This window comes from Corapipo altera, unplaced genomic scaffold, assembly GCF_003945725.1.
Source record: "Corapipo altera isolate COAL_440 unplaced genomic scaffold, ASM394572v1 0, whole genome shotgun sequence".
In the NCBI taxonomy this organism is placed as follows: domain Eukaryota; kingdom Metazoa; phylum Chordata; class Aves; order Passeriformes; family Pipridae; genus Corapipo; species Corapipo altera.
Window position 1 is genome coordinate 78010675 of NW_020884872.1, and position 253187 is coordinate 78263861.

Below are 253187 nucleotides of genomic sequence, written 5' to 3' on the forward strand. Positions count from 1 at the left end.
AGCTTAACTGGACAACATAGCTCTGTATTTATAGGAATTTTCCTTTTGACCGTTGGTTCCACCCTGTGTTTGATTCTTGAAACAGAATGATAAACTACCAGCTTTACTTACACGTTCCGTTGCTTGCCAATCTTCCCCTCTGTCATTTAGCTCCCACACTGAGAAAAGATGTTAGTGATAACTCATAATATGTTTTCCTGATGATTGAACTACAAACACATGGCACTTTGCCCAGCATTTAAAATATTTTTCAGTTGAGCCACAGTCCACTGTGGGATCTTTGCCTTGCTCTAGAGACATATCAGATAGAAAGACTCATAACTAATGGTCCACATATGGGACCAGCAGGACAACCCCTTTGGCTTGTGAGTTGCAGAAAAGATATCCCTACACTCCAGGCAGCATCTCACCGGCTGGTGTGATGAACCTCGCTGGGCAGAGGTTGCATGCAGTCCCAGCAGCTACCTGGTTGTCCGCCAGCAACACCAATGTCCCACTCGTGGGATGAGCTGAGCTGTCTCTGCCACTTCTGTCTACACAAGAGCTGTTAGTCCCTGAAGGTGGGTTACTGTCCTGTATGAGAGATACAGCTTCTGCAACCTGCCCAACTGCAGACCACTTGAGTGCTTCCCACATTTCCCTTTCACCAGCTGCCGTCTATAAATTCAGGTGTTCTCTCGATAAACTTGAAGCAACAGGGCTTTTTGTAAGGTGGTTCATCCATTTTGACCTGAAGTATGACAAAAGGTTTTCATAATTTTCTACTTAAATTTAATGCAACATTTTTTCAAGTTTTTAGGAGGGCTTTTGTTAAAAACCCTTCACAGGCTGCTTTTGTGCTGCAAATCCAACAAGTAATGACTACTTGTCAAGCTGAAACAATGGAATCCTTCCTTAGGTAATGGTGTTTCACATGGTTGCCATTAAACTGCAGTCTTACTTAGTACTAATTTAATATTGATCCTACTCTGACAGCCTTGTCATTTTTATATCTATTAATGCTAGGAAGAATTGAAGAGAACAGCTTATCCAACTGATCTAAGGAATTAATAATACTAATAAGATTAAACATAAATTACTAATAATTTTAGTTTTATCAAGGCTGTAATCAATCAGCCTTACAAACTTACATTTTTCCCAGTTAGAAGAATGCGGTTTTTTGCAGAGCTACAACTATGCAAGGGAATAGAGTGATATGACTTTAATGCAGCTTTAATGGACTCATACTCACACATTTTCCCCTGTTCCCTGGTACTATTCATATTTTCTTTATCTTTGTGTCTGAAATAGTGGGCAGGTTTTAAAACAACTTACACATCTTATTCTGGGCATCTGTTACTACTGTCTATATATTGTTCTTTTGGTAATAGATGTATGTCCAGTCATCAGTACCAGACTCAGGAGTCTCAGTGGCTCAAGTGCTAGTGCTCTTCTGTGTTCCAATTTAGCAAGACTGCTAATAGTTATTATTCAAAGAAAAACTTTCAAACTAAGCCAGGATAATGTAACATTAAGTATTTTTGTGATTTGAGAGAAAAATTAAGGCAAGAAAAGCTGCTGAAAATCTTCCATGCTGTGGTTATGACTATGAGACAGGACCCTGCAGAAAGATACTGGCTATGGTGAAGGTATAAAAGTCACTTTGAAGAGCAGTAGAATATCTTACATATTTTTTCTAACTGGTGATCAAAACTATTCCATGTAGGGTCAACCCACAGTCATATTTCCATTCAGGTCAATGAATGTCACCTCCAAAAAGTCTCAAAGTGGAATATGACTTAATGATAACAGTATCTCTTGTTCAGCAACACATTTATTTCTCATGTAAGTCAACAGGACTTAAATTAGTTCTTGAATGCTTGGCTGATTGGGAGCTTGCACATCTGATTCTCCAATTCTCATTCTTGCAGAGTAATACTTATAGGGTCAGACCAACTGAAATTATGTTAATTTACCCTTAGAGGAGTAAAATTCAAGACCGGATATGTGGACTTGGTGAGGTCTGCATCCTTGCTTGTGAGCTTCTCATCTCCTGGGAAGCTGGATGGGGTGACAACTAAGATGGGCAAAGCCTTGGGCATCTCAGAGCACTTAAAATATTTCATGATAACTGAAGATCAACAGGTTTTTCCCAGGTGGTTATTTACCAAGTCCAGGGGTCGCAAATGGGTTTAGCACTACCAACTCCACTGCTGCAGAAGGACAGTTAGTATAAAGACCCATTTTGCTTTTGACTGAAACATAATATGCTTGTCCACACAAAAGCTTCTTCAAGAAGATGGTAGAGTGAACTGATCACAAATATTCAAAGCAAATTTTTGTATTAGGCACAGACAATATTAAAATGACTGAGAAAAGGCTCTTGCCCTCGAACTGCTTTTACTGCTTTTCTCCTGAGATAGCACAGACCACTGTCAGAGACAGGATAAGGGCTGTGTGTGTCTTTGACCCAGTACAATTGTTTTATGTCCTCATGACATCCTTTGACTGCAGATAGAAATGGGCAGGTGCACACAAACAATCCCCAAATAAATGAAAGTCCCTCGACCATCTGTTGTTGGAGCAGTTTCTGCTCTTTCTACAGGACTAAAGCCAACATTTGCAGCTGCTTTATAATTTTCAGTAAACTTGCTGTTGCTTTTTCATCACCCATGTCAGGGCCTCTTCAGTTTCACATCTTCAAAGCCAAATTCTGAAAAGTCCAGAAACAATAATTCAAGCTCTTATGCAAACCTGCAAGTATGGACCACATGTTAAGTTGAAGTAGAACTAATTCACTTCATGATATTTGTTTTTTTAATTTTCATTCATACTTATTAATAAAACATAAAGATAATGGAAGAAATTATTAGTTCAAACCCCATCTGTGCTAAGAGTGTTCCCAGGCCTTCAACGCCAACAGCGTCACATTCTCAGGATTCACACACATTCCCTCTTTCCTTTTCCTCTACCATGTGAATTTAGGACAGTGCTAATCCTGCAAGTCACAGGGTAGAGCAGAGGTGTGTGAGATAGTTTTGAACAAACCAGCTGATGTACTAGAAGCATTCTTGCTACAGCAGCACTGAACTGTGCACAGTTTGATTTAACTTTCTCATTTCCAGTGCAAAGCCTGCCAGAATAGACCTCAGCAGTCAATAGAAAATATTTCAGCACTTCCTGAAAGTGTCAGACCATGTACAAGTATTTGAGACAAGCATTACACACATTTGACTGTGGTTTGTAGAATTTGATCATCAGACCTAGAGTTGTGGGTACAGCTCACCACAAAATTTCCACAGTCTCACAGGAACTTGTTAGGATTTTGCATTGGACTTAAAATGGTTATTGGGTTTAGTTGCTGTTTAAGTCTGGATTAATAGGAAGAGGAAACAATATGGTTTTCAAAATACAAAGTATTCTAACTACAGGAATTTACAGTTCTATTAAAATATTAATTCTGTAAAAGAAGAGATTTACAAGAGCAATCTAAAAAAATTTGATTTGAGACATGATAGGTATTAATATGTGTCAGTAGACTTTCCATCCTCAAATCTTCATTTGCAAAGCCTAACCATGATGAGTCTTTCCACAAAATACAGTGTATATATATATATATACCTCAATTATTTTTTTATGCGGTAATCTTAATAAAACACAACCTGGTGTACAGAAATTAACTTCAATCGAAATGAGCTTTACACGTGGAAATGCCAAAGCATTACACACAGTATTGTGATAAACACAAAAAGAATAAAATTGACATTTCAAAACTTCGCGACTAAGTCAGATATCTTTTAGCAACTCTAATAAATGATGCTATTGTCAGAATTGTCAATGCCTTTCAGATCCCAATGGCTTAAGTCTATGGATTTTGGGCACAGGTATTTAAAAATGGCAGCCTTTGCTCTTGTCAGCTAAATGAGAACTACATTCATTTCTCTGGAAAGGCCTTTGAAACACAAAGCGGGTTTTTTTTTCCATTCTATCATTCTAAATGGAAGAGGAAATCAATGGCTGAGAAGAATATCATTGTTTCACATATGACTTTCCAGAAATAAAATATAGCTTCATTCTGGATGTAATCCTGGGCATTAAAATCCCTTACATGACACATATAAACATGCCAATGCTGTAAGCATTGATTCTGGAGAATTCTTGGATTTCTCTTATAACTTTCACACATATCTCGAAACCACAGTTGTTACCTGGAAGTTCTTAGGTTAGAGTTTTTATATTTGCAGCAAAGTTAAACTAGGACCAATTCTTACGCAAATATATCAAAGATGATGATGCAAATGTCCAAGTCAAGAGAAATTGTATTTGGTAGTATAATAATCAGTTCACCTCTTCTCTGTGATCCCTTTTCTTAAATTATTTCTTCCTATCAACGTCTTCACCATTCCTATATCTGTCTCTCTTATTTCTTAATCATCACTCGGTCCTGTGTAGTTAGATTACTCTGTCACCTACCTTTAATACTTAGTCACTCTTCTTTGTATTCCACTTCTGTCTTTTCACACTGTTCTTTCTTGATGTTCTTTTTACTTTTTTTTTTTTTCAGAGAACGAACCCATTTCTTTTAGTTCATTTGCCACTTTGCTTTTTCCCCTCACTATTGTTTTCTCTATCTTCTTCCTGTCTTGGCTTATAATCTTTTTAAACTCAGCAGAAGTTTACACATTCACTATGTTTCTTCAAGCTATTTAACTAGAAATTCTTCCAAAACACATGGCAGAAGCAAGGCATTACCCCCTGAAATGTGAAGAGGAGCAGACTGCCTCATAAGTGATCATTTGTTTTCAAGGCAAAGCAAATGATTGAATCACACAGACACACAGAAATATTTCACTGTATGCTTGAAGCAATCACAAAGCAAACAAAATCAAACCAAAAAAAGGATATAACTGAATTATTAAAAATGTTATCTCCCAGTCAAGAAAGAATACCTAATTTACATAAGAAACAACCGTATTTGGACTCAGTACTTTCCTGTAAGAGGAAATAAGAGTGTAATGTAACTGCTCAGGACCTCAATGAGATAGTTCAGAGTCCGTGACTCTCACAGATTTTCTCTCTCCCTTGAAAGCTCTCATCCAAGAATTCTTCTCCCTCCCTTTCCAGTTACTTCCCATCTTCCTAGACTTGATCCAGCTGCTGCAGCCACTGTATGCTCTGTCTGCCACCACAGATCTATGCAGATTTAGTGTTCAGAGCAGCAGCAGTGCCTTGGAGACTATTAGCATACAAGAGGGTTGGATGAGATATGCTCATGTTCTTCAAAATAAGCGTGGAGCTTGCAAAAGTGCTGGTCAGATTTAACATTTAAATATGTCTTATTAAAGGAAAATTAGCACAGAAGATATCGGTTGATTTATCTTTATGGGGCTACTTGAAGCTGTCAGCTGGTATGGAAATGTTATGTATTCTATTACTGCGTCAGACAAAATTCACCGAAAATTGCCTCCTTACACCACTGGCATGCAGAGGTCATAGACACATTCAGACACATTTCATTTAAGTTCACTGAAATAAATTAGCATAGTGAGATACACACCATGAAAATACCACGAATACCCTGAATAGTCTTCAGAAAATGGAAATAGTGCTGCAGAGCATTACAGCATCCTCCAAAACTTTCTCAAACAGGGGCATGGCTGGGCAGATTTGGCTAAGTCTCAGCCAAGGACAAGACCTGTGGTTAAGTTTACAGTTATGGAGAGCCAAAGCTTGAGGCTTCAGTGGGGGTGCAGGTGCCAAAGAGAGGGGTAAGTGTCCAAAAATAAATAATTTCTGGGAAGTTTTTTAAGAGCAAATATTGAGTGGGCTATGGAGTAAAGCACAGGTGAGACCAGAGGACTCGTGGCATCAACTGTATCCTTAACCCAAGGTGCTCAACACTATAATGTGGAACTTTAAGGTTGTCTTTAGCCCATCCTCTTTCCCCTGATGCCTGCTGCATCCCTGTACCAGTTAGAGCTATGGGCTTTGTCTCTGTACTAAACACAATCTTAACCTAGATCCTATGCCCTAACCTAAACCCTAAGCCTAAAGATAAACTTATGATATGTCAGTGACTGATCCTTACCCCGAGACCCTCAGTCAAATTCTCAAGAGGGACATTTTGAAGTCCATCTCCTACTTTATCAGGCCTTTGTGACCCTGTTCCATTATAGCCCCCAACACTTGAGCTGAAGGCTTTGGGCTTCTCCGAACCCCAACCCTGAATGTAACCCTAAACCAGGTTTCTTGGCTGAGCTTTAGCTCAAGACCTCCTTACCTTCTTGGTTTCACAAAGTTCTAACAGGACTTTTTTATTCACTGCCCACTCCTTCCTTGAGCAACAGTTTGCAGCTTTAGTCCAGCTGAAGCCCTAGGTTTTGTCTCTCACTTAGTCCCAAATCTAACTAACCTTAAGACCTTGGCCTGGGCAGAACCTAATCTCAAAATTTCTACCTATGGCACTGCCAAAGAAGTTCCTATGAACAATTTGGCTTTGCAGTCTATCAGACTAGATCAGCCCCTTTGAAACGAAACTCCAGCTGAAGCTATGCATATTTTCTCTCTCATAATACTAATCCTAAGGCAAGACCACAAGTTCTTGGCCTTGGTTTGGCTGTATCCCAAGATCCTCAGTCATGACCCTCTTGAAAAAGTAATCAGATTTCTCTCTGCAGCCCCACTCCACCTGGAGCCCAAGGCTTTGTCTCTATGCTAGCCCTAACCCTTGGCCTAACTGTTGACCTGGGCTAAAACCTATGTCAACACCACTGTGCCATATCCCTGTTGTACAGGTTCTTTGAGGGAAGTGATTTTGCAGCCCAGCATCCCCTTTGCACTGACACTCCCACTGGAGCCCAACACGTGTTCTCCTTACTAAATCTGACATTAAATATCACCCTAGGTCTTGGAATTTGCTGATCCTTTGTCGTAGAACTCTTGACTGAGGTCTCAAGGGAGATGTTTCCTAAGACGTTGCTGTAGACACCTCCTTCCTTTTGAGCACCTTTGAAGCTTCTGTTGCTGTAGTCTTATATATAAACCTAATTCTTGGCAACAGTGGAACCTTAGCACCTGTTTTTCAGCCACAGACATTAACTGATTCTCATGGGAGGAGGCTTTTCATGCTCTCCTCCCTCTTGTGCAGTTTTTGTGCACTTAGAATCAGATTTGGAAAAGTTTTAGGGTCACAGTTAAAAGACTGACAAATCCTAGGGCTCCAACTGGAGTGAAATTGCAAAGGGGATGACCAAGGGTTGAACTACAGGAAGAAATCTCCCCTGAGAATTTGTTCAAGATTGTCATGACTAGGAACATGGAAAAGGTTCAGCCAAGGTCAAAGCAAGGGCCTGGTGCTAGGTTTGGGATGAGGCGAGAGACAGAACTTTGCACTTGTACTATGCAAAAATGAAAACATGCAGACAGGAACAGCAGTTCTGATGTGTGTGTAAGAGACTGTATTTGTATCTCACTGGGTTATTTATTAATTGTGTTGAATCAACCAACTTCTGAGTGTGTGTTGGGGGAGGAGGTCAGGCCTCCAGTATCAGAAGGCACATGGTCAGCAGCTCACATGGAAGCTCAGAAGGCACATGGCACAGGAGCCACGTGGGTGGCATGTCAATCAAAAAGGTCTGCCCGGTAGCCCACCCACATCATGCCCTCTGGAGCCTCTGGTTGGCTGACTCATCCCTCACTCCATCTAGGAGGGCACTGAGTGGTCAATGTCCCGCCTGGGACAGGGCATATAAATATATGTGCAGAGGGACTCCATTTAAGTTCAGCCTTTCTCTCCCAGGACTTGCTATGGTGACTCTTGATGGTAACTATTTTTCTCTCTTCTTCTCTCTTTCTTTACTCCTTTCTTCTCTTAATTTCTTTTCTTCCTTCATCCTTTTCTTCCTCTTGTGGGAAAGAGGGGTTGTACTTTCACTAGGTTGTGAGTTGGTGTTTGCTGGGTGCTTTAGTGTAATGATTGCTTGTTTCTCCCATAAAACCTTTAGCCAAAATGCCTATTTTCTCACTAAATTAAAAGAAGTCTTACAAAAAACACTTGTGGCATATTCTCCTTGTGTGAATTGAAGGTACTAAATAACTTAAAGGCTCTGCGAAAGTTCGATGGGTGAACTCTTGAAATCTAAATAAAACTAATAATCCCAGTAAAGCTTGAGGTCTTGGGACCACGGTGTTACAATGGGTCGAGAAGTCATGGTCCACCAGATGCCAGTCAAGAGTTGCTCCAGCCAAATCTGTGCCCCACAGAAACAAAATCCATCACATCCTGAACTTCAGCCAGTCAGAGATGTACACAGTGCCTTGACTAACACTGACTTCAGAAAGAAATGGTCAGACATGAAGGGCTGCAGACACACTGCTGCGGACACTATAGGCCAAGGGGGCAAAAACAATCCTGAGGTCTGTGGGTGACTCATCCTGAGTAGGGATAGGACAGAGGCCATGGGTAACCCATGGCAGGCAGGATATCTCGAGGGACTGGGGCCATGGGTGACCCATGCTGGGGCAGGTACATCCCTGAGGGACTGTGGCAGAGCCCAAATACCACTGAATCTGAATTTATTAAAAAAGTGTTACAACTTCTTGTCAAGAAATGCAGCCAGGTGGTTTGTCTTTAAAAAGCACAGTTCCTTGATGACAGCAATAAAATGACCCCTTTTTCGAGGGCAGCATTAGCAGAACTTTGTTTCTCAAGAGCAAATGGTTTCAGATCCCTCATTCAGTGCCACTTGTGTTGCAAATGTCACCATGACAACTTGAAGAAATCAGCCTGACCGTCGCCAGGCAGCATGACACCCCAGTGGGGTCGCCTCTGACCTCCAGTCACCCACTAGCTCTCCTGGACCAGTTGTCTGGGGTGTTCATGCAGCTGCAGTGATGGTGCCTGTGTGGAGATGCCAGAACACAAGAAGAAACTCTGAATGGTGCATTTTTAGATAATGACTGAATAGCTGTAGCTGGCTTACAAGCTCTGAAACTGATAGCAGTGTGATATCGACCACTCGAGACAAACAATAATTTTCTAAAGATGGGCTGTATGAAAAAACATGTTGCCCTTTCAAAATTGAATTTTCCCATTTGTATTTACAGACAATTTTTAATATAGACAAGAGTGAAATGGATTATATTAATATCCTTTAGAAAGTGGTGTGAGTGTTGGGAAATGAGTAAGTATTTGCATGTAATTACACCTTAGGGTGCCTGTAATACAAGCAGCTGCCTGTAAAAGCAAGCAGCTGGCAAGTAGTGGAACTGGGCATTGCCAGCTGTTTTACTCCCCTGTGAAGGGTTCCACATCATTATGTTTCCTCCCGGTCTCCATGGTACTTTATAGATGACACCTGTGACAGTAAGATAATACCAGAATCTTCTACCCAGGAGATTTCTTCCTTTCCCACCATCTCTACCTCTAAGAAGCAATGCATGTTGCAGCTCTGAGGAAGACACATCTCTTTGGGTGGGTGGTGCAGGACAAAACCCATCTCACCACGCAGTCAGCCCCTACCTGTAGAAATAAGTGGAACATGGGGAAAACATCTCATAATCACTCTTGACCTAACATTGAGCTCATGCTGTCTGCTCAAGTGTTCCTCAGTGTTCCTTACATTGGGGCAAACACAGAAAGGACTACAGAAAAAGAAAACCATTTTGCATTGCCTGTTTGCAGTGGCTGGTGTCTGGATCTCTCTCTGCCCCAGCTGAGAAGTGTGTGCTGGGACCTGTACCTTAAGGAGTTGCAAAACCAGGAAAGGACTGTTCTCCTTTAAAGGCTGCTTCTAACCCAAAGTGTTCTATGACTTTATAGTACTATGGTTCTATGATTCTTACATTTCTTCCCTTATCTTAATACTCTTCCTCCAAACTGTGCCATGTGTTCTCCCTCCCTCAAAGAACTGAGTATGACTGTAAGGCTTAAAGTGTTATTTACCTTTGGATACAGACAAACCAATATAAAAAAGCAGAACACGGAGTTTTTAAAAAGTATTTGGTAAGGATGAAGATCAAAAATAGTATCAAAGCCACTGCTAGGTATTTTATAAGCAAACCGATATAAGCTGGTTTAGGACAGGTATTTTAAGGTCTTCACAGAGAGTTTTTCCAAACAATTCCTTACTTAAAGTGACATAAATTGTAATAAAAATAATTTTTGACAAAAATGGTATTATTGATCTGATTCAAATCTCAGTGGGACTAGAACTATGAAGTAGTAAATCATAGAGTACATTTTTTCTGGTTTGGTTTTCTGCCCAACTGTACATTTTCAACATTCCACTTGAAGAGAAATATTTTAGTGTTATTTAGTGTGTGGAATTAGGAGATAGCTACAGATCAAATTAAGATGTGTGTTTTTTAAAGAATATTGAGGTTATAAATATTTAACGGAAATCAAGTTAACAGGATCACTCAGTTACATACAATTTACAGGTACAAAAAATTGAATATATACAATTGCAATTGGATACCATCATTATTTCAGACAATAAATCTTCAGGAACACAAACTTAATTTTATATCTGAAGGCAAACAATTTAAAATAAAGTCTCAAATTATCTGAAGAGAAAGTATGTAAAGGTTCTTCTCAAAACATTATTAAGATTTACAATATCTTCATTGGGACACAGTGCAAGACATAAATGGGAGGTTTTTATCAGTGATATTATACTGGATAGATGTTTATTCCAAGGTAAACAAGGGAGAATATTAGCCAAAGAGGAAAAAATGCAAATGGAGTAGCATAGAAAATGATAACCAAATACTGTTAAGATGATATATGTTTTGACTTTATACAGACTAATGTAAAATCTCTTCTAGAATCCAAGGTGAAAATATGAAAATGAAAAATATCAAGAGAAATATGTCTGTGGATCTCTAGGTCAAAATCCTTGCAATATGATGAATAAGAAAGAATCATGATCATGGTCTGATTCAATGGTTTCATTCACTATCCATCTGCAACTATCTCTTAAAAAGCACTTGCAAGAAAGGAGAAATAAATAGATAGGACGATTACCAGAGGACTAAAGAGAAGGTCAGCAAAGCTTAGTTTTCCTTCAGACTTTGGCTCCAAGTTGGGCAAATCACTCTCTGTCCTACACCTTAGAGTCCCTTCCCACACTTTGTGTGAAAGGATCAGCTATTAGTTTGGGATTCATCTCATTTGACTTCAAATGGTACCAGTGGAAATAGTGACACCTGAGCAGCCACCCCAGGCTCCCTCCACTCAAAGGAGAGAAGTTGGTGTCTTGTGGGCTGAGTTAGTTGTTCTACTTCACATTAGAACAAGTCCTTTCATTAGGATGATTTGACTTTGTGCCCTAAAAGTACTTATTACTCTCCTTATGTGTGGTGGGGGAAAAAACAATTTTCCCCCTAGAGTTATAAAATGGTAACCCTGCCGGGGGTGGTGTCCCTTAGGGTTGAGCCAATGAGCGCTTCTGCAAAATATAAACATATCACCCAGACCGGAAAAGAAGGGTAGTAGTAGTTGTTGGTAGAAGTGGCCATGTTGTAAGCCATGAGGAAGGGGCCCGGAGCCCCGTTGGGGGCTCTGTCCCCACCCCCAGCCTCCGACTGGGGGGCTACAGGGACTTAGAGCGGTGTTAGACTGGGCTAAGTATCTGTAGCTAAGAGCTGCGAGTTTTTCTCCACTGTAAACAGCAGCAGGAGCAGCAGCAGAAACAGCACTGATTGGAGAACAGTGGCAAAGAGCCAAGAGATAAGAGAACAAGCAGCAAAGACAAGCATGCAGCAACGCAGAAAGAACTCCTGCAAGGAGAGAAAAAGAGCTGGCACAGAGCAGATTAATCTCTGTGGACAGAGTTGTTGGGTAAGAACTGAAAACCAAAACCCCCAAACTCCTTTTGAGATCCGTCCTAAAGTGGAGGGGCTGGACTCCTACTGGATGGAAGTCCTAAAATGCAGTATGCACTGCAGAAAGAGAAGCTGAGAAGCTCAGGCATCCTGGAGCTGGACCGGGATGGCCAGAATGGAATTCGAAGGAGGGCTTCACCCCCCTCCCTGTTACTGCTAAGCTAGCAGCCTGAGATCAGAGCATGGGAGCTCTGCAAGGGAGTTTGAATCCCCTGAGAATAGGGACCATCACGAAGGCTTCTGCACTTCGTTGATATGATGTGGTAAAGTGACCTTTGTCCTGGTGAACACAGCCCACGGAAGAGAAAGACCCTCACCTGGAGTCGAAGGGCTGAGAGGGGCTGGAGGCCTCCCTTGTGTGTAATGATAAAAGATCCAGCCACAGCTGCTGCATGGGAGAGAGAGACTGCTGCCCTAGAGAAACTGCTGCTCTGAGAGTGGAAAGGATCTCTTCCTTCTTCCCTCCTGGACTTTTATTTGGAGGGAGAGGAGATTTGATCCATTGTAAATACTGCTTTATCATAGAAGAGATAGTTAAGATTGTATATGATGTGTTATAATATCTATATGTACAGTGTTTGTAATATAATTCCCTTTCCCCCCGTATTGAGTCACGTGTTTGTGTCTGGAAAACCCATCTCACACTGGGTTGAGATGTGGGAGGGGGCTTGGACTAGAGAATTAGATTTTGGCGCTCTCAAACCATTACATTATGTTTCAGCAGAACAGATAAAACTGCCCACAATTCACATCTGAACAGGTTAACTCTATCTTTACATATGCTTCCAGCGTAACTCCAGCCTCACTTCAGGTTTCTAAGGCATTGTGGTTGGGCAGTTAATATATGAAATTAAAATAAGAAGATTTCCAGGCTTTTCTGAGTTTCTTCACTCTGACTTGTAAACTGAGCTCTTTTAGGCAGGATTTGTCTTTATTCATAGAATCAGAATCAAACAGGTTGGAAAAGACCTCCGAGACCATCAAGTCCAACCCTTGATCCAGCACCACCGTGTTTACTAAACCATGGCACTAAGTGCCACATTCAGTCTCATCTTAAAAACCTCCAGGGGCAGTGAATCCAACACCTCCCTGGGCAGCCCATTTCGATGTCTGATTACGCTCTGTAAAAAATTTCTTCCCAATATCCAACCTAAACCTCCCCTGGCAGAGCTTAAGCCTGCTCTGCCTGGTACAGTCTTTAGCAAATACTATTCTATGAAATAGAATTCTATGAAATTACCTTCAAAAGTTCTTTTAAATTTTTGGTGAATCACCTGATCTTACACATTTTTTACTTGGAAAATGCCATCAAAGAAAAGAGATTGCATGTCTAAAATAAGTCTCTAAAAATATCTGGCAGCAGCAATCATGCTGACTGAATCTTAGAGGCAAGTCTTCTGATGGACAGGAGAGTATGAAAAAGCAAACAGGCTTCAGAATTGTTTACCTCTTTGTACTCATCATCACTGTGAGGGAAAGTGAGCTCACCTCACAAACCAGCTGCACATGACAAAAAAGGAGTGAAAATACTTTAAATCTCTTTAAGGATGAAAATTTTGTTAAAACGACATAACCTTGATAATACTCACATATGAATAAGGGCTTGAGATGGGGAGGGAGGAAAATGAAAAGGAGACCTGTGGTTGTAATCTAATTCCAGAATACACACAATTAAATGCCTGAGAAATAGATAAGGAGAGAAATTGTAAGACTGATGGCCTGAGCAACTTTTGGCCACTAAAGCTACAGCTCTACATTGGAACAGACAGACAGGCAGACACATATTTCTTTTCCTTTTGGCCTATGGCTATCTCTGTAGATTGCATTATTTACTTACAGTAATTGTGTGAACAAAAAAATGGGCTGTTTAGTATTATAGCTGAGTGTTGTAAGATTATTGGCAATGGTAGTCAGCTGGATTTGTAGTCAAAATAGTCACTCACTCAGGAAAGTGAGTGTTATGACACACAGATTTAAACATCATCAAAGTGTTGCTATTTTGCATTATTATTATTTGGGAATTCAGGATGTATTTAGAAAATATACATGATCAGTTTGTTATCAATTTCCAATTTCCTCTGGACTAATAAAAAGAGTAAAAAAAAAGGCCTTGATTTTAATTTCCAATCCTGACTCAAATTTGGGTGACAAGCTTAGGATCTTGATAACTGGATTTTAAAATGAAAATGTCTTTGAGGATAGACTTTAATCTGGCTTAGACTGATAGAGAATAATCAAACAGTGGATTTTTCTTTTACCTTAACCCAGTCCAGGAAAAATCAGAGCTATTCATTTTTTGCTTATAATTCTAGACACCCTTGTGAAATACTTCAAACTTTCTGAACTGTTCTAGGGTTGGTAGGAAACAGGTAGCAAAGCACGGAGATCAGTCTTGAACTGCAGTGAGGGAGGTGTTTCTAGGAAAAACATGACTTCAGAAGACCATGCCTGGTTCCTTTCTTTTCTACCATGCATACAGTTTACTGTTTGTTTCCACAGCTGTTGAACATCTCCTGTAAACCTGAAGCAAAAGATATATATCATTTAACATTTCAATGAAAAAAAAAGATATTTTTTACCCAGAAACCTGTTTTTTTCCTTTTTCTGAAATACTAATCCACTTTTATCCAGGAATCACATGAAGCAAAAAACTCCATCTTGTTTGCATCTGCACCAAGAAATCACAGAAGATTTGCACAGAATTTGTGCATTTTCTGCACAAATAATCTCCAATTAAAAATGTTAGTGACTTGTTAAGGGTAACCATTTAAACATTTCATTGTTTTTGCTACAGGCTACCATGCAGAACAAAAATAATCAGTAGTGTATATGGGTTTCATATCTAGAAGATCAGCTGTACTATTGATATAAGTTTTACATAAATGTTTAGTTTTGGATTATGATTCCCAGCAGATGGTGTAGCAAGTGCAGACTACTGGAACATGTCTGTAATGTTTTATTTTATCCAGTTGAATGTTTCTGAACAGATTCAGATATTGTTTATAGTTTTTTGTCACAAAGAGACAATGTCAAAGCCCCAGATTTCTGACTAGGACAAGGGAAGCTTGGCAGAAATTTAATATGTAAGCTTAATATGTCAGTTTAATATGTAAGACTTCAGCAGGCTACAATACAGACATAAAATGATGGAAGTCATGTAATCAGCAATCAATAATCTATATAGCTGGACTACACAATTAATGATTCAGTGAAGGATCACTATCATCCTGCTGCATAAAGCTGTAACCACACTGCAGTCCTGACAAACAGCCTTGCTGTTTGGCTCTGGTATTAGCAGTTGAAAGCAGAGCAGGATAGTAATATATGTGATTTTGGAATTTACTACGTTATAAATGAACTACTTGTGTACTGAAGAACTGACTGATAGTCTGCACAGTGTCAGAAAGTCCTCAGCCTCAAAGAGTATTACAGTATTTGTTTTTCACTTTTCTTATCAATGAACAGTTGATGGAATGGTAGAAAGAACAAGCTGGTATATTGAACAAAATCTGTATTCTCTTTTAATATATCCTGTTTTGAAAATATAGAATTATATTGCAGGAAAATAAAACAAGCATTATGTCATTGGTTCTGGTTGGTGCCAAGATAGGTAAGTACATATTTACAGTGATGCAGCATTTCTCAAGTAGAATAGTATCAGTGCCTATTCCATTTGTACTTTCTTATTCCAATGTGGATATGTTCAAATAATGTAACATTGACTATATTTTATCATCTTATTATAGTAATTATATGTATGGCAACTTGTAGCAATTATATGCCCAGACATCTCAGATAAAGTAAGACTTTCCTTATTTGAAACCATGCAAACCCAGAACAGACTTCCCTCAAAGAGATAGTCATTATTCGTATATTATTACAATTATTTAATATACTACATGTAATCAATTATTGCTCTTATGAGTGTTAATCGTGGCAGGTTTAAAAAGCAAATTCATTCTAAACAGAGGTAATGATTTAATCAGCTCTAATTTAATGATTAATTTAGAAGAAAGTAGTCTGATACTAATTCTTTCTGTCCAATTGTTATTAATTTGAGTAAATGCTCTTTTGTACAAAATGATTCTTTTACCATCACCATGGCAAGAAGATTAAATTAACAGAGCACAATTTAATTGTGATAAAATTTTTATGTTTAAACATATTAATATGAAAAAGAAAAAAGAAACTGAAAGCAGACATAAGAAAACTGTAATGTCACTCCATTTTCTTCTTCTTCTGCCTATTTAAACTTGTATATTATGTTCTGAGTGCCTCTTTATCCCAAAGCATTTATTCAGATGCTTTGTTTATTGGTTTATTCTAATATGAAGGAGCAGCCAAAAGTATTTTGTGTCAGGTAGATTTACATGTGGTACAATCAGCTGCAGTGGACACCTTGGATAGTCTCTCTGAGGCACCTCTCTCTTCTTCTGACACTGAACATAGGATTAGTTTTCTCCTGGGCATGGAATTCTTTTCAGGAGCAGACACCACACAGTTTGATGTTCAGGCAGTAGAAAACCACTTTAAATTCAGGCATAAGTAACCAAAAAATCTTATGGCTTAGGCCTGTGTAATTTCATAGTTTCATAGGGCAAAATCTGGTCATAATTATTAGTAGCAATATTACTGTCACTGCTAATCATAAAGTATTAGCAACAACAATATTATAGGTCCATAACATCATTGTCACTGGAAAGTGCAATAGTTCACCAGTGAGATATGCATTACCTCCTTAAACCCATGGGAGAAAGTTTTATGTGAAGGACTAAGGAAACATTTTGGAAGATGCACAAACAAAAAGCAGAAAATGCATAACTCTGTCTGTGTTATTGCTTTTCTTTGCCACCTCACTTCTTTTCTGATTCTCTGTCATTGCCTCTTGCCAGTGCCTACTTTTTCCTGTAATAGAGTTCACAGGTGCAGTACTGAAATTATCACACTAAATTCTCATTTTGAAGAAAATGAAAGGGAGAATAGAGATATTATCTAAAAAGACTAATCAAATGAGATTAAAAAGCACACTTCAGTGTCCTGTAAATCTCAGGGACTGAGGACATTTTCTGTGATGCAGTGCTGTAACAGCTCTGCTGCAGCATGAATTCCAAGGGACAGCCTTGGGCCAGGATGTAAATTTTAGAACCACACATTAAACCCACCTCCAACCAGTGAATCTGAAGCATAAATGTGCCTGTGGAAATCAATGCTGAATCATTCAGTGTTTTCCAAGTTCTTTATTCACCATCTGGAGAGTAGGCTAGATTTCAGGCAATGCAAGATTGCATGTCTAATGCACAACTGAAATGCAGCTTCTCCAAAAGCCACAGGAAATGACCCCAGTTCAACTCCAGGCTCACCAGCTGTTGGCTCTTTTTCTATTCAAGAACTTGATTTCAGCTCTGAAATATTAAAGGGCAAATAAGAAATATCTATTTCCCTCTGATATACTCCATTTTTAAGCACTCAATGCTGATTTCTAATGCGTAAAAGGGAGAGCCTAGTCACTGACACTGAAATGACACGTCTTAATGTAAGGAGAGGATTTGAGTCAGAAAACCTCTCAGAATGGATCCTCCTCTTCCTCCATTATATTGATTTTGCTAAATGGCTGATTTGGAAATGGAAAATCCCACAGCAATAGCTATGGAGCTAATATTCTTTAACTTTTACAGCTTCTGAATTTGTTGTTCTTCTTAGTAGCTACTGTTCCTTGTATCTTCTGATGTTCATAGGGAAAGTATACATGAATGGACTGACATTTTGGAATGGACATAGACATATGAGAATGTTTAGATTCTGAGTTTTATGGTTTGGTTTATTGTTTATTGTTTATTCCATGCTTAATCCACAGTAAAAAAAACCAAATCATATATAATATTTACTGTCTGCTTTCTTTTGATGAACAGAATAAATCAGAATATATAAATGTAAAACCAAATTTTCAGGAGCTGGTAAGAAGCAAAAAGGAAACTGCAATACAGGAATTTAGCATTCAAAGTTTTTATCAGGCTAACAATGGAAAAAAATTGTGCAGTATAGATGATGTTAACCATTAACACAGCTGTGAAGAGATCCTACAGCTCCATCAAAAGAACTACTAAAATTGAGAAAAATGTGACTGAGGAACAGAGGGGTTTGATAGATGTCCATTAAAATATGAGTGTCATTGAAAGGGGAAGAGGTTCACTTGTCATTTTCTTCTTGCGGTACAAGAATAAGGGGTCATCAAATGAGTCTATTAGGACTCCTGTTCAAAATTTGTAGTTCTTTTCACATGGAGAAATAGAACTGTGAAGCTTAGATCAGAAGAGACAGAAAATTATTAAAGTTGATATAAAGTCAAGAGGATACTATATAAGCTCCTGAAAGAGAAACATATGCTACAGGTATATATCTAAATAGAGCCTATATATAGTTATTAAACATAAAGGATAAAACTATAACTGGATTGGTGTATATTTGCGATCCCTGTTGGAAATTCATAGAATCATAGAATGGTTTGCGTTGCTAGGGACCTTAAAGATCATCTCGTTCCAACTGCTGTGCCACAGATGAGAACACCTTCCACTAGCCCAGTTGGCTTAGAGCACCATCCAACCTGACCTTGAACACTTCCAAGGATGGAGCATCCACAATTTCTCTGAGCAACCTGTTGCAGTGCCTGACCACCCTCACAGTAAAGAATTTCTCCCTAATAGCTAATCTAAATCTTCTCTCAGTTTAAAGTCATTCCATCTTGTTCTATCATTACATGCTCTTGTGAAAACTACCTCTCCAGCTTTCTTGTAGGCCCCTTTCCAGTACTGAAAGGTGCTATAAGGTGTCCCTGGAGCTTTCGCTTTTTTAGGCTGAACAACACAAACTCTCTCAGCCTTCATAGGAGAGGTGCTCCAGCCCTCTGATAATCTTTGTCACCCTCCTCTAGACTCACTCCAACACATCCATGTCCTTCTTATGTTAGCAGCCCCAGTGCTGGACACAGCACTCCAGGTGGGGTTTCATCAGAGCAGAGTAGAGGAGAAGAATCCCCTCCCTTGATCTACTAGCCACACTGCATTTGTTGCAGCCCAGGACACAGCTGGTTTTTTGGTCTGCAAACACACATTGCCAGTCATTTTCAGCTTCTCATTAACCAACATCCCCCAAGTCCTACTCCTCAAGACTGCTTTCAATCCATTCACTGCCCAGCCTGTACTTGTGCTTGGGATTACTGGATGCAGGTGCAGGACCTTGTATTAGCTTTATTCAAACTCATGAGATTCACACAGGCCCACGTCTCAAACCTGTACAGATCCCTCGGAATGGGATCCCTTCTCTCCAGTGTGTTGACTGCACCACTCGCCTTGCTGTTGTCAAATAGATAAACATGGAAGGGGGATGCTGGGAAACATTTTAACACAAGCATAACTAAAGCAAAGAGGGAATTTTATGTATATAGCAATAGCACTGAGTTTTATGATCTATTAGCCTTTGATCATGAAGTGCTTGTGATTACTGCATGACCTGAAAAAGTCCCTCTGCTCCTGTGTTCTGCTACCAGTGAAATATATACCAGCAATTGTATCCTACACAGTGTTGCTCAATCCTGTTCAGTTCTGAAGCTTTAACTTTCTACTTACCTGGCAGCACAGACGAATTAGGAGATTCTCTTAGATAAAAAAAGAAGCTGATTGAGAGAAAATGACTTGGTCTCTTTGAAGAAGATAATGTTAGGTTCCAGACTGTCTGTAAATTTTTAATGATGCTTTTAGTAGATTCTGAAGTTTCATTTCTGAACTCATCTTGAAAAGAAATAGTTTCCAGTGACTTAAATGTTCCATCTACAGGGCACAATTATCCAATGGTTATATACAGCTCAATTTAAAAATGGCATTATCAATCACTTCTGGTTTAGACATACAATTAGTTAATGATCATTACAAGAATTTCACAACAAATTTACAGTAAAGACAACTACATTTACAGAATTTGAGCTGAATGACAGTAAACTTCCTATAAATGGTGTTTCAGCTGATAAGCATGAAGCACTCTGTAGATAGAACTACCCTAAGAATATGAGTTTTGTGCCCATGACTTTATTTCTTGAGTACTGTCAGCCTGTTTTTAGCTTAAAGAATTACAGTCCCCAACAGAAAACAACAAAATGAAAAAACTTTTTGAGAAGCCTGAAGTAGCTCTTAGAAATGCCAGCACGACCTCTACAAGGCAGTAAAAATCCTCAAAATAGAATCGTTCTCCATAACTACTGGAGAAAAATTCTACTCATTTCCACTCTTCTAAAGTGATAAGATGGAATACAGAGGGGCTGGGAGTATTATGCTTACAAAGAACCCTTTGTAACAGCTAATATTCTGAAATAATTAGGGGGAAGAAAACCTTTCTTGTTTCTTGCCGCTCAGCAGTACATTTTCAGATAGATAAGTTTTAATTTGATCAGAACTATGCATTCTCTTGGCGTGGTACAAAAATGTTATTCTGGTTTACTTACTGCAGTGCTGTCCAAATCCTGTAAAGGGGCCATGATAAAAGAACATGGCATTTCACTCTAGCTAAAAATCCTGAAAAATAATTTTGCTACCATTTTTAGTTCAAGTGTCTTAAGGCAATGACTTCAGCTGATAAAATCAGCAGGGTGGAATGGTACTAGAAACAACCATGTGACAGGGAGGCACAGATTAGGAGAAGACATTACAGTTGGACTTGGAGGAATAGTACTGGAATATCGTTAAGTGAAGACACACAGGAAGGCCACAGGGTGACCACAGCTGAGACAGGATATCTATGGAAGACCGTCCCTACAGATTGAGCTCTTGCGAGAGGAAAGAGAGATCTTATTTGAATTCCCTGAGTGACCGAAAGCCTCTAAACCTGGGCTTCAGGATAAGAATTAGAGGTCTCTGAAGGTGCTCAGCCTCCATTTGAGGGTTTCTTTACACTAGCCTTGCCAGCCTGCAAAATGGAAATGCAAAATACATACAGCTTCTTTCTCTTTGTCCTGTCAAAGAAAAACATCTCCACTCACACTCAGGAGGACAGTCCATTTTGATCAACTGCATTTTTGATAGGAAATGGTGTTCTTTACACAATGTGTCTTTCTACCAGTCGTGTCACTGTCACATAAGCCTGAATGTCCTCACACTTCCCAAACACGCTGCAGGTCATCCAAAAACAAAATAACAAACACAATTTGAAGTAATCAGATGATAAATGTAAACCAATAACAATTCACTCTGTTTTATAACTTTCATCCCTGCATCTGACTCTGGTAAATGAAGTAATATATACCACAGTTAATGCAGGATGGATGTTAGGAGCAGGTACACAACAATAACAAACCTCCCATGCTGGAGAGGGCTGGATCTCAAAAACAAAAATCATGTCTTACATCCCATGCTGTGTCACAGGAAATACAGTGATGGAGGACAAGTGGCATTATATGTGTAAGATACATTATACATTTAAATATTATTTATTTCCAAAGGGACAAACACAGTAGCAGCAATATTTCCCAGTTGTCTCATTGTCAGCTGGCTGGATTTCACAGCCACATTATATGTCTACATTATCCCACTCTGGTAAAACTACTGAACAATCTAAAAATTTTAACTGCAATTTCAGATATGCTAGAAGGCCATTATCTTCTGGATTTAATACTGCTCCTATTGTATGCAGTTTTGCAATCAAAACTCCAACAAATATTTGCTAATACTCTAAATCCTAGCTCTCAATTAATTAAATTGATTTTTTTCAGGGACTGCCTGTTGGGTTAAAGGGGAGGGAGAGGGCAGGACCTAGAATGTCACTTGTATTTTGTTTTTAATTATTTTTAAAAACTGAAAACTCTCTTATATTCTCAGGAGAATACACATATTGCATAAAAGAAGGCTTTAAGGCTTTGCCATTAATGGCAAGGTCAAACTTGGTACTTTTTGCTCCATTGATTCAGGGATTCATGACCCAAGTGAGGTCATTGCTTATGCACAGAGCACAATTAAATCAAGGTTAGACAAGCAGGATTCTTTAGTACAAGATAGTGTGTTAGTATATTACACAGTAGAAGGAAATTTGTGTTTGAATCATGCTTTTTGAAGATTATCTATTCATATTCATGAGTAAAAAAACCCTGTAATTTTATCACTATAAATAGTTCTGTTTATAGAAAACATGTTAACCAAAATACCTAAAATCTAAGGGTGATTTTACATGTACTCCTATAAACATGAAAACAAACAAAAATTGTTTTATACGTTGGTTTATGTATTGTTTACACACATTCAAGATAGCCTTTCTGTAACAAATGAGTTGGAGTAACCTCACAAACAAAGTAAATACGTTTTCTAATCAGAATTTAACCTAAAACTGAAAGGTTCCTTTACACAGCAAGAATTTCCTACCTTAATTCTTCCATAAGCACATAGTGTGCAGTCCTTCATGTGTATGCTATAAAGACAAGGCCTTAGCTGAAGTATGACGTTTAGAAAATGAAGTAAAGTAATATCATCTGATGTCAGAAAATTACTAATATGCTGTCTATTTTTTCCTAACCAAAACTAAATTGATTGTAATTCAAGGTTGATATTTCACTGAGTAAAATAATTAATTGGAAGCTTTCCACCTGAATTATTTACTGAATGCTGTCAATGAGTTAGTGTGCTTAAGCTCTCAGAGGACTACTAAGGCAAAAGGTCCACAGATCAAAGGCATAGTATTCAAACAATTAATGTAGTTTCTTCCAAGTGTGTTAAGTTTACTTGGTTTGTCAAAAGTCATCATGGAAAAAGGTAGTTTTGAGAAGTGACCTGGAAAAAAAGGAGCAGTATCCATCAAGTGCATAAGTGGGGAGTTCATAGGGAGGATGTAGAGAGGTTAGAAATGTAGACAGACTTGGAGAGAGTTGACAAGACACAGGACAAATACGTTAAAACGCAAGGCAAAACTATGAATGTAAGCTGGGCTCACTTCAAGAAGTTAGTACATTATGTTAGTTACTACTGAAAGAAAATCCAACCCATTCAGTTTATGATTGTGACACGTCTGTACATTTTTACAACATTCTTTGTTTTTTACTATTCATTTTAATAGTAGGCACTGATCCAAACTTGCTGAGGTGACACAGGGATAGCATGGTCTAGCATCATCATTTATATTTACTTAAGTATGTTTCACTGGGACCCTGAGACCACACCTGTGTGCCTTGGGAACACAGTAACTACTTCAGGGAGCAGATTACCTGTTCATCATGTCCAGAATCTCTTTAAGAAAGAAATAGAATTGTTTCCAAGAGATGCAGGGCTGAGCTTGTGAATCCTCTGGCATCTGGATAATATGATATGGTCCAAGACAGTTTAATTGTCTCTTCAGCATGCTGTTATTTAGATTTCCATGTTACATTTAGTGTACTACTTAAGCACCTGTATGCCTGAAATTGTCTTGTTCTGAATGGAACATTCTTCCTTTTGAAACTACTGCCATTTTCAGCTCCAAAGCCACTCCATTTCTTTTCCCCTCTGATCCTAGGCCTGGAAATGTTAGGTGTGGTACTGGCTCATTCAAAACACAATTGTGACCACACATACATGACAAATTGCAACAGTATTGGTGAGATTTCAGAAAAGACTTATTCTTGGGACGATAGAATAATTCAAGTTGGAATGGGCCTTAGGAGGTCTCTAGCCCCCTCCTGATTAAATTTTTTCTAGTCAGATCTTGAAAATGTTAAAGCATGCAGACTGCACAACCTCACTAGGTAACCTGTTCCAGCGCTTAATTATTCTTGTATTGAAAGGTTTTCTTTTTCCAGTCTGTACCTCTCCTGTCTTCCTTAAGAACATTGTCTCTTTTTCCCCAGCTGAGCACCTGAGTAAAAAGGCTTGCTCTGTCTTCTTGGTAATCTCTTCTTCAGTATTATAAGGCTGCTCTTAGGTGTCCCCAAATCCATCTCTGCTCCAGGTTGACCAAAGCCAGCTTCCCTGGTGCTTCCTCATGGGGCATGTGTTCCAGCCCCATCATCTCAGTGGCCACCCCTGAACACCCCAAAGTACCTAGAACTGTTCCAGAAGTTCTTCAAATTCCCAGAAGACCAAGAAGATGAAGAAGCAATGCCCTGACTGCTGGAGAAACTACAGGCTCCAGCAGTGAACAGCAGCCCAAGTGGTGTCCCACAACCCCTGTGCATGCCCTGCTGTATGAACTGCCATGCTGCCTGCAAGGTCCCTGTTTGCAGTTCTCTCGATTGCTACATTCCCTAAGGATCACTTAAACAGGAAAAGAAAGCCAGATATTGCACCGTCCTCTCTGCATGAGGCTCGCCCCCAGCACCAGGTCCCTTCTTTCAAGACCAGGAACCCCCTCAGATAGCTCTGGGCTGTGCTTCACCTAGATCACAGATGCCATCACTACCTCTGCCTAACCACTCTCCTGACCATTTTACTGACTTCTGGAAACAACCTAGAGGAGGACTGTAGTGATTTACACTCCTTGTGAAGAGTTTACAGACTCTCATTCACAGTATTGTACAGAAGGACAGGCTGTCACTTCTTTTAGATTTCTTAAAAGACTGATTGGCAATAGTGCTCAAAGACTTGGTGCTGAATATTGGAGGTTTACAAAATAAATTAATGCAAAAGAAAAAGTTCTGAATACTCATTCTATCACAGAAATTAAACAATTACAGTTGCTTATATTGAGGCTGACAAAGGCCACATCCTAACACCTCATTTTCTCAGATGCATGAGAAAATTAATGTACTTAGAGCAGTGACTCCTTGGTTAAGGTGAATGCATCCATAAAATTACTGTATATCTAGAAATGCACCTTTTTTGAAGGTTTGTTAGAATTTCTATAGTTTTGTAGGTGAACAAATCAGACTGAATTTATCAATTTATTTTACAGATTAATGCCTGGATTATTACCTGGAGAAAAGGAGGCTCAGAGGAGACCTTATCACTCTGTACAACCACCTGGAAGGAGGTTTTAGCCGGATAAGGGTTGGCCTCATCTCCCAGGAAACCAGAGACAGAACAAGAGGACGTGACCTTAAGCTGTGCCGGGGAGGTTCAGGTTGGACATCAGGTAGAATTTTCTTATGGAAGGGGTTGTGAAACATTGGAATGGATTGCCCAGGAAGGTGGTGGAGTCACAATCCCTGGAGGTGTTCAAGAAACAACTGGATGAGGTACTTGGTGCTATGGTCTTATTGACAAGGTGGTGATAGCCAAAAGCTGGACTTGACGATCTTGGAGGTCTTTTACAACCTAAATAATTCTGTGATTCTTTGATTATTTTCCACTTGTTCATCATGTTTCTACTTGTACAAATGCACATAAATGCTCACCTAAAGTTTCCTGCAGACTCTGTTAATCAAACTTCACCTCAAAATGCCCAGTTCAAATAGTCTAGTGATACTTAAACAACAAACTTTTTAAATGACTGTGCGTTTTCAAAAAAAAAAAAAAAAAATTAAAGGAATGTCCCTCCCTTTTTTTTTTTTTTTTCCTACTTATAAGTCATACCAAAACTTGAGGATATGAATCAGAAAGAATAAGGAAAAGGAATTGTCAGTTTTGGACACTCTTGCAACCTGCATTTAATTGGGTAGCCTTAAGATCGTCTTCGCTTTATACAAGTAACATTGTCCTTCGGTTTAAGTCATGCCAAATTAAACTGACCAGGACATGCGATATGTTTTGTGACATGCATGTACAACTTGTCTAAGACAAAGCACATAAAATGATTGCATAGATGTAGAACATTCAAAACTTTAAAACAACAAAAACAAAAAAAAATAGTGTATTATGAATTCTTCCTAGAGCCCTGTTTTAGTTTGATAATTGAAAAAAAAAATAGGATAACTAATTTCAGTGTTGGTCTCTATGCTTAAATTTACAGAATGTTTCCCTGCCTTGCTGGATGAAGACTCTTTTACTACACTGTTATTAAACGTGTAATAAACAGCCAAGGTCAAGGTAATGAAAGTAGGTATGTAGATGCTATTGTTCTCTGAGAACATAAAGAAGAAGACTATCAGTTGGGGCCAAAGTTGACTATATCTTGACATTTTTCACAGATATTGAGATATTAATAATATCTTGCAGTTCAATAGCACCTTTTTACCACAAACCCTAGCAATTTATAAATATACATTTCCCCTACCTCAGTCTAGTTTTGACAATTAACTGTTTTCTTCAACACTGCTATAGTTTAGTGAGGAGTGTCCATGTTGTTGATAAAATGTTAGCACTATGTCCACTTTGTTGCTAAATGAGGAAATACAAGTTTATGAAAATGCTACAGTATTTACAATCTGTTGTTTCAGAGCCAGAGCAAGCTAGCAAACACTGTTCTTAAAGACGTGTTGACATTATGAATGTTGTTAGTGCAAAAAAAGCACTTTCCCACAAAGGAAACAAAGCCAGCTTGACCAGTGCTTCACCTCACTCCTGCTAAGTGGAACAGTACAGAAGCAACAGGGACAAAAAGTTATACTTAGAATTCTGAGCACACCATAGTACTGCTGACCATAAGGATAGTGTCAGTGTAGAGTTTACATTTACCTTTACTGTAGATGTTGTTTTGGAATTCCCTCAGCCTCTGAAAAAGGAAAGCATCAGTTAGGCAAAAGATATCACCCAAGTGGCACCAAATACAAACAATGGCTCTATATTTAATGCATTGCAAAATGCCTATTACCAGTGATCTGTGGGCAAGCAGGATGTCAAAAAGCATGAAAAGTTTTCTTAGAGTAACATTTGTTTCTGTACAAACTGATCAGATTTTTTTTGTGTGTGCTGTATGGTGCCAACTTTTCCTCCATTCCTGGCAGGTGCCAGGGGCCAGGCCACGCTTAGCTTGCATGGCTCCCATGCATGTGTGCAATAGTCCCATTCATTTCAGCAGCCAGCAGTAGGGGTGTCTCCTATTTGGCACTTCTTTTAATATTAGTGATAAAATGATACTGTATGTTCATACTAGATACAAAGAAAACCTTTTTTTCTTTTTCAATATTGGTGGTAAAACACTGGAACAGGTTGCCTGGAGAGGCGGTAGAAGCTCCCATCCCTGAAACGTTAGAGACTGGGTTAGATGAGACTCTGAGGAACCTGATCTAGTTGAAGATATCCCTGCTCAGATTGGACTAGATGACCTTTAGGTCCCTTCCAACCCATATTATTCCATAATTCTATGTTTGCAAGTAACATCCATGCTATCATCACCTGCTTATGTTACAACATGATTTGGAATAATATGTGGTTGTAGTTATGAAATGGAGAAAATAACCCTCATGTTTATGTGTAGACACAGCCCCAAAAAGGGTGTATGTCAAGGGCTGACCTGAAAGGAAAAAACATATAGAAGAGGAAGAAAGTAACATAACTACCAATAATAGATAACCTAAACCTTACAGGTTTTACCTTGGTTCCTACTGTTTCTCTTTCATTTCTCAGTTGGAAAAAGAAGAAAAAAAAGACTATTCCCTGTCATTAAGAGATTCCAGACCCCAGTGAGATTTATGATCCACTTTCTCAAACACTCTTCTCACATACTTTCCTTAGCATTTCTTGCTCAGAATACCTGTGGTTTTGCAAATCACTATTAGTGCCTGAAAAATTCCACTAAAGCTAAAGGCAGTCAGGGATAGCTGCTGAATAGTGATGCAAAGGACTGGCTGTCTGGGTAGGAAAAATGCCAGCCAGAAGATCTGGTAAAAGATAAAAAAGGAAAGGAAAAAAAGACTTGTTCACCCACTCAGAAGAAGGCAGCAAAAGGAAAGAATTACAACAAGAGTAAACCTGATGGTAGCAGGAGTCTTCTGTCTTTGGCAGGTACTGCCATTAGTGCCAAAAAAAATCTCCTGTTCCTATTTTTCTTTCTACAAAATTCAATCACATTTTCACATTTTCCAGTCATGATACTGATGTTCTGGCAAACTCAGAGATGAAGGCATGACCTGGTTAACAGCGATCATAATGCTTTGTTTTATTCTGCACCTCAAAATGAAGTGAAAATATAAGTGACCTGAACTGATAGATACAAAAATAGTAAAGTGGGGATTCTTATCTGTGCAATGCTTCATTAAGAAAACAGAATGCTGCATTGTATGTGTATTGCCTACCCCACTTCCAAAGCAGTCAGCCTTGCTTTTACTCACTAATATGTACCTTGCAAATATTTATAAATTCATTTCCTACTTAGCTGTCTTATTCAATCTCTCAGTTTGTGTTTTCAGATCCAAAGAGTTTGACAAACTAAGCTGCCATCAAGAAACTCTGAAAACAGCAGCTCAAATACAGCAGCTGAAAACACACTGTATCTTTTGACCTAAGAAATACTTCACACATTTCAGTGAATAAGGGCTCCCCAGAAAAGTCTAGCCTCAAAAATCACAGAATATGTAGACTGACAAGTTGTCTAAATCATAAATGTAATCATACTTGAACATTTATTTCTCCTCCTATAGGACTTACTGGCTTTTTAGTCAGTGAAAATGAAGAGGGCATCATCCATACTTTGTGTATGTGTGCATATTGTGTATATGCTTATGGAGGTATCACTAGAGCTTGTGCAGTTGTAATAAAACCAGCACGGCCTATCGAGCTCATGCCTGTAATACTGAAGGCAAGACAGTAGTGGTTGGTAAGATGGCCAAGGTGAGTTATTTTCATATGAAGACAGGCTGAGAGATTTGGGGTTGCTCAGCCTGTAGAAGAGTAAGCTTCAGGGAGACCTTATAGCACCTTTCAGTGTTTGAAGCAGTCTAGAAGAAAGCTAGAGAAGGTCTTTCCACATGGACAGATAGTGACAGGACAAGGGATAATGGTTTTAAACTGAACTAAGGAAGGTTTAGATTACATATGAGGAAGAAATCCTTCGTTATGAGGGTGGTTAGGCACTGAAAGAGGTTGCCCAGAGAAGCTGTGGATGCTGCATCCCTGGAAGTGTTCAAGGCTAGATTAAATGGGGATCAGGAGCAACCTGATCTAGTGTAAGGTGTCTTTAAGGTCCTGTCCAACGCAAACCATTCTATGATTCTATGACACTATGACTCAGTGCTGTTGACTACACTAGAACTTTACTTCAATGCTTATATGTTGTTTACACTCAAGAGAACTAGATGAAGCCTGTTTGGGTTTTTTTACACTGTAGTACTAATTGCTTTGTGAACTCACACATGGCCTGGCAGTTGTTTGAAGAATTAAAACACAAGAGCAGACAGACCAGAGCTTTTCCAGTTAATGCTGCTGACACTCAGTCAAAATGACTGTCTGCATGTCCTGAAACCCTAAGCCACTCCCTTATCTACTCAATTGCCAAAACTATAACTCCTGTGTGGGGTCTGGTAAGTTCTGGGAGGGCTTATGACCTTGGGCTTCATGATGATGGAACTGGTGGTACTCTTGAAGAACTAGGCTGCCCCTGGAAGCAGAGAATTGAGTTTGCTTGGTGTTGCACCTCTGCCCGTACCCATGGATAACAAGTGAGCTGAGCATCCCATCCTTATATCTGATAGATGGCTGTATAGCACTCTAACTGTAGATCACAGCACACTGTACAATATGCAAAGACTAATGACATATTTAAAAATAAAGAATGTAAAAGCATAATATCAACCTTAAATAACCAACATAAATGAATATAAAAAAAATAAATACCACAGCAAAGGCATATTATTTCAGTCATAAATAGACTGTGTCTCTTTGCATACTTGAATTTTACTGTTATGACTAACTAGAGATGAGGGCAAGAACAGACATACTTGTTTTGCCACATGGCAGGCTTTTTAACATTTGAGCCCATGTAGCAAGAGACCTACAACCAGGATCGTGAGACTTATCAGATGAGAGGATATGCGTCAGCTGAGACCTATGGAAAAGATGCTGAAAGCAACATATCCTTAATTTGGTCAGATACACAAACGGAAAAAAAAAATAATGACTGCCAACCTCCCTTTCTCAGATTCAAAACTGGAAAACTTGCTAGATTCATTTTATCTTGTCAGGGTGTAAAACACCTACATACTCTCATAATTACACACACACAAACAGACTGCAAAACCAGTTGCAGTTAACATTTCTTGAACTGATGACTTCCACAGCTTCTACTGTGAGCATAATTTAATTTGTTTGTTTTATTACTTTTGCCTACAGCTTTAACCAGGTTATTTTTCAAGGTTAACAAAATAAGGGAAATAGAAGATTGCAAAAACATTTGATCTAGGCTTTGGAAAGTCTTACTGTTCATAAGATGAATATACAAGAGAGGAATTTTGGAAGATGGTGAGCATTAGCTGATATTACATGTTCTGGAATATTTAAGAATTTGGTACATTAATTTAAAGTGTACTTTGTACAAATGTCTGTCAAGAAAAGGTCTTTTTGGCTACATGGGAACTGAGGCACAGACAGCAGTACTCAGAACTAAGCTGTCTTATGGACATAACTGAAGTAGTTTGCATAAAACTTAATACTCCCCTTATATGTTCTTCTCTGTCAGCAACAAAGTCCTTACAGATAACTTAAGATTTTATAAAGGAGAAAATACATCCTGTTCTATAACATGTCTACCAATCTTTTGCATTTGCTGTCTCAGTCTGTGAAAATTTTTTTTTCTCATGGCTTCCGTCATGTGTTGTTGAAGGCTAAAAGAAGCTCAGTTCTCTAATACACAACTTGACTTAGAGAAGCGTGCAACAGCAAAACCGGGTCATCTGTAGGAAGAAGAAGCAAAAGAAGAAAAAAATTCCAACTATTTCCTTTGGCAAAAGAAGGAAAAGGAGAACTAAACTGACTGTTAAGTCACAAAAGGCCTTTTAATATAATCATTAAAAAGGAAAAGATGCATATAGTATTTCTTCACTTTGGAAAAAAACTCTTAAAAATCAAATTTAAAAGGCAGTAATCATTAAAAAAGTTGGAGAACTTACTTCTGACAAGGTCTTACTATTTAACAATAGTATTCAATTCTTTGCTCAAACATCAAGTTCTCAGTCCAGTATTTCAATCTAATATTTAAAATACCTTTTTAGTGGATCTCTGATAATTATCAGTGCAACTTTTAAAAAGAAAAAGAGTAATGGAATATTAATGAGGAAGAACACTCTGTATGATTTACAGTCATAAATAATTGTGCCAACTCCCAGGTTCATCAATCACAATTTCATTAATTAATTTGGTGGCTCAATTCTTCCCAGGAGCTTAATTACAGAACTTTAATTTGTTACTTTCCCAGAACTTTTCCATCCTGGAAAAGGAAAGAGGTGTGAACTTTCCTGCCAGTACCTCTCGAAGGTTGGTCATCCTTTTCTCATTCAGCAAGGCAGAAAAATCAGCTCCACTAATAATTTCGTTAGGTCTAATTCTCACAGAACAAAGATCTTCAGTATCTGGATGACTCAGAGATTCTGAACAATATCAAGTGCAACCAGACCATTGGGTGGCACCCAAATAACCAGACATAGCCAGGAGAATTTAACTGAGCACCATTCATTTTGATTTCAGAAGGATCTTTCTGGTTTGCATTGATCTGTTTCCCTTAGACATCTTGAGTTCTATTTTCCCTCTCCTTTGTGTTCCACTATTAGAGATACCTCTACCCTAGTATAATATTTCTGAGTAGAAAATAGAATGTTGGTTTTTTCTAGAAAACTGAATATGACATGTATTATTGAAAATTGATTTCTAATTAATTCTTTTTCTTGGAGATATTTTTTATATGAAAAGAAGTACTCAGTAGTTCTTACTTTTTCGTGGATGTCAGAAACAAAGAAGCAGTCAAAAACTCGTATAGCCATGAACAAATTTCAAAGACACCAGAGTAAACAAAAATTCAGCATATGTACAAATATACAAGTATACATAAATGTTGTGACACAGTTTGAAGAGATACCTAGTTGAGAATCAATGAGTATAGATTCAATGAAGGAGGCACTATATCAATTCAGGGCATACAGAATGACAAATAATGAGGCTGAACCAGCAGATACCAGTGAAAATATCAGGAACAGATTTTTACATTAGAATTCTGCCCCATTGTTATACATAACACAAGCAGCATAATAAAACTTTGAAGTGAAATAAAGTTTCTGGAGTTATTTTACAACTTCTCACAATGTCCTTAAGTCCCCAAATCACCAGGAAACTTAGGCATGTCTTTGGTTTTCTGCACTGCATTGCAATCTGCCATGGTACGTCTCTTAATCAACAGCCAATATATTCTGTTAAAAGATTTCAGACCTGCTACGAGGTATTTTTCTTCTTTTTTTCCCTTCTGATGAGTAAAACATATAGGAATTATTAAGATTAGAATAATCCACTCAGACAATTACCCAAAAAGGAAGTAAAATAATTTCCATTCCAGTACATCTATTTTTTCAACACATATAGTGACCCCTGCCACATCATCACTACTCTATAACTTATGTTTCCATAACCAGCAGGCTGCTTTCTCACATCTCCAAGTGACTGAGCTGTAACAAAGACTATACACTATGAAACATTTAAAGTAAAAAGGCAACTGCAGCTTCCAACAAAGATATGGATGGTTTTGTTCAGATCAACTTTACGACAATCGCCCTTGATATGAAAGTGCAGTTTCTAGTGAGTATAATTTCTTATCTGTTTAGAATGGCAAAGCCGGTCTAAGAAAAGAACTATTTTTCACTTCACAACTGCCACAAAGTGTTATATGTTCAAAACTTAAAAGGATAACAAGGAAAAACTTCAAGTCTCCTCCCTTTTTTGCATTTTCTTACTGTTATGATAGATTAAATTGCCTCTTGATTACTTGCTCCTTGTCCTCATAATTCACGCATTCTTGATTGTACAGGGCCTGAGAGTGATAAATATATAAAATCCAACTGCAAGCCTTAATTTACATTTTTAATTTTGTTCTTAAAAATTACTTTTGATCTTTCTGTCTGGCTCCCTCCTGAACAGTGTACATATCTACTGAGTCACTATGTCACATCTTTAATATCAGTCATCATTTAAAAAAAAAATAACAACCACTGCTTTTGCATGGGTCAGGACAGCAGTTCTAGTGCTGTGACCTGGTTCTTATTTTTGTAATTGCATTCTGTACTCTTTGAAAGCTTTTTAATGTTCTGATGAAATGGAACATTCTTAATATCTTTTCTGAATAACAGCTAATGCTTTGGAACATTTACTGACTGAGGTTTATACCAGAGAGAGAAATCTTTTCTGATGAGTGAAGTCCTGCATTAGTAACAGAAAGCATGATAACTCTATCAGTCTATGTATGAGAGGCATCTAAATACATCAGTCTATAAAGTGTTTTTTAAACATCATGTATTATCCTGGAAATTGCAACATTAATTTTAGAGATTATATATGATTTTGATAACTTTCATATCAAACACACCAGCTTCTCATCATGCTTTTTATATTCCATCTGTTGTAATAGAGCACCTTCACCCAAGTACAGTGTTAATCACTTTTTTGTTAATTAAAAATAAGGACTGAGCACTGTGTTTTGAAGGACCTGAGAGAGAGTATCGAGTTGAGAAAGCAAACAAACTGAAGAAATTAAGCAAATATAACTCAAGGCAGAATGTTCATGCAATAAAGCCTAGGGCTAAAGACTAAAGGAAAAAATACCATTTACTGATTAAAAAAAAGTACAAATATAAGAATAGATATTAGGTCAAGTAAAAAAGGCTTGGATTATATTTTTAACCTAGAATGGTGCGTGTTTTGCTAGTAGATTTTAACATGTATCATTCATGTATATCATTCATGTATTCTGAATTTGGGTTTTGGGAGTAGGACAGAAATTTTCTCTTAACACAGGGAGGAATGATACAGTTTGGACACCATTGGGTAGAGTCAGGGTATTAACAACATTCTTTAGACCCATAGTAATAATTCACAGGATTTTAATTTACATTTTTTTATATAAAAATTATAATAGACAAGTTTGTATAATACATAATTTACATAACTATATAACATGTAAGAATATTTTAATATTTAAATTATTTGTCCGCATCCACTTTTTTTCTAGTGTCTTCCAATAACTCAGAACAAGTGTCCTGTTAATTTATTGATTGTATTCTATTAAAAATTGTGCTTACACCCTATTTCAGACAGAATATATATTTAATACCTTAATGTTAGCAGTTTTGTGGTGGTCTACTTGCTGGAAAGGTTGCAGAAATCTAGTAGTTCTGTTTTAACATGAAATTTGTTGTCAATAAGTGATGAAAAAGTTTAAGATGAACAGACTACAAAAAAGCAAAGACAGCTAGGCTTCTGTCCCTGCAGCAGAAGCTCCCACCAGTGCCCAATATGTAAACATGACATTGGTTCTTTCCATGTGTTGCCTCCTTCACCCCTCCTACCACTCACTGCCACCACTCTGGTACTCTAGCTCCTACCTCATTGACATATTTTTCCATGACCAGTGATAACTTTTTTTAAATTTTATGGCAAACAGCACCACAGATAGGACTCAATATCCAATTTTTTTGCCCTGTGTGTGCACTGTCCCCTCAAAGTGAAAATGTAGCAATTATTTTTTAGCCTAAGGACAGCAGAAGTCATGAGAAAGTCAAACCCTACAATATTCCTGTAAGATGAGTTATGGTCAGAATTTCAAAGCCAGAGTATCGTGAGATTAATTTTAGGGCAGAGTGATTAACAGCTGTAGCATGCTTCTGGTGTTGTGATTAAGTGAACATCTCCCCCACATGAATCTATAGTTCTACAACAAACTACACTATCATCTTAACATTTATCTTTTGGTTTGGATGACCTTAATATCATTTTCTGTGGTAGGTTTTCAAGACACCTTCTTTCTATTAAATACTTAGCATAGAACTGGGGACTCTGATCAATAACAGATACTTCTGGGGATGAACACAACACCAGCAATAACAACTAATAACAGAACTAGCAAGGCTATTTGACAAAGGAAAATTTAGGCAGTTTCTCAAAATCAAGACTAGAAAGTCTGGAGTTAACATAAAGCAGTGGGAACCAGGTGTTTTATGTCTTTCTATGTCTAGTTAAGGGATTAGGGTGCAAATCATCATTTCAGGTAAACATAAAAATAGTTTTTGTAATATGAAGGCTCTGTGGTAAATAAAGTTTTATCAATCTGTTAAACAGCCCAGGATTTATACCAGTTTATATAGACAGCCTTCTCATCTTTTAAAAGTTCCTATTTAATTGAAGTGGTGATTTGTTATTTTTCATATTCCAGACAAATTTCACTATTGATTTCGTTTGTAAAGGGCATGCAGTAATGTTAAATTTCAGTGACGAAATTTAAGTTGCTCTGATTCATTTAAGAACATGAGCAACCATGATGCTACAGCCGTATATCTTCCCTTCACTTCCTGTTGTTTAATAATCCACATCCAAAACATTGCCTAGCAAGCTTGTGGCTTAAATCTAGCTCTTTTTTTTTAATTGAATGGTGAGTAATAAATTACAATCTGCAGAGGTTTAAGTTAAGTGTTTTCATAACAAATCTCCACTTCTGAGTTTCTTGACCATATTTTTGCTGCTCTAAATTCAGTCATGCTTCCTTTCCCTGGAATTCATAATAACTTAGCTCTTTTCAGTCAGTCAAATGTGAAATACTGGTTTTTTTCTGACACTTTGAGAGCAATTTACTAGTTAGACAAGTATCCAGACCCAAAGGTACAAATATGATACTCTTCTAGGCTTCCTGGGAGACAATGACCTGGTATTTATTATCCTCATATGACACGCTCTAAGGAAACTTTAGAACTGGGAGAATTAAAGAATATTGGTCCTTTGACAGTTTTTAAGCTTGAATTCCTTCACTGGATCTCATGCAGCTGTGCTGATTGATGGCATTCAAGTATCTGATGCAAAATTCAGAGCCTAACATTCCAGTTCTTTAATGATTGGTCAATTCAAAACCAAATGACAATACTTTAAGTAGATTTTATTGCAATACAGCGTCTGGATAGAACCTCACCTTTCAAAAGGTGAAGGATTTCTACCTCAGTCTTTGCTTAATTTTCACATCACAGAGCATCTTCCTTTGCATCTTACTATTTCTACTCAGAATTGCTGAACATATGGACACCTTCACAGCTAATCCTCATACAGAGGCAGAGTAAATCTTCATCTTGATAACTGTTTTCCTCAAATGGTACTGTAAAATAATAAAAGAAAACAAGTTACTATTTAAAATTATCTTATCCAGTGAGAAAATTAGATCAATTAAATATAAGACAGAGAACAGTGTCACGAATGATCTGCAAAGCCCAGTCAAGAATGTCAACACGCAGCAGAGGAAAAGATGACAGTTGTTTCAACCAACAAAAAACCTGAAGAACTATTTTGCTACAGTAATATATCTTATGATGACACAGAAAGACCAAAAGGCCATTTAGATGAAAGCTTGGAAGCAATGCAAAGTTTTATACCTGCTTGAAACTAGAAAATTACTATCCACCCACAAGAGATTCTGTATTTGTACACACACAGTTTTTTATAAATTGTTAGGAAAATGGATTTTTCACAGACCTATCAGTTTTCAAGAAACAAATAATTAATGCATAGATATTAACTATTGCACAATACAAATTACTTATATTCTTTCTTAACAAAAATTATGTTCTTATAGGAATGTGTAACTATAGCACAATTTGATTTATCTGGTTTAATTCAGTGTATTTGAACCAAGTAAACTGGCGAAATCATCAAAGAAAATACTGTGAGAAATCACAGAACAAGGAGACATGAAAAAAACTGGACAATTGCTGATTTTCAAGAATTTAATAATGATAACTTAAGAGTTAGTCTTTATATTCTGGACTCAAATTTAAGATAACAATGTGTCCAAGAAAGAGCAAATAAAAGCTAAATGGAGATCAGTGTTACAACTTTAGATAAGTACCACATGGAGATCTGTTGTGTTCCGATGACAGCCTAGATATGCAGTGAGTATGATTCATTCAATGTAGAATCCAAAGCCCAACTACTTCCTGTTGATATAGCTCCATGTTCTCACAGCAGGACTTTTAATAATGCAGCTCATTCTTGTACAGAAAAGAGTTTGGTCTGATCCTTAGTTACGTAATATTAAAAAAAAATTAATTTTGACACAGAAGCTGCTAAAGGTAAGCAGACATAGAAAATATTTATACCATTTTAAAATTTACATATTCATGTAAAACCTTTCTCTCACTTAAGAGACTGAGCAGGCTCACATCTAATGCAATAAAATTTCACAGCAGAGGTACAATGTGGTGCGACTTAATACACAAGCAATGCCTTGGGAGACATATTTGTGTTTCTCTTTTTCATAGATTACATGGCAGATGAATATTTTTCTACAAAATTGGATTTTGCAGAATGATAGCACAATTTTTGAGATTTGTTCTATAGTAACGATTATACAGGTTATACTGCGTCAAAGGGGCTTATGAATTTTGGAAAAGTAAATGTATGTTTTGGAAGATTTGAATAATTTTATTGCTGAGCTCTAATTAGGAAATGAAATGAAAAATGATATAATTAAAGTAAGAGCCCAAAAACTTTCTAATTCTGTGGAAAACAAAAAGGAAGGAAAAAACAGGAAGATTTGTATCTCATGCGGCATCCATGCGAAGCAATGCTCTTTTTTTTGCTATAGGTCATATTACGGGTATTAATTTCAAATGATCTTCTAATACAAAATATAAAGAGCTTTATCAGTTTTGACCCCTCTTTTAGCACCCAAAAGTAATCTAATAGAAGTCAATTCACCTGCAGAAATGTGAAAAAGCAACATACCCTCACCTGGAGTCCCAGATCACTTAAATTCCTGTGAAGGATGAATCAGACAAATGTTGGCACTCAAGTCTCTTCAAGTGCTTTGGCCACCCTATTCTGGAGCATGACCCAAACCTCTCTGAGCCACTATTTTGAGACAGGAAGTTTACTGTTCCCTCCCTCCTGTTGCACAAAACCTTGTGCAAGAAACATGGAGATAGGTACGGGCACATTAGGCTTCTCTGCTTTCCAAAAGCACATCTTCAAGTACAATCTACACAGTTTGTCAGACAGAAGAGGACAGACACAGAACAACATGTAGGATGAGAGAGAAAGAGTAAATACAATTACCTGGAATTCCTTAAAAAACAAAATTCTTTGGAAACTTATTATAGAGTGGATGGAGTTTTAAGACTCCATGTAGTAGTGATGGAATACAACAAAATAAGAAACTGAGATTATTTTTTTATAAGTTTGATATGACATTTAGCCTTTTTCAATTAATTTTGGGATAACTAAGTATGATGCAACTTTTTAATACCGTATTTCTTATAGAAATTAATATATGACTTTAACAAAAGGTTATGAAAAGAAACTGATAATTCAGACCAGTTTGTGAATATTCCAAGACCAAAGAGTCAACTTTGAAATTTCTTGGGACAACCACATGCCTATTGGGCAATTAGACCATGAGCAGAAAGAGGAATTTTGGATTACAATAAGTAGATGGAAGATTAAGCCTTGCTAAAATACTTTGAATTTGTGTAGGAAGGATGTCTTTTATTAAATTGAAGTTGGCAGCAAAGACTGCGCAAAAGTAAAAGCAAATTATGCCTACTTCCACTTACAGTGTGGTTCAGGTTCAAGATCAGTTCTATTTCGTTCAGCTTTTGAACTCTTAAGAAAATGCCATAGTTTTGTTGAACCCTTGTTTTATCTTTTTCATATCAATTTGGATCTCCAAATTTACTTGTATATGTCCTGAGGTTCTATCCAGTTATCTTATTTTCTATGATTACTTAGGAGACACAATTTGATCAGGATATTCGTTTTAATACTTCTGAAGATCTATTGTCTACTTCTTCCTGAATTTCAGAGATGCTAACAGCTGTTTAGTATCACTGATTGCAACTTCCTACTCTCCAGCCAGCAAACGAACCTTGCTGCAATACATTGACTATCATGAATGTTAAACTGCTGGGAGTCATCTTTGTCCTTAGGCTAAACAGCGGCAACAAAACTACACTGAGGAAGATGACGGGTTTGGGTAAAGGTCCCCCAGCTAGGCCCAGAGGGAAGTGTAGTGTGTGCCTTTTGACACTCTGAGGTGATGCATTCATTGAAAGATAAAGAGCAATATATTTGAGAAAGTTTTTGAGGATGTCATCTATCAAGCAATAGCATTCTCTATGGGGCATAAAATCAGGAAGCTTCTCTTATTTTTTTCGTGCCTCATGCTTCTGCTTATTTGCTCAGCTACAAGTGTATTATATTCTGCAGTTCAGTGAGGGTTAGCCAAAGTATAAACAGACAAAGAACAATAAATAAAATATATTACTTCTGTGCCAGAAGTATTTATCACCTTCTCAACTATAACTCAGTACCCGTCTGTTTTGCCCCTTTGGAGAATTTATAAAGATAAAAGTGTCTAAAGCCCACTATGCTTCCCATATCAATATTATCCCTGCATCAACTTTAGCACCTGAAAGCAAGAAATGTAACATGCACTGTGATTAGCTTCCTTTCCCTTCTCTCCTTTTATAAATCTATTGCTTACTTTCTTTGTCATATACCTTGCTGTTTGCCAATCCCTTTTGCATCTACATTTCTCCTAACACACCCTCGTATTTTTTTGATAGTTTTTAGTAAATCTGATGGTTTACCTCAAGCTAAGAAAACACCTGATAACAGACCACAGAGATTAATTACATTGTGGCATGCCTTTTCTTAGAGGAAAAGAAAGTATGCCTACAGTGCAGTTTCTGAAACTATGATTCCTACAATGTTTTCAATTATTGTTGTAGAGCACATTGATACTGCATTTTAAGGATTTAAGACTAGATTCAGACCTTTTCATGTAGACATTGACACTGCACTGCCAAAAAACCATGGCTTTTAGAGTGCTTCGGATCACAGAAGTCCTTTATGTCTTTAATAAAACACTAAGTGTCTCTGAAGAGCTCCAGAAAATGGTCCCTACAGACCCCTATGACTCTTACATGACTACAGAAACCTGATCATCTTAGATGTGTGCATTTACCATCAAATCACATCCCTGATGCCCAGTGCTTCCATGGCTTAGCTGGTACTTCAAAATCATGATCTCCGAGAAGTGCATATTTAATGTCTGCTGGCTTCCCAATTTAACTGAACTTTAGCCCGTTAACCAGGGATCTACATTTTTACAGGATAGGAATGCAATCACAGAAGTACATAGCTCCAAAACCTGTAACATAACAAGAACATGCTGTTATTTACGTGACACTACGTTTTAATCCTCTACACCACACACTGAAAACGTGGGGGTTTTTCACGGTGGAGAAATTGCAAAATGCAATAGACAGAGGTCTATTTGTTTTAAATAAAAATGTTATTTCTCTGATAGAAGCAAAAGCCTCTAAACATCTCCTTATACAAGCTGCTTTTTCCATTTTTTTTTGACCATGAGCTCATAAGCTATTTGAAGAAGATAGTCTCTCCTTCTCTCTGTTTACAAAAAGTGAATCACATTTTTGGTTGTACTATATCCTAAACAATGATAGTACAAAATTGTGAGGCATTCATTAACTGTGGAAAAAAACCAACATTATTTTTAACTTCTAAGTTCTGCTTTCCGACAGGCTGTGCAGAACAATGTTGAGGTCATTATAAGTAAAGTCTGTATGGACATTAACTTTATGGCACTGTTTATATGGAGTACTCTCTACACGCAAATGGAACACTTTAATCTGAGAACAGGAACTTATATTTTGTTGACTTTTAGGCCATGATTCAAAAGTTTTTAAGAAAATGTCATCATAGAAAAGGTTTGTGATTTTGATCTTTGTAGTGTTCAAGGAGGCTGTGTATTTGTCCTGTTTCTCACCCAGCATTTTTTGGTTTTATTTAAGCCAATAACATTAGCAATATTTCAAAGGGTCTATCAAAAATTTTACTGCTTTAAAGTGCACAGCTGAACGGTTGAATGGTCAAACAAATACTTAGGAACTACTCAAAAGTTAAGTGCAAATCTACGGCTTTACAATGAGAGTTCTCAGTATAGTTTTATTGCTATTCTTGTTGACATTTTATATAGGAATTGTGCTGCAAAGCAATACAGTTTTGTTAAGCACATCTTTTACTCATCCACATTTTTTGAACAGAGCAAGAAAACGGACACAAATTATTTGAGCTCTCCAGTATACTTTCAAGTTCTGACTGAATTTTAAAAAATGCAAGATTGTCAATCAAACCCTCCAAAGTTTTAGTTTTTGGTTCAAAATAGGTCTACTCAGAAGTATATTCATACTGTTTGGTTTTTGAAATTTTTATATTCAGTAAAATCTTATTGAATATAAAAAATGTCATTTTTAGATCTGAAATGAAAATATCAGTTTCAATTTTAATAGCTTGCAAATGAAAATCAGCTGTGGAAACACCATAAGAAAACTTGTTTTTCTGTAATGTTGATTGACACAACAAAATGAATAAATCAAAATTAAGAAATGACAACAGCAGAATGTAAAAAATTTTGATAAGGCATACTTTGAAATGTTCCTAATTAAAAACTTGTGATATCATAGCAATATCAGGTAAAGCATCCAAGTGATGTAGGAAAATCTAAGAGCAAAAGAAACAAATGGATCACAGAATCATTTGGATTGGAAGGAATCTTAAATATCACCTCTTTCTAAACCCCCTACCATGGGCAGGGACACTTCTTACTAGATCACATTGCTCAAAGCCACATCCAATCTGGCCTTGAACACTTCCAGGGGTGGGGCATGAGGGTTATAGGTAGAATAATGTAAAGAAAATACTAAAAGTTTCCAGTGAAAGTTCATAGAAATCACGTGAATCCAGTATAAATTAAAGTAAAATAAATTTTCTAAAAATAACCCAAAATATTTTCCTTAAATAATGGCAGTTCAGCATACCTACTGCTACTGTTAAAGAAATTAGTATATTTGTCAGGTCATAAAAATGAAATCAGGACAGCAGAAAACCTGGACAACATTTATTTGCTAACATTTAGACAAATAATGCAAGTAGTAAACATTTATATTTCTGGTGAACATGTAGGTGTTTACAGTCACATGGCCTTGTTAGTGCAGAATTTTAGCAGACAAGTGGAAACTACTCAATGATGCTTTCCTTTCAGGACCCCTCTTCAGGCCATCTGTGGCTCTTTACCTCTCCTAGTCCTGAAGCAGTAGGAAGAAGGAAAGTCACTGTAAGGAAACACGTCTGTGGAGCACATGTCTGTAAAGAAGCAGACCATGAATGCTGGGTGCATATAGGGAAGTGGAAATGAGAAAGCAAGGCAGTGGCAATAAAAAAGCGTGACAACTAGCTGACTAAGCATGAAAACATCAGGGGAAAACCAAAAAGAGCATGGAGATGAACAGTACTGGAGAGGAACTTCTCTCCCTTCTGAGAAAAGGCGGGTTTGGGAGAAGAGAGAAATATTGTAGCATGAAAAAGAGAAATTTGGTAACCAGAAAAGCACTTCAAATTATTTGTTCAATGTCACCTCATAACAGAACTGGGTAGCTCCCCAAATAATTCCTTTTACATTGGTTCCACTGACAGGTTTTGTGAAAACATCTTCAACTCTCGGTACTTGCTGCTCAAACTGTTTTTTTCCCTGGAATATCTACAGAGTGAAATACTGCTGTTCGAGAAATACTCCTAATAACAAGTATGCTTGGAGGTGCATTATTCTGTAGAACCCCCTAAATGTATAGAGAGGTGCCCACATAACATCTGAGGTTTAAAATGCTAGTTATTATCACATTGCCTTAATTCTTTTAAATACTGAAAAAATAAAGATTTTCTTCTCTTTATTCTTGAAGGAATAAAAGTCAGACTCACAAAGCAGTGCATAAGCCAGTAGTATTTTACCAAGAATAAAGTAGAAACTACACACCACATTGCAGAGTGTTTATGTGATGTCACTCCTTCTATAAACTTGCCCTGTATGATTTCAAATGCTACTGAAATAATTTCAAAAAGTTATGTTTCTTTCCCCAAGAAGCTGTCCTATTCAGTCTGAAAATGTTTTGAAAGTAAAATAACAAAAGCAACTATTTCGTGGTGATCACAGCTTTTTGGAAAAAAGATTTTTTTTCAGAAAAGCATGCTATACTTACAGATCACAGTCAATCATGTAACAGCGTACTTTTCTCTACATATGAGAAATATACTGATTCCACTTAAAGTCACCAGGACTACTCCTCTGCCAATCTATTGTTTGTATCTTTCAACACAGGTTTCTTTTCTGGATTTCTATACAATAAAAATATACTAAGAGTTGTGTTGCCTTTTGTTCCCCCTTCAGTTAGTAGCTGTATTATTGAGCTGAATGGGTTCTGCCACAAAGCCATCATTTTACACAAAATGCCAGGCAGCAATTAGCTCGTGACAGCTTCTTGGTCAGAACTAACCCGGGCTGAATTATAACTTGCTATATGCAGGCTAGCCAGCCAGCTCCTGTAAACCAGGTCCCTTTTCAACATCCTCTCATGCCCCTGATGAAGTAATTAAAGTTTAGAAGCAAAGAATGCCCCACTTTCCAAACCTTTTGTAGAAAAGACATTGTTCTTCTTGGAGCAAAGGATGCTTTGAGGTCCCTTAATGTAATTTAAAGAGCTTTACAATGCCTCGGTTTCTTTGCTACTGGAAAATGGATCCTAGAAGAGGATTGGTAACAGAGCTCAACCACGAAAAACTACAGTGAACGTCTGAAGGGAACAGTGAAAAACAGACAAAAGGAAGACTATACTATTGTCAACTGCAGATAAGTAAAGCTTGTCTTGTTCTCTGCTCTCCAAAACAGCGACCTAACCAGAGGCTTGCACTTCTGGGGATGGTGAAGCGAGAGGACGGAGCACCGACCCTAGAGGTGAGGGAAAGGGATGAGAAGACAGAGAGAATGACAGGATAGGCCAAAAAGCGCAGACCTAAGGCACAGGGTGCCGGATGAGATACGAGAGGGATGCGCGTACGGCGAGCGACGGGGAGGACAGGCAGGGAAGGCGGAGTGGAGGTGGAGCCGGTGGAAGTGCTGCTGGGGGAGCCGCGGTGCCCAGAGGCAGCGGAAAGAGGTGGGAGCTGGAGGGGCGAGCCCGTGCCCTGCAGCGCAGACCCTTGGTAAGGCACCGGGCTGGCGGCGAAGAGGGGCGGGGAGGGAGGGACGGACGAGAGGGCGTGGAGCCGGCAGCCAGCCCGCCCGGGCAGTGGGAAGCAATCCAGGGACCAGGGGAACTCGGAGCCGGGGGGCAGCGAGCGGCATCCCGCCCGCCGCCACCAGAGCCTGGCGGGAACCCTGCCTTCCTTCCTGTCCCCTGCACACGCTGTCACCGTTTTTCCTCTCCAGGCTGCACCGCCTCCGGCTTCGTGTCACCCCTCTCCCGGCGGCAGGAACCGGGGCTGAGCCGCCCCCGCGAAAGCACCACCATGTGAGCGGGACCTGTGCCGCGGCCGCAGCGGGCACGTCGAGGATGTGAAGAGCCGCCCGCATCCTGCACCGCCCGGCCGCCCGCCCCCCGCCACTGCCCAGTCGCCGACTCGTCGGTGTTCAGCGCTACCCGCGCCAGCATGACCGAGGTGAAGGCCAAGGAGCCCACAGCGCCTCCGCCTGCTAGAGACGGGGCGGTCCTGCTGCAAGGACAGCCCGGCCGAGACCCCTTCCGCAGGGAAGCGGAGCCCATTGACATCTCCCTGGACGGGCTGCTCTACCCCAAGAGCAGCGACGAGGAGGAGGACGAGGAGGAGGAGGAGGAGGAAGGGGAGGAGGAGGAAGCGCCGCGGCAGCAGCAGCTGGGACAGGAGGAGGGCCGGGACTCCTTCTGCTACCGGCCGGGGAGCGGCTCCCTCTCGGACAAGGACTCTCTGGACACCGTCCTGGACACCTTTCTGGCTCCCGCGGCTCATGCCAGCTCCGCCGTGGCCGCGGCGCCCTGGTCGTTCTTCGAGGTGGAGGCAGCGGAGGCGCCCGACGGCCCGATGAGCCGTGGCTCCTCGCAGAAGGCGAGCGAAGCGGCCCCAGAGGCGCCCGGTCCGTCGCAGCCCCCCCCGCGGCCCGCTCCGCTCTGGCCTCCCGGCGATGCCCTGACTGCCGCCAAGCTGCCGTCGGGGGGCGGCGCGGAGGGTCCCGCCGCGGCCCCCAAGGACGACATTCCGGGGTTTGGAGCGTTGCCTGGCGGGTCCCGGGAAGGGGACCCGGGGCAGGAATACCTGCACGTGCCGCTCCTGCCCCTCAATTCGGCCTTCCTGGCCTCCCGCACGCGGCAGCTGCTGGACGGGGCGGAGTACGAGGGCGGCGGGGTGCCGCGATGCTCGCCCCCCGCCCCGGACCTGCCGGGGTACGGCTTCCCCACGGGGGATGCCAAGGAAGGGTCCTTCGCCTACGGCGACTTCCAGCCCGTCCTGAAGATCAAAGAGGAGGGTCTCGGCCTCGCCACCCGGTACCCGGGCGGCAGGGCCACCCCCGCGGCGGGCTGCTCCGACTACCCCTCGGCTCCGCGGGCCGGGCAGGAGTCCTCGCTGGAGTGCGTCCTCTACAAGGCGGAGCCCACCCTCCTGGCCAGCGCCTATGGGCCTCCGGCTGCGCCCGACAGCCTCCCTTCCACCTCAGCCGCGCCGCCGGGGCTCTACCCGGCCCTGGGGCTCAACGGGCACCAGCCGCTGGGCTTCCCGGCCGCCGTGCTGAAGGAGGGCTTGCCCCAGCTGTGCCCGCCCTACCTCGGCTACGCGCGGTAAGGAGGGCGACGGGGGCAGCGGGCGGGGCGCTCGCCGAGGGACGGGGCCGGGGGGTCGCGCTGAGCGGCGGGAAAGCTCCGCGCATCCTCCTGCTCCGGAGAGGCGGCCGTGCCGCGGGATGGGCGCTCCGGGAGTGCCGAGACAAGGATGGGCGAAGTTTCTCTCGGCTAAGGCCTTTTTGGGTTTTTAGGCAGTACCTGCAGCCCCCGTTTCCGTTCTCCTCGCTGTTCGAGCACGCCGGGGTGTCTGGGGCGGTGTGAGACTGGCACAGTGTCAGTTTAGCAGCTGGCACCTCGCGGCTCTTTCAGGCGCAGTAACGCTGCAGGAGACGATGGCTTGTTGTCGCCGCGGTGCTTCAGTGCCGTCCGATGACCGAGCCAGTGCCCGGCTCCAGAAAGGGGGTGCACAGTGTTCTCCAAATTGCCCTCACTGACAGCGAGACCATATTCATCAATACCTAAATATCTTCCAAAACTTTATTTCCGATTTGAAAAAAAGCTCCAGTTGATTTCACACAAAAAAGAAAACCGAAACGCTTCTATATTGATTTGCTAGAATGAAATTGCGTGCTATCATGGCGAGATGTTTGTTACCTAGAAATACGTGCAAAAATATGTACATATAATGTTACATTTTCAGCAGAAATCCCTTATTTTTTCTGAGTACAGTGGTTACCTCGCTTAGTCTGTGCTTTTTGATGGAGAGAAATTGGAAATATCCTTGATATATCCCCATCAGAGTTAGTTACTGCTGAGAATGCTGCAGCTGAATGGGGGGTGGTAAACGGATTGTTAAAGACTTTTCTAGCTGAGATGAAATTTAGTTATTTCCCATGTGAAAGAGGCCTTTGAAATTCAATTGACTTCTATCTGATTCTGTCTCTGTACAGGAGAAAAGAGTATCAGTCACTATGACTCCACTCACTAGAGTTGTTGATCTGAGGAAGATGAACATTTTAGCAAAAAGTTTCTAGATTATACCTTTTTAAGCTAAATGGATTAAAATATAACTTTATGCTTTTTGCCCACTGCTTTCCTATAGTGCATAGTAGAGACAAACCCTTATGCTGAAAGGCAGTCATACTTTATGTTTTTCTTGTCCTTCTGTAGCTTGATTACAAATTTTAAAATAAAGTTTTGAGTATAAAATTGATCAATACAGGTAAGTAGTTAACCATGCAATGCCAGATCTTTCATTTGTCTTAACTCTCTTTTTTTTGAAGGCCAGATACAGAAACCAGCCAAAGTTCTCAATACAGTTTTGAATCACTACCCCAGAAGATTTGTCTCATCTGCGGTGATGAGGCTTCTGGTTGCCACTATGGAGTACTTACGTGTGGAAGCTGTAAAGTCTTCTTTAAAAGGGCAATGGAAGGTACTATATAATACCATTGTTCCTAATTATCTGAAATATAACTTCTAGGCACTGCTAAGGACATACTGTTTATTTATTGTTCGTCTTTATAAATATTATCACTGTAGTAAATTCTTTTTGTTTTGTTGACTGTTTAAATATTACAGTGAATACTGACAAAATTATTCCACTTTTGATTTTTCTAGTATTACTTGTTTTACTTTACTTATTTGCTATTATATGCTATATTACTGCTTATCAGTTAGTCATTTCAGGTAGTTTCATAAAAATGTTGTGTATTACACAATTTGTTTTAAAAAGTGTAAATACTGCTCAAAGGAAAATATTGCAAATATGAACTAACGATAAGCAGATAATTTATTTTGGCTTTGTTTTCTTTTTGAAGTCATGGAATTTTTCTTGCTTGCAGGATGCAGAGTTTTGGTTTCCTGAGAATCTTGGAAGTATTTGAAATTTCACTGAACTATTTCAAGTAATAAAAACAATAATTGTGTTTAAATTTTTTTCTAAATAGCCGTTAAATTACAAACTCAAGCTGTAGGTTTAGTAAATCAGTAGCAATACCTATGTTTATTATTTTCTTTTTGGATTGTTTTATATGCCTTGTCCACTGAGATTTTAAATATTAATACAAGAGCAGACTGTTTTATATAGTTCAACAAATGAAGCAGTACAACAAAGTCTTCTACTTTTTATGCTTTGTCTCCTTTTTTGATTTTTATTTGATCCTGTCAGAACTAGGATATTCAATTTTCTGTTCCATATACTTATCAAAACCATTATTACAATGGATAGGATTCCTTCAAATAATAAAATTGTATGATGTATTTTCTTGTTGTGATACATAGTTTCTTCAGCTTTATGGAGTTTATTACTTTCCAAATTGGAAAAGTAAAAGCTTAGCAAACTAATGTCATTAGAATTTTTGTTTCAGTGTGGTGTTGCTTTCTACTTTAAGCTTATGCTCATGTTCCTCTTTTAACATATTAGATATTTGCAAGGTGATAACATTGGACTAAGTGGTCTAGGTGAACTTTTGAGCTAGTGCCGCATTTTCTCTAATACATTCAAATGGGTTTCATGAGAAAGTTGTTAGAAACATATGTGTTAGGCTGCAAGGCTCTAGAGTACAAGTCTCAGGAATACATTAAAGTTTCACTGACTGTGCTAGCTGGTCCCTTGGTTTGGCTTCACATTTTTTTGCTATGTTTTGCTACGTCAACCATACACTTTTTATAAAAAAAGTCAGGAAGCTGAAGTTTTAATACGGAGTGTAGTGTAATATATGAGTGCCATATTTTAAAATAGGTTTTATTTTTGCTTTTCACTTGTAAAATAATATTGCAATTTTTCTTTGAATTTGATTCTATCACTTTTAGATTTCTTCTCTTTCCTAATTTAGTATCCAGTTGTGTTTGTGCAGTAGGTGAACCTGCTCAAAAACATATCTTATTATTGTTTACCAGAAGTATTTTAATGGTAAATGTCAAGAAGGCATATAAGTTGATAACAGAAACCTCTTAAAGTTTTTTCATGGACTATTCAAAGTGTGTAGATAAGAAACTAAAAAATATAGTAGTATTAAATTTGTTGGAAAATGTCTGTCGTTTGTCTTAATTACTTCTGTGATTTCAGATCTGTTGGCTGTTTCAAATCAAATAGCCTATGTAATTTTTGTAATTTTTTTTTCACAAAAATTGTCCTGTTCATACGCCATTTATTTTATCTTCCGTGGTGTGTGTACTGTATTGGTTAAATGCTTCTGTTTGGATAAAATGGACTGTAATGTTATCCAGAAAACTCTGTTTTTTCCATCTCTAATCTTTTTGAAATGAAACCTGAGCTGATTTAAAATACTCAGACTGAAAAATCATTTAAAACTGTGTAGGCTAACCTAGAAATGTTTCTATACTAATTGTGATTTAATCATACATATGAATGCAACTAGTAGAGACACATGTAGCTTAACAGGGGGTCAGAGTTGTGTGAGGATCACAAACATTACTTAGAAAGTTTGTTGGCACTGAATTCTTAAATATATATATGATATTGTAGGTATTTACTGTCTTTTGGGTTATTGGTTCCCCATATGTGTCTATATATACATGAAGAAAAGGTTGGTGTTGATATAATAAAGATATTTTTCTCTAACCAGAATCTTGAAGTAAGGTTAAACAAAAATGCAAGTAATTTTTTTGGGAACTTGTAGTACAGCAGATATAAAAAAAAGGTAATATTGCAAGTGGGTAGAAGAAAAAGGACAAAGACATTAGGGTGGCATTTTTTTTAAGAAACATTTTTTTTGCATTTAGAGGTGGTACATTTTCCAGTGGACTCTTACAAATAACTGATTTGCCAGTCTGTAGATTCACTTAATGAACAAACAAATTGCAAGGCTTTTAAAAAAGCTTTAAAGTTCTCCTTTAAGTATCTTGAAAATAACAAAAGATAGTGTTATTTTTATTCAGTTAAGAAATTTGAAAAGACAAAATTGGATTCAGTATTTTGATGGGGTAGTACCATTCCTTATCAGTGAGCTGAGAGTGACGAGAAGTTTGTAGTTAGCAATCAAAAGAATTCATAAATAATATCCAAAATGCTTTCAAGTATGTAGAATTACTATATTTGCAAAGTAATTTGCTGTTGGTGATCAGGCATTATTTAAGTGCTACCAATATACCTCATTCATGGCAACAAAAAATAGAGGGCATTAGGAGAATGAAGATTTTTAGCACTAAATTGTCAAACAGTCATTAGTAATGTCTTACAAAATTCCTTAATGTAAAACCATGCAGGGTAATTATGATCAAAGTGGTTGTGGACACCATGGTAAAATGTCTGCCCCTGAAGAGGAACCCAATGTTTAGAGTTTTGGGATTCTGGAGTTACACTGTTGCTAACATGTGATTTCTTTGTAGCCTGCATTCTTGCCTTCTTGCTGAAAGGGCCTCCTTTGCAGCAGTTTTAAAATTAAAATTTGAAATTACCGAAATCCTGAGAAAAATTTCAGGTCCTGTTTTTCCTATAATAAAGTTCCACTTCTCGTTTTTGTTCTATATTTATATGTGCAGTTTCTTATATTATCAATGTCTAAGGAAAAGCCGTTGCCCAAACCCGAAGAGTTTGAGGCCAACTTGAATGGATGATATTACTGCAGGTTGGTCAGAAACTACCTCTTGGTTTGTTTAAACCTGGGAACCTATTTCAAAATTGATCAACTAATTGAATAGCAAATTTTTCTAGTTTTAATATGTGCTTCAAGCTCAGCGTAGCAACTCTTTGCAGACAATGGCATCAGGGAACAAGCTCAAGCATGTGTAGTAGGTAACATTTAACTGATCAAGTGTAAACTTTGCCTCTGAGATCTGAATTTGATAAACAGATAGTAGGATTTCCATGAGAGTTTTCACTATCTGTGTATGGAGAGGTACGGTGGAGGAATTGATGATGAGCTACACCTACACAGTAAGAAGGCTGTTCATGACTTCAATCAAACTTTCTGATAAAGTTTGTCTAAATTTTATCAGTGTTATGATAGGCAGTTTTGTTATGACAGTGTGATTCACTATGTAAGTAGTGAAATAATATGCATAAGGAAAATTACTTGTCTAAACAATTGTGCTTTTCCATAGCTAAAGAATGTAAAATGACACAACATGCCAAGTATTTAAAAAAAAAAAAAAAAAGACCAACCACTAATAGAAAATCCTTTTTGAAAACAAAGAGAAATGCAACACCACAGAGACCTTTTCAGCTGTGAAAATGAGGAGAAAAAGGAACCTTTAACACCTGTCTCATAACTCTGCAGGGACTTCTAATTTTTAATCCAACTTTTCAGACTGGATCTTGGGAACAGAATTTGGTACAGCATGTACTGTAAACCTATAGTGATGAAATTTTCATGAAATAGAAAACACACAAACACACAAAGCATACACTTGGCAAGTTGAGAGATAAAAATGCTTTTCACTCAGTATGACAGATTTAATGTTACTGAAGTTCTTTTATTTTGCATGGGGCCAAATTATGTTACTGTGCAATAACCTAAGTGTATTTTCAAATTCAAATATACAAAGTAATACAAGTGGAAAATGTCACTTTTGTGAGTTCAAAGAATTTGCATCATGAACAGGAAAAGAAGAAAATCTGCATCTGATATGTAGTTATATATCTTCATCATACTTCTGACTTCAAAAATATTTGCTGTCCAGCTATTTGATAAACAGCAGTTTGATGAATGGATTTGTATGAGGCACAATGATTGAGCGAGCTAAGGTAGCATTTTTTCTGGTACTTTGGCTCTTGTGCTAATACTGGGCCTCCTACATGACTTACTAGTGTTTTCCTAATAGACATGACATAGAACATAATCAGCTGCAGAAATGTCAATTATTAAATTTTTCCGTTTAACTTTTTACAGTATTTTAGAAACAGTATCAAATATTACCTTAAACATCTTTTCAGGTGGAATACTAGTTATTCCGGGTAGTGTAAAACTACGTGCTTTAAAGAGCACCAGCAACTGACTGGTCAGAGTTGTTAATACTCTGTTCTAATTTCACATGTGCCCAATGTGAGTAACCTGAGCTGCTCATCTGAAGTTCACTTTATAGTGAATGGAGAGAAATGAAATTTTAGGAAGAAATTCACTGACTTATTTTTAATACATACTTAGGGTGAAAATAGCAATACTTTCACAGTGCTGCAGTAACTATTTCTCAGCACTGAGTATAAAGAAGTGTTGGCTGAACATGCATCCTGTCTGCATTTGGTGACATGATCCCACTGATTTCACCAGAGTAGCTAATATGTTTATGTAGCATAGAAAAGAAATATCATAAGCATATAAAATACTCCCTTAGTATAACTTATTTTTAAGTATTATATATAAAATATTTTAGATTATAATTATATAATTTCATATATAAAATAATATTTTAAGTATTAAAATATTTATATATTATATAACATAAGTATATGAAATATAAGTATTTATAGTAAAACTTATCTGTTAAAAATAAATGTGGGGTTTATGTTGTCCATCTCCCTAAGCTGTTTATCTGTTCCACAGTACTCATGATGTACTACAAGTAAGGAGTGATTTTTTAGAAACTGCTAAATGGAAAGACTTAACAGATGGTATGTTACAATTTGTCATTATGCAAATAATGATATAGTGACATATGACTGCACTTCAGAGGTTTCCTGGTTATACTTAGCCACAACTTCTGCATTTAAGCTGCTGCTTAATGTCAGTTAACATCTGAGGACATTGCAACAACATGGAGTCTTTTGCAGTTAAAACATAGGAAGAGTTACATGTGGACATTGAGGTCCAGCAGAATATTACCCTATTCTTGTCCTATTGTTGTGATTGCATCTTCCCTTATCCTCAAAGACAATATTTTATGTGAGATTTGTTTCACCTAGGTGTAGGCATTACAATGTGAACATCTGTATTTGGGCTAATCTCTTTCAATGTCCTTTGAAGAGCAATAGGCTATTAAAGAACCAAAATTTAGACATTTACTCAAGGTAAATGAATCCTGAAGTGCCTGTTTTGCTCTTGTGCCCAAGAAGGCAATGTATGCTGCTTGTTTGATGGATGTCTATGCTTTAGAATCTAATTACTCAAATAGAATCAAATCAATCTAAGGTGTTTTGGTCAACAGGCAGCAATAATTGGGGATTTCTTGCACATTGCTTTTTTCTGCTGCTAATGTTTCTGGATTTTTCTACCTTTATTGCATATACACCTTTACTACCAGTGACCCTGTCCCATTGGTTCAGTTGTAGGACAAGTCAAGGAATATAAGGAAAATATATATGAAAAAACTTATCATGGCAATATGCTATGATACTTCCAGTAAAATCAGAATAATGGGATGACTAAAATGCAAATGTAAAGCTTATGTTGATAAAAGAATATCATACTCAGGGATCAAAAGAAGAACAAATTGTACTTTAATAATGTATACTTCTGAAATAGCTGGTGTGTTTTTAAAGTTTGTTTTGTGTCCAAATCCCATGTTCTGTATTTGTAAGAAATAGACCCTTACTGACAACAATGCTGACACTTCCATCATTTTACATATTTATATCAGTGATGTAGTTAATTAAAAATTATGACTAAGGAGTACTTGTGACAAAATGCCATAAAAAGAACTGAAAATACTTACTTGTAAAAGCCACCATCTCTTCCTAAATGGTACTAGCTGTGGAAAATGTTTGTTGTCAGTTCCCATATTTGGACTCAAAGACTTTATGAGTTTCAAGTTGTTACAGTGGTAAACAGTTTGGTCAATCCAACTGAAAATCAGTATGAAACATCATTCTAATTTTGCAGTTCATGATAGTTTCTCTGAATTATTACTTAATTTTACTTCATCTTGTTTTTCTGTGGGTTTTGTTTTGTTTTTGTTGTTGAAAGTGACGGAACAGACAGGGAAATGTAAAAAGATAAAAACCCACAAGGATTGCAACTTCTAGCTCTGTCCAGAAATGAATGAAAACAGGATAGGCACATTTAATTGCTCTGTTTTGTAGATATCATGAAAAAGTTGCACAGGTTGCTCTCTTGGAGAATTGATTTTGGAAGGAAAAAGACAATGGTATTGCAGGATTCACAGAAAAAGGTAGGAAGATTTTTCAGATCAGGCTACAGGAGAAGGAAAGAGTCAATCAGAGATGTTGGAGACACTGAAAGTAATTTGTAGACTAGAAGGAAAACAGTGCAAGGTACATGGTGCTTTGAAAATGGTGCTTCCCTTCTACATAAATCAACTTTGTTTTGTCCATTTAGCAAAAAAGCCTGACAGATGACTGTAACAGTACCTGCTTAAAGCCAGCAGTCAATGGAGTGGAAGAATACCGAAAGTTTGTTGTCAAACATCAAAACTTACTTGTAAATATGTTCACCAAAGCAAAATACGCTATAGGAAAACATCAGGTTTAATTTAGCAATGAACATTTTGGAGTTTTACATTCTCTTTGAACAAAATATCTTTACTCAACACTTTTTTCATCACATGTGAGTAAGGCAAATGAATGAAAGACTAGTTTCACAAAGATGAATTACTACCTGTTGTAATCTTGAACCCCACTGCAGAGTACATAGATTAGTAAAGGCACTCTCTCAGGATACAGGAGTTACGTTTGGCCTCTCCAAATGCCTGAAGGGAATAAAACAATCTCTCTATTCTGCCCTGACCATACAGTTGGATTACCTGGAATGAAATCATTCTTTATTGCTTTCACTTTGAACTATATTATTATGAAGAAAGAAATTCCACAGTATTTCAGTTAGACTTTAGGATGGAACATATTCATAAGTTACTCTGCTATCACTCTTTGTCCTCTTTGGTCCATTGAATCCTAAATTCTTTGCTGTGAAGCAGACTTGCATGAATAGCAGGTCTTTATGTCAATATGGTCTACAGAGTAGTAGTCATGACACCTGCTTAAGACTTGGGAAATGAGAATTTTACTTCAGTGGGCAAAGAGGGAAATGGAGACTGAGTTCCTCACTAGCTACTGGATGATGTATTTTTTGGGTAGGTGGTTAACGTCTGAAGTTTTTGTTCAGTGACTTCTTTATTTTTAGAGAAAACATTACCACAGAAATGAAATTGGTATTAAATGATTAAAAAATTGTTATTTAAGATGTGTGGAATCTTGGAGACTGTAATGGCATATAATAGTATACAAGGACATTAAGGGTGCATTTTCAGTATTACAAACTCTGTAGTATAGATTCCTAGTTGTCCAAGACCAAAGCTTATAAACTCATTTAGTGAGAGGTAAATTCAACCCACATTTGCTGTTTTGCAGCAAATTTGATATTGAAAAAGTGTAAATAGAAGGGTGTTACATTTAGATCTGGGCAAAAGTCTATTTAGCTGTGCTTCCCATTTTATAGGTCTGGACTGTTTGCCTAGTTGTGGAAAACCTGACTTGTCAGAGCATGTTCAGGGTAAGGATTACCCTGTATTTCTCTGACAAGTCAGTTTTTTGACAAGCTAAGGACTAGCCTAGTCCTTTGTCTTAGCTTCCAGAAGTCAGTTTTACTAAAAAGCTACATCTGCATCATTATATTTAGTTGAGGTATACAGGTGAACTTATTTTCCATTTTTGAATTTTAAACCCATGGTTATTGTGGGCTTCCAGAATTCATTTGGGGTTTTTGTTTGTTTGTTTGTTTGTTTGTTTTAACCTATTGATTTAATTGATTTAATAATTATAATTTTTAAAAAATGGGTTAATCAATTTAATTAATTGATTAACCCATTTTTTAAAAATTATAAGACGTAAAACATACTGCTAGAAAATTATTGAGCAAAACCTTGAGGCTAGCATTCAGGAAGCAAAAAGTTGACATTGGGAGACATTTGACAGTAAAATAATTTGCAATGAGATTCAATACATATCTGCAGTTTTTAGGCAGAAATCTAAAACTAGACTAAATAAAACACCATGATATGTTCTGCAAAGAAGAATTCTCCAGAGGTTGATGGTTTCATACAAAAGCATTGCAAATTAAGAGAGATGCAGGGAGACAGAATCATATATGGGAGAGAGAAAAAAGAATTGAGAAAGTACGGTTCTTAGCAGATAGGAGGAACTGAGAGTGTACAAATCAGTGCTTTGCTTCTGTGCAAGGTTACAGCAGTTCAGCACAGATGCACTTGCCCAAATAACTGACTGCTGCATCTGATACTCCGGGTGCAGATAAAGCCTTATGTTTCCAAAGTCTCTGCAACTCATGAGTTTACTCAAGTGATTCTAAGTGACTTACAGCATGTCAGTGAACTCAGTTAATAGTGCAGTTTTTAAAGACATTGTACATGCTACTTCCAGCACTATTTGGATTAAAAACCTCCCAGTATAGCAGTAGTCATTACAGTACTTAAAATCGTGTTTGCTTGTTTCATTAGAACTTACACCTTTCCTAACACAAATGGATTTTGATGGAAGGTAAGAAAAATGGTATCCTACAAGAATTTGGAGCATTTGAGCAACAGATGAAACTGGATTTTCTCAGCCAAGCTGGTCACAAGCTGATACATTGATACATTGAGAGGGACCCTCCATGTGCATTTTCAAAAAGCGGTGAAAAGTAAACATGAAAAGTAAACCTTAACACTGGGTGAAGCTTTCTGAAGATGCGGTAGTTTCCAGAAAGTTCTCAAGTTCATATTTTTGTATGAAATGCAAATGCCAACCTTTACTTTCAAACCTATTCTCTAGTGATTATATTACTATCCTGTTTTTTTCTGAGTTTTTTGGTTGGTTAGTTGTTTTTTTTCTTTTTCCTGGTTACAATTACAGTAGTCATATAAGAGATACTGAATGTCAAATGACCAATTAAAGGGTAATTTTACCTAGACGGTGGGTTTTGGGTACTTCGTTAGTACATGCATATTAGTAACTTCAATGCTCACGTATTGAAGACAATTAGTTCAAATATAGATGATCTCAAAGACTGAGCTATAGCAAACGTGTTTTCAAATAAATATTTTAGCATCCCATGAAAACATTCCAAACATCTTCATCTAACTAAATATTGTCCAATAATTTTGAAATTAACTAAACATCTGGCATGTGTTCTACCTTTTGCACCACCTCTCCTTCAGACGGCTGCTGCCCCTAAAATATTAATGTCAAGTAAGTAACAGTTTCCCAGAACCCTGTTCTGCACAATGATAGAAGCGATTTCAGATGAGTATGTTCATGCAGATTTTTCTATTGATATAAGATGCAATCAGATGACTGAGATAATAAAAAAAAATCTTTGACAGATGAGACTATGAAAAATACTATATAATTGAACCTTACATGTTTTTTAAATAAGTTGAAGCTGAATCAGAATGAGTGGATTACACTTAGGGATGGAAGGTGTTGGGGAGACTTGGGATAGAAATCAATGGAGTGGAAAACTCACATATGAAGGTGTAATTCAAATGCAGGTTACGACTGTGGTTTTTTAATAGTCCTGAAAACATGGAAGTGGTTAACATAACCATCAAGAAGTGCCTGAGATTTTGTCACCACAATCTCATGGGAGGGTTGAGTTGGCAGAGTTTTGGCTTTTTCTTGCTGCTTTTTTTTTTTTCTTACTAGTATTGTGGAGGAAATAAACTAGGTGAAGACATCATAAAGATTAGGTCATTGGTCATTATTAGAGTTTTAAATACAGTTTATGAAACAAATGGGAATGAAATAATATTAACATATTGAAGACCAAAGCAAATTTTACTGTGCCTGAATTCTAGTAACAGATTTTCTTTCTTGCATAGTATGCATTGGGTAGAGAGATTATTAAATCTTGTCTAATTTGAAACTTTACAACATATGAATATCAAATGATTTGTTTTGCAAATGGGAAAAAAAATTTTCAGTCTTAGATTTATAATAAGCAGTTTTTGGGTTGCAATGTGATGAAGAAGTAATTTCTGCATTTTAAATTGAAGTGGAAGCTGGCTTTACTGATAACCCCTAAAGTATGAAAATTTTTTTGAGAGATGTAGCTAAACTTAAATGTATAACTGTAAATTTAAAATTTTGTAACTTGATTTGTGATACTTTATCTTAGGTATGCAATATTTGAACACTATCACGTAAATAATACAGGCGAATAATACAGTGTATCAGTATAAGTCAAGGTGTTAATTTCTGTTTTTCCAAATAATTTCGTGTTCCAGCAGACAGTCCTTAGCCTCCGTAAGTAGTTAGAGCATGCACTTGGGTATTGAGTACACAAATCACATACTCATCTCAAAAGTGAGTCCTAAATACTGACATACTTCTAGAATGTAGAAACAGTGTTCATTGGGTGCTCAAAGAGTAATATTTCCTGAGATGGTATTGGCTTTGGTGGATCAGCATTTTTCTGTGTCATTATAGGAGGAAAAGTACAGCTTGAATACCTATAGCACTGTGAGTTGCTTGCAAGTATTTAGTGTCATACTGGAAATCCATAGGCCATTTTTTGGTCCTGTAATGGACACAGGTTATATGGACTCAGACCATGTTGTGTAGACTCAACAAATTCCTTGGAAAAGCAGTCCAGAAGAAATCACCTCTCAGGGGACCAAAGAAAACCTCCCAAGACAAGAACAAACAAAACTTTAACTACACTTAAGCATTCCTTTGTAAATTAAATGCACATTAAAGCATCAGAATGCCTCAGTGCTAAGATAATCTTCACAGATTTTAATTAAACTAATGGAGTTTAGAATTGTTGTTGCTTATCAAAAGATTGAATACCTTTTCCAGCTTATAAAGGCAAAGCAAGACAAGATAAAACTGCAAATAATCCCAAGGAAGAAATTTTCAAAATAAGTGCTTTGTTTACCGATCTGCTGCCAAAAGCAAGACAGATTTTTATTCATTCAGATACTTTCAGTAATGTTTCCTCTTAGAAGGAATCCAGGATTAGAGTTAATGGGAGAAAGTAAATGAGAATTTCTTTTCATTTGCTGCATTACTAAGTACTTTTTAGATGCCAGGCAAAGGGTGAGGCAACTGTTTTTGTTTACTCAATGTTTTCTAAGCAAAACAAAAAAAGAAATTGTTATGAAAATTAATTTGAGATAATCAGGTTTCTTTCACTAAATCCAAATAAGTTGTTCTTAAAATTATGGGTAAGAGTAAATTATTTATGTTTAAAAATGTTAGCACAGAAACAAGTACATTGTTTCACATGGTTTAACACTAACTCTTTAGTTAGAATAGAATGTTTTTTCTCCTGTATTTTCATTTGAGGATTAGTTTTTAGTTTTTGTTTCTTCTGTAGAGAAAAACCATGGGTGAACAGTTGTTCATTTTACTCTGTGGAGAGAAATGGCAGAATAGGGTTATAAAGAAGGCAGAATAACAGTATCTGAGTAGAATAACCATCTTGGATTTGTTTACTGTTAGTGACATCAGATGGCTACCTCAAGAGTAATACTGATCTAGAAATTAGAGAAAATTTAAAAGGATTAGCACTGATATCTGTCTGCATCCACAATATTCCATGAAGAAAATATTCATGATACTGGTACATCTGAGATTTGTCTTTAAGTTTTTGATCCAATTTATTGCTCTCAAAATAAAATATTTTTTGTTGTTGTTTTCATGCTTTCATGCTAGGTACTGCTAAGAAATTGAATAGATGATGACGTGCACAAACAGGCAGGATTTTAAAATTAAACCTTAAGGGGTAAACCTGGGCTTAATTTGAATTTATATGTGAATGTCTTCTTACTTATGTACTTAGCTCTGTTTATATATTCAAAATTAATGCTTCATTGATAATTTCTGTGACTGATTTTAGAGAATACATTTTCATTCTCTTGAAATGAAATTTAGAAATTTGGGAATATCGTTGAAGCATGTGTTCAAAAAAATGAGAGGGTATCAACTGAATTCAATTTTTTGCTTTGCTGAAAGCCAATTTCATTTAAGAGAGTCCATTTTAATACAGTAATGACAGACTGTTTCTAAGATAGTCCTTCAGAATTAAACAATAACTAAGAGCTAACCTAAACCACAAAGTTACAGCTGCCTTCTATTTGTCTTTGTTGGCTGTGTTGGCTGCATCTGGTCAGCCGGTATTTCATTGGGTTTAGCACAAAACTGCCTCTCAATCAGAGAATAATTTACTCTTCTTAAAGGCTATTTTTGCACTGCCCCAACTTTTTCATTCTGTTTTCTGTTGTAAACTCCACATCAATCCAAGCAAAAGTTACTTAAGTTCTTTAAAACCAGGAACAATAACTTCAAGGAAAAATAAGTTTTAAAGAAACAAATTGGTCTGTCCTCATGCTCGATTTACTTAAGAAATGTTGTTGGTAGAATAATTTAAGTAGTTCGTGCTGCCTGCTAATGTATTTTGGAATTTCGTAGATGGGGAGTTTCACTCTTAAACGGGCCAAATGAGTTATTATAATCAAATAGTAACACATGATTATTCAGAAATTAGCATAAAATGAAGGAGTCCTTTAATGGTTCAAGTATACTTTTTTGAATCTTCAGTTATTTTTGGGACATTTATATGCAGAAATAATTTTGTCCTGTTAGAAAATGTAGTATTAATCCTGTTTTTCTCTTGCCTGCAGGGCAGCACAACTATTTGTGTGCTGGAAGAAATGACTGCATAGTCGATAAAATCCGTAGGAAGAACTGTCCAGCATGCCGCTTGAGGAAGTGCTGTCAAGCTGGTATGGTCCTGGGAGGTGAGCTACTTTTCAAATCAGATCTATAAAAATAGGCAGTCAAGTACACTACCTTCAATCTTTTGAGCTTAAACAACATTACTTTGACACTGTGAAGGAAAGAGCCACATTCAAATGTTATTTTTGGAAGAATTGCTAAATGTTTTATAATTTCTGAGAATTTTTCTTTAATGGTTCTGGAAAACCTGAAACAAAAATGCCTTTCCGTAGCAATCTCCCTGTGCTATTGTGTGCCCTTATACTCATTTTCTTGAAGAGGCAGGAATTACATCTTTGGTTTGAATTTATTAATAATTTTGGATCAGAAAATTTGATTTAGGAAAAAAATAAAGAAGCAGATTGAAATTGAGACTAAAATCAGGAATCAGTACTGTTCTCTTCTCTTTTCTGTTATACTCTCTAATTGTTTTGAGAACATGTCAACGAAATCGAATCCTTCTGTTCCACTGAAGAGTGCCAGGCAGTGATTGCACCAACACTACAGACTTTGCATACTAGATGCTGGGAAATTCCATCTTTGTAATAATTCTTGCTGTAACATATTTGCCTCTTTTTATACATATAACATTATTCAAAACAGTATTACTACAAAGGCAGCTTTGGAAGAGGAGAAAGCCAAGGGGTCTATAGTAGGCCACGGAAAATAGAGTAAGAATGAAGACTCAGGAAAAGAGAAGTTGAGAGATATAGTGCCTGCCTTTTAATATTTGGGAGAACTTGTAAGGTTTGATCAACTTGATCTCTAAAATATATCCTTGCTTGTGACGGGGGGGTTATACTAGGTGATCTTTAAAGATCCCTTCCAATTCAAACCATTCTACGATTCTAATGGGTGTAAATTAGTACAGATAAAAATTCATTCCTGGCTGTGAGTTTTGCACAACCAAGTGTTTGGTGACGATCTGACCTGAATTTTCATTTTTGATAGCCTGGATAACTCCAATAACTAAACTCCACGCATTTTAATATCACAGGCAGCAGTTTCAACAAGCATTGTGTCACATAGTCTTTTTGCTTCAGCACTGCTCTGCATAATAGTGTGACATAGGAGAAGTTGCCAGCAGGGTTGACTTCATTCCACATTTCGTATGCATTTATGGATGCTAGTTTTACTAGTGTTTTTTAATATATACATTTTCCTCTGGGTGTAGGTACTTAAAATGGAAGAAGTTGGACACTTTTGCTAGCAATATTGATGAGATGGTATGTCCTCATTGGTGTATCCTCATATCAGGTTGTTATGTCCTCATATTTGAAACAAAAACCTGAGGCTTAAGATGCTCTGATTCTTTGTTCTTTATTATAATCTATGAAGAGAGTAAAGCCTTCCTTTTTCTCTTTTGATCACCTTTTTTTTTTCCTCAACTATTACTAAGCAAGTGTGACTAATTTCTCTGTATTTAATGCTAGGTTGTTCTATCTAGCCAGTTTATTTGTTTAGCCTTTTTCTAAGTATACCTAATCATAGCTGTCTTTAATTTTTTTGAGGAGACTGTTGCAATCCTAATGCAGTGCTTAATACTGAAAGGAGAAGGAAAGACAAATGTAGACCAAAAAATGAAGAAAACTGGAGTGAGATTATATTATTTATAAATGATGACTTAAAATTCAAACCAGCAAAAATACTGAAGGTTATGTTAACCATAATGCTCTTTCCTATGGTTACTCTTACTCTTTTTTTTTACTCTTCTGCCATTTTTTAAACCTCCTATTGTATGAGCTGTATTTCCTACCCATGACTTGATGTGCTGATCAGCACAGTATGATTCATATATTGGGTACTATAGGGTCACATTCCCCTGGACATAAGTGATCAAAGGGCTGGGAAGCCTGCCATATGAGGAAAGGCTGAGAGAACTGGCTTTGTTCAGCCTTGAGAAAAGAAGGCTTAGGGGAGACCCTATCACCATGTTTCATTATTTAAAGCGTGGCTAAAAAGAAGATGGAAACTCCCTTTTTACAGGGAGTCACATGGAAAAGACAAGGGGTAATGAGTGTGAGTTAATACTGGGGAGATTTCAGCTGAACACAAGGGGAAAATTTTTCACAATGAGAACAACCAGCCATTGGGATAGTCTCCCCAGGGAAGTGGTGGATTCCCCAATACTGGACACTTTTAAGATGCAGATGGACAGAGTTCTGGAACATGTTATCTAGACTATGCTTTTACCAAGAAGGTTTGGACTGGATGATCCTTGAGGTCCCTTCCGTCCTGGTATTCTATGATAAGTGTCCATAAGCAAATTTCCAGTTCTTGCAACAAATGACATACTTAGATACATCCTTGATTATTTCAAATGAATCAGAATTTGCAATACTTTAAATTGCTTCTTGTGTTTACAGCCTGTATACCTCAAGACTTTTTGTGCATTTTGTGATTTCTGCCATTCAGAACTTACAGAGATACATTTTTGTTCTTTTGTCCCTGATACTTAGTTTCTCAATGCTACTCTTGAGTTCCTAAACTCAGACCTCTAATATTGAATTACTTGAGTTACTAAATGCAGACCTCTGATATTGCTTAATTAATGAGAAAGATTTCATAGGATATTAACGATAAGATTCTAAAAATTATACTAATTAAATTAAACTTGGAGTGTACACTTGGAGAGTGTGCTTGGAGAATTACACTTATCTTCCACCGAATATTACTGAGCGACAACCGTATAGAGAGAGTGTAATATCATATGACATGGACAACAGTTCCATTTTTTGACCCTAATTTCAAAGCAATAAACCCTTGAATTGTTCTAGAAGAAATTGTAGACAGTTTTAAGTAAATTATAGAATAGCAACAAATAGCTTCAGTATATTTCTCTATATGGACTGTTTCTTCTTTCTTAATATATAGAAGGAAAGTATCAATGAAAGTGTATATTCCGTAGTACCTTATTTGTCATTCTCTATGCAAGTGTTGTCTTTGAGTTTTATACCTCATAGCTGGTGACATTAGTCTGCCCCCTTTCTAATCTTCTACCTAATAGGATAGCAATTAGCTGTGTCAGGTCCTTGAATAAACATGTATTTGACTCTTTTATTTACTGTGAGTGAATCTGTAGTTTTCCCAGGCTGATTATCAGGCTGGTTCAACTGTACTGTATTGCTAAATTACTGTGTTCTTCATTGTTTCCCTCAGCTTTCAGTCTGCAGTGCAATGATTACATGCAGAAAAATTTGAATTAATTTTCCAGGTAGTGTTTTCTGAGGTAGGATCAAAGGGTTTATTAAAATCTGCTTGTATTATTTCTGCTTTGCTGGTTTCCTTATTTTGTATACATTCCCCCTAAGGTGTACACAACTTTTTCTTCTACACAAAATGTGAGAGCATAGTGACCTGAAAGGAAGGGCCATAGTGTTCTGTCAAGAATAGTAAATTGCTGATGCTTTTCACCTGATTACAGAGTAAGGAGAAGGATAGTGAGATTTTAGGCTTTTACTAGAAACACAGTGCTTTTAATATAAAATGTGTACCATCAATAATGTCTGATTGTCAATATGATTCTGTATATGTAGTTAAAAGAATATTAGAATACAAAATTATGTAGTAAGGGGAAAATCATAATATATTTGATGATGAGATTTTATCTTTTATGTTTTCTAGGTACATGTAGCACGCAAACACTATACACATGCTACTCATAGTAATCGAGGGTAAGGGAGCAGTGAGTACTGAGAAACTGCTTGAGTGGTTGGCTATCTTAAAACAAAATAATGACAATGTTACAAAGAAAATTCATGCTGTCTAAATATGCAGAGATAGGTTGTAGTATTAGGATGAATAGTTGCCAGAGTAGATTAATGTTCTTTACACTTTATAGGAACAAGTGGAGATATTTATTTATCTTATAGCAGGAACTTACCTGGATGTTTCTGAAACAGCAAAATAAAAAGTAAGCTATTGTAGTATCTGTGTTGTTTTCCTTACGTCCTTAAGAGTTTTTATTAATTTGTCATGGTCTCCTTGTGGTAGATGGGAGAATTTTATTGTGAGTTATTAATAGTCACCTATCCAGTAGATAGGTAGCAAGTGGAGTTGCTTTACTGGTGGCTGTTAAGCAACATAATTAGAAATAAACACATAAGTAATTCTGCAAACCACTGTGACATTAATTCTCATACATTTAGTCACATGGAAACATGGGTACTTATTAACTACTAACGTTTCCATGTGATAAGCACTCTGTTTGGTTTCTTTCTTTACTTGTTCTCTGAACTGTAAAAGTATCTGAAGCTATTATTTCAAAAAATACCTGAAATGATTATTTATAAACTATCAAATGCATTGTTCCTTCTGTTTTCCTTCATGCCTAAACAATGCTTAGTGAGAAATTCCCAGCATGTTTAGGACTATGCATAGATTTGTTATGACAGAAGTTGGCTCTAGGTCTTTTGGCATAATAAATTGTCTATTCTTTTGGAGGGTTTTTTGTGTGTTTGTTTGGTTTTTGTTGTGTTTTTTTTTTTTTTTTTTTGGTTCAGCTGTACCATAATGTGTAAGTTTTTGTTTGGTTCTTTACTAAGGAGTCTCTAATCAGAAATATTTTTATTCTTACCACAAGTGATGAAATGAGCAGAAGATTGTTGGGGCACTTGATACCAAACTAAGTAAACCCACAATTAAGTCAGTGGGAATATGACCCCTGATTTCATTGCATAATGAGTGTTACTGAAGGCCTCATCACTCGTATTCATACTATCATTAAAGTATGTTTCTTGAAATTTGGTTTAACATACTTCCTTTTGATTTTAAATGTTGTTTTAATTAAAATTGAGGTATTGCTCTTTTGCGTATAACTTTGTATGTGAAACGCATAAACATGCATATTTATGATGAGATAAAACAAAAATAATTTTTATTAAAAGTAGATGTTGGCATTTTAGATTGTGTTCATCTTATCTATCTTGTCTGGTTCAAAAACAAGAGGATTGATTCTGCCTTCAGTTATGCCAGTGTACATAAAAAATACTTAAGTAATAGCGTTTGTTCTATTTAAAATATTTAGAAATTACACTGGAAATCTCTCCACGTTTGAATTTTAAGTCTCACTTGAAGTTATACTACTTGTGTACTAATGAATGTTTTGAAAAGGTCAGTTTAATTCTCTGATGTGTACAACCTAGGTCTTCCTAAGTGGAGACACTGGATTTTCATAAAATTTTACATCTTCTGTGATATGGGAGCATGTGAAACAAATGGAATAGACATGTCCTTAAGTATAACCATTTTTCTGATTTAGCATGTTGTTTGGAAGACTGGAACTTTCCAAGGAGAAAAGTAATAGATGAGTCTTACTATACTAGTATCCCTCCATTCCTCTCATAAATAGTTGAGAATGAATTAAGATGTACCAAATTTAGGCCCTACTCCTGTGTCCTAAGGCCTCTTTGGTGCACTGGTTGCATTCCAACAGTGCAGCACTACTTTCAACTGAAATAAAAAGGCGGCTGTAAGAGATGGAGAAGTCTTTATTCCCTTTCCTTTAGGATCTAATAAATTTCCTTGTCTAATTGTGTACTTGTAAATAAAAGTACAATTTTTCAAAGGAAAATTTGATATACATATTAGAAAGTTGATTTTAATTCAGCCAAATAGATGCAAAGAATTATGTTTCTATTACCTTTCACCTTCCATAATTTTAGAGTGGTTTTTGCTCATTACCATTTTGTACTGCAGTTTCTTGGTGGTTCAGCAGTTTGATAGGCATGGATTTTCCTTTCATCTGGTAAAATTTGATGCATCTCTTTTTCTACTTAAAGTATGCAACACCTCAAGAAGTAAAACTGTCCACATGATTTCTGTGGAAATCACAGAAATTTTTTTTGAGCAAAACCTTCTCCTTCCTTATTTTCTTTAAGGTTGAAACATGTAAATTTTTTTTTATATTTTTGTTAGCAGAATTATTTACTCTTTTTTTGCCATCACCTACATCTCTCTTACTGCCCCATTGTGATATAAATCAGACCATAACTATCAGTATCTTTATTGCGTTTTTTATCCCTTTTTTACCTAACCCAAACTTGTCTGGCAGAACTAATGATCTAGCAGGATTTTTATCACCTTTGAGGATCTCTTTAAAGGAAGTGTGTTCCATGCAGTCATCTCTACACAGATTTACCTTTTCATTGAAACTTTTAATATGGTAATATGTTACTGAGGGTTACTGTCTTTGAACCTCTGAAGGAAGGTTTGATTATTTGTGACTAAAGTGTGCGCTGCTATGTGGACTGTTTCCATGAAAGAAACTTGAAGAGTTGCTACCTAGAGCTCTATATATTTCCATAGCCATACCACATGTATCTGTGCTTATTTTAGGAAGGGAGTTCAGCTATGTATCTTTCTTTTTACTTAGTTGTTCATAACACTGCAGTATGGAAATAAGAATTGCAAATACTGAGAAAGAGAAATTAATCTTTAGAAAGTAAAGTGTTTTATAAATGGTTTTACAGGATTTGTTGACCTTTCATTCATCCCCTGACCATCAAAACAGGATTCATCCATGAGACTGAAATGCTTTTAGGGCACTGGAGGAAAGGAATGTCTGTGTGTAGTAATTAATTACTAACATTTTTGTTTCTGAATATTAGGGAGTAAAAGAAACAGTATCCTCAATTGACATTAAATAGAAACTGAATTGTAGAGCCAGCTGGCTCAGCTGTTGGCATATGACAGAGCAGTGGGAACTGAACCAGAGAACGTTTTATGAGGTTACTGTAACCCAGAATTCGTGTCAGTAATTTTAATGAGTGGGTGCCATTCATCTCTTAGTGAAGGGAGGAGGATATGAAGGGAGCTCTTAAGAATTTTCCATTATTATTTGTGAATTATATAAATAGTCAAAGAATAGAAAACTTATTCAGGAGACAGTTCTAGTTTCCTTATATAGATTAAAAGCATAATGCAACACTAATGGAAAATACTAATGTTACTGATTAATTCTTTCTAACAGATCAACAATTTTCTTTTTCAGGTCGAAAATTGAAAAAGTTTAACAAAATTAAGGTTGTGAGAACATTAGATGTTACACTCCAGCAGCCAACAACCCTTCAAGATGAAAACCAGTCTTTAACCCAAAGGCTGTCCTTTTCTCCAAATCAAGAAATTCAGTTTGTTCCCCCAATGATAAGTGTTTTACGAGGCATTGAGCCAGAAGTCGTCTATGCCGGTTATGACAATACAAAACCTGAAACACCAAGTTCCTTGCTGACCAGTCTAAATCATCTTTGTGAGAGGCAACTTCTTTGTGTAGTCAAGTGGTCTAAATTGCTACCAGGTAATGTCATATATGTAGTGAATCATAAATTAAGCAAATATATCATGGAATGAGCAATCAAGGGAGAATATTATTGTCTGCATGCTAACTAATTCTTAACAAATTCCAAAATTATTAAGCTTCCACTTCATCAGGTAATATAACTATTCAAATAAATTTCGATAGGAGGACACATTTGAAGGAATCAATCTAAATATTTAGGTTTGCTTCAAGAAACTACAGAAGCCCAGTGGGTTCTTGCATGTAATAGTTATAGCAGCCTTTCCACTCCCATCCCTCCTACTCTGTTATTTATTCATTTGGTATAAGAAGGGTTGTATATCTGCATATTCTTTATTCATATTATTACTAAAATGAATTTTTGACATCAACAAAATAAAATTGTAATAAATAGTACCAACTGGGACTAAGAAGCTCATGAATAGACTGGTAATTAGAACTAACTGAATTTATGAAGATCCAAGACTGGATTAAAAAAAATCCATGTTATGTATGTACATATGTGTGTATGTATGTACACCACTCTATGGTCATAGGGGCTTGATCCTGGAATATATATAAAACAATATTTGAGCAGAAAGCCTAGAAAATACAGTTTCATGTGAGCTCAGTTTGACACTTCACTGCTGCAGGAAAGGGTAGTCTCTATCACTGCTCTTCTTGTTGGCAGTTTGCACTTATCAGACCTCTTGGATGAACCAATTCATCTCATTAAGTGAGAAGAAAAGAAACCTTTTTTTTTACCCTCTGTCATTTTCTGATGTTTTCATGAGCTGAACCGGTTCCCTGAGGGGTAGCATGAGTTCCAGAGCTTGCCTGATGGAGGTAACAGGACCAGGTGATAAGGAGCAGGAGTACTGCTTTCAGTGGCAGGAAGCTGTTAGTTTGACTCAGATAAGTCGTGGCAATCTTTAGAGTCACCAAACAGCAAAAATTATCAAAGGCAAGCACACAACTGAATATGCTTCTCTTTAGTTGAGTGCAATATGGACGTTTATTTTATGACAACTGTATCTTCTGTTAAGAAACCTAAAGTTCAAGCTACCTATGTGAAATAAGAGTTGGTTACAGTGATCATGTTACAAACTCATATTTTTACCAAAGCAAAATAATGTGCATTCCTATTCCCTGAAACAGCCATTTTTGCTAAAGTTAATTTTACTGAACCAGAACAAAAAGACAAGAGGTGAGATAGCCAGCTATCACAGCAAAGTGAGATTACTGAAACATCTGAGAGCTACATCCCCAAAACCACTTATCTTTCTGGGTGTTCTCAATTGTATAGCTCAAATTTGTAACCTCAAAACTCAGCTGCTGTCTAAATGAGAATTATAAAGTATTTTAACTTTTAATTTCATTTCCAGGATTTCGGAATTTACATATTGATGATCAGATAACCCTCATCCAGTATTCCTGGATGAGTCTAATGGTTTTTGCAATGGGATGGAGATCATACAAACATGTCAGTGGTCAGATGTTATATTTTGCACCAGATCTGATTCTAAATGAGTAAGTAGACTCTGCTGTTGCATTATGTGAATAACATTTTAAACTTATATGTGCCAGTGGGAATGTGACTCCCTTGAGACCAAGATTTCATTCATTATTTGTTCAGTTTCAAAATTAACAGCAGAGGAAAGTCCTCTGATCATATCAAAGCTCAGTAACTTTGGCAAGCATTTTGTGGGAACCCCAACTATTCTATTTGCATGTTCAAACAAAAGGTGTTCAAATAGTATTCTAATTTTCCAAGGGAAAAATAATAATAATTAAAAAAAAGAGTGATGCTGTCAGAAAATTTACTGAATTCGGCTTAATAAGATAGGAGTTAATTTTTAATAAATGGAACTGACTGTGATTTTCTTTGGTTTTGTTTGGGTGGTTTTTGCAAATAATTTGCATATAGTCTAAATACTCAATTTTGACACTTTCTGATAAAACTCTGATTTTTTAAAGTACATTTCATGCTGGAAAAGTACATTTCTTGTTAGAAAATGTAAAAAAAATTCAAAGAAGGAATTTCAATATCAAGGAGAAAATATGTGAGACTGCTCTTTCATACTAGGGGGTGAGGGGATTGTTGGCTTAGATTTTCCTTCACTATACTATTTAATTTAGATAATCTTCATTTCAATCTGTGTCAGATTTTCAGTTCTGCAATATTGTTAAACTTGTAATATTAGATACTTTGTTTATAGTACATGGGAAGCTGCCAGGAACAGTAAAACATAATTTAATCTCTATATCTCCTTAATACATTTTTCTTAGTTTTTGGGGTTTTTTTAAATCTTAAAGAACTGCTATGAAGCAAGATGAAGATGTCTTTTTGTAAGACATATTGTATAAGGATTAAGAGGTTGATTTGCAGAAGATCTAGACACCTAATTTTAAAATCTATAGTGTGCAAGTTCCTGCCAGTGAAGTTCTTTATAGAAAATATTCACTGGAGGAGGCCCTGTAGCTCCTGATCTTTTGTCTTCTAGATGACTGTAAATCACTGTGAAGTTATTGAGTAATGAATTCTTTCCTCTCCCATTTGTATTAATTATGGTGTACAAATTTAAATACTTAGAAATTATGAGCTTGAAAGAAGTTCTGACTGTATGCTGTCCCAGCATAATCAGACATATGATAACATCCAGAAGAAACAAAAAGTGAGATGACTTAGGCAGTAGTTTCACATATTGAGGTATTACCCTGCATGTGGACCACTGCTGACACCTTGTGAAGAAGACTTCAAGTACTTTCTTTCAGAATAGTGTTGAGATTTATGAACCCTAATTATAATCCACTAGAGACAGTTTTTTAATGGCAGTTTAAGACCATCTACACTGAGAAGGAGGTGGATTGACACCTCGTGGTTGCAGAACATCTCATCAGGGTCATATTAGAAACATTATAAACAAAGATGCATGTAAAGTAAGTGGCACACTAAATTGTATCTGCAGCTGTTTATTGGGAAATAAGTTAGCTTTTAGATAGTAAAATGTAAGCAACTTCATTGTCTACGATGATGTCTAAGATTGTACTTTCATAATCACTTTAAGCAAAGGTAACTGCTGAACCCTTCCAAAAATGTTAACTGCCCTGGTCATGCATCCCCATGATTTCATTTAAGCTGTATCAAACACTATCTGGCTGCACTGTCAAACAGATAAGGAATTTATATGCCTGAGAATTACCCCCCAAAAAAGCCATTCTTTAGCAGGTGGAGGTGATCCCTGACTTGACTCACCACATGGGAGTGCAGGGACTAATGCCAGAATTGCAGGAGTGTGAGCTTAGAGGTAGAAACAGATAATAGAAATTCCTTCTACAGGGGCAATGTACACCTTAGTTGTTTCAAAATGGCCATGAAACCACAATCCAAAGATTGTTTCACAACCAATCTGTTGTTTAAAAAACTGAGTTGTTGTGCTTCTTGAGAAGGACTTGTTTGGTAGTATCAGTTTCACACCAAGAAAGCCAGGGGTGTTAGTTTGACAAAGATTTCTTAGTATTAGCATCATACAATGATTTACTGTTACTTTTACTTTTCAGTCTCTGAAAATGTAAGAACGGCATTTAAGCATACCCTGAAAGCTTTGATCACTTACCCTGATCACTCTTCGTAGATTATAATTAGGAAGAGATGCTACCAGAAAGTAATAGGAAGTGAGATTTAAAGCAGATATAGAAATAATGAGTCCACTCAGATTTAAAAGATTAAATTTCTATGTTTACATCATTTAAGAACTGGTACGAGATATCAGATGTTGAGCAACATTGAAATAATTTTTGTTCAAGATAACGGTAGTGCTCTGAATAACAAGAAAAAAGGTCATTGCATGGAGAAGTCTGTTTTCATTGTTGAGAGTACTATCTGCAGTCAGGTTGGAATGCTCATCTGAACTTCCTAGGGGACGGAGAAGCAAAATTTAATCTTGTTGTACATAATTCATCAGGATCACGATGTAAGTTTGTAGAATCAGTTCTAGTTACTGGATCATCAGGTTAATGTGCAATGACTTCAATCTAGATTATAAAATCTGTAATGCTATTGTTACAATCATTTCAGTTGAAATTCCTAATAAATAAATGCAGTAATATATACTCGTATACCAAAATCACAGAGAGAAAAGTAGTATTGAAATGCTGCAAAAACACTTAGCAATTTTATGTATTTCCTCTGTGATTTGTTCTATTTACTTCTCTGGGAGTTTAGATAGGACTGTATTAATGTATCTGTTTACTTAATATGTAACATTTTGAACTGTTTCTTTAATGGTATAAAATGCTACAAAATAATCTAACTGCTAGTGGAAGTAAAATGTTAGAGTTGCTACGAAATATTTTGATGTGGACATTTTTGCAAGAGCGAAGAACAAGTTTATAGAAAACTTTCAGGTTTATCTTTAGCTCTATGCTTTGAAATCTTTTCAGAGATGCAAAAATCTATCAACCTCTAAAATAAAATAGTACTTTATATTAATCATTAGAGTATTTTTAATTAATAAAACACCCATGTTTTTGGTGGTTAGCGTTCAACTTTGATAGTCTGGATACTTCTGGACAGCAGTAACAGATTAAACATACAAAATAATATCACTTTCATTAGGTATAAAAATTCAGAAAATTGTTTATGTGTATAACCTCTTCTTTAATGTCTGTAATGTGATAATTAAACAAAGCATTCTCTTCAAACAGTTAGTACTGGAGCCATTCTTTTTCTTTATTTTCATGGTTTTTAATTTATTTTTTTGTTTACCTTTTCTGGGTGTAAGACAGAGGATGAAAGAATCATCGTTCTATTCCTTGTGTCTATCCATGTGGCAACTCCCACAGGAATTTGTCAGACTTCAAGTTAGCCAAGAAGAGTTCCTGTGTATGAAAGCACTGTTACTTCTCAACACAAGTAGGTTCTTTTATTTCTTTGTAACATATCACTACTAAAAGAGTTTTGAACCACGTTGTTTAATTTCACAATCACTGAGCTGTCTGGCTTAACAAATGGAAACTCATTTAGGAGGAATGTTAGTATATCAAGGCTTAAAAATATTTTTTCTAGTGTTTATAAAGAACAAAGAATTTGTGATTCATTGTTGGTTTTATTCTGTATAAAGACTCTGGGGAAATATCAAATCTCTTTTGACATATAGCTATACTGCATTAACACATTTTCAAAACAAGTGTGTAGTATTTCTGCCTGAAAGCATCTGTTTAAGTGACTCCACATAGATAAAAAAACAAACCAAAACCAAACCAAAACAACCTTAGAAGTATTAGAAATATATTTAAAAATATTTAATAAATTATAAGGACTGAAGGCTTTATCTTGGCCAAGATCTTAAAGCATGTTTACTCAAAAGAATTAGGGAAGTGGACATGACGTACAATACTAACATTTATCCAACTTTTTATAGTTATAAATAGGTGAAGTTTAGCACAGACATTAACAAATGGAAATGTTTTTCTTTGCTTTGTTTCTCTGGAACCAAAATCCGTTGTCACTTTTAATCGGACGTATTTTTTAAAGAATGCAGCACAAAGTTACATTACACTTTACTTAGGAAGTGAGGTAGTTGGTGAATTTATCTTCCAAAACCTTTTCCGATGTTCTAAAATATGCATCTGCTGAGGTCATAATTGTTAACTATGAATCCCCAGATAAAAAGTTTTAAATTTATACACCTGTTATTAGAAATGAAAATAAGCACTTCTGAGAAATATAATTGAAAGAATGTAGAAGTTTAGTTCTCAACACACTTATGGAGTCAAAGGAGAGATGTGAAAATCCTGCTTAGCCTGCTTGTTAGTTGTACAAAATTGAAGTAAAAGATAAGAAATTAAAATTCATTCCATCTTGAACTGTACTTGGCTGGAATTTGCATAAGCTTCATGCTTAAAAAATCTGGTCTCAGAAAAGCATAAGATTAAAAAGGTTAAATTTACCTCACATGAACATAGAAATTACTAAAATAATAGCAAGAGACCACAGACTCTGCTAAAGCAATAAAAGTAATGTGGATAAAAATCCTTCTCTGATGTAGGTCCAGTTGCTTTTTTGAAATCTAAATGTATTCCTGTTTTAAATGTTTCCACCTTGTTTTCAAAAAAAATGAACTCCCTCATGAATTATTGTCTGAATCTTAGAGGGAACTTTAAAATTTCAGTTAAATTTAGATAAATTTTTTGATATTCCAGCTGTCCCTTTCTGTTCCAGAAAGTTCAGATGAAATTTAAAAAATCATTGCAGTGATCGGTCCAATCCCTCTCATTTCTGAGTTCATCAGTTTAGCAGAATTCATCAAGCTACCATTCTTTGTCAATTGCATTGCACTCAGAAGCTAATTTTTAAAATATGTTTATGCATATACAAGATTTTCTTTTTTTTTAAGAAAGTCTTTCTTCCTGTGCTGATGAGTTTTGTTTTTTGTTCTCTCGTACACTTAATTGTCTTATAGGAGAAAACAATTTGAAAGATCTTTGGGAAAAGGAACACAATTGTTTTTGCTGAGACATTTAGTAAACATTTGGTACTGTATAAATATAATTCCACAAAAGTATTTCCAAAAAGCCATATAACCTCACTGTTGCTCTGAAGTGTTTTTAAGACTACTTTTATTTTAGTCATGATATTCATCATAGTTCTCTTCAAATGTGAAAATATGGCTCTTTCAAGCTTTTTTATAATAACAGTAAATCAAGACTAATCTTTTAGTCTCTCAATGTGTCTTCTGTTCAATATATTATTTAGAAACAAGTCATTTGTATTAAAAAAAGTAAATATATGTCTTGAGACATTTTTAATTCTGAATGGACTCCCAGAACCTGTTTTAACATCATTTTTGATTTTACAGTTTTTTTCTTGGAATTTGCTGTGACTTAAACATTTGCTTTATAATACACCTGTGACAATCTTAAAGCTGTCTTGAAAGCAGAATTAGTCTTTGCAAAAAGTGGACAAACATTTTTATTTTCTGCAATTGTTTCCATTTTACAGGTCTTTCTTTATTATGTGTATCATACTGTGTTGTGCTAGTATCCCCTAACTACTCTTGCAGAGGCCACATCCTTCTCAGAACTAATAGTATGAACAGTTTAGAAAGACTATGATTTAAGAAACTAGAGCTATGCCAAAGGAGAGAGATAAATAAGTTCAGTTCTACAATAGCAAGTTCAGGTCTGCCTCTAACACTTTTCATACTCTTGATTTAAAGGAATTTCAGAATCTTGTTGCATAAGATTTTGGCTTGGTTCTTGCCACTGAATAAAAGCATCCTCATTCTTTGAATACATTCAGCGGGAGGGAACATTTGACCTGCCTGTGTTTAAGTTGTATTTGCCCATGTAAGACATTGTAATTCTTCACTAAGATAAATAGCTTGGTGGAACTTTTGGTGACTAAGTGGGAAAGTGACTGTGTTTTTGCAGAATTCAAAGGGAACAGACCAGATACCTTTTAACTTAATTGACAAGGGAAGTATAAAGACTTAATTGCTATTTTAGAGATGTAAGTCAAGGCTAGCATCCACATAACCCAAAACTCCATCAGAGTGTCACAATATATGAAAAAGATTTCCTAGATGTCTGTAAAACTGTTGATAAGACATACCCAGAATCATCCAGGCTTTGAAAATTAAGCTATTCTTTTTCTGTGATATAACTTTTCCCCACTGTGAGTATTCCTACCTGCTTTTCTCCTAAGCACGCTGCATTGTCCACAAACCAGAAGGTGTCCCTTCTATTCAGACTCTTGATGGATATGTGACAGGCACACTTTCAGATACCTTCTTTATCTTTCTGGACTTGAGAGGTCATACCAAGTCAAACCAAAAGTCCACCTCATTTCATCTCCATCAGCTTCCAGGTAGTGGAAGTGTAAGTACCAGGTTAGATATGGTGTTATAAACAGACTTTCTGCGGAAAAAGTAAAAATTTCTACTTTCTATTTTTACTTATGTTTGAACTCTGTCTTAGTTAAGAGCCAGACCCTCTCTTCCATAGGCCAACTCAGTACTTAGGCACTTGTCTTTATAATAAACTTGCTATTTTCTGTCTATGTGTCTCCCTCCTTTCCCTCAGACATTCAGTTGTCTGAGGTGAGACTGAGTGAGAGACTACCTAGGTAAATGGGATCATTTCTCTCTTGGGCCTGCTTAACTCAGGTAGAATAGAGAAATGAACTTCTCTCTTGTCATCCTTTCCGGGCTCAGGCAAGGGAATTTTAATTTTAATATGTTTCTCTGGAATGTCTTCTTTTCCCTTACATTTTTCTGAGGAACCAGGCATGACTTAGGTGACTGATTTCAGAATAGCATTTCTGGTTTCGGAATGGAGAGCAGCGTTGCTGTCAGTGCAGGGTTTGCTACCTAATCCTCTTTCAGGGAATGAGTTTAGATTGACCCCTGTTCAACTGTCTCCTTTTTAGGTGACTTCTCTCTTAAGAATTCCATTATGAGGTATCGAACAATGTAGTGCATTGTACAGAGAGTTAGTACACACATTTATTTGTATTTTAATTCCAGACAGTGACAAATCACTTGGAAGTTAGGTTTCACTATAAAGGGAATTTATTTAACAGTGAGATCCAGTATCCATGACACTCTTTTAAAAGAGTCTGTGGAGAAAAATAAGCATAAATAATTTCTTTCTAAGGATAATTTCAAACCAGTGAACATTCCTTATGCCCAAGACTTACCTGACTATTCCTACTAAAACTACAGGTAGTTATGGTAACTAATAGATGAAGATACCTATACTGTGAAATACCTAAGTTTGGTGAGGTGAATCCTTTTCCTCATGGTTGTCAGAATACAAAACATTAAATATGATGTTGCAGTGTGAAATGTCATTGGCAAGAGAGAAAGGAAAGGAGAAGAAATTCAACATCTCTTTTGAAAACAGCCTGTTTGAAACAAGACCATGTTTTGATGTGTGATTATAGGGAAGCAAGGATTTAGATTTGATTGCCAGATGGGAATAATTTTTTTTAATTTTCATTTCTACAAGTTTTTCATTTCTTAGTTGCCTTTGACAACACAAATAGTAAGACTTGTGGATTACACTCTACCATGTCAAGGAGAATCTTATCATCACTGATCAAATATACTCTTATTGCTAGCAGTTCCTTTCTCAGTGTTGTCTCCATGTCCTCATTTTGATCTTAACACCTGACCATTAAGAGAAGAGGAAGTTCAACCATTTTCTCCTCCTTGCTAATTTTTCTAAAAAGTTGTTCACATGTAAGACTCTGATAGTACATCTGTTCTGTTAAGTGAAAGAGGTTCAAATGGGAGGCCTGAGCTCTGGATGCTTTATTGTTGACACTACTTGAGAGTTGTTTGTTCGTTGCTTGAATCCATTTTGAAGTACTCAAGCTGGATCTCTCTACCATAAATTTGCTGTGAAGAAAACTGACCCTCAGCAGTGTAAACATGAATCAGTCCATAACATGTTTCCTCCAAGATGGCAGTGGTTCTTTTGGCCATATTTTTTTTTCAACAAACATGTGTAGCTGAAGGTTAGGGTATTTCTAGATCTATTAGCAAAATTAACGGATTATTGCTGGTATATCCATTTAACTAATTGTATCACCGTTTCTGGAGTAACTTTTGAATGGGAAAAAGTGCCTGGCATATAGTAATGAATTGCACTGTACAGCATGAAATACTATAATTTTTTCCTGTATTTTAAATTTCTTTCATTGCCTTCAGAGTAAATTCTAACACAAGTCTTATTTTTGTTTAGTTCCTTTGGAAGGTCTAAGAAGTCAAAGCCAATTTGATGAGATGAGAACGAGTTACATTAGAGAACTGGTGAAGGCAATTGGTTTGCGCCAGAAAGGTGTTGTGGCCAACTCACAACGTTTCTATCAGCTTACAAAACTGATGGATTCTATGCATGATGTAAGTTTATTTGTTAATGTGTTTTGCTTTTTATGTAAGAAGGAACTAGTATTTCTTAAAAATAATTTTACAGAAGGAAGTAGTTAACATTTATAAACAACAAAAGAAAACAACAAAACATTTTTCTTTTATCGTGTATATTTGTGTGAATAGATATATTCAGCATCACTATATATATTGTGTCTATATTTTATAGTATACAAGATTTAAGTATTCGTGGGAAATGTATTTGAATGCTACCATTTTGTTTCATGCTGCCTACCATACAGTTATGGGCTTCGGTAGTGGGTGGTGTGTACGTGTGTGTGAGCATGTGTATATGTGTTCAGGAAAATAATAATGCACAGGATAGGCAATTCAAGTTGCAAAGTCAGGCTACTAAGAATTAGAGAAAGACAACCAAGATTGTCTTTGAAACCTTAATTCAACTACTTTATGTGTATATTCTGTACCATTTTTCAGGATCTGTCTATGTCTGAGAACTGAGTAATCTTTAAGAATTCTAGTAGTGATATGATAGAGATTCATAGGTGTCTTAAAAGATGCAGCTGAATTCTTTCCACATCTCTGAGAATCCAACATGTTTTTAAATTCATTAAAATTGAGGAGTGACATTTCATATAAACTTTTAATCATGTGAATATCCATAAAATGATAGAATGGATTTGGTTTGAAGGGGGACCTTAAAGATCATCTAACTCCAACCTTTGCTATATGAGGGGGGAAGTGGACTAGGTACACAGAGCCCCATCCAACCTGGTCTTGAACACTTCCAGGGATGAGGCATCCATAACTTCTCTGGGCAACCTGTTCCATCCTCACCACCATTCCAGTAAAGAATTTCTTCCTAATATCTAATCTAAACCTGACCTCTTTTAGATTGAAGCCATTCCCTCTCATCCTATCACTACATGCCTTTGCTAAAAGTTCCCTCCCAGATTTCTTGTAGCCCCTTCAGGTACTGAAAGGCCACAATAAGGTCTCCCCACAGCCTTCTCTTCTCAGGTTGAAGAACCCCAACTCTCTCAGCCCGTCTTCATGGGAGAGGTGCTCCTTTGTGGCCATCCTCTGTACTTGTTTCAACAGGTCCACATTGTTCTTGTCTTGGGGGCCCCAGACCTGGACCCCACCCCAAAGATGGAGTCTCGTGAGAACAGAGTAGGGGGGCAGAATCACTTCCCTTGACCTGCTGGCCACACTGCTTTTGATGTAGCCTAGGACATGGTTGGCTTTCTGGGCTGCAGTAGCACATCTGCGAGTCATACTGAGCTTCTAATCAACCAGCACTCCCAAGTCCTTCTCCCCAGGGCTACTCTCAATTCTTTTTCCACTCAGCCTGTATTTGTGCTTGGAGTTGCCACAGCCCAGGTGCAAGACCTCACACTTGACCTTGTTGAACTTCGTGAGGTTCACACAGACCCACCACAATTTAGTGTCATTGGCAAACTTGCTGGGGATGCACTCAATTCCACTGTCCATGTTAAACAGCACTGGTCCTGATATGAACCCCTAAGCACTTTTGAGTTCAGTTTTGGTTGTGAGGAACTCTCAGGGAGTTCAGGGTGGATGGAATCTTTGCATCTTTGTACTCTTCAACACTCAGCAAATTTACACTTTGTTTTAATTCAATCTCTTATTTTCAAATATATAAAGTAAAAGAGCCAGGGAGGGAGGGAGAGAGGGAGGGAGGCTTACTGCAAAATAGCAAAGTGATGCGTGGTCCATAGAGTAACTTTGTTCAACCCCTGTTTCAACTCAGGCTGATAAAGTGATGGGAGATAGAAGGAAAAGATAGATCATCACACAGAGGAGACTGCATGATGTTAAAGCTTAGGGTAGCAGAAATAGTATGTTATTTGACAACATAAAGGCCACTGGTCTGAAAGAAAAATTGGACCCTCTCAGAAAGAAGTGATGAAATAGTCACTTGTATTGAGCAGTTTCTTTTAAGAGACAAGGGCCTATGGAGTTTAATGTTTGCAGCATACTCAGATATGATCGTAATCAGAACCATGGAAAAGCTCACAGGTAAGTAGTAAATGCTGTCTCTCAGAGCAGTGTTTGAATGGCATGTAGTGAACAAAGCACTGAGTCATCTTGAGGGTGATGGAAGATTGAATGCTTGTTAAGTAATTGCCATTGTTCGTCGCAAATTTCATGAGTGAGAATGATACTACTTTGTAATATTAGTGAGGCAATGTTTTTATATGACATGACATTTAGCTATATTTGTGATTTTGCCATCAATAGGGAGTGACAAATACCCTCATTATTGATTCAAGAAATGACAGAGTAAGGTCTTTATAATGATGTCAGCTAATGAATTTATGAGCTAAGTTGTTGACAGCATGTTTATCTGGCTGCATTACTCTTAGCCTGATTGATCATGTTTGTATTTTATTAAATCCAGCTAGTGAAACAGCTCCATCTCTTCTGTTTGAACACATTTCTCCAGTCCCGTGCACTGAGTGTTGAATTCCCCGAGATGATGTCAGAGGTGATTGCTGCCCAGCTACCCAAGATTCTAGCAGGGATGGTGAAACCTCTTCTTTTTCACAAGAAGTGAAATGTCTTCTCTTATCATAGAGGTGATTTCTGGGTCATTTTTTGTTTGTTTACTTTGGTCAAGATTTTGCAACATCAGGACGTCAGTATATTTGTCATACTTACCTTGCCTCCTGCTGTATACTTGTAACATACACAAGCCATTTAAGCTTGTTGTACATATTGTGAGTTTCTGATTCCTTAACTGCAAAAATCACAACAGTCATAAGAAATGTTTGGTAAACTTGGCTAGGCTGCTTTTTAGATATGCATATGGATGACAGTGAATAGACTTTCCAGATTTCTAACAACAGTTATACATTTTTCTTACATGTTGCACGCTCTTGAATTTCTGATATGACATGGTGCAAACTTTTTACTTTAGTACATTGTGTGCTTGGGTACCTGTGGGTATGTGCATAACACAAGATTTTTTAGGAATTAAAATAAATATAGCCCACATTTTCTCATGGATATTTAACTTTTTATTAACTAATTAGCCTCACAGAAACAGCCTTTCAAAGTCAGCCATCCAGGATTAAGCACACATTGCTGCAGTACCTTCATGAGTAACTGAAGCTCTAGGCATAAACTATAACACTATATATTCATATTCTTGTCTATGCTCATGATGCATTGAAATTCTGAGTCCAGCATACTGTTTTCTACAGCGTTCAGTGCAGCTCTCCTTCAAAAATCAGAAATCTTAGGAAAATTTCAGTGTATATTACTCCAGAAGTAATGTGTATGCAAACCCACTAAGCTTTGGTTTGTGTTATTTTCCTCAGAAGTCCAGCACTTATTAAAGCTAAATCACTTAGCTGCAATCATAAATTCATCAGCTATAACATTCTGTATTTCAGAAGCTTTAAATCGAGATGTTTTCACTGACTACCACTCTTAATAATCTTAATGTTTTGAACTCCAGTGCTGAATACTCAAACGGCCATTAGCATCAAATTAGAATAAGACTAAATGCAAAAAGAAATGGAAAAGATGACTGCAAATATTTTGATACAACCAGACTCATTTCAGTACTATTTAGTGGAGCTACATATTTTATATTTTAAATGCATGCCATTATAATTAGGGTAACTGTAAAAGAGGAGTTGAACTAAATTAGCTTTATACATTCAAGAAGAATGACATGTTTTACCATGGAAATGAATATTTTACTGAAAAATTACAATGTGGTGGTTTTTGTTCCCTTGATATGGATATGAAGCAACTCATGCATTTAAGGCATGTAAATTGTAAATTGTAACTATATTCGAACAACAGAGACAGAGATAAAGCTTAAGAAGAATTTATGAGTCTATTAAAATATGAAAAATTATACCAGTCACTAGAAATGATACTTAAATGTAGGAAACGATGAGTTTTGGATACTTGCTGGTTGTACGCTTTTGCTTACCCATTACATGTTGGATGCATCAGTTATGTGAGCATGTACTGTTGGTGGTGTGTAGCTTGGTCTGTACAGATATACCCTTGTCACATGAACAAAGGCCCATGGGACATAAATTCAGTATCCCTGGTTAAACCAGGGTGCCCCTCATTAGAAGTATATGATGTAACTTGTTCATAAAAATTACATCATGATTCTTGAAAAAAATGTTGACAATTGACAATTAAAGGTATATCTAAAGGTATCCTCACTGGTCATAATTTCCAAAAGCCAATGAAGAAGAAGCTACATTACAACTGAGGATAAAACATTTTATATATTCCCCACATAGTAGTACAAAACCCACTAGAGCTGATGTAAAGATGTGACCCTCAATAAGTGGTATAGGCAGACTTTTGTGTTAGTTGAGTAGGTTTATCATTACTTGCCCAGACAAGCAATTTCTTTCATATTCAGTACAGTCTGACTTTTAACTGTGATCCTTAAAGCAATTATGTTTTAATAAATACCACAAAATTCTTTGTTTCTAAATACTGAAGTTTTGTTTTATTTATTTTAATTTGTGTTTGCATTCAGTAATTGTGGATCTCTGTAAAAAAATCCATTTCAACCATTCCAATTTTGTGTAACAACATTTCCAGGCATTCTTTTGGAATTCAAGCATTGCTACATGATTTACCATTGAATAAACAGACTGTCTATGTTACTGTTTAGATTAAACTGTTAACAGAAACTTCCCACACTAAAAATTACTCTTCAACACCCTAATTCTGAAATCAGAAGGTAGAACAGGCAGTATGTTTCCCTTAGGAATGCACGAATCAGCCTACGCCTGCCTTTTACTTAATCCCTAAGTGGCTGACATGTCACCATGTCCCATAAATATGGCAGACTAGTCTGAAATGCACTATATTTGTCTCAAAGGCATAGTGAAAAAGGAAGAAAATATATCTTTTGGGAATAGATAACAAAGATTAAAAACATTTTAAAATTATATTTCTCAAAGGTCTTGAACTCATGGAAAAAATTCCCAGAATTTCATAGTCATGCTAAATGCACTATACAAGATAGAATGAGTTTGGCTAATTGTGGCTGCTATATTAATTTGAAAGTCTTGTGTTCATTATGCAATTATCTGAAGTTCGAAAAAACCCAATTAATTTGAGAACTTCCAGATTTGATCCCAGTTTATAAAATTGCCTTTAGTCTCCATTTTGATATTGTGATTTGTAAAGGACTTGGGGCTGCTGGTTGACATGAACATGAACATGAACATGAACCAGCAGTGTGCTCAGGTGGAAAGAAGGCCAATGGCATCCTGGCCTGGATCAGCAATAGTGTGGCCACCAGGACCAGGGCAGTGATCGTCCCCCCTGTACTCAGCACTGGTGAGGACACACCTCAAATCCTGTGTTCAGTTTTGGGTCTCTCACTTCAAGAAAGACATTGAGGTGCTGGAGTGTGTCCGGGGAAGGGCAATGGATCTGGTGAAGGGGCTGGAGCACAAGTCTTACAGGGAGCAGCTGAGGGAGCTGGGGCTGTTTAGACTGGAGTAAAAGGAGGTTGACAGGAGACTTCATTGCTTTCTACAATACCTGGAAGGAAGTTATAGCAAGTTATAGCATCTTCTCCCAGCCAACTAGTGACAGGATGAGAGGAAAGGCACCAAGGGAGATTCAAGTTGGACATCAGAGAGAATTTCTTCACTAAAAGTGTGGTTAAGCATTGGAATGGGCTGCCCAGGGAAGTGATGGAGTCGCCGTCCCTGGAAGTGTTCCAAGAAATGACTGGACATGGCACTTGGTGCTGTGGTTTAGTTGATAAGGTGGAGAGCAGTCCAAGCTTGAACTCAATGAACTTGGAGGTCTTTTCCAACCTTAATGATTCTGATTCTATGATTCTACGAACACAGATTGAAACTTCAGATTGCTTTCTTCCCTATAGAAATCTTGTGTACTGTGACTTTTCAGCACTGCAGCAATGTTCAGAGAGTAATTATCTCATTATATGAGGCTTAATAGTTGTCTGTGTTTCTCTGCATTAATATTTGTTTAAAGATCAAAGCATTTTTTGACCTGAGCTGTATTAATAGGCGTAAATAAAACGTCTTGTAGTGCTTCTCGATATATTGAACAAGGCAAAACCGCTGGATCTTCTTATGCTGCATTTTGCACAATAGAAATAAGAGGTTTCAGCAAATGGAATTTTTTGTTTTCTGACATTTATGATGTGCCTAATTATATTTTAAAGGTATGAAACCTGTAGTTCTAATTAGAATGCTTGCCAGCCATCTTCTACAGGTTTTTGCCCAAGCTATCACTAAAAGTTCTCCATACACTAAATATGTAAGCAGTGCCTGACACTAAACTTCTTCAGGTCTGTACAGTTGAGGTACTTTTGACCCAAGCCCTTCAGCATTGCCTTCTGCTGATACTTCAGTGAAGCAAACCAACCAATCCATGAAGCCATCAGTTTTCTTTGAGCTCTGCTGTTGTGATTCAGCTCTGTAGAGGCATCACATTTATAGTTTTTAAGTACAGTTTAGGAGATTGAAGTACCTCACCATGGCAGCCCACCTATGTTTGGAGAGCTGTGACAATGCAGTGCAGAGAAGAGGAGACCTCCAGCCCCAGCAAGCTGCCCTCTTTGTCTACAAGCTGCTTCGCAGTTGTGCTTGCTGTGGTAAAAGAAACACAAAAGATCAAACACTTGGCTCATGTTTTCAACAATCTCAGCTGAATCTACAGTTTTGACCAGCCTTTAGGGAAGGGGGGATGTGGGTTCCTTAATTACTAGTGCATGACAGAGGGAAATGTCATCTGAGAAACTTTCAGTCAATTTCATGGGGCTTTGGACTGGCCTGGTTACATGTGTGCATAATAAACAGAAGCTTAGGTATTTTTGAACTGCAGCTGTTTCTTCAGCTGCACTACAGTTATGATTCTTGTGCTCTATCTACAATACAGAAAATGGGACTTAAATTTGTATTTTCTGACCAGTCAATGCCTTATTAGTACCTTAGTTGGTGTCTTTTCTTTCTTTTCAAGGACAGTTATGTGTCTATTTCAATTATAATTTTTGGGAAGATAAACTGCTTTCCTGTGTTCTTGTCTACATCCAAATATTTATCTCAGTTATCAGTAATGTATCAGTAGGGATCCTGCAGCGATCTTTTCTTCCCATACTCTCCTACCTGCACAAACTTAAGGTTACTTTAGTTGCAGAGCAGGAGGGGATGGGACTGCATTCTACCCATGCAGCACTGCAGCTCCAAGATCACATTTCTTGCCTTACATGCTGTTTGTGGCACGCTGACCTTTCTTTCCTTCCAAGAAATCAGCTTACAGCCACAGAGCTGATATACAAAGCCCTCCCATCTTTCCATGGCTCATAAGCCTGTGTGCATACTGCCAGGCTGGATTGTCAGCATTGCTGGATTTATTGGCTTGTACTGCTTTGTGTCATGGTGACCTGGCTTAAACAGATGGTTTGTTTTTAGTTCAGTTCTCTTTTTCTCCTTGGAAAATGAAAAGGGAAAAAGGAATATTTTAGGTATTTTTTTGCTGTAAAATTTATGGGTTTTTTTTTTCAATGAATGCTATTAATTTATTGGGTTGACATTATTTGCATGCAGAATGGTACTGTAGCTTCTCAGTTAGCAATACCCATGCAGTCACCTTTTACTGCGTGCTTCTGTCCAAGCATCTAAGTTAAAATTTAGCTGTCTGTTTGCCTTAAAGAAAAAATAAATAATCCTCAGAAAATAGCCCTTCAGTGCTGTTGGAACTAATTCAGCAGCTGCATAACTTTAAGTACATGAGCAGTGCTGCACCCTTGATGTATTTTTTTGCTCACATTTAGGAATTTTTTTCCTGAGTTGAGCCCACAGTGCTCTGTATGAGGTATTTAAAGCAAATAAAGTATATCAAAAAAGTGGTGAGCTTACATTTAATTCTAGAATATCCTTTAAAACTGGCAACATTTCTGTTTCTTGCCAGTGTGGGGTGAGCTCATTATAAAAATACCATCATGATTCTTTTAGCCATAGATCATTTTTTTCTGACCATGAAAATTAGGTTACCTTTTCACCTCTGCAGGTACAATAGTTCCACCAATTAAGCATTCAGGCATATCAGTGAGGAAGTTCTCACAGTGTCATTTAAATAGTCTCACTCTATTGGATTTTCCCACACTCAATTTAAATACCCACCCAGCCAGTTCATTACTAAAATCTCTTTTTGCTGTGTTGAGGAAAAAAGAAATACATCATTGTCAGGAATTCAGAATACTGCATCAGTGAGCTTCACAGCTGTGTACTTTCAAACAGGAGGCTAGATTGGATGAAAAACAGCTAGTGAGCACAAAAAGCATCTTTGACATCAAATCAGAAGTAGCTGGGCAGACTAGTAGAGATGCTTTTGTGTTTTACAGGTGAGATTTATATGAATATCACCATAAGTTGCTCGTTCCATCTTGGATGTACAATTTTCACATGTGCCTATTTTTCTAGATACTAATAGAGCAATGCTTTTACACTTCATACCCTGTATTGTTGGTTTATGTCCAGCCTGGGACTCTAACCTGTGATGTCTCCAGTTGAGAATAATGTTCTCATCATGGCACTGCTCAAAGAAACTGATTTATTCCTGCAAGACTGTTTTGAGCATGAATATCGAAGCACATTGAGCAATATGGATCGTGAATAAGGAAAGCACCAAACCAACATGCATGACAGTATGCATCCAGAAAGGTGTGTAAGTGGCCTTAGAATACTTGAAAAAGAAACACCCAGCAACCTGCAATCACTATGCAGTTTTAAAAGTAAATTTTTTTTCAAAGGAATATACAGTTATATTATATAGTGCCTGAATAAGACTCATTTTATACTAAAATTAGAAGGATCTCTAATTCATTTCCAAAAGAAAGGAAGCTCCAAGGAGTTACATAATATTTGAAAACCATAAATCTGTGTATTTTACAAGTTCCTCCAAATGGACACATCTATTCAAAAGGCATTTAATTACAATTATTGCCAACTTATAGGAAAGTTGGCAATTCAACTCTATGAATAACAGTGTTTCACGCACTATTTTTTCTGACAGTATATATCCTTTGTATAAATGCATTTTTAAACATAGCATCATAATTCACTTTATGCATCATCACAATACAAAAGCAGTTTGAGTGGAATGAGTTTTCACGTGCACCTCAGAGTCAGTAAGAGTCACAACTTTGGTGTTCAGGGAAGGAATTGAAACATTGGGCTAGCAGGTGGCAGACTGTTACATGCAGGAATCTTCCTTTTGTTAGAAATATTTGGAGTTGTTGTGTCTGAAATAGGGACAAAGATGCCTGTAGTGCAATTAATAGGTTACTGATATGTAAAATGTGGATTTTGCTGGTCCGCATAAGCATATTCTATTATAGACAAAGTACAAGACACTTGACAAAAATTATACGATGTTAAATAGAAAAAAATGTGACATAATACCATCAGGACAGACTCCCAGCCTGACTGTGGGCCATTAACACACAATGGATGAGAATATTGTTTTTTGGGACTGTCATCACTGCACATCAAGCATTGGTCACCTGATGATGACAAGGCTTTTCGCTTAAAAATTCAGAAGTTTTGTAATCCAAAGTAGAGCTTACAATATAGTCATGCTGTGAGTTGGCCAGTTCACTTCTTAACAATAATTTCACAGAATCACGCACCCAATTGCTATTAGATGTGGTTCATAGTGATGGCTACAGCCAGTTTAGATTTTACTGGGAGACAGAAATTGCTCCCCTTTCTCAAGCTTCAAAATACAGCTTCATGTGTCTGTTTGGCTGCCCACAACCAAAAGGTTGCACAAATGATTAAAACACAACATTTAAAAAAAAAAGAAAAATCCAAACATCTGAAATTCTAAAAAAATTACTTCATGAAGATTTTCATTTAAAGTATCCTTAAAGCCTTCCCTGAAGATAGCTATTAATGTTAAGAAAAACTATGTGACAGAGAAAAGCACAGCCTAAGGTTGGGCACTCGAGTATGCATGACATGTTAAAGTTTCTGAATTTCACACAACCTCTAAATCCCAGTTCCCATATTTGTAATACATTTATTCTCCCCTCCTTCCTATGCCTTCAACACACTTTCTTTCTCAATGGGTTACTGGGATGTGTAATGCATTAACACTTTGCAGAGACTTTGTAATCCTAAATGGAAAAAATATGTAGAAAGCCAAATAATTCTTAAGTTTGAGATATGTTTGGACTGATGCTCATATTTCTCTGTATTTAACATTCAGGATCATGATGGATACAATTTACAATTTGCTGCCATTGTTTTTATTTTTGGAAAAAAAAAGGGCCTTGTATAAGATTTCTGTATTTTCCTCTTGTGAAGAGAAGCTTTCATCTCTATATTTGTACACCTGAAATAATAGCTTTCAAGTATTTTTGTAAAAGTGTTGTCTAGCTAGGTTGTGTCATGTCCAATAAACTGGGGATATGCTTACTTTGTCGTAGTATGAGAAGTGTTTAACTCTTCAGTTATCAGTAGATGCAAAAAAATCCACTAGATTGACTAGGAAGTAAAGCTACAGAATGGTTCTGTGCTGGACATGGATCTGCAGTCACCAGTACCAGGCTGATGGAGCCACTTTGTGCTTGCTGTCCTACAGAGCAGCTGCCAGGAGGCTGATTTCAGTGGGGTTACTTGGGCAGCTCCAGATTAGAGACAACACACATTGATGATTATTTATTGATTTGAACCCATATGACTGAGGAAGGGGGCAGAATTATTTTCCATTTTGTTTTCAATTCAAACCTTCTACAAGACTCAAAGAACAGGAGATGATAAAATTTTATTTATTTATTTATACTTACATGGAAGGTAGTGACTTTAATGAAAACTGCAACTGCCAAAACTGCCAGCGTATAGAAACATGCAGAGAAGTTACAATGCATTCCTGATCTTCTAGCATAAATACGTACAAAGGAAAAGTTTTATTAAAATGTCTGCCATGCCATGGGGGGCAGTAGGTGCAGAAACAGCAGCACTAGCAACAGGTGCTGACATGGGAGCAGAGGCTGTGCCACTGTGAGAGCAGAGGTGATGGCATGATGCTGCTGGTCCAGATCAGAAAAAATATACCTGAGTGGAGACACAATTAGCACAGCAACCAACACATTAAGTAATAATTTATTTATATGTATTTAATAGCCATGTTTTCAGAGTAAATTGTCCCTAGACTTTACAGAGGCAGTGCCTGAGCTCATGATCATGTCTATACCAAGAGCTGAAGCTGTCCCCTACCAAAATTGGTCACTGCCAGATCTGCCTCCCAGGGTGCAAGATGCAGTGCTCTTCAGGATATCATCCATCCATCCACCCTACCATCTTCAGTTATGGGGCAGAAGGCACTTTCCTTGTTGCTGGTCATTGACTTGGCCTGGTGCAACCTTCCCTTGGCTGTACCACCAGGGCACATCACCTCTGGCTTTTGAGGAACTGCAGCACTCAGGTGATCCTTTCCCCGTCCTTAACATGTCCCACTTCCCACCATGCTGCCCTCTAATGTGGTATGCAATAGGCAAGGAGTGGTACTTGCACCCTGGTGAGGGGCAGAATAGCTGGGAAATGTAACATGTCCTCCATCAACTGGAATGAACACCCCTCTCCCTTCTTATTCTAAGGAAGCACTGGCAGCTCAGGTCTGGTCTGCTGGTTTGGATGTAGCCCCTTTCTAAGGATGTGCTGGAATGTTAGTGTGCCCTCAGAGAAGCACTAGTCATACCAACAATGTCAATACTTGTGGACATTATTTCCATATAATGTGGAACATCTTGAAAGTGATGTTTCATTTTCATTTCTGAATGCCTTTGTTCTTGTGAATTGATCTCTTGGATATTATCAGTACTCCATGTGTACATCACAAACAGTTTGACAAGGCTGGGATTTACCACACAGGTAATTTTTTTCCTAAATTAATTTAGTTTTAAACATTCTATGAAATATAAAACACCAGGAGAAGACATTTAGTCAATACAAAAATACGTAAGTTACTTTCAAGTGGAAGTTCTATTAGGAGCTATCATACAGAAGAAAATAATACAAAAGTCTTTGAGATATTTTGAGACACTTGAACTACAAGGTGTCAAAGTTTAAGACTGTGGTCCTACTTATATGTGCATTCAGTTGAGCACACCTGCATTGATAGATTTATTTAGTCCTGAATTATTTATTTACACAATGATGTCCCCCTGGGTTGAGTGGAATGACTTCATATGTATATGTTCTGTCCCAATTCAGTCTCAATGCATATCTCTTTTGCTCAAAAAGAGTTTTGTTTATTTTTCTTTTTAACAGACATGGTAATGGAAGGGTATAAGGAATGAAATAAGGTTACTCATTATTTGACATACAGTGTTAAACTCTTTGAAACAGAAGTTTTTGCTTTGACCTTTAGTGAATAACAGCTCGCCTAAATGAGACGGGTGTTTTTATTGTGACATCTCAGACTCTATAATGACACAACTGCTGTCGAGCCTGACTCATCTCTGCACAGCACAGGTGAGCTTCCACTTAAACATACTAATGAGTTCATGCAATAATCATTGTCTGCTCACAGCGAAGACAGTGCTGCTGTTTTGTGATTATCTAAGTGAGAGAAAGAAGTGGTGTCAGAGATCCTGCTGTGCAGGAATTCATATGAAACCATCATTTCCTTTTGTATGTGTTACCAATAAAGATGCTGCAGTGCTGGAGAAGGCACCAAACTGAGCCAAGGGTGAGGTGATGCTATGAGAAGGTCCACTGTCCTAAATCACCCCCTGTGCTGCATTGGGTTTGGTGTTACCACTGTTTTACTCAAATGTTCCTGCAGGGAAGGTTGGCCCAAACAAGGGTCTTGGAAACCGAAAAGTGAAGAGATGTGTTTGTTCCTGCTGCCTTCAGGAGAGGAGATGTTTGTGAGAGATACACACAAATAAACATGATAAACACTCTTTCTTGATTTTCCCTCTGGATAAAAACTATCCAGAAAAGCTAATTGTGTTAGCTAAAAAGTCACACTATTCACCTGAGTTTCTCATGCTGATATGTTTACAGACATCTGGACATTTGGTTTCGTAGTTCATTTAGTCAGGAAATATTTCAAGGGATCATTTAAGCGAAGAAGAGAAAAAATTATTAAGGAAAAGCTTTGTCAGTGGCAGAACCTGAACCTCTTTGTACAACTTGGTTCTGTGTTGCTCTGAAGGTAAAATTAATTGTGCTGGTTTCTTTTGCATCATCTGAACTTCAGAAGGATGGAGAGGGCAGAGAGAAGGACTCATCTGGAAACTAAATAGTGTTACAAATCACAACTGGGTGCTGGCTGAAACACTCCTATGGCATTCACTGCAGGTTTCTCAAGGAAGGTCTGGAGAGCAGGACATTGTGCAGAATAACTATTTTTCCCATCCAAGGCAGGTAATTTGTCATAATTACAGAAAAGAAATAGCACTTTACAGGACAAACATAAACGTTGCTCAACCAACAGCAACAGCACGAAATAACAAACTTTAAATGACCATGTAAGCCAGGGTTTTATGTAAGGATATATTTGCATCACTGCTGCCCAGCACAATTTGTTTGCACCTAAATGTCTCTGAGGTCTGCTGCTATATACCTGCTTCCTTTACATGTCCCTGGAGGGTGCCACTAGGATTGGGGATTTTCTCTGCTGATAGGCATCCTGTTTGTTTTGTGGTAATTTGGGCCTTGCAGTTGTCACTGCTTCCACAGTCTCTGTTCTCAGCTTCCTGGTTCAGGTGCACTGAAACCCTAATCTTTGTTATCTTCTTGTGAGGCCCTTGCAAACAGTATGTGTTTTACTCCAGGAACCAGTTTTATCCTGTATGCCAATTAATTTATTTGGAGGAACATCTACAGATTGGTCAAGCTCAGGTTTCTTATCTTTTCTTCCGCCTGGGTTTGGGAATTGTCATTTGAAAGGTTTCTCATGGGGCTTCCCAGCACACAGCTGTCTCACCTGCTTACAACTATGCTGATGTTTCCCCAGTGATGACATGAGCATATGGTCACATCTGGACTATAGAGCCCCCCAAATGAGCGTGGTTGAAGCCTGTGGCTCCTGCTCTGCTGTGGCGTGACATGTTGCACGCCCTCCATAACCCCATCCTGTCCCAAGCCCACTAAAGGCTGACTCCCCACCCCTCTCAGCCTCCTGCACCTGCTGGTGGGGATGGATCTCATGACTGCCATAGCCAAAGCATGGCATTTCCAACTTTATTTTGAAAATACCCCCAATCCAGATGTGCTGCATGTTTCCCTTTGAATGTTTTTGTAAGAATAGAAAAGCAATGACCATCAACAAAACTAAAACGCTGATCTTTTTCATTCCGACGGGACTCTAATCCCTTGTAAGGGCACCGGAGAGCCATTAACAGTAATTTTAAATGAAATACACCTGTGCTGGGTCTAACTAATCAGTTGTTCAATTATACTGGCAGAAAGATGTATTCCAATTATCCAAGTACTTTCAAGTGAATTAAGACTCCTTTCTGTACTGGTTGTGGAGGTCACTCAATGTTCCCATGAATCCCTGCATGTTTACATTAAAAAAGCACACCATGATCTTTGGCAAAGGCACTTGCCCTAGGTTAGTTCAGCTTTTGAGCTTGTTGCCATAAATACAATAGAAAAGCAGCCAACCGTTGCACAAGAAGCCAAGAATATCTTTCAGTACTTTGTTTCCCTATCAGTAATTAATCCAAATGACACGGGAAAAGCTTTACAAATGTGAAATAAAAGTTTAAAAGATGAAAGTGCAAATACCTTATTAAACATGTTTAATAAGCACAATGTTTGTGTTAGAAATATAGGCTGTTTTTGAAGGAATGGATCATGCCCAAGTAACATGTTCTGAACTGGAATATGAACTGACTTTGTCACCTGCTCAGTTTACACCTGTGCCATTTCCTTGCATCACTGAAGTTTCTCCTCTTTAGGCAGGAGGCTGTGGACAGCCTGGGTCATGTCAGCACACATTCTATACCAAAGCTATTCCATACATCATTTTCTCAAGAGTTCACATTGAAGCCTTATCAAAAATAAAGCCATAAAGACCCACTTTTCCAAACACATGAGAATCATGCCATGTAAGGTGCCTTAATACAACCAAGTAATGAAATGTGTTTTCACTCTTTCTGGTAAGAAACAGATGTTTCATCCCCCGAGAGTTTTCAATTTGGTGTTAACATGGCAATGTTGTGTTTGTTTAAGAGCAATTTAAGTATTTTTATATTTAAATGCTCGCTGAAATGTCAAAATTTATCAAGCCAGAACATTTGTTTCCCAGTTAGTTATTCCCTGCTGCCAACTAAAATGGAACAGTAGGAAAACGAGTGATGAGATCTATTTTAGAGCTTAGTCTAGACCCCAAACTAGTATATGTTCACTTCTGCAGATCAGAGGATCTAAAGCCAAAGAGACTGCATCTCAAGGGGAAAGGGTAGAAAACTAATAGAAACCCCAATCCTTTTATTTTTAACATAAAATCAGTGATGAACTATCATTTTTGGTGAAGTATAAAAATGCAGATATTCTCCATTTCCTCTTGTGCCTATTTGCTGTGCAGAGCTGGGCATCCGTGGCAGCTCCTACCATGCCTGCTTTCATGGTCCTCAGCAGGAACAGGAGGGAATCCAGCCACAAGTGCTGGCCCCAGATGGAGTTGTCGCAGTGTGGCTGATACAGGCACAGGCCCATCCTGCCAGGCACAAGAGAGCAGCAGGGCAGGGCAGGTGCCTCCAGGTACCCACACGCAACTGCCCCTGCACTTACCCACTTTCTGAAAAGATCCAGTGGTGCTGGAGAGCGTTGCAGGGCACGAGTGGTGACAGGGCCCATCACAGATGTCTCCTCTGGGTGAGAGCTTATATTGTAATTGTTACACACCACACCTCAGGTGCAGTTCTGTACGCTTTAAGTAAGGGCACTAAGTTTCAGCTCATCTCTAACCCCTTGTTGCAGCCCCTCTCCTTCTCAGGCTTTTCCAGCAGGACTAATAAGAGGATTTGTCAGTCCAACCGCATCCCTCAGTCCCAAGGGGAACCTTGCCTTCTTCCCAGACCCATCCTGCCCAGGACACCAGGACGTCAGTAAGGTGCAGGTCACGTTTGGTGACTACAGGCTGCAGGTGACTTTTTGATTCCTGAAAGCAGGCTCCTCATCTCTCAAATCCTCAAGCAGGGAGAGCTGTGAAATAGAAGCTTCACCTACAAGCAGTTTTTAGAAAGCAACAAAAGGGAAAGACTGTTTCTTCATCTGATCTGTGTTGCTTTGCTTCTCCAACTACTTCATTTTTATTTATGGCCACAGTATTGATGTGTTGTTTTCAGATGTGTCCGATGTCCCCCTGAGCAGGGCTGTGGGTACAATGCCTGTGCAGAGGCAGCAGGTCCTCAGCCTCCTCCCAGAGGAAGGCAGCCAGGGAGACTCTGGCCAGCCCAGGGGCTGGCAGGTAGGAGCCAGCAGCAGCCTGTGAGTGCCTCGGGCAGGCAGCTGGCAGCCAGCAGCCATGGTTGCAGGGAGCAGGACCTATCGGCCTTGGGTCTCCTGCAGCAGTTTTCTGCACTATTCAAACCCAAGCACACAGTGAAAAGAGAAAGAGTTTTATCAGCTGGCTGGTTTGATCTCTCTGGTTTAAGAAACACAGTTTTTTTAAGTCAAGATCATTACAACAAAGGCTGATTGTTTCAGGGATAAAAAGTCTCCTAGGTTTCTGCCCAGTCCCTTCAGAGAAAAGACAAGGTAGGCCATCTCACAGCTCCCTTTGCCTTGGGTACAGCTGTAACTCCCTCCTAAGGGCTGGGAAAGCTACAGGTTCCTGAGGCAAAAGGTCTTGGAGAAATGCTGGGGAAGGCATGCAAGGGAACTTTCAGAGGCCACTGTGCTCCCCACACCTGGCAGTGCCGTTGGAATGGAGCCATCAAATCCTCCTTGTGATCCTGCCCACCTGGTGATTTTCAGAAGCAATGACCTCATCACTGACATTTTGCCACACAGGGCTGTGCTTCTTATCTAACATCCAAAGCTGTCATTTTCTTTTCCTCAAAAGCCACATCTTTGGAAACTTCCACATGACCAGGACAGTGGATGATATACTATTGTCTGGTATTCACATACCCATTGCTCAACATTAGGAACAACATCCTCTTTGTAAAGCATCCTCAGGGGTGAAATGTTACTCTAAAATGCAGGTATGGGTAGAAGCAGAGCCAAAGTGTTATTACTTGGAAAAAAGAAAAGGCTGAACTAGAGCCCAAATTTAAAAACAATAAAGAAATCAGTTTGTGTAGAAAGTATTTTTATTCTGAAAAAAATTTTTTCAAATTTTTGAAATACATGTAAAGTACAACATAGAATTATGTCTGCAAGTCAGTTTATGCATGTCATGCTAGTTATTTACATGTAGATATATACAGAGTGCAGATAATTATTGAAACCACACTACAAAATAAACAGAGAGTTCAATAAGATAATTTAGAAGGGCTTTATTAAATATATAGTTATTGATTGTATATACTTTCCTATTAAAATACCATATAGCATCTAAAGTAACCCCTATAAATTCTAATACCTCCAAAGTTGTCATAAATATGATCGAAAATTTAAACTATCTATGTGCCCTGCTCAGCTGCTTTGCCCTTTGCTCCAACAGAAACTCTTGCAGAGATAATGGTGCTATCTTTAGTGCCAGAACTTTGATGACAATTCACAATAAAAAAATTGCAGAAAGCTCAGATGCAAAATAGCTTTCAGCTGAGGCATCCAAGGATTGAAGAACCATGCTCTATACTTAAGAAAATAAGGATAATTCAATGTCTTATTAAATACTGCCACACACAGGACAATTAAAAAAACAATATGATCCTCAGTGACTAAATTAGTTTTGATACTGAGCACCTTATTAAAACAAAACAAAGCAAACTCCCAAAGCCCATGCAAAATCTTAACCAAAAAAACCAGACCTCCCAATGGATACAGGTACAGCCTGATTGACAGTCTGACTTTAGCACGAGCAGGAACTGGAAGGGCTGCTGCAGCAGCAGCTGTCAGGGCTCTGTGACCAGGAAGAGAGAGACTAACGTTGCCTGCAGCTTGACCTCTGGTTACTAAGTGATTCATACAGGGCATTCTGCTGAAGGAAAGGACAATGTATCATAGATTATCCCATTAACAGAATATTCCATCTTCATTCTGGGGACTTCTTGCCAACAAACCCTCACTATAAATTGTCAAAGGTCTGTCTTTGACTTCACTAGAGCTTTGAGAGTTTCCATCAGTGGAGAAGATCCACCCCAGCCTGGAGGATGTGCTCCCCTACTGGGATTTCTCTTCTTGCTGCTCAATCCAAAATTGCACAAACTTCTGCTTTAAGAAAAGGAGTATAAAGAACAATGTGCTTTTTAGTTTCATTATTTATTCTGATGCAATCTTATTAAGTAGAAAATAGGTCAGGGGAGAAAAGTTAACAACAAAAAAAATCCAATTACTGCCATACAGTACTTTTTTTTGGTTGTAATAATTGTTCTGAATTGCAGAATTTTGCAACTTTTCCTCTACTATCATGTCTTTCCTAAAGGCATATTACAATTCAATCCAATTACAGCCAAAGAATAGAGGTTAGCACCAGAAAATATATAAAAGGAAAATAAGTTACTATTACTATCATAGAATAGCACTGGTCAGCAAATCTGTGCATCTTTTTTTCATGGAAATAATTGTACAATGAACATTATAGATTAGTTAGGGAAATAAGTGATAGCTATGGTTTAATTTAAGAGTTTTGTTACATATACATCTAAATGCCAAAATATGGCAAGGACATTTTAATACTGAACAATTTAACACAAGGAATTACAAAAAATTAATCTTTAGAATAATTAATAAAAAGTGTGACTATAAAATATTAATATACTTTACATATTTATCATACAATATATCAGTCCTTCACACTATTAATTTGATTCATGTTGTGCTGCAACATGTATCAAAAGGTTTGACAAAGAAAAAACGGCTAATTATTTGTTGTTATATGTTGTGGGTACAGACATTATATCCACAAGACAAACAGCAATCACAATGTGTCATTACCTTGAGTTCTACAATCAATTTTGGAAAAAAACCTGCTGCATCCTTTTAAGAAATATAAGAATAATTATTAAAAAAAATTGAAACCTTTCCTTGTACAGTAAATCTAACTTTCATAAAAAACATTAAATCAATACTATGAACTAATTTAGTTCAGATTGCCTTATTTTCTGGTAAGGCACTATCAAGATATTATATCTTCATTTAAATGCTATATGGATTTCTGATTCTTTGCTATTATCAGAAAGGATTTTTGGTCAGGCCCGAGAGTGTCATCATTAGAGAAGCTTTGGTGCTGTCCTCACCCCCATTTCAGCCTTTGCACCCTACTTACTTAACTTTCTGGTTCACTGTACAGCTTCTTGCAGAGATAAACTCCCTTTTGAAAGTCAGGGAAGAGTTAGGGCATCCACAAACCAGCAGTGAGATTATACAGAAAGTGCTACTACCTGTTGCAAAGCAGAGTAAAAGAAAAACACAGAAGATTTCAAAAAAAATGAAAACCCCTACTCCTGGAGAGTGAGTAAGTAAGAATGGGCATGACCTTTTTCAGGTGGAAATGTTATTTTTAAGATAAACTACTTAAAAATTATGGTTTGTTCAGAAGAAGGGCCTGAAAAAGCTCCAGAGTCTTAGGGAGGAAAATACAGATTTGTTTTGTGAGCAGCACATGAATGGAATCCAGTTTCTTATAAAGTTGTCTTCTGCAATCCAAAGTTGTATCTAATGTGAGATGAATGCTCAGAACAGATGAAACACTTCTCCCACACAGGGATTCCTCCAAGTCTTTCTACAACTTTTGCCTCAGCACTTGCAGGTTCTTCTTGCTGAATCTCTAACTCGGCTTTGCATTTTTACAAAATGTTTTATGAACTTGACATCTTTGAGTCCTATAGCTTGCACCCAGATCAGCTGGTTTCAAAACACAATATTGGAAAGTTGTGAGACATATACAGGGGATGTGAAATTACCTAAGCTTAGGGGTTTATTTCTGCTTACTTTTAAATAAGGCTAGAACAAAGCAAGTAGGAGCAAAAATTTTCTATTTCACCATTCTACAAGATTTCACAACAATTAAATTGCCCCTGAGAAGTATGAGGGGTTATCAAAGGATGTTCAATAGAGGTTTGCCAGTGACTCCCTGCAATAGACAAAAGTTGGGATTTTTTCCCCAGACCACTGCATTTCTCTGCCTGTGTGAGATGTGCTGGGTCTCCAACCTCTGCTCAAAGCTCTGCTTCCCTTCCTGCTCCTTTTTGCCTGCAGCAGCACTTCTCCCAAGAAGGTCACCAGAGGTAAGCCTTTTGACAGCCTGCAGTTTTTCAATTGTGAAATACAGCAGAAGCACAACCAAAACCATGTTCATCTTCTCAGGGCAATGGTAGTTTCAAGCATAGCTTACACTAAGAAAACTTGGCTTGCCTTAAAACAAAGAAACACTCAATCAGATTCGAAAAGACCTTCACTGTCAGTGACATCTAGAGCAACCCTTCATCACAATGCACTGGGTACAGTCTAGACTTAAGATGAAGTGAAACATGGTTTGGGACTAATGAAACTGTTTAGGGTGACTCAAGTCACTCAGTCACTAATTCAAGGGGTCTGTCCTCAACTGCCTGCAGTCAGCCTTGCCCAGACTCCTGCTCTAAAACGCTAGACCATTTTTGGAAGGATGCTCTTTCAGCCTCTCTCCTTCCCTGATCACCACTTGATACTTGAATTAATGAGGAAAAGGATCCTGCAGGCTTCTGCCACTGGCCTGAATTCTAACAATTGCTCTGAAGAAATCATGCACTACAATATATATAAGTATATATATACTTATACATATAAGTAAAGAATGTTCTGATGTGCTTCTTTATGTTGGCAATAAATCTGATTTTCCAACTTAAACAAGAAGAAGGCTATGGAAGGAAAAAAGAAGCAGTTAAACAATTGTGGATGTTTTTAGTCCTAGCAGAAGTTCTTCCTTAAATTTTCTGGAAGTAGTGTACAACTTAGAAATCAGTAGAAGATTTGTATGATGATTTCTGCTCCTGAAGAAAGAACTAAGCCTGGACAGGTCTATGAAACTAAGCCTAGATGGTTTTATGAAACAGTAAATTCTCCTGGAAGCACTAATGTTGAAGAAATACTAATGTAAAGGTTAAATATCCTCGTTTTCAATCAGGCATGATAAGCAGCCAAGCAAGCAATGCATGTTTTCCCTCAAGGTGTACAAGAAAGATGCTCAGACTGAGAAAGCTGCTTAATGTTTCTGAGACTTCTTTGACTTTGGTTTTCATTTTTTTCTCTTCAGTTCTACCAGAACCAAACAATTGGTCTTTACACCACCTTTAAAAAGTAAGGATTTTTTATTCTTTGGAAGGAGAATTGTTTGTCAAATATTTTAGTAGAAGTCAGGAGAAATAATACTAAATACTTTTATTGCTACATAGAGCTTTCAGCATTCATAGCTTATAAAATTGGCTAGTTCACAGGCCACTTGTCTTATTTGCAATGAAAAAAGTTGGAAAAAGAATCAGTTACAATTTATCTCAGGTTTCAAAACATATTGCTGTTTTTCACTTCCCAAGACTCCCAGTCACTCCAGATTCAGCATCTCCTTGTTTTCTACAGATGTTGTTTTGAGATACACTGAGAATATCTTCCAGATGATGGATATCATTGAAATAAAAGTTGTTAATATTATTTATACTGATACAGAAAGAAAGAAAGAAATTTAAGAAGTATTTGAATGAAACATTCATTAAACACATCACATTTTGAATGAGCACTTACTGCTCAGGCAGTGTATAAACTGATATTATCAGCTGCATAAATCCTCTACCATATTGTAATCTCAATGACTAACAGAAGTTCAAACTTCTAATTTACAGAAAACTCATTTCTTATTTGAAATGATTAGGACTAATTTTAGAATCAAGTTTTCTAATGGAGAATTCCGATCACAATAGAAGCAGTACTTACATTATGAAAAAATCCATGATTTTCCATATTTAAAAAGAGAGATTGTGAGAGATGTCATAGAGCGCATTGCCTCTAAATTTCACACTTCTGTGAGCAACATCCTTGGACCTGAAAGTCTTCAGCTAAACAGCAATTTTTTTTTATTTTATTGCTCTAGTGTTCCTTACCCATAAAAGAAGAACAGAACAACCTTTTGCAAACAATGGAAGTTATTTAAGCAGAGTACCGTCTTCAGTACAGAAACTGTTAACTGTTTCATTACATTCTGTTCCATTGACAGGGAGCTGTGTAACCTGCAGCTGCAGCATCTGAAGGAAATCTACCGCTCAGCTAAGGGGCTGATCCCATATCTGTGTCAGATAAAAATCATAGTGCTTATTATTTGTTACCATGGATACCATGAAGATATTGCTGTCCACTAAAGATTACTAGAGGAAGACAACATAATTCTCAGGAACTAGTCCTGTTTTGCCCTCATAAGTTGCCTTTAACCATCCTGGTTCCACTGATGGATACACTACAAAAGAAAACACACAACTAATTAGCACTGTTAAAAAATCATATACATGCCTCATATATTTATTTATATAGTATTTATTCAAGAGCAATTGAAAAATCAGGGCAAAACCTGAGACCTGAAAATGGAATTATGGTCTCATTTTATGGATACAGTTCAGGTTTTTTATAATTTTTTTTAAAATATAGAAGTCAAGGTAAAAGATATCTTACCATTGGAAAATATTGCCCCCTGTGGGAAAGACAGCTCATGACTATGCTCAGCCTTACAGGAATACATGGCTTTTGCTTGCCTGAAAGGAAAAAAATACAGGCTTGCAATAAATCAGATAACAAGGAAAAATGTACAAAGAAATTAAATTAAAACCTGGGAAATATAGAAATAAGCAACTGCACAAAGGCAGTATGATAATGACCAGTTACACAGCAGAAGAGCAGAATTATAGCAAACAATAACTTCCAGCTTACTGGAGTTAACAAGCATGTTATTGCAGAAAAGGGACTGATATCCCACTTAGATTTAAAGAGGAATATAATTTGGAACTTTTAAAATGAAGTTGTCATTCAAATGAACTGAGCATACTCTTTGAAGCAAGTCATGCACTACCTGGAGACAAAAAGTGATCATCAAGTCATTAAAGGTCTAAAAACATAGCTTTTGAGAAACTATTGTTGATTGGTCTACAGAGCAAAATATTACATAGAAGATAAATGTGAGACAAAAAGGACTGATGATTCTGTTCCAAAGAAGAAGGACAGAAAAAGTCACCTCTTGGCTTCTAGCATTATAATTCTGCAAAGTACAAAATGAGGGTTTGAAGATGAAGATGGAAATTAGGAGTTCTCTCTAGATTCCTGCACTTTACCTAGTACCTTTAACTTATACACTCAGAACAATTTTATATGAGTCACTAGTTTTTCTGAATTTCTTTAAACCCACATTATATCAAGTGAATATGAACTTATTGATTATTTCACTTTTCTAAGACGTGATGGCAAGTTGACCTAATATGTGACCTGTGGTGAAGTTTAATATTTTCTGCATACTTTTGAAGAGTGTTTATATGCAATTGACATGTAATCTATCATGTCTTTCTACCAAAATAGTGAGATAACAGAGTTGTAAGTTGGATTAATTAACAGTGCCACATCATAAGCATTAGCATTATTCATCTGAATCTTTAAAAGGGTATAACAGTGGATGAACATCCAAAGTTTGAATGTGTGAGCTTTCCAGAAGTGATTTCTCCCTCTGAAGAAAAAGTTTTTCTATTGATTCTCTGAAAAAGATTTATGACTGGACTAAATGGCATATTTTGCCTTCATCTTAAGCAAGCAAATGACTCCTCAAGGATTACACTCTCAGGACAAGATTTTCAGAGGAGATCAAGCATTTTGAGTTGGGCCCATGATATTCAAGGGCAGCTTATTTTCAGCATGCTGGAAACATTTCTAATTTTTATTACTATCATTCTGATTACATCCCTAGAGCTAACCAGAACAAGATGAGCACCGGATCCTTGTTTGTCCCTTTTCTTAAATGTCAGCTTGCTCCCTGGCTGGTGTAGACTGCTCTAAGTAGCACTTTTTCAAGACACCTTCTTCGGTGTCTCCTGTTATGAATAATTTGCCATCTACAGTCAACAAGATGGGTGTGAAGAGTCATTACTCTCCATAATTATCCATATTTATACATAATAATCTACATAATATAGACAAAAATATACAGAGGGAAATTAGATGACTTTTACTGAAGGTCACACATAAACTAGACCTGAATTATTTAATCTCTTTTTTCCTCAAAGTCAGCAAAGAGCACTACAGATGTTCTAATTATCCTAACTCAAATCTGTAACAGTATGTTGAAACAGCTACTGCCTGTTTGTGGTGGGTTGACCCTGGCATGACCTCTTGTCATGCAAACCCAATACATCTGTGTGGCATAATCATGCATTTTACACATATAAAACAGTAGAGTAACCGTTAACAATAATTACAATGAACGTAAGGTAATAGGTGGTAAATTTACTAAAGTACAGGGGGTGATTTCAAACCTGAATAACTTGACTATCAAGCCAGGTGCCCACGTTAAGAATGGGACACCCGAGTAATACTGTGACAAAAGACGTTTCAGGCAATACTTAAATGTGAGGTAGAATTATGTAAGTTAATCTTGAAATATGACATTGTTTTTATTTCTCTTAGAAGTTGTTAAGAAAATTAATGCAATTTTCTTCTATATTCTCTAATGTCTACTAAACTATTCTGTTTTTAACTTCCAATTTTACCTGATCTGAGTATGTTTAACTTCAAAGTAAAAACAAAATAAGAAAACATGGACTCTGTCTTTATAGTCCTCTAAAATCATCCGTTCTGAAAAGAGAAAGCTTTTCAGCATTTGACATTTAGACAGATACAGAAACAAAAGAAGTCAGTTGCCAAAAGCTAATGAATTACAGGATTCTTCCCATTACCTTGCTCCTGATGCAGAGTAATTACAGCTCAACGTTATCTACAGCCATCTGTGATGGTATAATGAGGGACGGATTCAAGAATATTTACTCATAATTCTGGAGCAATTTTCAAGCCACTGGTTATTGCCTTCACACTTGATTTTAGATTATTTAGGTTCTCATACTAGTTATTACTAATTTCAACCCTATGCAGCTAGAAGCACTGACCATGAAAAGGGCTTGCAGGTTCTTGGGCATTTTGTTTGTAATTATGAAAACAGACATTCTTACTTATAGTGTTAATGTTGTCCTCCCCACAAACAAGGCTGTTTGTTAAAAAGCATGTGATAACATCACCATCATCTATTACAGTTCTCTTAAGATGATGTTAATAATCTGAGAAGAGTGTGATTCATGTTGTTTAGGGCAGAGAAAAAACCCCAACAATTTTAGAAAATGTTATTCACATTTCCTAGAAGTTCCTTCTTTCCATGACTTGATCAGATAGACTCCAGATAAGAAAAATGCATTTTCCATTCCTTACTTTCTGTGACATTTGTTTTGAGTCCATAATGATAAACATACTAGCAATCAAAGGATCAGTACTCATTAAATTATAAATTCTTTTGCTTGATTACATACAGTCGACAATACCTGAGGCCCTAATAATAATAATAGTATTAAGAACTATTTCGAAATATATAAACAAGCTTTAAAACTATGTTCCTGTCCTAATGAGTTTTTAGTCTAGCAAGACAACGCCAGAAGAGGAATGAATGAGGGAACACATATGAATCTCTCTCAGATGAGTCATCAGTTAATATTATCCTACAGGAAGAAGAAAGGTTTATAGAGACCTGGAGATGGTACACTTACAACCAAGTCTGAGCAGAAAACACTGGTCTGGCCTGGGCAAGGCCTTCTAGATGTTTAAATATAGCATCAAAATAAAAACAGAAGAATGATTGGAAAAGGATATTTAATCATATGTTTGGGAGGGGAGCATGGGTCTAGAGGGCTTCATAATGTCAGTCTAGTCCTACTGAAGTCCCATCCTGGCACCTAGAGATCCTGCTGAAGACCAGAGCCATTCACTGGCACGTACTCCTCCTTCTCACTTTTCTAATGAAAATTCTTCTTATAATGCAGTTTCTTACTTCAGGAGACTTATCTTTCTGTGTACCTCTAAATCTGAGTCAAGAAAATGTAGAGTCAGGGATTATGTCCTGGTGCATTTCTGTACAGAAGCTGCAATAAAGAGACCTCAGGCCTGACTAAGACTGTTATATAACTGCAATATTTTTGAAAATAGTAAGGAAGCTCATTCACCTCTTTCAAGTGCATACTAGATTAGCAATGGAGATTGGTCCCAGTGTACAGAGTATCTCAATACCACAGTGAGGGAGACTGATGTATAATAAACTTGAAGTCAGGAGGGAAGGAATAGGAAGACTGAGAAGTCAAATTAACTCTAGAATTGGAAAAAGAGAGCATAGGCTGGACGTTGCATAACATTTTGGGTTTCCCTGTCCAATCCTAACACTTGTACTGTGGTCTCTCATTCTCTTTCTGACTAAAAAAAAATCTGTAGTGTAGGGCATATACTCATGTAATAGGAGAGAAAACAGGTCAAGTAATGTCCCAGCATTAAAAAGAGGACACACACACTCATAATAGAGCTAATTGCATTATACAGAGCCAGAAAAGAGGGTTGCAAAAACTGCTTGGAAGAAGGAATTAAGTAGGACTCGGCCACTGTGGTGGTAATGTATCAAGTGCAAAATTATCTGCTGGAATACAGAAAACAATGTGAGACTGCAAAGCCATATAGGTACTTTTGATCTGCCTACTGTACAAATGACCACAACAGGCAAAAGATGCTTCAAGCAGCGATGAAGCTACTTACATTCTATAATGCATAGGTAAGCACTGTCTCAAAATTTCTAGTTATTTTAGCAGGGTAAATTACCCCTGCATGGAGTCCAACACTACCTTGACTTGAATATTTCTGGTATCAAACCAGGTAGCTTAAAAATACATTGTCTTACACTCTGCCCTGCATATACTCGTTGGATAGTAGTTATGAACAAAGGAGACCTTTCTACTGGGTGGATCAAGATATAATTACCACAATTTCTACATAGTTCATAGAAAAAAAACAAACTAAAAAAAGACTAGCCCAAGGTTTTATATCAGCCTTCATAACAAGCAGGTAAATAAAAGCTGGCTCTGAATTGCAAAATCATACTCAGACTAATGCAGGACTGTAAGAACAGCTGAGCTACTTCTGATTTCTTCCTCATCTTGCCTGCTGACCTCTCATTTTCCATTCTCCTTGCTACTGTGGTTCTTTTATCCTTTTAGGAAGGCTTAAGTAGGGGAGCTATTCAGCCTTTCAGTATTTTTGGCTTTGTTAGCTGCTCTCCATATCCATTATCAAATGCTGCATTTTTCCTTTGTCAGATTTTTGCTTCTTACATGCTTTTTATATACAGATACAGGTGGCACATGCTCTGAGGGAACAACAGGGGAGAGCTTGCAAGAAGGAAGTAATATAAAGTAAGAGAAGGAACAGTGCTGGAGGTGAAATGATGCAGGACTGTTGAAGCAGTCATTGCTTTTGGCTTAAGGTACCAGCTTAAGAGCATTCCAGTCCCTTCATTTATACCTTTCTTTCTTAAATTATTGCTCTGCTCTTCTCATATGCCTTGCCTCCCCTGCCACTCTCTTTTTTGGTCATCTTAGAGTTCATGTACTACACAAAATAAGAGCAACCTTGATTCCTATAAGCTGCTTTTCTCACAAAATCAGTGGGCCTTTCTCTCCCCTGCTGGTTCTGTCAGAGGACAGCCACATTCCATGGCCACACATCTCAGCATGTTGGCATCTTCCTTCATCTGTGCTACTTTAGGTTACTACCTTTGAATTCATGGATTGACATCTTGTTTTCATTCCTCAACAGTTCCAAAAAGTTCCTTGATGTATCAGTGAGTAAAGTGGTGAACAAAAACCTGCAATCTGTCTCAAAGAACTTGAAAAGCAGGGACAGTGAAAAAAGAGAGACAGCCTTTTTCCCATATCCATTTAATAGATTATCTGCTTTAATCTATTAATTGTGAAGTAGTAATGTACAGAAGATACTGCTTCCTAGACAAACACTTATCAGAACATTCTAAACACCTTAAATATAAGAATGAATCAAATCCAACAAATAAATGTGAACCTTTGAAGCCAACACAGAAAAGATTTTACAGAATGTTAAATGGTATGAAGCGCTTACCGTCCTGAAGAAACTTGTTTAAGTGAACCAGCACTTTCAAACAACTGCGCTCTTGCAGCCACTCTGAAAATAAAAGCATCACCTTGCTTTATACTTCCGCCATTAATTAAATACACAAACCATTTCCCACTTTTAACCATCCAAAGACATGGCCATATTTTAAAAAATTGTTTTAATTATTCACTTCTAGAAAGAGAGGAAATTCAAAAACTGAATTTACATCCCTATTCAGCAGAATTCTTAAGGGCATAACCTAACTGGGGCTGCTGACTTCCCCATGCTCTAGTGCCTTGCTGAGTCACCAATGGAAACCTCAACATCCTATGTTTATATTGGAAATGCTTTTACTGACAGTCTGTCACTACCATGCTGGAACTCTAAGCTGTGCAGGATTCTCTGCTTAAGTAAGACACAACAGTCTGTTAAATGACTACTATGATCCCTTTCAGTTTAAAAAGTGGGAAGACTGAATGATGTCCTGCAGTATTTGGAGAATTTCTTGGTGCTCTGCAGGTCTGGAAATCACTTGTTCATGGGAAGAGAGATATCCAGGTCAAAGTCAGAATTACAGCAGAGACTTTGAAGTCTTCTAAAAGCACTGAGAAACAGTGTTAATCCAAATCTCAAAAAACTAAATTATAACCTGTATTGCTCAAAACTATCCTCCTTTCAGCATAAACCTCCCCCCCACCAAACCCCAACTGCTAGAAATCAACTATTTAACATGCAGATACTGAAGAAATTTCAGAGCAGATTTTTTTTTTATTATCCTTCCTCTAATTTTGGACTTATACAAATAAAATCTGATGGTCTTTTTGATGTAACAGCATGGACAGTAAGTAGCATTTCTGCTCCTTGAAACATTAAAGAGAGCCAGAGATAATAATACTAATCACTTTCCAAAGATAAATTTCCACCTTATCTGTAGTCTAATTAAGTCAACAGGAATCTTTCAACTGACTTCAACAGATTTTGTGCCATCTCCTTTGTTTACAATTTTAACAAAACTAGATAACTAATTCACAAATACAGCAATATTAAAATCAAGTATTCATGGATGCTTTTTCAACTACTTATGTACCTCTCTGGAATCACTTTATAGTAGACAGTACTGTAACAACACAAATCTCCATAGGGCCGTAATGACTTACACAGATCCAGGTCTTTGATAGCCATTACTTGATGCAGTATCTAATCTTAATCTTCTGCACATTTTGGGAGGCAAATCAGGGTTTGGAGGAGCCTTTAAGGTGTCTTTGGTATCTGTTGAAGATAAGCTCTGTATAGATCCACTGCAACTTTTGTTACCTAAAGAAAACAATCAAATTATAGGGAATATTAAAGCTAATTTGAAATTGTTTTACAACACATGTAACATGCAAAGCAAAGGTTTTGCTGTTGTTTTTTTCTTTTCTTTTTTTTTAGGAGTCAAAACAGGTATAGAAACTACTTACTGAGAGAGAAGAAACAGTCTTTCAGGCACTAAGCCAGGGGAGAAGAACCAACAGCAAGAATGAAGAAATGCCATTAAAATGGAGAGGATTAAAAAATTACATTGCAATTAAATGGCTAGATAGTACAATCACTAAAAAGTGACAATAAACAGATTTATAAAGTAGTACACTGCATAAAATTGTAGAAAAAATCATGTAGTAAGGGTTCTCAGGAAGTCATTTGATCAAAGCAGCATCCACCATGAAATCAGACCACATTAATTTGTAGAATTAATACTTCAGTATGCAGAGAAGCTTCATGCAGTTTAAAAAACATACTTAGGAATAAATGACCATGACTTGCTTAAAACAATTCCTATTGTAACTTGATAAAACAAATCTATAGGTGTACAGACTGTATTGCACACAAAAGAAACCCTTTCAATGAAAAAAAGGCATGGCCCCATGTATTCTTTAAGGTGGACTGCTGCCTTTTTTTGCTTATATGCTCTACAAGACAAGAAATGGATCTGCTTCTCTCTGTCTTTATTCCAAAGAACAACTGATGCTTAAAAATGCCTTAAAAGCTGTCATAATATAAACAGATCCCAAAGTATAAGAACAATATCTATATTATTATTATTGTTAATGTACAGTATTATTCTATATCATAAATTATAATTTATAGATGAACCATAGAAGCGTAGAGAGTGATCTAAATTGCAAGAAACATATCTTTTAAGCTGTGTGAACTGTGCAGGTAACAAGCAATGGAAATACGTTCTATCAGTTTGAAAACTGAAAGAACATACTACAAAAACTAAAAAAAAAATAAAAATATTAATGAGTATAATTAGCTTTCAGATGCATCTCTTGTTTTCTGATGCATCAGTTAACACTGAAGTGCTAAAAGACCTTGGAAGTTACCTTCAGTTGATGGAATTGATCTAAGGGAAGATGCTGAAGACCTTTTCAGGCCAGACAGACTGTAGGAACTCTTTTTGGTCAGGTCTGTTGGTGGAGAGGCATTCTCTGGTCCAGTGACAGAAGCTACACTTTGGCAGTCCGACTCCACATCTGTTTTGGTTGCATCCTCCTTTGATGAGGATTCTGGACTTGTAGTCCACAGGCCTGAACTTTTCTGGCCATTAGAAGAAGCAGGAGAGGCAATCCATGGAATCCCTCCGGATTTCTCCCTTGGCTGGGAGGGTGTGCATTTGGTGGTGCTGTTCTGCTCAGAGGAGTGAGAAGAGAGAGATTCAATGCTGCCCATGGGAGTGCTGTCTGGGCTACTGCTGTACGAGTCACCTAGGGAGGACGGAGGGGAGGGGGGAAAGAGAGAAAAAAAAAATTTACATTTTCTAATCATGTGCATTTTTCTCATGTCACCTTTAGCTCTTTTGTACCTTACTCGTCATCAAATTCTGTGGTTTCCTGCAGAAGGAAAACAACTCATTAATTTATTTACAACTTGAAGACTCATCTTGTTCCTTTAGAGACCATTAGTACCTTGAAAATTGTATGATTGGCTAATGCATTTTTCTGCCAGATGCATTTTCTCTAATTTTCTATAATTCCCTACCATTTGAAATCTGTATCTCTTTTCTCATGCCATACAGATTTCCTTTATTTCCTGCAATACAGTTGTGTCCATGTTTCATTTAAATGATGACTTAAAACCATCTAGTATTTCAGAAATTGCAATTGCCAGAACCAAGGCTGTCTCTTGTCTGATATTGTGATATTTGGCAAGAAGAGTACCTCTGCTTCTGCTTCAGCCTTCCAGACACAAGTAAGATCTTAACTGGAACTTGTTTACATAAGTGTTGAGTTTGAGCTAATAAGTGAAGCACAAGTGGAGAGTTCTTGGATCAGACCTAGTGGCAATCAAATCGCCAGCACGAGATGTGTCTGAATGAAGAATCATAGAAATCATAGAATCATTTAGGTTGGAAAAGACCTCCAAGATCATTGAATCCAACCATTGACAGAACACCACCATATCAAGTAAACCATAGTGCTAAGTGCCACATCAAGTTGTTTCTTGAACACTTCCACGAATGGCAACTCCACCACTTCCCTGGGCAGTCCTTTAAGTGAGAAAATTCTTCCAGATCTCCAACCTGAATGTTCCCATGTACAGTCTGAAGAAGCATAAGCTTGCATATGGTCTGCAAAGTACTTGCAGAGAAATGTCCCTTTTTAATGCTATTATTCATTCATTGTAGTTACACAGTGAAAAAATGCCTGAAACTTGACCAGTTGGCCCTCTGTTGAGTATAACTGACTGTTCCTTTGTAACTTCTTACTTGGGATCCCATGCCATTCACACTGGTAAGCCATGGGTAGGGAGTTATTGATCTCATGTAGTATTTAAACTCTCACTGGCATGAAACTTGTAACACAGACCTATGGAAAATGAAGCACCTGTGCAAGAATATATCAAGGACACATTTCCTAAAATTGCAGACTTCAGAATTACTACAGATCTTCAAGAACAGATACACCTTAACTGTGGATTAACTTACTGAACCAGTTTCATGTAAATCTTGAGGAGTCAAGGGACACCTAAGTTCTTTAGGAAGTCTGTTGCAGTAGTGGAACTGTTAGCAACTTAAACTTTTATACAGTTTCAGTACTCCTTACTGGCACAACCAGTAAGTAAAAAAGTAGTGGTCCATTAGATGAAAATGAATGAAGTGAAACTTTTTAATAGTCACATCTACATAAAAGTGAATAAGCATTCTAAGCATCAATTGATTATAGACATAACTCCCTGCTTTTAAACAGTAAGCCGTATGATATGTACACTGCTTCTTCCAGGAATATTAGAGTTTGTTTCTATTCCAGAAAACCTAACAAAGTTTCACTGGTTTTGGCAACCTAGGCAGTGGCTGACTTTGAACCAAGGGCCACAGTTTCATACATGTGAAAATAGCCAAGTGATGGGTTTGGTCTCCTAATGTTGACTGAATTACATTTGTTACAGAAGGAGAGGAAAGATTCTGTTTACAGTTTCCCAGCCTTACCCATCATCTTGCAAAGAAACGAGATGAACTTCATATAATGAACTTTTGAGTTTCAAAGTGGACTAAATTTAGATTAGAATATAAAGTCTACTTTAAAAGATGTTGAGCAATGTACACAATGCAAGACTTGCCTAAAACCGAACATTCTTCCTCATCTGAGAGAAGTGAGGAATGCAGTCAGTCAACAGTGTGGCTGTGACTCACAGGGGTTAAAAAGCTGACAAAACCCCATCTGTTATGCTTATGATTATTGAAATACAGCATCTATTGGATATTATTCAGGCAAAGTTAAAAGATAAGACATAAAAAGGAAGACAACCAGTCTGCAAGGAAAAACTTACTGTCAGGATCTGCTAGACATGGTGTATATCTTCCTTTGGGTTTACGTGAACCTGTGGAGAGACAAATGGCTCTTGTCCTTCTTGAACTTGATCGGGACTGAGGTTGGGGAAGAGGAATGTTGGGATCTGGTGCAGTGTGAAATATCTGCATGATTAAAAAAAAGGGAAAAAATGACATTAAACAGAGGTATTCTTACACTTCCATTATTAATCAATTTGTTTTCCTCACTGCTGTGCCTGAAATGAACACTGTAACAATCTCATACGTTACGAAAGAGTAAATTTGCAGAATAGAAGCTTTGCTCTGATGTCATTTAACAACTCAAGAACCACAATACTGAGCTGTACTTAGTAGGTGTACTACTTATATATTTGTTGAAATAGATTTATTTTCTAGCCCTTGTTAGAAGGGCTTTACAGTTGAAATTGTAAAACAAAATAAGTGTTTACTACTGACTATTGCCTAAGAAGTAATATATTTTTTAAAATATTGTGACAAGGTTGATTTTTTTTCTCTGTGTTCCAGTGAAAGTTTTCGTATGTCACAGAAAAATGTCATAGTTGTAACTTACTACAATCCAGTTTGCATTTCAGAAAACCACTTTATTTGGCCAAACAAGTCAAGTTTGATGAGGAACAACTTTATGTTTAAGGTATCTCCTGGTTCTTATCTTTTACATACCACTGCTACTACTGGTCAATGTTGCACTTCATTGCTGCAGAAAAAAATTTTTACCATGCTATACCAGAAGACATCTCTGCAAGGATTTCTGGACCCTCTAGCAATAGGGCATTCCCTAAAGAGAATGCAGTGAACCACAAAAAGACACCTCCATGCCATTCACAGAACTGGAAGAAAGCAAATATACTTGCACAGTAGGAAATACTTTAATGAAAATCTTGAGATGTTCTTGAAGTACATTAAAGCTGTATTAAGCACTAGTGAGTAAAACATCAACATAAAAACGTGTCTGTAGACACAGATATAGAGCAAGGGAGACTGGTTGTGCAGCAGTAGTCTTTGTATTGAATGAGCTATTATTTTCTGGAGGGAAAAGTCAATGTTTGGAAAATGCAATATATATTTTGGGAGTCAAAACCAAGAAGGCTATCAGTATCATATCCATTTTGAGGAGTCCCTATGAAATACAACTGATGATATCAAGCCATACTGTCAGTACTTACTGACCAACCAGTGCAGGGGATCCTGGTATTGACTGGGAACTGCCCCTTGGCTGAGTAATGAGTAATTAAAGAAACTCGAAGTTTTTTCACTTTGTCAGTCATCAGAGAAAATGATATAGGTCAACAGAGACCACCAAGATAAAATTTCTTTTATCAAGTAAAAGAGATCTTGACTGTTCTGCTGAGTTTTGAAATTAAACAGTTTAAAATTAAAACAAAAAATCTGAGGAGGCTTTTCAGTGAAGCTGATACCTGCAATTCATAAAATCATAGAATCATATCATCAGTCAGGTTGGAAGGGACCTCTGAGATCATCAAGTCCAACCTTTGATCCAACACCGCCGTGGTTACTAGACCATGGCACTAAGAGTCACATCCAGTCTCATCTTAAAAACCTCCAGGGATGGAGAATCCACCACTTCCCTGGGCAGCCTATTCCAATGCCTGATTACCCTCTCTGTGAGAATTTCTTCCTAATACCTAACCTAAACCTCCCCTGGCAGAGCTTAAGACCGTGCCCTCTTGTCTTACTGACAGCTGCCTGGGAGAAGAGACCAACCTCCACCTGGCTACAGCCTCCTTTCAGGGAGTTGTAGAGAGTGATGAGGTCTCCCCTGAGCCTCCTCTTCTCCAGGCTGAACAACCCCAGCTCCCTCAGCCTCTCCTCATAGGACTTGTGCTCCAGTCCCTTCACCAGACTTCTTGCTCTTCTCTGGACCTGCTCCAGCACCTCAATGTCTTCCTGAACGGAGGGGCCCAGAACTGGACACAGTGCTCAAGGTGTGGCCTCACCAGCGCTGAGTACAGAGGAAGAATCACTTCCCTGGTCCTGCTGGTCACACTGTTCCTGATACAGGCCAGGATGCCATTGGCCTTTTTGGCCACCTGGGCACACTGCTGGCTCCTGTTCAGCTTCCTGTCAATCCAAACTCTCAGGTCCCTTTCTGCCTGGTTGCTCTCCAGCCACTCTGTCCCCAGCCTGTAGCGCTGCAGGGGGTTGTTCTGGTCAAAGTGCAGGACCTGGCACTTGGTCTTGTTGAACCTCATCCCGTTGGAATCAGCTCAACTCTCCAGCCTGTCCAGGGCTCTGTAGAGCCCTCCTGCCTTCCAGCTGATTGACACTCCCCTCCCAACTTGATGTCATCTGCAAATTTGCTGATGGTGGACTCAATCCTCTCATCTAAATCATCAGTAAAGATATTAAACAGGACTGGGCCCAACACTGATCCCTGGGGGACACCACTAGTGACCGGCCGCCAACTGGATGCAGCACCGTTCACCACCACTCTCTGGGCCCGGCCCTCCAGCCAGTTCCTAACCCAGCACAGAGTGCCCCTGTCCAAGTTGTGGGCTGCCAGGTTTTCCAGAAGCATGCTGTGTGAGACAGTGTCAAAGGTTTTGCTGAAGTCCAGGTAGACACATCCACAGCCTTCCCCTCATCCATCAGGCAGGTCACCTGATCATAAAAGGAGATCAGGTTGGTCAGACAGGACCTGCCCTTCCTAAACCCATGCTGGCTGGGTCTGATCCCATGTCCCTCCTGCGGGTGCTGTGTGATTGCACTTAGGATGATCTGCTCCATAACCTTGCTGGCCACTGAGGTCAGGTTGATGGGCCTGTAGTTTCCTGGGTCCTCCTTCCGGATCTTTTTGTAGTGATTGAAAGTAAGTGTTTAAGATTTCATGTGTTTTCCTTCTCAGTATTGCCAGGGACTAGATCTCTACTGTGCAACTGACATCCCCAAGGATAGCAATGGTCAGAAAGACTCTGTTCTGATGCATTTAGAGAAGAATTTATGCATTCATCCAGAGTGAACCTCCATACACTGGTAGCATAAGAGAGATGGAGGAGCCGGGAGCAAAGTTATGACTTTCTCGTTCTGTTTCTAGATTCGGGAGGTCACAACAGTCTTCAGAAAGCAACTGAAGAGTTAGAGCAACTCTTCCAAACCATGGGAGATTACGCCTTGGATGTGTACCTTGCACATCCACAAAAGACTTGCTAGGAATACAGATCCGTAGCATGGGGTGGGAAACAGGTATTATTTCTATCAATGACTTTCTACAAATGTTGGACTCTTTATTCTTAAGAACTTAATGATGGTAATGAAAATGAGATCTTAGTTCCATTTCATAACCAAATAGTCAGATAATTTCTTTCTACCTTTTCATAATGCTCTATCAGAATTTCAACGACGATATTCTGAAACTTAATGTTCATCATAGCAGCCACGGTTTCTTCTTGGGCTCTCATCAGAGTTGGTCCAAAGATAACACCAAGGTTGGATACAGTCATTAGATTTTGCTGACTGTGCAATGATACCCTTTAAATAAACACAAAAAATATGCAATTAAATTGATTTGCTAAACTACAATTTAAACAGGCAAAAACCTAAGACTATTTTTTAACAAAATTACAAGTTCACGCCTCCCTTTTAAATACATTTTTAAAACTTCCACTTTTACTAGAGTCAAAATACAGTGTAGTACAACTACTGTACTTCCATTAAGGCTCCTATCCTGCAATAGCTTAACAGTAATGAGCACATCTTCCTAGAGTATTTCAGTTCCTGACAAAACTGATAGGAAAAGGCAACTATATTTGGAGGTCTCCACAGAGAGATCCAGACCACCTAAAGTTTAGGAGTCTTAGAGCAGGCACCTATCTCTCCAATAGTTCTACAGGAATTTAAATACTTTATGTTGGATTGATTGAAACTAGTATGTGATAACAGAGGTCAACCATATACCTTAGTTTTCATGTAAAGGAAAGAAACTTAGTTTCTGAAAATACTTATTTCGCAATGGGATCTCTTTATTAATATGATGAAAGCACAGAATCAATGGATTCAGTGAAATCATTGCTTCTATGAATAGATAACTTTAGATGATCATAATGACATCTGGCTTTGAAATATAATAACCTTTTGCTTCTGTATATTCTGTTGTAACTTATTTTACCTCTTCTTTTTTCTTCTTAATGTAGAATTCAGAAACTTAGTTTATCAGATAGAAAAATGAAAACCATCAATCAGTAATCCTCAATGCCTCTTCTTACAAATAAGATTTGCCAAATAAAAGCCCTATCATCATAAACCCTTTGAAATAACTGCCAGTGATTCCCCGGTCACAGCAGTCCTATTGCCTCATGTCTGAGGAATATTATGCCAAGTCAAGATTTTATAATTTCCTTAATGCTTAATTTTACTGCATCTGCTACCAAATGGAATTAGTTATCGAGCCACTTGTTCACACTTTCCTTTTCCTTCTCATTGCTATCTCCTACCATTGTCAAGCTGAGCATCTTCAGCAATTTCCTACACAATTAAATAAACTCTTGTACCTTTTAAAATGTAGAAACAGGGATAGGAACATTTTAGCACCCCATTTACATCAAGAAGAAGGAGAAATATGGGAAGGGGGTTTGTACTGGAGGCAAGTAAAAAAATGCCTATCTTCTTACATGTTTCCTATGTTACTTCATTAAATTATGTCAAAACTTTCTCAAATGTTACCTCAGACTAGCACTAGCAGAGATCATTATTTGGAAGCCATGTCACGAAAATTACTCCCTTGTTAAAGTACATTTTTAACCAATTATCCTAATCTAACTTTCTCTGAAACAGATCTTATGTTTGTCTTAGATGACTAAGGGGTGTTTGGGAAGTCCACCAGTATTTTAATGAAAATGGAATGTTGAATAACTCAGCTCTAGATTTGCTAAAAAAACCTTAAAAAACTGTTCTGCAATGTTACTCTTCTTTGTGCTGTACAGTAACTGTAGAGATCTGTTACACAAACATTATAGTCTTAAACCATAAGAGAGAAGTAATATTTGTCTACTGTTCATGTTTCCTTGGTAACAAATTCGGTAGCTTGGTTAATAAAAGAAATGGTAAATTTAATAACACTGTAATCAGAAAGGGCTTTCTACAAACCATTTTAAAGGTTCAGTTTCTTGCAAAAGAGAAAGACCCCAGGGCTGTAAATGGATCATTTTGATTGCCACTTTCCCCTGACCTAGTCCTACTGTTGCTGGGCTACTGCACAGACACAGGCTGAGGCAATCATGCATTTCAGGGAGGGCATTCATTGAGGTGTCATTGCTTTCTCCTCAAAATCTCCTTCTTTGATGTATCACCAGTAATTTTTTGATACTGCTGGATTGCAGACTCCCAACTATCTACCATAGAAAAGTATTGTATTATTAAATCATACCAAAGAATGATTTACTCTTTAGAGTAGATAGGTAATTTGACTACTAGGGAAGTTTAAAAACAAAAAATGAGCTACCTATGTGAAAATAACACCAAACTTCCCGTGCTTGCCTAGCTACTCACTAAGTATGTATACATGCAGTATCACCTCTTCCCTGGGTGCTTTTCAGGATTTGCTAGTTTTTGTTTGTTTATTTTTTTTCAGCATGATCTACATCTCACATCATCTAGATCATATTTAATTTTCCACACTGACATAAAATTCAAGGTAGGCAGAGACGTACAGACCTTATGAATTAAACCAAGATAAAATAATATCCTTATCTTATAACTCATAGTTAAAGGCATAGTATTTTCACCAAGATGCAAAAGCATACATAAAGGAACTGAACAGCTAAAAGAAATACATAGAAACAATGTACACTTTGAAACTGGATTTTTAACAAAAGAATGAGGAAACAGGAGGTTGAATTTTTTTTTTCAAATTTTTTCATTTTCATAAAATTAGGTGCTTCACCTGTCATTTGTTCCTTGAAAAATCCCCGCACAGTGGTAGGAAAAAGATGAGTAAGGAAGGTGACTCATACACTCAAGAGACTTATTTTGAATTCCGTCTCATTAGAATTGCTAGCATAAACAACAACTGGTAAATTATATGAGAAATTAGAAGGGGTGAATTGAATGTTGGAAAGAAACTACTAAAAGCATTCAGTGTCAAACCAAGATTACATTTACAGGAAATGAGAATCACAAGATGACACAGGCAAGAGTTAAAGAGAATAATTAAACAGAGGAATACTTCAGGTGTGCTTTTCTTTGGAATTGCATCTGAGTTTACACTGAGAATAAAGAGGCCATGAAAAGAGGTCAATGCTTGCCTAACACTAACTTTGACTACAAATAAGTCAGTTCCTATGCATATATCTCTCTAAGTTTGAGGCTTCCAGACCAGTAGCTTTTACAAAACTGTTAAGCCCTCATTAAATGCTTTCACTTTTTAGGGGGTTATAAAGTAATAGGTATTATAGTGTTTAGCTAATCAAACAATTCTCTGAGTAAGGAAACTTAGGAAACTTTTTTCCATCTGGTTCTCTGCATCACCCCAACAAGATGCAAGGTCTGCCTTTTTGCAATGGAAGCATGCACAGCAGCTTGCTATCATGTTAGTTATACAGGGGCTAATGACATAAAGGGCTAAAAATAATTTTTTAGGGCTAAATAATTTCCTGTCAAATAAATTTTCGAAGTTCTCATTTCTATAACAGGAAGCAAAACTGCATTAGTCTCTGCTGTAAACAGCTTACTGTAAGCTGTGGCTCAAGCTGTGATCAAAAAAGCAAAACAGTTGGGATGTAGTGAATGGAATGAAAATGATATGGACTCCTCTCTTATGTCTTCTACATATCTCAGTCATGTGTACTTTAACTGAACAACTCCTGCTTCACTATTTACACTCCCAGATCACTGACAAATGTACTAAAAAGTATAAAGCATCCTAAATCAGAAAGAATAATGCATATTAAAAAGTATTCAGCAAATACCATTGAAAACTAACTATAGGTTTAGAAAATACACAAATAACATTTAATGTAGAAACAGGATAAAGTAAAATGCAATAATGGTATGTAATGACAGCTAGTGATACAGAGAGACATAAGAGAATAAAAAACTGTCTTTTTTTGTTTCACAGCATATGCCAAGTGTAATTCAATGAAGACAAAAGGTCATTGGTTTAAAGAAATGCAAAATCTTTTCTATCTGACAATTAATACTTCAGGTAGTGTTACGGGAGATTCAGAACTGGGGCATTTATATAAATATCAAAAATATAAATAATAATACTTTAAATTAGTGCTTTCAAATGTTACTGCACTTCAGAGTTGTTAGAGAGAAAAATAAGATCAAATGTGAAGGACGAGTATTATCACATAGGTCCACCTCTGTCATGAAACAGTGTGAGACTTTGAGACAGATTCAAACCAGCATTTTCCATCAACCTTGGCATAGTTTTAGATGTTTCTTGAATTTAATTAGTTATGAGTCCTGTAGTAAGTAGGAACATGAATGAAAAACATTGACTGGGTTTATTTTCAGAACATAGTTAGCCATCTTGGTGACTCTATGATTTTTAACTCTCTATTTTTTATTCTGTTTCTACAAAGTATTATTCAAGTTAAGATGAGAACAGCATTTTAGAAATTAAATGTAAATTCAAGTGGCATTGTTTCAACACAGAGAACAGATTAAGCAACACTGACAAATTTAAGCAGAAATAATAGCATCTTATAATAATATCAAAGAGAAAAATAAAAAATAATTACTTGACCAAGTGCTTAATAAGGATGTCCAGCATCTCTCTGTTCTTCTCTGGTAACTTATGCACAAGTGCATGCACTGCCTCAACTCTGTAGTTCTGATCATCTGACTCTATTAAACAGAAAACAAATTGTTAATAACTCAGAACATGTGCTAAGAAGTGACTACAAATGGCATCAATGCCTGTATGCTAACATAAACATGCATTAAGAGAAGCCAAACACAATTAGCTTTCAAAATGATGAGGACAATTTGATTATATTTATTACATTCTGAAATCTGTATTTAAACTAATTCATCTAAAGCAATTACCACGAATACTGGAATCAACAAAATTAATGGCAATATAGACCCGATGTGCCACTTCAGTGAAATCTAAGCTTTCGCTTCTTGATTTTTAAAATATCTAAAGTTCTTCAGTGTCTTTTATTCTTATCAAGACAAGAGGAAATGGGGAAATAACTTCAAATTCTAAACTGAAGTCATTAGAAAAACAGTATCTCCTGTCACTTGATCTAATTACTCCATTTGTTGAAAGGAGATAATTATCGCCCCTTCTAATTTTTCAAGGCAAGCTGGGAAAAAAAAGGTCCCTGGATGAGAGGGATCAATGTTATAATATAATTATCAGCCTATATGAAACAAACAAACATCTAAATCAAGGTTCAAAATTTCATGCAGAAGGCAGTCACACATAACCACTAAAAAGATCAGAACAAACCACTGAACAGCTTCATCTAGTGTGACTTCTCTGCTTTGAGGGCTGGATCACTGAATAATAGAGCAAGGAGAAAAGTAAAGATAGTGACTGGGGAGATCGAAGTTTAGAAACAATATTACTTTCACAAAAGTGTTTTTTTCACTTTACTTACTAACAGCAACAATGAAATCTTTGTGCAGCTTGAAAGTCATCAGTGGTTCTGAAAGACACCTGGTTGTAAAAAAACATATTAAAAGGTTATTTAAAACAGACTCAAAGTCTTTTTAAGTTTTATGATTGTGATCATGATAGCCCTCAAGATCTGCACAATGTCCTATTGGACCTAAGAAACCCAATTCAGTGATGACTGATTACAAGTAGCATACAACTTGGTCATGGACATAGTCTGAAAATCAATGAGTTGAATCTTACGTCACCACGTAAGTTACTGAAATGTTACTGGTACTGACTTCAGCACAGAGGTTCACTGTTTCCTGTTTTAAATATAGGTGCAGACATGGTATAGCGGGCTGCAGAATCAATATTTTGTCCAAGAAAGGCAAAAACATGATGAAATTTGAGACTGAAATTCTGATCTGAGAGATCCTAAAAGAGTCAGCCTCTGAAAGGCAGACTGTGAGTTGCCTTATAGAGACAAGCACACAGCTACTGCTTCCTGCCTCATGTTCTAATTTCACAAACACAGTATCTATGATGATTTGTGTGTCTGAAGATGTATAAGTTTCTTCAACCAAAAGCACTCTTCTCAATGAAATGTACATGAGCATTCCACTATAAATCCTAGGCATATTTTCCACAGTTAATAGAGATTTCTGATGCTGACTTTTGTTAGGTGATTGGTTTAGGAAGTCTAGATTTTTAGAAGGCATAGAACACCCACCATTTAGATTGGATACTTTTCATTGTGGTTTTTTTGAACATTATATATTGAGAACTGAAAGAGTTATCTTAGAAGTACCATAATTTCTGAATATTCTGTTTCTTATCAGCAAAAATGAAAGTGTTGGAGGGTTTTATTTTGTTTATGAACAACAGCATAAGATAAAAACCTGTGTTTTGCTGAGATTTTTATTCTGCTCCAACAATGATGTCATGACATCTTGTGGTACACAGCTTAAGGGATTCAGAAACAAAAGACTGAGCACAACATGCTTTGTGGTTAACATAAAAAAATTTAAATAAAAACATGCAATGAATTAAATTCTGCCAAATTTAGGGCTATATAAACCAAAACTATCTTAATAAGGTAGAAAGTGTGTATTATTACGCATAATCACAGGGATATTATGCAGGACAATAATATACTCAATTATCACCATGCTAATGGGTACAAGAAATGTAATATGATAATAATAAGCAAAAGACTAATGGGCAGAAAAGGAATACTGAGACTGCGTAGGATCATACTTACCTGAGGTAGTTTTTTAGTCCGCTTGTTATTGTTTTATTGTCCCAAAGTTCCATATCAATATCCATATCAGGAGGAGATTTAGGGGCTGGTAGAAATTTGAATTATGATTGTGTTATAGTTTGACTAACACAATAACTAGAAAACCAGCAAAACAGAAGCTACTAAATTAGCCATTTAGCTCTAGCAATCACTTATTAGCCAGACTAACTACCAGTCTGATCAGTTTGAATCTTTTAATCTCTGGTAAAGTATTAATAAAAATAAATTTAGCAGTCATATTTAGTAACTGCAAGTATTAGCTTTATGCACTGTGTCAAAGTGAAAGGCAAGCCCAAGTGCACAGAGAATTACTAATGTGTTTGCCTTAGAGTGCCAAATTAGCAAGAAAAGTGAAAGACTGGAAAAACTGTCTATTAAGCTAAGTCATGATGTATTATGGAACTAAGCTTTGGAGAACTTCTGAAACATGCCAAATATAAATCAACAAAAAGAACTTTAAAGATAAAAGAAGAAATGCATTTTTATTTGTAATTTGCTCATGTATAAAATGCAGAAGTGAATACTACTGTACACAAGAAACTAGTTAGAGATGAAGCACTCATTTTAATTAATTGTAAATTAATTTAGTGGCAGTAAGAGCGCACACAAAATTGTAAATATCATGACACACTCTTCTGAGCACAGCACTTAAGGCAAAAGGACCACAGTGCACACACTGCACACTGACAAAGGTTCAGTTCAGATACTTACAAAATACGGTATTCATCAGCTTCTGCACCTTGGAATTTACACCACCTATTCTGTACAATCCCAGGATTGTAATACCTATGTTGGGAAAACAAGTAAATGAAAATAATGAAAATATGGTTATTTCAATATACACTGATGTATCCTTGGTGTACGTTTTCAGAATATCTAAATGTGTTTATGGAAAACTGTACCATTACATTCTTGAGTACTGTGTTGTTGAGTACTGAATTCTCTTCTGGGATAATAACAAATGCATTCCACTGAATTCACATCACATTATACATTAAGCATAATTTTACATTAACAGAACCCTTCTGCATGGAAATGACACATATTACCAAACAACAAGGTAATGGCTAGGAAAAGTGAAAAAATAAGGCCCAAAAGCAGTCTGAAAACACATTACACATCAACAAGTTTGTATCACCTAGAAGTCAATGGAATTACTGTGCATCTATGTTTGCTTAAACCACCATCCCTTCCAGTTAAGATCTGACTGACATTTATAAGAGAAATGATTGTACTTACTGTAATATGAAAATAAAAACATATACTGTATACTGTTGCAACACATCAGTTGAAAATTTATAGGTTACCTATAAGTTACAATTGTTGTTCTTTTTCTTAATAGCACAGATAATAAAAAATGTTTCAAGAGTAACATTTGCAACACAGTAATCTAAATATTTAAATGATGATAATTTTATTGGTTTTAACTGCCTTTTAAAATCAGCAGGATTTAAATGTCTTCCATTCTCCTCACTTCAAGCCTTACCATTTAAAAATTGCCTAATTTTTCTCTGAAAACAACATTCTAAAATCTGACCTCTCACTTAGATAACCTAGGTGTTTGGTTTTCAAACATTCTTTTTACGCCTCATTCCCCTGGAAAAAAATGCAAGCTCTGAGTCAGCAGTGATTTAAAAGCTACATAACACTGTTGACTGAGAAGCTGAACTCATGTTGAGCTCAAGATTGCACAGAGACCACATTTGGATTACTAAGAGATCTACACACTGAAAGTTCAAAAAAAGGTTATCTCATTTTATGGGAGATGATATAGCCACACCTCTCCATTTGGAAGGGGTAATTTAAAAATTATTGTAGTTGTAAAATATCACCTCATTAGCAGAGTGATTATTACTTCCTTATTGGATATTATCACTACCAAAAATGAGTTGTAAACATTTAAAAACAAAATAACAAAACGTGTGCAAAATTATAGGAGTTATGCTCTGAAAAAAACCAGATTTACCAGTAGAGAGTACTGAAGCCCCTTTTCAGTATTCAGGTTTCATGCCTGAAACCAAAGTTGGGAGCTGAGACTCCTTACAGTTTTTATCACAAGAAAACACAATTCAGTGCACACACACTAAAGATTAAGGATGTGAGCAAATGTGTATAAAGCTGTCTAATCAACAAGAAATTACAGAAAATGTTTAAAAACCTCACTTAAATGGTACGTTACGAACTGTTGTTGGAACTTGTGGCAACAATTTTGAGTTGTAAACTGGGAGTGTAAACCACACAGATAAAATGTGGAAAGTCCAAAGCAAATGATGGACATACTCCAAAGCACAGTTGTAAAACATGAAGAATTAATCAAAGTAATATTTCAGAAAAAGAAATCATAATAATCTAATACATAATTTGTGATTAAATACACACCTCTTGTTTCTACAGCATGAATACATTTCCTCACAAAGTTGAAACCTGCTTCATTTAAGAACACTACAAAAAAAGAAAAAATGGTAATTACTTCCTAACATCAATACACAAAATCTCTCTGTTTAGCTACATTCACATATTAGTCAAGGGCTGATACACATTTATCCATAAGGTTATGATACTCATTCTGTAATAGTATTTCTGTAGATAAATCCTTAGCATTCAAATCCAACTTTCTAGTCGTTAGTGCATCTTTAGAAGCTTAATATTCTACTGTCTTTCTCAGAAATCAGTAGCTCCTCTAAACATACAGCTGAAAGCTTGTGGCTTTAAAAGGAAATTACTGTACTCCTCTCTGCTGAGCAAAATGCTTTTAAGAGTTCAGGATTTACATTATGAACAGAATATATTCATTGGATTTAACACAACAAGATTCCCTGTTCTTTACACACCACTCATAAGATGGTAACATAGGAAAACAATCCTTGTTATTGACTTTAATTAGTGGGTTTATTTCAAGTGAATATATTTCTCATTCATTTTCTATCTTCAACACCCACTGCTCTAACTAGCTAAACAAAGAAGAAAAATAAACTGTCTAAATAACTACTTAAATAAAGAAAATCATAAACAGCATATTTTTCACCATTAAGAAAAAACAGGTGCATTTGCTTAAATATCAGATTTTCAGTCTCAAATACACCTCCTATTAAGATGTATGTCCTAATCTGACAAATCTCTCTCTGAGATACATACACCCACATATATATTTAAATTATTTTTACATATTTAATAAAATATGATGTTAATAACAGACGTACCAATATAATATTAATACAATTATGCACTTGGCAGTGCTGGTTTAATGGTTGGATTTTATGATCTTAAAGGCCTTTTTCAACATAAATGAGTCTATGACTCTATATAAGATATTATCTCAGCACAGTGGTATGTATTTACATTTAGATTTACAGACTACTGACAGAAAATTAAAAGATTTATTAAATATATTGTAGCTTTGGAGGCACTCAAATTTTTTTCCAGTTTATGCTTGATAGCAATACAAAAGTTGAAGGCTGTCTCATAGTTTACATAGTTTAGGATGTGCTTTTGTGTAACCAAATCACTTAATCCAACAAAATTACTTCACAGCAATAGAAATAAAACATGAAATAATTAGTACCTCTCTCCCACACATATATCAAGAAACTGGAACATTACAGAAATCTAGCAGTATTTGGTAACTCAACAAAAAAAAAGCTTACTTTCTTCCTTCTTGCTAATAATGGCTGGTAGTGTGTAGATCTGTTAAAAAAACCAAACAAACAACAACAACGCAATAGGACAATAATTGTACTTTAAATTCTTTATTGCCAGGTTTGTTAGTAGTTGCTGCATGCTGTGCATCAGCTTGCTGTTAGGGAAATGCCAACTCTGCCTTTCACCATTTCCTGATGTTTACCACTCCAGCACACACCCGGGTTAACAGCCCGTGCTACTATAGGCAACTAATGCATTAGAAGTAAGATTTACAGAGTCCAAGTGGGTTAAATTTCAATACTACTAGCAATCCAATTTCTGTAGTGGTTCAGTCAGGCAAGAAGCATGTAAAAACACTCATTTGTCTAATAAAACTGATCAACCATTTTTTTCCTATCAGATACAGGTCTGACATCACCTTCATTCAGTGACTACTTTAAGGGTAGACAAATAGCGGGAAGAAAACTCAGACAAGCCTGTCTCTCAGTAGCTTTCAACACATTTTTCTGGTCTCTGCAGTGCCTTTTGAGATGATAATTGTTTACTCCACGACACTGCCCAAAAGATGGTTGCTCTTTACTACTGTAATAACTACAACTTCACATAATTTACCTGCACCATGAATCCTATTACTATGCTAGTCTATTACTTAAACTATTATTACTTAGAATATCCTATCATAAAATAATGATATATAACTGTAGGCTTAAATTAATAGTTCTCCTTTTCTACTTTGTACCTATTTTCACTATGTACTTGCAGTAGTGTCTCACAAAGAAAAGAACTGTATTTGCTGGTATTGCAACAGAGTATCTGAAGTTTATACTAGCTTCTTCTTTAATATGTGTGCCATAAAACCGTAAAATGAAAAGAAAATTAAAAAATATCCGTACCGGTTCCTTTCCATCCATAGCTTCGAGCCAAAGTTTTCGGTTGGATTCTGAAAAAGCTTGCAGTGTGATGATTCCAGGTCTGTCAAAAACACACACATTCAATGAAATTACTACTTTTCTCAAACAGTTTCCAAAGTTAGAATTCAAATGCATATTGACATGTGAATACATAAAAGACACAGTAGTCAGAGAAAGTTGACAGTTTCTGACATAACAGAATAATTTTGAGGTAGATATAAAAGAGGTCTGTTTTCTAAAAGTTTGGCAACAGTCATAAAACATTTTTTAAGACATCAACTACAAAAGTCAGTCTATTTATCATATTTTAACAACAAAAATTAATTCAATATTTCTCTATCTCTGAGCTTGGAAAAAATACTTCTACAAACTACTGTATACATATAGTTTAAATACAGGAAAGCTGTTTTCATCTATCTAATATAATAATAATACCCAGGAATAAGTAAAAAAAAAGTTATAGATGTAATTTTCAAGAATGAAAAACAATGTGCTATCATACATTTCTGAATGAAATAGACCTTTGAGCAGAATATGCTTATTAATAGGTATTTATAAAAATATGTATGATCTGTTTATAAAAGAGGATAGTTTTCCTACAGGTTCTGTAAGAACCTGTCTTGTATCTGCACGCAAATATAATGTAGTAAAGACAACACATACACAATGTGACAAATTTTGTTAGAAAATCGTGTTTGAACAAAGAAGTATTAAGTCTTGAAAGCCTAGTTTGTCTGCATACAAACATATTGTTTCTGCATACAAACATATCTGTTTCTTTTACAGGAGTAATTATTATATATTGGTTATGATTATTTTCAAATTGTTAACACTGAAAACAATTCAAACCTCTCGTATACTTCAATATCGAAACAGAAACGTTTGTCAATTGAATCTGTCTTTCTCCTGATGCAAGATTTTAGCTTGAACATTTCTGGTGAGCTTGTGACAAGGCCATTCTACAAAACAAAACAAAATGAAATTAGCAGAGGCAGTATGCTTATATAACTTGGCTTCACATCTTAAACTTAACCATATGAACAGTCAAAACATATCTTAAGACAGGGACTGAAATTATTTAGGAGCATATACAATATACACTATTTTTTCTGTATATAAAGTAAGACAGCAGTTAATAGCTTTTTTTCATGTATTTGTTATTTAATCATTATATTTCAGAAAATTCCCTAAATTCAAAACTTATAAAATCATATAATTCTGCCAACTCTCACATGCAGATAAAAAGATTTATGAAGAATAAAGCTGACTAACTCCTAATTCTGGCTACCATGATCATGAGACCTCTCTATAATGTTGGCAAGGCTGACACAGTTGGGGATTCTGAGTAATGGGAGGAAGCAAATGTCACTCCTGTCTTCAAGAACAGCGAAGAGAAGGATACAGAATCATAGAATCATTTAGGTCGGAAAAAGCCATGACTAAACCATCTACATGTCTTTTAAATACCTCCAGGGTTGGTGAATCAACCACTTCCCTGGGCAGCCTGTTCCAATGCTTGACAACCCTTTTGGTGAAGAAATCATCTGTAATATCCAATCTAAATCTCCCCTGATGCAATTAGAGGCCATTTCCTCTCATCTTATGGGGAACTATGGGACAGTCTGCATCACCTTTATCCCTGAGAAAGTGATGAAGTAAATAATCATGGAGAGCATTTCTGAACATATTAAGGGAACAAAGGTTACTGGAAGTAGTCAGCATGAATTTAATGAAGGAAAATCATGCAGGATCAACTTGATAGCCCTCTACAATATGATGGATGGCTCAATCTATGATGGAAGAACAATGAATATTGTTTATCTCAACTTTAGCCAGGCTTTTGACACTACATCCTACTATATCCTCATAGACAAGTACAGGTGGAGCACAGCCTAGGTGGTAAGGTGGACGGAAAACCCTCTGAACTGCTGAGCTCACAGCAGAAGTCCAGCCGCAGACAGTGACCAGTGCTATGCCCAAGAGGTCAGTACTGGGGCCAGCAATGTTAAGCATAAATAGTGATAAGCCCAGGTACCATGACAGGTAGAAGCTGACAGAGCGGAAAGCAGCTTGGCAGAAAAGCTTGGACTGCACCAGGCAAAGCACTGCCTGCAAGTGGAGGAAGAGGTGATCCTCACTCGCCATTCAGGACTGATGAGGTATACATGGAATGCTGTATCCAGTGCTCAGGTCCCGGGTACAAGATGGACAGTGAGGTACTAGAGCAAGTTCAGCTAAGGGCTACCAAGGACTAAGGACTTGGAGCACAACTAGCTGAAAGGAGGCTCTAGTGTGGTGGAGTATCTTTTGCCATGTCTCAAAGGAAAGTATGTGAGAGAAGGCCTGAAGTCGCATCAGGGGAGGTTAAGATCAGCTATTAGGAAGACCTGAAGTTGCGTCAGGGGAGGTTAAGATCAGTTATTAGGAAAAATTTTTTCAGAGTGGTTAGGCATTGGAATAAGTTGAAAAAGTTGCCCATGGAGGTGGTGGAATCACCACCTCTGGAAGTGTACAAGAAGAGTCTGGATGTGGCACTTGGGGATGTGGTTTAGGGTGATTATGGTGGTACTGGGTTGGTGGTTGGAATAGATGATGTTGGAAGTTTGTTCCAACCCTGATGATTCTGTGATCTGTCATATGAGAAGAAGCTGAGAGAACTGGGACTGTTCAGCTTGGAGAAGAGGGATCATATCAGTGATTAATCTACAAATACCTGATGGGAAGGAGTGAAGAAGACTGAGTCAGATTCTCCTCAGTGGTGCCCAGTGAAAGGGCAGAAGGCAATGGGCACAAACAGAAATACAATTAATTCCATTTCAATTTAAGAAAAAGCTTTTTTATGGCAGTCAAACACTGAAATAGGTTGGTCACAGAGGGTTGTATCCTTGGAGATATCTAAAACCTGACTGGACACAGACCTCACTAGCCTGTACTGGTTGACATTGCACTGAGTTTAAACTAGAGATCTCCAGAGTCCCCTCCCAAAACTCATCCATTCTACGAATCTGTGCAAATGCAATTGATTTCCTACACATTTGCAATGACCACATTAGAGAAGTTAGTTAATATGAGGCTTATATATGTTTTAAAAGAAATATTACTTAAAAATTTATCCATGCGTAATAAGACATGCACTGCTTCATCTATGAAAACAGCCTTATGCTGTGTTCATATTTTTTTTCTTTAACAGTTCTTAAATGCTTAATATAAAAGATGGAATATATAGTTCATGTATGTATCATGTATGTGCAACTCACCACTTTTCCACCAGATTTGGCTTCAGCTATACTCATCGTAAAAGTTTTTGTTCCTTTGTCATAAGTGCAGTAATGTTTTACCCATGTAAATCCAAGAGGTCCTAGAGTAAACAGAGATAGTATTAAAAGTATTTGTTTTAGCATTTTATCGCTATTTTAGTTGCAGTTAGCAGAGAAAAATAAAACAAAGCAGCATCCACATGTAGCCTACAAAATCTAAGACTCTCTTAATTTTTTAATCTGAACATGTTGTTCAGGTATAATTTTCAAACACTGCAGCTTAATAAGGTTGCCCAATAAAGTTCCAGCAGACTGATTTTCTTTGGCAACTGGATAGGTAACTGCATTTTATTAGGGTAAACAGGCAGGAAACAGGAAAGAACAGAACTTGAGGATTTTTCTGGCTAGGAAATACAGTTGAAGATTTTATCAACCCAAGTGAAACACAACTCAGTATTACACACTTTCTCTGAAGGAAACCTTGAAGTCTGTTATTAAATGCAGAAAACTGGATGAACTCATAAAATTGGAGTGCATTTTCCTTTATTTTCAGAGTTCCTGTCAAAGGTAACAAATACTCGTGGTACTGTCATACAAAGGTTATTCTTCTACCTGTTACCTTAGGGTAAAATGGCATTGGCTCAGAGGTAAATTTAATCTTACACAATTGAACACTGACAGGAGATTTCATTATATGAAAGAAAGCAAAGCAACTGCGCAGTCTAAAACAACATTGGTTTAGAGATGAAGGGATAAAGCGGGATGAGGGTGGCGGAGGTGGCACCTCCAGCAAGAAACACTGGCCTTTTATGCCTTGGAGGGGGTCTTGCTGGGGAAGAGGTGACTGTAGCAGTGGTGCATAATGACCATGTCCACAAACGGAGAGTTGCACATGCTCACAATACCAAAGTACACTGTACTTAGGGATTCAACACTCTTCCTTTTAGATGGCCACAAGTGAAATCTACAACAATCCCCAGGTGGATGTGTGCCTGATCCTGGAGAGGTCACATCACACTACTTCTTAATCCTACTGCAAAGCACAGGATCTCTGATGCAGAAGATATTTTCACTCCTGGATTACCTAGAGTTTTGTTCAGGCACTGCTGTGAATCTAAACACAAAACCCTCTTGATCTTAAGCTCAATGGTATTTTAAACTTGGTCTATGCTAATGCAGCTTAGATACAGGCATTTATAATGTGTTCTTCACTGTGAGGTCATGGAGTAAATTCTCTCACCATTTCGAGAACTCTCTCCACATCCTAGAAATACAGCTAAGATCTCCCACATTTTTCTGGGAAAAAAAGTTTAATGTAGCAGAGGAAAAACACAGGCTCCCAGATTCTTACAGATACGTCTGGAGGGGTGATGCACTTCAGAGGACAGGATAATTCAAGTTTTTGCAGTGTGCTGACTGCTCCCCCTTGGGCCGGAACATTATGGCTATACCCGCACTGGTTAATAAACAGTGATGGCAGCATTTACCATGACTAGGTAGCACAGGTAACTTGGAAAAATATTTTTGATTTTTAAGAATAGGAAATTTAGCACAGAGGGTGGGATATTTTGTCCAAGATTGTCTCAGTGGCAGGGAACAGTTCCATTTATTTTACTAGCATTGACACAGTTTGAGTACTCAGCTCCAGAGACCAAACACATTGGCTACATGAAGACGTAACAAGAAGGAAGAACACTTCTTTCCTCTTGGACAGTATTATGCTTCAGAGCCTAGCATTATAATATGGCCCCCTTCTGCAAAGCTATAACAAATGGAGGTGTCAAAGCAGAGAAAAAAACACATATATATATAAAATGCAGTATTGTAACTTTTGTGTAAATTCTGAATAGAAAAGGACTAGATGAGACTTTCAACCCACATGTGATTTTCCAATTCATTTCAATGAGAGTTAGTCATGGGAAAAACATGACATTGATTTTTTTCAGACTACCGTATGTATGGATCCATTAATTCTTTTAAAAACGTGTCATGATTTAAGAATGGCATTCTCCAATTTAGCATTCCCACTGAAATACTCCAAACCCATGCGCTGCTTGCTCACTCCCCGTCCTTCCCCCTAACTCCCCTGCAGAGGGATGGAGAGGAGAATTGCAGGAATGAAAGGTAAAGATCACAGGCTGAGATAAGAACAATTTACTAGAAACAGCAATGAAATAAGAAAACAAACAGTAATAGCAACAGTATTAATAACAGAGTGGTCAAGAGGTAACCAATTCCTGTGTGAGTGCTCATCACGTGGAAACACCAGACAATACCTGACTGCTTCTTCTGCCACACTATGTGACCCAAAAGGGATCCCTTCCCATCTCCCTGGAAAATGACATAAGGTAGTATACTATAATCTCCAGGTCCTATCCATACCTTTCATGGATAACTAAAAAAACTAATCCTGCCCTGGCCAGAACCAGGACAAAATGAAAGAGCTTTAACCTTAAAAAATGTATTTTAAGGGGTTTAGTTTTTTTAATGCAAAGAGTTAAATAAAAATGGAAGGTGTTGAAAACAAATCTAGTAGTTTTACTATAGATACAGTGGCTTTGCCTTCTAAATGTAGCCACAAAGGTGATGGTCATATGATAGACTGCATCAATCATGTTAGCTGGATGTCTGACAATTCAGAAATGTAGATGTGGGAATTTACAAGGACTGCTATGTTGACTTCAAGAAAGCTCTCCCATTGCCTGTGTTTTGGAGGAAAGTAACATCATGATTCAAAAAGTCAACTGGTTATGCACCCACAGAAGTTAGCTGTTCTGCTCTTATATTTTATTTCCACTTAGCACAACAAAATCTGTAATTATTCTGAATCAATTTTTTCACTGATGGCAATTCATTCTCTCTTTTAGCGTATATAAGAAGGCTGAGCACTCTCAAAGCAATTTTCAGTTGTAGCCAGTACCATTTTTTTCAAAAATTACCACGATGTATATCAGTAATAAATACATATAGAATTTACTTTCAAAAATAGCAAACATTTAACCCAGTGACCCACAATTTGACAAGAACCTATAGGATGACAGTTGTAGGAACATAAACTTGCATGACAAGGAATTATACAACTAGTACCTTCCCTACTGCACAGTGATTACAGATCCTCTCACTGTTATTCCAGAATAAACTAATAAACCAATGTCTTTTCAGTAAGAGGATGTCAAGTTGGCCTCTCACTATTTAATGAAGCACAGCATGTGCCCAGTGCTTCACTGCTTTTCACCTTCTCCCATTAGTAAGGCTCTGGTCCACTTAACACAGGTTTCTTTTATGATTATTACTCAATTAAAATATAGAGGGTCTTCTTAAAACTTTCAGTGCTACTGAGGGTAAAAGCGGATGAGGTTAACTAATATAAGACTTTATTTAGATGACTTTTCTCTTACATCACTGATTCCCATTAAGTGTATGCTCATTTAGTCTTAAGATGGTTGGGTCAGTGGAGATCCCTGGCACAAGATGCTCCTGATGTCTCAACTACAGGCCCTGTTCATGCAGGGAAAGTCTAGGTGACAGGAGGGAGTCAAAGCAGAGTTCTGGGAGCTTGCAGCAAGGCACAGGGCAGCCAGCCAGCCAGCCACTGGGGCAAACAACAGCAAGGACCTTCCCACAAGGATCCAGAGAGCAGGAGTTGAGTTGCTTACAAGTGTTTTGATTACCATTCCATCTGACTGTAGCTACTCTGAGTGCTTTTTGAAAAATCAAACCCTTATTTTTCTTTTAAACTTTTCAATCATTAGGAAAGTAACTAGAGCAGAAGCCTGCAGCCATTCAAACACAGAGCCGTTGATTTGTCCTGCTAACTAAACCATATCCTTGTTCTCGCCTTTCAAATCAAATCAAAAGATACATCTGTTGTACTCACGTTTCTCCTGCACATAGAGATAGCCTTCCATTGTCCATTGACTTGGTGGTCTGTAATCCTGGTTGGCTGATTTCATTCTTTGCATGAGTCTCTCCACTTCCTGCCTAGTGCTTTCAAAGTTATTCCGAGTCTAATACCCGGAAAAGGAAACAAACAAAACCCCACATTATCTCATACAAGTACAGAAACAACAATGAAGAACTAATTATTAATAATGCCAAATAGACTGTATCAGAGACCAACAGAAACATTTCCCTGAGACATAAAAGGAAAAAAAAAAGGCGATAAAGAATAACACTCTTCACTTCTAGAAGCCTAGGAATAACATACTAATGAAGAATTCAACTTAAGTACACAAGTGTAAAGGAAATGTAGCTGAGAATAGCACCATTCCTCTTTCTGCAGGTCACTAACCTCAGACAGGAGCCATTTCATATCTTTCAGTATGCTTACACAGTATTTTGCAGACAGATGTAGGCTTTCTCTCTGTATACTCTAGGATTCTCAGACAGAAGCCTGGCTAAACTAGAAGCTGCTGACAGCTTATTCTGAAACCTGAAGTAATAAGACTCATTGAACCACCTGAAGCACAGTGCAGAAAACACTAGTTTGGGTTAAAGCCAGGCTAATGTATCCAGACAGCTGTGATTTCTCCATACATGGAAGCGACAAATGTACTGTGTATCCATATCTGCAGCAATACCACAAGTGCTGATGCTCAGAACAGTCAGGTTATTGGCGCTGTCATGAATGTTTTTTGATAGGACTATGCAAACACCATAGTTTAGTATAACAAAAATATGGTATGTAAGAAACAGTTCACAAATGGCAGAACTGTGCCGAAAGCATGGAAGTACTGTTTCTATCCTAAATATCATGTGTATAACCGGGCATCTTGCAAAGGAAACAATTACAGCACTAAGATGTGTTTTCCATACTTCCTAATACCTATATGCATGTGAATTCAGTGAGGCTAGGGTTTCCCTCCCTGCACCTAGCATGGTATAGTAGAGGAGAATTATTGTGAGGTGCCAGAGGTTTGATAGGTTGTTCTTAATATATCAGATATTGAACACTCTGTTCCTACAGGTCATAGAAAAAAATAAAGATTTCGGTAATGTTTCTACAAAATCATCTATGGACTCTAATCCTGACTAGTCAGAAAGATACTCTCAGGACTTCATACATCAGTGAATACTTTCCACTTTTCACGGGCCATTCATGCAGTTAGATGTGCTATAGTATAATAATACATGTTTAATCTCCTTTTTGAAGACAAACATTATTATTAGGGAGGAAGTAAAATTCTACTCTTAACTTTTCAGATTTGAGACCTTTGAGAGGGACATGTCATTGAAGGAATGTTCCCATGTTGAGAGCTTATGTCTGTCTATTAAGTCCTTAATTACTTTTAAGCAGCCAGGTCTCTGAATCAAATTATAGAAAACAAAGCCAAATGGACATATAAAGTACACCACTGGCCAGCTGAAACAGTTAAAGTGACAACAGGTCACGTTAGAACACCACTACTCTCCTACTCCTGTGGCTGTTACCACTCCTGCTCTAACCAGTACGACATATTTAAGAACAGAAACAGCGGTTCAGGTCAACTCTTCTCCAAGACCTGAACACACAATGCAGTGGTGAGAAGTACTTTTGGCAGCTTTAACAGACAGGCTGAACACAATTTTCCCTGTCTGCAGTTTGTCTTTCCCTATATAAATTGTTTCACTTCAGTCTGAGGTTGGGTGATGCTATGAATGGCAAGTCAGAAGAGAGCCCAGCTGGCTAAAGGAAGTTGTGGATCTAGATCTGGAGGCAGAATTCATACTTCTGTCTAGCAGGAGTTAATGATGTACTGATCCCACTGTTTCTTCATGTGTATATTTTTTCAAATGTATAAATACAATGAACAAAAATAATCATAATACATTGATACTTCTGCCTAACTTTATATCTCGCCTATCTCTGTAGTCTATTTACAATAACAAGTTGCATTAATATAATATTCAGAAGACATTAAATTTAACTATATCTTAAGTAACGCTGACATAAAAAAAATCCTGTAACAATTCTGCTTTTATAGATATGTGCATAGAAGATACCAACATATTACGACTTACAATGTCAGTTTTGGTCTGCACTATGGACTCATGCTCCTCTTAGAACTTGCCATATTAAAATAAATAAATTTCTGAAGTGCATTTTTCACCCTTTCAGTGAAACTGCTGTGCAACAACACTGACCTCTTGTGCCTATATTTGAAAGAGTCTTAGTAGCAAACAAAGTAGAAAACACATAATTTGAAAGGACAAGGGGCTGAGATGCTCTACAGTCAGAGAATATTTGCATTTTGATCCAAAAGGAAAAGGTTAATCATCTAGGAAGTTTAGCCTTATGTCTTCAAGCAGCTTTTAAAATGGAATCTATACCTATGTATGAACAACGAGACATAAAAGGGAAGGGTGTTGTGGAGGTCTTCTGCTGAACTTGTTTAAGTGCAGCAATATCTGGAAGAGTGCAGTACTCCTAAGAATGCAGATCTACATTAACAGTAATTTTCCAACTTTGAGCCAACATAGGCCTCTCTAATAACAAGGTGCTACAGGGAAAATGTCAGTTATTTTATTTTCCAGTAACCCACAGAGAACAGCAGTTGAGCACAGTTAAAGTGTTCTTGTACTTCCAGATCTGTTTCATATTCCCTAAGTTCAGTGGCCAAGGCACTTCCACTAAGGCTGATGTCAGGTATTCTAGGCGGTTGTAGCTTTTTTGCCTCTAGTAGAGCTACAAAAATTTCTGTCAGGTGTATCTTTTCTTGAAAGAATAAAATGGATTTAACTTCTTTTTTAAATTCTGTTCCGGACTTTGATGTTACTTGTCATGAAAATTACAGGGTTGGCCCAATATGAATATGCTGAATTTCACTTGTATACAGAAGTTATAATGAGTGGAAAAGTATGTTGATTAAATGCATTTTAGTTATCTCTAATAGGTATGAAATTTTTGGGCATAGTTTGTGCCCAAAATAGGATCTTGTATGGCTCAGACTATCAAATCCAGACCAATCTATAGCAAAAGATCTATCTGCTCAGTTGAGAGTAACTCCGTACACAAAAAAAGAGATTCTTTCTACAGGTGAAACAACATTTGTGAGAGCTGCTCGTGGAAGAACATCCCACCAGTTCTTTTATGGCCCAGGGAGCAGCCAGAGAAGGGCTTCCCAAGTATGCTTTATATACAGTGGGAAGCTAGCAGACAGCCAGACAAACTGTATCATTCTATACCAGCTGAGCATTTTTGTACCTTCACTTACTCCAGAAGAGAGGCATCACTCTCAAGAAAGCACTTATACAAGTTTAAACTATCCGTACTACTGTGTTTTCTAACAAAGACTTGGTTGCTGTCCTGTTTTTCTTGACCTTCCTCACAAAACTTTGATCTGGAAATCACGAATTAACTATCTGAAGATTAATTTTTCCGAAGTTATTTGCTGTCAGGAATCTTACTTTAACCTTATAAAAATAACTTTTACCTATTTGTATATTAGTTTGATTTCAGCTTACTAAAACATTGCAAGAGTTTCAATAAAGTGCTACGAGTCTAATATTCTGAAATTAAATTAGCAAATTAAATGGGATAAATACAAATCATCCTTACGTTCTGCAAATTGAACTGCAGTTGCTGCTTGTATGGTGCAAACTCCTGAGCCAATTCATATCCTTCATGGTAAAATGTAAATAATCCTTGAAGAAAGGCCAAGAGCTGAAAAGGTAAAATTGAGAAGCATTATACATTTTTAACTCCTGGAACAGTCTATACTTTATGCGTAAAAGCACAGCTTTGCTGAGAACGAATCCACGGTCAGAACTTAAGAAACAGAAAGAAGTGTTAAACAGCTTTTGCATCATGAAGTTGTAATGTACATAATAATTTAATTCACTGTCATAGTCATTTTATCCAGTATTTCAGCTGGAGTCTTTGCTAGTATTCATTTTCCGAGTTCAAACTTTCAGAGTTCAAGGGTTTTTTTCTCAAAATATTTTTGCACTTTCTTCATAGTAATTGCTTGGGCTATGACTTATTTTCCACAAATGAGACTTTTGAAACTATGTTTTGGATAGCTTAGTACAACACAAGAAATCCAGACTCTTTCTTCCTTCTCTGAACAAAATGCAAACTCTATCTGGTATGTCTGTGAATGACTCCAACAGAACCACTGAAGTCTACATATATCCAGTTGAAAAGTCTTTTTAAAGTTTGCTTTAAAACAATGTTCAAGTAGTAAAAGGAGCATCTAGAGTTTAGCTCTTGAACTAATGCATTCCCACCATCTCTTAGTTTTGAAAGCCTTGTAACTTACTCTGCTTTAAATTTTAAAAGTGTTTTAACATTGCTGTAAATAACAAGCATTTAATTTCTTATCAGGGACTGTTCTCTTTGTATAGGTAATTTAGATTAAAAAAAAGTTAATAAAACAACAACAAAAAAGATAAATTAATTTGTATGTACAATAACATAAGTTCTAACAAGAGGAAAGATTTTTCTTAGTATATTACACTACTAAAAAGCTAATCATCTAGGCTAAGTAACTGGATGTCTAGGCTGCCTCCTAAATCAGTAAAGAACCACAGGTATTCAGGAGCATAATTCTTTTTCCTTTTCCAGACTTCTCCCTCAGGATGGGACGAATGATCCAATGGAAACATTTCTCTCTCTCCATTGACTATTGAAGCAGTCTAGACTTAGGCAACAAAAATGCCATTGTTCATATTTAATGCACTTTGCTTTGTGTTACCAGTAAGTGGAACAGCATAAAAATGTAGTTTTTACTGTGTTTATATTTTCTTTACATTTACTCTCAGTCCTACTTGGAGAAGTGTCCTTAAATTGTTCTGCCTCCTCTCTCCTGTTACTCTCTAAGAGACTGCTGAGGTCATGCTTATCTGCCTGCTGTTTTGCTGCATTAGTAAGTTAAAGCAGTTCAAGGTTAACAGACCATCAGTGCTGGCACAAATGCAAACATAAGGATAAGGCTGGAAGTAGGACTTTGCCCTTGGTTTTTTTCCGGTATTGCAGGATCAGCTGAAACGCTGGCCTCAGGCAGAGATGGTGTGGGCCAACAGCTGTCCAGTAAACTGGTCACGGAGCTTGAAGAACTGAAAAGATCCTTGGACATCAAAGTAAGTTTTTGTGGGGGCCTCTGTAGTGGGTATGAATTCCTGAACTGTATTCCACTACCTAACAAACAAATGAAGGTAACATAGTCAAGTGGAACGCTCCACAGCTTGTGTAAATTGTCTGTCCACCTGAAATCATTATCTCAGCTAAGGACCTGACCTTGAAAGTCTCTTATTGGTTAACCAGTATTGGTTAACCACCAATTCAGGTGGTTCTGAGGAAGGTCCAAATACAACAGTTTGTCTTAAGAAGCTCCACTTGCATAAATAGATAGAAAGAGTTCTATAATTTTCTATAACTTTAGACTATAATTGTAAATTTCTATAATTCTAGAAAGAATTCTATAATAGAAAAGAAAGAAAATTAATCTTGCTTTTTTATGAATAGAGCATAAAATAAGTAAATTATAACTAAGGCTCTGCTCTGGCTCCAGTTATGTGAAGCCTGTGCTCACAGTCTAGATCCAGTTATTTATCAGTGTCCTCAAATACAACTCCTTCAGATGCAGCAGCATAACTACTCCTGTGCTTACTCTGGTTTGTTTCAGTCTAAAGGATTAACATAACCTGTAAGTACAAGTTTGATGCTAAACCCACCCCTTTCAACTAAAGAGGTACTGCAGGAGTAGTATGAGCGCTTAGCAAAACTGCAGTCACATCACAATGTTAGAGCACACCAAAATTACAATAAAAGAACTAGCGGGAGAAAGTTTCAGTGTGTCACCTTATGCCTGAATTATAAAGACCAGTTTACAGAGCATTTCAGGAGAATGTACTATAAACTGTTTAAATTTCATCCTCAATACTTGAAGAAAACCATTTTCCACCACACAAAACACATTTACAAAGTTCACTGAGAAATACCAAGGAAAATATTTAACACAAGATGGCAGCAAAGCTGAATTTATCAGAAAGCAAAAATACAGCAGCAAAGAAAAAAAAAAACAAGCCCTGAGAAAAATCTAAATTCATTTTGGTTAAAACACTTCTCAGGTATTCTGGCAGTTGTGCATTGCAGAGGATCTGGCCTTGAGGTCCTCTTGGTCAAATACTCTCTGAGCACTTAGAAAAATAGGAATAAAAGAAAAATATTATGCAAGTCCTATATCAGCTTATTCAAGTTCTGTGCTTAAACAATGGATGGTATTTGCTTCAAAATATGTGTCACTAGCAGTGGAAAAACAAGGATCAGAAAATGCCCTGTACCCAATGGGCCTATGCCATTGAGGCAATGCCATAATCACTTCGATTGACAGGTACAGCCAGAGCTCTGCACAGAAGAGATCTAAAAGCCAAGGACTTTTGCCGTAGGCTTATGCTCATATTGGGGTTTTCTTTTTCCTGGTGTTAGTGCTGCTAAAGGCAGGCTCATAATTTTAAAGCAATTAATATTAAACAGAATAGAAAAAAATACTAAAAACAAGAATAGAAAATCAGTGCTTTTCCTTCCAAAGAAGAATGAATGTATTTTGAGGTGCTCTTCATACATAAAGAGGTAATTTGTTTCATCAAACATCACAAACAATGCCTGATGCTTTCATATCGCAATTTTTCATTTTAACAAGTGCCTTATAGTTACCTCATTCTGAGTATCTAATCAGTCACATCAATAAAGAGTGTGGTCTGAACTTCGTAATACAAAGCTACTCACCATCTCAGAGCCACGAGGATTTCAACACAGAACCTGAAACTAAATCCAGCTACTTCTGAGACTTTATTTATTTTTATGTAGAGCTGGTGACCTCAAGACTGCCTGGTCGTTTCATTCTCACAGGAAGAAGATCATACTTAGGTTTCGGGTAGGGGAGGAATTTAACCTTTGGCTTGCAGCACATCAGCCAGAAGTCCCTGTCTCCCTGTTTTCATTTTATTTATAAGCAGATAGTGCTTACTCTTCAGATTAAAGTGAATGTAGTTAATAACACAGAAAATTCAAGAAAGAGGAAATCAAGTTTAATGTCCATTGTGAAGTCTCATGAAAACACATACAGTTACAGGCAGGGTTTTTTGGTTTGCTGTTCTTTTTTTGTTTTCTTTAAATAAACATTTAATGGACCATCCCACACATTTCAGATAGTTTACTGCTTATGAACTCTATGCCCTGATTTCTACAGTAGAAGGAAGTCCTGGTATCACCAAAGGACAAAGCAGAGCTCTAGGAAGGTATTTGCATTTTTTTAACAAGCATAACATCCTCAAAAAGTGGCATTGGTTTGGACTAGCTTCTTTGGGCTCACAAAGGAAAAGCTAGCAAGACAGATTAGTGTCACTTACTTTGCTTTTTTGTTTAACTTGATGTAAAGTAAATTTAAACATTAATTTGACCTTCAGAAAAAGTTCAAATTCATGATTTCTGTGAAAACCTGAGTTGTTTTTTTTTCTTGGAAACAATCTAGGAGGATCACAAATAGGAATATGTCAGTTACTCACACTAGTACACATTAGCAGCCCCTTCAATCAAGATGCAGAGGACAACAGAGAAACCCAGGGCCCTGGAAGCAGCTGCATAAGTCTACCTGAAATATTATAATCCTCTATTCTGTGTCTGAATCATTAGCATGTACCTTAAAATCTTTCCCTATTCTCCTTCAGGAAAGAACATACTCCACTCTTACCAACTTCTACTGTCCTAGCTGTAACCCACCTGGCAATTTTTGCCAGGTTATTGCTCCCACTCTGATTCCCAGATCATCCCTATCCTCTGGCACGGAAAACCTGAAGGTCTTGAAAGGAGGTCCAGCAGATCGTTTGCTTTTCAAGTTCTATTCCCATGTCATGAACTTATCCTTCTTTCATATGGGCATCACAGTTTCCTCCTTCACTGCACTAACAGATTTATTTTGTTAAACGCTCCTTCAAAGAGTCCATTAGCAACACATCAGACCAAGAATTATATAGAGATGTGACACTGTGCTGATAAATCAGACATAGCTAGCACATGCACTAGAATGCCCCACAACCATCAGAGCTCCTAAGGAGGAATGTCTATATAGACACACATCACCAGGCATCATCCATCATCTGAATATCCATAGAGCACATTTTAGAAAGCCTATTTTGAAGTCTTTGTGGTGTTTTTTTGTTTGTTTCTGTTTTGGTTTGGGTTTTTGTTTGTTTTGTTCATTGTCATTGTTATTTTTTTGTTTCTGTTTTTTTGTTGTTTTGGGTTTTTTTTCTTTCTTTTTTTTATTCTCATGGTATTGCTGATTTGTATTATAATTTACTTGGTATACTTTGCCTTATGGGTTTTAGTAAATAGTTTTATTCCAGCATTTTGTATGTAACAAACTACAAACATAAAATTAAGAATTTTGAAGGTTCAAAATTTTACAACTGATGTTATAATTTAAGCTCCGTTTATATTCAGCTTGATTATAAATAAATTCACACCCATAGTCAGATGACACTGCCTGCAAGGGCTACTACTGTCCAGTGTATTCCCCATACCTTCCAGAGTATTTCCCATAACCTTCCTCTGGAAAAACAAATAATGAGCTGTATGCAACAAACAGCATACTGGGCTGAAATGCCTACTGGTCTGAGACAGCATAGAAACTGATCCACTTAAAAGTAAATTTTACCTATTTTAACTATGTGCAATTGCACAGTATTTTCCAGTGCAAAAGTCTTTTCAATACAGAAAGTTTCTATTACATTAAAGGAGCATAAAGTCTTCTATACTAGGGTCAGAGCTAGGTCAAGATTGCTAGATTTTTCCAGGATGTGAGAGTTTTGCAGAAGGAGACAGAGAGAGACACTCTGGATTAATCTGTGACAGGTAGAAAAATGTTCTTATTTAGGAATCCGAGCAAAGTTTTAGTCCCTAAGATTTGGCAGCTGTATGCCATAAAGATAGGATTTCTGTAAGTACTGCTTGCTGAATCCAGGTTCATTAGTTTGCATCAATGTCAAACGTTCACTACACAATACATTCTCATCTCATGGAAAGAAGGCATCTGAGAAGCTCTTCTTGGTGACAGGGGGTGTTAGAGATATAATTCAACTTTTTTCACAGCCAAGAGTGTTGCTTCAGTAGTTACAAGGAAGCTGGAAGATGGTGTGAAGAGAGAGAAAAAGTTATATTTGTCATGTTCCTCTATCACGACTGATGTTCTGCTATGCTCAGTAGGCTTAATGGGAAGGGACAGATGACACTGGAAGTTCTCTGTCAAGGGCTACGGGTACTAACTAAATGAGGCAACTGGCAAGCTAGTCCTGTATGACACGAACAGTAATACTACTAATATGCCACAGAAATATGCTAGCACATCATACACATCATACTGCTTTTGGTACTGACTGACCAAGAAGATAGCTGGGAGATGAGGGGGGGCAGAAACACAGTCCAGAAGAAAATCCCAGACCTAAATATAGACTTTGAAACACAACTTTATCTTACTCTTTAATGGAGTGTCAACACATGCTTTCTTTTATGTGCAAAGTAAACTAAAGACAAAGGGCTCCACCAACAAAAAATAAACCAACCTATCCTACAGAAAAGTTGATTTTTCACTTTATTTCATATGTAAATCAGAAGAACGTACGTGTACACTACATACATGAAATATTTAAATTAAAAAACTGACTTAAAATTTAAGCCATTAAATCACAGTATTAGTTAACATCCATTATGTGTTGCACAGACACAATATTACATGTTGTCCCATTAAAATGTTATACACACTTCAAGTCATCAGACATTTCACTTCACAGCAGATATGAAACTCTTATGTAATCCTTTAATAAACATGGAAAGTGCCCAAGTCAAGATCTTCATGTCTACGTACAAACAACCTGCATTCACAACTTTAAAAGGGAGCAAAAAAATACAATAATTTAAATTAAATTTTTAGCTTTAAATGCGTCCATTCTAAAGAAAATAAAACAAAACTTACAGGTTCTACAAATTCAAATTTCTTTTTCTCTTGTACTTCTTGAATTTTAAAAACATATTCTAACGATGCTTCATAAAAGTTCTGATGTTCTCTGTCAATCTGTGTATCTGCCTAAAAGACAAAATGAAATATAGACAATATTAATTTAGTCTCATGATGAAAGACTATGTCTTTACCAAACAGATTTTCCGTAAAATTACTTTACAAGTTTCATGGGGTTCAATTTTCTTCCTGAAAATTGAAATACCTCCTTAAAATAGCTAAATGAAAGTTTAAGAAGCTAACATTACACATTTTAGCCTCATGCCTTTTTCCCTCTTTTTTTATCGTTTGCTCTTCCTTTTTGCACTTTCGTATTCTAGTTTTTAGGAAAGCCTGGAGGGGAAGAAAGGTGGCAGTAGGTACTTGGTGTATGCAAGTTTAGAAAAAGAAATAAAAGTGAGTAGCGTAGGAATCAAAGAGAGACAAAAAGATAATTATTTCTATTGAAATGTTTAAGTATCACATGCACTGAAATTGTATCTATTTCTTAGCTTCAAATACCTTCTCAAGAACATTTTCCTTTCTTAAATAGGCTGTCTTTAGCATTGACATCTTGCAACTTGTTATTTTATAGGATGAATCACATGCTCTTGGAATGTAAACACATTTAAGTCCTTAACCTCATAAATAAAATATTTTTCAAGTTTTAATTTTCAAGCGACAGAACTACAAGGCAATACTTGTAAGAAGTGCCTGACTAATACCACCCACCATGGGGATCCAGTACCAGAACAGTGTCTTCTGCCTAAACAGCTAAAGAATTAACTCTTATCAGCTGATAAAGAGTAATAGGCTTTTATCCTCAATTTAAACAAGCCACAGGAGAGGGAACTAACAGACAAGCAGCGCAGCATGTAGATAATGCTCAAAGGAGATGCAGATTCTATTTTAATTCATCCTTCTTCAAAAAAAATTATTTTCTCAAGCAAATCCCTTTTGGGCTGCATTAGTTAGGTTTATGGTCTTTGGTCAAAATTTTTTCATGGATTGACAATTCGAGTAAGACCACTTCACCTACTTTTGATGCATGCCTGTTAAAATACAGAAGGATACTTCTGTATATTCTCTAGTTCAATTCTGGGATTAAAAATAACAAATGTGGGGAAGTTGGAAAAGCTTGATGTTGTCTTCCTTTGAAAACAAACCAGCAAATACATCATAAAAGATGTTTAGTACTTTTAACAGTATAAAAGCAAAAAGTCAGTGCTTTCCTTCAGGCAGGAGTTGGTCATCAATAGCACAATATATAATTAAGATTGCTTGTTTAGTGAAGGACATCCTACTACTGTGATTTGGCTACACAGACTCTTAATATTGATCCACCTCCCTAGCCCAGTGCTCTAACACTACTTCAACACATGGGCCTCAATGTTATATTTCAAGTGATTCAGTACCAGCATTTCTTTCCCATGCCTATAGCAAACAAACAAACAAACAATCAGTAAATTAAGTACACAAACTAATATTATGAAGCAGAAATCAAACACTCAAAATGCCAATAATGAACCGCTCTATCTCAAAATTAACTCCGCGATTTGCCATTCATGTGGTGTGTTTGGCTACTGTTTTCTCTCATACTCTGTTAATAATTTTATTTCATAAAAAAATGTATCACAAAGTCAGTGCTACATAGCTGAACCAAAGCAGTTGCCACCACTTTGAGACATGATCCAAGAATCCCTTGCTCATAAAAGTGGCATCAATAAGCATGTGAGACAGACCTCAGCTCTCACATTTAATTGTAAGTAAATAATAAAATCTAGTTTTAGAAATTATCTCTTTCAGGCTTTGGCTCAGAAAAGGTATTTAAACACCTAATTAAATCCATCTCTATTCTAAATAGCATTTAAGCAGGTTGTAGTTGTAATGATACACCAACCAAGTACCACCTCTAATATGGATAGGTTCCTAAATTAAGGCCATAATCACCACCAATGAACAGGGACTATATCAGAATTTCACAAATATCACAGAATCACAGAATATGCTGAGTTGGAAGGGTCCCAAAAGGATCATCGTGTCTAACTCTTAGCCCTGCACAGGACCAATATACATTCTGTAGAAGCTTATGAACATCAAAGGATTCAGATTTGTAAGAATCACTTTGAAAGTGATTTTAAAGTTTCAAAAGGTGAAAGGATTTTCACATTTTCCTATGACTTCAAGCTTCATGTATAAAATGAAGATATTTGATGTATATGATTTTGAGTCTCTATGTGTATGATATCTAGTTATAGTGAGTAATATTTTCATTGATGTAGGCTATCATTACAATGTACATAAGAACATCACATAAGCTTAGGGACTGATTCCGGAACAGATTTCAGACAAATAAGATCAGAAGTTTATTAACTTTCTCACATCATTCAATTCTGCCCATTTTCTGCTCCTCTATGGGCTTCCCTAGGCAGTGAAAAGATCCTACTACGAAGACTCCTTTTGGTGCTAAAGGAAAAAAGCGTAGTCATCTGAGTCTTGCAGGCTCTTAAAATATCCAACACATTTCAGTTAGGTGAATATATGCAAACTACTCTCTACAGAATATGTTCGGACCATCAAACTTCAGATGCCTAATTAAGGTGCTCTCAACTGCACAGCCCAACAGAGTACAAGAACTGATCCTTGCTCATCCCAGTACTCCTTAACCCACATAATGTGAGGAGGTATCAAGAAACCTCATAAATCCAAGGAAATAGCAAGTTTAAAAAGAAGAATTTTTTCTGTGTAACTGTAGCAGTCAAAAAACAGTATTCCCATCTCACTAAATGCATGATATTGATTTGAGGCATGGACTTCCCATCACCTGAACTGAACATCAAAGTCCTAGCTGCCAGAACCACTTGGTTCTTTGCTCATGCCCTGGTTCTGCTGTGGGTTGCTCCAACAAACTCCATCCTGGACATCTGTGCTATAAATGGGACTCACCCAAACCACTCTGGATATGAGTCAGCACTTACCACTTGGATTTCAGGCCAGGAATTAGTGCTTGGCCTCCTTTTATTTACAATACAGATATAGGCCAAAAGTCTCCCTAATTAAAATTTTTGGTACCTATTTGCTATTGTACCTTCTGCTTATGGCAGGTCTATGTTGCTGATTCAGCACATCTACAGCTGCAGAAAACTGGGGAAGACAGAAATGCCCTTGATTCTTTACAAGGGAGGTATCTGGGAAAGCAGAAAACCTCAGCCTCAGTTACAAGATTTTAAATCCAGATATGTCACTTAAGGACACAGTGGAAAATATTATTCTGGTTTTTCATTAGTTTATATACTTGAGTCAAATCCACTGTTATTCTACCATAGTTTATTAAATTCACAGTTGTTACTTTTCACTTCAGTTGCTACTTTTAGACTGCAATTATTCTCATGTCTCAAGAGTAAAATATTTTATTTGTTTTATTTTATTTCTATTCTAGAGCAATTTGGTGCTTAAGTTCATTTTTCCACATTTCAGTAAGAAATTTTTTTTTTTCATCTGGAGCCTAGCCTCTAACAGAACTGCTTCTTTATCAATACACAAGATATGTAGAAAAAGTGAAAGCTCTGACATATAAATTGAATAATTAACCAATCCTACATAACTGATGTCTGATATAGACTGACTACAGGAATTCAGGTATATAAACATTATTACAAATTTTGAATTGCTAAGCCTGATTTAATTTGAATTCTAATATTACCGGTAAGCATGAAAAAAAATCTACGACTTGTGACTGAGTGATGGTCACATCTCTGGTGAAAATTCCATCTGCAAACTAATCCCCATGATTTAAGAGCCATCATGACAAGAGTTATCCCATCAAAATAATTTTTAACTATTTTTGGCATAAATCCCAAAGTGTCATTGATACCATATTGCTGGGTTTACTATAATTTGCTTCAAAGAAAAATCACAATTATTTCTACCAGCATACTGAAAAGCCCTGGAATTCTCCTGTTAAACTAGAAGTCTTCATGGTTTGTGTTTTTAACAGAAAAGTATTAGCCATACAGGCTCTTCAAAGCTGAAGTTGTGGATACAATTTCAGGGTATGATGCTGCAATTTCAGAATGAAAAAGAGGAAGAAAGAAGAAGAAAATAGTATCATTAAAGTGATCTCAGTTCAGTCTTCCAGCTTAAAATTTATGTGAAAGAGAAGCGTAATTTCATTGATTAATACATTAAATAGCAAAACCCCCCCAACAATTAATAAGCTGACTTTCAAATATTCCATATTTAGCTTATCAAACTCACGGTTTTATTGTAGTAATATAATTCCATTGTAACCAATAAACACTAGCTGTACTTGAAATACACAAAGTTGCACAGGTAGAATATTGCATTGTTATTGTGAAACTGGGTAACAGTGCGTTCAGTGCTTACATCTTGCAAATGAGATTCTTTCTTCTTTGCTGATAAATTTAAGTGCTTCTCTAAGATGGAATAATATTTCTCACTTTCCTTGTCAAACTTCTTCTTCCCATCCTGAAAAACAAAACATTGCCAAATAAAGTACTTGACTAAATATTACAGCTCACTTAAAAGAAATAACAGGTGCCAAAATATGGCTGGTTATAAAACCATTTTTGTTGATTCCAATATTTTTAGAGTTTAATTCTGAATTGGACCTGAAGATACTAGGAGTACTGCTTCAATTATCAAAAGCAATATTAGGTAGGATTTTTCCCGTAAATAATCAACTCATACAACAGACTCGCATGGTTTCCCATAGTAAATATACATGAGGTTATATGTAGGTGGTATCTTTCTAGGCAGACATTAATCCTCCCCTAGTTTTATAAGTGTACCTAACTGCCACACTGCCTTTGTTGAAAAAAAACGAAAACATTGTGTAAGAGGTGAGTATAAAAAATGTGATGATGATATATGCCTATCCTTTGCATTTTACACTAATATGCTTATTTTTCATCCACACTAAAAATATGAGGATGATGGAAAAGTATATGTGTGGTTGCAAAAGGAAATTGGTGCAAAAGTCTGTTTCCAGTAATATTCCAATGTGTCTGAATATTTAAGCTTGCCTCATTTAAAAAAGTTATTCTGCCTTTTTCCTTTCCCTTAAAGTTTTTCCTTTCCCTCCTCTTAAAGTTTTTCCCATCATATGTAGCTAATCTTCACATTTCCACTGTAAGACTATTTTAACGTGATAATACAAAAGAAAGCTACTACGCTGAGAAATAAGAAACATCTTATTTTCTGTATTCGAATTCAGAATTCATACTTCAAAATTTTTAAATCTGCTATTCTGAAATTTAAGAAAAAGACAGCTTTCTCAAAAGCTTTTCCATCTTTCAAGAAGTACCAAATTTCAAAAAATAGGAGAATGGATCAAAGTCAATATCTCATCAGAGAATCATTAATGATAAAAATATAATTTTTTAATTAAATAATTATATGCTCTCTAATTAAGAGCAACCCTCTGCCAATGACTTTTACAGTCTTAGAAAAGTCCTAATGATTAACAAGTTGAATGTTTTGAGAAAACAAAAAAACCCTCAAGACAAACAGTCCTACTTATACATGTGCAAAAACTATTAACTGCAGAAAAACTAATTACTGGACATCATGCAGTAACATCAGGTCATTTTAAGAACTGTAGTGATTCTTTCCCTGACCCTTTCTCCCTAGAAATTGTTATATACAAGACCAAATAACTAGCTTGCATTGTAGCGCTAACCTTCCTTTTTCATATCATGGGAAAGTCAGGTTAGTCAGAGAACTAAGACATAGGAGGAAGAATTTAATGACAAGAATTAAAACTTATCAACCAGCTGTAACAACAAACCACTTACTGATTAGCTCCAGTGACTAAAGCTCACAATGGTAATTATGCTTGAATGTAAAACACATCATATACCTTATATCCTGGAGAAAGTTCAAATATATTTAGTATGAAAAATATGCACAATTTTAATGTTCTCACTACCCCACAACGGAGATATCTCCAAAAGACACCGTAAAGAAAAGAGGGTCCTTGACCCAACAAAATATTAAATAACAATACAGAAAAATTCCCAGTGTCTTCTAGATTTAATTACAGATATTCATATATGAGAATAAAAAGGTAAAGAGGAAAATATATCTAAATATATATGTAAATATATTCCAAAATCTTTCCCAAACACATTTTTTGAAGAAAGAAAGAGAGAAGGCAGAAGGTAAGAGTTCCTAGATGACTGATAAGTCAAGAAATCAACTCCTGTGGGACTGAAATCACAGGTCAGTTCCAGAGCCACAGTTTTATTGGGGAATACTCAAGTGCCAGGTTTTTATGATGCAGGAAGAGAAACCTGAGTATCTCAACATCACATCTGGTCACTAACAGAAATTCAGCGCAGTTGATCACATCCCACAAATATGTACCTTTTGAATAAAAGGTGCAGCTAGTTACATACTGTCTTATCTTCTGAGACAATGACGTTAAGTGCTGGGCTAGAAATATGAACCAGACTATTATAAAACCCAAGTAACAGAGGTGGCAAGTCACCATCTTGAGGAAATTCTTGAGTCAGTGCAAATCTAATGAAATGAAAAATGCAAAGAGAATTACTTTTTAGGGTGGTTTTTTTACCCATGTCACTGAAAGTTGGGTGAGGAGTCTGCCTGATCACAATATTTATGCCTTTGGTCACAAGCTACTGGAGTTCATTGGTGGATACCCTGTCCATTAGACCATCTACATCAGCAGGTAACTTGACACAACCTTTGACAATGAGGCCTGGGTGCAGATAATATATACTTCACATTTGGGTTTGATGTTGTGCTTGCCTTTGCTGCCTCAGAGGCAAGACCAAAGGAATGAGCCAAGGAGCCATGGGCAAACCTCCTGCAGGATTATCTGTTTCCTGCCCAGCCAGGTAAGAATGATTTCCTTCCCTAACAGATTTATGATATGATCAGTAGGTATTTCTCTTGCCTTGTGAACTATTTGTCTCAGAATTCAAGCTGAGAAATGGGTAATGGATGATCCAAAATCTGATCAACCACTTATGTTGAGCTGACGCTCAACATAACCTTAACATAACCTTTACTAACTAGTGTTGGAAGAGTGTAAAGTCTAAGCTGCTTGGTGAAAGTCAAAGAGAAAAAAGTATGTAACACCAGGACTTGGCCATCTGAAATACCTACATACAGCACATCAAACATGTCAATGCCAAGAGGGGTCCACTGGCACATCTAATGTGGCTTCCAGTGCACCAAATCCAGCCGGTTATATTTTCTATCATCTACAACAAAACTTGTGAATTACATATCAAATCACCTGTTCTCTTTATATGTAAAAAGGAAAACATAATAAGTAAATGATCACATCAAAATAGGTACAACTCCCCCAAGAACAAGAGTAAATCAAGCTCAAATAAGCTAACTGTGGTTTTAAGGTATCTTGTATCTTATGTGAAGCTTTATGAAGATCTCCATGTCACCATCTATGGGGACACAGAATTTGAAGGCCTCTTGGTCTTCTGCCAGCACTGCCAGCCCCCTCCCAGACTGAACCTCATGCTGACACAGATCTGCTCAACCACTACCTTCATAGTTTTTATATCAGTTACATTGAAGAGAAAACTACAAACTGGAGCTTCCTTGTTACCAGGACAAATTCTGGCCCAAGCACAATGTTTCCAGGAAAGTACATCCTATGAACTTCTTCCTTGTTTTCCAGACTTTAACATTACAATAATTTCTCCCTTCAAAGGTAGGAGTGGACAAACTAAGGAGAACAGAAGTAAACTGAGAATAACGATCAGTTGGCAGTTTTGACTGCAATAGTGTCTTTATCTGCTGATGTTTCTGGGAATAAGGTTGCAGTGCCAGCAGGACAATGTCTCTGGTTATTTAAACAAGTTTCTGGGAAAAGTATAAAAAATACTGGCCCCAACAGGTGACGAGTTCCCTTTGCTTGGAAAGTCCTCTGCTACGCCAGTAAAAACCACATATTTGAATGCACTGAAGCCTCTGAAATCTGTTTACTTCATAAAAACTAACAAAAAAGACACACTCAGAAGCAGGTGATTCATTTTCTGGATGAGAAGAAACACTTTAGTTTATGCCAAAATAACTCTCACCTCACAAACTCAGTCAGTGACTCACAGTACACAGACATGTCCTAAGTGGAGTCAGATTCAGCTCATTCCAGCTTTAGTCTGTTCTTCTGCAATCCTCAAAATGCTTTTATATACAGCTACTGCCCAAATTAATATCTGAATCCCGATGCCAGCAATCTGTGCCCATAGGACTGAGATTTCTGTTCTTCCACATGCCATGACGAGGCAAGTTTCCATGCAAAACTGTAACTCCTAAAAGCTTAGGAGACAGATGATTGCTTTTGCCTAGATTCCATAGTGGATCAAATCCCAAGGAGAAGGATGTGGTTGGATAAGAAAGCTAATGCTGTTCTGTTACCAGAACAGTCTGCACAGTCATGACACAAAGCATAAGGTACATGGCCATTAGGAAGATTCTAATTCCTGACCTCTGCACTATGTCTCTTATTCCCTTCAGACTCCAGCTTTCTTTCATCCTTGCACATCTTTCCTGCAAGTAAACCTCATCCTTTCTCTTTGCCCTGGAAAAATATCAATAATTTCTTTCAAAATATTAGCTAGGACATATTAAAAAAAAAAAACAAAAAAACAACACACCAAAACTCAAAAGAACCATGCAAGACAATTAGGAGGGTACAATAAAAAAAACTAAACAGAAAAAGAAAAATTACATAATACTACTCCTTGGCATGTTTTACATTGATGTATAAGTCATCAACACCTTTTGTCTAGACCAAGTCTAGCAGAATCTAAACACTGTAAATGTCTCTCTATAGTTTTTTAACCATTCTGAAGTACATCAAGTCTTAAATCAGTTTAAAAATATTTACAGTTTTAAATGCTTCAAATTTCTAACAACGACATGAGGAAAGCCCTTAACCACACACTCAGCTTCTAGCATGTAATGGAGTCTTACTAACTTCCAGTACCCTCTTGAGACACTCAAGTGATGTAATACCATGTCCAGGTTTAATTCTTGGTTTTATCCTCTTTGCTCAGATTTCTTGTATAATTTTATTTCAAAACTACTTAGACAATCTCCAAAAAAAGAAAATTATCTTTTCAGAAATAAATTTTGCTCAAGATACTACTAATTATAGGCACGCCTGTTAATAGTTTAACTCAAAAGATGTTCTTCTATCCCTCTGGTTTTACAGGCATCTGTGGCTGAAAAGATCAGACATCAATTATTAAAAAAGTGACTCAATTGAGTCAGATAAATTTTTTCCTGTTCATAAAAGCTGTGATTCCATGCTGTAACTAACCATACACATGCAATGAATCACTGGTATGATTCCTATAAATTTTACCCACAAGCTGTATTTTTGGATGTAAAGCAGAAAGAGTTGTTATATTTTGAAGGTAAATTTCCTTTTCCACTGGGAACACCAAGAAATCTGATTTTTTTTTAATGGTCTACCACGACTTTGTGTGCAGCATTTAACATTAAAATTGCTACATGTATCTTCAGAATCATTACATACATTATTCCTCTTCATTTTTTGCCATCTTTCTCATTTATTTTCATTTTTTTCTAGTTGCAATGAATTTTGATGTTCCACTTACCTATCAGTATGTCTTAGCTACATTTTACATCTGTCCCTTAAGAAATTTTTTAGCGCTTTGTCTCAGAATTCATATTTAAACTTTAACATGCTAATCCTTAAAAAAACACAAACCAAACAAAACATTATCAGTAACAATATTCTTGTGAAATCATAAATAAAAATGTTTTGTAAGAGGTGATTTTAAAGGGATCAAGAAAGGAAACGAAAATAGTAATCATTGCAAAGAAACTATTTGGAGAAAAAATGTCAGTGAGACTACCTTAATTAAAAAACAACTGAACATTGTGAAACATGGCTGTGATAATTTATTTTTTCCCCTCACCCAAAATTAGTATGTATTTTTCTCACCCACTTGAGCTGAGGTGCAGAAACTGTACAAACTTGGCTCAGAAATGCAATACTAAGACTAAAATATAGATCAAATCAGACAACATTTGTCAACTGAAGAACCTGAAGGCAATGGTGAACTCCACGGAGACCAATAAAGCCACATAATTTTCTTTCTCTTTGACAACTGCAAAAATGTCAATATATCAGACTGGAAATTGTTCATTGCTGGAATGTTAGACTTCAAATATATTTTTAAACCTACCCTTTTCATTACCTTCCAAACAAAAATTCAAATTGTATTTCTACAAAGTTAGTGGAATTTTGTTTGGAGTTTTAAGTTTGGAGACTATCTCTTACTAAGTGGCAGGACAAAGAAAAGTAAAACTGTAGACTAGAAAATAAACTAAACTTAGTCTTGGAAAGACCGATTTTAGCTCAGATCCTATGGATTTCTTGGAAAATGTGAGACCTCTGAGCCTCACAACTTTTCTTCTAAGGAGAAAAAAAATGAATTCACATTCCATTTTATTTTGCCTGAGGTTTTGTTGAGAATTTTCATGGAGGTGATTGGTGGTTTCTGGTTGGTTTTAATAAAATTGAAATTATCATAGGCCTCTGAGACAACAGGCTGTGTTTTGATAGATGTCTGGATGGCAGGAATTTCTTTTTGGTAGAAATTTTGATTTCTTATATGAACACTCAGGGTTCAAGGTAAGGCCAAAAGATTTTCCAGGAGGAAAAGTGAAAAAGGGATACAAAACTACTTCCTTCCTCCTTTTCCTCTCAAACAGAATTTAATATATTGTGAGGTTATAGGGTTTGCATAAATCCATGAGAAAGTTAGGAGGTTAAAGGGCATGGTTTATGTATTGTTAACAAATAATATGAAGTGGAACAAAGTTATATCACAGTTCATACAGAAATTATTGTTGATCAATATAAAATAGGGTTAATATAGTCATAAATTATGTCTTATATTCCTTATAACTGCTAGTGAAAACACTTCCATATTAAAGCTGAATGCTTCATGTAGAAAATTAAATGTCCAAAAAACTATAAATCTTAAAATCAATTCTTTACTAAAAAAGAGCAACTATATGCAAACCATGATTATCCAGAAAAGAATATGGTGTAAGACACAAATAATTATAATAAAAAGAACATATTGTAACTATGAAGCATAACAAGGCAATAAACTAGGAATACAAGGGTGTTTAGTGGCATTAAAGCTATGAAGACAGATATTAAAAACTGGCAGTTTAAAAAATAACTTCAATTAAAATCAGGTAAGGAATACATAAAACTGAAATATACTTTAAACAGCCCAAAACTAATTTAAGTTTAGATGGAGTTCACATCTCTGTAAAATTCTGAATAACCTTGCAAGAGATAATTTACTTTCAGGTTCAAAAACTTCTGAAGAAAATTTTCTTTTCCCTCTGTAATACCTTTACAGGCATCCAAATATCAGGTACTTTCAAAAGTGTGTCCTGGAAGAGGTTAGTCCTACATCCATTTCCTAATTTTTCCCTATGTAATTCCATGAGATATTTTCAAATTAAAATTTGTAGTTACTTTTAAATGAACAAATGTGTTTGTAGGATGTTTGTTTCTCTCCAAAAAATTCTCTCCTGAAATGGAAAAAAAATATTAGAAGTTTCCAGCACTGCTGTGAAAAGACATGCAAACCTGCCAGTACTGGCAGGTCACAAAGTAAGACACATTAGACTCCCTGTTATTCAGCTGCAGAGCTATCTTGAGCTTATTTGGCATTTGAAGATTCCAGGAGTAGCTGCTAGATGTCTGGGAATCTGCTAAATCCCTGCCCAAACAGCAGGACTGGTAAGTCTACACACGTAATCTAGTTTTATTGCTTTACTGTCGACTAAATATGAAGTATTTTTGCTGGAATAGCTTACTTGGGATATTATCATGTTACTGCTTAAATAATATGAAGAAGCTCCCTAGAACAGCAGAAACTGACTTTTTAAACTCATCTCTGAAGCCAGTTTAGGATAGCTTTCTGAAGTTGAAAATGTTTTATTTTAACAGGGAGAGGGTCTTCTGTTTCATGATTTCAAAAAGAAAATTACCTATGCTATTTAGGAATTCAGAAAATATCTGTATTAGCTCTGTATACTTCATAAAAAAGCTTATGGAATAAACTGCTCATGTCATCAGTATTGCAGATATTTGATAGAGATCAATAGAGCTATAGATGCTGAGCAGAAAGTAAATGACAACAGAAAATATGACTCAATCCTAAGGCATCAATTACATGAGAGAAGGAAAGAAGCCAACTCAGATTTGAGGCATGTTATTCTTCAAAAATAAAAGTCAATCAGCAATAACACATGTTGTGATTTAGAGTATTCAAAATGCTGAAGTCACTGAGCTGGCAACACCATTCATGGAAACCTGTTAACATTAACGCTTACAAAATCAGATCGAAGACCTTCTCTCCATCAGTAGAAACTAGTTGCAGTTTTTCCCCATTATCTAGTTCCAATATGAGCTTACAGAGCTTCTTGAAGTCATTCAAAAAATAAATCACGTCTTCTGTTGTTTCTACTTCATTTCCATACACACCAAATTCCATTCAGTTCAGATGACAATGTGGAGCAAATGGAGAGAAAAGAAGCTTTACAGGAAAAGACAAACTTAACACCATTGTGCAGGTCTGGTGAGTTGTAGCTGACTCTGATGCAACTGCATCCCCCATGGACTGCGTGGAAAGAGAAAAGTAGATTTTGAATGCATTGTATTGAAGTGGACTGGTCTTATTCACAGGGAACAGGTAACTCCAATTTTTGCCTAATCTTCCATGTCAGCATTTGGACTAAGCAGGAATAAAGCTCTCAGTTTCACCCATATTTAGACATCTAGAAGTTGGCCTTTAAGTTCAGCAGTCACACCAACTTGTTATCCAACTGCATAAACAGTGAAAAATGGCTTGTTTCCCTTGAGTGTCTAGTTCTTATACAAAAGACAGAGAAGATCGGCTTGGCTCTACAATTACTAACACACAAGTGCACAGAAATGCTAATGATACAGTATCCAGCTGCTACAGGCACAACAATTGTAGCATGATCTTTGCACTTGACTGTAAGGCTCACTTTCATTCTAACAGTCAGAGAGGTGTATGTCTTAACTACAAAAAGAACATCCAGTTTTTAAAACTGTATTACACTACTCAGCAACATCCTTTGGTCTCCACCACCATCCCTTTCCAGCCACTGCTGCTTCTTTTTGTCTCTTCCTCTGCCTCCCTAAGAGGCCATCACCCATTCCCTGAGCAGCTGCCCTTGTTGGCATCCCACACCTGATGTTGCTGCTCTCCTTGTGTGTGTTCCTCCCATCATTGGTTTTCTTTCCTTCCCATGGAGACAAACCGCCATTTCAGGTTCTCCATGCCTCCTTTCTTATGCTAGATTCCTTCACAAATGAAGTATATTTCAGGAATGTCCCTATACACCAGTAAACTAAAATGTCCATGAAGAGGTCACTTCCTCTGCACAGTTAACATCTTTGCTTTGTGTACTGACAGCAAAGATAAAGCAAAAAAGCTGCAAAGAACATAATGTCATTCAAATAAAGCCATTGCAACATAGCTTATAACTTCACAAACACACTGCTTTATTTTAAAAATTGAAGATAAAAATATCTCTTTCTTAATGAGCACTTTCTTTTTTAAAACAGCCTTTGGGAATCTCTTGTCTATGCCAACCCATCAGCCAACATCTGTGATTTCTGTGTGCCAGCAGCACGTTCAGCACAGCTCATAGTCCCATGGCACCTCCCACGTCATCACAACAGGACTGCAATGCTGACCTGAGGAAGAACTTGAGGCGTGCTATGAGAAATTTTTTAGATTAATACACACAACTGGAAGCTGTGCTGTTTACAGATACTAAAAAAAAAAAGGAAACAGTCTGGGGTCAATGTCAGAAGTGATTTTGTTTTGTTTTGAAAGCATCTATTTTCAGAGTCCCTTTTATAACACTGATAAAGGAACACAAAATATCACTTTGGGGTGAAAAGTTATGCCTCTCCAGTAGCATTGTTAAGCCCAAATAGTGCTCTCAGTTTACTTTTTAGGGGGGGTTGATCTTCTCATCAAGACAACAATTTGAGATCACCCCTCACCCCTTCTTGGTAAACTCCACAGGAACAAATGGTGTATAACCTGAGAGATCCTGAAATAACAAAGCTGGTTATTTGGTGGAAAGATGGATCTTTTGATGCTCCCATATCTACACCAAGACACATTAAAGTTTCAAGTAATGATGCCCCATTTTTTGTTACAGTACAGAAGTGATACTTCTCGGATACTATCACCCATCCTTAAATCCTCCTAGAGATTCTTACAGTCTCAGCAACAACCTTTAGACCTGTTTCTCAGATGTGGAACATAATCCTCTCCATGCTGTGTCTGAGAGAAGGCTGGAAAAGACATAACAGATGAGTAGACCTACTGCACCCTATTCTGCAAATTCTCCATGCCTTGAAACACTCACTAAGAAGTTCAGTTCCCCTGTGAACTGGAAATTCAGCTTAGAGGTGAATGTCCTTGTTCATTCTTTTAATCAGAGCTCAGGAGTCCAGTAGGACTCTAGCAGCTGTGCAGGGTCAGGATGCAACCTTCCTGAATCCTTCCCATGACACACATTAAAATAGGCTGCAGTAGATTAGCAAGAAAAAGAGTCTTAGTTTAATTAGCAAATGTACAAGTTTTCTTTCATTTTTATGTTCTTTTGTTGGGCTGATACTTGCTACCTAAGTTTTTAATTTTTTGTTTTACTAACTGCAGATTTTTCAAAAAATTTTATTTTGCAAAGAAAAATACACTGCATGATCACTTAGGCAATTCCACCAATTTACAAATTTATTCTAAGCCTTAATTCCTAAATGTTATGGTAGAACAGTAAATTATCTTCCTATTTACTACAGTGGACTAATTTATTTATCCTTAATTTATATCTGTTTTCTTTAGGATGCAAATTAGAATTTTATTAAACTGCAGAAAAAACACAGATTCAGAAACCTGTTTTAGTCAGTGAGCCAGTTAATCATACTAACTTATAACAGAAAAGACTGAATTTAACAGAATTTATTAAAACTGATTATGCACATAACATTAACTGCATTCCTCACAAACACCTGCAGTTAACAGACTGAACCAACAGTATTTAATCACTGTGTCCATAATCTTTTAGTTATGAGATTTGAGTTTTCACTCTCATTTCTTAAAAGAATGCACTAGAAGAGAAAAAGGCTTTTAGGATTGGTTGTTTTTTTTTTTTCCCTTTAACTTCTTACAAGTTTATCAACTTTGAATGAAAAAGTATGTAAACTGAAGTAAACTGCAATGAGAAAATGATTTTGCTGCATTTGCAGAACAACAACTGTCCCAAGTAGACCAGTTGCTTCAAAAGAACTCGGAGTTCAGGTGCTCAGCCAGTGATATCTCCCAGTTTAATTGGCTTTGCACAGGAGAAGGTAAGACTTCTTGAAAAGATGAGGTGTTTGCATGCTGGGTTCTTCGCCACTATTTCTGAAATTTCCCAAATATTTCACATACAGAAGAACAAAAGAAGAAATGGCTAATCATACTGTGACATTACAATTATTTTGTACTTAGTAAAAAATAATTTTAATAGAGATTAGCAAATTCATGCAGGTCTTTAACTGCTTTGTATTTCCATAAATTCATTTGGATAATGAAGGGAAAATACAATACATTTTATCTATTTCGAAAATAATGTTTATACTATACATTTTCATTAAATGCATATTACTAAGGGAAAAGCAGACAGCTGCAGCTGATAAAGCAACAATTTGCCTACTCCAAATTTTAGGACCTGGGTCATTTCACAGAAGACTCTATAAATAGACATTGAAATCCAGAGAGAAACAACAAAAATCAAAATGAAGTAATATACATTTTTAACAATATTTAATTTGAAGAAGTTTTCATATTTTCAACTTAAAACTGTCACAAACAAAAGTTACCATTATAAACCAATATTTTAATAAGCTTAGCTGCCTGATTTCTCAGTTCTTGCATCTGTCAATACTAGTTTAAATATGATATCAGATACGACAACATATATGGAAGTATTTCTCAGATAGAAATGTTCTAGGACATTTGAACTAAATGTATATTTATAAACGCAATTTACTCTTTCACAGTTCACAAACTTTAACCAAAATTGAGGATTTATGTAAGTAAAAGTAAAGCTAAAGAAAATTTGTACTTTTCTGTCTACCAGACCTAGATCCTTAATAACCTATAATATCTAAAGAGACTGCCCCTTGAGTTATTTATCAGTACAGTAGATTTTTTAGTATGCAGTTGTCTCATGACCATTGAGTAGCCTCAGTTCCTCATGCTCAGTCATTTCAGCCTACACTTTCTTCCCAATGTTCCAGTCCTCCTCCTCTATCCAGGCAACCTACGTTGACACCACTAGATATTTTTTGCCTGATCATTACTGAAAATAAAACAACAGACTGATCTCAAATTGGCCCATGGGATCTTCTAATTAGTGGTTTCTCTTTAACCAGACAGTCTCTCCCATAAACAAAACTCGCTGCTCTCTTCCTGTTAGCCAGTTCCTCTGACAGATTAGACTTCTCATACTAAGCCCCATCTAAACTAATTACAGTGCCTCATGTAAAGTGCTTTAAAAGCCTTGCTGAAATAGAAATAGATTTGATGCCTTGCATTTCTTTGCCTACAGAGTAAGTAATCTTATCAAAAAAGGTATCAGGTAACTCTGGTAGTAGTAACCCTTTCTGAGAAACCGTGTGGCATTTTAACCTAAAGCATTTGGACATCAATTATCCTGGCCCAGCCTCTCTTTCGTCTTCCTTCCCCCGGCCCCCTTCCACCATGCTTCAGACTGACATTAAAATATACCAGATCTAGTGGACACAAGTACCAAACCTTGAGTAACAGACACTAGCAATGAAACATCTTTTACCATACCTACCAGAGCAAGGTCATTAATTTTTCTCAGTTAAAGGATCACAGGTGCTATGATTTGATCAGATACCAAGGAAACCTGTTCAAGAAATGGGCATTTTGGTATTTCTAACCAATCTTAGATACCTGTCTAAAACTCTGCTTTGACAGTTTTCTGACAGACCCTGAAAAATGGTTTTTTTGTTTGTTTTACCCTCCTCAATTTCCAGACAATCCAAATCAAACATGGAAAGAACGTGCCAGCTCCCACATGCCTACATATGAGGATAGATATGAGCAAAGATGCAGGAAAATTAATCCCAGCAGTGAATATGGATTTGTTTCCCAAGTAGAAAGGAATTCATATCTTCCTGTAAATGAATGAAATTAAATAATAATAAAAAATAATCCTCCTGGCCAAAATAAATTATTTTATGAAACAAACAAATGGAATTGTAAGGAGGAAACAAAGCGTTCCTTTTAAGTCTTAAAACCAAAATTGCTTCTGTTGTCTTTGATCTGATTTAAGTTGTATTAAAGGTCAATGAATATTGGAACAAATGTTGCTAAATGCTCTACTCAATGGATAAAAAGAAAGATGAAAGTTCGGCTTTGTTGTCCATAACACATCACACAATGAGCTCACCAAAGTTACCAGCTGGGGCCTTGCAAACCACATTGACCAAATAAGGCAAAAGGCTTCGTGCCTGGAATCCTTTCCCAGTTACCTCACCCAGCTTCTGCTCGCCTTTCTACAATAATTGCAGAGGTCATTTTTTTAAACTCAGATGGAGTAAATCAACAGGCTATCCAATGCAAAGCTGGGTTTGTGTAGTCTCTGGAGAGAACTCAGCTTTATTTAAACTGAGTGTGTGCAGAAAAGGAATAACTGAAATATGTGCAATAAAAACAGAAGAGCAAGTAGTATAAATTGAGAAGAGCAAGTGATGGTGATTTGTATATTGTTGGTTAGGTTACAAATATTAATGTTTTACGGTGGATGTTTCTCAAATTTGTTGGGTACCTTCAGGTTATTAAAGTGCACCTGAAGGACTAGTCTTTAATGTTATTCTTGTGATGTTCCAAAAACACTTGAACTTTGCACTCTGAGTTTATACTGTCCTTGTATTTGAAATATAGCTCTGTAACATCAACAGGATATATTTTATCCTCCATATTCTCTTTGATTTCTGTGACAATATTTTTTGCTTAAACATGCTATAGTTTTGAAGAAACAATGAAATATGTGAAATTACTTATTATTAAAACAAAATGGTGATTCTTATAATTTATTTTCTCTTTTTTCCCCTGCATATATGTGTGGATGGGTGGGGATGGCTTGGTTTTATCTCCAGCTGAATTTCATCTGGTATTTTAGAAAAGAAAGAAAAAAAGCTCAGCAAGCACTTTTAAGTGCTCTCTCTATCTTCACCTCAGCAAAATCTGACAGTAGTACCTAATACAATTTCCTATTATGTATATTGGTAACACAGATATCTAATAATCTTTTTCCTCCACAAAATTTGGAAATACAGCTTAAAAGGGTACTAAAACTGATAATTTCAAAGTCCAATTAGAAGAGAGAGAGTCCAACACCCAACAGCTGCTTTCATTGCTAGCTACTACTGACATTGTCAATGCTAAAGGCATATACAATTAATCTGCTGCTTCTATACCTAATCTTTTTAAATGTTAGTCCATAAGATATTATGATGCAAATTGACTGTAAAGTCACAGCTCTAGAAATAAATAAAAAGACAAAACTATCAGCTATCTTGTGGAGTTTGTACCACTCAGTTTCTCTTCAGAGAGGAACACATACACAGAAATGTTTTGGGGTTTTGGTGGAGAGAGGGGTAACAGAGAAACAGATGCAATTTTGTGTTTGATATGAATACAGTTCCACACACTGTTGTACGTTAACACTACAGGAAAAAAAACAGTTCACACTTGGTATTTCAGAGCAAAAACTAACAACTGACACATGGTCCACACAGCTGAAGAAGACTGCAAATAAGAAGCGATCTTCTCAGTGTTCTGTGAAACTTGCCGCTGAAATCCAAACAACAAGAAAGGATCTACATTTTTTGCTTGTCTATCAGTACAGATCACCCCAGAGGAGTTCAGAGAACCAAATCTCTGTACAAACCTTCATTAACTCCAGATAAATAAGTAGGAAGCTCAACTCATAAGAGTTCATAAATGCTCAAGGGTTGACCTCAGTGAATGAAAGTGAGGGTAAGAGATCTCACCATGTTCTCAACTTTACTAACCATGAGTTTCACAAAGCCCAAATTTCTACTCTATTTCATGTGGGTCTCATTATTCCTAGATCACAGGTTGCTATTTTGTAAAAAACTGTACTGAAAGAAATTAATTTCTCACTCCTTTGTGTTGATACCACTTAGTTAAAGGCCAACTGTAATTGCTTCAACTGATAAAAATCAATTCAAAGGTGAATGTTTGTATCACACTTGGTTATGAAGGAGGTCTGAATCTCTAATTTCTGAGTTTGGCAGTTGAACTCCATGTGCAGTGCAAGAATATATGAGTTTATTTGACATTTTATAAAACAATGAGCTGGGAGAGCTCTCTATAGGATATCAATGTGAACTGCCCAAAACACACAGTGCTGCATAACAAACTCCATTAGATAACGGAATAAGAATTAGTTGAGCCAGGCTCTCCCCTGAACTCATTCTGCACACCGATGTGTGATCACAGACAAGTCAAAACAATCACTGTAAGAGCAGAAAATGGTCATATTTTATCTGGAAGAGATATGGAAAAGAAACCAGCCATTGCAATATACCAAACATAGAGGACTCAACCTGTCCTGTAGTGTCCTGCCTTTAATGTTCAATACTTGATACAAAAAACAAGGGAGTCATCTTCAATTATATCATTATATATGTGTTGACATCTACTGAGTGATATTTAAAGGAGACACAAGTGTCTTATAAAGCTCTGCACAGAGCCCTGTGAACTGCCTGTGGATTGTCTCTCTTGATGTACCAAATCAGTCAATAGTACAATGGGTTAGGCTTTCAAATAGGATGCTGTGCAGAGAAGAATATCTCTTAAACTATAGGAATATGAAATGAAATGGTAACACAAAGAACTGAACAAGACTACGAAAACCTACTGAAAACTAAAAATAATTTTGTGCTGGGATTAAATTCTGATTTATGCAGCATGGTAAATAAACTCCCAGCCCTGCATCTCACAGCAGCATAGGGGTGGGACAAGAGAAGAATGTAGTTGTACACAAAAACGTATTAAGTAAGAGAGTAAAGAACATCCATTTCAGGGAAATCTGACCTCAAGTTCACAGCAAAAATTCTTCACAAACATTTACTTAGTTCCTGTGCGGAAGCAGTCGCATCTGTTTGCTACACATTCACAAAAGCAGTACAAGAAATATAAACCTTTGGTCTCTCTTTCCAATAGTTCTGTTTTTCTTCTGAGTTTGTTTTGAGTACAGCACAAGCACAACCTCACCTGCAACATCAGAGAACTTATTTTGTACTCATTTAACCTTACAAATGGAAGATTTCCCAGACATTTTTACGAGTGCTAATGTAAGATGCAAAATGCTTCAGAACTACCATATTTATGCAGACAGAAGGAATTGTTACTAACCATACCTCCAACTGACTATCAAGCCTTTATGCATCTCCCAGAGACTGTGATCAAGGCAGTCACTGATAGCCACTTAAGAATCCAGGATCAGATGGAAAATACCTCTTCTAGACAGTTCCTTCCAACATTTTTTCCCAGTATCATCTTCTGTCTTTATACAATGGCCACTTGAGGGCCACTGCACTTATAGCAGCTGTTTGAATCCTCTCTGTGGTTCTGGGTTAATCCAAGATGCAGCATAATGTAAATACAGACATCAGTAAATGAATGCAACATCAGATGGTAGGAATGTGCAACAGTAGCAAGAGCTGCTCCCTATGCATATTATCAGTGTTTAAACTCCATTTCTAAATCATCTTCTCCTCTGAAGCAAAGAATTCAGTATAATTTACTAACATATTAATGAGGATGGTATCAAGTCTGTTTGAATACAAAATGCCTGTTTTCAGTCCAGTCTTCAAAACATACTGATAAACTTAAATAAACATGAAATGAAAAACAACCACAGCCACTTACTTTTGCTGCTCCTATTTGCTCTTTACGAAACTTCTCCAGTGGTGCTATTAGCACATCATTAGCATTCTGGATCTGCAAAGTTAAACACAAAGCATATCTTTTTAATAGAGTATTTGCAGAAAGTAGAGTCACTGTAATTCTGCCAATGTGCAAGACTGAAAAATTCATATCTTTAACATTCTAGTAAGAGCATATGGGCAGAAGGCAAGTAATTATGTTTTCTTCACACAAAACATACAACACCAACGTAAACTAATTTATTATGGAACATTTTCATCAATAACTAAACCAATTGTAATGAATGTCTCTCTTCAATATGTAGAAGGGTTTTCTGGTACTTTACTTCCATTTCTTGCATCTTGCCTAAAACCAGAATAGAAAATGAAAACTTTCAGGAACATGTTTTGGCAGAACAAAGAAGACAAATATACTGGTACTGACAGCACCGACTAAAAAAGTCTGTGTTTATAGAATCTGAAACTTGACAGCTGAATCTTTTTGGTTATCTCTTTGGATTACATACCTAGTTACACTGAACAGAGGAGAGTGAGGCAGAGAAATCTTAAAAGATAAGTAGACAATTTAAAAAAATACTCTAGATTGGGTTCCTTCACTTTTCTAAACTAATTTAAGATGTCCGGCAGCTATTTTTATCCCTTTAACCTAAACCAAAGTTCTTAATGAAACACAGTATTCCCCTCATAGCCTCTGTTTATTTAGTGTAAATCCAGTCCTGGGAACCCCTCTCTGAAAACCATTCCCAGCAGTGACCACCCAAAGTAGTCCCCAGCCTTTTTTTCTTCACACCAGTTCAGTCTTTACCATACTCATCATTTGAGCTTTGGCAGGTTTGGAAGTCTGGGCAAAGCTAACGTGCTCCTAAGCCAAATATGAATGAATACAGCTCTTGTGGTTCTTCCACAACAATAATTGATAAGCCAAATGGTCAGTTAGGCACAAAAGCTTACTGGAGTCACTGGTACAGAACTGTGGATGCATTTTTTATTTTTATTTTTTTTTATGTACAAAACTACGTTTTTTCTCTGCCTTTAAAATTCATTGCTAAATACCTCACAGTTCAATTAATGTATTATGTATTATGTATTATCAAGTAGTTACTACTGATACCAGCAATCATTGCTAGTCCTGTTGCTAGTCATTGCCTCTCAAACTAACCTCATGTGGAGCTGAATGGCCTTCCCTTCACTCAATGCTACCACAGTTATGCAACCTCCATGCCACACTAAGAGACCTCACTTTACATACTGTCCTCTTGACAGTGTTAAAGAAACTGAAACACAACTCCTACTCATCTCACTCAAAGCTGCTGCAAAGCAAATGAAGTATCTGGGAAAAAAAGGAATTCTGCTTCAAACACCATGGAAGAACATATTCACAGGAAGCATATCACACTGAGAGGATTCATCTGAGAAGTAAGCAGTTTTGCCAGGATGAAGCACAGTTTTATAACTCCCACAGTTATACACAAACTGGGAATGGACTGCAGACATCGCCAGGCTACTTGAAAGGTGTCACACACTTCATCTAGACAGGGTCTGTGCCTCTGAACAGATCTGCTGAGCCACATCAACAGAGCACACTGTAAGCCGTTCCGTGCTGAAAGCTTCTACTGACAAGAACTCTGATGTGACAATTCATCTCCCAGTAAAACTAGGAGTTAAGCAAGTAATAGGCCTTGGTTTTGGGGAGGGAGAACATGGCAGCAAAGGACCAGAGAAAATCCCAGCAGATGCACTTCAACAGTCAGTATTATAAAGATGCAGAAGTCTGTGTAAAGACTTCCATCAATTTCCACCAGCTTGTGCCTAACTTTTGGAAACTGAAAATTATAGAGAAAGAAGAATTTTTGACTTACATATGCATTTATTAATTTCCTTTCTTTGTCAATTCCTGTCACTGCAACTACTTTATAGTTTCATTTTAAGGGTTGCAAACCGGCACACAGGCTTCCCGCCTGCCCCCTCCCACACAAAATAGGAGCCTAGTCCTCCTACAACCATTTCTGTGGAAATCTGATTGCTTTAGGTAATCTGAAATTTTCACTGTGTGGTCCTAATAGAGTAAATTTCTTCCTGCCAAGATGATAATCCCTCTCCTACTCCTAGTTATTGTGCTAGGTTGAAATCAGGGACACTTGGAACAGGCAAACAATGTCAAACAGACTGTAACAGTTTCTGTAAATAGCAACTTCAGAAACCCAAGTTGTGCTTAAAATATGGATCTTATCCTTCAAAGCTTATTTAGATTAGTCACACCTTTAAAGAAGTTATACTTTCTTATCCAATAGCTACTGAATGCTACATAGTTCCAGTGCCCAGCCTGGCTAATATGTGGCAGTTGACCCAATAATGTGATTGTTTCTCTTGTTTGGCAAAAGCATCAGTCTTTCTCCAGAAAAAGAAAAAAACAAAGGAACCATACAATTTAACTAAGTGACAATTCCTCAGTCTTTTCTAATTAAGATGCTATGCAAGTATTAGGTAGATATAACAGAAGAATTACTTTGACAATTGAGAGCTGTATGAGATATAGTAAAAAAGAAAAATATTTTTCTAAACTTAAGAACTTAATCAGATTTTTATATTTGGTATATATAATTCTACTTAGCTGTAGTTAACTCTACTTATTGATAAAAATACCATTGAAATAAGTACCATTAAAATCATCCAGAACTTGTAAAATATACTTGAAAAAGAAACATTTAAAAATTCAAAACACTTTTCTAAGGTAGTTTGGACAATTTATGAGGTCAATCTCTGTTTGCATAACTGCAAATTTCAGTACACTCTGACAGCCTTTGAGACAACATGGTGAAGCACCTTTAATTGTCTTTTCTGATTCTTGATAATCCACTTTTCCAACCCACACTCCCTCCCTCTGAAAGTTAGCTATGAAATTGAATTAATGCAGCAATATTGAGATTAAACTGGTTTTCACAATCACAGAGAAACTCTACATCTATACTTGGAGATATTTTGGGCTAGCAAATTTTTAAGCTTTTCTTTTTTTGACTAAGACTTTTAATCAGTAAAATGAAGAACATTATGAGAATCATTATTACAAAATACTAGAAAGGGAAGAATAAATTTATTGCAAATACATCTGAACATTTTAATTTCTAGATTTTCTTAAATTCAATATTAACTTTTTGAACGAGTTTTCTAATTAGATTTCTAGTTTTTCTAAATTTGGGATAGTGAATTATATGTTGCCTGTACACGCAGCTGTTGCCTTCTTCTTTTACTTAAACTGAAAGAGGGTAGATAAAGATTTATATGGAAAGAGGGTAGGTTTAGATTTGATGTTAGGAAGCAATTCTTTACTGTGAGGGTGGTGAGGCACTGGAACAGATTGCCCAGAGAAGCTGTGGATGCCCCATCCCTGAAAGTGTTCAAGGCCAAGCTGGATGGGGCTTTGAGTAGCCTGGTCTAGTGGAAAGAGTCTCTGACCATGGCAGGGGTATTGGAACGAGATGATCTCTAAGGTCCCTTCCAACCCAAACCAATCTATGATTCTGCAATTCTACTTTGGTAGAATCAGTGGATATAAACAGATTATCTATAAACATCGATGCAGCTGCTACTTCATTGTTAAATACTAACATTATAGACATGGAAATTTTAAACCCTGAATCACTTTACAAGCTTTTAGCTTCATCTAAGTATCTACAATATTGAATTGCAGCAACAAGAACAGTTAATACCTTTTGAGCTTTATATTTTTATTTGTAGGGAGAATGATGAGATAGGTTACCAAAAGAATTAACAGAATCACCAGCTGCCAGAAGAAAACAGCAACAATATCAAGGGAGACACATTTGCAGTGACAAAATTAAAAATTAAATCAAGGTTATCTGAATTTCAGCAAAACACTTAAACTACAAAAAACTTTTGGGTTAATGTCTTGTATCTTGGAAATACACTTTTTGCTCCAAAATCTGCTATGAGTATTTTTCATGGCAACACAGAATGATCACACTTGTATATGAGAAATAAAATTCATATCCTTAAAAATCTGAATGCTGACAAATTTTAACTTGCTCCCTGTTGGTATAAGACTTCTACATAACATGAATTAAATTTATTCAAAGAACGCAACAAAACCCATAGCTACTATATTCATAGCAATGCATTTCTAATTTAGAAAAATATTGCTCTGCAAGACAAAAAGACATAATTTAATTTTAAATCTTTCCTCCAATTCCTAACAATTCTTAACATCTGACCACAAACCACTTCTTTTAATCTGTGGCCTATATCAACAGCTCCTGGTCAATACAACAGTAGAGACCAAAAACGGACAACCAGGCATTTATGTAACTTATATATCAAATTGCATGCTACAAAGAATATAAACATGCCATGATAAAACACTAGTCATGTATTTAAGTCCACAGTTTCTGTTTTAAAAGTTAAAAAATATAAATATTACATAAAGTTAATATTGTGAATTTCAATGTCTGTAACTACTTGACCTTAGTAGGACAAATATTTTTACCACGTTGTACAGAAAACTCTACACAGACAAATCATATACTTAGAAAACAAAACCACAATAATATACTTGAAGTTCATCTTCATCTTTCTCACATTTAAAAAAAAAAAAAGACATTCAACAGTATCCAAGCTTGTGTTAATTTTCTAAACATATCACTACCAGTGCCAGTTATTTAAAGTAGAGCTGATGTTAAAGCAGTTTCAGAAGATTACAAAGTTGTAATGACAGATAATTATTAACATAGGTTGGACAATTCCATGTACAACATGTAATGAAATATTCAGCTTCTTAGCAAAAATCTAATGCTGTATCAAGTGGTATTAATACATTGCCACAAGGGGATGCTTATAAATCACATGCTAGTTAAGGCTGGGAGTAGTTATATATATGAATCATAGAATGGTATGGGTTGGAAGGGACCTTAGAGATCATCTCGTTCCAACCCCCCTGCCATGGTCAGAGACACTTTCCACTAGACCAGGCTACTAAAAGCCCCATCCAAGCTGGCCTAGGACACTTCCAGGGATGGGGCATCCACAGCTTCTCTGGACAACCCATTCCAACGTATTTCCTTCTAATATCTAATCTAAATCTACCTTCTTTCAGTTTAAACCATTCCCCCTTGTCCTATCACCTTGTCCTATCAAGGTTTCCCCAGAGCCTTCCCTTCTCCAGGCTGAACAACCCTTGAACAGAGGTAAGGTCTACTAGAAAGCACACAACCTCATTTGTGGAGGACTAAATTTAATCTTGAAAAGTAGATTGTCTGTAAGACCTTAAGATCTGAGACAGTTTAGGATACTTTTTCAATGGAATTTTGACAATCTCATATCCTGATGAAAACCAGATTTTCCTGTGAAGCCCAAATCTCTGGCACAGAAAAACTTACGGTGGGGACTGCAGGACAGAGGGATCCTATGACCATCAGGGCTCTCCACTTCCATAGTCAGTTTTGTCTTAAGCCTACCCATGCAGGACTCCTTTGCTGGAGACACTGGCTCACCATTCCTGTGCTCAGCCAGCCTTCATTCTACCCCTCTATCCATGAAGCTTTCCTTCTTCAGGACACTGTAAATTCCATGGCAGCAAGAGACCTCCTACTCTAAAGTTTATTTCGCCGATACATTCAAATCCCACAATCAGCCAAGCATTTAATCTGACCTCCTGCCCTTCCTGTGACTTGATGCTTAACTGTGGTGACATTCCAAGAATTTAAAGGAAAAAAGACAAGAGAAAATTCCAAGAGACACATGCTGTTGAACTAGAAACTGAAGGAGAAGGGGAAAAAATACTTAAAAGCCACTTTTTTAAAATCAGCTATTGTAGAAATTTGTATTATTGCACATACTGCAAGATATCACATCTTTCACTCAAATAGACCCCACATATTTTCATAGTTTTTTCACTCTCCTCTTCCAGAGTGAATTAGACCCTTCACAAAATTAATAGCCTACCAACATTAATTTGAACTCCACTTTTTCCTTTGCCAGTCTTCAGTGCAGGTAACCTACAAGGCAAGTTCTGTAGAGTATCACATGAATTGTAATTGAGACCAGAACTAACAGAAAGAAATTACATTCTTGAGTTCAGACGGAAAAGAAACATTTCATCATTCTTGAAAGCATGTTTAGCACCAGGACTGTACTTGTACCCTTTTGTGTGCTAATGCTACAAAGAAAAACCAAGAACCTTGCTGAGGAAAGCCAATTGAAGGACTACTCTCAGAACTGCACTTGAAGGGGAAAAAGAAATAAAAATAAAGAAAATAAATTAATAAAATCAAAGAACAAATAGTTCCAGTCATGCTAAGAAGACTGCTAAGAACATTATAAAAACAAGCAAACCTTGCAGAGAGTACTGTGACTATCTTTGTGATCACTAACCAGATGCAACCTTGTCTCACAAGTTGGAAAGAATATCAAATACCAAGAGGTCCTCTCAGGGTCTCTGTCCCATTCGGCAGTTTCCTTTGTTCCTCACGAGTATCAGCCAAGGAAGAAAATGTTATGGTTTGCAATCAATACATTTTGTGAGCTCATTGACAGAAATGAGTGAGTATAAGTAATTTTAGAAATACTTCATCACACTATCTTCTTTTTTTTTTTCCTATTTTTACACTACCCACTATCCTATTAAGCACACCATATAATGAAAAAGAATTAAGTTTAAAATACTTTCATTACATCAGCACATGAATCATTAATGAAGTGTTTATATAAAGCACATTTCATTAATTTTACACCCCAGCAGTCTCAAAGTTGAGGCATATGCTTTTTGAGCTGTTTCCACATGCTCCTAAATAAGGTGATGACCTCTGCTCTGCAAGAGGAGGGAATAACACAACAAGTACCTATCAAATACAGCCCAATCACTCTCAAGTATCTTGCCTTTTTTGCAGTATTTCAATCTATATGGTAAATTACAATATTTATGGTACTTTAGCACTCAAAGATCCCAAGTCCAGTACAACCTCTCATGAAAACAGCAACTTGATTCTCTTAGAAGGCGGCACCAATATTATCTGTGTCTGCAACAACTGTGGAGTAGAAGCTCCTTTCTTCCTCCCAGAAGCCAAGGATTATAAATGACCCCAAAAGCCTGGACCTTTGAGACAACTCTGTACTAATACTGGTTAATTTGCTTTAGGGTCAAGTAACAACAGAAAAATATTAACTCTAAGGATTGGCATTAAGAAAATAGAGAAAGAAAAGAAGTATATTTCAGTTCAAAGAACAGCTTCCTCACAAAATCTGGGAACTTCAGGTGGCCCCTAAGGAATCAGTTCATGCACTGCTAACAGCAAGATCTGACAGAGGACATTACCATCTCAGTAACAATACTAACATAAAGAGTCTCAAGGACATACTGAACAATTAACTCAGTCACTCAACACCAGATATCCATTGTCTCCAGACTCGATACGGTCACATAACCTTCCCTTCCCAACCAGTGGGGAGAAATAAGCATAGGATTCCTGTGATCCATTCAGACAAGATGCATCACATCATGAAATTGCCAGGTTGTGTGCATTCAAACTCAAGTGTAATTATCTGCTTACATGAAAGTAATTCTGAGTAGATGTATAAAGGCTAAATACAATACTATTTAGATGTTTCCAAAACAAAGCAAGAGAAAGCCTGGGTGACTGGGCTTGAAGTCTGCTCTCCCTCAGGGATATTACAAACCCATTTTAAGTTTTGTGTGATAAGCTGAAGAAATCTGAGACTGGGTGAAAGAGTCCCTTCCCATTCAGCAGAAAGCAGCTAGATTGAATGGAGACATCACAAACCTTATACACATTAAAGGATTCAGTAAAAGTTACTGTCACGTTAACTTCACAGTCCAGAGTTACCCTCATAAAGATATGTGGCATTCCAGACCTGTAACCGAATAGCTGAGCTACAAATGCAGTCACAGTCCCAAATTGATAAGGAATAAATTAACAAAGTACTGAAATCAGTGAAAGAGTGTAACAAATTACTTGCTTCAGAATTTAAAGAAAAAAAAAATCCACTCTAACATCATTCTAAACAGGGTTAGATTTAATTGTATTAGGTCATTACAGCTATCACCAACCAATAATGTGTGGAGTGCTGAAACAGGTATATAATCAGAACTTCTCATCTGATCTAGGTTATTTTACCTGTCATTTCTCTTTTAGATGGGGCTTCATTCAGCCTTAGAAATAAGCATTCTGCTCTATAATCCCTGGTAGCATGCTGCCTCCACTACTCACACTTTCTGTCATTAGTGGGTATTAAGACACCAGATTCACCTGTTGACTTTGGAACATGGCAGCTAATTGGTGTCTGACAGAGACAAGGCTCATACAGGGAGCTTGCTGAAACTGAGCGTGGAAACCAACAGGAAAAAAATGGATCTGCAGAAGACAGAAGCTTCCACCATCTGACTCTCTGCTTCAGAAACATCTGAACATCATTATGTTACCCAATGGCAATGTCTTACAAAAGCACAGGATAAGTTCCCAACAGAACAAATATTTAACAGAACTATACAGGATGCAAGGTCTTACAAATTACTTCAAGCATCTTACAGTTATTTTTCTTAATGATTTGTTTACCTCTTCATGAACTGCAACCATAAGAAACAATTCTCAGTGACTGCAAGACCAGACTGATTGTAGACACTGCTCAGTGAATGACAAGACACATAAGAAAGGGTAAAAAGGCACTTAGATAAGAATACCTGCTCCATGAATTTACTGCAGCAAGTTTCAAATGCATCTCAACAGTTCTTCTTTTGCATAACAAGGTAGGTTATTTATGACTGAACTTACCATTGAAGGGAAAAGAGAGTAAACTGAGCCACAAAATTTCCATATATTAAAGGTTTTAAAGATGCAAAAATGGTGTTTGCCATATCTACATAAAATATATTATCAACACATTCATTTAATATTTATTTTAAATGCTATTTCCCTTTAATTATCTTGTTCACTCAATGCATTCATTGCCTGTGATGCCTCTGGAGGGAAAAGCTAAATTTTCATTCCATCTGTTTTAAATTACACATTTGAGAATATGCAGTAAGCTTAATACATCTTTGTTGCCTTATGAAGAGAAGATATCATTATATTTAAACTCCCAGAATTGTTGTTATTTTCCAGCGCTTAAGTTTAATGTTTGTATGGTAATATGTTTTGGTCATAAACACAAGATTCTTGGGCATTGTTGGATCACTAACACTTCAAGTACAACTTTAAAGAGCACCAATAAGAAGCTACTCAATTCCTCCCATTTGTATGTGGAACAGAAATTGCATTTACTATAATCATCTTCTACTAAATGGTCTGGTTTGGCAAACCAAACTTATATTTTAAAAGCTGATGCTCAAACTGTCCTACTGAGTTAAGAAAGTGGAGCAGATTCATATTATCAGTCACTCCAAGTAGCAGTAAAGTCAGAGGCTACAAACTTTCCACATAGCCAGTGACAAAAACTGCCTCTGATATCAAGTAGTGGCAATGAGATACACTAATTAAAAATTATTTACACCATATAATACAATGTGATCTGCATACAAAAAGCAGGTTTATTCTAGGAGGAATATCAGACGCCTTTCGAGCACTGTGAACTACTGAAGTGAAATTGCTACAAACTTAATAGATTACTGAAAACAGTCATGTTCCATTTATATGCACATGTGAATGTAAAAAGTCAGATATTCTCTTATTTTCTCATAATTCTTTATTTTATTGCAAATCTCAAAGACTGCTTGATTTAATTCTCTTTAGATAACTGAAAGAAGAGATAGGTTAAATACCTCAATTATTTGATCCAAATAAGACCAAACTGTATCTTTCCCTGCTGCCATCATATTCATTAGTATTTTATAAACTTAGATTACAATAGGAAAATCATATTATGGTACCCTTCAAAAATGTCTAAGTTTTCACCAGATGTTTAAAATATATTCACTCTTTTATAAAATTCTCATACCAAAAATTTACACTTATAACGTCTTTTAAAGTAAGAGATTACATAACAAAATAGATACTTTTAGATGTTACAATCTACAAATAATATGAATGCAAATGAAAACAGCCTTCAGGAAAAGCAACACAAAATATTTTACGACAAACAAGGAAATGGAGAAATGAAAAACAGCAGTTGATAAGAATTCTGAGAAATAAAAAGGAGATTGTCCTAGTAATACATAATAATCTTGAGATTATTATTATTACCAGAGGTTAGTATCAAGACAAAAAAATCCAGATGAAATATAAAAGGGTATGGCTAGTTTTATGAGCATTAATAAACACAGACCAGTTACATGTGTTAAACGGAGGGAAATTAGATCTTTTAGATGTGAAAGCATTTGCAGAGCAAGCACATAACTTCTCTCTCCTCTCCCACTCACAGCATACAAACTGGCAAAGGAGTCCTATGTTTGTTGAAACATTGGATACTCCCCAGAAGAAACATCTGTGTACGAAAGGGGCCCAAACAAATTCAGATAAGTTATGCTTTATAATGTAGTTGAAGTGACAGAGGTAAAAATTCAAACACTAATATCATACAAAAATTATTAGGTTTAAAATTTAACTTCTCGCTTTCCCCCTCGGTAGCCTGAATAAAATAATAAAAGTAATTCCACAGCTCCTCTCATGTGTCAAGTCTCTACTCCAAATGTCAAACCCTATATCAAGTATTACAAGTACTGAATAAAGATGTAAACACTGGCATGTTATAAATTAGGCTTCATGGGAAAATTAAGATGCAAAGAATGGTATCAAGGGAATTGTCCAGACACGGGTTTAACGATGCTGCTTCTGCTCTCCCACAGTAACTTTTAACAAAATTGACTTCATTCTTCTCACAATGTGCCTTGCCAAGAAACGGATTTCAATAAAGAGCCCTCATTAGCAATAAAAGTTTGGAGGGTGGAAGTGCTGCTTGAACTTTGCTGAAGTACATGCAAGGAAAAGTACTTTGTTGAATTACTAACAGCGCTTGCACAAGCCAGTTCCAGCCTGCCACTCTTACTGCATCAACTGCTGCTCCCAGCTTCTTCAACAGCAGCAGAGGAATAAACCTGTAGCATCCATGCACTGATAGTGAAACTTAGGATGTCATCCTTCTCTACCAACTGTGGAGCTCACAATGGCTATTCAGACCTTCTCATCTCCTAGATAGATTCTGGGAGATGCTATGTGAAGTCTGATAGAATTTTGCAATGCTCAAACCCTCTTTACCTGCTCCCTCTTAGCTTCTGAGAAAAATTTAAAGTGTTGGTGACTCCTGAATGTAGTGGTTATGTGCAGGGAAGTATATAAGAACTATTCAGGGTTGCTCAGAAAACTCTGCTGGAATTGAGAGGACTACTACCTTAGTGACAGCATAAAATATTTATGTTTTGCTACTGACAGCACCGTTGATCCAATCTAAAAAAAAGAATGTCACATCTACTTCAAGCATCTTATGGATCAACAGAATTGTAAACTGAATTCCTGTAACACTACCATTATTAAGCAATCTTTAATTCAGGTTCTCAGGCCACAGCTGCACATCTAAAAGGCACCTAGATCAATTTTAAAAAATTTTCATTGTAACACAGTTTTAAACACTGAGTTTTGAACAAATGCAACAAGCTACAAGCCTGGCTCCATGAGTCAGTAATCTTTAACAGCTGGAGGGTTCACATAGCATGAACTACCCTTCTTGTAAATAACATCCCTCCTCTTGGGTGCTAAAGGCAAAAAGCAGAACTCAAGATTCCTAGCATTCAAAAACAATACCAAAACTAGACACCTGAACTCACTGTGAAAACACCAAATGTGCCTGAGCAGTGTCTACAGAGGGATTTGCAGTCACTCCTTCAGCTCAGCTACAAAAGTTAACCTCAAAAACTTGAAGGGTAAGATGTTTAAAATGATCAATTGCAAGGATAGTCTATAGTTACCCATAATTCACAGAAGAAAAAGATCACTTGAAAACAGTCCTTGGCCAACCAGAAGGTAAAATACATTTATGATCAGACTCTAAGATGTGTTGATCCAGTAGAAAACTCTCATATGAATATGTTTAAGAAAATTCCTGTTCTAGGTACAGATAATAAAAGTCCTAAGTTCTAAGAAAAGAGTCTTAAGAAGGACTGAAGTGTCTCATCTTCAGTGTGCTCAGAAATCAGAAGCCAAAATGCATGAACCAGTTTTTCTTAACTCACTTCCTTGATTTGTGGGTTTAACTACACTGACTTATCCTAATGTGATGTTAACCATTACCAAACATGTTTTCCTGAACAGGCAGTGAAGGACCTTGCAGCACCAAGCACACCTACACCTAGCCACTTCCCAAAAGAGCAGGAGCAGTGAGCAGACGCTACAAAGAACCTGGCTGCTTATGAGTACCTGCACACTAAAAGCATTGATTATTGTAAAGTAAAATTCAAACGCAGAAAGCACTGTACATTAAAGTGTGTCCTCCAATATTTTTCATTTATATGAAAAATATTCACATCTCACCCCCACATGAGTTTTAGATATATTAACAGGGGACAATGGCCAATAAATTAAAAAGGAAAAAAACCCAACTGACACTTTGTAATTTATTGTAAAAGCCTGCTAGAAGATAACATACTGGGACAAATTTTCTGCACCTAGGCTCCATTTTTGTATCTCCTGTGCTTCCTTTTCTTTTCAGAATATGCTAGTGCTTTCTTTTCCCTAAAAATCTTTTCACATAACAAAGGCCATGCATGCCACCTACTCTTTCACTGCAAAAGGAGATACTTCAAAGAACTTCTGATTTCTCTGTCCTGTATTCCTGTTTTCCCTTCAGAGGGTAAGAGTTCAGTGAATCGTTGTTGCTGCTGTCACTAACAACATGAACTGGAAATTGTTATATTTTCTTTCAGCCTTTTCTCTCTCTTAGTCACTCTTATCTCGTAGCCTTGCTGCTTAGTTGCATCAGCAAAATTATTTTCTATATAGCTGGGACCATTTTATAAAGTGCTAAAAGAATGCATTTAACTTTTTCTGATCTACGCACAAATTCAAATATGACTGAAGCTGGACTAAGGCTTTATAACTAAATGGCTACACCCTTTTCTTCCTACAGGAGGAAAACTACCTGTTGTTAAATTAAAAACAAACAACAAACAAACAACAAACAAAGAAGCAAAACAAAATAAACCACAACAAAAAAACAAACCAAGCCAAAACAACAGTTTGGGTTTTCCCCCCTTTTTTCTTCAGCAAAACCCTGAAAATATTTAGAAGACAAGACATAAATTAGCAATGGATACAGTCATGGTAGGTAGCTAACTACCCAATAAGAGATATCATTTTTTTTTTTTTATGGCTTACTCCATGGACTTAAACTCAGTGAAAACTGTAAAAGATAAAGTAATCACAAATACAATCACATCGAAGGAAAACCAGTTCAGTCATGTACTTACAAGTTTGGGTATTTATCTTTTTATCACTAACATTAATACAAACAGTGTATGTCTCTGACTAGGCTGAGTTCAAGTCATACTGAAAGCAAAAGAGAGCTTGAGAATGTAATTTCACATAGCCAGTAGAAGAACACTTTCCTGTTTTTACCTCCCTTTATGGCTTTCCAAAAAATAAAAAAAATTTCTCAGCTTGAATGTTTACATTACATATTATCAAGTGGGAAATGGCTACATAAACACAGGAAACAGCATAATTGGAGTAGAGAACTAATTAAGAAAAAAACTGATCCATAATTCAAGTACACCCACGCTGCACAACATTTTTAATAGTAAACTATTTTATTGAGTACTCTGGTAAATGTATATGTTTTAACATATTACAAGTATCCTTCACATCTTAAACATTTATCACACAAAATATTTTTTTTTCCATGAAGGAAAAAGTAAACATGACAGAACAAAATCTTCTTCTACTAGGGGGAAATCTTCAATTTAAGAAGTGGAGAAGTGAAGGAATCTCTGCTTTTGTGGAGAGTTTCTATGGCTTTTTAAACTTTTTTTTTTAAAAATTCAATGCATTAACAGTTACAGAAATTATCTGATTAAGACAAATTATCTGATTAAGACAAATCTTAGAAAATAAGCAACAAGCTTTACTTTACGAAGACCTTATTTTAAATCTTCCAAGACATTTTCAATCTGGTTGTTAAATCTACTTAACAATCACCTCAAATCAGTTCTATTACTTTGTCTCTTTGCTTTTCCAGATCCTGATATGTAAATTTTGTGGCCAGGTCTGTTTTTCCCACTGTGCAGATGTCAACAAAAACTCTCCATAGTGGAGTGAATGGACCCCAAACAGGCCTTCTTTGGAAGTCCATTAGGATGTGAAGAGAAAGTTGGAAATCAATAAAAGAATAAATAATCACTTAACTAATCAAAGTAAGAACTTTCTAACTTACTATGAAAAGGAAACCCAACATTATTTAATTACCACACATTATTCCTTAAGGGATGCTGAGCTGTCAGACTCATCACAACATTTATTTTGAATAGCTTCATTTGTCAGAATTCCTGAAACTGACTTTAAATATACTTTCCTCAAAAAAACAGAAAGTCAGAGTGCAGGTTCATTTTTCCTAGACCGAAGCTGGAAACGCTAAGGTAGATAGACAAGCTGTTCTTTAGTGACAGATTTAAGAGTTTGATTTCCCGAATGTCATAAGCAACAACTTCTGAGTCCGAAGTAAGAACAAACACTTCAAAATTTAAAGTGGAACAAACAAAATGAGTTTAGCAGTGAGGGATAAAAATAAGCCAATGGCTAAACAACAAGCAAGCCAAGATGTTGGCACAAATGTTTACTAGAGTGAGGATTTTCTTTTAAATTTTTCAAATTGCCAGAAATGTTTACAATTGACATAGTGGGTCCTTTGTCTGATTTTCTTCAAATAATTGAACAATAAAAATGACCAGCTACAGAGCTCTCCATAGAAATTTAGCTTTCTAAATACTGAAATCAATCTGTTTAGAGACTCACACAAAATGCTCTTGGGAAAAATGTCATGGCTAATGATGTTACTCCAAAATTCAACTGGAAAAGCAGATCTGTTAGAGACTGTCCAACTTCTGACTGTTACCTGTTTTCCCCTTAACCCCTACGTCAAAAAATAATGTGGAAGTCTTCTTGAGAAATATACCATATTCTCAGACCATTATCATGATGGACACCTTTGAAATAACTTAATGAACAATAATTAATGACAATCTGATTAACCATGCTCCAGGCTAAGAAGGATGCATGGTCACTGAGTAATATAAAATGCTTACTTTGTTTCTACACTACATTTTCCAACACTTGGCTTAATGTCAGTTTGTGCCTTATATATGTCTATTTTCCTTGGCAAAGTATTTCATAAGGCAGTTCATCCTGAGGAAGTTTTCCTGACAGTCAGCCTAAATTCTCTCCGAAATTCTTCCTCTCAGATGATTATCTCTTCTTAGCTAGATGATGTAGCAGCATTCACACTTCTCAGACAAAGAAACAAAAGTTTCAAATCAAAGAGTGATAAATTCAGAAGTAAGGTGAACTTTGAAATAAGTTCAAACTGAAAGAGGTCTTAATTATTGATCTACACTTTTAGCAGTCCATGCAACCAATTCTATGTGAAGTTCTGTGGCTAAGTGGTGGCTATGGGGACTAGGCAACTGTAAGCAGTCACGTAATACCTGTCTGCTGCTCTTAGCAAAGCCAGGCAGAATTGTACTAGTAGTACAGCTGGCCCTGCACTATTTGTAACCACTGGATGCTGCCTTCCAGTATGAAAATTAATTTTCACCTTCACAGACACTGTAGGTCTCCATAGGTCAATTCCAGTAACTTCAAAAGTGGTGTTAACAGTTCCACTATCTACTACTATTAGGAATCACTTTGCATTATATTGGGCAGCTGCTGTGAAATAAAACACTGAGAAAGACAGTCTGACAGTTCGAGGCTTTGGTCCTTGATAGAAGAGCCATGACAGTAACCAAACTATCTACTATTTGTTATCTCTCTAGTACCAACAAAACCAATCCCCAAAAATCATTGTAAAAAAAAAAATTAAAAAGAAGAAAAAGTTAGTGCTGAGGAAACTAGCTATTCAAAGAGATTAATGTAATTAGAAGTTGTATTTTGCTTTAACAACTACTTCATGAATGAACACATCCAGGCATAAAGCCAAAATCAGCTGAGCTGTTTGTAATGGTACTATGCCCAGGAACTGTTAACGCTGAAACTGGAAGTATGTATCCTTTCAGGAAACAAAGGCACGTGTATGAAGATTTAAGATATTTTCTGAAGAAATGTAGGTTAGCCACAGATTTGAACTACCCAGAGATAAAGGAACTTTTACAGGTACAGGATCCATAATAACTCTTTCAACATATGCATGCTATTGACAGCATTAACTCTCTGTGTATAGCACTCTGGTATCCCAACCAAAATGTAAAGATTAAATTAGAAACATGCAGTGCAGATGTTCAAGCTAATTCCTTACAACCACTGGAAAAGGTTATGATGTTCCTTTAAAAAAACTGGCATAATGATAAATAAACTAGTAGGAAAACACAATATATGAAATATAGAAAAAATTTAATTTTATAGCTGCATACACACAAAGTTTTATTGATACCTGACACACAAGAATGTTCAAAGGTTATTTAAGGCTCAAGTAATGAAGAATTTTAAATTAGAACGTTCTGCCAGTTGTCAGTGGTGAAAATTCAAAATGAGCATGTTGGGAAAGCACACAAAATTAAAAAAGTGATTCAGGACATGAGATGACACATGCCATGACAAGACATTTACAGTAAAAGGTCTAGAAATAGTATCAGGCACAGATTTCTTCACCTTTTTTTTCTGCTCTCACGGAAATGTGACTAATAAAAAGATCAATTTAGAAAGCTCTTATTTAGCTTATAAAAAGTGTAAGAACTGGCTTAGGGGAGAGAAAGGGCTAGCACGCTTTCTTTAAAGGTAGCCTTTTACTAAAGATTAGATAACCAAAGAAGCATCTCTCGCAATTCTAATCTTCAAGGCTGCCAGAATCTGTGGCCCCACCATTCAAAACTTTCTGCAGTACCATATGATCATGGCTTCCAGATTTCTACTATAATTTCCTGTTACTCCCAGAAAAATAACCTCTTTCCCTGACCACAACTAGTCATAATAGTGGGACTGCAACAAACATTACATCAAGAGGTAGATTTGCAGGCATTTGTTTTGGTGGCCATGATAGCTTAAGCAGAGTTTGCTGATCTTGCATTGCTTCTTCATCCTATTTTTGACTATATATTTTGTCCTCTATTGATGTGACATTGAAACAGCCTGTCACAATGTGGTTGAAAAATAACTAGTAAATATTTTGTTTGTTTTGCTTTTAGCCAGGTCAGTTCTCTGAAGTGGGTACATAATAAACTGGCACTGCTGCCAAAAAACCAGACAAAACTGTTAATCTGTTTCAGTCTTAGTTCAAAGCAAAAGCACTTGCTCCAGAAGATTCATCCAAGAAAATCTGTCCAAGTAACAATAACTAGAGCTTTTACAGACATTTGGAAAGAATAATAAAAGCAACCTAAGTGTTCTGCAAATATTAAGACAACATCCTTATGAGAATACTTCAAATAAAACAACTTTGTGTGTAACACAGCTATGGGCCCATGCAGATTACACAGATTGCCCAAGGGAGAATATTTTGCTTTCTTGGGAAAAGGTAGGGGGTTTTGTTGGTGTTTATTTGGTTTAAATAAAGGCATATTTGTTTCTACACACCCTTTGGTACATATAGTGCTTGTGTTGTTATCTGGTTTTAATCACATTTCCCAGGACACCAAATAAGAACAACAAATACAGGGATTTCAAACTACTCCGGAGATCAGACTAAATGAAGAAAAATTAAAAAATAAGTAATTTGTAGGAACAAAGTATCTTTTCTCATATTACTGGGAGAACTGCAGATAAATTCACAATCCACTAAAAAAAATTCAGAAAGCTGTAGCATGTCTCATGTTCTGACAGCATGTTCTGACATTATTACAGGCTAGTATTGGGTACAGCACATATCCTCTGCTATGAGCAACTCCATCCCCTCCCTCTGTAGTCACAAAATAAATGCATAAAACTTTAAGGCTGTAAAGTTGGCTGATCCAGCAAAAATAGGGTTCCTTTAAAATACTCATTTAGTAATGAAAACATCTTTCTCTTTTCTCTGTTAACAGTCATCTGAGAAGACATTTGGTTAGTGACTGTGTTGAAAGGAAAAGCATCTACAGTCTGAAATAGCAACTACACGCATTTCTGTGAAGACTAAAACACCATTAAAATAAACTCCTTCCAGCCGTGTTACTCACTAAACGCTTCTCAAAATTTTGGGAAGTTGCTGTCATGTAAGGTGAGATTACATGCAGTGAAACACATGCATGAATTGAATGAGCATATGAAATTGAGAACAAATTAGAGTTATAAATTGAGAAGTAGCAAGAGGTTTTCCAACTAACCCTTCATTTTGTACTTTTAAGAGAGCATTTCATGTTTCTCTCTCTCCGTGATACTCTTCACGATCGGGAATGGCAAGCAATCTCATTTTGTAAATGGTCTCACTGAAAAATGCTGCAAGGTAAAGCTGGAGAGGGATGTTTTACAAGGACATGTAGTGACAGGACAAGGGGGAATGGCTTTAAAGTGAAAGAGGGTAGGTTTAGCTTAGCTATTAGGAAGAAATTCTTTACTATGAGGGTGGTGAGACACTGGAACAGGTTGCCCTGAGAAGCTGTGGATGCCCCATCTTTGGAAGTGTTCAAGGCCAAGCTGGATGGGGCCCTGATCAACCTGGACTAGTGGTTGCCATCATGCCCATGAGGAAGAAGAGGGGCAGGCACTGATCTTGCCCTTTGGTGACCAGTGACAGAAGTCAAGGAAATGGCCTAAACTTGTGTCAGGGGAGGTTTAGGCTGGATATTAGAAAAAGGTTCTTTACCCAGAGGGTGGTTGGGCATTGGAACAGGGTCCCCAGGGAAGTGGTCACAGCACCAAGCCTGACAGGGAAGTATTTGGATGATACTCTCAGGCACATGTTGTAACTCTTGGGGATAGTACTTTGTAGAGCTAAGGGTTGGACTTGATGTTCCTTGTGGGTCCCTTCCAACTCAGCATATTCTGTGATTGTGATAATTCTATAACCATATGGAGGTAAATACAAATACAAGCACCTTGAATTTAGAAAGCAGGAGAAATTGTAATAGTTAACTGAATCAATTACGTTACTCTACAATGTAGTACTCCTGCAACACACACTGTATTTTAAAATTAAATGGATTTTCTTCATTTCTATTCTCTTCATAAAACTGAAGAGTAAATACTATTAGGACACTAGTTATCAAGGCATTCTTAAGACTGGGTACACTGTTTGTGTAAGATCGTTAATGAATGTACATGAATTTTTAGAAGTGTTGTAAACAAGGACCAGAGCTAGTGAATCCCCTTATCTCTGCTCCCCTTTTCTTTCCTCTGAACAATTGTCCCAGGTCCTACTCGCAGCCTCTTGGCCCCATCAAGACATACAAGTCCACTCTGTTTGATGCCAGCTACCAACTAACACAACAGTAGAAATCAACATGACAGGTCTACATTTTTACACCTCTGACAAAAATTGTTTGCTACAAGAAAATAATTATGCCACAATTCAGTTCCATGACAACTATCTTGGAAAACAGCAAAGATTGTCCCAAAAAACAGTCAGACTGCTTTCCTCCTCAATTGGTTTACAAGACAATGAAATTATCTAGGTCCAAGCTTAGCAGGATGGTGCAAAAGGCTCTGCATAAGCTATGGTTCTGCATTGTGGACATTCATAGCATTAGGAAACAATTCACATTTTCAAAAGAAAAAGAAAAACTTAAAGCTGCTAAGTAACACAGTGCAAAACATGAACAGTAGGCTCTCTGTTGACTTCATTATCATAAAACTCTGAGCATATTCTGAATTAACAGCATTACTCAGTAATAGCAAAATGATTCCAGAAGTACCTTCTGCAAAGTTAAAAAACACATGGACCTATATTTTCAGTCCTAAAGGGTGGTAGTTACAGGGATGTGAGAGGGACTAACTGTAACTAGTTTCAACTGAGATCAGTTTGATCTTATAAAAATTATCATATCAAATGTCCTAGGATGACTTCACTTTTTCTTCATTTCCACAAAAATAATGGAACAAATTATTTTAAATAATGAAAATTATAAGAGTGTAAAACTAAAAAGCAACGTACACTGATATATATTATTATCTAGTAAAATTACAGAAGCTGATGCAGTGTTATCTGGAAGAGTCAGTTAATGCCCTGTGCTAAGAGGACCCATAATTTTATCTCCAAATTGTCTGCCCTAGTATGTGTTCTTTATTTGGGAAAAGGTCAGAAACACATACAGATGTTATATATTACACTACATTAATGATAACAAAACATGAGCTGTTTACTTTTACTACTCTGTATTTTATTTTTTTTTAATTGAGCACAAATGCTAAGAAACATTCACTGAACATGTGTATTTTTGTACATAAGTGGTGCAAGGAAAGATAGCAAACCGGATTCCTTCTAGCTCAAGACACGGCAAGGGGGAAAAGCTGCATCATGAGTTGTCCCTAACAAGAACATGCCAAAGGATCACATTGCAGATGTGCTTTCTACACTTTTTGTGAGGCTGAAGATACTCTACTAAGTTCTCCAACACTAGGATGTATCCATGACATGTCCAAAGACTTCCAGGAGCAATTTACAGTATAAAGGGAGGTAGCAACCACCAATTTCTGCACTCTGAGGCACCGGGGTCCTTAAATGTTGCAGATCTGGTTTCTTCTAGCAAAGTAACTACTCTTTTGGGCTCTTTGAGGTAGACCTTCACAGACATTTGCTTTCCACTTCCAGGCATGAAAAATTTACGCTAGTGGGGACATAGAGATTTGGCAGTGATATCTCTACCCTGCATACTAAATAAATTCCCTAGTGATGCACTGAATAAGAGAAGAACAAAGGCTGAAATGTTTCTTTCGTTTCTTGTGGTATTTGCAAATGACTCAGCTCAGGGAAGTGGAGCAGAAGAGTCTCTGATAAAAGCCAATGGGAGAACTGGGTATCAAGCAGAGTTATAGTGATAGAATTGTTTAGTCATATTTGAAGTAATTTCGGAATGTTTGTTCTGATTAGTTCTTATGAAGCAAGACTCACAATTCTATTAGCAAGAAAAAAAATAATCTAATTTCAAGGGCTGAAGTGTTAACCTATTGCTGAGGACTAGTAGGTCTGGTCTCTCAAAAATTTTAAAGTGTGCTGAGAAGATGTAATTTCAATTAATGAATCACAGGCCTCCAAATAACATTGATCTAATTTATTTGAACTAAAGCTAATGAAAGAGTCCTCCTTGCAGTCTCTTCTCATCCTGAGCTTCTAGGTGTTAAGCCTTTCTTGTTGTCTATCTCTGTATCTTTTCTAGGCTACATAATGCTTTTTGAGCAGAAATGCATATAGCCAGTAGACAAAATGGGGGCTCACCAAAAAGGTTTATGAAGGCATGTGATTTGTTTTTCATAATTTTCCAAATTATTTCTAAAACTTAGCTTGACTGTCAGAGGACAGTAAGCTGATGGTCTAAAAAGAAAAGTAAAAAGAAAATAACAAAACTTCTCAAGTCAGTATTTTCCTATCTTGCAGAATTTCACTTACCAATGACACGGATTTTTTCTGTAATAAATATCAAATATGTAGTTTAGTATACCCGGAGTAGAGTTGGAGGAAGAAAAGAGGGAAAAAACCCATAAATAAATAGATAAATATAGGTAGAAATACTGTTTATAACAAAATAAAACAATTCAGTACTGATTTACTGATCCTTGTTCAATAGAAAACTCAAAATGGGTATTTCCAAATTAGTAGCCTAGTGCACAAGTTCAGAAAATCTTTCCAAAGAAGTCAGGTTGACAGTACAGTCCATGCTAGATGTTTACAGTCATCCTAAATATAAGAAAAGAAATCAAACTCACCAAAACCAGCTTTGAGGTGCTTTAATTAATTTTAAACAGAAATCATGATGGGGGGAGAGGAAGTAGGGGGAGCAACAGAAACAATCAAAAAAACCCAGTCCTAATTGCAAAGAAATCCTTTCATTTGTGATGTTGTTCCTTCAGTTTTAGTAATATGCTTTCAGGCTCCTTGAAGGCAGATTTCTATGAAGCAGATTAATTTAAATGCCAAAACTTGTATGAGAGGTGAAGAGCACTGAAAGCAGTTAAAAAGTATATCAAAACACTATCACATACTATTTTTTGTAATTTTGAGAGAGACACAATGCAAAACAAAATGCCAGGTGTATGTTCTACAGTCTCAGGGTGCTAGTATATGCAAAATAATTTTTCCCCTTTATAAACTGAGTAATAAGCTGCACCTGTGGATAGAAGACTGCTTATTCTTCTGATGGAATCTATAACCCACTTAGCATTACAGGGAAAAGGTTAATTCTGCTCAAAAACATGTTGTGTCCTTCAGTATCTGATTTTATGAATCATTCCATGGATAGTTGGTTTTAACAGTCCATTTATTTTTCTTCAAGTGCAGCTTTTGAAACTGAATATTTTGATACTTTCCCTGGAAGCAGATCGTATCAGATCCCTTGTGTGAGGGAAAATACAGAACCACAATAAGAACATCCAGTTAATACAAAAAAAGTCCACAAAAATGACATACTGTCTGAAGCATGAAGATTATTAGATATGAAAAGACAGATGTTATAAAGAAAAATATTCATCAAGGATAGTACAAAACTATCTACTTCAGAATTTTTATACTATTCCCTGAAGTGTTTAATATTGGTCAGGAATCTCACAGATTCATGATGCCAGAAAGAAAAGCTCTGGGACCATTCATCATTTGCCAGCAACCCATAAAAACTTGGGTAAATAGCAAGGAATGTAAGAATTAAGAGGCTATTTTAGTTTTGGATTTAGTAAACTTTCAAAAATAATCAGGGAGTTACAGCAAGATAACACTCAAGAGAACTCATTCAATGCTTCAAATTGATAGGGGATCTCAAGGAAATCAGTAGCATGAACCAGTTCATCTATACATATGTCAACATAGAATAACCCTATGAAAGGCAAAGGAATTAGCAGTTTATTTCATTCCCAGTATATTTCTGTTTGTTATAAAGTTTACTAACAATATCAAATTAATGGGAAGCATGAATAATATATGAATCTCTAAAATAAAATAGCATATCACTTATTTAATAGAAAGGATGCAAATTCAGTGAAAGAGGAAGAAAATTATTTTAAGTAAGTTCCCTTGTTAAAGATTCAAACATTCCCATTAAATTACATCATCTCTATCATTCCCTAATAATCACTGGGAAATAGAGGTCATTATTTTACACTCCCTGGTTGCTTGTTGCTAAAGTCATTGGAAATGCAGTGTGGATGAATCTGACTTTTTAATCCTATTTACACTACTCTTTACAAGAGCCAGTGCTGTTTGGTTTGGGGTTTTTTAATGGACCATTTACCAACAGCATCATTAAATTAACACCACCATGAAAAGGACGGATATCAAACCTAAGGCTGTATATCATAAGAAAGGCATCTTATGAGTTACATTTTCCTTTATTTGCTTTTTAAGGAGAAATGTGTGGTGCAAAAAACAGATGCCTCTGTTTTATCTGACTACTAGTCAATTTTTTATCATCAGGAAATAAAAGACAAGGATAAAAGAAATTGACTTGAAATAATCACCACATTATTATTGCTGCCAATAATTACGGCTACAAAGTTTTACACAACAGAATATTTATTTATGTGCTACACAGTTTCACTTAACCTTCTACTTCAGTGTTTTTCCCAGTAATATTGTTCATAATATCTCATTTTATTAGCTTCTTCTAAATAAAAAAATTAGTTCTTTCTGGTTCTTTACACAAGAAGGGCAGAAGACTTGCTAAACACCTCTCAAACTATTTCCTTTACCACTGGAAACACTTCATACATTCAGTGAACAAGCACTCTAACATTCTCTGTGTTCACCAAGACAAAAAAATAATTTGACTTATGAAGAATTTAAGAGGCATCAGATGAGAAATAAGTTGGTAATATGAATACATACTTTCCATATTCAAATCTGATTCATGCGCTTATATGCACGCTCATAATTTAATAAAATTCAAGGCAAGGAAACAAAGCCATTAGCTAGTAAGCAACATTAATATCTGTCATTCCATATTCCCATACATCCTGCATTCACTGATACAACAGTGTCTTTTACTGTCACACACTTCAAGAATTAAAAGAAAGTTTTAAGTGGCATGGTGAAGTGTATCCATAAGTAGCCACGACATTGCCTAGCTGTTTTTCTCCAAGCCTTCAAGAAAACTTCAGAAAGAACAAGGCTTTTTTTTTATAACTTTTCCAAGTTTTCCCTTTTTATGCAGAAGAAAGTCAAATGCCTAAAGACTTGCATGCCCTGTCTCAAGCTTTCCCATCAGCTGAGAATTTTTTTCTAAAATCATCACTAATCTGCAAATTGGTTGGCTTGAAGTGCTTCCAGCAGAGAAATCTAAGTGCATGCATAACGCTCCAAACTTCCTTAGAAATAAGCAAAAGTGTTTTGAAGATTTCACAGTTAAATCCCAAGTTTGTCAAGCAGAAAATTTATTACTGCAATCTGTTCAGCATGTTGCATGGCACGCTGATCCTCACAGGGACCTCTGGATTTTATGATGGCATGCAGGCAGTAAGAGACTGGAGAATAAAAAAAAGCATCTTTGACAAAGGTGACTTAAACTTTAACAGTTTAATTCCAATAATGATTAAACAAATTCCACCCAAACTTTTTAAAAACAGAGAAAATTTAAGTTAGAGAAATTTTCTTATTCAAATATCACTACCATGAAAACAATGTGTCCTCAATGTTCTCAACATGAACATTCAGTTTGAAGAACAAACAGAATGAGGTTATTCCAAACTGAGCACAAAGATGGATACAAATGATTTCCCACCAAAAGCAGCTTCTCCATACATGAAGACCCTGTGGGAAACTCATGATGGAGCAGCTTGTTCCTGAAGGACTGAATCCCATGGAAAGGACCCATGCTGGAGTAGTTTGTGAAGAACTGCACCCCATGGCAAGGACTCACACTGGAGTAGTGGAGGACTGTCTCCCATGGAAGGGACCCACATTGGAGCAGGAGTGGCACCTCACATTCCCTGTCCTCCTGTGCTACTGACAGAGAGGAGGGAGAGAATTGGGATTAAAGTTAAGCCTGGAAAGAAGGCTGGGGTGGGAGGAAGGTTAAGATTTGTTTTTTATTTCTCATTATCCTACTCTGATTTGATTGTCAATAAATTAAACTTATTTCCCCTAGTTGAGTCTGTTTTGCCTGGGACAGTAGCTGCTGAATGATTTCTCCCTGTCCTTAGCTCGATCTATGGGCCTTTCCTTGTATTTTCTCTCCCCTGTCCAGCTGAGCAGTGACAGAACAGCTTTGGTGGGCACCTGGCATCCATCCAGTATCAATCCACCACACTGGGCTATACAATCCATGCATTCCCATTGAAGTCATACTGATATAGAACAAAATGTATCATTCTATCTGACTGGTTTTTTTTCACTTAGTAAAATTTATGGGGTTTTTCCCCATTTTACACTAAAGGCCTTCCTACATCTTTTACAAAGTAAAACATTCCATGGAAAGATCAAATTATAAATCACAGAGACTTCTAAAAGTGAAAAAGGTAGTGACTGAGAAAAAAAAAAAATAACAGGAAATTATGTATACATATTATGAAAGACTAAACAATTTGAAAAATAAAGCCCTGGCCTATTAATTGCTTTTCCTTTTTCTGATAGTTAGCTCACAACAATCTTTAACTTAAACTGGAAAGCTATCAATTTTAAAACATTAACTAAGGAATTAATAAATGTTCTGCTAAACATCTTTTAAGGTGGTAAGTACTGAAGTCACCTCACTCTTCCATCTAGCCAGAAAAAATATTTAATATGAGGCAAAAACATTTTATACTTTTATAGGTTTAAATGATATTAACTATCCAACTGTACCATATAAACGTTATGATTTTGCCACTAAATATTTATCTAAATAGAAATAGTGGGAGAAAATTCTATGCTTATTTACTTCTGGGTATAAGACGACTTTATGTAAACTTCTTCCTGGATTAATAAATTTGCTCCAATCTGAGTCATACTTTCCTCAATTCTTTAAGTACCCATAAGAGGAAGGAAAACCAGGACAAAGTTATTGTATGGGTTTGAGCTAGTTAAACTTTCTCAATATTTAAAAATCCTCCTACTGAGGTTAATTCTTAGCTCACTTTTTTATTCATTACTGACTCCAAAGGAAGGAAAAAAACTACTTTCATTGCTTACATGGAATTTTTTAAAAAATACCTACAAAAGAATACACTTAAAACTTCTTTGACAAAGCTACATTTGAATAGAAATATAAATGAAAGCACAGAGTAGATTCAAAGGGCATAAGGACACCATATCAATGGATGAATTTGACAAGTCTGATCTATAACATATCCTACAAGAGTTTCTCTGGGGTGATGAATTTGTTTTCTCTTCTTTTCACTTACCATATTCTGGGTTCACTAGTATACATTCACTGGACAACACTCAGAGTATTCCATTAAATATAAATACTGATCTACATCTCTACTATAAGCTCATCACGGGAAGGGAAAGGTACAGAAGCATGAAAAGGTTATTTTGGGGCAGGGAGCGGGGAGGGAGGAAACTGAGAGAAAACAATGTAAAACTCTTTGGTTGAATACTCTATTAAAAATTACTGCAGTCTGTGCTAATACATTTCTGCCTTTGTAAGACTCCAAGTAATTCTCATGAAACATTTAACACTTACTACACACATAATAAAAAAAAATACTTAAGGGGGAATAGGAAAAAAGTGTACTATTTTACACATAAAGAGGCCCAATGCAACATACTGCTGCCAGCAAACTTACCAGTCGTCTTCTCTCCTCTTCAACAGCAATCAGGAGCCGAGCAAACTCTTTCAAGGACTGAGCTGAAACGAAAACAAAGAAAAAGAACGTTCTGTTTAAAATTAGATTTTAAGACCAGGTGAGTCAGTTATCCGGATTGAAGCTGTAGTGATAAAACACTGCTCTTATATAGTACTTCACTAAAATTAGTAGCCATTAAATGAGGCACAAACTGAAGCAAGAGGTAGGCCAAGAGCAAAGAAAAAGAATCTGAGTCTAAAGAGGCATATGTATTTTAAAAATAAATTTTTAAATGGAATATGGCAAACTGATTTTCATGAAACATGCAAAGACCAGTCTCAAAAGAAAGAATTCTATTATCAGCCACAAAATTTACTTTAGCACACTAGAAGCAGAAAGAAAAATATTGAGGTTTTCCTAATAAGGTGCAGCAAAAAATATTTGCAAAAACAATGAAAAATACTCAGGTAAAAATTTGAAAGTCAACATTTTAGAAGAAATGCCAACTGTTTAGATTTAACAGCTCTTTGGCTTTACATTTTACAAGGACAAGTTCTCAGGTGACTCAAACAGATGATTGATTTATAAGCTTTGAATGCTGTTACAAGGGTGAGAAAGTCTGCTCAAAACTGTTTTCAAATAGAAGTCAAAGGGCCAAAGCAAATGTCAATGGAAACATAACAGAAGAATTAACCCATAAAAGAGGGCAAGAAAGAGGAAAAGATTCTGAAAGCTCTTAAGGCTTTATTCTCATGTATGGAGATCTCTCTAGAAAAATCTCTCTTTCCATTTATATTACTTTCTGAAGGGTATATGGGTTATTCAGAACTCAGCATCACAGTTCCACAGACAAAAATGTCAGAGAAGAATCATGTAAAGAGAGCTAAGTATCTCTTTTTACTTTCTCCTGATACAACCAGCAGTAATTGCTACTAATGACAGGATGCTAGATTTCATGGTTTAAATCTCTGATCTCAGAATACAGATTCATAAATCCTAGTTCCTCACAATAAACTTGAGGCAATCTGAATAATTTTTGAATGAGAAAAAAAAAACCCTGGAAACAAAACTTATGGAATTTCTCAAAAGAACAGGCTTGAAAAAGCCTTCACAGTTAACCAACACACAGTGTTGAGGTTAAGCTAACCAAACTCATCTTCTTCACTATTCTTCCATTTTCCTAAGTGTTTTTACAAAATATGTCAGTCTCCATTAACATGGTTTTATACCCTCTCAACTTCCCTGGAAGATTTAAGGAAATAAGTGCATTTTCTAGGAAGTACTGGAACACAGTAGATCCTTTAAGAGGGAACCAGTATCTGGCTTGCCTTAACTGCCTTGTCTGCGTGTAAAAATTGCTACTTAGTTTTTGGACCATTCCTAAATAATTTTTATCCTTTATACCATCTGGACCTTGCAGAGGTCACCCTTGGATTTTCCTTGCTCTCTTTTAACTTTTACAGTTGAAGAACACTTTGCTGTTTGTTCCAATTTCTTCTGCAAGAACTTACATAGTCAATTTTTTGCACCTATATGTTATACTTGCATATCTTGACCTCTAAGTCATTTTTTGCTGACAAATTCTTTTTTCCCCCTCTTATGAACTCTTTGTTTAGTCCAATACACCCGGTAAGTTAAATGTGCATCTAGTTGGGTCTTGAGTCTTTTCCTTTAATATTTTCTCCTGAGAACACAAACACCAGAAGATTTTTCCAGTTATGTCAATATTAGGAACTTAGTTTGATATCCACTAAATTAACTCAATCTCTTAGAGTCAGTTTATAATGTTCATCAAAAAAACAAAAAAAAAACCAACAAACAAAAAACAGGTAAAGAAATAAGCTGATTATGTTACTGGTTACTGGTACTGATTATGTTACTGGTTACTGATTAGGTAACTGGTTATGTTACCTGACATGGAATCTGTTGAGTATTACTTTTAAGAATATTGAGTACCCAATACAACACTCTAAAAACTAAATAAACAAAGAGCCAGACAGACATGGCTAAACTATGAGGAAGTGGGGAGAAAAAAACTCAACCAGTAAGAGAGGCTTTTAATTTATATTCCTGATTTCAAGGTAGAACCAGAGGGGTTTTTAGGTTCAAAACTGAAACTTTTGTTTAGTATTCAAATAAATCCAGGTCAGTCAGAGAAAAAAAGCATATACAATATGTTCTGTAAGTCTGCAAATCAAGATTTTCTTCAATATTTAATACGAATATAAAGATGTATACACCAATATATAGGTGTATGTCACCTATACAGTGCCTCAGCTAAAGACTGAGAAGCTGTCTCTGTCTCCTCTGTCTCACCTTTGGGGGAATCATAAAGATCAAAATTTCACTAAGAACATAAAACCTACACTCTTCAGAAGCACTTAGGCAATCCATCTCCCTGATCTTAAAGGTCTTCGTTGGAGAGACATCTTCACATCAATACTGACTACAGCTCCGCTGCTCACTGCCCAACACCCAGGAAGCCATGGAATATCTCTCCCCAGCTCAGAAAGTGTGCAGGGAGAATAGATGCATCATGTAATTCACACCATAGTGAAGGATGCACACCCAGGGTGACCCCACCAGTTCTTGTGTCCTTGCAACACTACCACATACATGGAAAAAGACTTTACCTGCCCCAGTTCTCCTACAATACCCCTGAGTATCGCAGTACTATTCAGAAGTTATACATCCCTCTTCCCATACAACCCTCACTCAGGGTGGCCTCATTAAAAGGCAGTGTCTGTCCCTAGAGAAGTTCAGCTGTGCTAGAAGCCACAGCAGGAAGGGGAAAGGGAAGGAAAGACAGTCCTTGTTCCAGTTTTCCCAGCATACATTTTTCCTTTCTTTCTCCCCTCTTTTCCCACAGACCCCTCCGGTTGCAAACAAGTGACAACTCTGCCAGACCTCATTTTGGGGGTGGGCAGAGGGAGGGATGTTGAGGTCAGAGCTCACCAAGGGGTCTCAGGACTCCTGGGCAGCTCACCAGCTGGGCACTGGGCACCCAGGCAAGCTGGGCAGGGGCATCCTTCCCCTCCACAACTGGGCCCCCTACCAGGATTTCAGCACAGATCCTAGGCACAGAGTACACACACATCTAACTCTGGATTCCCAGCTCTCAACAGAAAACAAACAAATACTACAACAATAATAATCTAAGATTAAACACGAAGATTTATACATTAGACCCATTTGTGTCAGATGCAGCTCATTGTCAAGACACCTGGGCATTACATACTAGCCTCGCAATCTTTTCTGACTAAGGCTGCAATAATTTTTTCTCCCCCTCTTTTTAATCAGAATAGACATAGAAGAATTAAAGTGAACTTCGTAAATACAAAAGGGGATGGGGGAGGAAGAGTCAAGTATTTTACAAGAGAAAATGTCCTGGGAATGTGTTGAAAAGAAATAAATTCTGAAAACACATCGATAATATAAAGTACAATATGTAATCTAACTTTTATTAAATAAGAAGGTATTTTTAATTATTTTCAGAAAGAATATTTGTTATTGGTGGGCCATTTTAAGAAAAACAAAATGCTGACTCAACACTTTAAGTTATTAGGTGATATTAGCTTACAAAATCTCAACAGTTTTACAGTCTGCTTTTTATTTAAGGGTTACTACAAAAGGACTTGTAAGATACATTTGGCATCATGATGGAAATGATGCCTGTGAAAAGCAACACCCAACAGGTAAAAACCATTGTGTATATGTATCTGGCTGTACATTTGTGGTCTCAGTCATCACAATTGCAGCAAGTTGCCAGCTGTTCTCTTTGGAGTATTCCCAACCCAGCAATAATGTGCTGCAAAATTTCCCTTGATCAGGAGAAACGGTTCCTATTACTTTATTTACAAAAAAACAAAGACCCACTCTCTATATTTTTAAATGAAAAGTCTTTTAATTAGTTTGCTTCATAAGGAAGCAAACTAACAGTACGAACAGCTTAAACTTTAACAGTGTACATCAACAATGCCTTTTTTTTTCCAAAATCCCTAGAATTTCAAACACATAGTACGGCTCCACAAACAACTAAACTAACATAAACAAAAGAGAACTGAAATTTGATGTATGACTAAGTGAATGAGGGAGAAGTGAAAAGGATAAAAACGCATCTATCTGAATTTATGGAATGCATTATTAAAAATACAACTCATTTATGCTCTAGTAATCTGGTTTACTGCATTAAAATCAACCCAGTGGTCCCTAGGAAAAAAACATGTATGTAACAAACGTTATGAAGTTTTTGCTATATGCTTGTGTAGAGAATGTGTCACCTTAAAACAGCATGTCTACAGACATTACTGAAGCTACTCTATCAATCATTAACTTAATATTAAAGTGTACAGTATTATACTGTACTACTAAATGTTACACACAATAGGTATGATATCATGTACATTTAATGAGAAAAGGAAAACAAAGTGTATGACACATGCAGTAGTTTAAACATGACCAATACTGCACTCAAAGACATAAAACCAAGTTTGGAAGGTAATGTTCAGCCTAAGATAGAATGGAAAGTTACTGTGGAAGACAATAAAATGTAATGCTCTTTTCTGTGCAATGGACTGTTGGTTTAATTTTTATTTATACATGCAGCCTTAAACAATGCATAGGTAATTTTTAAATACTCTACACAAAACAACATTTTATAGCAATATGAGCAGATACCACCACCATCTTCTGATGACAGAAGTATGTCATTTGTTCTTATGACACCATGTTGTATGAAAGACAAAAATGTGCAAGACTGTCATCCTTGTATCTTCCTGATGTGACTGAGGAAACGCCAGGAGTGGGCTGCACATTGCTCCCAGTACACTTTGGCAGGAAGGTCAGTCAAGTACATCCTCCAGAAGTGGTCATATCTAGCAGAGATGTGGTATAGCCGGCTCTGAATTCATGCTTGAGCACAAACTTCAACTAAAGTCTTCAAGGGAGTTTTTCCCAGTAAGTAACACATTAGTGAATCAGAATTCAACATGGACCAATGGCCCATAAGTAAATTTTCTAAGGTTTAACACTCGTTTACTAGACTTCAGTGAGAAAGCAAAATAAATGTAAGATCCATGAAGGCTGGGAGAAGAGACTATCCTTTCCAATTCTGAAACTAAAGTAAACATATCATTAAATAGTTGTTAATTCACAGTTATATTTCCAGAGCTTTTAATGATTAGCATTATTTGCAGCCACAAATGCTATTTCAAGCAGTTTTTCAAAAAATCACAACATCAAATAAAATTTCCATTATTCTTTCTGTGCCTTTAAGCCATACTGAAAAAGTAGAGGAGGTGGTGGTGGTGGGGAGGGACAGTAAGTAGGACAAGACTAGCAACAGATGGCTTCCTAATCAGACAGAAAAATAAAAAATTTGAGATTAACACGGACAGGTCACAACAGCTATGAACAGACAATAATCTGCTTTCTTGGTACTTTCTAGCTGAGTAGAATTGTGAATGTCATAAAAGCCACATAGGATCTGTAGTGTCTATTGGAAGGTAACTAAACTGGATACCTCAAAGTATCAGATTGCAAGTTTTCAAATGCCAAAATGTAAATGCAAAGGAAGACTGTCACGAAAGAAGACTCCCAAAGCCTGTCATTCTCTTTGTCTTTCAATGCATGGTCTATGAATTTAAATAGAGACTTACCTTACACAACAGAGGTTTCCCTTACCACTTCACAACCTGGAAGAATTGTTAATGATTCTTTTCTTCCTTTTTTTCCTACTGTATTCAGCCCATAAAACATTAAAAGTGTACAATTATCTACAACTTCAAATGGAATTAACATTTAGCCCAATGGGAACAAACTGAAGGATCAACACTTTAGTCTACAAACTGAAACAAAGAATAATTTGTGCAAATTGTACAAAACATGTCAAATGTACTTTAAGCTGAGTATTGGTGCCAAAGCATTTTATAACTAGTGTTGACTGGGCTCGAGTATTGCTGTAAGATAATTGAAAAAACAGTAGTGTAAGGCAACTGTGACACAGTCCTACAAAAAACAGCCATTGTTTTTATTTCTAAACCACTTTTTCAGAAAAGCTGTATTTGGATAAGTAAATGTATGTCTGATAAATCTTCCCAATTATTGCTCAGGTTTTAATTTTTCTTTAGCTGCTGCTATTTCTTCTGCTACTTCTACCCTCACTTTCCAAGTGGCAACATTTTTGGCGAAACTTCAGCTTGGGAAACTGAGCTCAGTGCCATAAGTAATATTTACTGAAAAAGCAGAAGAGAAGAAAAATTGGAGAGGAGTGTAGGATTTTAAACCATTGTTTTTCTTACCTATTAAAATCTTACCTATTAAAACCATTAAAATCTTCTTACCTATTTTGTCCTCTTCTGAGTTTCATTCCCAAGATACTAGAGGAAACAGAGTAACTGCTTTCTTTTGTTAAGGATTAAGGTAATATCACTTAGGTATTTGTGTAAATTCCAGTTTCTAAGCTCACAGCATGACAGATAGGCTTTACCTTTAAGCTGAGTATCGGTGTCAAAAGATAAATTATGTTAGAAGATTCCATTATGGAAAAAGAAGTGAGAATAGCAAGATAATGGTTCATTTCTTCATGGAGTTTCAATCTCATTTAAATTTGGAAAATTAATATTAAATGTGCTGCCTTATCCTCCCCATTTGGTTTCTCTTCTGGGTTTCCCTAATCTGGGTATCAGGTTTTATGGATCTGTAATAAGGACCTCATGCATTCCTGTTGTCTATGTTTACATTTACCACAACCTCCACAAGAACAGTAAAAAAAAACCTATTTGTACCTTCCTATAATACAATGAAATGTACTTCTGGTAGTAAAAGACACAGGCTGAAACAAAGATTCAAGTGTAGAGGTTTTAAAATTACATGGATGTACCCCAACACAGAAATACATTCTCAAAGTGACAACAATTTCTGCCAGCAGACAGTGGTTTAAATTCACAGCCCAAATAACCATAAATTTCCTTGAAGACTTCCATCATGGAAAGGTACACAAAGGTAGAGACAACTCTGTCTGGTCTATATTGCTCTTGTGATAGAATCAAGACATTCTTAGAGCAAACAAAATGAAGCAATTTTGGACTGAATAAATAAACATTATTTGCTCCATAATTTATCTGGTAAGTAAACTCTGCAAGGGCTTAATCCAGTGCTTTTTTTATCAATTAGCACCATGATCTTTCAGATTTTGAAGCAATTTGTACCTAATCCAGATTTTAAACTTTCAGCTCTGATGAACTAAAAATTTAAAAAAAAAAAAAAAAAAAAATCGATCAAATTTCAAGGACAGTTTATCTTTACTTAACACAGACAAGCCCATAAGAAAAATAAATAGTAACTATTGCTGTAAGAGTTAGATCCTCCCAGGGAGTACAACTTCCAGTAGTCATTTTGTTTCCTGTGGCAATTCCCTCCTTGAACTGTGAGAAAAGGTATTTTGCCTATTTTTTCAGTTATTGAAAATGTGTGCTACCTTACAAAAGTAAATCCAAATTTGCCAAACAAATCCATTATACATCAGGAAGGAAAAGTATAACAGCAGAGCGACAGAGATGAAAAATGCCTGGTTTAAAGCTCCTGCAAAGAAATTACACGAATGAACAAGCAAGAAAAATGACAAATTTAAGACTTTTATGCCCAAATTTACGCTTCAAGGACTATGTATTGTTTTCCAAATATGATCACATCTTCCACTACATACTGGCAAGCAGAGAATTTTATCAGAGCACAGCCACTGAAATACATGTAACTAAAAGTAAACAAACACCAAGTTTTCTCTCTACTTCATTTGAGTTAAAGTATTGTAAACTCAGAGTAAATTAAGTGGTATTTCGTCCTCCACATCATAATTTGGAGTGTATTGGCTCTCTGCAGTATTAGGACAGAGAGACGGTTTTAAGTGCTCAAAATTCCCCATGAAGACAAAACCAACAGTGAAACTATCATAGATTCAGTAACAGTCTCCCTGCTCAACCTCCCCTGTTTTATGGCATTTGATCCCTGTCTGTTTTCAGGCAGTGTTCCCCATAACCAGACATTTTTAAGCCCTTCATTTGCTAGCCATATACCAGGCACAAGCATTTGGGCTTTGTCATACTGTAAAGGCAACACAAACCAGCAATTCCACAGTAAACGACTGCACCTCCTATCTGAGCACAATACACGTGTGCCTCACAGTGCAGGCCAGCATGAAAACCATAAAAGGCAGCAAATCAAGATCTGAGCTTAATCAAGTCCAAATCTTTGTAAGATGTGTTTGCAAGGACAGTATAACAAGTACATACCATATGAGGCAACTGGAATTTCAAACCAAAAGTATTTTCATTTTGCAAAACTTTAAGACCAAATATATCACAGTATTTTACGAAGTTTTTTCCCTAAACATGTGTAAAGCATAAAATGTAGGGCCGCTATTAGAAGTAAAAATCCTTTTACCATTACAGAATTTTATTGAAACAAACCTTCGTCAGGGTAACTATCTAAATCAAGTTACAAACAGTATGAAATTTGAGAATTCTTTGCTATAAAAAGTAGCTATCATGTCACAAATATTTAAACATAAAAATACAAGTCTTATACAAAAGTTAAAACAATGCTTTGAGCCAAGACATTTACACTTTCCACTCCACTCCTTTTCAACAGAAGTCTACACAAAAAGCTACACGTTTATCTACAAACTAAGAAGATTTGCAAGAATGTTAGGTTATCCTGAATACTGAAATTCACTGTCAGTACTTGTCAAAACACAATACTTGGAGAGATAACCTGAAGACATGCAATGTTACACAATTTAAATACATCTAATTACTTGACATAATATCAGTAAATTGCCATGCAGAACCTCACAAAACAAGTAGAAAAATTCTAAATGAATCAAGCAAGGGCAAAACATTTCATAGAGTGCTGGAAGATTTTTAAAGCTTATAATGGCTGTCTATCCCACAGCATGTGGGAGCAACAGTAAGAACAAAACCAAACAAACCCACACCCAACAATTATTCAACTACCACCAGTACACTTTTAACAGTTTATTAAAAATACAGCTGCAATGTATCTACCCTGTATTAGTGTCCTACTGTACTTATAAAAGCAATACATATTTTGAAAAGATATAATTCTATTTGGAAATTTATTTACCTTCTGTAGCATGGATTCTTCAACACAGTAGGGATGTGCTACAAAAAGTCCACTCTAGACTCTATTACTATAGCACCTCTCCCAAAAAATGGCATCCTTGAAGCGACAGGAGAAACATTTTAAATCATGTAAGTAATTTCTTCAATTTCCTTAGGAACACGGAACTGAAGGATCTCCCAGGATGTCACTTGTTCTCACAGAGCATTATATCAAAACCCTTCTACAACTTAGTAACAATTTTCTTGTCTCTCCTCTTCCTTCTACTCTTCTGAGAAGGGGTGGAGGCTTTCGGGACTAGTCACAAGAAATATTCTATTTTTGCCATGCTCTCATATAATAAAGAGATAATGGTTTTAGATAAGTGTATCTCTATACCACTACAAAATGAGGTTTTACATTATTGTATCTGCAAAAGAGAAATCAGCCTCTATTTCCACCTGATGGAGCCACATGCACAGAAGTCCTGGGGCTGAGCTCCACAGCTGCAGAACTCAGCAGGGTGTAGGGAACAATATTCAGTACATTATGTTTTGTCCAACAGGTAAGAAGTGATCTTAAAGTGCCTCTGGAAACCTACTTTGAAACAACAGCAGCTTGAATAGGCCCCTATTAAAAAATAACAACGTAACTTGCTATACCATAGAACTTCATTTAATCCAAGTAATCTTTACCTCAACTGAATTAACCATTAACCTTTGACTTGAACAGGTCCAGCTTCTCCAGAGTTAACCGATATCCTACTGTTAGACTAAGAACACCTCCAAAAAACCATGGTATATTCAGAAATATGTCATTTCAAAGGCAGATTCTGGTTAAATCAAATTTCAATCCTCTCCTGCTCTCCCCTCCACCCTCTTAAGAAGAACTCTGATATAAATTGACTATGAATGCACATCTTTCATTCTAAGAGAAGAATTGCTACTTCAAGCTCAAGTTTTTTCAATGATGAAATAACAAGACAATGTGGGAAACAACCACTGGGCAACATACAATGTTAAGCTGCAAAAGTAATATTCAATCATAGCATTCCACCAACAAAGGAGTTAGAAGTAATTATGACTACATTTCAGGCTTGCCAATCCCCAATTCTTCAGAGGCACATCCATACTTTAAATTAAGGAAAAAACCCCTGATATTTCAATCTTTCCAGCTGTACAAACCTTATCTGTGTGTGGCTCTTTGCAGGTGTTGAAAAAGGGGAAGTAAAAAAAAAAGCAATATATTCAGAATGCATCTGAGAATCATTAATACTGTTTTTCTGATTTGTAAAATTTGGTGCATTTATTGCTTGAATGGTAAAACAGTTTAATTATGAAAAATATTACCAAATACTTCAACAGATGTTAAGTTTGCCATAATTACTTTGTTGAATTTAGGCCTACAAAGGGATCAAGAACTTCCTGTGCTTAAAACTCTAATCCTTCACCTTACTTGCTCAAACCTAAAGACAAATATCTCAAAGGTGAGTTGACCAAACCACTACCAGTTTTTGAAAATGAGTTCCTATTGCTCAAGAGGTAACTTGGTAACTTGACAGCTCTAAAGTGTTATGTATTATACACAGCAACAGTACATATCAGTTATTTTCAAAACAAATCTGTAAAGCAATTCTCTAGTCCTCAGATTGTCCCCTCACAGGCATTCATACTTTCACTGGAATGACCAACTCTAGAAATAATGGAGCTAAGTGATAAAGGAGTGAAAAAGAGGTATATTCAAGGCATGGAATAAGGGCAATAAAGTAGAATACACCTATAAGAATCCAGAAGATCAAAGTATTAATGAAGGACACAAAAGCTACTTCATCTTGATCTGTGAGTGGTATGGATTTGTCCATTCTTCTAGTCAGCTGTTCAAATGTTTCCTCATCTTAACTCCTTAGCAGAATGCACCAGACAACCAAAGTTATTGCTGTCCACTGCCTGCCTCGATCTCTTTCTGTGAAGAGCATGTGCTCCAAGGTAAGTGGCATCAGAGACATCACAGTTTGCAGTCCAATACAATAAAATGAACTAACATGAATTTTAGACTGCCTTAGCACACCAGTATGCAAACGGCAGTGATTTGGGGGAGCTCCTACTTCACATTCAGCTGCTCTTGACACAGAAGAAGGGTAGGACAGACAGGAGTGCAGTAACTATATCAATGACATCAATCTAATTTTTTTTCATTTGGATATTCATTTTATGGTAAACAGGAAATGGAGTATGCAAATTCTAACAACCTTCTGATAGATATCTTAGAGAGGAAGAAAAAAACAAGGACTGTGTTGTTGATCTTATTTTACCTTTTCCTCCTGAACAGATGAAGGCCTATTGCAACATTATTTTATTTCCTGCTTTGTCAATCTCATTTGACCTTCCAAAGCAAGGACAAGAGCTCTGGGCTGGACAAACAGAATGACAGCCTTCACTTTCTGATGCAGATGTTGTTTTGAAGCCTTGATGGGATCCCAGCACTAGCATAAAATCACTCATTTCTTAGAGTCAAGAAACAATAGTGTTCCGGAAACAGGTGACATTTGTTTAAATTGTCAAATATGCAACAGGGATTAAAAAAAAAAAAAAAAAAAGGTAGGAACAGAAACAACAGATTTTAAACAAACCCTTTAGGCATTTCACACCCTGACTGTGCTGAGATCCTCCCATAATTTGTTACTGTTTAACTTTTGTAGATAAAAATAGTCCAACAGCAGTACCAAAGAAGCCTGTCCTGTGATCTGACAAATAGCTTATGCAAAGTTGCTTTGAAAGTCACCTAAAAAGTTAATCTTAGAATTCATTCTTCCAGCTGGAGGAAAAAGAGCTGGCAAATCGAAGAAGGTAATTACTGTGGAAAAACAGCATCCAATCTTTCTATGCAAATTCACTCTCCATTGTAAATAGCTTTCTAGTCTAATTCAGGACTCAACCCTTCCCCACCCATCTAAAATAAAAACACTTTTTGTAAAAACACTTGTCTCTAATATGTTCCACAAGGTCAACAAGCTCAAGCACTAGAAATGTTATTTGAATGATGCCTGTGCTAAAAAAATCCACCCCTGGAACTCTACCCTCAAGGCTGTGGCAAGATCCTCTTCTTTCTTTGATTGGATAAGGCAGTACAGACCTGACATGCTGGAATTAATTTTAGACTCATTTGGTAATTCCATTCAGAAACCCATTTACAAATGGGAATTCAGTAAAAAGGAGGTAGAATATCAACCCCAAGAAGAACTTTATTGAAAATCAAAGCTAACTTCAAGTGATTAAGGAGATAACCTGCAAGATAAACAAGTGATTCAGACCGTAGGTGGCTCAATAGCAATTAATAAAAAATTCAGAAAGAGCCAGGCAAATTCAAGAAGCCATTACATGCCACAAAAACTAATAGCTTGAAATCATGAGTAGCCTGACCATTACCTTCTCAGATTCCTGATTAACCTCCAAAAGACAGTGTCTTAACTTGGAGACTGCAATGTCTAGATTGATTGTCAAGATTTCTCTCCACATATTGTAGGCAGGCCTTAAGCTCCAACAGAATTTTTTGTTGTTTTAAATTTATTTAAATACGGTATTGTATGTACAAGCTTGTACCAATAAAAACGGAATTTGGGACCTCAATGTCAATTAAATTTTCACATTGTTACAAAAGATGGGGGAAAGGAAACTGAATATTTTTTTCTCTTTTTTGTGTAGTTTTATACACATATTTCCCAGGACAGCAGGACAGATCTCTTTGCTACTTTGAATTACAGGATGCTTGTCCTCTAACAGGTTCTCCAAGAAGGTAAAGTAAATGCTAACTGAAAAGCATTGTGCATGTGGATGCTCACTACAGGAAAACAAGAAGACTGAGCTTCTGGTATCATTGCTCAACTCAAACAAGAGAGCCTTAAAAACACAGCATTGGATTCTAACAAACAGCTACTATTTACATTTTGCATTTGTTTGTTTTTCAGTTCTTTCCAGTACATTTTAGTTGATTTGAACTAACTGCTGTACACAACATAATTGCTGAGTATGAGCTAGCAGTTCTGTAGATGGTTAGCTGCTAGTAATTTTACAATCCCATGAACAGCCTGAGGTGTGAGTCAGCAAAGATCACGAGCCACAGTTGCTAGCAGCTAGAGAAGAATTCAGTTTCCGCAAGAAAAGATAACACGTTTTAGAACTTTTGATCTATTCTTTGAGGCTCAATTAACAATGATTTCATAGATCGTCATAATACTATTACATTCTTAAATTAAGCATCTGATGCTACCTGAAATATCTGTCATAATATATTCTCTTCGGGAAAAAGAAATAAATTCAAAACCAGCAGTGACAGAGTGAATTACACATGCCTTTTTAGTCCTTTTTTCTAAACAGCACATGCTAATAAAAACCAGATACTAAGATAAAATGCCAGAATATCAGAATGTATATGTTTGCCTTGTTTGCTTTTGAGTCTGAGTATGGTCTTATAATGCTAATATCAGATCTCACTGATATATAATTAGCTATAATACAAAATAGAAACAAATTTGTTAAAGGCACAAGCCAGAATTCCACTGAGTTAATAATATTTATTGTTTTCATCTCTAGCAGCCACAATCCAGATAATACAAACAGAATGAAAGAGGATCAAAATAGGGAGTTTCCTGGGGAACGATCCAGGTGACACAAGTTGGATAATACTAAGAGGAGTTGGGCAAACCTTCTCCTTGCAAAATTTATTCCTGTACAGTGTATACTGAAGAAAAAGACACATGATCATTAAAAACACAGTTTTTGCATCCATCTCATCTCTGTAACATTCCAAGTTACCTATAAGGTTTGAAACACGTAAAAATCATGCATCTATTTTACACAGAACTCTCACTGGGCATGACGAATGACAGATCTCCTTTACATTCACTGTCAGTCTGAAGTTTTGTGCAACACATTATTTGCAAAGAGGGCTGAGAGTAACTGTGCACAGGGTGATGTGTCTAAAAAGAGCAAATGGCAAAGTGTTATCAAGTCTTACTATTTCAGTCTGAGGAAAGCGCAATTGTTAGGTGAGGGAAGTAACACCCTCTTCTCAGAGTAAGGGTAAGTTATATTCAATCTTCATTACTATGCCTTTTTAGTATTAATCATTCACTGTCATTTGTCATGTTATTTTTGCTTTGAAGCTGCTACTTCTGCAAAACTTTTTGAGTGTACAAAAAACAATTATAGCTTGGCTAAGTCACATGAAACTGGAGCTAATAACCATGATCTGCTATCAAACAGTATGGCCTATGCATTTCTGCAGATCACATGCTTCCACATGCATTTCAAAACAGAGAAAGAAACAACACTAGCAATTGTTGCTAGCTGGTTTACTTTTTAATGAGAAAAGCTAGTAAAGCTGGTAAGCATTGTTTCTCAAACCAAATGTGCTGGTAAAAAACTGAAAAAGCTTTTTATAGCATAAATCCTTTGATGTTCACAGTTAAAAAAAAGAAAAAAAAAAGAAAAAAAAATCAAGAACAAGCCAGCCTGCTTACTCAAGAAAGTCAGAGGAATTGCTTCCAACTCATGCATAAAATGATGCTAAACTGGGCATGGTATATCTGAAAGTGGCTATGTAGATAAATCAGGGTAACCTGCAACAACATGGAAAGACTACCTAAAATGCATTATACAGCCACACAGATTTTTTTGTCAAAGAAGAATACTTCTATGGAAGAATTAAACATTTGTAAATAAAAAGTAAGAAATCATCAAAATTAGAATTAAAATATAGAAATTAAAACAAAAAAAATAGATCACTGGATTCAATAACAGATGGATTAAAATAAATATTAAGAACACCATCATAATTTTGTTTATATAGAGTGTGTCATAGAGCTTAACTAAAACTACTTCTCATGTATTCTGTGTAAAGGGCTTATTGGAATAGATGAGTTGTATTAAGAGAGCGACTAAAAAGGTACAAGTTACAGGAAATGTAAATAAAACTGCTGTTATTAGATCTCAGGTTGGGGAAAAAAAAGTAAAAAACTTATGTTGTGCTTAGTTACTAAACAGAGACCTCCAACTTTAGTATTGCCTCAAAACAAGTTAATGGATTTATCAACTCAGTTTCAAATATTTATTACTGATAAGAAAAAAAAAGGAAAAAAACCACCTAAATCACTCATTTAATTCTGCAAAAAGATGAAACTTTTCTTTAAATAATCACATCTTGACAAGTGGGTGAATTTCCAATGGTAAGGTGGATAAGGGTGTATTTTCAATGCTAAACTTGAAATACAAATGTAGTCCCTATATTAAGCCCCTACGTATATGGTGTTTTATTACAAAACTTATCGAGTCTGAGTATCACTGCACACTGAAGTAGAACTTCCCAGTGGTCTGCTCAGTTGTTGACATTCTTAAAAAAAGGAGGTGAAGGCAGAAGGAGGTACAGAGAAGGATTCACCTATACAAAGCTGTCTTTGATGATAAGCAAACATCTAGCTTGTTGGGGCATGTTAAAGATACAGATAAATTCTAGGTTACTGCTCTAGGGAGATCAAAAATTGAGTCTTACCCTATAAAAGCACACAGTATCATTCAAGCTCTGTTAGACTTGAATTTGATTTCTGTCAGTTTACCTTTTACTCTTACAAACTTCTTTGATGTACATGACAATCCATCAGGTCAGTGGTGCTTTAGAAGCTAGAAATCCCTTCTTTGAAGCTTTAAGTGAAATAAATCAGCTGTCAAACTTCATGAACTCTGTTTTTTTCCTAAATAGTTTTAAATGTCTGTTTAATGTCCAAACAATAAAATATCTTTTCTTTGCTACATTTATTTTACAAGTAAAATGAACATTGTCGTTGTCCTCAGTCACCTCATTTTAAATGTAAAACTCTATTTCTTTAAACAAGTTATTGACCAAATCTATGACATATAACTGAGATACTGCAGATTTAGTTTAAAAATATGTACAACATAACTTTAACAAACAAGAAATAATATGTAGAATGCCAAAGAGTACATATACCATTTCTTTGCCTCTTTCCAAGATTGATACTCTTCAAGAATGTATGCAGTTTTATACCTGAGTAGCAGCAGCTCAGTGATTTTACTACCCTAGTTTTACATGTCAGTAAAATTAAACCTCTCCTCCCTCTGCCTTGCCAAAAGCTAGTGGGCAACAGTGAGACAGTGATCAAATACTAGTCATCTGTGATGACAGTTTTCTGACTATTGCAATGTCATAGGGTGAGGATGAGGCAAACCTTGCAGGTGAAAACAACCAAACTTTGTGTCCAATAAATAGCTCAGTCAGAAAAAGGAAAAATTGAAGAGAAAGGAGACTTGAAATTAGATTATAAGAAGAGATATACTCGGTGTGGTGGGTTGACCTTGGCTAGACGTCAGGTGGCCACCCAGCCACTCTATCGCTCCCCTTCTCAGCTGGACAGAGGAGAAAGACGGAAAACAACCCGTGGGTATGGATAAGGTAGTTTATTAAAGCTGAAGCTAGGGGAAAGCTTGTGCATGCAAAAGCAAAGGGAAAGATAACAAGGTTTATTCTCTACTTCCAATCAGCAGCAATGGTCAGCCACTCCCGAGAAGCAGGGCTTCAGCACGTGTGACAGTTCCTCAGCAGGCAGCCATTGGAGACAATGAATGCCTGCCTTCCTGCTCCTTGCCTTAGCTGTATCTGAGCTGACGTCATATGGTATGGAATATCCCTTTGGTTAGTTTGGGTCAGCTGGCCTGCTTGTGTCCCCTCCAGGACCTTGCCCTCAACTAAGGAAGGAATGTTACAGCACTGATGCTGTACTCAGCAGCAGCCAAAACACCAGTGTGTTATCAACACCCTTCTAGCTACCAATGCAAAGCATAGCATTGTGAGGGTTATATGGGGAAACGAACTCCAGCTCAGCCAGACCCAATACAACCTGAAAAAGGTTAAATCCGAGTTTCCTCTCTGCATTACATAGAACTTTTTTTAAAAATGCTAACAAGCTCTACGTTCCCTCTTGTACTGCCAAATAAGTTATTTTTAGAAGCCGCTACTCTTTAAGAACCATGTTACTTCCTCTCAGATGTTTTGGCAGACACATGGGGGCCATGTGGTATGTAAGACTGATGACACTGAATTTAGCCATTCTGAAGACGGATTATAATCCAAATTTTTTACCAATGGGACTTAGAGCACTCCAGCTGCTGTGCTACTGCCCAAAAGCATCACTACAACCACAGCAATTCCTTGCAGTAAAGACTGACTGTATTTCTGAATCCTGGAAACGTTTCTAGGATTAGTCTGTTGAGGGAAGAATATTTTGATGACATTAAAGAGGCTTATGTTGAAAATAAGTTAAGCTCTTCAGTTCTGCAAGTGCAGAATTTTTGGGTGTGCACAGAGGCAGAACATTAAGCAGCTAGTAAATTTTACTGGCAAAAGTTCAGACAACTATATACTTAGGAATGCACAAGTTGCGAAGAACATATTCCTCTTTTGGACACTTAAATACTTCCTGTGTCTTACTAAGTACTCAGGTGGTTTTTTTGTAGACTTATGTTACATCACAGGAATTTTGTGTACCTTTTAGTAAGCCATTGAAAACTGCCTGAAACATAAAAATAGCACCAGAATTTAGAGGATTCACAGTTGACTCAGCTGACAAAATACTGTTGAATACTTTCTGCTACAATGAACTAAGTTATGTCATAAACTCCTCATTTTGACATGTATTTTTAAAGAATTGCATGATTTCTACTTACTGAAATTTTTCTATTTTTGTGACATGCACCACTAAAAAGCGACTGTGAACTGCCCTACTGTATTTCTGATAACACACTATATATATAAAAAAGCAGTATAAAAATGTTACTGCAAGCAGAGTACAGAGTGTACTTACCAATATTAATTTCATCATCTGTTTCAGCATCTCCAATACACTCAAACTGAAAATCTTGTAAAGACTGTGAAAATTTTTGCACTGCTATGGATAAATCTAGAATTCAAGAAAAAAAAGAAAAATAGAAAATCAGAATTACTCCACAACAATTTCACTGGAGCAAGGTTTCATGCATTTCTTCATTAAGTACTTTTTCTGTTTACCAAGTTTCAATCTAGTATCTTTTTTGGACAGTAACTATCACCACTTCAAAATCAAAGTACCTGAGATATCCCAGACACCTGTGAAACATGCTGATGCCAGATTTCAAACATTAAAACAGGTATTATGTTGGCAACTGAAGAATAATAGCACTTCTTGAAAAATAAGAAATTGGTATAAGAAATCAATATGTAGTGATAAATTGCATATGTAAGTAGACGACTGTTTAAAATAGTTTGCAGATTAAAATACAGTTTATGACAGTTTTTTTCATTAACATTATCAGAATAATTACATTCTAATTATTCTGACACACAACACCGTACAACGTTTAGTGTAAAAGCTTTGTAAAATGAAATTGAAGAGAAAAAAATAAACCACAAGTGCTTGACAACCAACTAGGCTGTTCATGGATTATGAGCACTATTTTTGCTGAATTACACAAAGCAATCCAAACTTTATAGCATAAAATTTCATTGTAATTGTACACAACAAACCTAAATAAAGAATATCAATGTAACCACATAAATCTGTTCTGTCCTTTTTTTTAGCTATGCTAATAGCAAATGTAGAGATGAATGTGATAATGAAAGAACTTGGTCACGACTAAAAACACCACCAGTCCAGATGAACCCAGAAAACCAGTAAAAACTTTCTATGTCCTACAGGCTGTATCTGTGGTATCTATTTTGATGCTAGGAAAATTGACAATTAAGATTCTGATATCTGCTAAATATAAGTAAAATTTATGGTAAGGATAAGTTATGAACAAAAGTCAGTTTGTAAATTCTGTTTCAAAAGCATTACATATCTGTCTCCATTCTTGGGGATGTTCAAAAGCCATCTGGATATGGTCCTGGCCAACTAGCCCTGCTTGAGCAGGGGGGTTGGACCAGATGACCTCCATAAGTCCCTTCCAAGCTCAGTTGTTTTGTGATTCTGTGATTTCTTTAACCCTCTGTTATTGTAAAGTCATAAATATTCATTTACTCAATGCTGGACACAAAATTAGAGGGGTAACCTATTTCCAGGCAGGAATAAAACCTAGCAAACACAACCACACACATACAACCACAAAACATCATTTAAATTTGAACAATCTCCAACAGTAAGAACCCTTCCAATATCCTAAATGAAATAAGGGTTGAAAAATCTTTCAATCACCTCCAAATACAAATACACACAATAAGACAACTGATTTTTAAAGGCAACCACCATCAAGTAACAGAATCCCTACCAGGATTTTGCCGTCACCCAGTATTTATTCAGTGCCCTGTTCCTTTTGTATTTTTACATGCAGTTATAGAGTATATTAGTCCAACAAAAGAATCATTGGTCTATAGACAATACAGACATGAACACATTTTTGTATTGTATTAGTAAGGAATTCAATATGTTTATCTGGTAAATTACTGGGGTATAAAGAATTGGTAAACAAATTTTGTATCTTTTTGATAAATTGCGTGGAAAGCAGAAAAGAATGCATCCTTACTGCATCCTTACTGAATATTTCCTACTGTGTTGTACTGACAGTTATATTATTAAATGTATTAAAAGATTAGATGCTAAACACAGTGTTTCCTACTCTTGTAGAGATGAAAACAAAATAATCTTTATAAGCTGAAGCATTCCATTTTATGCAAATACAGTATCTTTGATAACTAACTGAATAATTGTTCTATAGCTGCTAGAAAGCTCTAAACTTGAATTTGTTCACAGTAGGAAGTTTTAAATTTAAAGGGAAGAAACAGTTTTATTGTTGGCTATTTACCAGATTACTACAATGAGTCCTAAACCCTTGTACAAAATTGCTGTATACCAACTGATGCCAAAAGGAATTACATGGTCTTAAGGTGACTCAATTAAAAAGATTCTGTATTGCAAGTGCACTGACATGTAAAAATTAACTATCACTAACAGGAATGCAGATTTATTTCCTCTGGACAATCTCATGGACTGCCTACGATAAACAGCATCTCTGTGAACGTGAAAGGAAATGAGGGAGGCATGGACCCTCCCCTATCACTCTTCCACATGTGCAGGGTTCAGTGGAACAAATGTCAAGGGAAAGGAAAACAAATTATTAAAATATCCAAGGTGGAGTATCCACTTTATATCCTGGTTTAGTGATTCATGATATCAATCTTCCTTTCAGTGTGCCAGCAAATCAGACAGTGCTCATATATTTTGGACCTGAAGGAGGCATATTTAACCTACCTCAGAAATTGTGGTTATGAAGAATGTAGTAAATAATTACAGAGCTCATTAGATAACTTGATAAAATCATTCAGAATGATACCATTTGGAGATGTCTCCCTCTATTTGAGACCTATCCTAATAACTTGAAAGGATTATAAGATACCATAATGAGATTAAAACTGTTCAATGTAGCAAAGAATAAAATGAAGTTCCAAGATCAGATGTTTCCTGTCACACTAATTTACATGTACTGTAAAAAGTTAATTTAACCTGAGAGCCTAAAAAATATTATTATACAGAAAATTTCATCTTAGACAGCTTCCTAGAGACTAGAATAAGAATTACTGTGCAAGACCTCAAAGTTCAACACTGCAGTTGAACCACCAACACTGGACCAATTGGTTATACTTATCACTTTCTTTCTTAAAAACATTATCACTTTAAATGATTACAAAAGTCACCTAGTCACAGGAAGGATCAGTTGTGCAATAAGCAGATCTCCTTTAAGAGATACGAAGATTCAAAACTGAATTAAAACAGATTTAACAGCAACTCTGTCTCCAATCAAGAAGAGGCAAATGATGGACAAAATCAGGGAAATGGAGCAGAGACTTCACCCAGTTCCACAAGATGTCACTTATCACTGTATATCCCAAAGTCTTAATGTCACCAAGAGCCCTGTGAATACATGCTGCTGCTGCCTCCAGACTTAGAAAGGTAAATCATCACTCCAAACAAATCACCTTTTTAGCATCTGCAAGCTGTGTGACACTATAAGTGTTACTCTTACTCAGCATGACGATTGTGAAGTCATGTCCCTCTTTCCATTGAATCCATGTGAACTAGGATATTTCACTTAGCCTATGACAGAAATTTTCTTTCAAGCAAAGACAACTGATTTTCTAAGTTACTATAAAAACCTCACAAGTGTTATTGACTAGCAGTACAACTCTATCATACAGGGAAGGATGGCTGCTAAAAAGTCACAAAGATACCATAAACGTTGTTGATCCTGCTCTTCTGCAGGCACTCAAATAATGTAATATCTCTGAGTACTAGCAAAGGAACGAAAATGCACTCTGATATCCTTTATTTGCCAGAGGGGTGAACTGCTAACCAGTAATTCTGTAAGTGTGTGTTTTCTGAGAGTAGTCACTTCTACCTTTTGTTCAGTTTTTCCCGATTCCAAAGAAGGATTCAGTTCAGTTTTGCAGTGAGGCATATACTCAAGAGTAGCCATCTACACACTACTTACAGTCAGTGGAAGGAGATAACTGAGACAGAGTTGCCTGTTTTAGTAAGGGCTGCAGTAAGACAACTCTGACAGAGAAAGTACTAAAGAAGCATACTACAATGTGGAGGGAAACCATAAAAGAGTAATTGCAGCTTAACAACAACGAAGTAATATAACACCAGTATTAAATATGGATACATATGATATCAACCATCAGTATCATAGTGCTAATGAAAGAATCAAATCAAAGTCATCATCCATTCAGGAAAACCACAAAGGAATCAGGAAATGCACTACTGTATTGTACTTCTTCCCAAAGTTTTATACCCTTGATCAATCTGCTTAACATATTTATTCAATAAAAAAATTGGAAAAAACCCTCTGAATTACTCTAGAAGTCAGGGTTTTTTACAATTTCCTTTGTTTGAAATTGCCAAAAATTAGCATGTAATTTGAACTGTAACATATTATCTTATTTTAAGCATCAGATAGGACCTTACAAATGGATATTGGGTGATAAAACTATGATCCAGACCCTTTGTATTACTAGAACTGTTCAACTTTCTTGTCCTAGATTCATTAAAAACATAATAAAATAATTTCTTATATAAAGCCTTGAGGAGGAGGAAGAGAGAACAACGCATTTCAACAATGTGATGAAATGATGAAAGCTGTTACCTGAAAGATGAAAAACTGAGTGTATGTTTTGGCACAGCATACCACAACAAGAATCAAGTCCTACAGATAAGGACATTTGACAAGATTTCTACAAGTTGGTAAGTGCAATCAATCTTTTATTGGGCTGGGGAGGATGTCATGTGTGTGGTTTTGCCAGTCTAGTGTCTGGAAGAACAGAAGAAAGCCCAAGCTTTGGATAGGGATCAATCCATCTACAGAAGAAGAAATTTTATGCACTTGCTAAGGACCCATATCCCCTCCCTAGCAGCAGCCTGAAAGAAACTGTCTCCAGCAAACACATCAAAGTCTTTCCACTTGTTTGCTTACAAAGATGACTTCATTAGCAAATGCAGTTCCAATAACTAACATTCTTCCCGACTGATGTCAATCATGCTGGAAAAGCTTGGTATCATTCCCTGGGTTAATAAAGAAAAACAGCAGTTGAAACCTAGCGAGAAAATTAAACATGCCGAAGTGAACTTCTGAGCGCCAGCTGGAATGCAGTAAATGGGACTTCAAAAACAGATGCTCTGGTTAATATAGTAACAGTAACATATCTGTCGATCTGACATAAAGCTAGTTATTATCACATGGCTTCAAAGACAGCAGAAACAAAGGGGTGATGGTTGAGCTGACAGGATATTACAGACAGTTCTCCAGACAGCTGAATTTCAGGGTAGTTGAAGACTTGGAAAGAAGACCACGTATGGTCATCTTTGGTGTTCTAAACCTTTGAGGAGTATGATTCCACTACTAGATATGATTAGACACATTGTGGTGCCATGCTTGATGAGCTATTGCATTTGGTAATGCATTGACATTTAAGTTTGTTAAAACTCAAGCTACTCAACAAAACTGAGCATTAAGGCACCATAACACATGAATAAAGCACAGCAGAAACTGAATGATATTTCAGAGTACTTGATAAAACAGCATGCTGCTATGCAGAAAATAATTTATTCAGTCCACTGACTTCTATGCCTCAGTACCTGAAAACGAGTTATCATTGTGTTATTTTTTTTAATTGTTTACAAATAAATTTATTTTCTTGATTTATTTCATAAGCAACTCTCATGTTATAAAAATTTCTCTGGCTAAGTTATCTAAACACTTGAAAAAAGCAGTTTTATATCAGAGACATTATTACTGTGACACAGCATCTATGAGCATGATTTGCAGCATTCTTACCACACTAATGACAGAAGGAAGCATTTAAAAATTCCTATAAGTGAAAAAAGGGCTTTCAGTATTATAAATACAAACCTGTAAATCACTATTTATTCAGAAAAATACTTGTGCGATACATGACTCCTTAAATAGTTCATGACATGCTTCTTTACAGTGAAGATGAACAGGGAACTTCCTTGGCTTTGTTATTTTATGAGAGAACGAGTTTCAAGGATGCGAGCTATATCAACAGCCAGAAATAAGCTGGAGAAACAAGAACACCCCACTGAGAAGCACTGAACTTCAACAGCTTCTGTGTTTGCTACAGTCAATTCGATTGTAAGTAGAACATGTCACAGTGGGACATCTTTTTTCCATATCATAGACAGTAAACACAGCAGCTGGCAGTACAATTACATTTAGGCAGTATGAATGATTAAGCAGTTAAAAGCAGTGATCATACAAGATAGCATACATCACTACTATACTTCAAATTTCTTCCTAGCATAAGGGCTTTCTCAATAAAAATCCCAGCTTCATATTTCTTAATTCAGAAAACAGTACAAAAATGCATTTTCTTCACAGTTTTTGTCTTTCTGCTGTTCATCACTCACTACTAATTTAAAACAAAAAATAAATGAAGATCAATGGATTTAAGTAATTGTCATATACAGATAATCTTTCTATTTCATAACATATATGGTAGCAGGTCAGCACAAATAAGAGGACCTGAAAAGGTCTTACAAATTAGCCCAGTAACAACCCTGAGCATGGGAATGTTGGTACATGTCAGTAATGAAATTAATTCCACTGTACATGAAAAGAATTCTGGGGTTGGCTGCCAGAACAGGTAATCCATATTCAATAAAACATCACCACCATAACACATATCCAGATCACCTATAGTTAGAGAGCAACTTAAAATGGACGTTAACATGCCTTTTAAGCACCAACAAAAGATCTGTATAATCAATTGATACAGCTTCTGACATTTTCGGTTTCATGACTTTCAATACTAGAGTCCTTCTTTTGCATGGAATATTTTCCATGGCTCTCGTATTTTTAGAAGTCTACTTGACGAAATCATTTACACACACTTGTTACCTTTACTTCTCAGTTGAGTTAATTTGTGGATCAAGTTAACTTTTCTGATTGTCATAAGAAAATAAAAGATGACAAAAAAAAAAAAAAAACAAAAAGAAAAAGAAAAAACTCCCCTGTTATGAGTAATCACATTTTATCAAAAGAATTGCAGAATAATTTAATTTGGTAAAATGCAGGGCAGGCTGGCACAGAGTAGAGACTTTGTGCAAGGGTTGATGGAGCAAATGTTGGCCATTTGCCGTAATACCTTCTAAAGAAGCCACAAGAAAAGACCACAAGGGAATACAGAATCCAGTGTCCAGTGCCAAACATTTTGCAGCTTTAGGGCCATTGCTCTGTACTGACACAGTCTTTCATTGTTGCTCTCAATGAACTCTTTATCCCCTTTATTTGCCAGCTTCATCAGTGTATATAGTCTTTGCCAACTTGCTATTCATGGAACAAAAATCAGCAACTAAAATAAACAACTCCCTATCCCTACAATCTCACATTACTTTTCCACCCTAGGCTCTATGTTTTGCTCTTAATTTCAGGGAAGCTAATTTCTTCTCACAATCTCCAGGGAAAGGACATCAGGAGAATATGTCAACATGTAGCCCATGCATTGCTGCATTCCTGTGGGGTTACATAAGGCACTATAGCAGTGTGAAATTCTTCAGTGTCGTTCTCTTAGCCATGAATATTTCCATGAGAAAAATGCACAATTTACTTTCCCATTCTAGTAGGCACTGAGAAATCCCCTTGATCAAATGCAGCAAAATCCCCACTTTCTTAACACTATGATGCAAGAGCTATTGAAAAGTCTGTATGTTCTATAAACTTCATAGCTATTCTTACCGACATTTTTAAGTCACAAGTTCCTCATGTTAGAAACTTGTGCAGTACTTTGGATATTCTTAGTATTTCTCTATGGTTAAGAACTAAATCCAACACAGTTTTGAAGACACTCCAAGAACAGAACACTGACATTTAATGAAAAGGGGATTTTTATGCCACATTTGCATACTTACTTGATAAAAACATACTAAAACTTCCCTGAAACATAACTGTTGAACCAAATAATATACATACAAAAGACAATGTTGGCAATATTCCATCCCTCTCTTCAATATTCCTCTCCTTAACTCCACTCACTTCATCTGTAGATAACCTTATTCACATAATCAGGAAAACAGAAAGAAGTGAACTTCAGTTTAGTATGCAAAAGCTGTAAAGTGCATAAAAGAACTAACTTGTTTTGACTTTGCATAATTATAAATACATGAAAGAATGAAAATGCAACTAAAAATGTATAACCATCAATGAGGATGACAGACCTGCTTCTCTAAAGTTAAGGTATATATATACTTCATAGTCCTTTACCATATTGATTGATGTAACTTTATTTTGTTTCAATACTCCCCCATTCTTGTATTTTATTTCTCATTAGCTCACTGTTACAAAATTCGTTATTTTAGTTTATAACACTGTTTAACAATACTGCTGCATTTGACTGGAAGACAAACTGACTATGCAGGGAATTACCACAGCCTAAGCCTTCCAATCATCAAACCATATTCACAGAATTACACTTTACAAGTGACTAATCATATGGTTAAAAACAGGACAGAAAATTTTGCTTTGCTACCACTGCAATTTTTTACAATATTTTTCAACAAATACTGTTAAAATTTTTAGAAAGTATTTGGTTTCATTTTACTTCTGAAATTGTAAAGACTGGTTGTAGGGTATAACTTAGTACTATTTCTAGTATATTATATTTTTATAAATTACATTCAACCAAAAGGTTTCTATACAATGACAGTTTTGCAGATATGCTTATTTTCATCCTGTAAGTTTTTTGGCCAAGATCCAATGTAAGGATTCCAATATTTCTAAAACTGGAATATTCCAACATTTTTTCTGTCTTAGAGAAAAATAAATATTTGAAAACAAGCATATATCCCTGCTTTTTTTCTCATTCTCAAATAATCGAATATCAGCACTAACTCATCTGCACTCTTTCAGTATTTTCCCTGTCTGTTGATGAAACTATTCCATAGTTCTCTATCAGGACTATCTCAACTCTTTAGTCTAACTTTTTCACCACTCAGTAAGGCATATGAAACACACAAGAGGAAGCTAAAACTGTATCTGGTATAACATACAGTAAATAATCACTCCTTTTACATCTTCCTTACTTAAGGATGCATCTGACATTCAAGTTGCTTGCTTCAGTTGAGGGTTCTATGCCACCCTTTCCACAAGCCTACTGCCTTTCAATATATTTTCATACACTCTCCAGAGGGAGGCAATTTGCTGCTCCCCAACTTACCATGTACACCAGAGGAGTCTGGGTCATGGTGGCATGCAAGATCTTATAGCTGAGCCACATGATGAAACTTTTGGTCACACAGTCATCATACACTAATTCTCACACTACAAAAGCATATTAACATTAATACTGGCAAGAGCCTTGTGCAATCTCAAGATGATGTAACTCAAGACTGCTCTAAAATCTCAGATGTAAGTGTACAATCTCTTTCAGATGTCTGTATTGCTAATGTAAATAGCACACCAGTAGTGTAGAACTGTTTGGCCAACATCAAACACTGTGCCCATGCCAGATTCTCTCCCTTTTTTACATACAATTAATTACAGGTTTGTTCCAATAGTCATTTGAATTACCAACAACTTGAAGCAACAGCCTTAGTGTAAGATTATACAGAAATCCTAAAGTATTGGAAAAAGCCAGAATGTTAACTTTTGCCCCTACACCTTCCTTTTTTTTTTTTTTTGTTAGCTTTTCATATCTTCTTCTATATCATTTTACTTTTAACTTCTGCATATTTTTCTACCACTCCATTATCAAGCCTAGGTTCCTAAACTTTCTTCACTGTAAATTGCTTTGACCCTCAACATACTTTCTCTTGCTCCTTCTGGGGATTTTAAATGCTCTTTCATGATCTTCCACATTCTTCCCCCACCCCACGGATGTTTGTTTCCCAGAACAGTGTCAGCCTTTTCCAGGGAGCTGGATCCACAGCCCAATCTTCCCCCCCCAGACTCTTTCAATGAAAGATGGTTTATCAGGCTTGCTGCCTCATTTCTCACTCCTCCTGGCACATCCCAGTGACAGTGAGCAGGCAGAGAAGCACCACAAAAAAGAGGACAGAGAAACCAAGAGCAGATGTTGCCAGAGGTTGAAAAAGCAGAGAGTGATTTCCTGTCTGGTAACTAGGGAGTTACCAGAAAAAACATGGGAATTCCCAGATTTCTAATGCAACGTAACGTATCGGTACATCAGATGATTTTTAGTAGTACTTTAAAAGACACTTTTCTCTGTTCTTAATCCTAAAATATACCCAGAGAAATTTAAAAAATGCATGTGCCTATTTATAGAAACACAAAGCAATATCTGATATTAAAATTTCACAATATAATTAAAGTCTATGCTGCAACACATACATAAGGAGACACAGTTCTGACAATTTGGACAAGATCAGTTCTGCTAGTTCAGCGTGGTGTACATGTAGAATGAGATGCAATTTTCCCACTACCATCCCTCCCCAAATAGGGGAACAAATAAAAAATAGGGTTATTTATGGTATGAACAGGGAGTTTTAAGAAGCTGCTTCTAGGAAAACCAAGAATAAATCACTGCAGCAACTATCATGCAGATCTTCAGCTGCAAAAATTTCTGCAATGTATCTTCAAATGCCTTTATGTGCCATGATTTTTACTCTAAGTAGATTCCCCCATTCTGTGAAAAGAGCTGCTCAAAAGAGGATCAGTCACATTGGCTTGTGCTGGATGGCGGGGGAGGGATGAAAGGAATGAAAGCAGTTATCAAGGCATTTGTAAGTAGTGAGCTCTTGGAACAACATTAGAGTTGAGGGTCATGGGAAACAGAAGCATTGCTCACCCTTCTTCCTGGCAGAGTTTTCTGCACTTGGGCAACAAAGTAAAATGTGTTGTAAGACCAGAAGGAGGAGGAGAGGGAAAAAAATTAAAATGTGTATATTTAGCCCATTTAAAAGGGAAAAAAATACTACCATTCTGCTTTAAAGGAAATGAAACACTCTCTCTACGAAATTCTTTCAGGTTCTTAGAGTTCAGGAATATAACACTTGATTAGATTCCTTTGATCAGACAACTAATATCACAGTCACACGAACTTCAGTACTGCACATAACAGGGTTGGAGTGTGGGCGGTGAGAGTTCTAACACACCCACACACACGAACAGATTGTAAGTAACATTTGTTTAGAGAACCAGATATGCACTTCCAGAAATGGAGGACGGAACTGAGAGCCCTAATCAAGCAGGATTTTGTTCAGTGACGTTTAACGTCACTACTTATCTTGACCAAATTTGGCCTAAAGGACTTACTCGCATTTGGTTTACCACAGAGCCAGTTCACTACACAGCCACTTCTCACTACTTAGAGAGAATGGATAGCAAACACATCAGTCTCATAGAGCAAACAAGTTTAACACGCTACTTAAATCCTCTTCTACCTTTAAAATATGAAAGGAATTCAGAAAATGCAGAGATGAGAGCCATGAAAGCACTTAAAAGCCCTCAAGATACATTTTTAAGGGTTTAAATTAAACCACTTGCAGTATCTTAAACATGAAAATCTGTAACCAAAATACCTACATTCTAATAATGGGAGAAAATTACCAGCCAAATGAAACACGCTTCATTAACTAATGAAATGCACAACTACTTCATGAGGTGACCTCCTGTTTGTACAGCTCAGGAATGAAGCATTCCCAAAGAGTTTGGAGTTAAGTCCAATTTGCATGTGACTATTTCCTGAACAGTTAGTTATGTAATAGTTTTTGCATCTTACTTTCCAGATATATTAAATTCAACCAGAGAGAGAAAGAAATAACTCCTGTGAAAAACAGTACTCATATGACGTTTCTCTCTATCTAAAAAACTATTTCAAAGAGTAGACTCTTTGTATTTAAAAAAAAAAAAAAGAATCAGACTCATTATGTTGGACTTTTTTACTTAATTAACTTCTCAAACAACACTAAGGAACCTGAATGACCTTTTGCTGAAGTCCGTCTAGTTTTTCTTAAGTCAAATAACTTTTAAGAAGGACGAATGAGGTTTCTATACATTTCATCTAATGGTTTTTTCAACTTTTAATTCCCTGGAAATTTGTTTCCTGTCACAAAAAGATTTAGGAACATTTGACAGCATCCTCTTGTTATCTTCCTGGCAGAGTGATATCCTTTAATTAATAATCTTACCATCCATTAGTACTAGTAGTGTTTATATTACGGTATGTGTGATGAGTTCTGAACTAACTATTATCGCTCACAAATGAGACCTTGTCATTAAACCAGATAAATAATAACTAGGCTGTTTTATTACTGTACATTTTCAGGCAGCATCAGGAAACAAAATAAATACTAGTAATTGTATGAAATTGAGGATAAAGAAACAGAAATATCATTATTGCAATTCCATCAAGCCATGAGAAACCTGAATTTAAAAACTATGTACAGATTTTGTCTTACTCCTTGATACCAAAGATGCAGGGAAGTGAGGTAAAGGTAAATGTAAGAAAATGGTAAGAATACCTTGTTTAAAGAAATGCACATGCAGTAATCAGCCTGAAAAGGTAACTGGGGAGCCACAAGAGCTCTATAAAATCACAAGCAGTACAGAAAGGATGGCAAGAAGCAAGTTCAAAACAAAGAAAGAAGATGCTTTTTCTTAAAATATGTAGTTAAATAATGAATCTCCCTACCACCGGATGCTGTGGATATAAAAATTTACGTGGGTTTGAAAAAGGACTAGACAAGTTCACAGAAGAAAAATCCACTGAGAGCTATTAAAGATATAACTAACCCCTTGCTCAGGAAATCTTCAAGCCTCAAACCACTGGAGGCAGTGGAAGCATCACTAGGTTCTTCCTGCTGTTATTCTCTACGCTAGGCAGTCAGTGTTGTGCATGAGAGAAAAACACAACTCACAGCAAAGCACTCACTCATATCTAAAGACAGGATGCAACACCAGATAAGCTTCATGTCTGGCTCAACACACTCGTTTATGCTCTCTGTAGGAAGATTTGGACACAAATATTTTGCAATAGCTTGAATGTCTCAAGACACCGGTAGCTGATCACCACCATCTGCTAGTAGGAGGTTATCACTCTCATGGATGAGCCGATACGACACCAGGGGTAAGCCCTCTTTAGCCACCTATCAAAGGTCATGTATTTTACCAACAGACAAAAAAAACGGAGAAGTGTAGCACTAAATCTGCATTATATGGGAAAACTGTTGTTTAAACATGTCTAAAAACGGCTTTTGGTGGTCTCTTTGCAAACACATGTTTCTTCTTCCCAGCACCCCCCAGGACAAGTGTTATCCATGCAGGAATGTCCTGGGAAGGTGTCCTGAGGTGTTTCCCATTGGCCTTTGTTAACCCCTTACTGTGATTGGGTGTTCCTGTAAGCCCCTTGAGACTTAATTGGTTACTCTGTGAATCCTCCTAAACCCTATAAATGTAGCATCCCCAACAATAAAACTCTCTCTTGCCTCCTCTCCATGCCCGGTGTCCTGTCTCCGTGCTGGCCATGGGGCCACGTGCGGGGGAGGAGGGGAGAGCAACTCTCCCCTCCAGGCTCAGGGTCAGAAGAGACCCCTGAAGAAACCCCTGGAGTTCCCTTTCCCCTTCCTTCAAGGCGTCGGAATAGTTCTTCAGATGGAAATGGAACTAGAACTGGGCCGACCCACACCGTGGGTCAAGAAAGGGATCCAGAGAGAAGGAGCTGAGTTCACACTACAAAATTAAGGATCATGAAAATTTTTTATCTTGCTGGCTGGAAGATATTCTGGGTGATGTTTTCCAGCGTATGAGCAATGATGGGCAGATGAAAGCTGTATCATCTTCAACTGCTCCAAAACCGGAAGAGGTAGACCATTATTCCTTTAGTTATATTATAAGGGTGTAATTCTCCCAGCAAGGACTTGTTTAGTGATTTGTGCTATGAGGTAAAGTAAGCGTAACTTTTAACAGTAAAAATAACTGCATTATTAAAGAAATAGCTGACAAAAAGTTGATTTGGGCTACTAAGCCCAAATAGCTTGAATGAAAACTGATTATACAGTTTTACTCCTTGCACACATTTATTATCTTCACCCTCCTCCTTCAAAACTTTTCCTAACTTAGTTCTTAGCACAAGGGCAATCACTATGTAGACTTTTATTCATGCTTGTTTTTTAACTCAGAGTGCAGTATTGCTCTCTCCTTCTTCCACTATTGCTCACTGCATACCATCCAAGTCTAGTTACGAACACAGAATTTTCTCACTCCTCAGGCAAGTCAAATCTAGAAAAAGAAGTACATTTCTATGTCATATCCACCTATTTAATAGATGGAGATGATGAAAGCAAGACTGCCTAAGGCCACACATACCAAAATGGTGATTAGGCCTTGTTGGTCCCTACTTGATGCACATTATTGCAGATGCCATTCCATCAGACCAGGAGATGATAACCAGAGCTGCAAACAGTGCAGCTCCCCACACTTCCCCGTCTCTAAAAGGAGACTTCTGCAACTTCTTTCTTCCAAGGAAGCATAATTTTTAAAAACAGTTTTAAATTAAAAGGAGAGAAGAAAATCCCAACATCATTAAAAATAAAATAAAAAAAAAAAAAGCAGCATGACATTATTTTGATCCATATAATGCGGGTCCTACAGAATGCCCAGTTACTCCGGTTACAGCAGTTGTGCTTTCTATCCAAGTCAGCCTCCAGGAAAACAAGAAACACTCCCCACACAAACATGCCTGTTTGCTTAACTGTCACTTGCTAAACTTTAGTTCAAGTATCCTTAAAAAAACCCCAAAAACAGAAAAAAAGAAAACTGAAACAGCACCAGGACAGAACTAATAAGGTTGTCACAATTAAACTCCGATGTTTCTTAATCAGAACAGTTTACATTTAAATAATTTTAATATAAGATTTTTGCATATAAAATGTTTTCATCAGTTTTCAGGTGCTGCAGGATATTATTCCTCTTTTTTAAAAACATATCAATTCCAACTAAGATTAATTCCAACTAAGATTTCAATCTAACTTCATCACAGCTCAATCTCAAGAATCAATGTCCAGGGGAATATTGAAGAGACAGGAAATAAAGAATTTCCTTGTTTGCATAAGAGTTGTAGAGGAAGCCCAGACAGGTTTTCTCCAAGAGAAATGGGAAAAAATCCTTCTTGAAAGATACAACACTAAAATATCTGATAACTAAGTTTTTGGAAAATATCCACTGAGCTTGTTTCCACAGACGATGGAAAAGTCAATAATGAGTCAATAAGTCAATAATTTACTGGGAGAATGAAGAAAAAAAATAGGAACACTTTGAGCCTGAACGAGTTACTTTATATTAAAAGATTCGTAATGCAAAATTTGGTGTTTAATCCTAAAACTGTATTTTTATCCAAAGACTGACTGTAGAATGTCCACGACATCACCATAATATTATTTTCTCTCCAGTATGCTGTAAGAAGTTGCACTTAGAGTACCAGCTTTGCATGGCTCACAATTTGTTGGTTTCATGGATTTCCATTCCATCACAGCTTCCTGCTCTCCCTTTTCTCAATGACAAGTGGATTAATGGAGTTGTAGATTCCATTTCAAATGCCCAGCAGAACTAAACATGTTGACTTCTCTAGCCTCTATTAAGGAATACAAGTGGAAACTTCCATTAAATGATACTTTGCAAAAACCATGGGAATTCTTAGCAAGCTTAAAACCAAACAAGCTCTGCAACTGGACACAATTCTGAAATCATCAATTCCTTTTAAAATGTGACTGGAATTCTCTGTAGGGCAAAAAGTTACAGCTTGTCTAGAAAACATTTGTTGTTTACAATGAGCAATAGGAACCAAACAAACAGAGCACAAACATAGTAGTCTGGATTTTAGATATTGCTTTCCAAACACAGTATTTTTTCCTTCTTTGAGCATGTAAAATGGTTTAACTGCAATGGATGGTCCTCTCAGAGTTCCATGTCTCTTGACTGTATCCTTTTTCATCTGCAGTTGAACATGTACATAAATATGAATCAATGAACAGTCTGTGGTCTTTCAATTACTCAAGAGACTACATAAATAGCCAAATAAAACACCTTCACCAAACATTCATGTTAGCTTCCTTGACATAAGTAAACAGAGCACATTAAAATATCATCTGCAAGAGGAAAAAAACATAGCAATAAATAGGTGGGGTAGGGTGGTGGGGAAGGAGGAGGGGTGTGATGTTTATTATTTTTAATTCTTTTATTTAATATTACAGCAACCAATAAGCAGATGGTTTTACAGGTATCTTTGGCTCTAACATGCAGTGCAATACATAGTTTCTCCGAAGAAGTCAATTTGACTCTGTTAATTGGTTTTGAATTCAAGACCCCCAATCTACACATTGTCAAGAGAGATCATAATGACTCCTGCTGACTATTGTATTAGCTCGGCTATTAAGGACTCTGATCCTTTGGCTCCCTAAACATACAATGTATCATAACATCTCTTATCAAGCCAATTATTCACAAAGACAGGCTTGCTAAATCCTTTTACAAGCACCTTCCAATAGAAAACAATACTCCTGGGATCCACTCTGGACAGACAAGGGCCCAGAACACTGATAATAATCGGAGCTACCTCAGTGCTAGCTGGTCACATTCATTACTTAGCAGCCAAAGAGCTAGTAAGTTTAACTTTGATATCATACCCTCAAGTTAAATATTTAAGTTAATTTTGTGTGTTCTGCTGTCAATCTCCATAATGACCAGAAGAGAAAATAAAAAAATATCACTGTGGAATAGTAATTATAAACTGGATACAGACAGGTAAAGACTGTTCTTGAAATCAGTGTGGGAAGCAGTAATTTTAAATACTATGGATGAGAGAACCAATATGAAGTTTGACATAAACAGTGTTATTGAGAATTATTTTCCTGTTGATTCTGGAGACCACCAAGATATGTACACAGTTACTAAGAAATAGAACAACAACTAAGTCAAACAAAAACTAGGATATACAGTGCCAGTTTTTTAGCACACTGAAGTTTCTTTTTTTTTTTTTGGTGCCATTCCTTCCTCTTCCTGTTTCTAACATGAAAAATGAAACTTCTCTTCCCTCAAAGCAAAATAAAATCCAGTAATAACCCTCAAAAGTTCAGCCTTAGCAGCAAAATTTAGTAAAGTTTTCAAAATAAGAAGTGGTCTTGAACTGAATTATGCAAGAATTTAAAAGATTATGCAGCTGCTAACTTTACTAGTTGGTATATAGCTTCTCAAAATATATCTGAAAAAATTATTTTAAAATTCAGGTTTTTGTCTTACTGAATGAAAAAACAGAACATGTTTCTGGATGTGCCTAATAGCCATATCCTGCTTTTCATCATCTCTCCACAGGCAGGCAAAGCAGAAAGGCTTGAGAGAGTTTTGGCTTGGAACAAAGACTTACAGGTTGAAGCCCTGATAACTTTCAAGTGTATGTGTAAATGATTATTGGAAGAAAAATAAAATAATAGTACATTTACTGCAATAGTCTAAACCAGTAGTTACCTAATATATCCTTATCACGGTTGTCTGCCTGATTGCAGTAGGGCCTGGTAGAACTATTCCTGATCAAACTTATCACCGACACAGGTTATTTTAAAATTAAATGCAGTAGGCTATGCAACACTCAAGGTAACAAAAGATAACCTGAAAAATAAAAGATACTGTTTTTTTCCTTTCCATAAGAAGTGTAAAGTAACAGAATGATAGATGCAACATTAGCTGGAAATAATGCGTAGCATGAAGATTGCTGTAACAAACTCAGAGATACTGGAGACACAGTACATGGTCTGAATTAAAAAGTGATGGACAGAAGATTTATCTATTACCTGGCCTTAAAAAAATTTCCTTTGATCATTTCACTCAGCATTGAAGGAATCTGTATGCACAACTTACGGAGCATTTTTACAACATAATTGTATTTATGCTGAATTTAACTTTGATAAAAATTTCCATCCTTTGCACAATATGTTTTCTTCATGTTCTAGGATCAGTCTTTTTGCTATGGAATTTTCAATTAAAAAAAAACAAAAAACAAACAGAAGAGCAGAGCTACTAAATATCCAATAGCACAAGATTCTGACACCTTCAAAAAAGGTACCACCTTCTAGTGGTACAGCTAAAGGCCATGATGGGGAAATTTATTAGGTATCATTGATCATCTTCTCCTAGGTGTTCATGCCCAAAGGTATGGCAAAAGCCTAGCATATTTTTTAAGCACAGAATTACTAAAACATATTTTTCCACATAAGACATAATTCATATAATTCTTCCTTAGGACTGTATGTTGAAAAGGAGAGCAAGTCCTGAGAATAAATTTTGAAGTGGGAATAGGGCAGGTGGGGAGGAGGTCTAATCTTCTGCTGGAAGCACAGAAGAAACATGGATATGATTTACCAAAAGAGCAAGTTGTACTATCATGATTATTATTTCCTGAACAGGTTTGAGCAAACTCTAGTTATCGAAGATGGTTTTTCCTTCTCCCCTTTGTCTGGAACCCTGAAGATTGAACCCAGTTGATTTTTTTCTCATTGGTTCAGAAGGCCCAAAGATTATCCTTTCTTCTTGAATCCCTCTCAGGCTAACTTTTTTAGTACTTCTCCATTTTCAAATGGTAGGACTAGCACTGAGTTTCTTTCTGCAATTTCTAGGAAACATTGTGTTAGTTCAAAACCTCTCCAAGAAACACAGGGGACAAAATTATTTTTCTATGCTATGCTCATCTTACTTTCCAAAAACCTACTTGCTTGGACAATGGCTTTTCACAGTAACTGTTTTTATTGCCTTCATTTGAATTCATAAGCTACAGAGAATAGACTTCCTCTTCTGTGGCATTCAGTGTAATAAAAAATCAATCAGAATTGTAAACACTCGTGGCAGGGGGGCTGAAACTAGATGATCTTAAAGGTCCCTTCCAACCCAAACCATTCAATGATTCTATGATGAAGGTGGCTGCCTAAAGCTCTCACACTCACAATCAGCAGAAGAGATGAGTGACAAAAGCTTCAAAAAGATTTCACACCTTCCCCTAAAATACTTTATAAATTGGAATTGGTATTGTCAGGAAGTGTTTCTACTCACTGATAAAAGCAAAAAACCCAAACCCACATAATCTTAGAAACAGCCAAAGGAGTAAGACATTAACAAAGACTGTTCCCAGACATGGACATAACTCACCTGGATGGTAACAATCAAAAAAGGAATACCTGGGGGTCCTTGTACAACAGCTTTTTGAGTGAAGAGATATATATTTGTAAAAAATCACATTCCAGTGAGAATTCAAGAGCTTTTAGCCCTTGCTCTTTTATACACCTGAAAATTTCACTAGTAACCTACACAAGCCTCATAATATTTTATAGTCCAAAAAAGTCTTTTCATTTTAAGACCAAGGTAGGACAGTAGTAGAGCTGTGGAGGTAGCAGAAGACTCTTCTTTTAAAGCTTCAGTTTTGCTAAGTACTGAAGTCAACAAAGTGCATATTCCAGCTGTGTGAAACTATTTATCTTGAAAGAAACACAAGAGGATGTGGGCTTTAAGCCAGTAAAATATTCAATAATCTGGAATCTTACAGGACGGACTAACCAAACTGGTTTCACAACTGCCAGCGCATGCAGGCAGCAACAAGTACTTAACTCACTTGCAGCAGCTTCTTATAACGGAACCAAACTCTAGTATTAATCTTCTGTATTATCACAATTAACACTTCTTTTTCCTGCCAAATATTTCCTTTCTGAATCTTACAGGAGTTTACTACTTATCAGAGCCATCGTAAAATCTAGAGATTAGATTTGGAAAAGGGTGTTAACACCGAGTAACATATTTTGCTGCTGATACAGGTGTTTATAATTGGCTTTCACTTCTTCCTTTCTTGAAAAACAGCAGAAGAAGTGTTACAACCTTAAATGTCAAAGAGGTGAGGAGATAGAGGAACATTACATTTAGGAAACACACACTAATGCACATAGAAAAAATAATTATATCCACATAGTGATGGTATTTACATTAGCTTTAATTTTCCTGAAATCTCTTGGAATTATCTCGGAATCCTGAAGTTCTCTTGGAATCACTGTAGACAGTTATTTTATAATATCGACTACACAATCAGTGACAGTAAGAAATATTGAGGTCTAGTAGAGAAAGAAACCACAAAGGAGAAATTATTATTTGATGCATTCACGCCTTGAATATTCCATAAAGTTTCTTGCAATCCAATGGGCATAGTTACCACAAAGAAGGCACAGAGAAGGTTGACAAAGGACAACCACAGTGATAGATTTGATTACTTAAAAGCAGAAACAAGCTAGATTAGAACTTTTCAGAGAAACTGGGGAAAAAACATGCAAGAAAGAAAGAAAAGAAAGGTTTAAAAAAAAAAAATCCAAACCCAGATGAACAGGTCAGGCAATGTATACAGGCAACAGCTACTATTTCTCATAGAACAAAAATTGTCATCATCAGATAAAATAACCAAGCAGCAGGCATACAACAAAGGAAGCAATTTTGCCCCTGCAGTGAACACTTAAATCATGAAACTTCTTGTTCACTGTCACAGACTGCTCTGGAGTCTAACAGGACACCTGGAATCCCAGCCCAGGTTAGATAAAGCCCTTTCTGAAAAGGGGTTATTTGAGGACACTTGGAGGAACTTTAGCAAAAGGCTGCCACAATTTAGAGATGCTCCTTGTCTGACATATTTTAGAAGATAAGTACTTCTGTGAGGGTCACTGACTGGTCCAGTTTTAGCCTGGAGATCTGAAGGCATTGTGGCTGGCTCTGCTGAGCCTGCAGAGAGGCTGACATATCTCTAAAGTCAAGTAAGCTCACAAGCTCCAAAATCTGTATTTCAGTAATAATAGGACTTAATTAATGACTACATTAATTTCTTCCATAGGGAAACAATCAGGTTTTGCAGAAGTGTCTTATCACTTTATGTTTTTCGGTTTGGTTTTTGTTTTGTTTTGGTTTTTTTTTTTTTTTTTTTTTTTTTTTTTTTTTAAAACAAACAAACTTTTCATATACTTGACATCCTTTTAGAAGCAGAAGCCAGCTTTGGGAGAGACCAAATTCCATGTCATACATCTGGATCTCACCATAAATCCTTTGTCCTAAATTTCTCCATGAGGCATAAACTCAATCCTTACACTGGAATGAATGAGGAGTTAATGGAGTATCAGACTTCACATCTAAAGAGCCAACGTACTTTTAATGAAGTCTAACAAAATAGTATGACAAAATTTCTACTGCACAGTATGACATACAGCAGCATGAGAAGTTCTACTGCAGTGATAGTAGGTATTATCTGAATAATCTGTTTAGCTTCAGAAAAAAAATGCTGAATTCCAATGTTATTTTAATAAAATATATTAATCAACTGTTTTAAGATCCCTCTCCTGTGGGAAACCAAACAGGTTTCCCTAATAAATAATATAAAATAATAAAAAATGCCTGTTTTATAAGTACTCAAATCAAATCCAAACATTAAATCAAATTATAAAACCATATTTAACACTATTATAGATAATAACTTTTTTAGATAACACTTTTTTTTCGTTTTTAACTAAAGACTTATGTAGAAACTGAGATGGAAGTGAAATCCTCCATGAAACTTAACGGATGGTTAAATTACTCAACACCTACTTATATACAGTAAAAGACAAAGTGCTAGTTATAAAGATGGACAGAAGTCAAAGACAAATCTCCCCAAATCACAGCTTTTATTTTACTGTGGGACAACCGTGACAAGAAGAAACCAAGAATTCTGCATTCAACTGGTCTAATTTGGATATCTGCCAAGAATCCAGACGTGGGATTTTGATACGTAGAAACTCCAACTCCCACTGGTACAGAACCTCACAGTCTCTGCTCCTATTGACTGCACTCAGTCCATCCTGCACACCCCAAAAAGGGGCAGGGGGTCTCAAGATTTAAATCACTTAATATGTTTTAAAAAGAACAACCAAACAAAACAAAGTATCAAGCCACTGAAACATCACAGCCCAACTCACTAGTGTTCTCTTGTAAGAGTAACACTCTGTCTTGTGTTTCATTCCATCTGTGCAAATACATTGTTGTTTAAGTGCCATTTTAATTTACAAAGAGACAAGAGAAGTGTTTATTAAAATACCATCAATTCCTCTAGATACATTAAACGTTCAATAAAACATTGCAAGACTGACCCTTGACCCAGCAACACAGTACTCAGTGGTTCATAATGACTCCTCAAGAGAAGTGACAGAAGTAGGCACACGAGTTTTTATTGTAAAATAGTTTTGAAGTCTCAAGGTGTATTGACAACTTTGGTTTCTCACAGAGAACATCAAAGAGGCTCTGGAGTGCCGATGATGATGAATTCTGACAGCGTAACACACATTTTACTGACAAATGATTCGGGAACTGCCAGAAAGCTGGTGGGGAAAAAAGAAAAGGTGTGATTTGCAGTGTTATTTTAGTAAATTTAAGATGATTACCACTCCTAGGGAGATTCGGGATCTGCTGCATTAAGAGACGAGTAAAACAAACTGAATCGACAAAACAAAGAATTACATCATTGCTGTGCCGTGGCAACGTAAATAAAATAATAATAATCATATTTTAACCTGTTGTATTTCAGCTTTACAGAGAAGGCACTAAACAGAAAGAGTAGAATTATGTACAGTAATCAATACTGTACAAGAATATAAAAAAATAGAACTTCATAGGTTGTAGGGAAGCAAAGGAAAGGAAAAGATCCTGTGAATTCGGGGGTTAAATTTATTTAGGCCAGAGACCAATTCGTCTCTTGGAGTATAGGGGAAAAAGAATGATGAAAAACTACCTGTTGGAAGACTTGTATTTTTTCGCTTCCCAATTAAATCTGAACAAAGAAATGCTAACAAATTTCTTAAACATGGCCTTAACATTTTCATCTTCAATCCTGCAATCTGGGGACAAACAGGTGATAGAACTTAGATAAACATCATATCAGTTCCCTTCCCCATAGGAAAACAAGTTGTGTCATACAGGCTAGGGTGCAGACGATGGCATCTTCAATCAGCTAAGCAACAGAAGCTACAGCTTCAAGTGCAAACTCAAAAATTCTGTGTGAGTATATAAGGAAATCTCTCAGCATACAAAGAAGATTTGGCTATGTAAACAGGAAATGTACTGCTGTGCCTAAACTCCTCTTCATAAAATGAAATATTTTGGATTTCTCATTTGATCTTAGGCTCCCAAGCAGCATGACGATGCTGTAGCCCCAAGTTCACATAGCAAAAAGCCAACCATACTGACTGTACTTGTGAGAAAACTTCATTAAGTCTATTGCCAAACTTACATTTATGCATTTGTTTGAAGACACGCCTCCCTTTTTTTTATGTCAGTGTTATCTGTGCATTTTTCAATTAAATCAGTCATGGTAACAGAGGACAATACAATGTATATATGAGAACTACGAAAATTTTAAGATGCTTGAAGTACTTCAGACAATCTATATCTCAACAGGCTAACAAAGCTAAGCTAATAATCCCACTTTCCTAACATTAAGGATCTTTCAAAAATGTTAGGTTTACTATCTTCACATACCTGCAACACAACAACTTGAACTCAACATTTATTTAGCACTTGTATATATAAAAATAATGGAAGTATTGCCATCTTCAACTGTTTGGCTTTGTTTCAATGTATATTTGCACAGACATCTATATACGTTAAAATAAGCCATACAGTCTAGTATTCAAAACTAAGAAGGGGAAAAGGAAAAAAAGAAACCAAACCAAAATCATCCCATCAAGACTTATTACAGGATAGCACCTCCATTTCGAATCACAATGATGATACCAAAGTAAGGAAGGTATCAGAAGCAACTACCTGAGGCCTCTCCTGAAGGTTTTTTAAACATGAAAAACATTAAACTGTACAACGTCCTAAGGATATATTCTTCCCAGATTCCAAAGTTTCACTTATACATGTATATTCAAGTAATGTAAACTGAAGACTTGGAAGTAGACTGACAACATTTCTTTTTAAGGCAAGAAAAAAGCACCGCAGTCAACAAGCCTTGCTACCCCGAACAGGAGTTTCAGGACTTAATACTTCAAGTCCAAAAGGTATAAGTGAACCTGACTGCATCTTAGAGGAAAAAAATGCAAACAATTTAAGCGTTTCCAGCAATGAAAAGTCCATTACTTTCTTAAGAAGTCTTAAGACTTACTAGTCTTAAGAAAGTATCTTACTAACTTTGCAGTTGCAGGTTTCTAATCTTAATTTGTATAGCTTCTGCCAGCACTTGAATCTTCACACACCTTGGTCTCTTAGAGAAACTTTCCATCAATATTTTTTACTGTGATATAAATAAATCTTTAACTTTCTCTTCTGATTAAGCAATGACATAAACCACCATATGCTTGATGGCGTTAGTGGTTTTCAAGGAGCTGGAGCATTGTCATATGCTGTTAAAATGTTCAAAGGGTCTTTGTCCCTTCACAATTTTTCAGCATTCTCCCGAAAACAAGCAGCAGGACCAGACTCAACACCCATAAATGCCATAAATATCCACAAATCCCTTCAAATTATATTTGCAGATATCACACATTTCTGGCACCTGTCAGTCTGCAAGCCCATGTTCACCTTATTAAATGTACTCATCTTTCTCCTCCACCAACCAACTACTTTCCACAGTCAGCGTTAACTACCCTCCAGGCATGCCACATTTGTTGTCTCTTGACTTGTTGAAAACATCCCCAAATAGATTATGCAAGTACAATAAAGAGTGATTTGCCACAATTCCAACAATTTTCAACTCTCAAAAAAAAAGAAGCATGTTTTCCAACACAGAACTCTCATCATACTTTTTAAAAACAAAAAACAGCAGCAACAGAATTCCTTCTAAAAACTGAAGAACTGGTCATTGTCAAGAAGAAACTATGTTGAGAAGTTGAAGTGCATTTACTTCATTGCTACTTCAGTTGTATTGAGTTACACAAATGTATCAAATTAAGGTAATGTACTCTAATATCCAATCTCTACAACATAATCAGATAGTAATTCCTAGACGGAGATTTATTAGTCAAAAAATATCTCCTTAGGCGTTCATGATGCTTACCAAACTGCACTATTTTTCCCTAGTTTTACCATTAGGCTTGGTCAATAATATGCTGAAACTGGGGAGGAAAAAAAAAAAAAAAAGGGAAGAGAGAAGTAGTAGTAGTAGTAGTAGTACCAGCCGTATTAAATTTCAGCAAAGGTATGTTCTGCACGTGGTTAATCAAAAATTATTATTTGCATAGATTATTTAACCCCACCTACTTTGTTGTGGTTTAAACCAACTCCTGTTTAACCAGATCTGATACCAGTTGAAACCAGAAATTTTTTTACTCAGGTCTGTTTTGTACTATTGGACCTCTCCCCACTCTCTGGCTCCTCAAAGCACAACTCAGATGGAGAATCCAACCCATAAGATATGTAAAATGCCAAATCCTAACTCTTGAAGACAGTGACTTTTATACTAACAACATTTACCATGAGATAAGATTCACAAAAGCATCTCTGAATACACAGAGCAAACAAACATTTTTATTATAAGCTAACTATAATTTTTTATTAAGGTAACTAGTTCATTTTTTTTCTGTACTAAAACAGATTCTTCACAGAAGTACACAACTTAGTACAGTGTCATAGAATATCCTGAGTTGGGAGGGACCCACAAGGGTCACTGAGTCCAACTCCTGGCCCTGCAAAGGACCATCCCCAAGAATCACAACATGTGCCCCAGAGCACTGTCCAAGTACTTGAACTCTGTTAGGCTTGGTACCACAACAACTTCCCTGGGGTTGTTGTTGGGCACCCTGCTCCGGTGCCCAACCACACTTTGGGTGAAGAACCCTTTCTAAATACCCATCCTAAATACAAAATATTGGATAAATAATTTATATTTACCTAGAAGGTAAAATATTTGTCAATACCTTATGAATGTATTTTTATACATACATGATGATTTTAGCAGTAGCAGTTTCTCAGATGTTCTAATTTCTGCTTTTCCTCAGAACAAGAGAATTTTACCTCTCCTACGGTAAAGCCCAAGTCCTACTTATTTTAAAATTTCCCAGCACATAGCTCTCTAGCTTCCCTATATATGTAGGCTAACTAGTGATTCACAAGAGGGGCAAGGGAAAGGTATTTCTTCAATATACAGCTTGTTTTAACAGAACTGATAGTTCTAGATATGAGAAGGTTCAAGGGAACAATTTTTTTAATAGATAACCTCAGGCTCAGAGCAATCTTTTTTAAAGCAGCAAGTTTCTCCTGCATGCTTTCTGCAACTTATAAGTAATTTTAGCCTTAGAGGAAAATCACCCCTCTACAATATTCATGGATTTAAAATAACAGTTTATACAAATAGTAAATTCCAAGGAAGTTGAGTTCTTGTGTTCTCCTCATCTCTATTCCTCATCATAATTTGTAAACAAAAGTTAAAGGCAAACAAGGTAAGACAGAAAAGGGAGAGAAGATGGATGGAATGAACTTAAAGAGGAATGTAAACTTTACTAATGGCAATGGTCCCAACGTTCCTAAGGTCTTGACAGCACCGGTAATCTCGGAAGGCTTTGGAACACCAACACACACCAGCACAACACTGGAAATCTCTCTGGGCTTCATTTAAATATGACCTGCTCTTTTAAGAACTGCAGCTTTTAATAACTGATCCAAAAATACTTACACTGACATTTGGCCACTTGAAATGAATCAAATTATTAGACCAGAAAAAAAAGTATGTCCAGTTATCCTTTCTTATCCATTTCCAATTAGCAAATAAAGAACTCAGTTGACTCAAAAGGAAAAACCTATCCCATGTATTGCTTGTTTTACTGCAGATCTGTGCTCTTTTTGCATGGTGGTGAGACAGTGGCAAGGGTAAGGACTTGAGCAAAAAGAGTGAAGATGATTTTTTTACTTGATAATTTTCTAGAAGCAACCAGATTCTTGCTCAAGTATTTTTCTGCAGAAAGCAGCAGGATGAGGTCATCATAAAGAAAATTATATCCTTAACAGAAGTCTAAACAGGTCAGCTGAATGACCAGCTCATCTAGGATGCACTGTAAAAGAATTAAAAGCCTTTTCAGTTTTTAAATAATTCATTTCCCTGTTCTTGTCTTTCCATAAATTCACTTGGCTGCATCAAAAACAACAAAGCAATTTTTAAGCAGTCACCAAATGCTTGGATGGCAACTGATTGTTATAAGAGGAATTAAAAGGGTTCTCTTCCAAAGACAGAAGCACTGGAATTACTTGGAGAAGAGCTATATTGGCTTTACATTGCAAAGTTTTGGTAGAGGGGAGGAGGGCTGTAGAGGTGGCTTCTCTGAGAAGACATCAGAAGCTGACCTCATATCAGACACAGATGGTTCTACGGGATCAAATCATAGATTCATAGAATACCAGCTCGCAGGGGCCCCAAGAATCATCTGGTCCAACCTTTCTTGTCAAAATCACAAATTGATTCTCCTTATTGTTACCTGTTTTATTTTTCATGATGTTTTTTTGACTTAAAGGTTCTTTAAGGAAGGAAAATAATCCTGTTGCTGATACCTACTTCCATTGACATAATCTTTCAGAGAGCAAGAGTACCTTTGCAAACAGACACTACAACCCACATCTGACATGCAAACCTCTCTTCTTTAAGCAACCTCAAAATATCAAGTAACATCGATAGTAGAATGAACTATATGACCCAGGCATTGCAGCACCTTGCACTGTGCTTTGAATATCGAGCTAAAAAAAGATAAGACTTCTTAAGCCATACAGCATTTCCATACTGTTTTCCCATGCTGAGCTATATCAAACAAAACACCAGTGCAGCAACATGTTTAAGCTTTTGTGTCCTGTGAAATACAAGTTGTATATAACTCAGGAGAGGGAAGCAATTTAAATGGATAACTTCTAAATAATCTGAAAAACTATACTGCCAATGGGAGGTTATATTACTCCCCAACAGCACTTCAATTCCATATTAATAAGGAAAAGGTCAAGTTATTTAGTTATTTTTCTTCAGTTTAATATTCACTTCATTGCTATTGCTTATAAGATCCTGAGACTTTTTCACCTTTAATTGTACACTTGAGGAATCCATAGTACTGCATAGTCAAAAGAAGACCATAAACATCGATTTCATTTAATGGTTGATGTTCTCACAGAATACCATGAGGAATGATCAAACTCATGAAAAATATTATGCTACTTTTGTTTCCCCTACTTTTACTTCTAAGGTCTTGAACACTTAAAAGTGAATTCAAAAAGACTTAGAAAAGAGCTACTAAAATAACCAAGAAACCAGAGAAACTCTTAGAAGAAAGGATAAGAACAGCTTGTTCAGTCTAGTAAAAGGATGTGATTATTCAGTAAGCAAATCCAAATCAACAACAGTGCAGAAATGTTGAGTGAAAGGAAAATAAGTGTAAGCAAGTCTAAATTTCCAGCTCTTAGAGTAACAAGGTTCTAGAATGGGCTTTTAGCAGAAATAGTAAGGATAAAAATTGTTTTTAAAATGGAGCTTGACAAGTAGGCATTACATGATGTAATACTAGCAGGAGACTGGATTTAATAAAGGAAATCCACGATACCAAATTCTCCTAAATTCCCAATTTATTTATAATTAGTTTTGAGAATATAGGAAAAAACAGATAGGCAAATACATAGCACTGTTTTACTTATCATTCAGTAGAAAGAAGGACTGCATTGTCCTCTATAATTTTTGCAGAGGATGAATACGAAGTTATTTACTATTACAGGAAACTGCAAATTGCTGTAGCACTTCTGCCCACGAAAACCCAAGAGATCTGTACAAGTTCAGTGACCACAGCATCATATTTTCCAATGTAGTAAAGACAATATTCATGAAGCATGGTTTCTTATTAATAGAATTCATTTATCTTATTCATAGCAAATGAAGCACATAGTAGACAGAAAGCCAACTGGCCCATTAAGAAAAAGATTAAATTTGACCTTTTACAGAAATCAGTTTAAAAATCCTAATGTAGAAAAAAATCCACAATATTTTTTTAAAGCGGAAACATCATTTCATACGGTATTTGAAACCGAAGCCTGATCCTCTGGTAGCCTGATGTAATCCATTTACAAAATTTCTCTAAAGAATACCTGTTTCAATATTAAGGGCCAAGAACGCCCATCTTGAGTCATTCAAGGACTTAGTTAACACAATAGTCATTACTGACAGTATGGAAATTCACTTGCAGGGAATACTGGTTCAAAATGAAACATCATGTGGTGGCCAGAAAATAACGCGCTCTGTAACAGTCTGCTATCTACTGACATTTGTTTTCTTCATATATCTTTGGCTAAAGATAATATGATACAGACCGCAGTTGCTTTAAATGCCAGAGGAAGCAATTAAGATCCTTCTCTGGCCAAGAACCAGCTTATTATTGGTATCTTTGCATGAAAGGCAGAACACTGCTGGAACTGAAAGTTACATCTATAATCCATAGATAATGCAGACACCAGCAGAGACAGCACAGGACTCTACAAATGCCTAACAGAAGTAACAGAACAGATAATTTTGAAAAACTAATGCCAATTACTATGTTTCAACTTCCTTTTAGTGGGGAAAAAAGAAAACATAGTCTCTTGCTGTAAATACTAGTAGGCAAGGCTGAAGTAGGCATGATGGCCACACATGTGCCCCGTGAAGCAGCTGCTGGCTATTGTGAATGCAGGGAGATTGATATCAAATCCTCAGCAGCCTTTTCCTATCGTCTTTTGCACTGTTTCCTTCTCTTTCTAAGTAAGACTCTGGGAGTAACCCAGAACAACATAGGTTATATGGTCCAGTTTAGCTAGGTGTTAGCATCACACCTTTACATATGGCCATACAAAGGGGGGAAATGTTTTTATCAAATTGGTAAGGGAATAATGTATTTAGGGACCAAGAAGTATAAGCTACGTCTACATTAATAAAAGAGAATGATTGCTATCAAACTTCAGCAGTTGCTGTTCAATTAACTCAGTCCTGGTCCATTTAGAATCCGGAAAAGACATTGTAAAGATAAAATCTCATTAAAATATGTGAGGCAAAGATATCTGGGAAAATGCATCTCTTTGGAAAGACACAAAGGGTTGCTGGTTTGGTTTTGGGTTTTTTTTAATGTGAAAAAAAATTCCCCAAACAGATAAAAAGATCATAGGTTCTTACGTGTAATTTTGTCTTTTTTTTTTTCCAGACAACTAACTCCCAAAATTTCCATATGTATAAACAGGTTCATCACTTTTATAATTAGGCTAATGAGAGGAGAGAACAATCCCTGAAAACTGTATGCCAGACACTTTAAGACAGTTGTTTTGTGTGAAATTTCTATAAAACCCAGGTAAAAAATATCCCCTCACACCCCCTGCAAAAGATGGCATTTCCAAACTGTTTCTCCATGTGCCAAGAAGTAAAATAATACTAAAAAGACTGCTATCTAATTACAAACTCCAAAAGATATCTGCTAAATCTTATTTATATCACACCACAGCTCTCATTACTGTTTGCATCATATTAAAACACTTTAAAAGCTATAGTATTAGTTAAAACAGCTGTAAATCCACAGAACTTTCAACCATTAAACCAAAACTTATGTAGTTCTCATCTTTGAATATGTGAATTTGATAGGTCTTAAGATGGAGAAGGTCTCAAAAATCAGAAGAAGAAAATTAAGCCTTCTACACACAATGAGCCATAAGATCAACTGTACAAGATGCATGTCATTTTTCTGGGTTGTTTAACACAATATCATTAACTTTCAGTAGGCCTATTATGGAAGTTAAAAGTATTTAAGTAATTCTATAATGGAATTTCCTACATAATCTATATGACAGCACCCTAACTTTTTAACATAATAGGAACATCTACTATATGCAGAAATTAAGCCTTCCAAGAGATAGTAATGGGTTTAGTACCTCAGCTGATGCAAAAAAGGACGACTACTCTCTCGCTATTAATACTAACTGTAGGACAAGGCTGAAGTAGGCACTACGGCCATACAGATCATAGAATCAACTGGGTTGGAAAAGACTTCCGAGATCATCAAGTCCAACCCTTGATCCAACACTGCTGTGTTTACTAGACCATGGCACTAAGCATCACATCCAGTCCCATCTTAAAAACCTCCAGGGATGGTGAATCCACTACTTCCCTGGGCAGCCAATTCCAATGTCTGATTACCCTCTCCGTAAAAAACTTCTTCCTAATATCCAACCTAAACTTCCCCTGGCAGAGCTTGAGACCATGCCTTCTTGTCCTACTGCTGGTTGCCTGGGAGAAGAGACCGACACCCACCTGGCTACAACCTCCTTTCAGGGAGTTGTAGAGAGTGATGAGGTCTCCCCTGAGCCTCCTCTTCTCCAGCCTGAACAACCCCAGCTTCCTCAGCTTCTCCTCACAGGACTTGTGGTCGAGTCCCTTCACCAGCCATGTTGCTTTGATGTGATGCTAACACCCAACTAAACTAGACCATATAATCTGTGTTGTTCTGGGGTACTCCCAGAGCCTTATACATTTAGAAAGACAATGAAACAGTGTAAAAAATGCTACGAAAAAGCTGCTGAGGATTTCATAGCAATCCTAGCTTTATCAGTTTCACTGCATTCACACTAGTCAGCTTCTGCTTCGTGGAACGCAGCAGCTCTGCAGACTACTTGGGAAAGCAGCACTCTCCAGAATAAGGGTAGCAAAACCACATCGAAATCACTGACTTTATCTTGGGATCACTCCAAAGAAAATGCAAAATATTTGCATACTGCACTAAATGTATTCGTTCTATCTTCAATTTCCATGGAATCTCTTATCAGGTATTTATAAACATTACATTGTTACAGTAACTTCGATAGTTGACTGCCCAAATATTAATATTTTGTAACATTTGTAATACAGAAGTATAATTCTACCTGAAAAACCATGCACATACTTCATGTAATAAAACTTATATTTAGCCAATTTTAAAAGTTTATAGTCTTTTCTAACTGCATTAAGTCTGCTTCACTGTCTCTTCTCTAAACATGGTCAGGGATGATGTGTTCCAAAACTCATCTCCACTGAAGCTCTTCAGCACAGTGTGGATTATTTTAACCCAAGAGAACTGATCCTACGAAATGATATGTAAATAAAAATTCCAGATCACCTAAAGAGATAAAGCATGGTAAATAACCCGTTTTTCTCTAGGGCTTGTAGATTATTAAATATTCAAAGATCAAATCCTAAGAGTTACCACTGACCTCAACTACTCACAGTTTGGTACTCAAAAACAATTAAAGAATTAAAAAAAAAAAAAGCCGTGCACAAGTATTTTACACTCCACTGATTTTGAAGGTGAGTAGAAGTAGCTAGTTTGCTTAAACAAATCAAAAGCTCTGTGCTCTAGGGAACCTACAATAGTGCTACTTGAAGCATCTACAACAGAGTCTGCACAGTATAAACCCAGGATTTCTACTTTGTTGAGGAAAATCCAGACATTTCCCCAGTTTTCCTAACACAGGAACTAAGGCAGTGTTCTGTGGAAGGTATGGTCATGAAACTAAAAGTTTTGAAATGAACAAAAGGAGAAAGATTTCTTACTATAACAGACCAGACTTTATTTTCCTAAGGTTAAAAGACACTATAACATAACACTCTAGAGCTGCATATAGGATACAATAAACACTGTGTGAAACACATTTGAACTAAAAGTTAATAAAATTAGGAGAACCTGCAAGTTAAGTAGTCATTACTCAAGACAGAAATATTGCTCTTAATCTAGCAAGGACTCATAAGTATTCTTCACAAAAATAATGGTATTACTCACATCAAATCAAGGTTTAAATTACTTCTCAAGAACAATATTCCTTTTACAACAGTCTGTCTTAGACAATCATAGAACGGTTTGGGTTGGAAGGGGTACATTAAAGATCATCTCATTCCAACCCCCCTGCCATGGGCAGGCATACCTCCCACTAGATCAGGTTGCTCAAAGCCCCATCCAACCTGGTCTTGAACACTTACAGGGATGAGGCATCCACAACTTCTCTGGGCAACCTCTTCCAGAGCCTCATCACCCCCCCAGTAAAGATCTTCCTCCTAATATCCAATCTAAACTCATATACTTTGAATTTAAACCCTTCCCCCTTGTCCTATTAACTGCATACCCTGGTAAAAAGTCCCTCTCCAGCTCTCTTGTACACCGTTCTTTAGTTACTGGAAAGCTGAAGGAAGGTTTCCCTGAAGCATTTCCTTCTCCAGGTTGTACAGCCTCAACTCTCTCAGTTTGTCTTCAGATAGCTTAAGAAGAAAGTTATATTTCTTCATATTTGATCTGGAACAAAAAGCAGTCAATTTCCAGTGCTAGCCCAGATCAAAAAAGTACTCATGTGGTATTCTGATCTGTCATTACTATTTGTGCACACCATCTTACAGGTTTGAAATAGGAAGTTTTTACTACTTAACACAAGCTCAGACTTCCCGTTACATGAAGAAAGCTTTTTAGCAAACAGAAAGACAAATACAACTAAAACTCAAACTTTTTTGCCTGGGAAGAAAACTGTACCATTGAGTTTATAAATACAAACACACATAGATATATATATATATATACACACACACAAGCACTATTTCTATGTAATGTCATCTCACATGTGGTGTGCATGGATACAGTAATTTAATATAAATTCATATGAGATGCTAGATTTGTACCCAGCTACTCACTAAAAAGGAGATGCGTCCAGGAATACATTATTAAAAAAGTCACAAAAAGATAAGAACTACTTTATGTAAATACAATTCTGTAAATTAACTATAAGCAGGTGATGCAGGGAAAAGCACAATTCAATCCAACTGTTGGATAAATAAAATTCTCACAAGTTTTATCTCCCAGGTACTGAGATAAATTTTGGGGTTAGATTCTGAGTTAGCATCAGTTAGGTTTCTTACGAGCTACAGAGCTCAGCAACATCTGTTCCTGTCCACATAAGAAGCAATACTGCTACCCTTCACTGTACAAAAACTAGCATACCATGTCAATGTGGCAGATATTTTTAAGGATTAAAGTCATTCTTTTCTTTGAACATCTCACGTTGCAGCATGAGATGCTGTAAATTAGTTCTCAGCTCCACCTGAAGGAAAACTTTGGGCAACAGGTGAGAGAGATCCAAAGTGACTTAAAAAGTGGCAAGGAGTTACAGGAGAAGAGGGCAAACCTAGTGACGCTCCTGACAATTTCAGCTTTCACTTTATACGCTTCAGAGCATGACTGTCCTTTTGACACCCCAGAAAGCTGTCACTGCTCAAGTCACAGACCTTTAAAAGCACTACATTGTTCATGTTTATCTCTGCTCTCAGAACCCTTTGAAAATACGTAAAAGTTAATCTACTACATGAAGACGCGGGAGTATGGTATGATAAGATATATAAATTCTCTTCCTATAAATTCACTTGTCTCTTGCTTTGCCCATTTATTACAGACGTCTTCGTCATCTAAAGACACCTAATTAGCAGCCAGCGTCCCAAAATGAGACCCTGGCAACACTTCTTGCCTGGTCCGTACCCCACAGCGATCTACACCACGGCTACGGGCTTAGGGCTTAGGGCTTAGTCACAGAATCGCAGAATCGTTACAATCCCTTCCAACCCTAAGGAGTCTCTGATTTCTGCTACTCTAAGCCCCCAGCCCCGAGCCTGGGCTGTTCCCCCGTCCCCGGGTGGGACCACCCCGCCGGTCCGCGCCCCGGCGGCAGCGGCGCCCCCGCGCTGCCCGCGGCCCCCGCCGGGACGGGCGCGGCCGGGACCCCGGGCCGGGGCAGGGCCCCGCACCGCCCCCGCTCCCCTGGGACACCCACCCGGCCCCGCCGCAGGCGAGGCGAGGCACAGCGGCACAGGGGAGGAAGGGAGGGTGCGGGGGAGAAAGTTGAGGAGACGCCTTTCGGCGGCCGCCGGCAGGGGAGCCCGCGCCCGGCGCCCATTCAAACAAAAGAAGCCCCTTCCCCTGCCGGCCGCCCCCGGCCCCGCCGCCCGACTCACTTCGCAAGGCCCCGATGAGGAGGCTGCCGTCCTTAATCAGCTCCTTGATAAACTTGTTCGTCCTCTCCAGCTCGATCTCGTGACACTTGAGGCGCTCCCTGAAATCCGGGCTGTCCAAGTAGGAGTCGCTGAACTCCAGCGTGGGCAGCCCCATAGCAGCGGCGGCGGTCGCAGCCCCCGGCCGGCGGCGGAGGGAGGAAGGGCGGAAGGGCCGCGCCGAGGGCACAAGGGAAAGCGGGGCAGAGGCGAGGCGCGACTGCCGCCTCCCTGGAGAGGCTCCCGACCCGCAGCACCGGCCCGCTGGCAGCGCAGGCGGCGGCTCCGGCCGCTGTCACCCAGCTACATCGCTACCCGCGGGGCACCGCGGGCTCCCAGTGCCGCCGCCGCTCCGCCGCTTCCGGCAGCGATCCCTCTTCCTCCTTGCCCGGCACTAACTCCAGTGCGAACCTCCCCCGTCCCGGCCGAGGAAGCCCTCCTCCTCCTCCCGGCGCGGCATGCTCACACGCCGGGGACGCGGCCCGGCGGCGCCCGCCCCTCGTTCGCCACCGCCCCCTCCGCGCTCTGCCCTCCAGCGGCAGAGCGGCCGCGTCTCGGCCCGCTCGGGCTCGGATCCGCACGGCCCGCCGAGAGCCTGCGCTCGCCTCCTCCTTTGCCGGGGGCTTTGGGAGATCCAGAGGAAGGCGGGAAGGAGGATCCACCATTGGGGCAAGGAGGATCACAGGCATTTGGAAGGGTGCGCCTGGAGGAGGCCGGTTTACTTGCGGGGGTGATGCCTCAGTGAGCAGCCCGCTCTGCTGGGGCAGGACAGCTGCCAGCCCGGTGTCTTCTGCCTCAGCTGGAGGAACAGCGGGAGCTACGGACGGAGGGAGCCAGCCCGAGGGGGCCTGCTCTGGATAGGGAATGTTCCCTGCACCTCAGCGCGGCCCTTGGTCAGCCTGCCCGGTGTGCGTGCTCGGCCTCGGTGGGTCAGCGCTCCGAGGGAGGGGGACAAGTTGAGGAGAGAGCAGCCGTGCGTAAGGGAGGAGGAGAGAGGCAGAGACTTAAGAAATAGAAGAGATAGGAACACCTGTGGTCTGCCTTGGCACTTGGTTGCTGTGAAGGGGATACAACTCGAGCCAAATCCATGTTGAAGAGGAACATCGGGAAACTGCAAGCGCGGTTACTGCAGCAAAGTTGGGTTTTTACAAGTATGTGAGTGGGCTTATCTCAGTAAACAGAAACACTTGGGATGATTCTTGTGTGTTTATCTGAAGTGGTTTATCCAGACACAGTGTGTCAGTATGCAAGTATGTATACAAATGTACATACGGGTTTGAGGAGAGTCTCTGTAAACACACCTTCAAGTCAGGAATAGCACCCTCAAGACAGGGCCATAAAAGTAATTGTACTTCAAAACAGCCCACCACTTGCTAAAAATAGTTTTCAAGAAGACGCTGATGCTTCTCTGTTAGCCAAGCACACGTTCCTACCAAATCATTCAGTCTCCATATTTACACATTTTAATGTGAAAGTGGAGGAAGGCTCAAAACTCCTACTCAAATGAACTCTAAAAATATAGTTCACTGCCACATTTGTGCTTTCACACTTCTTAGCTCTTCATCAATACTCGCTTCTTTGTGTTCACAATAGATTTTTGTGTAAAAATGCAGAAAAGACACTGCAATTTCTAATAATATGGCCTGCAGAATTTGTTAAAGTGAAAAAAAAAAAATCCTCAGTTTTTACAAGATGAGACTTCCTCAGGACAGTCTCTGAGTTAGCTGTCAGTGTTGATAGACCCACTAACATCTCTTTTAATTCATAGTGATTGCAAAACTGCTCATTAACATGTTCCCTGAGACAAATCATTTTTCTAATAATAGGAAGAATGAGACTGGAAAGGACTGTTTATTTCCTTGCTTTTTCAGGCAGTAGCATGTAATTTCTCTTGTAAATTAATAAACTTGATTTGAAATCCAGTTGAACTACTGGGAGGATGTTCCAAATAGATATTTTTTGCGATTATTAAAAGCCTATTTTTCAGTCTACATATATTCACAGAGTTATTTTAGGCACACTTGTTCTTTCTTCAGTGTCATCTGTAACTGCAAAGATTCTTTATCCTCTACCACATTTACTCTTTGATGAAGTTCTAGAATGCAATAATATAATCTCTAAGTCTTCCATACAATACCTAAAATAAATCAAAGCTTTCTGTCATAAAATCAAACGCTAGTTCCCTTCTTTATTCTCGTAGCTCTTGTCTATATCTCTAAGTTTGATTTCATCTTGCTTGATTGCAGTTTATTGAAATTACTTGCAAGACCTTGTTCAGTCACATTAATGACTATGTTACAACACTAAACGCCTTTGATGAAGGTTGTATTATTCTGTATCACAGCAACATTATTTATGTCACTTAGATCTTTCTTTTCCTCTGTGTTCAACCAGCGGATTCCAAGGGTAAAGCAGAAATATTTGTTGGTCCCAAAAACATGTACTTAGCATTTTAGTTCAAAGGAATCTTACTGGTAATCAAGATGACTCATTTCTTACTATATAATATTCTCATCTTCAGAAGTTCTGTAACCACATTGCTGCTTTTGGTATCAAGATCATGAATGGAACTATTAATGAGACCAATACTAATAGCAAACTCCCTCCAAGTAACTTACCATTATCCATTTAACTGGTTCCATGTTTCCCAGTGCATGTTTACTAGTTCACATGCACTGCTATTCCCTTTTCCCAGCAAAAGCCTTTCTTTTTAAGGAAATAGATTTGTTGAGAATTGTCTTTGCTTCATGAAGCAATATGTGATCAATGAACAACCAAACCTTCATTATCTTCTACTGACAGAAAAGTTTTATACTTAGCTTAATGGGCATTTATGGCTGCATCTGGAGCATATGCATCTGGTAAATGAGGGATTTGGCACACCTGCAGAGATGTTAACTAACAAAACAAGTCTTGATGGAAAGATTAATCTTAGTGCATGTTTTGTGTTGGAGTTAGGTGGAACTTTGTAGTTTGTTGCTAACTAAGGAAGACAAGGTGTTTGAAGACATATGTGGGAAGTGTAAAAGGCCTATGCTTTATAGTGAGCAGGAAAGAACTGTATTTGGTTTGGTTTCTTTTTTCTTTCCCTGAGAAGATTCTAGTACATGGCCCTAGCAGTAGCTTTCAGAACTTCAAAAGATGAGAGAAACTGGGGAGAAGCCTAGACTTTACAAAATAATATCTTTCTTGGAAAATAATAGTATGCTGGAAGAGGGTGAACCATATTGAAATACAACTTCATTAAACCCCTAAGTAGGTAGAAGCACCAGTTCCTCAAGTAAAAGGCTCTGGTAAATAGGTTAGCCTGATTTTATTACTAGCTGTGAAGAGATGAATAAAAAGTGAGACACTTTTTTTCTGAACGCTACGGAGCTTTGTCCTGTTTCATTAACTTCTGTGTTTGTTATTTTAAGCTTATTCTAAAATCTTACATGCTAATGAGGTCAGATCAATTATTGTGGATTTCTCCTTCATCTTACATGTAAACACTGAACTATAATTTCAAATCAATGGCCCTGGTCTGACTCTAGAGGATGCCTGAAGCTTATTCTTATCATGGTCCTAATATCTAGGTTGCCTGAGAAGAGGAAAGGCGAGGTGTGTATTGGTACTGTTTACTGCAGGACATGTCCCCTACTCGTACTGTGATGAAATGGCTGTACATGTAGTCCCCAATGTTTATGGCTCTATCCTGCTCTGTTAGATGCTGTTAATTTAGCAGTTAATGCAGACAAGGCCTGCCTCTTATCTGCTGGGGAATATTTTAGAATAGAGACTCTGCTAACTTCCCTGTTATTTCTTCTGCCTCAATGTACACAGTTATGGGAAAACTGCTTATAGAGCTGTGTGGCATTGCTCTGTCTTCTGAAAATTGCAGCTTTCCCTTGAGACACTGCGGGATTAGATGGAAAAATACAAGGACGCTGATGCTTATAAGTCCACTTGAACTGCTCAAGGGTACAAAATTAGCTCTGTACCTATATAGTAAGAAAATATTTATAGCATAGAAAACCTCACTCAAGCAATTATTTACAGAGTATTTGAATTTGTTTTAGCTCTCTAAAGATCTTGCTTTATCTAAGTTTCCCGTTGGTTTCTTCATGGGAATTGCCAAGATTCCCAGTAACTTGCTTGGATAAATTCTATTAAAAGTTTTCACTTTCTCCTTATTAAATTAAGATACTAGATGCTAAGCTTATATTGGCTAGCAGTGATAAATTAAAAAAAAAATGAAAATAAATAATGAGGAAAGTAGGCCTAAGTTTTGTAATTCCTTACATGTATTGACTGAAAGTGATACTACTCTCTCTCTCTGGAATACAATCTCCATGTTGTTAGCTGATTGTTAAATGATACAGCTGCCAATGTGTTCTGTTTGTTTTGTTGTTTTGAGTTTTTCTCTGCAAGCTAACATTGTCAGAAGAGGAGAGTAGCTAGACAAAATCATAGTTTGGAAACCAAACCATGTAATTTAGTGTGTACAGACCGTATTATACTGAAATATTGATCTCTGTGCACAAAGGTCGACTCATGTGCATTCCTATCAACATTCAGATTGTCATCAATAATTACAGATCAGTAACATTTCTCAAAAAAAAAAATGTAGTTTTTAATACATGAGTTAGCTCCAAGTGGTTTGGAGAAGCTTCAAACAGCAAAGTTCAAAGCTAAAATTAAAAATCACGTTTAGTAACTCTTATGCTGTGTTTGCTTAAGCCTCCTGGGTACTTCTGTGTTGAATCTGAATGTTTCCTAACTGGCTGTGGTTCTGCCTTCTGGTATGCTCAAAATAGCATTTACCTCAAGAAGTAGATGCCTGACACTATGTGAGTTACAGACACTGAGACAAGCCTCTCCCAAATCCCAGATGGGATTGATAGACTACAAGTGACTAAGCATATGAAGGCCTCTCAGCATTCTATGGGAAATAGTGGCAGCTTAAAAATCACAGCAGGGTAATGAGGACTGCTTTATATATCTTAGTAACTAAAGCATTAGCCTACAAAGTGGGAAAGCTAAATGTTAGGTACTACTAAATGTAGTCTTGGTTCACAGTGTTCATTTCTAGAAGGGGGAAACTTCAGACCACACCTTGCTTCACATTTCTTCTTGACAGCATTTGGGAGCTCCAATCAGCATGAAAAATCCTTGGATCACTCTCTATGTCTGTATACTATAGAGAAGTTACTTCTACGCTTTAATTTTCACTCTGGGAGCAAAGCATCTGAAAAGTAGTAGATGTAGCATCTTAACTGGAATTTGATTCATGTATTCTTTGCTGGGATTCTGTTATAGCCTTTTGTCTGTATTTCCCTGAAAATAACTTTGATACTTTATTTACTGTATTTTGATATAAGTAAACAATGGGACTCTCAAAATCATCATCAAGGTGAACTGCAAGAAACTAAATTTTAACATCATTATCCAAATTTATTCATTCATATGCAGAATCTGAGTTCTTAAGGGGACGCCTTCCTTATTAACCTTGTCACTTGTGTCATGTTGAACATGAAAGAGGAAACAGGCTGTAACAGATGAAAGCAAATTCTGGTCATGCCCTTAGTCAACTGACTGCAAGTTTGCACCAGATAAGAACTGGGTGATTATGTGGTCCTAGATGGGCTAAAAGGCAGGGTATGTTCAGCTCAGCTGTGTGTTACACCTTTGCACAATGTTTGGATCAAAGGGGATGTCTGGTTACTGCAGACTGTACAAACATCGAGAAACAGGAATAACAGAAGTTACCTGGAGGAAGCTCAGTCACTTTGAAAGATCACGCTAGAAAGGATGCCAAAGAAAGTGTAGCAAGAGAGGGAAAATGGGCAGACATCTCTGCTGTCTTCTTTATTGTATGTGCCTCTACTGGATGGAAACTAGATAGATGCCAATTGCAACCATATTGTGTAGTGGAAACAGACATCAGGAGGCATCAACTGGTAGAGAGCCACAGATAAAGTCTTTGCTATGCTTCTTGGGTTTTCAGGAGCACAACCAGACCTACGAATACAGGGCAGTGAGATGGCATCATTTTCTCCAGCCATTAGTTTAACAGTATGATTTGCAGGTATGTAAGGTCTTTAAAGGAAATGTCAGTATTAATTTCTAGCTAATCTTCATACCTCGTTATTAGTAAATTTGAAGTAGTAATTGTAACCTGCATTCTGTGCGCTCAGCGGAAGAAGATACTAACTTATCCTTGCTGTGTCTGTCTGTAAGATATGATACAAAAGTCAGTAGGACCAAGAGCTCCTGGAAGCTCACATGAGTTCACTGGAAGACTGAAGTCTTCAGAATTCAGTTCTCTCTAGCAAGTAATTTGCATTTAGATTGTCTCGGTAGATAGCTGGGGAAAGAAGATCAGGAAGTCTTTTTATGATACAGTCATCTTATTTTTTCTGTGTGCGTTGAGATCTGCTAGATCTGCCCTAGCAGAGCAACTGTGAGTATTGAAGGGACTCCAGTAGCAACTCTTGACAGTGGGCACTGGTAACAAGTAGGGTTGGCCTATATCTAATACTTCACTATGTGAACAGTACACAGTTGAAATGCCCATCCAAAGGGCAAGTCATGCAAGCCTCTTGGCAGTCATAAAGCAATGAAGGCATTTTGTCAAGTAAAAGGCTGGATTCAGTTACGAAAGGTAAATCTGGACTTGGCCAAATTAAACACTGTGATAGAAATGTTGGATGACACATGTACTACCAGTTTACCGAAAGCAATCCCTACTCTGAAAGCTAAATTTAATTACAGAAAAGTTTACTCATAAAGTAATGCAATTCCAGTGAGAGAAAATACCAAATTAATACCATTTTGAAGTAAATATTTAAGTATTTTTTCATTGATCTAATTATGTGTTTATGGAGGTAGATAAACCAGAAACAAAATCAATTATTTGTTTACCTAATACTTTTCTAACTCTTTGTGTTACCTAAAGTTCTGCTTTTGTACATGGTCAGAGTTACCTAGGTCTTGATAGGGCTAAGTAGTTTTGAGTTTATGACTTCTGTTTGAATCTAGAAGAAGCTATTCTTTATGGCATAGAGGGAAAGAGTGATATTTGTACTCACTCATTAAAGCCTACGGGGATGTTTTCTAATCCCATTCTTCTCTAAAAACTAGTCAAGCAAATTATGTGAGAATCATTGAGTAGCAGTCCTAGGGTGAAAGACACAGGCTATGATTCCAGGTGTCTAGGGTCAGATTTAGAAAAAAATACATGCAGTGAAATATACTTTTCTTTTTACAGGGGAACGGAGACAGATTGATAATGCAGAAGCAAGTCGCTTCCATAAACTTGTCTACACTTGAAAGTTTACTAACATACCTGTTGTAGACTAGCAGTGTCTCCTTGAGGATTTACAGCAAAATGATGATACTGGAATAAATTAGGGATAACTATCTCAGTAAATCTCAAAATGCATAAGATATATAGTACAACATTAAATTTCTCAGGAATATTTTAGCTAAGCATTCTTTCTTTATATGGGAAGTCTGGTTTTAGGATTTTTTTTTTCCATTAACTGCTATGATGTGGGGTTTTCCCTTGGTCCTCTAAAATATGTGAGCTACATTATAATTTCTAAGATACTGAAGTGTTTACTCCTTAAAGTAGGAAAGTGCTTCTTGTTCTAGTGTAAAACCAAATCAAATAGAAAGTGAAGTCTGTTTTTCATGGCTCCATCTATGAATGCATGAATGCACAATAGATCTTCATGTGAACAAGGGAAATATGCACTTTCTTTGAACTCTGTCCTCTTCTCATCAGTGTTTCATTTTTTGTTTAATTCATAATGTTTTCATTACATAAAGGGAACAACAGGGTAGCCCTCCTGTAGAGAGTGGAATAGCTATCTTTCCTTTTACTATAATCCTCAGGGTAACTTCTTTTATTTGAGTTAAAGCCCTGTCGGTTTTGCATTTCTTCGAAAAAAAATGAAAACAAAACAAAACCAACCAAACAAAAAAAAACCCTACACTTTTTTTTTTGTAGCTGTGTTTTCTTAGTAACAGCTTCATAGAGTGAATAACCAGAAATGTATTGATAGTCACGTCAGATATGTTACAAATATATTTAAAAATATATAAATCACACAACTAAAGACCTATTAAATAAGGCAGTTATAGCCAACCTGCATAATTCTTCATGTAGTTGATAAAGTCTTGGAATGGAAAATATTCTGGAAGTGTTGAAATTAAGTTTTCTATGAGGTAAAACAATCCATATTTAACTTTTTATATCAGTAAGCTAAAATTGAGTATTACCCAATGATAAACCCATATTTGGGAGAACAGCGAGAGAATATACCTGTTTAAATGTCCTCAACCTATTTTACACATGGCCCACAAAACTATCTGATGTTGCTCAGAGCCATGGGAAGTCAAGCTGCTATTCAAGTTGCTGCTAGTCTGTTTTACTATTCAATGCAGAGTCACTTCTGTGTAGTCCTTGTCTATCATGATAATTATGCAAATGATACTGGCTGAAGACAGATACTTTAAAAAGCAGATGCTCCTAATCTGGAATTCTAAAATTAAATTAGACATTGCTAAAAATTATACATTTTGTTGCTCTCTCCTCCTAGTATTGGAAAAAGAATATTGTGTAATTTGTCGGTTGTAATGACTTTGCTTTCATCCTCTTCCTTCCATTTTTGAAAATACAGAAACGTAAGAGAAGATCAAAGGGAACATACACTATGAATTTCCCCTCCAAGGCTCAAGCCAATGTATCTAAACCATCCCTGAGAAAGAACTTCACTACCTGTTAATATTCTCAATAAGATATTTTCTTAGTTTTTTCGGATAGTATTTTCTGGTTTTCACCAGCCTGCTGAAAAGCTTGTCCAGTGTTAACCTTTGCTGTCGATAGTATTTCTTCTTTTTTTTCTCCCTTGGACATCAAAAAACAGTTCTTGTACCTTTTCTGGCATTTTTACCACGTTTCCTTCATCTTCCTTCCTAGACCAAACAAACTCACTGCCTTTTGGTTTTGTTTTTTTGTTTCTTTGTTTATTTGTTTTTCCCCAAAACCTTATCCTCTTCTTAAAAAGTCTTGCTCTTTAAAAAAAATAAATCAGAATTCTGTCCAGTTTCTTGCTAGACATGCAGTTCCTAAACAAGACACACAATTTCTTGTGAGGACTCAGCAAAGCTGAATTTGTAGTCTTAGTTATCATTCTCATTATTGCATTCTAGAGGGGGATGGCTCTTTGAAGAACATCACTGTATAAGCCATTGTAACCCTAGCCCATTTCTGTCTCCACCATCTAGCTAAATATTTCTCATTCTGTATTTTGTGTATTCTGTATTTTATTTTCTCACTGCTGCACATTGTTTTGTTCTTTTATTTGTTCCAAACCCAGTAAGATAAAGCTAGTTATTTTATTGATTTGTCAAAACTATTTTAAATTCTGATCCTTTCACCAACAGTATTTTCTATTTCATCATAACTGGTTTTGATAAATGAAAACTGAAATTTGGAAAGATCTCTTTGGGAATTGTGCAATGTTCTCTCAGCAGAACAGGGAGATAGTAGATATTTCCACTTCCTCAACATCTTTTGTTTTTCAAAAATGTCCTCACTATTCCCTTTGTGTTCTTGTTACCTCTGAAGTCTAAAACTTTTTTATATAACCCTTTATGCCACATTACATCTGCTCAGATCTTTGCTTTTATCTATGTGTTCTTGGTTCTTATGTTCATCCTGCATTTCAGTTTTTGTATGATTCATTCCTCACTGGTCCAAGTTACCAAAGAGCTCTCAATGCAGACATAATGGTCTCTACTACTCCTACTGTCTGGCCTTTCCTGTTTAATAGTTTGGCTTAGAAATTAATCTTGCCCTATTCAACTATTTTAACAATCTTTTTTCATTAGATTAATAACATTTGACCTTTCATGATCACCCCATAGAGATAATTCTTTATGCTTTCCCAGGAACCAGAACCATATCTAAAAGAACTACTGCTATGAAGGAAGAGAATGCTTTCTAAAAAAAATTTCATCCTTTATAGGTTCAAAGGTCTTAGCAGATTTATCATCCAGATTAAAAAAAAAAAAAAATCCACTTTTTTCAAACTTTTTCAAGGAAAAAAAATTCCATTAAATTTGTGGATGAAATGAAGGTACAGGTTTCTGTACTGAGAACTGGTCAGTAGTTTCAATGAAGAAATGATCTTGGGGGAAAAAGGTCTGAAACGTGTTATTTATTCATAGAAAAATAGAATAGAATAGAATAGAATAGAATAGAATAGAATAGAATAGAATAGAATAGAATAGAATA

The 253187-nt window shown here is 36.9% G+C and overlaps 2 protein-coding genes and 1 long non-coding RNA gene across 4 annotated transcripts; 2 read left to right on the forward strand and 1 right to left on the reverse strand.

The window, feature by feature from the left end:
* Positions 1-43932: 43932 nt before the first annotated feature.
* On the forward strand, positions 43933-81810 carry PGR (progesterone receptor). Of its 2 annotated transcripts, XM_027639714.1 has the most exons (9): positions 43933-43967; positions 44194-45574; positions 46801-46952; positions 60053-60169; positions 67138-67440; positions 68805-68949; positions 72204-72334; positions 77170-77327; positions 79738-81810. In XM_027639714.1, exons 2-9 carry the CDS (start codon positions 44415-44417, stop codon positions 79891-79893), a joined length of 2322 nt encoding a protein of 773 aa, XP_027495515.1. In that variant the 5' UTR covers positions 43933-43967; positions 44194-44414; the 3' UTR covers positions 79894-81810. The 2 variants fall into 2 exon arrangements, with proteins under 2 accessions (XP_027495515.1, XP_027495424.1); XM_027639623.1 differs by lacking the exon at positions 43933-43967 and having other exon boundaries at positions 44139-45574.
* An 8017-nt stretch (positions 81811-89827) lies between these two features.
* LOC113943765 lies at positions 89828-90279 on the forward strand. Its single transcript, XR_003526447.1, has 2 exons — positions 89828-90062; positions 90159-90279. It is a non-coding gene; the product is annotated as an uncharacterized LOC113943765 (long non-coding RNA).
* Positions 90280-95773: 5494 nt separating this feature from the next.
* Positions 95774-243111, reverse strand: ARHGAP42 (Rho GTPase activating protein 42). The gene is made up of 24 exons (XM_027639841.1): positions 242867-243111; positions 208200-208295; positions 190211-190272; positions 163216-163287; positions 146510-146611; positions 142103-142213; positions 135688-135792; positions 132028-132157; positions 128151-128251; positions 125743-125852; positions 124876-124954; positions 123988-124027; positions 122723-122785; positions 121055-121129; positions 120305-120389; positions 119045-119103; positions 118178-118283; positions 113804-113963; positions 110456-110600; positions 108013-108393; positions 106804-106960; positions 105653-105715; positions 100133-100212; positions 95774-99920 (listed from the first exon to the last, which is right to left on the reverse strand). The coding sequence occupies exons 1-24, from the start codon at positions 243018-243020 to the stop codon at positions 99832-99834; spliced, it is 2625 nt and encodes an 874-aa protein (XP_027495642.1). The 5' UTR covers positions 243021-243111; the 3' UTR covers positions 95774-99831.
* Between the last annotated feature and the right edge of the window lie 10076 nt (positions 243112-253187).

Excerpts from the sequence above, each read along its gene's own strand:
- ARHGAP42 (XM_027639841.1), bottom strand. The coding sequence starts at position 243,020 with ATGGGGCTGCCCACGCTGGAGTTCAGCGACTCCTACTTGGACAGCCCG. Across the intron at positions 208,296-242,866 it reads CCTCATCGGGGCCTTGCGAA|ATTTATCCATAGCAGTGCAA; the intron begins GTGAGTCGGGCG and ends CTTGAATTCTAG. Across the intron at positions 125,853-128,150 it reads CCAAATCTGGTGGAAAAGTG|AATGGCCTTGTCACAAGCTC; the intron begins GTGAGTTGCACA and ends TTTGTTTTGTAG.
- PGR (XM_027639714.1), top strand. The coding sequence starts at position 44,415 with ATGACCGAGGTGAAGGCCAAGGAGCCCACAGCGCCTCCGCCTGCTAGA. Across the intron at positions 45,575-46,800 it reads CCCTACCTCGGCTACGCGCG|GCCAGATACAGAAACCAGCC; the intron begins GTAAGGAGGGCG and ends TTTTTTTTGAAG. Across the intron at positions 46,953-60,052 it reads CTTTAAAAGGGCAATGGAAG|GGCAGCACAACTATTTGTGT; the intron begins GTACTATATAAT and ends TCTTGCCTGCAG.